This window comes from Pinus tabuliformis, chromosome 5_2, assembly GCF_031772625.1.
Source record: "Pinus tabuliformis cultivar Carrire ecotype Pingquan chromosome 5_2, CPIR1, whole genome shotgun sequence".
In the NCBI taxonomy this organism is placed as follows: Eukaryota; Viridiplantae; Streptophyta; class Pinopsida; order Pinales; family Pinaceae; genus Pinus; species Pinus tabuliformis.
In genome coordinates, this window is record NC_142306.1 from 6,838,683 (window position 1) to 7,127,040 (window position 288,358).

Here is a 288,358-nt window from a genome sequence, read left to right on the forward strand (position 1 = left end):
TTTCATTCCATCGCTACCATCTTTTTGGCCGATCATATGCTTTCACTTGGTTGTTTCTCCTTTCCTGAGGAACCGCAGCGATGAGTGGTCTTATTAGCCAGCCTCTTAACCTTTACATGTTTCAAGTAAAGTTCCACCATTACCGGAACCAGTTGCTATCCCTTATACCACTCGTTCCTTCAGGACGAGTCGCCTTTACGCTCTTTTCTGACTCGTAAAATATGAAAAGATTGCCGAGTATTTTTCCCTTTTTGACTCGTTAAAGAAAATAAAAATGGAGGTCCGCTTTCAGCTCTTTTCTGACCATTTAAAGAGGAAACGATTGCCGAGTCGCTCCTCTTGACTCGTTAAATGGTGATAAGGGGCGGTCGTTTTAAGTTATTTTTGTCGACCATTAAAACATAAAAAGATTACTGGGTTTTTGTCGTTTCAAACTCGTTAGTGGTTACGAAACGACGTGGTTTTGACCGCTTTTTTACTTTTTCAGGTCAAAGTCACTAATCATGAAAAGTACTCCTCGATCGTAATGATCGGGCGGTTCTTTCGGGTATTATTTTATACTTTTTCGGGCCCGAGAGACACAACTTTACGAAAAAGGACATCCCTGGAGTTTCCTTTTCTGTTGTCTTTTCAAACTCTCTAAACATGAAAAGATGCCGAGTTCTTCCTTTGTCAGACTCGTTAAAACTTAATGACATCGGAGTTTATCACAATACAAGCATATGCTATCCCCATCAAGCTTGTTAAAAATAACTGGGGTACTTGCCAGAAATGGTGGGGGGAAAAGAAAATTTTGAACCATAATTATTACCGTAAAGGTAGTATGTCGCTCTTGAACATGGCACTTTTTGTTTTCGTGTCCGGGGTGGGGATATTTCATCTCATATCTTTCACTTGCTTCCATGGATTTGGGTACCCTATTTGACCTCTCATTCATTCATTGCCTCGTCATAATGACCTTTGATACATTGATGTCAAATACTGCCAATTCCATTAATGTGCCACCGATATGTTCAAGAGAAGTTGACCTCTGAGAAAACAACCTCCTTCTGATAGTTCGCACAATCTTGATTCACAAACTTCATCTCTCTATCTCGTGTCGATGATGTGGGAAACATTATGGCCCACCTTCGATCAAGGTCACTCCCTGTCCACTTCAACTCATTATCCAGGGAATTGATCTAGAGAATCCTTTCTGGTGCCTTGGAGCCTGCATGCCTCAATGGCAGGTTCTTCGTGTTCGACGTGAGGTTTTCATCATTGGCCTCCGATCGAATGATTCTACGGGTGTTCGACTTCAGATCATTGATTCACACACCGTAGATTGTACCTATAGTACCTTGAGGGCCATTGTCATTATTGGTGGTACCTCTCGCGTCTGTTAACAGTTTCCATTATTGACTGGTAATCAGGCGATGTTCATGCATGTTCGACTGCAGCTCATATATTCACATGCTTGGAATTGTACTCTTGTTCGGGTCGAGATGGAGCGCAAGACCCTGGATTGTGTCTGTTATAATCCAGGCGTGATTCTTGATACTTGACTCATTCACTAGATGGCTGCGACCATACCTGAGTCAATTCATTGATCCTAACCAAATGGCTGCGTTCATACTATGGATCCAGATTATTTATGTACTCTCTTATGGATGGCTGCGACCATACCACGTACATCATGTAATTGAACTATCAGTCATGTCTCTTAATACATCTCCTCGGCGGCAGTAACTATATGTGCTCTTATGTGCTCTTATGTGTGTTCTTAGAAAGCATTTCACCCCTCTCCACCTCTCGGGCTTCATGCTTTAGGGGGCATCTGTTACACAGTAATTTGTCACCATCCCTGTTACTCCTCTTGTCGTACCTTAGAGGACTCATTCCGGGAGTTATAAGAAGTGACAAGGGCTAAAAACACTTGCATTATGTTCCCCTGAGTATGTACTCCATGTTCCCTGAAGACACCTTCTGCAAATCATCCCTAAAAAGTGCTCTTTTTCCATTGGCGCAAGTCCACAATATCTTACCCGCGCCAATGATGGAGATCCTCAAAAGGGGGCGCGACCATTGGCACCCTATCTTAGAGCAATAGTCGCGCCAACCAAATTTAGTCGTGCTTTTTGCCTTAATGCACGTCCGAATGTTGTTTCCTTCATTACATGGAGCTTTTCTAAAGATAAAAAATCAGTCTTTTGTCGAGCTTTATCCATCTTTATGGCTTTTTCTAATCCACGAAAGGTGTCCCGGTTCATCGCATCCTCCTCCCTTCTTCATCTATATAAGCTTGTCATTATGCATTGGACAAGATAGAGTGTTGGTGTTAGTGTTATGCTAGTGATTTGGTGATTGAGTTATAGTAGTGATGATTATTGGTCATGGAGTGTTAGATGTTGAGTTCTTGGAGGAATGCTAGTGAGTGCTAGAGAGGTTATGCTGCCGGAGAGGAGATGCATGTCAAGACACATATAGTTATTCGCCCAGCCAGGAGAAGGGTCGACGTCAGAACAATGGTTGTAACTTTTCCTGTTTATTAATTGATGAGCGACTGCTATTATAGTTCCAATCTCATTATCTGTCATGGTGATATGTTGATTTATTTCCTTTCTGACTGAATTATAGTTGTGCCTTGGTAGTTTCTATGTTGGTATCTGTCTCTTCCTTTGCATGCGCAGGTGTTCGTTTATGATCTGTTGGAGCAAGGGAGCGAGGATATCAACTCTGCTTCAATCATAGCGTTGGACTCCAGGTTAGTCTTCTCGATTCACCTTTGATGCATAACTAGGAACTTGCGTAGCAGCGTGGTTTGTTTGTGGCTAGTTCTGTGATAGGCTAGTGGGATCGCCTCTGTCCGCAGAGGGGATTTACCTTACCAACACCCACTATGCCTGGGATGGATGTTGTAATGTTCTTGTTTTATCATGTGCAGATTTTTGGTGTATCCCCACTTGGTTGGGTGGATGAATCAATATTGTTATATCCCCACTTGGTTGGGAGATGGATGTATGTATGATTCCTTGGTGATAGGAAGGTCATTTATGATGTATAATGTCATGTTTCTTCTTGTAGAACATTTTCTTGCAAACCTTGCCTACAGTCACGGGGAGCATGGACAACACAGAAAAGCAAAGATTTCAGCATGTATTCAAGGGGAGCAGAAAATGAGAAGAACCATTTGCCCTTGATGTCAAAGGGGGAGAATTACTTTGAGTGACTTGGGGTTGCCATCAAGTCCAAAGGGAGAGATTGTTGGCATTATGACATTGGTTTGGCACTATGACACAGGTGTTGTCCTTGATGGAAACTCACTCAGATGGCAGATCACTGTTCAGACTCTCAGAATGAAAGAAAAAGAGGTATACGTAGGTTCCCTTTGACGAAGTCGCGTATATGTGCGAGATTTCCGATCAAAAGTCACGTATGCATATGCACGCATTTTCATGCACAGAAAAGCGCGTACATTTTTTTTAGTCCATAGTATTTGGTCCTTGGTATTTGGACCTATGGTTTTGGACCACGGTATCTCGTCCAAAGTATTAAACTAAGGTATTGCGCCCCAAGTATTGGTTCTAAGTGGTTTTGGACCATGGTATTGAGTAAGGCCTAAGACTATAAAAGGGGAAGGAGATCATTGGGCAAAGTTATTCACTAAAGCATTGAATATCTTATGAAAGGCAAGATCTAGAACACTAGTCATTGGGTTATGGTGCATAGTTGGATCTGAATCAAGGAGGAACCTAAGCACAAGGATAAGGATAAGTTCTATTGATGGGTCAAGATCCTAAGGCTTGAGTAATAATATATTTGTGTGATTTTGATCTGTTATATTTGGCGCATGACTTGATCTATAAATATGATAATCTAGGTATAACTGATGTTTGAATAAGTGAAAAGGATAAATTATCTTTTATAGATTTGTATGCAGGGTCTGCGAAGAAAAGGCGTGTATACACGCTGGTTCGGTAATTCAAAATAGCGTATACATAGGCTGGCCTTAATTCAGTAGCATATGCACACAGGTTGTACACATTGAAGTAGCGTACATCTCTTGAAATATGTTTTAGCTACTTCTGTTTATTGCTGCAGTGTTCTGGGTTCAAAATTGGTGTCTGGTTACTATTACAGTTTTCTGGGTACAGCATTCAGAGAGGTGACCATTTGATTCAGTTTTGTTTGATGCAAAGAATATTGGTTGATGCAGATATACTTGATGTTTGATTGATTTTATTCATGGATCCAATCTGAAAATTTATGAAACATGGTCCCTGGAAGAAAAGATAAGGTTGTAGCCTTCTGTAGGTCCAGCTAGTACAAGAGCTAAGGGGGTTGTAGCTCCCTTCAAAGAGAAGCTGGAGAACGAGAGAAGGTTGTAGCCTTCTGTAGGTAGTAGCCTGCGTACTGGTATAAGATTGCACCAGTGCAGAAACATTGTAAAAAGAAGTTTCTAATTAAAAGAAGATAGAGACGAATTGTAGCAGGTGGTTTTCACCCACATTGGGTTTCCACCTTATATCTTGTGTTCTTATGTGTGACTACCTGTTCCATTTTACTGTTCCTGGTTACTGTTTATATGGTTTGATGCACAGATTAATGATCAACATCTGAAGAATAATTTAAATTACAAGTCTGTTGGTTATATGCTAGTTTCCTTAACTGAAGTTGTGTATAAACGCGATTTTCACTAACTGAAGTAGCGTATACAAATCTGATTGTGAAATGAAAAATAATTGATCTAATAATACTAATTCACCCACCCCCCTCTCAGTATTATTTCCAACAAGGGTCACTCTCAAGCTTCAGAGGTCACGGAAAGGAAAGCGCAGGTTAGAGGAGGGATATAGAAGAATATCAAAGTTCCCACGTATGGCATCAATAGTTGTAGGGAGGCCAAAATTTCAGATTTGTAGTATGAGGACGAAAATATTGCATCAAGAGGTCAAAAAGGTGCCACGGGAAGAGATTTGACTGGGTTTAAGTATATTGAGGTTGTCACATCATCAAAAGACGTTGGTATTGGTCTGGGAGGGTATTTCTCTTAGTATTAAGGTCATGGAATTCGTCAATTGAAGAATCTATAAGGAAGAAAAGAGATTTAAGGGTTTTCCTCTCAAGAGGAGAGGTTTTGGCCCTCGCTTGCAGCGTATATATTGTGTCATTGTTATTCTTGTGTTTGGTAGCTGTTTGATGCTTCACACATATAATACTAAGGAACAAAGAGATTAAATAAAATGGAATCACAATGAGTTATCAGGTAAAGATAAATCATCATGATGGTTTCCCTATTGAATTCTCAACATAAATGATCTTTGATGATGTGTGTGTGTGTATATATATATATATATATATATATATATATATATATATATAGATATATATAATATATGCAGTATTATATGGTGGATATCAAAGTTATTCAAAGGAATGATGATTGAACATTGTTATAAACTTGGTAACATTTATATATGAATGAAACAAAAAAATTGTACCATGGGATAATAGTCCCAAGCATAATTTAGATTGTTGGAAGATTGTGTAGTACCAAAAGAATTATATAGCATAGAAACTATAGTGATATTTATACATACACCTATGCATTTCCTTTTGAAGGATAAGTGAACAAATGTTGGGTGTGGAGCTTGATGATCTTCCTAATTCTTTAGAGGTTTTTGTTTCAGTCACATTGCATCATTGTTCCTAACAAACTACAATGTCACCCATTTAATTACCATCAGGGGTTTAGGGGCAGCGCCTCCGAATCTAAAATTATATGAAAATTTGTAATTTTGTAGTCAATATGGGTCATTCTTTGGGTGGATGATCTGATGGTAGATGTTATATTAATTTAGGGATTTTTTCACTAGACGACACCCCCTAGGTTTATATGAGGGAATTGTATTGCGATTGTGGATTATTATTTTGAGAGAGAGAGAGAGAGAGAGAGAGAGAGAGAGAGAGAGAGAGAGAGAGAGACTATGTGAGAGAAAAGGGGAAATTATAGCGGATCTGTTGTAGGTTGCATATCTTCACTTTTCTGGATAATATAAAAGAAAGAATTAGTTGTTTCTCAGTAGAGATAGCCCAAATTGGGTGAACCACGTATATCTGTGTCTCTCTTGTTTTATTCAGTTTTGTATTTTTGTTTCTATGATATTTTGTGTATTTCATTGCTATGTTAATTAATCTCTAAGAACACAAATTATTGAAAGATAGATTCCACACATAAATTTGAAGATATAAATAGGTCTCTAGAAGGCAACAAGAAGTTTTTGATGGATGAAAATGATAGTAATAGTAATATTTTTACGAATAGAGGAAAAATAATGACAGTCCCTAGTCCTAACCTTAAATTACAATGACAATAGGTATTGATAGCATACATAATTAGGTGGAAATAAAATGTATGAAAATTGGAGACTTACATATGGTATCAAAGTTGTAGGTTCAATATCGAGGCGTATGGGCCAATCCACTGTTGTAAGAAAGGAATGATCATTATCTATATCTGACCCATGTGTGAGTAAAAGGTGAAATGTCACCTCCTACAACATAATTTGTCTAGTGAGGTAGTAAAAAACAATTCATGAATAAGTTGGGGAAGAGAGATATCAATAATTTGATGTTGTTGCTACAGTTAGGATGAGGGATTTGTATTATTAGAAAACATTAGGTATGACTCGTTAAAAACAAATTGCATTAGGAGTTCAAGTGAGTACAATCTAAATCACCCTTGTAGGGTGATATGTAATGATTGCACAAAGTTTGTCTAAAGATTTTGCATATTTGTTTTGTCATAGTGTCAAATTACAACACATTTTAACACCTTGTACATTAGTAAGAAATAAAATTATTATATAGGGCATTAAAAAATGGTTGTAGGGTCAAGTTCAATAATGCGACAACAACGTTAATCCATATATAAAGAAAGGAAATTTCTTTAAGGAAACCTCATATTGTAGCTAAGATAAGAAAAATATATAGTAATAGAAGAAGTGATCCCGTTCTTGATTCTAAATGTAACAATAGTATAAATAAAATCAAATAATGGTTGTTGCAAAGAGTTTAATGAAGGTAATATAGAGGAGGTATGTAACTAATCTTGATGCAAGGCTAAGAAAGGGAATAAACACTGGATTGTTAGACATTGAAGTGCCTACTAGTATATAAGTTGGAAATTCTTTAAGGTGTACTATTATATGGACTTTGCTATTGTAGGAAATTTCTCAATCTCATGTAAAAGGGATACCTGGATAAAATGAGAATTTATGTTCTAGCTATTTTGTTGCATTATATAATCTATAGGCGTTAGCGAGTTATTATTGTTATATATGGTCAGATTCCTTACACTTAAGGGACTAATTTGAGAAGATGTTGGGCCAATTAATTGTTCCTAGAAAAGTACCAACTAATTTGGTACACATTAATCTATCAACTTGAGGTTTTCTTATGTTATTTCAAGGTTATCAACAATGTTTGTACAAGAGGAATGAAAATATGACTAGCTGCTATGGTCCTATGGAAAATAAAGACTACAACATTAAAGGAATAAATTCAAAATTCAATCTCCAATTATCACAAATTACTCAAATTATTAACTTCTACAAACCTCCGAAGGAAACATAAATATACCAAACAACAAGTTGTTTCTTAGGGAACAAATACTACAAAGTGAAAATATAACACTACACAATCATAGTAACTAAAAAATATTGATAAAACGAAATAACATATACAACTCTTCATGTAGAATTCTTTGTTCTAGAGGGCCAGATATTAAGGATTCCATCTTTTAGGATACTGACGTTTTAAAGCCAAATATTCTAGCTTGTGGTTCTCTAATATGGACAACATGGTCTCCTAATGGCACTAAGGAAGTCAATTATGAAGGATAAGGATTTGTCATGATATCAGGGACAAGCATGGTGACACCACATATAGCTGGCATTGCAGCCTTGGTGAAGTAGAAGCATCCTGATTGGAGCCCTACTGCTATCAAGTCATCTTTACAAACAAAATCAGCAATCGCTGACCGCATGGGGAAGCCCCTTCAAGCACAAAATCAATCTTCTCAAAAGTACTTGTTTTTTCAAATATTTTAAATCCAAACTGATTAAATGTGTTTTCTATTTTATCAGGATATTTTCCTAATTAATGTAAAGTTCACACATGAATTATAAAAAATCCTTGATGATTGAGTATGATTATACACGGTTTTATCGGTCTATCTCAGGCACTTGAGAGGATAAAGTAATATCCTCCCCAACCATACTCAATCACTAAGGATTTTGAATAATTTATCTCTATATTGGACACCTTAAACTATATCAATTAGCAACAAATAATGATTGTTAAAATCCTTCAAAACAAACTTCCATTTATATTTTTATGATCACTTACAATTACCACGAGTCACTGTTGGTGGTTTGCTTGTCATTCCAAGCACTATCATGATTTCACATGCACATAATTACTATCCTCATGTAATTTTATTCATTTCTTACCATATTCAGAAAAGGAAAATTGATGGGTTCCAACATATCCCTAGTTTAGATTTTCATTATTTTTATAAAATTCTTATGCCTTCCACATGAAGAAGAGGAGAAACAATATGACATACATACTAAATTTTTTGGCACAATTCTTAGTGATATTTCATTAAAATTGGAGACTGTCTGCTATAGAGATGTTAATACCACAGTGGTACCAAATGAAGCAGAATAACAAAATCATGAGAACAATATACATAGAATAGTGAGTGGAGGGTCGAGCCTTCTATTTCCAGGAATTTCAAACTATCTTAAATTATAGATGGAGAATGAAACCACATGTAAATGAGCTTAATGAAACCATTAAAAGAATGAAGCAAAATTCCAGTCCATCAATTGATTTGGATATATATATATATATATATATATATATATATATATATATATATATATATATATATATATATATATATATATATATATATATATATATATATATATATATATATATGGTATGCATATTTACAATGATTACTACGAACCCCTTCAAATGCATCATGATATTTAGAAAAAAATACTCTTACAACTAAATTTTGACACCCCAACTACACACATACCTTTGTTTCTCCTTTAGTTTTCAATATTTTGACTGAGTAGATTTTTGTACCTTTACACTGTTGCAAAAACACTCTTACTGACAAATGTTTCTATAGAAGAATTATAACAGTGAAACCTCCTTAAATGATGAAAGTTTGTCTCACTTCAAATCCTTATTGGATAACTATGAAGTACTGATGATAACAAATGCCCAGAAGTATGCCACAGTAGAGTGCATTGATTATGTCCCTTACTACTTGATACTACTAAAGATTAAGCAAGAAGAGGGCCTAAAAAAAAATCTATATTGGTTTGCTACAAAGGTTGTCTGCTTCAGTTATAAGTTACTTCTAGTTGCATAAATGTTCAATGATATGCTTTATACTAATGCAACAACACATATTTAGAACTAGAATTTTCCTATGACTATTCATAATTATAAACATACCTCTGTCTATTCAATACTCTGCCCTACATTCATCTTGGTCTTGCTGCTATAGTCTACCACTATTAGAATCTTTACAAATATGACTTATTTAGACTTTCATGCTCACATAGATCTAAAGGTTATAGCTGATCAAATTGCGATTTGCATGATGGTATAATGAATTAGTTCTCTCTCAAAGACGTCAGAGTTATGTTAATGACAAGGTTATCATGCTTAAGTCAGTGAGCAAGTTGAATATGCCATAGGGTTCATATATGAGCCTTCCAAATAATAATAACCAAGTCTACATAGTCACTGTAGCTTTCACCAACAGGAATATACCATAATTTCACTACAACAATGATCTTGAAGGAGGCCGAGAGATTCTGTAAAATGACCATCGAGTGCAAAGTGTTGACTAATCGAACCTTCCTCTGCTTAGATTATCGATAACCTTGTTTTAGGGATACCTCCAAGATAACCATAATCTATCTCTTGAGATCAATATGTCCCTTTAACTTTTCTCTTACGCAATCCCTCAGCCTTATTCCTACAGAAAGTTAGATGATTTGATCCTTCAAGCAAGGAATAATAGTGACTTGACCCTATCGAAAAAAAATTGTATATTCAAAGTGAAATATCCTTCCAAAATGAGAGGCACTGAGGGAGAGAATAAGTGTTGAACAATTGATACTAATCAATGATCATGGTGATCATGCTCAGAATTTGATGGAGGAATTTTAGGTTCTGGGACCCTTCTGAAATATGTTTTGGTCTAGGATTTGGTACTCTTGATCAATGCCTATGACTATAACTTCTCAGGAAAGAATCTCAACTTTAGAAGTAATGATAGAATAAATGCAATCCTATGCCTAGTATCTAAAGTATTCTAGATATCTTAGATAGATATCTCCTGCCCTTGATCAATCCTCTAGAGATGAGAATAGTACTTCAAATAGAGATTTGTAGAGGATTGACCTTACCTCCAGGGATCATAGAAAATATATTTCCATAAGGTTACGATGACGATAGAGTCTTAATCTTTCTAAGTAGGACTTATAAAGTACAAGAGCATACCTTGATGTCTTTTGACTTTTACCCATGACAGTTGAATATGTTTAGGATTGGTGGCCATGTTACTAATTAGGGCTTGAAGAAGGCCTTAAGAAATAACCCAGATTTGAACTCTAACTTGATTTACCACAGAGAGTTGGAGGTATTAATGAAATTATTTAGTGATTGCAATCTCTTTAAGCTTGGTATTGTAGTCACCTGAGCTCTGATACCATGTTAATTTTTAGATAACATGTTATTTTCTTAGGTTCGATACTTCATTCAAACATATTCCCATTACTCCATTTACTAATTACATTAGACATTATATAAAATAACTTACGAAATAACATAAAATATAGATGTAGAAGACAAGCCAAGACAGAAAGACACGAGAATATGGCTCAATCGAAGGAAAAAACCCAAGATGGGGAAAACCCTTGATCAAATCTTCTTATTATTATCATCAAATGTTCAGTGGAGAAAGAGAGAGAGTACAATGATATAAAACAACTTGCCAATATGAATATTAGACATCACTGCTCTTAGATCCATTCAATCTTGTAATCTGAGTAGTATGTTCATAGAGGACAAATCATTTTGTTGTAGAAGATCGGTCTGGTTAGGGCAACAACATTCCACTCCTTTCTAAGTTGACTGATCCAAAAATCCTCCTTTCTACTGTGACCTTCCTTACTTTACATGATGCTCCCTTTTACTGGGTTAAGGAGCTAGTATATGACCACATTAAGGTCACCATTGATATTATCTCTCTGGTTCTGGATTAGGGCTTCTGAAGCATGATGCTCTAGCCCTTGAATATCAGCAAATAGTGTGGCCTTTTTCTTCTTACAAGGGATATATTATTTGTAGTATTCCTCTTGAAAAGAGAAATTCAATGCCACAATTATCTTCCCCAAAGGAATTTGGCCCTAGTTGCCATTTTTAACAAAAATAACCATCAATATTTGTTTCTAGAATTTTGGGCTGAATTCACAATAGTATTCTAAATAGTGTCATTTCAATGTTTGGAAATTAGGATATATAAATGTGAGATATATACTCTACATCTTCGGGTTATCTTCTTTCCAAATCTGAGCTCTTTTAGGCTACATGTTGATTGTTTGAACTTTGAAATTTGAAGAAATTCTTGAATGGACTTCGTAACTACTTGAATGAATGTGCTTCGTAAGACAATGGTACCATAAATTATGTTACTTCAAAGATTTCAATTCTATATTTTCACAAAATACAATGTCCTCAATAAATACTTATATGTATAGATACTTATGTTTAGGATTATATATGTGTTGGACCGATTCCTTTATGTGTTACTATAATCTTGATGTTGACAAGCATTCTCTGACTTTTTTCATCAATTGGTCATAGAATATGCAAAAGGAAATGATTGTCAAAATGTGGAAAAAATTACATTTCTCCTGATTTCTTTTTGTTTTTGTTCATGACAAGATAATCATGTTGCAGGAAAGAGTTATCCTATAGTCTATTTCAATTTGTGGACTTTTTTCCCTCCCATTTTTGTACAAGGGTGTAGATTTCATTTTCATGTTGATGGTTTTTGCATGTATCTTATCTAGCCCCAAATTTTGTGAATGGGGCGAATATTGAGAAGTAGTCGTGGACATAGACTCTATCAGAGTCAATGTTACAATACCAATTACACCTTGTATTAGAAAAATTTTAATTGTCTGTGACATAAAGAAGAGTTATTTAACGACGGGGTTGAAAGGGAAACCTCATGTCTTACTTGTAAGTCATTTATTTGTGTTTCTTAGCTATAAATCATCTGTTTGATTTTGAGCTCTATCAGATCAACTATTTCACTAATCCAATATGCATGGCCTGTATTTCTCACCCAATGTTAGTTACTTGACATGGTTGATATAACATTCAATTCTAGGCAACTTTTATTTTAAGTCCAAGATTTTATTGATTAAAAGGATGTTCATATTTTGATTGGTTTATTTGGAGCTTGATTTAAAAAAGTTTTGTAAATTCCATGTGGATGTTATTTTTTCAGGGTGAGCTATTTGCACCAGTAAGGTTAGATGCGTCTTAGAACATAGGTATAAAACAAGCAAATATTTGGCCTTTGTTGTCTATCTGCTCTTTTTTATATCATTGATGAATGGTTATTGATTGATGTAAAATAGATTATGGGAAGGTCTTGCCAATTCTATTCACAAAAAAAATCAAATGGAGTGGTAGAATTGTGTTTAAAAGGGTGAGCCATAAATTAGTACTTTAAAGGTAGAACTTGACAATAGCAAGCTATCTAATCTGGATCTAGAGACACAATAGACCATGGAAAAAAAATGATGGTATTGATGAGTCTCCCCTGCAAATAAGCTCTAACTGTTCAACCACTGCCCAAATTTCCGTTATCTGCAATGGCAATACCAACTCTAAATTTATTTGTATGAATAACGACTTTAACCATTGCCTCTTTTGTTTCCTATGAAAGATTTTGATTTTCAAACCCCAACTAGTTTGTTCTTAAACTAATTAAAGCTTTGTGACAAACATATAGTTTTCAAAGCTCTTTGCTAAATCTATTTTCTTGAGAAAATTTGTCTTTTTACTTTAGGTATTGTAGATTTCTACTGTGTGACATATGCTATTATATAATTTCCTAGATAAATAGACAAAATTATTGTACAACGTAGTCCTTTTTAAATCTAAATAAATATAATTTCCAAATACAAAGTTTATTAATTAAGAAAACTTTTAGAATTCTTAGCTAAGTTATGATTATATTTCGATAGGGGATTTTGTGTCTGTTGAGATTGTGTTGTCTCTTTGGTTTTTGTCTGGTAACAATGGCTAATAAGGAATGTGTTCTTGAGTAGAAGGCACACATCTTATTCTACTATCACAGGGATATCCATGGTTTTCAAGCAAATGAAAAAAAAAAACGTAGATGTCTATGAGATCTCCAAAGTCCACGTTGGATGAATTTAATACTAGTGATGATTTTGATTCCTTTTCAGATAAATAATGTGACAAGTCAAATTCAAATATACAAAATCAACTCAAGAATGAATGAGAAGTTATTGCTTTCCGTCCAAGTCAATTGTTTTTTATTTGTTGGTTGCTTTCATGTTTTGAGTGTGGACTTGTGAAATTCCAAATTATATATATAATTTTTTTTATCCTATGTCATTCATGGTTTCTAGAGATCCATGTTACATTTGCACAGAAGTTTAGATATCATTTAGATATATAAACACCCAACAACAACAACATTGGTATTTTATCTTGCTCAACCTATAACATATTGCATCTATCTTCATCAATGCTCTTCTTCCATATGCTACCCACTTATGACGTTTCCTTTTCAATATTTGGTGCATTTTCTAGTTATAGGTCATTTATAGGTCATAAATGTCTTTAGTGTTTCACTTCTAATTAAGTATTCAACTAAACATATTGATTCTCTTATACATAACTATTTCTATCTCTACCCACTTTCATAACTTCCATAACCATTAGGTAGGGACCTGCAGCTTCGATGCTGCTTTTCTTGTATAGTAAAAGATTGTCGAGACTCTAATTTATTGAAAGTTGTAGAATTTACAATTTATGAAGTTTCAAGGTATAATTTTTAAAATTATAATTCTTTAATGGGTGCTAGCTCAATGGAAGAGCACCTTCTTCACAAGTAAGAGGTTGATGGTTCGATTCCATAATGCCCTGATATCCATATGGAATGACGATGATCATTTTTGGTGATGGAGGCTCTTTTTCCCATCACCAATGAGCTTATGATGAAATTTTTCGATCCTCACCAAAATATCAAATGGTGCTGGTCAATGAACACCACCATATATAAGCATCAATAGTGACAACCATGAAAGGTTTGTAACTATAAATTATTGTTGTTGATATGAAATGGTGACGGTCACTATCCATCATTATAGTCATTATTTGTGACGAACCTTGAGTTTCACCACAACATATATATATTTTTGGCAAAGCGGCTTTTGGTGACAGTCAACCAATGTCACCATATATATGCACCAATAGTGATGGCCATGAAAGATCCATCACAATAAACCGTTGTTGTTCATATGAAATGGTGACAGTCATTATCCGCCATTATAATGAATATTCGTAACAAACCTTGGATGTCACCATACAACTTATACTTTTAGCGACACCACCTTTGGTGACGTTCAATTTTTGGTGACTGAGGCTATGGTCTGTCACCGTTGCTCATATGAAATGGTGATGGTCACTATCCATAATTATAAATCATTATTGCTGACAAACTTGGAATGTCACCAAAACACCTATACTTTTGGCGACACCACCTTTGGTGATGTTTAATTTTTGGTGACGAAGACTCTTTTGACCGTCCCCAATGAGCTTATGGTGACATTTTTCGTCCCTCACCAATTTCCTTTTTTCTTGTATTGTTGTATCAAAAATAATATTACAACTCGAACAACCTCTTTGAAGGTTCAATACTAGTTTTTATACCATAACAATAGCGGATAAAGACCAAAGCATATATTTTTAATAATGATCGATCCTAAGAATCTGAAGATTCTTAGGATTTCTCTTTTAAGTTACAATGATCTTAATGCATTGAGAATCTAGGTCTAAAAATCATTCTCAAATAACTCGTTCCAAATAGGGTGTAAAATTTTGAGGCTTGTGTGGTATTCTCCTTATGTTCCAAGAAACAACACCAAATGTCAATGAGCTAATAGATTCCTATCAATATCGAGGATTTTTTTGTTAGAAATAGAATTTTGTTAATTCAATTCTTTTAGAAAATAATAAAATGATAAATGCATATAGAACACTACTAAATTCCCTAGTATACTCATTAACATCACTTAATGTCACAAGATACTTTTGAAAATGATATGAAATTTGAGAAATAAGGCATGGAAAATATGACAAATATGGGCCCCAACATCACCCTCCAACTGACCTTTTTGTATGACTTCGTGCAAATAAATTGTTAACATGTAGGACAGTGAAGGAGTAAGCTTCATAAGCTTCTTCTCCTCTATTCCTGAACACATTTCTTTTTCAGAGCTCTTCAAAATCTACTAACTTACTTGCTTTTGATAAGTTGTGATCATATTTATAAAATGATTGGGGACACTAGATCATGGGGCAAAAATACATGCATCCTATCAAGTTTCTACCTCTTTCCAGCACTAGGTGAACGTAGTCTTCTATTCTAGCCATGGAATACTAGAAATTATGATAACCAAAAGGTTCTCTATTCTTGACATCATTTGGTGATTCCTTCCATATTTCCTTGGCTCCATGAAGAGCCTCCTCTATGATATCTTCAACATATTGCATTCCTGAGTGCAAGACATCATGTTGGGTTTGTACAAGTGCAGGGGAAACATCAAGTTTTTGTATGAAAATGCTATGATAAATTTGTGTGCGAAAGGGGTTTTGAGATTCCCCTCTAACCCAAAGATCAAGGCCATTTTCTCGTCTCTAGAAATTATGGTAATCCTTTTCCCACTTAACCTAGTTTCTTGAAATTTATGTAAAATCTTGAAATTGAATATCTTTGATGAAAGGGACAATATTTTCTTCTACCAGTTCTTCTAAAAAGAAGTTGCGCGTATAAATCTCACACAGAAAATACTGTGTATACACATCATGTTTCCGAAAAATAAAATCCAGTACATTCCTGAACTCGTATTCTTGTCCAGATTGTATTACTTTTACTTTAAGCAACAAATATCGCTAGAGAAAATTTAAAGCATAATTCCAGGCTAGGGACCTGCATGGAGCAAATTTCCTTTATTTTCTCTGCAATGTTCTTGAGGTCGTCCTTTAAATTTTGGACATTCTTTTCAGACGCTCTTGGTTTTGCATAGGTGTCATGTTTTTTTGTTGTCAACGATTTAAATATTTGGAGTAGTTTTTGATGTTCCCTCTCAGGAAATACTTCTCCCTCATACATTGCTATGGTTTGTTGTTGTTCCTCCATATTTCTATGTAGAATTCTAATGCAGGGTTCTAAAAACAAGGGAGTATAGGAAGGCACCTCTTCCATTTGTACCCCTCTACCATAAAAAGAAAATGAAAGATTGGCCTCAATTCCTACTTCAAAAAAGGTAGGAGGAATGTCCATCGCCTGTACTGTGGGGTCAATCTGCGTTCCTTATTCAAAAATAACAAGAACAAGGCTTGTCTGAATGTTTGATTCATTAAGGACATATATAACATCAGTATGGAATCCAATTTTTTGAGTTTCCTGCCTCTTTTTAGGCCTCTTGACACGATCTCTGTGAAACTACTTGCTACCTCGTAACAAATTCTTTAGTTGTTGTACTTTCCTTTGCAATTTCTAGTTTTCTCCTTTTATCTTATGAGTTTCCTTCTAAAGTTTTTCTTTTCCTTTCTTTTTCCTAGATTTGGTACCTATGATCATATGAATAGGTGTTGTAACCATGTTTTTTGGGGAGGAAACAACAACTACTATTTTGGCCTCTTTAGGAATAGTTTCCTGAGTGGGTTTGGTTATTGGTAAGCTATTAGCTTCCCTTGTCTTGATATGAGTACCAGACTCTAGGAGGTCCTTGGAAAAAATATTCCGAGCGTTGGCTAAAAAGCCAATGCTAACATCTTGTTCTTCATCAATAAATTTTTCAAACGACTATGGATTCTTTCCCTGTGGAGAGGAAGGATCTAATAAAGTATCAACAAAGTCTTTAGAACACCATTGTGGTGAAACAACTTCAGGATCATTATCTGAATCTAGGATAATAGTGGTTATAAAATCAACAGAAGAGGTTACAACGAACAAATTCAGTAAATCCCCCTGTTCGAGAGGACTATCAGGATGGAATGCAAGTTCTTTTCTTGAAGTGGTAATAACTTTTCTAAATTTTTCAATATCTAGTATACTTTCTACCCCTTATAGTTGTTGGGCTATTTTTGTTTCCTATTCCATCTGATTCGATATTAATACATCATGAGCGAATTTTTATTCTATTAGCTTCTCAAGAGGGTTTTAGGAACTCTCACCCTACTTTACAAGTATATCGCACCTTGTCGTTTTCTTAGGAAGAGAAGCTTAAATTGATGCCATCCTTTTCTCTGCTCTACTATGTTCTTAATGTTTCACAATCTGTACAGTCTCTCGTGAAATATTTTTTGTCATGGGAGTTTTATTTAATTTTTACTCATTGCCTCCCTCTAGCTTATTATCACTATCTGGGATGTAGCTAGATGTTCTGGATGCCACAACAACCCGGCCCAGCCTGCATTTGACCATCAAAAGTGTCCAAAAATGTAGCATAGCTAACACTGGCTCCTTCTGGGGATGAGATCCTCCCTGTGAGGTCTCAAGAACCTGTAGATCAATGCCTTCCCGGTGAAAACAAAATAGCAAATTTCCTAGTGTTCCATTGGGCATGGAGTCTAACTGAGCCTATACTAAAAAACTGATAACATAACATATTTACAACCTTAAGGCCAAGAGACCTTAAACCACATAAACTTTCAGAAAACGCCCGTTAACTGGGCCATCAAAAACTTCTCCTCCTCCCATACCTTTCAGCTTGAAGGTATTGTTCCCTTGGACTTGAGAAATGATAAAAGGCCCTGTCCAGAACGCATCAAATTTCCCATGGTTACCTTTCTTTTCTTTCAATGTATCCCACTTTAGGACCAGATCTCCAACTTGAAAATTATCTGATTTTGTCTTTCTGTCAAAAGCTTCCTTAACCTTCTTCTAATGTGCTACAGACCTTTCAACCAACTGTTCCCTGATTTGATGTGCCTTTGCTAGATCATTGATCCTTTTTGGCATGCCTTCTTCCTTGTTCTGCTCTTCTTGAAGGAATTTTGCCACAAGGAGAGTTAACTGAATTTGGAATACAGCTTCAGTGCCATATACCAGCTTGAAAGGAGAATTCCCTGTGGATCTCTTGGCGGTTACTCTGTCAGCCCATAGTGCATATTTTAGCTTAGAATCCCAGTTCTTTTTGTTGTCTTACAACAGCTTTTTAATTATTCTTATCAGGCTTTTGTTGGAAGATTCTGCTAGGCCATTTCCTTGAGGGTAATATGAGGTGGAATGAACCTGTTTAATGCCCATTGAATCACACATATCCACCAACTCTTTTTCCCTGAAGGCTGCTACATTATCTGTGATTATTTTATGTGGACACCCAAATCTGGTGAAGATGTTCTCTGTTAAAAACTTGATGACTACATTATGATCAGCCTTTCTGGTAGGGATTGCTTCAATCCACTTGGTAAAGTAATCAGTGGCAGCTAAGGTCCATCTGTGCTAGCCACTGGAATGTGGATTGATCTCTCCAAGGAAGTCTAAACCCCACTGTTGAAAAGGTCCATTTACATGTATTGGTTTCAAGGGTAGGGACTTCAATTGCTGCTTTCCTTCAAATGTTTGGCACCTGTCACAAGATTTAACAAATTAAAAGACATTAGAAAACAAGGTGGGCCAATAGAAACCAGCTTTGAGAATTTTGTGGGCTGTATTTTTCCAATAATGATGCCCTCCACACATGCTGGAATGAAATTGTTGCATAGCCTCCATTGGTTGTTCTTTATCTAGACAACTTAGCAGGATTCCAGAAGGATCCCTCCAATAAAGCAGATTTTCATGAATGCAATACTTTGCTGCCCTATGTTTAACTATTCTGGCTTGACTTTGAGTAAAGTCTGGAGGGATTTCTAGCTTCAACAATAATTTAGCTATTGTAGAGTACCAATCACAAGAAGCTAGATTTACGGCCAATGTCTGATTCTTTTCTGGTTCAGCTCTTCCTCCTTCTTCTGTCTAACCATTTTTTTCAATTGTGCCCATGAAATGTATGTCCAATGTGTTGCAATTTTCTTCATCCATTAACTTGGCAAGGCCCTGACCTCTGACCAGCTTGGTGGGCTTCAGTTCTATGTTAAATTCAATTAACTTTGCAATCCATTTAGCCCTTCTTCCATCAGCATCAGGCTGTGTTAAGACATCTTTTATTGAAGCAGAGGGTACGTATACGATTATCTTGGAATGCAGAATATAAACTCTGAAAGCTTTCAAAGACTTGACAAGAGCATATGCTTGTTTCTCTATACTATCATACCTTAGCTCAACATCCCTTAATGTTTTGCTGAAAAATGCTACTGGATGCTCTGAGCCTTGTTCATCTGCTTACAATAAAACTGTTGCCAGAGTATATTTAGAGGCAAATGAAAATATGTAGAACTCCTTGTTGTAATCCGGGCTTATTAAAGAGGGAGCCTCCATAATAGCCTTGTTAATGGACTCAGAGGATTTTCTTGTTGAATTAGTCCACTTAATCTTAGACCCTGTTTTCAGCATGGAGGTAATGTGCTTTACCAGCTCTGCAAAATTTGGTATAAACCTCCTCACAAAATTTATTTTTCCCAGAAAGGACTAGATATCTTTATTTGATCTTCGGACAGACAAAGTCTGTATTTCTCTCCCTCTTTCTGGGTCAAGTTTGACACCTGCAGTAGAAACAACATGTCCTAACAGCTTGCCCTCTTCCAAAGCCAACTGCGACTTCTTAGGATTGACTAAAATTCCAAACCTTCTGCACTTTAGGAACACTTTCTTCAAATGCTGCAAATGGTCTTGATGGCTACTGGAGTATACTGTTATATCATCAAGGTAAATAAGGAAAAAAATTTCCTTCTCCCCCACAAATGCTACATCCATAGCTCTCTGAAAGGTGGCTCCAACATTCATCAATCCAAAAGGCATCTTGCAATACATAAAAGTGCCCCAAGGAGTAGTGAATGTAGTCTTCTCTTGGTTATCTGGATGTACAACAATCTGGTTATAGCCTAAAAATCCATCCAGGAAAGACATCACTTTAGCTCCTGAGACCTTCTGCAGCAAATGCTCCATCTTTGGTAGAGGATAATTGTCTTATTTAGAGCACTTCAAGTTTTTGAAATCAACACAGAGTCCGATTTCTCCACTTTTCTTCCTTACTACCACTAAGTTGGCTACCCATTTGGAACATCTGAGAGGGACTATGATTTTGGCAACCAGTAAATTCTTTATTTCCTTTTCAATCAAAGGAAGGAGTAAAGGATTTATTGGTCTCAGCTTCTACTTGAAAGGGATGGTGTCTTTCTCTGAAGAGATTTGATGCTTGATAATCTTTTTGTCTTATGTTTTTATGTCACTATATTCCCAAGCAAAGACATTAGCAAATTGCTTCATTAAATCACAGTATTCAGCACTTTGGGCAGTAGACAGATTTATATATCTAGGCTGGTCTGGACTCCCTATATTATGTTTACAGACCAAAAATTGGTCTTCTTTCTGGGCAGCCTTACAAGGCACATCATTCTAGTCAAACAACCTTTCTAATTGAATTAGACCCTTGGGTATATGATTGTTGTGCAGTTGGACAGTGCTATCTTTACCAATTCTGTTTCTAAGCTAGGATTGGGGACCTTCTTCCAGGGATTCATTTTCTTGGTCAATTTTCATTTCGGAAAACTCATGAATGACTTGCAGGAATCTATTTACTTCAGCATCATCCTCAAAAACTTTCCAATGCTGGACATTATCAGGCAAGGATGGCCTATATTTCATTTGGACTTCATAAACTTGTCTGGGAGGCATGGGAGGAATAAACATAATAGCAGACACAACAAGGGAATCATCAAGCTAATTTTTGGCTCTAGGTATGTATGAGATACATACATTATCAAAAGAATCTCTGAGTCTCCATACCTCATCTCTGTACGCTTTCAGCCTTGGGTGCTTTGTTTGAAATGTTATGTTTACTTGTTGAATGATAAGATCAGCATCTCCCAACACCTTTATGTTCCTGATTCCTCTATCTTTAGCTTCATTAAGGCCCAATAGTAGAGCCTCATACTCTGCTATATTGTTTGCTACTTGAAAAGCCGACTTAAAAGACAGATGTGTGCTTTCTTGTTCTGGAGATATCAGCACCACCCATGCTCCTGCAGTCTCCCTGGAACATGCTCCATCAAAGAACTTCTCCCAAACTTGACTTCCTTACTCCCCCTCGGTCTGAATGACTGGTTTCTTGATCTGCATTGTGGCCTTATGGGATTCTTCTATTTGGAGGATGCATGCTCCAAAGTCAGTGTCCACAGCATATATGGGATGATTAGTAGGGTTCTTCTCATCACTGATGATGTATTCCAACTATGCCTCCCTGTGCAATCTCCCGCATTCTCCTCCGAAGACTGGGACAGTCACATAAGATAAGTCATTATGTAATGTCCCACCTAGTCTCTTAATCCATCCTCTAGACAGTAGCATGCCAAATTTGGGAGGGACATCTGCTACCACAATATCCATCATCATAATCTTCATGGGCAGATGAGTTAAGGTAATGCCCAGGTCTTTGATTAATCCTAGGCATTTCACTTTCCTTGAACCAAAAGAGAATAAATCATGATATGGTCTAGTGATGTCAAGGCCTAACTCTTCCATGACAGCTTTAGGCATCAAATTGTGGCTGGCCCAAGTGTCTAGCAGGAAATTGTGGAGGATTTTGTCATGAATGGTCAAGGAGACATAAAATGATGGAGAATTATTATCAGCATTGTTACACAGTAATTTGTCACTGTCCCTCTGTCAGTCTCCCTACTGTGTCATGAATTCAAAATAACCATGCTCATGCTCTCTAAACTGGCCAAATGACCCACTTTGCCAAAGTTTATTTCATCAGCGCGACTGTTATTAAAATAACCGCGCTGATTGGCGGCTGATAGTGTAACTGATGCGCTGCCAGCGTGGAAGCACACGGGTTTTCTGCGCTGGTCGAATTCCATGATCCAGCGCATCCTATGTTTGTATTAAGTCGCGCTGATACAGCCTGCTCCGTTATTAAGATGCGACGTCAGCGCTCCAGTCCAGTTATGCACCCGCGCTGATCCTGTTTGGGCGAGTTTGGTCTAACAGCCAGCCTTCCAGATGACTCCAGACCTAGTTGTTGGCCTTGTGAATGTCGCCCTACCTTCTATGGCATGTTTGTTCGTCATTTGAGCCACCTTCCTTGGAGATAAGCTCATCCTCCCACCATTCATGGAGACTCCTTCTCCTATTTAAACCTCTACCATTGCCATGAGCAGCTAGTTTTGGATAGTGTGGAATTCATAGTGCTTAGAGTGCTGCTGCTAGTAGGTAGTTGGTGTGACAAGTGTGGATTTGCTAGAGGAAGCTTAAGGAAGGTTGTGAGTATTGCTTGTGTGAGAGAGAGCTTTTGTTTTGGGAGATCTACCTCCAAGGGTGAATGCTTAAGAGACTTGCTGGCTGGACCCTCTTGAGAAGGACTCAACGTCAGAACTTTGGTTGTACCTTTCTCTGTTATTGATTAATAATAGATGACTACTGTTATGGTTCCATTCTCATTTGTCTTTGTAATGGTTAATGTGAATTACATCCTTTTTGACTGATGTATAATTGCATTTATTAGATTTCACGTTTGTGTTTGCATTTCTCTTCGTGTGTGCAGGTATCTATCTACGGGGATCGTGGAAGATCGTGACCAGCCAAAGCGAAGGAGCGAGAACGACATCTCTTCATCAAACAATAGCGTTGGAATCCAAGTAGGTGTTCATTGCCTATCTTTTATTTGCAATTAGGAACTTGCACAGTAGCATTGATTGATTGTTGCTAGACCCATTCTGGGCTAGTAGGGATCGCCTCTATCCGTAGAGGGGATTTATCTCTCCAACAAGCATGTTCAACCATGGGGCTAATCATGACCGTGGGCTTGTCATCTTGCAAATTAACATAGTCAGTGGGGGTTTGTGTAGCTTTCAGCTCAAGAGCCTCAAGGATAGGCTTTCTAAAAACTTCACTCCTTACAAGTTCTAACAGAGGCATAGATATTTTTAACTTCTAGAATTCTGACTCAAAACTGAAAGGGGAAGGGGACTTATCAGGACCTCTTACCTCTTGAGCTGGTGCTTGGAGGATGACTGGATCAGCTGCTGGCCTCTTCTGTCTGATATTCTGTTGCTCTGTTCGGTCGACAGCTCTTTGGGCAGGACTCTCCTTGACATTGTTTGCTTTTGACCTGAGATTATATCTTTGTTGTTCACCAGTCTGTAAAACAGCCTCTTTGTCCAACTCTTGACTGTTTTGGTCCAGTAGTAATGCTTCTTCATATGCAGCTAATGTCAAAAATCTAGCACTACCTTTATCTTCCATGCAGTGAATTTCATCCTCCTCTTCAAACTACTTCTCCTCCATGACTACATTTTGGAAAGGAGCCTTAAATTTTTGTTCTTCATTTGTTTCTTTACTCCTTTGGGTGATTTTCAATTGTTCATTTTCTCTTCTGAATGGATTTGGATTTTTTGGAGGAAATGTGTTTTGAAACCTTGGTTTCCTAGAACTCTTCTCAACTTTCAACTTAGATATCTCAGTAGCCAATGACATTTTAGCCATATTATCTAACTTAGGTTCTGAAGATGAAGCAGAGGAAGAAGAAGCCTCACCTCTCTACCCTCTTCTATCAGAATGACTTTTTAGCTTTTTTGCAGCCATGATATTTGATTCCACCTCCACGGCTGCATCCTGCATATCAACTAGAGTGGCACATCTTCTTTCTCTCAAAAGCAGGTAGAAATCCAAGTCAAAATCATTGGCATAAGTGAGTTTGGCAGATGTGGGGGTTGGCTTTACTTCAGCTAGTATCTTACTATACATATGGTTAAATCTTTTATTAGAATTAGGCAAAGATTCCCCATTTTCCCTCTTTAGGTTTCCAAATTCTGTATGGTAGTAGAGCAGGTATTTTCTATCTCCCCATTGTTTTAGGAATGCATCATCCAATGCTTCAATGTCTATTATGGACCTATGGGGCAATTCTTTGAACCATTTTCTAGCCTCTCCATCAAGGCTCTAAACAAAAACTCTAATCCACACATCATCTTCACTAATATCTAAGTTATCAGCATAACTATAAAAAGATTCAAGGTGTTCTTCAGCTATTACTCCCTCTGTACCAGTGAATTTGGGCATATATTTATGATATTCTCCTGCAGTCATGCCATTCAAAGGGACATGCAAGACAAGGGGTCCATACCTAGTAGCTATAATTCTTTCCATCTTCGTACGAGCTTGTTGGGCTGCCATGACTGGGATAGGTGGAAGGCTACTGGTAGACTGAATGGTAGAAAGTAATGAAATAGATGACAGAAATGAGGGAAATTGATGGATTGTGTGGGAGGCTATCTTTGGGCTGAGATCCAAAGGGGAACTAACCGAAAAAGGAGCCCTATTAATCTCTGAAGGAATTTTGTTACTAACAGTGCTAGGCTCTAAATCTTCAAACTGTATACCCTCAGCTGTAACCTTCTCCTTCAAAGATGCATAAGGTTTCTTGGGCTTATCTGATCCTGATGCTCCTTTCTAGGATGTTTTCTTCTGCTTAGCAATCTTCTCAGGGTCAGGGACTGGGTCAGCTGGTGATTTCTGAGGATTTCTCCGAGTATGCCTCACAAACTGAGCCAGAACTGAAACGTGGAGTCGCCACCAGGTATGTTCTCCAGTAGAGTCACCAGATAGATGATTACAACTAGAAATGTGTCCGGACTTTGTCTATCATCAAAGCATGGAACTGTGTCATTTTCCTAGGGAAGTTGAGCTTCAATCTCCTGTCCCCAGCAACGACGCCAATCGATGTTATCACCCCAAGAAAATCTCCTAGGTTGTAGCTCGGAGATGCTCGGGACATCACAAACTCAACTAAATGTTGGAAATGAGTGAATGGAAGGAATGATGCATATTCAAGCCAGATAACCACTTCTACTTTGCTTGACTCCAAACATGCATGAACACCCCCAAACTACAAGGCTTTAGACCACTAGTTACTCATAGTTTAAGGGTTGGATGAATATGGAGAATACTGACTACACCAGCAGATGCATAGGACCCTGTGATGGCCGGCTGCAACCAGTAAAGAGGTCTATGAATCTAATTCCCTAGTGCACAGACAGGATGACAACTCTCTGTCACTAAGTGAAAATAAACCTAATTGACAGATTCACTGGTACATACAAGATTCAAACATAGAGGTGGGATGATAGCCCCTCTAATGCTAGACATCAAGAGTTTAGGAAAAATGAAAATCAAGCACAGCCTAGAACAGCATAGAAATGGAAAGTGAGCAATCAATAGCAAAAGAAGCTTGTATTAGCTAAAAAAGCTGATGAGATGCTGCAAGTATCAAAGTAGTTATAGTCTCCAAAGGTTGAACCTTACATCAAAACAACAACCATCAACCCTGATTACATCTCTTTTCTGGGTATATGTAGAGGTTGATTACAAAAATGCTCTGTTGTTCTAGGCGTGGACGGGTCATAATTGACCACCAACCGCTTTAACTATCTGATGGAGTCTCTTGTGCTATATGCTTACTTCAATGAATGAATTTGATGTTCTCTGGTACGTTGTTGTCCTTCCCGAGCAGGTAGAGTGTTGTATGAGATAAAATGCCATGCTTGTTAAATGCATTTATCTGTTTGATGCTAGTCCTTCTCTCTCCAAGCCATACTGTTTGTTGAAGATCATGGTTGAGGAGTAACTGCACAGAGTACTGAACACTAGCTGTTTTTGTCCTTCGGATGCATGGGACGAGTCAAGGATAAGAGGACTGCATGACGGATGAATGATGAAGGAAGATTTTGCCGTTGGATCGTGCAGATGGATGGCGGGGATCGTTTTGTAGGAGGAAATGGGAGATATGGGATCGGGATGGACACAGGCCGTTGGATCTCAGGAAAGCAGATCCAAAGGTTATTGGGAGTTGAAGGTGAATGGGGTTTAACGAACGAGGAAAATGATTCGGGGGGTAAGAGGTATTCCTTGTACCGCCACCGGGGGTCGGGCGGTAATCGTACGCGGGAGCGCGATCCCATTCAACGCGCGACACGTGGATGATGGGACACAACGAAAACCACTTTATCGCGAGTTAATGGGTGTTTGGTTTATGGCCACGGGAGAAGCGAATACCGTTGGATTGCATGGTGGATGATCAGATGGTGAAGGAAATAAACGGGTGGATAGTTCATTGATTGCAGCGGGGCCATTATATCAAAGTGCGGTGCTCAACGGCTGGGAGAAAAAGGCAGTGATGGACTATGGGAGCGTGGGGTCACATGAATGTGCTTGTGTGGGGACCTAAGTTTTGCGCTCAGGGCTTGGAGAAATAGGGTTCATACAGAGTTTTGGAGGAAAAACAAAGGTGGTGGGGGTAATGAGAGTGTGTGCGAGGTGGGAAAGATAACTGATACAAGTCCCTTTTTTAGCCATAAAAACCTGGCGCGACCTACATTTGACCCTCAAAAGTGTCCAAAAATGTAGTAGAGCTAACACTTCCCAATTCCATTGGACTTGGCTAAGGCTTATTATACTAATAAATTGATTAGTCCATGGTGACTTATAACTACAACTTTGTCCTTAGATCTCCTTAACCTAGTAGTTGTCTCATTCAATACTAAATTAAGAAAATATGTGAGGTTCAGAGTTACCTTTTTCCTCAGGGATGCCATAAGTTTATTATGACCCCCTTACCACGTAGTACCTTCCATCACAGGTGATGTACTGCTGGACAATATATGTTATCTCCTTCCATTTCTGAGGTAATGAATTGGGGTTATACCTCTTCCCCTTTCTGATCAATTCTTCACCAGGATTTAAGAACAAAAGTGTCGTGTGTCAAAGAGAGGTCTGTATATCATAACACTTTTCTCCTTCCATTGAAAACCATGTCACTTCTGCTATTTCACTTTCATTTTCTTGTACCAATATATTTCTCACTACTGATACACCATTGTCCAAACTCTTGACAAATTACAGTGCTACCACGTTTTCGAACACGTGTAACCATTCACAATATTCTATCCCTGTAGCATGAATTAAGATGGTGCATTCTTGTTATGATACCTATAGTTTCATGTCATGTCCCTTCTCAAATGTATTAGTCACGGGGTGCAGCTACACAATTTTGGCATCATTTTTGGCTTAGGAGGAGGACCGCACATGCATAACCTATGAAATATAGGCTATTCAACTTTATTTCTGGTAGCTATGAATAATTCAAACTTGGCCATTGCATGAGTTGGAGGGAATCGAATTAGTGGAAGGAGAGGCCCACATGAGGCTAATGGTGGGCAAGGTGATAAAAGAGGAAGGAGCTCTCATTTTCTAGGAGCTGGAACATTTGCAAATAAACACTCTTTTGTACGCTCTGTTGTTTATCAAGTCTACCAACTCTTTAGCCATGAATCTCTCACGCGGGGGATTCAACCTATTCTGCGGGGTAACATCCGTGCCCTCCCTAGGGAGGTTGTTCAACAGGAGTTTCAGGGATTCCGATATAGTCACACACTTTAGCCATCAATGCAGAGAGGAAACTGCATATTCCTGGGCAGCCAGGAAACACGCAGGAGGAGTTGGAAATCAACAAGCAGGATTCACAACTTACTGGGAGAGTCGAAAATAGATCAACAAGGGGATTCATAGCTTTCTGGGAGAGCCAAGAGTTGAGGAGGCAACATAGAAAAGGAATTTTTGCTGGAGTAGTAGCCAGCTAGACCAGTGCAGTAGTCAGCCGAAGTTCTAGATAGAGGTACTGTGCAGAGGCCTTTGGAAGCAAACTCATGGTGCTTGGAAGAGCAATCATCGAGGCCAAGGGAAATCCAAGGAGCAAGGAGTTAGTCAATACTGGTAAACCAAATGTTCTAGGGGTGTTTTTAAAGGGATTTGCAGGCTTTTTCATGCAAGTCAAATTTGGCAGTAGCATCTCACGAGAGGCTCCAAGGAGGCTGAAAATCTAAATTCAAAACTAGAGAATTCCCTTGTGGGTTTTTTTGTGTTTTGTCTGAGGAGTCTAAGACTTAAAGGATATAATTTTCTGGATGGGTTTTGGGCACACTCTAGAATTTCTAATTGTATAAGGACAATAGTCTTACTGGGACAACACAGTGTAGAGTGGTGCAGCAACTGGGCAACCTTCAGGTTAGCTATTCCATCACCTACATTTTGTCTATCTTGTCCTTGACACAAGCCCAGGTGCACCATATCATTTATATTGTACTTATGCTCTCTGATTTTCTAATATATGGCTCAACAATTCCATATTTACAATGTTTTATGGATGTATAATGCATGTTTTTAATTTTATGTTGTTGCACTATTTATTTGTTTAAAATATCACTCATATTCCTACCTAGGAACATTATAGTGGTATCATAGCCTAGTTCTTGGCTCAGCTATGGGGTTTGTTTCCTATAAGAGGAGAAGGCTGGGAGAACATCACTTACCAGAGGCAGAGGTATAGGAGCAAATAAAGGGAGCTAGAAATTATGCCCGATTCAGAGGGAAGAGGGAAAGCAGTGGCCAGAGAGGAGGAAATGGTAGAGCCCAAGAGGAGGGAGGAGATGGCTTTTGATAGCCACTTGAGGGCCTTGACTAACTTGGCCAAGGTGTAGAAAGACATGCTGGAGGAGATAAAATCACAGAACAGATACATGGCCACACCTAGAGGGTTTTTGTGTGGAGAAACTTCTCGAGCTTCTCACCCTGTCGATGACTGCTCACTAGTAGTGCGGTGCCCTTTAGCTAGTGTGCCAACTAGGGCTACACTACCCTCTTCATTCCAATGACACAAATCTAACAAGAAAGGGAGGAAAACACTCCCCACATGGGGTATTACTTCAGAGAGTGGCAGTCGATGGACAAAGATTTCAAAGAAGCCCTCTCCTTTAGAGATTACTACAAGCTCAAGCAAAATTAGAGGAACAAGGGATACGAAGGACAAGGGACCCAAAAATATGAGCTACAGAGAACTATAGGGAGCATGTATTTCCCTACACTTTATGGCACTGCCAAGTGCACAACCAGGGCTTGGGTTGAAAATATGGACACATACTTTCAACTCAACTAGATGATAGAGTAGGAAGCCATTAAGATGGTAGCACTGCACTTCGAGGGGGAAGCCCATGACTGGTGGTTTCATGGCCTGACCACTTTGGGGCATGACCAGATAGTTTCTTATGAGGAATTCACCTGAAGGGTGGTGGTGCAATTTGGTCAGAGGGATCCGAAGGCATCATTCAAGGAACTGACACAACTGTGCCAAACATGCAACCGAAAGAAAAACTTCTCATATTTTTTGTGTGTGTCAATGAGGGTCCCAGATCTATGCGAGGCAAGGAGGGTATACACCTTCATTGAGGGCTTTCTTGAGCCTTTGCATGGATTGCTGAAGTCACGCAGATCATCCACGCAACAGGATGCAATGGTGTGTGCCAGAGATTTACAGGGGGCCATCCCCAAGACCAGGGTGCCATTCCCTGCATGGACCCCTTTTCGAGAGAAGGGGCATGAGAGTAGACCCCCACCATGATGGACCACATAAGGTATGGAGCAACTAGATTAGGATACATGGAAGGACCTCTAGAGGAAGAAGTTGTTCTTCACATGCAAAGAGCCCTCGGCTCCTGGCCATAGGTGCACTATAGGTAGAGCACATTACATTGAGGTATTTTCTCATAGTGACCAGGAGGATGAGGTGGAGAAGGATTGTAGTGGAACAAATGGAGAGAGTCTGACAGAGAGAAGGCCACCACCACCACCTCCATAGGGAGGGGCATCTCTTACCTCACCAGGAGTCCTTTCTTCTTTATGCCAGATTCCTAAGTTTTTGACACTCAAGATCAAAGGTACAATACAGGGAAAGAGGGTGTCAATACTAGTGGACAGTGGGGCTATCCACAACTTCGTATATGCACAACTGGTCCAGAGGAGGGGAATCATCACAACAAAGTTTGAGGGATTCTCCATCCTAGTACCAGGCGACCATACCATCCAGTGTACCAGATACGTGCCCTCGTTGACAATAGTTATGGGAAAGTACTCAATGACAGACCACTTCTTTGTGGTCGGTGTCTCAGACACCAATGTGGTGATGGGTGTCTAGTGGTTATATTCCCTTGGGTGAGTCACAACATATTGTTGGACACCTGAGTGGGAGTTCATGGGGCTAGATGGAAAGCTAGTGGTCTTAAGAGGCATGCAGTCTTCTTTGCCTTAGACAATTTCAGCCAACAGGATGGAGGCTAATTTTCAACATGGGTTCATTGCAAGGGCAGTTAAGTTGAGGATCTCATAGGTTGGGGAATAGGCACAACAACCACCAACAGACATACAGGCTTTACTGGACATATATGCAGTAGTATTCAAAGACATTCAACCAGGGCACCAACCATATAGAGGGATTGAGCACACCATTGAGCTGGAGGCAGGTATACATGCATTCATCACTACTCATTAAAGGCACCCTAATGCCTATAACAATGATATAGAGAAGGCCATTTTGGATATTCTTGCATTGGAGCATATCAGGCCTAGTTCCAATCTGTTCGCTTCTTTTGTAGTGTTGGTGAAGAAGAAGGACGGGACTCTCCGGATGCATATTGACTACCTAGCCCTTAACTGGAGGACCCTTAAGAACCGGTACCCAATTCCCCACATTGATGAGTTGATGGATGAACTTAGAGGAGGAAAGTACTTCTCTAAAATTGATCTGCATTCAAGGTACCACCAGATCATAGTTTGGGATCAAGATGTCCCAAAGACAACATTCCAGTGCCACTATGGGCACTTTGATTTTCTGGTCATGCCATTTGGATAGACCAACGCTCCTGCCACATTTCAGTCTTGCATGAACCATATCTTTTAGGGAAAGCGAAGGAGGTTTGTGTTATTATTCTTCGATGACATCCTGATCTATAGCTGGACATGGGAGGAGCACCTCCAACACTTGGAGGAGGTACTACACAATTTGGAGGAGCAATAATTTTATGCCAAGCTCTCAAAGTGTGAGTTGGGATTAACAGAGATTCTTTATCTTGGGAATATCTTTGGAGCAGATGGGGTGAAGGTCCATGAAGAGAATATTCAGGCCATCCGGGATTAGCCAATACCCTGATATGTGACTATGCTGAGAGGCTTCCTGGGTATTTGCACTTACTATACGAAGTTTTTCAAAGGGTTCTCATAGTTGGGAGCACCCTTGATTGACTTGACCAAGAAAGGGGCCTTCACATGGACTGATGGAGCAGAGGTTGCCTTCAATCGCCTCAAGGAGGCGATAAGAAGTTTCCTTTCTCTAGCACTCCCTGACTTTTCCAAGCCATTCACAGTGGATTGTCATGCATCAGGGGTAGGAGTTGGAGCCATATTGTCACACGAGGGGAATCCCAGATCTTTCGAGAGTCAGGATCTCCTACCACATGACCTATCATATTCCATATATGACAAGGAGATGTTGGCCATTATGCATGAATTGGCCAAGTTCTTCCAAAACTTGGTGGGCAACCAATTCCGAGTGAAGACTTATCGCAACAGTCTTCAACATTTCATGGGGCAGCAGGGCATCAATGAAAGGTAGAAGAGATGGGTCAGAAAGGTGCAAGCCTACAATTTTGACATTGAGTATGTGTGGGGCTAGCATAATGTGGTGGTTGATGCTTTATCCAGGACACCAGGTGGGTTATCTCTCATGAGCATCTGCCAGGATTTAAAGGCTCAGCTATTGGTAGATTACTCCAAGGAGAGGAGGTCCTGGGAGGTGCTAGAGGGGACACTTGCAGATGAGCGTTACCGTGTGACGAATGAGGTCATCTATTACAAAGGGTGCATTTACTTGGTGCCCAACTTGCATTTGAGGGAGAGAGTACTCCAAGCAGCTCATGATTCACTGTTGTCCAAACATGAGGGGCTCCAGAAGACTTACATGGTTGATCAGGAAAGATTCACGTAGAAAGCCCTAAAGGAGGATGTGCTGCAACACATAAGGGAGTGTGAGGCCTCCCGGAAGAACAAGGGGGAGCTAACTCACCCTGTAGGGCTACTACAACCACTTCCCATTCTGGAGGGGAAATGGGAAATTATTTCGATGGATTTCATCACTGGGCTCCCCACGGTATAGGGGAAGGATTGCATATATGTAGTGATTGATAGGTTGAAAAAGTTTCCCACTTCTTTTCCATCCCCATTAGATACATGGCTGCACAGGTTGCCGAGTTGTTCTTTTGAGATGATTTTAGGTTACATGGGCTCACCAAGAACATTGTGTGTGACAGTGAAAATCTATTTATGGGTGGATTTTGGGAGGAGGTCTTTAGGTTGGCTAGGATAGAGCTCACTCCTAGCACCAGTTATCACCCTCACATGGATGGCCAGATGGAGAGAGTCAACTAGTGGTTGGAGGGGTACATGAGGAATTATGTGACAGGTCAGCAGAGGACATGGATTCAGTGGTTTCACTTGCACAATTTCTTCTACAACACCATGCACCACATGTCTATTGGTATGACTACTTTATGTGCCCTCTATGGATATGATGCACTACATTTTTCTCATGTTATTTTTAGAGATAGTCAGGCCCCAAAGGCCAAATACTAGGTCTAAGAGAGCAAAGATATCCTCAAATCTCTCAAGGACAATTTAGTGACAACCCAAAATAAGCAAAAAATGTATGCAGATCAGTACAGGATAGAGTGGCACTTTGAGGAGGGGGATTTAGTATACCTCTAATTACAGCCTTACAAATAGTCTACACTAAAAAAAAGGGGTCCAAGAAGCTACAACCATGTTTCTATGGACCCTACTCGGTGACTAGGTGGATTGTGGATGTGGCTTTATGAGCTAGAGTTTCCTCCGAGGAGTAGATTCCATAATGTATTTCATGTCTCGTGCTTGAAGAAGGTTTTGCGACAATAGGTGACTGCAACAATTGATCTACCCCCACTTGATGATGAGGTCCATTTCGTGGTGGAACTAGAGGCCATTCTACAGAGCAGGGAGAGGAGATTGAGGAGTAGGACCATCAAAGAGTTCTTGGTACGCTGGAGGAGCTTGTTGGATGAGGATGCCACCTCGGAGGGTGAGCACATACTCGAGCACCTAAATTTGAGGTTGTTTGAGGGTAAGCAACATTTGGGAGGGGAGGACTATCATTTCCATTCTCAAATGTATTAGTCATAGGGTGCAGCTACACAATTTTGACATCATTTTTGGCTTAGGAGGAGGACCCTGCACACAAAACTTAGGAACTATAGGAAATTCAACTTTATTTGTGGAAACTAGTGGAATGTGGGGGGCACACACATGAATAATACGAACTTGGCCATTGCATGAATTGGAGGGAATCGAATTAGTGGAAGGAGGGGCCCACATGACAATAAAGGGGCCCAAGGTGATAAAATAGGAAGGAGCTCTCATTTTCTAGGAGCTGGAACATTTGCAAACAAGCACTCTTTTGTATGCTTGGCTGCTTAGTGATTCTACTGGCTATTTAGCCACAAATATCTCATGTGGGAGATTCAACCTCTTCTTCGAGGGACCATCTATGCTCGCCCTACGGAGTTCTTTCCACATGAGTTTCAGGGAGTCTAGGACAGTCACACACTTCATCCATCAACACAGGAGGAGTTGGAAATCAACAAGGGGGATTCACTGCTTGTTGGGAGAGTCGAGAATAGATCAGCAAGGGGATTCATAGCTTGCTAGGAGAGACGAGAGCTGAGAAGGCAACATAGAAAAGGAATTTTTGCTGGAGTAGTAGCTAGCTACACCAGCGAAATAGTTGGTAGAAGTTCTGGACAGAGCTACTACACAAAGGCCTTTGGAAGCACACTCATTGTTCTTGGGAGAGCAATCATCTAGAGAGCAAGGATTGTGTCAATACAGGTGAACCCACCATTCTAGGGGTGTTTTCAGAGGGATTTGAAAGTAGTTTCCTGCAAGTTGAATTTCACAGTAGCAGCTTGGGAGAGGCTCCAGGGAGGCTGAAAATGTAAAGTCAAAACTAGAGAAATTCCATTCTGGCTTTTTCTGGGTTTTTTCCAAGGAGTCTAAGGCTGTAGGATATAATTTTTTGGTGGTTTTTGCACACATTCTAGCAAGGAGAATTTGAACAGGATAGTAGTTTTACCAAGACAGCGCAGTGCAGAGTGGTGCAATAACTAGGCATCCTTCAACTCAACTATTCCATCACCTGGATTTGGTCCAACTTGTCCTTGAGACAAGACCAGCTTAATCATATCATTTATATTGTACATATTCTCTCAAATTTTATAATATATGGCTCAACAATTCTAGATTTACAGTGTTTTATAGATGTATAATGCATGTTTTTAATTTTATGATGTTTCACTGTTTATTTGTTTAAAATATCACTCATATTCCTACTTAGGAACATTACACTCCGTGGGTTCATTTCAGACTAAATGACCACCTATTCTTAATTGTTCAATACGGCACAATATTGGAATTTGGAAACAACAAAATTCACAATGTAGAATGAAAGTAATCTTGTACAAAGTAGAGAAGTTTTGAAGACATGCAATGGTATTTAAAAATGCAGATAACGATCATCTATTAGTGCCAATTCGCCCCCCCAATAATAGTAAATGTCGACCCTAACCATTAGTCAAATTTTGATAAGATGGCAGATTTGGCACATTTAGAAGATAATGGTACATTAATGCATTGCAATAAAGTGACCATCAAAAGGATAAATATAAATTGTGATATATCTATGGTGCATGAGGAAATTATTATAGTTCACGTGCGGTAATGATAGTGTGATTTATTAAAACCCACAGAGGATGTCGACAAAACAAAGGCGTAGGTAAATGTGTATGAAGGACTAGATGGATGGACGTAATAGTTATATCAAGTGTGTCATTAGAGAAAATAAACAAGATTAATTTAGAATGTTGATTTTCCCAAAAAAATAATATTTCTAGTATGTAGAATTATAGTGATATGCTCATAAAGAACCAAAGATCACCACATTCTCAAAACATTTTAAGAATGCCCATAAATAAATTTAACGATCATTCTAGTTTTAATTTTAGAGACACAAAAAGAAAATTTATATTGTGATTCTTGGTTTTACTTCAATACCACATGCATGGCCTCTGCTGCCATCATACGTTCATAGCCCTGGTAGGGATGCCTTTTTAACCCTTTGAGATGCCAGTGTCCTATTTACTAAAATATTTTCTGATTTTTGTTGTTATAATTTTTTTGAAGTATTTACAGAAGGTCATTATTCTAGTGTGTTGATCAGTTAAAAACAATTCTATTCACCAGAGCTAATGAAGTAATCGAACCCACTTTTGATGAGACCTCTTGTCCTTGAACTTAAAAAATAAACACCATTACCCTGGCTTGGTAACCAAAAATGGTAATGTCACTCCATTAAATCATATGATCATGGTAGGTATGCTTGTGATGAGACCCCATATCCGTTGTTAAATTATATTTTTCATTAATCTCACTAGATTACTTAGTAAATGGGTTGGCATGTCAACTCCTTAAGAGTTAGGGATGGTGTAAGAAGTATTACAATAATTATTTTTATGGCTTTCTAATTTTGTCCTCAAATATATTATGCTAATTTATCATTGGAAGATTGGAATTAAAAGATATTCCATAAATGGTGATGAATGGAATGTAGTATAGGCATTGTTGTATTTTCTCTACAATTGTAGAAAGAAATAAAATTTCATGGAAATTTCAAAATTCTGGTAATGATTTCTTGTAAAATATTCTCTAATGATAGCCATAAAAAAATTTTGGTTTTCCATCATCATATAAGGAGAAAGCTAAAAAAAATCCATTCCCCAAAGGAATAACTATATGAAAAAAAGGATGATAATTGCATGTTAAAGATCAGCTGTTGTATTTAAAGAAAACAACATTGTGCATAAAGAAACAATAACATAATGAAAAAAATTCGACTGTAACCGAGGGAACAAGAACTGTGACTAAGGGAACAATGGCTGTCACTAATGGAACAACAACTGTAAATGAGGAAATAATGATTGTGACTATGGAAACAACAACTGTGACTAAGGAAACAACCTCTTCAACTAAGGGAACAATAACTGTAAATGAGGAAAAAAGGATTGTGACTAAGGAAACAACATCTACAACTAAGGGAACAACAACGGTAATTGAGGAAACAACGACTGTGACTAAGGAAACAACAACTTTGATAATAAAAAATAGCGACGATTTATTTTTATTTATTATTATTATATTATCATTACCATCATTATTATTATTATTATTATTATAAAAAAATAAACAAAAAAGTATTTACATTATGTAGAAAATAAATAAATTTCCTCAAAAATATTTACTTGGTTGTGGCCACGAGGAAATTGCCCCGATCAGCTACAACCTATAGATTAGTATCATTATTGATTTCATGAAGAAAAGAATATTTGGTAAGTCGCTGATGGTACAGACAGAGCCGATGTCAATTGGCAATGAACGAAATGTCAACATTGTCAATTGAGGTAAGGCATACTATACCATTGCCATAAACTTTGGTAATTTTGTAAGGGTGAAGCCACCTCATTTGAAGTTTACCTAGGAAATATTGGAATCTCGAATCATATAGAAGTGCCTAGTTTTCTTTTTGGAAATTTTTATTCTAAATCAATTTATCATTCCATTTATCCTTCTACTACTGAATTATGGCAGTACATTGTAAAGAAAGAAAACAAATTTCATCTAATTTGTTGAGTTATTGTAAGCGTTGTGTTTGTGCTTATGTGAGGTCCAATCCAACTTCCTTGGTATTATTGAGAGTCTTAACATCAAATTCAATTAGAAATATGGGTTCCTTACCAAAAACCAACTCATCAGGTGAATAACCAGTTGTATTGTGCCAAGTTGTCTGATAGGCCCATAAGGCATCTGGGAGCCTGGAAGCCTAGTCTTGATGATGCAGGGATGTTGTTTTAGTAAAAATCACCTCTAAGACTTTATTAGTTCTTTCCACATACCCATTTTCTTGCGGGTGGTAAGAAGAAGTGACCCTCCGTTTAACATGGTAATTTTGCATCGTGGTTCAAATTGTATGAGGAGTGAATTGTGATCCCCACACTATTACAAGCTCCTAAGGCATCCCATATCAAATAAATAGTTCAAATAGAAAATTAATGACTGCTTCTTACATTGCCCATGGAAGTGTTACTGTTTCCACCCATTTAGTAACATAATCTGTACAAACCATAATGTATTCTTTCTAATTTGAAGGCGGGTTAAAGGGGCCTACCAAGTCCATTGCCCATGTTTCGAACGATTCTGGTATAATTTGTGGTGAAGGGGAATTTTTTCAGAATGAATGGGATGACCCATCCCTTGAAAATTATCGAAAATATTGTTTTGGGCAAATTTAGTGTTTCTACAAACGCATAACCCTCTAGACCTAGTATCTAGTCTAGAAAAAACAGACAAAGTAATTTGCTTCTTTTCCTATAATTAACAGATAAGAGGACAAGGAAAAAGTACTAACCTGTAACTTTCACTTGATCCCTCTCTCCTTTGACCGATTTCCTCGATCCTTTCCATACTTAACTGACATGCAAATTACCTGCACACAACCTGAGACAAAAACCCATCAAAGCATACAATAACGATCTGTTAATTAAACATATCATAGAATCCAGAATATGATATACCTCATATAAACACATGAATGGAAAAAGCTTACAATTATTTATTGATAAAAGGAAAGATTACAACCCATGAATATTCATGCTTCATTCATGAAGTAACAATTCAGCATCATTACAATGATCTTACTAATCTCATTCAAACAACATTTCCTTAGCTCAAGAAATTCCAACCTAGATCAACCTTTGAATGCTTAGTCAATTTATAGTTGAATGGAGGATGTTAAGCCATTAATGGCCCTCATGAATGCTCTGCTAAAATTGGGAGGTGGTTCCATGGAGGAAGGGATAATGGATTAAGGTTCATTCATCCTCTCCCTCATCCAAATGTGAGCTCCATCAATATGGAAACTTCCAGAAGGATCAATTGGATGAGGAATCCAATGGATTCATTCAAAAAATTCGATGAATCTCGCTCAGCACAGGTGAAAGAAAGGCTAAGTGCACTGTAGTGCACCCAGTTAGTGTGTTAGAAAATTATATATTATATAGAAATGGAACACATAAAATATTGTAGAAATATAAACACAGAAAGCAGATAAAACAAGGGAGACACAGATATACATGGTTCACCCAGTTTGGGCTATGTCCATAGAGAAACAGTGAGTCCTTCTTTTATTATAATATCAAGCAAACTGAAAAAGACACAACCTACAACAGATCTGCTGTAACACCCTCTTCGCTCTCAATCTCCTCTCTCTTCCTCACTTAGAATATAGATATACATAGACGCAATACAATTCCCTCATATATAGTGAGGGGTTGCCTTCTAGGGCAAAAAACCCTAAATTAAACATAACTTCTACCGTCAGATCATCCGCCTAATGAACGACCCAGATTGACTAGAAATTACTAGACTTTTACAAGGCAATTTTACATCTATTTTTAGCTTTGGGGGCGCTACCCTCGAACCCCCGTTGGGGGACTGCTAGCCCTCGAACCCCCCAGCCGGGGGGGATTAGTCCCCCCGGACCCCCACAGGGGGGACAAGTCCCCCCCGCACCCCCTCGCGTGGAGGGGTGTACAGTCTTCCTGGGGTATACATCTGGCTGAAACCTTTGAATACAGAAGATAATCAGGCTCCACACCCAACAATCTCCCACTTGGAGACTGATTATAGCAACTCCACTGCTGCTTCATTTGCTAAATAATAACTCCACTTTGGACCTAAGCAGATTCTCAGTTTCTCCCTGGTTACAACTTTTGTTAACATATCTGCAAGATTCTGGCTAGTGTGTATCTTTTCCAACTTCAACTGTCCATCTTCCATTGCTGACTGTATGAAATGGTACTTGACCTGTATATATTTAGTATTGGAAAGAAATGCAGAGTTCTTTGCAAGATGTATGGCACTCTGGCTGCCACTGTATAACCTGCCCAACTCTTGCTTCCTGCCTAATTCATCCAGAAACCTTTGTAACCAAATAATTTCTTTACTAGACTTTGTAGCAGCAACATACTCTGCTTCTGTTCTTGAAAGTGTCCAACTAATAGTTGTTCCACCTACAGTAAACACATACCCTGTTGTGCTCCTCCTATTATCTCTATCACCCGCCATATCTGCATCAACATATCCCTGTAGAGCAATGTTTGAACCTCCAAAGCATAATGCTTGATTTGTGGTACCTCTAAAATACCTAAGAATCCACTTCACTGCCATCCAATGTTCTCTTCCTAGATTGTTCATGTACCTGCTTACAACTCCCATTGCATGTGCAATATCACGCCTTGTGCATACCATTGCATACATTAAGCTTCCAACTGCTGATGCATATGGAACTTTAGACATATGAGCCATTTCTTCCTGAGTCTTGGGACACACCTCCTTACTTAATTTGAAATGGCTAGCCAAAGGTATACTAACTGGTTTTCCATTCTTCATATTAAACCTCTTCAACACCTTTTCTATGTACTCACTTTGAGACAATGTTAGTTTGCAATTCTTCCTGTCTCTAGTTATTCTCATACCAAGGATTTGTTTTGTGGCACCCAAATCCTTCATTGCAAATGAGTTTGCCAATTTCCTTTCGAGCACATTTATTTCCTGCATGTTAGAACCTGCAACAAGCATGTCATCCACATACAATAACAATATAATATAGCTGCCATCAGAGTGACATCTAGTATAACCTTGTTCAGACATAAACCTGTAAAATTTTAGATACCACTGGCTTGGAACCTGTTTTAAGCCATACAAGCTCTTCTTCAACCTGCACACTAGTTTCTCCTTCCCTTTTACCTCATATCCTTGTGGTTGTTGCATATATATCTCTTCCTCCAAATCCCCATGGAGAAAGGTTGTCTTTACATATAGCTACTCAAGATGCAAATCTTCAGCTACTACTAGACTTAAAATAGTTCTAATTTAAGTCATTTTAACAACAGGAGAAAATATTTCATCAAAATAAATACCTTTCTTCTGTGCAAACCCCTTCACAACAAGTCTAGCTTTGTACCTCTGTTTTCCTCCATCTTCTTCCTTCAGCCTATAAACCCATTTCTTCTGCAATGCTATTTTACCTACAGGCAACGTGACTAAGTCCCAAGTCTGGTTATGTGCTAAGGAGTCCATCTCTTTTTTCATGGCTTGCTCCCACTTCTTCCCGGTTTCTACCTGCACTGCTTCTTCATAACATTATGGTTCACCAGAATCAGTCAACAATACATAATATAATGAAGGAGAGTATCGTTTAGGGGGTCTACGTATCTTGGTAGATATTCTAACAACACTTTCAGGTGTTTGAAGTGCTTGTTGCTGTTGTAGTTTTTGTTCTGGCTGTTGATCATTATGATTTTCAGGCACCATCACTTTTCCTGTGATATCGCCAAGCACTGTGTATTCTCTATTTTCTTTTTCTTGTTTCTTTTCCTGCAACTGATTCTTATACAAGACCTTTTCATTGAATATTACATCTCTGCTCCTAATGATTTTGTGATTTTCATAATCATATAAGCGATAACCAAAATCATTAACACCATATCCAATAAAGGTACATTTCTTCGATTTTGCCTCAAGCTTTATTCTATTTTCTTTGTTAATGTGGACAAAGGCTTCACAACCAAAAGTCTTTAAAAATGAGTAGTTTAACTTTTTACCTGTCCATGCCTCCTCTGGAATACCTCCATCCAAGGAACTTGAAGGCCCTCTGTTTATTAGATAAACAATAGTATCTACAGCATCTGCTCAAAATTGTAAAGGCAATCCAGCATGCAATCTCATGCACCTTGCACGCTCCATGATTGTCCTGTTCATCCTTTTTGACACACCATTTTCTTGTGGTGTTCCTGGAACTGTCTTCTCTCTACCAATTCCATTCTCTGAATAGTACCTATCAAACTCTTTGTTGTAATATTCACCTCCATTATCTAATCTGAGACACTTCAACCTTTTCCCTATCTCATTTTCAAACAAATCTTTCCATTTATTGAAAGTATCAAATACATCAAAATTTATTTCGAATACAATAAATCCAGGTTTTTTTGGTTGCATCATCAATAAAAGTAACATAATAATGAGATCCACCAAGAGATGATACCTGAGCAGGTCCCCATACATCTATATGCACAAGCTCTAATTTTTCACTCTTCTTTTCTTTCCCAACTCTAAGGAATCTGACTCTCCTCTGTTTTCCATAAACAAAATTCTCGCATAATTTTAAATTGACATGCCCCAAACCTGGCAACAAATTTCTTCAGTGAAGAATCTGCATCCCCTTCTCACTCATGTGCCCGAGCCTATGATGCCAAAATGTCATATCTTCTCCTGTAGAGGTTAAAGCATTAACAAAATTAGAAATACTATTGCATAAGTACAAGGTACCAACCTTTTGTCCTTTCGCTATTACCATGGATCCTTTAGTAACCTTCTAGGTTTCATCTGTGAAAGCATTTACGCAACCTTCACCTCCCAACTACCCTGTTGAAATTAGATTTTTCTTCAGATATGGAACATGCCTTACCTCCTTAAATAGCCATTGATTTCCATTCTGTTGTTTATGAAAACTGTACCCATTCCAACGATTTTACAGGGTTTATCATCACCCAATTGAACTTGTCCAAAATATCCTTGAACATAATCATGAAAATGTTTCTTATCAGTTGTGGAATGGAATGAGGCCCCTGAATCTACCACCCAAGCATCAATAATATTTTCTAATGAAAGAATCAAAGCATCTTGCAACACATCACCTGTTACATTCGATTCATGATTAGTTTCTTGCTGCGCATCTCCTTCTTTTCCCTTCCGAGACTTACAGTATTTCTTCAAGTGTCCTTTCTTCCCGCATTTCTAGCACACTATCCCCAATCTGGACATGGATCTGGCTTTTCTTGACTTACTACGATATCCTGGGGTCTTTCCTCTTTCCATTTTTCTTCCCCTAGTCTCTGCAGTCAAAGCATTACCTAATGTCTCACCGGAGCTTTTCCATCGCATTTCCTCACTGAGGATTGCACCAACAACATCATCAAACTTTAAAGTACTAGATCCAGAGATAGAGTTACTAACGGCCATAACTAAACCATTCCAACCTTCTGGAAATGAGCACAGAAATAACAGAGCCCTAACTTCATCACCAAAATTTACCCCTACAGAACTTAACTGAATTGTAACTGTATTAAAATCATTTAAATGATCTCCAATATATCCACCTTCTGACATCTTCATATTAAATAAACACTTCATAAGAAATACCTTATTTGAGGCCGAGGGTTTTTCATATAGTTTGGCCAATGCTGACATTAAACCCTATGTTGTCGTTTCCTTTGAAATATTAAAAACTACCAACACCGCTAGGCACAACCATATTGTCCCAAGTGCCTTTCTGTCCAAAATATCCCATTCTGTGTTTGTCATACTCATCGGCTTCTTTGTCTTTCAGCTCAATGGTAGGTACAAATCTCTCTGATACAGATAATCTTCCATCTGCATCTTCTACAACTGGTAGTTTTGGCTATTGAATTTTTCGACCCTAAACCTACCATCTTCCGCCATTACTCCCACTCGAACCAGGAACCCTTCTCTCCTGCGAGTTTATCAGCCAAATAGACCTTCGCCTCTGATACTAGTTGTTAGAAAATTATATATATTACAGAGCAATGGAACACATAAAATATTGTAGAAATATAAACACAGAAAATGCATAAAACAAGAGAGACACAGATATTCGTGGTTCACCCAGTTTGGGCTACATCCATGGAGAAACAACCAGTCCTTCTTTTATTATATTATCTAGCAAACTGAAAAGACACAACCTACAGCAGATCCGTTGTAACACCCTCTTCGCTCTCAATCTCCTCTCTCTTCCTCACTCAGAATACAGATATACATAGATGCAATACAATTCCCTCATATATAGTGAGGGGTTGCCTTCTAGGGCAAAAAACCTAAATTAAACATAACTTCTACCGTTAGATCATCCGCCTCATTAACGGCCCAAATTGACTAGAAATTACTAGACTTTTGCAAGGCAATTTTACATCTATTTTTAGCTTCGAGGGCACTGCCCCCGAATCCCCGCTGGGGGACCGCTGGCCCCCGGACCCCCTATTCGGGGGGGATTAGCCCCCCAGACCCTCGCGGGGGGGGGGACAAGTCCCCCTCGCACCCCCTCGCTTAGAGGGGTGTACATTCTTCCTGGGGTATACATCTGGCTAAAACCTTTGAATACATAAGATAATCAAGCTCCACACCGAACACAATGTAGTTTATGCATTACAGTGCAGCTTGATAGAAGGCTGGATTTTTTTGGATGAATGGTGTCATGGAAAATCTTGGGAGGCAAGCATGATGTAGTTTGACCTCATTAGGGAATGAAAACAACTAAATTAGGGATTGATGGACCCTAATACTATTGATTTGGAAGTCGGGGTTGATTTTCCCAAATTGACCTGTAACAGTTGCCCCCTAAAGCATGAAGTCGAAAATAAATATGTCGAGTGAGATGCTTTACCATTTGGAGAGAAGGTTTCGAAGTGGAAGGTGACCTGCATCAGTTATAATACAAATATCATGACACTTTTATTTTTCTCATGAACTAATTGAGGGAAGGCATACCCATGCTCAGCTTATAAACTTTCATTACATGTACAAATATAGTCATCTACACATATAGACCCATGAATGTAAGGCCATTTGTACATTTTATATAGTACTCCTGAAAATATATCACAGCCCGGATGGATGAAACTAGATCTAGGGTCTTTAATCTCATTCAATCTTCACTCAATATATAAGTCTAACCATTTGAATAAATGATCTAAAGTCAAACATGGAGAGACATCGTCTGATTACCAACCAATGATGTGAGCTATTAACAGATGCAAGAGAAATAACTGATAATGATAATGACACTCAAGGTACTATAGTACATTTCGCATGGTGTGAATAAATGATTTGATTTCAAACACCATACGAAGTCTTTCAGTCGCAGGCCAATGATGTCAACTTATCGCTGAAAGCGAGAAACCTGCCATTGATGTATGCAAGCCTCAAGTTACTGAAGGGGTGTTTCTAAGTCAACTTCTTGGATGATGTGCTGATGTCAACAAGAAATGACTCGTCGCAGGAGGGCCTTGACGTATCCCACGTCAATGACACAAAATGAGATAAATTATTTTTGAGATGAAACATCGACTAACGAAACAAGGTTCAGGAATGGCAAGCATGAAAATGAAGGTTTATTGTATTGTAAAGGATGAAGTTTCGAACTGATTAAATTCTCTTGAACATATCAATGAAACTGAAGTGAATTGGTAGCATTGACCAAAAACAAAGTGATGGATGGTATGACAGACCAATGGTGTGATAACAATCAATCTGAATGATCCATCCCACATAGTCACGGTGATGAGGTGAAAGTGTCATGCTCAATAGCGACCTGCTACCATAAATTTTTCTCAGTCATTTTCCCATTTTCCCCAGTGATTTCGAACCAGTACCCCTTTATTTTTATCAAGCTTGAGGAAGATAACATATGCTTGTTGTATAATTTCACCCTTCGGGGTAATCCATTGCTATTTGATGTTTTAACAAGTTTAGTGAAGGTGAAACTCTGTGTTGTCTAGATGGACAAGTTTTTCACTATTAAATGTTTTTTAATGAGTTTAACAACAAAGATAACACGATCCTTTTCACATTTGGAGAGTCTGAAAAAGGGAATAAAAGGAAAATCCACTAGTTCTTTTTCGTACATTTGTGTCTCAAGTTAGAAAAAGCATAAAACAATACAAGAGAGAACCAATTGATCATGTTTGACCAAGGAGTACCTTTTTCGTAGTTAATCTATCTCAACCCGAAGAAGGGGTAAAACTATACTGAGTAGATATCGATTCTAATCCATTAACAAGATAGAAATGACAAGCGCTCGGCAATCTTTTCATATTTAGAGAGTCTGAAAAGGGCTTAAAGAGGACTCCAAGGGGGTTCCTTTTTCGTTTTTAACAAAGCTCGAAAAAGCGATAAAAGTTTTCTTTGTGGTCAAAGATGTTCAATTTACACGTAAGCACGTCATAAGTACTTGTCAGTTGTTAATCCTGCTCAATATGCCATGAAAATAGATTAAACAATACATGTTCATGGATTAAATAAATAAAAACCAATGTTTACTCGATTAATGTGCAAGAAATAAACATAAAACCTGGTTCTTACCATTCATTTTCACCATCTCATTTTTACCTTTTGATTTCTGGAGGAGTTTTTTCACGAAGTTCACCAGTTGATTGCGAAGGATTGAGGGGATCATTCCTTGTGATTTTTGTATCAGGTAGGAACTAACTCTATTCCCTTTCATTTCATTCTTTTTATCTCCTGTTTTAGTCAAGAACATTTTAGGGTTTTGAGGTCCCTAGGGTTTCTTTTTCAATTCAGGTATTGAAATGGTAATCATATGGAGAGAATGAGAGCATGAAGAATAAGATATCATAGCCTTGAGTAATTTGGGAATAATTGAGGCCCAAATAAATTGTGGGTTACTCAAGTATTTCCAGTTATCCAACATGTGGCAGCAGATGGATCTTTTACGGTTCCTTGTTCAATCATGGGATCCAACCAATCAATATTTTCACATTTGGGACAAAGAGGTCCCTATTACCATCAATGATATATAATTTCCTAACTGGACTGTCAAGGCAGGGTGCCCCCATTTCACTAACAGGTCTTGCCCACGGGGCAGACTAGTGAAAGATCATGTGCAACAGTTCTGTAGGCAGGGTGCCCAGCCTAGCAGAGATGGAAGGATACTTATAAAAGATGTTAGTGATTTACCACTAAGGATGATCCTTTTTACCACTGCCAGATTGGCTGGCAGTTCCACGATTCATTTAGCCAACAAATCATACATGCAGTATGCTTTAGAATGTTTAGAGCCAAAAGTGTTCAACTGTTGCGGGGCTGTCTTTTCATCTGCGAAAGAGAAACTGACCAAGGTGAAAAGAGGAAAGATAAATAATTTCGGCTATGGATCGATCGTGATTTATTTTGCCTTGGAGAGAATTCCTCTCTTGCAACCACAACTCATTTCACTCGGTGTATCTGGACTGAGAGGCCCACTGATGCAGAGGTGGACAGATCTTATGGCGAGGCATGGTTCCCATTCTTCGATCGTATTTACCCCTACATTATTTGAATGGTTCAATCGACAGGAGATGACTTTTGTAGAATATCCATATTCAAGAATGGATTTTCATGGCGATCTAGAGTTACCACTACCAACTGGAGAAATGTGGGGTGCTATTGGTAGATTATTTGACCAAGTGTTTTTCAATTTTTAAAGTTTTTGCATTTTTTGGTGTTTTTTATTAATTCCAAGACTAAAAAAAATCAAATTTTTATGTATACAGATATCATACCTATTCAACCTATAGGAGACCCACGAGATGTAGATGGACCAGCACAGAGACTTGTAGGGAGAGCGATTCTCCGAGATTTGGATTTGGCCGAGACTCTAGCTGAATTGCAAGATCATATAGAGGGATTAACCATGGGAATTCCAGATGTTTGGATTGAGGAGCTACCTATGCGGCTTCAACGCTACACTATTGGTGTACCAGGTCATTGGATGAGACTTCTGCATATGATAGCACAAGCAGTGACCTGCTATCATGAGCACCACTAGTTTAGTAAGATACTTTTTCTTCATACATTTTAGTTTTGGGTCAGATGACCAATTTTGTCTTGGACACTAACTGTTTGTAATTTTTTTTTACAATTATCTATTTTACTTTCAGGGTTTTATTATGGTTGAGTGATGCAATCCTATTCAACTAATGATGCTAATTGAAAATATTTACTTTACATATGTTGCAAATGTCTATTTAACACATAATTTGTTAGAGAGTCTGTTAATGTGTTTAGACTTCTGGAAATATGTTGATATTGAATAAACTCGAAATACCTTTCCAAAATACGAACTCTAAGAATTGCTGGGTTTTGGACAGTATAAATGCCAGTAACTTGTAGCACAATGAGCTATGAGTCCAGCCTAATGATAATTCAGTGAATGCCAAGTGAAATGGCATTAGAGAGAAGTTCAATCAACGCACTATACTCAGTGATATTGTTTGTCGATCGACCAATAAAAATCCCTATAAAACTCATTAAATCACCGCTTGGAGTGAAAATAGCCCATGCTACAGAAGATAGGTTCTGTCTACTATGACTAACACTGTCATCATAACCAAAAAATGGTTCTGAAAAGTTTGACTTCTTGCAACAAATGCGAAGGGGATTACTTGACGAAATAAAAACCCTAAAAGAAACACACTCACACATGCAATCCAAGCATATTTACATGAGTTTTACCATACTTAACTAAGCATAGTAACATTTTAAATACAACCCATTTCTGGGCTTAGAAAATGGAATTTTGTCATAATCTACTAACTAGTGGGCACCTTTCGTAAAAATGCGCTTAACAATATAAGGACCCATCCAAAGTGGTTTGAATTTTCCTCCAATTTTATCAGACTCCTAATCGTAAAGCAAGACTAGGTCACCTTCTGAGAAGACACGAGGCTTGAAATTTTGATCATATTGCGCCTTTAATTGTTTCTTGTGCGCTTCGTTAGCCAATGTGGCATCACAACGGGTTTCATCCAGATGGATTAATTCCAAGAAACATGCTTCTTCCTCAGAAGTATTAGGTAGCAGGTCAATTGCAAGTTTGAGTGATGAAATTTCACATTGAATCAACAAGACTGCTTCCAAACTATACACCAACTGAAAGGGTGTGAATCCGACAACATTTCTCATGGAGGTCTGATATGCCCACAAAGCCGAGTACATGATTAAATGTCAATTTCTTTTATGAACTCCAATCATTCGTTGCAACATGGACTTAAGGACCTTGTTGATAGCCTCAACTTGTCCATTATCTTGTGGATAATATGGAGTATAACTATCATGTGACAATCCTAATTTGGTAGTCAACTCAACCATCATGTGATTGCGAAAATGCGACCCATGATCTGTAACTATGGGTTGTGGTACACCAAACCTGGAAACCACATGGTTAAAGAAAAACAATGTAGTCGTTTCGCTATTGTTCTTTAATGTAGGCATCGCCTCAGCCCATTTCGTAAAATAGTCAACAACAAGCATAATATACCCATGCCCCTCAGTCGAGGTGGGGTTACATGTCATCAAATCAATGCCCCATTTAGCAAATGGTCCAATAGCGACTATTGGATGCAAAGGTGCAAGTCGTAATCTAGCTTTCCGATCGAATATTTGACATGCATGACAACTTCTGACGGAAATGATGCAATCTTTGAATAAGGTTGGCCAAAAGTAACCAGCACAGATAATTCTCTGTGCTATTGCATATTTGGACAAATGTCCATCACAAGCACCTGAGTGACATTCATTCAAAGCTTTCTCGGCCTCGTCATGAGTGAGGCACCTACATAAAATTGTATCGATATCACGTTGATAAAGCATGTCACCAATGATTAGATAATTTTTGGCTTGGTATCAGGTATGTCACTGTTGAGAAGGAGAGGTATTGGGCCAGAAAGCTTGGGTCAAGAGATAGATAGTATATCCCCATATCATGGATCACTTGACGAAATGAGAAACAGAGACTCATCCAAGATTGATGTTTCTGATGTTCAATCATTGGAGTATTAGGGAAGATCGGAAATTAGTTCGACAAATATGAGAGATTTCTTTGACTTGGACTTTATGAATTCTAGATAAAATTCATGCAATATAACTATCCACTTTCAATATTCCCCCCCTAGCAATTGACATGACAAAATTTATGCCATAGGGTCTCAATCGGAGATAATCGTAGTTTTGCACAGGAGAATATAGTGACAAAACCTCTGCACAGCTTGAACGGCTGCCAAAGCTAACTTTTCAACATAAGAGTATTTTATTTATTGTTATAGACATTTTTGTGCCCTACAAGTCTAAGCATGAAATGTCCATAAACCAAGGGCTCCTAAGTCCCTAAAAGTGTTGTTCTAACCCCTAAAGGAACAAGGTCAACAGATTACAGCTTCTCCCAGAAGTTCTCCATGAGAAACTGCTCAGAATTGGTCAAAACAGGATCATTGCAGCTGCTCCACCGGCTAAGTGCGTTGCATCTCACCTAAATACACTGTGAGGGTGCGTTGCATTTCAAAAGTCCCTTCTGTGGGGTACGATGGGCGAGAAATGACAAATGGCAGTGTCATTCCGCGAGGTGGAGAGGCAATGGAAGCTTCCAGAATCTTCTCCTGTGACACTTGCCTCTCTGAATTAGACCAAGGATGAGTAAGAGGCCTTCAGTCTCCAAGTGGAAGCAAGAACTATCAAAGAGAAGACACTAATCAAATGACAAGCTGACTCATCCCCCTTACAGATATCTATATATGGATCCCTCATCCCAGAGATCCAGAGGCTGGAATTTTGCATATTGTAAGCAATTGTTGTTGGTTTCTAGAGACAAACATCAGATTGTTGGGTGATCTAAGCTTTGTTTGAGGTGAAGAGGGGCCTCTTTGCTAGGAGGTTGATGCTGGGTTGGAACAACTGGTTGTAACTCCTCCTAGATCTTTTCTTGTTTATCAATAAAAACTATTTGAGTTTTCCTCCATGCTTTTGTATCATTGATGCTTGTTACATTTGTATGGTCAATTTACATCTGATCCTAGATTGTTTATGAATATAGATCCATGTCTTTGTATAGTGCTATGCTTCTGTGATCTTACAGGTACTTTGTGAAGCTGGGCGTGCAAGGGAGTAGGTAGCTGAGGACTATCAAAGAAGAGAGGGATCGAATCGAAGGATTAGCGCAAGACAGAGGTTGGTCTTTCTGTTCCTCTCTATCTATAATTCATAAAGGAAAAACAAAAGTAGTTTTTCTCTGTTTGTTTCTAAGGCAGTTGTCACACCTTAGTGGGATAGAGCAGTTCTATATAGACACTTTTCCCTGTAACAAAATGGCGACTCCACTGGGGAAGCTAATTAGTTTGTTTTTTTATCATTCTTTGTTGTTTGTTTCATGAACTTACAAGTAGCATTCGAACTGCATTTCCATAACGAATGCAAAGTAGATAACTGCTTCTTCAATCCATCTACTAGATCTGTTTATGATTTAAACAACTAATTCACAAACTATCTGATTGCCCTTGTGATAGCTCTTAGATCCTCCTTAGATCTACCCCTGATTGTTGCATTACTGATTGCTTTTTACTCGGCCGAAAACCAAGAACTGAACTGCAAACTGTGACCCGGAACCCGAACAGAGTCTCGTTTCTGGCCCAGCGCAGGTACTGTTCAGAGATTCTGAATTTCAGCGCACTTCCTGAGTGGACAACCTGCGCTGCATTTCAGATTCTCTGTGTTACAGGTGCGCTGATCAGACTAGCTCTATGCAGCTGTGGCTTCTATGCTTCATTCTTTCCAGTTCTATTCCTGTATTTTGCTGCCTGTGATCAATGTATGTCTGTTTGAAACTCCTTTTCCTTACTTTTATTCCGCCTCCTTTGTACAAAAGAACTGTAGATGTTTTTGTGCGTTTGTTGAGTCATTTACAGTTTTCCTTTGCAAAAGTAGCGTAGTCGTACTGTCGTCCTTTGATTTGAATCTGTCGCAAGTGTCGATTTCGATCGTAGGAGAAAGTTTGATTGCTGTTGATGGTCGATTATCCTGTTACTATTGCCTTTGGTCTGAATTTGTAATTTTCTAGTGTCAAAAACAAGTATTCATTTCAAAATCGTAAGGTGTCGTAATCATCTCTATTTTTTATTTCAAAAAGAAGCTTGTTTATATTTGTCGCTTGAAAAGAAATTTAGATTTGTACATCAGCTTTCTTTTTAACATCCATATACTAAGAAAGTCGAAAACAAATACATGCATGTGTGTTTGCATATAGACAGTCTGTTTGGCTTGATTTAGGAAAGTGCATTTACAGTGTGCTCTTTGCTCTTTGTGAAAAGATTTTGTCTTTCTCTTCCCTAGTAGCTAGGATTTTCATTGCATAAAAAAGATAAAAAGCTTGTTTATCATCTTTAGATTGCATTTTAGGAATTACATCTACATCTCGTGGTGGACTCGAAAGGCAAAATTCATAAGCAAGATCAACTTAAAATAAATTAAATGAATCTAACAACGCTTTGGAACTTAACGCACAACATTTAGAGGTCTAGGCTAGAGACGTATTCCGGCGTAGTAAAGCCTAGTAACTGTTGTTCTCACTGATGGTTGGGTGATTCCTCCACTTTGAGACGATAAGTCCCAGTACGGACTTGTGCTCCCACGTACCGTCGAGTATATTTTGGGAGACCCCTATAGGCTTAAATCCTTTATCCATAGGAAGTCGTGTCTGCCGCCCTATCGATCATAATGCACTGAACACAGCATTCGGGAAGATTGACTACCGTATCGTAAAAAGTATTCTGCAGTTTTGCGATTGTTTTGGTACTCCCTCTACCTAGACTTCCAGAGCAGTCCCTTTCATTCCATTTCAGACTCCTTAACGAAAAAGGTCCATCTGAGCACTTGTCACTTCAGGCTCATTAAAAATCGAAGGAGACTAGAGTCATCTTTTGTTTTTTCTCGACTCTTAAAAACTGAAAAAACAAGTTTTGTCAAAGCGTCTAAAATTCATTTAATTCGGAAACATACTTCCCCTTTATTTTAGTTGATCAAGTAATCCGCAATCGTGGAAGAAAGTCAACTGTAACCCCGTCGTTCGCGGAGGCTTACGAGTCAACCGTCTTTGTCTCCGAAATCAAAGCCAGTACAGAAAAAGCGAACTCATTTAACCGGTTCCAAATCTCCTATTAAAGTTAGAACAAGTGTTCCAATGACATCGGAGACTCCGGTTACTCCAAACATTTCTGGAATCCCTGCCTCTACAGAAGAAGTTCAGCAGCCACAGAAGGATAGTGATACTGATCCTAGTCTGAGAGTAAACACTTGTGTTACCAAACCAGTTCCAACTGGTTCGGAGAGTCTTGCTCTTCAAACATCTGTTGCTGCCGATTTCACACCTTCTTTGGCACCAGAAATATTCTACAGACCTGACGGTCTTCCCCTTCCACCTGGTCTGATTGCCATAGAAGAAATTGTAGAAGATCCTCAAACAAGTTCTCCAACGCAATTTGGAGTCGGGGTCACTCTATATCCTTCTTCATCAGAAGTTAGTCTACCACCAGCGGAAGCTCCTGTAGAATCGCTAGGTAATCTTTTGGATAGACTACAAATTTTTGAACAACCGTCAACATCTAGGACTGTGTCGTCTGACACAGCGACGGCAGAACTCCCTGCTATCACTCCGACAATGTTCGCCGGTATACCATCTGTCCCAACTACCTCTCAACCGATAGAAGGAGTCCACTCAGGGGCTATTTCGACAGTATGGTCTGTTTCTGTTTGTTCATCCGGAATAATATCCGGAAACTCTTATGTTGAGTCTCAACAAGTTGATCCATTTGGAGGTCAATTTTTGGGCAGTCTGGCCCCCAAGGGAAAACAATTCCCTTGAGTTCTGGATTACCACTGTATGGGGGCAGTATACCCTTTCATTATCCCCTCTGGGAGGGTACCCATACGGGAGTTCACAACCACATTCAGGTTATATTGGAATTACGTCAAGTGGTTGGGTACCTATACTACCTCAACAACCAAGAGTTGTATACTCGATGCAACAATGCTTACCTATGTCAAATATCCCAACTACGCCAGCTATTGTGATGGTGTCGCAAGTCCAAGCGATGCCTATTGTATGCTAACCTCAGGTTTCTCAGGTTGTAATGCAACAGCCCCTTAACCCTGCGACTCAACCATAATCGCCGACTGGTGGAATGACACAGGTTCAGACGGGTACAATTACCCCTCATCTTGGTCAAACCGTTAGTATCAGTCAACAGCACATGGCTTCACAACCATGGCTAGTACAATACCAACAACTGCAATTCCAGCAAGTATACCAAGGTTCTGAGCAACAAATCTTTGCTAATAGTGGACAGACGTACATTCAAAACGGTCAAAATCAACCATTTTACAATGGTCATGGCCACCAAACTTACCAAACATACTAGCATCAAATGCATTATGCTTGTATGCAAAGACCCACTGCTCAGGCAATCCATCTTATCCTGGGTATGCTTCACCTAACCTGAATCAGCAGTTACCTTTTGTGGCAACTTTAGAGTTACCTGATTTAAATTGGTTAACAAACGATCCAATCGCTTACGCCCCTTGGTGTCCAGCGATTCCGCATAAACTTCCATCAGATATTCCTAAATTTAATGGAAATCCGGGTGAAGATCCATCGAATCACGTGATGACCTTTCATCTATGGTGTTCATCGAACACCCTAAATGATGATTCGATAAGACTTCGCCTCTTTCAGAGGACGTTAACGGGTCCGGCGGCAAAATGGTACATCGAATTGCCTAGAGCTTCGTTCAACAACTTCAGTACCTTAGCCACAACCTTTTTAACCCATTTTCAGTTACCAATAAGGTACAAAACGGGAACAGAACTTCTTACCAACTTCAAGTAGACAACGACCACTCACATATCTGATCATATACATGAGTGGCGACGTTGTCGTAGAATGGTAAAAACGTATGTCCCCGATCAGCTCTTAGCTGAATGGTTTATGAAGTTATTACTGCCTTCCATCACGGAAGATGTGGCAAAGGGGGGACTCGTAACAGAAGAGCAAGTTATCGCTCGTGCACAATATCTAGACTTGATTTACACTCAGTCTGGCATGCTCTACGATAAAATACCTGACGCCCCTAGACCGGAATTCTCAATTCCTCCTCCTCCTAAATCGAACAATGACTCTCAGGCCGGCGATGGCGTGATTGGCACAACAGACACGAAATTGACAAAGGCTACATCCAAAACGGCCCGTAATATTTCAAGTCAAAATGCAAAAGATGAACTTCTTGCTTCGGAAGTAAATGCCGTATCGACAGATAAAGGCAAAGAAACCAAACAACCAGGGAGCAAGAAGAAAGGCAAAGGGAAGAAGAAGAAACAGGAGGAATCATCACCTGAAAAATGTTCTTCAAACCCTCCTAGAGATAGGAAACCAAAAAATCCATGCCTTATATGCGATGAGGATCATTGGACCGCAAATTATCCAAATAGAGCTGAGGTTAAAAAATTCTTCAAGAATTCAAAAACCTCCGTAGTGTTGACTGATCCGTTTCCAAATCCAGGAACAAATCTGGTTGAAAGTGAAAATGCTTCCCCGTCTCAAGTGCTAATGTTTTCGGTTTCAAAACAACAAAATGATGCTTTGATATCGACAAGGAACAAAGATTATGGGAATCCACAGCTGTCGAACAACAATGATAAAGATCAACCTAGTAGTTCGACAACAACTTCGACAGAAGTTGCGCCACCCATCATTCCTGAATTGACAATAAAACCGCCAAAGGGAGTAGCACACAAGTCGATGTTTAATCCCCGCGCTAGAGCGGCACAACATTATAATATAGTGGAAGATTTGGCACAATCACCATCCGCTATGTCGACTCTTGAAGTACTACAGAATTGCCCATCCCAAAGGCAGGCTTTATTATCAGCCATTGGTGGGATAGACCCAAAGGATTCCAATCTTGTATCCTTCGATCATAAACGATACGATCCTCAATTACCGGCTCAACTAGCTTTCCTTGTTCAAGTGAAAGCCCTCAACAAAACTGTTCATCGAACAATTATTGATGAGGGGGCATCTACATGCATTATGTCGATGAGTTGCTGGAAAACTTTAGGATCTCCAACCTTGTTGCGATCTTCGATGACATTAAAAGCATTCGACGGAAGGACATATACCCCATATGGTATTCTAAGTAACTTGAAAGTTGAACTAGGAGGGAAAACGGTAGAAATAGATGTTGAAGTAATCGATGGAAATCTTGATTACAACATCCTACTAGGAAGGCCATGGATATATGCTATGGTGGTTGTTGTGTCGACCTATTTTAGGAAGATTGCATTTCCCTTCCAAGGAGGGATTACAATCGTCGATCAACAAATCTTCCTCCCCAATGGTTCTCAAGTTACAGGAAGCATTCCCATGATCCATGGAAGCCCCCATTCGCTTCAAAATATCGGAGTAGGCCTATTAGAAGGTCCTATACTAATGGGAACTTTCGCCCTTCCACCTCCAATCAACCTGGCGGAAGTAGCATTGATAGGAACCTGCAACATGATATCTTCTAAAAAGATCTCAGAAAACGATATCGACATGGATCATGCAATGGTTTTGCCCCCAAGTCCAACCGAAATATTGTAGCAATCAATGTTCCTAGCATGGGAGGCAAACCCAAATCAATGCTCATCAAGCGTTTGGATAGACAGGTCTAAAGAATATGGTACCCCTTCAGATCCTTGGTTGCAAGTGCATGTCACCGACGAAGGAATTGTCCAATCAATGGTAACTGAAGGGGTACCATGGAATGATTCCCACCATCGTTCCCTTCTCCCAGGTTGTGGAGAAGATACTCAAGATGACCTTTATCATCCTTCAGTCTTTGATTTCCTATCAAATACTGTAAACACGGTGGATTCCGAACGAAACTTGTCCAACATTGAAGAGACTATAGCCATAAATATCTCGACCAAAACAAATGTTGTAGAGAGTATTTATGTTGGCAAATGTTGTTCTCCTTCAGAACTGGAAATATATAACGCTCTTTTTCGCAAATTTAGAGATGTCTTTGCCTGGTCATACAGTGAAATTCCAGGCATTGACTCAAGTATCATTGAACACGAAATTAAGATGTATCCAGATGTCAAACCAGTACGACACCGGCTAAGGCAGGTGCACCCTGTTCTGCTTCGGCAGGAAAACTTCGGGTATAGGGTAGGTTTCCGCGAGAGGATATGACCTCCGTACTCCCGTCCGTGATTGGAAGAGGGAGTTGGACTGGAATAAGATCCTCTTGTCAAAGTTATGTGGGTTGGCGAGCATCGCCGCTCACCTTTGTCTATTTCGATAGACATCGCCGAAGAAGTGTTTTGTTTGCGTTGTGAATAGAGCAATCTTTGGGTAGCCTGAAAGAGGTATACCTTTCCTGATAAAACAAATGTTTTGCCAGCTCGAATAAAAGGTGACCTTGAAACTCTGTTTTATACTTGGGGGCATGCAAACCTTTTAGAGTGCAAGCAAAGAGTGATCATTTATCTGTTTTTTTGGATTGGTCATTTCCTAACTTGCATAAAGAAAGGATGTGGGGCAAAACTCTAAAAATCATCGTTTTATATGAGACATTCTTATCACACGACTGGATTGATCGAGCATTTTTAGCACATAGTTCAAGCTTGTTAAAAAATAAACATAAGACATGAGCAAATGTTTCCACCCGCGTTTAAGCTCATTAAAAAATGAACTATTCTCTGGTAAATAACCATCATGAATGTAGTACTTCAGACATTAAAGCCTTGGTCGTGTTTGCACCGTCACCTCCACTTTTTCATTGGCCGATCATTCACCTCCATTTGATTGTTTACCCATTTTGAGGAACAACTGCGAAGAGTGATTTCACTAGCCATCCTTGTGACACTGCCGTGATTGGAAAATTCCAAACCTTACCTGGAATCAGCTGCTACCCATTTTATCACTCGTTCCTCAAAAGACGAGTCTCCTTTAAGCTCTTTTCAACTGACTCGTAAAATATGAAAATATTGCCAAGGCATTGGCCTCTCCAGCTCGTTAAAGGGACAGGAAGTGCTATCCCTCCTCTAGATTTTAATCGTTTTGGACCTGAGGGATTATTACGCAAAAAGATCGAGCACTTGTTTTGTTCGGCTCATTAAAAGTATCGAAAATTCATCCCTTCTGTATTGTTTTATACTTTTTCGGACTTAAGGGATTGGATGAAGAAAAAGGAATTTTAGAGTTACCTTTACGTTCCTTTTTAGACTCTCTAAAATTGAAAAGGACCGAGTTATCTTTGTCGTTAAACTTGTTAAAAAGATTAATAGCGACAAACCTATCTATAGACGAGAACGAGTTTCACTATCGCTAGGCTCGTTAAAACATAGCGATGGGTTTGCCCGAAGGGAAAATTATAGAACAAGCATATGTTATCCTCCTCAAGATTGACAAAAATAAAGAGGTACTGGTCAGCAATGACTGGGGAAAATTGGGAAGAAAACTCAAAGAAACTTTATTGGTAGCAAGTCGCTCTTGAACATGACACTTCCACTCTGTGTCTGAGTCGGGTTGGGTTGTTTCATTCACCGGTCACATCACCATGGTCACGCCATACCATCCACATTTGGGGTTAATGCTACCAATCCATCACATCAGTGTCGCCGATATGTTCAAGAGAAGTCATTCAGAGAATTCACCTTTGTCTCACCCACTACCATACATTTTACTCCATTCTTTCATGACCGCCACCCTGAACCTTATATCACCAGATTGTTTTCACCTCCATTAATATCATTTGCTCCGTTCCGTGTCATTGATGTGGGATTCATTAAGGCCCTCCTGTGACGGATCACTTATTGTCGACATCAGCTCATTATCCAAGAATTTGATCTAGGAACACCCCATTCAGTACTTTGAAGCTTGCATGCCTCAATGTCAAGTTTATCACTTCCGGCGACAGGTTTACATCAATGGCCTTCGACCGAAAGATTTTACGTGGTGTTCGACGCCAAGTCCTTTATTCACACCACGTGAATTGTACTGCAGTACCTTGAGGGTCATTATCATTATCGGTGATTCCTCTCGTGCTTGTTAACAGTTTACATCATTGACTGGTAATCAAGCGATGTCTTTCCATGTTTGACTTCAGAACATTTCTCACATGGATCGACTTGTACTTCGAGTGAAGATCGGACGAGATTGAAGACCCCAGATCTAGTTTCATCCATCCGGACTGCGATATATATTCAGGGAAATAAAGACATTAAATGTACATCATTGCTGCACAGATAATCATCCACTCAAAAGGATGATGGCTCTATCAGAATCATCAGTCTACACTCAGACGATTGTCTGTCCTATGTACATAAAAATGAATTTATAAAGCTGAGCATGGGAATGCCCGCCTCAGCTAGATCATGAAAATAGTATGAAGATAATGTATTGTATTGTATCTTATTACAGGTCTCCTCCCAGCATTGAAAGAACTTCTGATCCTCATAATAAAGCATTTCACCCGACACCAAAAGGTTAACGGCCTCATACTTTAGGGGGCAACTGTTATAGACATTTTTGTGCCCTACAACCTTAAGCATGAAATGACCATAAACCAAGGGCTCCTAAGTCCCTAAAAGTGTTCTTCTAACCCCTAAAGGAGCAAGGTCAATAGATTACAGCTTCTCCCAGAAGTCTCCATGAGAAACTGCTCAGAATTGGTCAAAACAAGATCATTGCAGCTGCTCCACTGGCTAAGTGTGTTGCATCTCACCTAAATACACTGTGAGGGTGCGTTGCATTTCAAAAGTCCCTTCTGTGGGGTGCGATGGGTGAGAAAGGACAAATGGCAGTGTCATTCCGCGAGGTGGAGAGGCAATGGAAGCTTCCAGAATCTTCTCCTGTGACACTTGCCTCACTGAATTCGACCAAGGATGAGTAAGAGGCCTTCAGTCTCCAAGTGGAAGCAAGAACTATCAGAGAGAAGACACTAATCAAATCAAAAGCTGACTCATCCCCCTTACAGATATCTATATATGGATCCCTCATCCCAGAGATCCAGAGGTTGGAATTTTGCATATTGTAAGGAATTGATGTTGGTTTCTAGAGACAAACATCAGATTGTTGGGTGATCTAAGCTTTGTTTGAGGTGAAGAGGGGCTTCTTTGCTAGGAGGTTGATGCTGGGTCGGAATAACTGGTTGTAACTCCTCTAGGATCTTTTCTTGTTTATCAATAAAAACTATTTGAGTTTTCCTCCATGCTTTTGTATCATTGATGCTTGTTACATTTGTATGGTCATTTTACATCTGATCCTAGATTGTTTATGAATATAGATCCATGTCTTTGTATAGTGCTATGCTTCTGTGATCTTACAGGTACTTTGTGAAGTTGGGCGTGCAAGGGAGCAGGTAGCTGAGGAATATCAAAGAAGAGAGGGATCGAATCGAAGGATTAGCACAAGACAGAGGTTGGTCTTTCTGTTCCTCTCTATCTATAATTCATAAAGGAAAAACAAAAGTAGTTTTTCTCTGTTTGTTTCTAAGGCAACTGTCACACCTTAGTGGGATAGAGCAGTTCTATATAGACACTTTTCCCTGTAACATTTATGTATCATTGAGATTATGACTCAAATAATATATTGGATGTTCTATTCCATCTTCTTCTTGGACTAAAACCAATCCAATGGTTGTATCTTCAACGACAAGATACAGGTAATAGTCTTGTTGATAGTTTGGGGCATACATTAATGATGTTCTAATCAGGGAATCTTTAAGAGCACTAAAGGAAGCTTGCACAACCTGATCCCAATGGAAGGGTACCTCTTTCTTCAACAGACGAGTAAAACCTTTAGCCATTTTAGCATAGTTTGGAATGAACCTCCTCAGAAATTTTGCTTTCCCTTGAAGTTTTTGCAACTCTAATAAATTCGAAGGCGGAGGCAAGTCAAGTATTGCCTGAACCTTAGCTAGATTGATTCAAATTCCATCTTTTGAGACCAAGAATCTAAGAAATTGACCAGAGCAAACAAAAAACACACACTTGTGCAGATTGAGCCTTATTTTTTAGTGTCGGCACTGTAAGAATATTGCTGTAAGATGCTGCAGGTGATCAGTCTGCTTTCGTGAATGAGTAGGCAAATCATCAAGATATGGTTGTAAAATGTTCTTAATGTCATGGAAGTCATAGTTCATTGCCCTCGAAATGTAGCCCCTGCATTCTTCAAACCAAAAGGTAACTTCCTATATGTGAATGTGCACCAAGGACAAATAAATTTAGTTTTTGACTGATCCTTTGGGCAGATATTGATTGGATTGTAGCCGGAAAATCCATCCATGAATGAAAATATTTCACATCTGGCACATTCGTCAATAATATGGTCAATGAAGGGTGTAGGATAATTGTCTTTTGGACATGCTTTATTTACATCTTGGTAATCAAGACAGGCTCGGATTGTTCCTTGCTTTTTCATCACGGAAACAATATTTGATACCCAATCGGTAAGAGGTACAGGGTAAATGAAGCCAGCACGAAAAATGTTTTCAACCTCTATCTTAATGGCAACAAATTTCTTTGGATGTACAGGTCGAAGCCACTGTCGTACTGGTTTGACATCAAGGTAAATTTTGATTTGATGTTCAACAATGCTTGAATCAATGCCTACCATCTCCTCATAACCATGCAAATATATCTCTAAATTCACAAAATAGAGCACGCTAAATATCGAGTTCTAAAGGTCCAAAACAAGATTTTCCAACATGAATGTTTTCTACAATGTTAGGCTTGCTCGAAATGTCTATAGAAATGGTTTCTTCTATGTTAGACAAATTACGCTCAGAATCTACCGAATCTATTCTAACATAATTCGAAAAGAAATCTACAATTGAAGGGTGTTCTAGCTCATCTAAATAATCTTCACTGGAATCTGGAAGATGGGAACGATGAAGATAATATTCCCAAGGTTCTTCTCCTATCATCATTGATTAGATGATTTCCTCATCTGTAGAATATATAGAAGCAAAATGATCGGAATAAGTACTGTATTCAAGTGAATGATCTACCCATACAATCGGTGAATGTGGATATGGAAATGGTGCACAATCAAGAGAAATTGATTTTTATGTGAGTTTTATGGGACTTAGTGGTATAACCTCAGTAAAACTTTCATCTTCAATACTATTGGTGATCCTCTTTAAATCAGATGAAGTAGAGGATAACATATTATATGTCTCGACTTTCGCAACTTCTGAAATTCCAGATGGTGGAGGAAGTGTGAAAGTACCCATTAGGGAGGGATCTTTGAAAAGACCTACTCCAATGGATTGAAGTGAAAGCGGTGGTCCGTTAACAAACATAATGCTTCCCATAACTTGAGAACTAGAGGCAAAAAATGAGCTTTGGTCGATAACAATTTTTCCTCGTTTATGAGGAAATTAAGTCATATGAAAGTACATGGAAACAAGAATAGCCATAGCAAAAACCCATGGTCGTCCAAGTAAAATGTTGTAGTCAAGGGGTCCGTCAACCACCTCAACCTCAACAGTTACCGTTTTTCCCCCTAGTTCTAATTGAAAATTATTCAAAATCCCACATGAAGTATATGTTATTCCATCAAAAGCTTTCAATGTGGTTGGTGATCTTGACAACGTAGGTGACCCCAGTGTTTTCCAACAGCTCATTGACATAATACAGGTAGAAGCTCCCTCATCTATAATAGTTCAATGAATATTTTTGTTGAGAGCTTTAACCTGAATTAGAAAAGCTAATTGCGCTGGTAACTGTGGTGTATATCCGGAGTGATTAAAAACCACAAGATTAGAATTTGGTGGATCTACTCCACTTATTGCCGACAATAAAGCCTACTTCTAGGAGGGGAAATTTTGCAACACCTCAAACGTCGACATAGCAGAAGGAGACTGAGTGAGATCTTCTACTATGTTATAATTTTGAAAAGTTCGAGCTTGAGGTTTAAACATTGATTTATGCACAACTCCCTTAGGTGGCTTTGTTGTTAACTCTGGTGAAATGGGTAGTGGAATATTTTATGATGTGGTCGAAGTCAAAGAACCAGGTTGATCAATGGCTTGATTATTTGATGAAAATGACAGATTACCATAATCTTTACTATGTGTCTGAACAAAAATCTCGTCCTTAGGTTTTGATATGGATAACATTAATACATGGGATGTATAAGCATTTTTAGTTGCAACCATATTGGTATCCGGGTTTGGAAACAGATCTGTTAACACTGCAAATGTGGTAGAAGTTTTTAACAGCTTAGAAACTTCTGAGAGGTGAGGACAATCTCTTGTAAGGTGCTGGTCATTACTTATCAGACATTGATAACAAGGTTTATTTCCTGGATTAGAGGAATCAGATGATTTCTCTTGAGGAGGGTTTCTAGTTTTCTTTTTCTTTTTCCCTTTCTTCTTGCTTCCTAGTTGCTTTTGATTCTTACCTTTGTCAGATGACACGACATTAATCTCGGAAGCAGGAACCTCAGATGCATTTACTGTTTGATTCAAAATGGCAAGCGATTGACCAGATGGTTTACTTTCAGTTTGTGTGCTCAAGGAACCGATCACACTGTCGCCGACATGAGAGTCCCTACTCGATGGTGGAGGTCGAATGGATTGATTTAGGTGCGATGCATGTGGAATTTTTTCAGAGAGCATGCCAGATTGTGTGTAAATTAAATCCAAGTATTGGGCATGAGAAATCACTTGCTCTTCTATAAAAACCCCACCTTTAGCCACATCCTTGGTGATAGATGGAAATAAGTACTTAATGAACCACTCGGCTAAAAGCTGATCAGGAACATAGGTTTTAACCATTTGACAACGATGATGCCACTCATGAATATGATCTAATATGTGAGTAGAAGTTGTTTGTTTAAATTTGGTCAAAAGTTCTGTTCCAATTTCATATCTGATGGGTAACTGGAAGTGGGTCAAAAAGGTAGTGGCTAAATGGGTGAAATTATTAAAAGAAGCTCTCGGCAATTCAATGTACCACTTAGCGGCCGAACCAGTGAGTGTTCTTTGGAAAATACAGAGTCTTACTGAATAATCATTCAAGGAGTTCGAAGAACACCATAAATGAAAAGTCATAACGTGATTTGACGGGTCTTGTCCAGGATTTCCATTAAAATTTGGAATATCAAAAGGCAACTTATGAGGAATTGCTGGCCACCAAGGTGCATACAAAATTGGATCATTGGTAAGCTGGTTAAAATTCGGTAATTATAAAGTTGCCACAAATGGAAACTTTCAATTCAAATTAGGTTGAGCATATCCGGGATAAGAGGGAATCGCTTGTGCCATATTCCTTTGCATACCCGCATAAGGTGGATATCCTTGATAGGGTGGTGGGACATATCCAGTATATGGATTAAAACCAGGTTGACCTTGCAATTGTTTGTAACTGGGTTGGGCTTGGTACATACGGCCCTGATATGGTTGATGTTGTCCTTGCCTAGGTTCAGCTTGAAAAGCAGGCCCATACTGAGGTTGGATATTCTAAAAAGGAGGATGTTGATACTGTGGCTGCTAAGGTTGTTGGGGTATCAATTGTGAAGTTTGAAATTTTCCCCCAACGCCAATTTGATGAGGCCGAGGATAAACTAAACTAGTAGCAACTTGAGTCACTCCAAATATTGGCACTCTAACCTGAGGTAATTGTACCCTAGAAACAAGCAATTGTTGCATAACAGCCTGAGAAGTTTGGGTTTGCTGACTCAAAACTTGTGGTTGCAAGGTAGCAGAACTAACTTGTAAAAGTTGAGATACAACAGGTTGAGCTTGTATCTGTGGTTCCATAGTTACGACAGGTTGGGTCGAAATAATCGGCTCAGTTTGCATAGGTTGTGTTGGATATACAAGCCTTGGTTGTAGTGGCATAGTTAGCTGCCACTGACAGACTCTCATTTTAGGTTGACCTGAATATGGCGAGACATAACCATAGGGTTGTCCTCCTTGATAGGGAGGACGTAGTGAATAGGCATGTTTCTGACCATATGGTGGAAATCTAGTGTTAAGAGGATATACAGGTCTTTGTTCACCAAATTGCCCAGTTTGATACTAGTAAGCAGGATCAAATTGCTGTCCTTGATCAGAAGAACCAGGTTAAATTCCCAATGATGACATGGGTGATGACCATGGTAAAGAAGAAACCCTGAGTAGATTCCAGACATAGACTGGAAACCAGCTGGGATAGACGGTTATCCATATAAATGTGACTTAGGTGGTAGAAAAAATCAAGGAAGTAGCAGCAAAGGATTTTGTCACAGCTGCATCAGATGAAGCAGTCTGGGATGTTTGCAGTTGTTCTGCCATGGTTACCTGACCCAAACTTTGACCTAATGGATGAAGTGGTATCTCAGAGGCGGCACTAGAATGAGTAAGAGATTGAGAATAAAGATACAAACCAAGTCCAAAATGATGTGGACTCCTAAGGGTGGAATCTTCGTCAACTTCTTCCTCTATAGAAATTAATCCAAGTGGAAGGATTTCACCATGAGGTCTGAAAAATACTTTTGGTGTTGAAGATGGAGTTTTAGGAACTATAGATGACTGAGGTATTTCAGTAACAACTTTGGAATGTTCAAGGTCAAAGTCTAGATGTTCTGGTAAAAGAACTTCTGTTTCAAGGGAAGGTTCATGATCCACTTCAGGTTCAGAAATGACTTCAGTTTCAACTACTATAGGTTCTAGATTAAATTCCAATTGAATTGGTTCAAGTTTTGAAGTAATTTCCAGTTGATTAACTTCAAGTTGTCGATCAACTTCAGTTACTTTTACACTTGTTTCTGTTATAGTGGCCTCAGGTAGTTGAGTATCTTCTTCTTGTGTAACAAATCTACCAGAAATAGTTGGAGTAATTGGAGGCTTAGTACTAGTCGTGATAGGTGGCTCTGGTAATTCAAATGAAGTACCAGAAAATCTTGATGTACCAGACTTAGTTTGACGAGTCCGCCTTGATCGGATAGGAGTCACTTTCGATGGCAAGGGTGGTTTGCTCGTAACTCTCATCGAACAATGTAGTGGAGGTTGATCTTCCTCCAGAATTGGTGATTGTTTCTATCAACCTAAACTCAACTAAGGAATAGGGATTTTATTCATGGTCAATTAACTTTTACGACACTAGAACATAACTTTGATTTTTCATTTTTTAAGAGTCGAGAAAAAACAAAAGATGACTCTAGTCGCTTTCGATGTTTAATGAGCCTGAAAGGAAGAGTGCTGAGATGAACCTTTTCTTTTAAGGAGTCAAAAAGGAATGAAAGTGACTGCTCTGGAGATTCTAGACAAGAGGGTTTACCAAACTAATCACAAAACTGAAATATACACCTTGGTGGCAAATGAAAGAGAAATTACCAAGGATTTAACGTACAATAGTTAGTCTTCCCGAATGTTGTGTTTGGTTCATTGCGATCGGTAAGGCGGCAGACTCAGCTTCCTAGGGATAAAGGATTTCAACCTATTGGAGTCTCCCACTATATACTCGATGGTGTAGGGAGCACAAGTCCATACTATTACTTATCGAATCAGAGAGGACGAACCACCCAACCTCAATGAAAACGACAATGACTAGGTTTTAAGATGTCGGAACACGTCTCTAGTGTAGACCTCTAGATGTTTTTGTTAAGTTCCAATGCGTTATTAGGTTAATTGATGTAAATTTTAGGTTGATATTGCTTAAAATTTGCCTTTGAGGGTTCACCACGAGATGTTTTTCGAAATTCCTAAGGATGCAACTAAAATGAGAAGCACTCTTTCCATTTGTTTTCAGCAATGAAAATCCTAGCTATGAGGGATAGAGCATACAAGTACTTTTTGAACAAACAACAAAGAGGAAAAACTAATGCAATTCCCTAAACCATTCCTTTTGAACACACAAACTCAAACTCTAAAATGAAAATTGCATGTATTTCCTTTTCTTTTCAATTTCTCTTAATGTGAATGATGCAATAAGACAAGATAATGCACAAACGATTCAGAAACTCTTTTCATAAAAAATGTCGATTTATGACAATTCTTTTAAAGGGAAAGGAAGACTATACGCCACTTTCAATCTTTAAAGAAACAAAGATTTTCGACACTTTTAAACGAAAATATGAATCAAATGCACAAATATATCAATTGATTATTTATGAAGGAAGACTTTACGACACTTCATTTTTGAAAAAATCGATCAAAACTACCTTTTGACAATGGACTATAAATGATAAAACAAATACATAAAAAACATCCAACAATCTAGTCTAAATCAGGTCAAAATAAGGAAACAATAACTATTTTCAGAGGCAAGACCTCACTTACATCGAACAAGCAATTCAAATTGCTGAAAATTGACAAACGTTTTCAGTTCCTAGATGGGAAAACTGACCCTAAAGGGATTAGTGAAGGCCACAGTTAGAGATAGTGCGTTGAATCGCACTGAGTCTATGCAGAAGGTGGACTGTAGTGCATTGTGTCAGTCATGGAGGTGCACTGATTATAACAAGACAATTTTATGCTCAAATTTGACTCAATTTTCAGTGAATTTGGACTTGAATTCAATAAATGACAGAAGATATAGTATTTCAAAGTGTTTTAATAGATTGATAAGCTACTACAAGGGATAGGATCACTCCCCAACAGAGTCACAAATTTTTTTTGGGCAAATTTACTATTTCTACAAATGCCTAACCCTCTAGACCTAGTAGCTAGTCTAGAAACAACATACAAAGTAATTCGCTAATTTTCCTATAATTAACAGATAAGAGAAGGAGGAAAAAGTACCAACATATAACTTTCGCCTGATCCCTCTCTCCTTTGACCGATTTCAGTGCTTCTTTTTATACTTAACTCACTTGGAAAGTACCTGCATAGAAGCCGAGACAAAAACCCATGAAAGCATAAAATAACGATCTGTTAATTAAACATATCATAAAATCTAGAATACGATATACATCATATAAACACATGAATGGAAACAGCTTAGAATTCTTTATTGATAAAAGAAAAGATTACAACCCATGAATATTCATGCTCAATTTAGTGTCTTCCTTCCAGTCTCAAACCCTTCTCTCCTCATGAAGCGACAGTTCGACATCATCACAATATTCTTACTAATCTCATTCAAACAACATTTCCTTAGCTCAAGTAATTCCAACCTAGATCAACCTTTGAATGCTTGGTCAATTTATAGTTGAATGGAGGAGGTTAAGCCATTAATGGCCCTCATGAATGCTCTGCCAAAATTGGGAGGTGGTTCCATGGAGGAAGGGATAATGGATTAAGCTTCATTCATCCCCTCCCTCATCCAAATGCAAGTTCCATCCATCTAGAAACTTCTAGAAGCATCCATTGGATGAGGAATCCAATGGATTCATTCAAAAAATTTGATGAATCTCGCTCAACACAAATGAAAAAAAGGCTAAGTGCATTGTAGCGCACCTAGTCAGTGCAGTTTTTGCATTGCAATGTACCCTGATAGAAGGCTACCTGCGCTGATCTCCTTAAGGGAATTTTTTTGTACGAATGGTGTCATGGAAACTCTTGGGAGGCAAGAATGATGTAGGTTTACCTCATTATGGAATTAAAACAATTGAATTAGGGATTGATGGACCCTAATAGTACTGATCTGGAAGTCAGGGTTGATGTGCCCAAATTGACCTGTAACAAATATGGACGTATTTCTTTTCATATTTAAATATGGTCGGCCAAAAAAAACCCATTTGTAATACTTTGTGTCCAGTTCTCTGATCATCAAAATGACCTCCACAAGGCTCATCATGACAGGTCTTAAGGATATCATAAATTTCATCTTATCTGACACATCATCAAATCTGAAGATCAAATCCTGTATGAAAAAGCTAACTGTCCATCCATGAAAAGCGTGCACTACACTGGATAATAAGCTTCTTTTCACGAGACAGAAAATGTGATGGCAATTTTCTAGCTACTAGATAGTTTTCTACATCATCATACTAGTGTGTTTTGATAGTTACCACAAAGAAATGTTCATCCGGGAATTGGTATTCAACTAGGGAAGAACCCATTGCAACTCAATTTCTTGACAAAAATCCTGCAACAAGGTTTTCTTTTCCTAACCCTTATTTTATGGTAATGTCAAACTTATGCAACAACAATAAGAAGCGAGTTACTCTACCATTGGTTACACGTTTGTTAGCTAAATAACGAATGACAAAATGATCAGTGTATAGAAAAATGGATATCCAATTATGTAATGGCGAAATTTATTTATGGGATAAATAACAACCCAAGATTCTTTTTCTGTCACAACGTAATTCAATTCAGTCGGCATAAGGTTCTTGATAATGTAATAAATGACATAACACCTTTTATCCTTTTCTTGTCCAAGGACTGGTCCTATTGTCGTATCATATGCATCTGAGGATACATGAGATGATAAATTCCAATTCGGTCCTCGCAACATAGGAGTTGTTGAGACAATCCTCTTTAGATTTGCAAAATTAGTATCACATTGATGAGTCTATTCAAATTCAACATGTTCAGTCAATACATACAAAGGTGTTGTAATTTTTGAAACTTTTGCTATAAAACAATGATAATAACCAATAAAGCAAAGGAAAACACATACCTCTGTCTGCGTTCAAAGAGTATGAATTTTAATAATTATGTCAATCTTAGCTGGATCTACCTGAATTCCTATAACATAAATAAAATGTCCAAGAACCATGCCCACTATCATCATCATGTGACATTTTTTGCCACTGACAACAAACCTAGTGGCTAGACATCATGTAAAACATTTCTCAAGATTCTGCAAAGCTTGGTAAAATTTATCACCAAAGGGGGTAAAATCATCCATATATAGTTCACGTCGCTCACTAATCAAGACAAAAACAATACCAAGAATTTCCTTTTAAAAATTAGCTGGTGCATTGCATAACCCAAATGGTAATACTCTATATGAAAATGTTCCACACGGACATGTGAAGGTTGTTTTTTCTTGGTCTAGGGCTAATCTGTATTTTATTATATCCACTGAACCCATTTAAGAAATACAAATATTTATTTTCATCAAGAGTGTTAAGGACTTGAACCACAAATGGAAGGAGAAAGTGATCCTTCTGCGTAGATTTATTTAATTCTCTGTAATCAACACAAATTCTCCATTTTCCATTATTTTTGGGGACTACCAATAGTAGTGGTGAAACCCATGGGCTATCAGAAATAAGATATACAAAATTAACATCAAGAATTTTTTGAAATTCTTGTTTTACTATATCTCTTAGGTGTGGATTTAGTCTTATTTGCAGTTGACGAATGGCGTAGACAACTTTCTCAATATAAATATGATGTTTACATAGTTGTGGATAGATGCCCTTCATATCTGAATATTCCCAGGCAAAAGAATGTTTTTGTTTTTGAATCATTTGGATCAGCCTTTCATGTCGGAGGTCATTAAGGTTGGTGTTAATGTTCAGGGTCTTTCTAGGCTCGATTTCAATAGGAATATTGTTGTGAACTGTAGTCATAGGTAAATGTTGAACGTTCAAATTGTTTAATGGGTCTGCTTGGGCTTCGTTATCAAGCATACGTTTTAGCATATGATAACCTGGGTTCCCAATAATATAAGGTTGATTAATGAATCCACTAATTAAATCATCCTTGTTCTATTTTGTAAAGATAAGGGCTTTATCAACAGTAAGAGGAGAGCATAAATTTCCTTCTTGATATTCAGGTGGAGAACATCTAAATTTGTTAGCCGATATGCTGGGTTTAGTGGGAGGATATAAAATAAGATTCTTGATGGTTTGTCCTTTAGCAATATTCATGCTTCGAATTCAACACCCTATATATGCATCTTCAGTGGTAAGCCACAACCTTCCTAAAATCAAAGGGTGTCTTTCTAGTTTATTTCTAGGATTGAGGACCAGAAAATCCACTCAGTATTCCCAAGAATCTACAAAAAAAATAATATCATCCAAAGTTCCTTCTAGTTTTACAATGGATATGTGAGCCATCACCAACATAGTCAGAGTTGGTTTAAATATAGTTATTCGAAGGGGTCCACAAGTTTCAAGTGTTATAATATTTATGGCTGCTCCTAACTCCACAAAGTATTTAGGAAATTATATCCCTAAATATGGATTGTAACATAATGGTTTCTAGGTTCATCATATTTAATGGGTATTTGTTTCCCCATAATAAGATCATAGAGATTCCCTAAAACATGGACTGTAGGGGGGTCTTTATGTTTCCTCACGGGCTTCTTAACACATAATTATTTAATAGTTTTAGCATAAAACAGTATCTCCCTAATAGCCTGTAGTAGAGGAACTTTGATATATAATTTTGAAATTCCCATAAGAGGTCAAAATTAGGTTGTGAGGCTGATTTTATTATGGTCAATATCTTAGGGAATGGGGGATCAATGTTTGTACTATCAGTGGGTGCCTATTTTTCAGTTGGTTTGTTGCATGACTCTGCTTTAGTAATGATTATAGCAGGATGAGAGTGTTGTGTGAATGACTGCTCCTTTTCGAGTTTATAATTTTCTAATTTCTCTTGATTTTTTTAGTCATATTCTAGAAATATGGTTCTTCCATATTTAGATGTAGTTCATTACATTCTAAACAAGAAGGGGGATTTGAACTTTCCAGGATTTCGAAAACTTGCACAGGTCTAATATTTGGATTCAGATTTCACTGCTTATGTAAGTGTTGGAAATAATACTAAGGGGGGGTGAGGGGTGAATCGGTATTATCAAATCACTTAATTTTCGTTTCACAATCAGAATTGTATACGCTACTTCAGTTATGGGAAACTGCATATATACGCAATTGTGTCTAAAGCAACCATGGTATTTCAGTAAACTTATGATTCATTAAATTTTGATCTTTAATCAGTGCATCAGAACTTCATTAACATTAAGAATAGTAAACATTTGTAGTAAAACAGAACAGATCATCACACACATGAACACAAGATATAAGGTGGAAACCCAATGTGGCTGAAAGCCACCTATTGTAGTTCATCTCTATATTCTTTTAATAAGAAACTTCTTTTCACAATATTTCTGTATTGGTGCGGTCTTATTCCAGTGCGCATGCTTCTACCTGCAGAAGGCTACAACCTTCTCCCCTCCTCCATCTTCTCTTGGAAGGGTGCTACAACCCCCTTAGCTCTTGTACTAGCTGATGTACTAGTATGTATGTGCTGACCTGCAGAAGGCTACAACCTTCTCTTTTCTTCCAGGGACCACATTTCATAAATTTTCAGACTGGATCCATCAATACGTCAATCAAACATCAAATGTATCTGCATCAACCAATTTTCTTTGCACCAAACAAAACTGAATCAAATAGTCACTTCTCTGAATGTCGTACCCAGAAAACAATAACAATAACTAGACACCAATTCTGAACCCAGAAAACTACAGCAATAAACAGAAGTAGCTAAAACATATTTTGTGATATGGACGCTACTTCAATATGTGAAACCTGCGTGCATACGCTTCTGTATTAAGGAAAACCAGCGTATACGCTATTTTGAATTACTAAACTAGCGTGTATACACGCCTCTGCTGTGCCGAACCTACATACAGATCTATAAAAGATATTTTACCCTTTTCACTTATTTAGACATGCGTTAAACCCATATTATCAGATTTATAGATCAAGTCATGGGCCAAATATAACAGATCAAAATCACACAAAGATACTACTATTCAAGCCTTAAGATCTTGACCCAACAATAGAACTTATCCTTCTTCTAATGCTCACGTTCCTCCTTGGTTCAGATCTAGCTATGCACCATAACCCAATTCTAGATCTTGCTCTTCATAAGATATTCAGTGCTTGAGTGAATGCCTTTGCCTAATGATCTCCTTCCCCTTTTATAGTCTTAGGCCTTACTCAATACCATGGTCCAAAACCATAGAGAATCAATACCATGGACCCAATACGTGGGTTTAAAACTTTGGATGAGATACCATGGTCCAAAACCATAGGTCCAAATTCCAAGGACTAAATACCATGGACCAAAAAATAAGTTTCCCCACATGTACATGCTTTTTCTTGCATGAAAGTGCGTGAATACGTATACACGCCTTTTGATCGGCAATCCTGCGTGTATACACGAATTAGTCAAGAGGAACCTACGTATATCTCTTTTTCCTTCGTTCTGAGAGCTTGAAGTGTGATCTATCGTTTGAGAGAGTTGCCATCAAGGACAACACCTTTGTCATAGCGCCAAACCTGTGTCATAATGCCAACAATCTCCCCCTTTGGACTTGATGGCAACACCAAGTCACTCAAATTCATTCTCCCCATTTGTCATCAAGGGCAAAGGGTTATGCTCCCCTTGAGTACATGCTGAAATCTCTGCTCTGTTGTGCTATCCATGCTCCCCCTGACTGTAGGCAAGGTCTGCAAGAAGATGTTCTACAAAAAGAAACATGACTTTATACATCATAAATGACCTTCATATCACCAAAGACTCATACATACATCCATCTCCCAACCAAGTGGGGATATATCAATATTGACTCATCCACCCAACCAAGTGAGGATACACCAAAAGTTTACACAGATAAAACAAGAACATTACATCATCCATCCTAGGCATAGTGGGGAAACCAAGATAGTCCGTTACATGACCTTGATAATAAACAAAATACATGACATAGAGACTAAATATCTGAGACAAGACTATGATAGTCATCAACAACTAACATCAGCAGCATTTGTCAATTATCATCAAGACCAGTAACCATGATCTCCCTCTGCACCTGTTGCACCTAAAAGAAAAAGAAAAAACCAAGATCTTCTAAGATTATGCCAACAATGCATTATTAGAAGTATATGCTCCCCCTGAACCTGTGCCAGATGGTCTCTGTTAGACACATATCAAACTCTTTTCATCCTGAGTCTGGCTCCATTGTTTGTCTTCAAACCAACATATACGCGATTGTATCCACATAATTATGCGTATGTACATGGATACGCTTCATCAAACTCATGTACAACCACTATTGTCTGAAACGGATAATTTCAACAGCAAGATGATGCATCAAATACTCCCAGCTTCTATCTGAGGTACTCAAATGTCTCCCTGGGCAGTGGTTTGGATAACATATCAGCAACCTTTTCCTTGGAGGGAACATACTCCAATTTGACCTTTTGTTCAAGCACTTGTTCCCAGAGAAAATGATATTTGATAGGTATGTGCTTGGTCTTCGAATGCATGATTGGATTCTTTGAAATACTGATTGCAATTGTATTATCAAAAAAAAATGGAGATAGGTGGAGTACAAATGATTTGAATATCTTGCAATGTTTCCATCATCCAAAGGAGTTGTGTGCAATAAGATGCAGCAGCCACATATTCTACTTCAGCTGTAGATAATGCAATTGAGCTTTGTTTCTTGCTGAACCAAGATACTAATCTAGAACCCATAAAGAATGCACCACCACTAGTGCTTTTTCTGTCATCCATGCTTCCTGCCCAATCTGCATCTGTATATGCATGAAGTGTGAGATTTGTATCTCTAGGATACCATAAGCCATAATTTTGTGTTCCTTGAAGATATTTGAAAATCCTCTTAACTGGCTGAAGGTGTGCTTCCTTTGGATTTTCCTGGAATCCTCCAACTATTCCCACTGCATGCATCATGTCTGGTCAGGTACCTGTTAGATAGAGCGGACTACCAATCATGGATCTATAGGTTGGTTGATGTACTGCTGTTGATTCATCATTTGCGCTGAGGCTGCATCCTGTTACCATAGGAGTACATATTAGTTTTGAATCCTCCATCCCATATTTCTTCAAGATCTGCTTGAGGTACTTGGTTTGTGATAGAAAAATACCATCTTTGTTTTGTTGGACTTGTAAACCAAGAAAATATGTGAGCTCACCAAGTAAGGACATTTCAAATTCTTCATTGCTACCAAAGATGATATCATCAACATACACAACAAGTATTAGCAATTTATCATTGTCAATTTTTGTATATAGATTGCTATCTGTTGATCCCTTTGAAAAACCTTATTGATGGAGATATTTGTCCAATCGAAAATACCAAGCCCTTGGAGCCTGTTTAAGGCCATAGAGAGCCTTTTTGAGTCTGCATACAAGTTTCGGATCATTTCCAAGGAAGAATCCATCTGATTTCTCAATGTACACTTCTTCTTCTAAGTCTCCATTTAGAAAAGCATATTTCACATCCATTTGATATACTTTGAACTCTTGAAAGCTAGAAAGAGAAAGGAACATTCTTATGGCATCAATTCTAGCAATTGGTGCAAAAATTTCTTCAAAGTCTATACCTTCTTGTTGAGCATACCCTTTACAAACAAGTCTGGCCTTGTTTCTAATAACATCTCCATTCGCATTCAACTTCTTTTTGAATATCCATTTTGTCCCTATGACATTCTTATCATTTGGTCTAGGAACCAATTCCCAAGTGTTATTCTTTTCAATCTGCTCAAGTTCTTCATTCATGGCCTTGACCCAGCATTCATCTTTGCATGCTTCACTTACATTTTGTGGTTCAGTGGAGGAGAGCAATGCTAGATAGATTGAAGCTTCTGAAATAGTTCTTCTTGTTTGTACACCTACCTCTTTCTGCCCCAAAATTTGATTCTCTGGATGACTCTTTTGGACATACCTAGATGGAGTCTTTTCTTCTACCCTTATCTGTTATTTTGGTGCCTTATAGGTTTCTTCTTCATCATTAGTCTAATTTGATGTTGAAGGATAGTCCTCATCATCTTCGAAATCTTCATATTTTACCTACCTTGGATTGTTTCCTGCTTCATCAACCACTACATCAATACTTTCAACAATTTTTCCAAGTCTTTTGTTGTAACACTTATATCCTTTGCTTCGGGAAGAGTAACGAAGGAGAATGCCTTCATCTGCTCTAGGTTCAAACTTGCCAAGGTTTTCATCAGTCCTTTTGATGTAACATTTTCTTCCAAAATGTTTGAAGTATTTTATTATAGGAGTCTTACCATACCAAAGTTCATGAGGAGTTTGAGTGTTGTTCGCCCAGATGTTTGTTTTGTTGAGAATAGTAATGGCAACAAATGCAGCTTCACCCCAGAAGGTTGCAGGAGTTCCAGACTCATCTAACATAGCACAAGCCATTTGTTGAACTGTTCTGTTCATCCTTTCCACTACTCCATTTTGCTAAGGAATCCTTGCACTCGATAATTGCCTTCTTATTCCATGTTCTTCACAAAAATTGAAAAATTCATTCGAGGTAAATTCCCCTCCTCGATTAGAACTGAGGCATTTGATTCTGTGATCTGATTCGTTTTCAACCAAGGATTTGAATGCTTTGAAATTTTCAAAGGCTTCGTCTTTATGTTTCAGAAGTCCTATCCAACACATCCTGGAAAAGTCATCAATGAACAATATGAAGTATGCTTCTCCTCAAGGTGACTTTTTCCTTGATGTACCACATAAATCAGTATGGACAAGTTCAAGTGGCTTACTAGATAATCCTTCCTTCTTAGAGAAATTATTTCTGGTTTGCTTACCAAACTGACATGATTTGCATATTGTATTGTCTGGAATTCTGATGTCAGGGAGATCACGAACCACCTAATATTTGCATGCTTTCCTTATCTGAGAGAAGCTTAGATGCCCCAATCTTCTCTGCCATAGCCAGTGTTCATCATTCTTGCTTAGATAGCGTTGTTGTTGTCCTCCCTTGAGTATGTATAAATTATTTGGAGTTCTTATGCCTTTGATCACTGTTTCTTCTGTATCAAGCTCACGAACAATACATCCATTTGATCAAAATATTACCTCATTTCCTTGATCACACATTTGACTGACACTCAATAGATTATGTTTTAAGCCATCAACGTACATAACATTTCCAACTTTGACTTTTTCTTTCAAAGTAATAGAACCTTTACCTTTTATGAGAGCAGGGGTGTCATTTCCAAATGAGACCTTCCTTTCCTTTTCAAAGGAACTATACGACTGAAGTTTTTCTTTATCACCTATCATATGTTTCAAGCATCCACTGTCAATGTACCGTTGATTTTCTTGTCCTTCCGCATATAAGGCTATACCACATCTTTCTATTTGCGGTTCTTTCTCTCTCCATGTTTTGGGACTCAATGAAGCTTGCTCCTTCTGAGTTGTTTGCCGAAACCTACTCTTGCATTTAGAATCTTCATGACTGAAGTTGTTACAAATAGAACATTCTATTTCATTTTCAAGAGCAGAAAAGTATTGTAGGTCCTTTTCATGACCCCAGTCATACTCCTTTGCTTTTGTGCTTCTCTAGTCATGATGGTCTTGTAGGAAACACATTGAGCAGCTTTGTGTCCAAATTTATGATAAGAGAAACATTGGCCATTTAAGAAATTCCTGCAATTATCAAACCTACTGACCAAATGGTTGTAGCTTCCATTGACATCCATTCTTGAGGCAAATTGAGAATGATTTACCTGCGGTTGGTTGTAGCTTTTGTTCATCCTTGAAGTAGATTGCCCCCAATTTACTTGGTGATCTCTATTCATCCTTGAATTAGATTGACCCTGATTTGTCTGGTGATCTGCGTTATGCCTTTGTTTTCGATTGTCAACCTGTTCACTTCTCCTTGCTGCATCAAGATAACTTTTGGAGGTGGATGGCTTCTGTGCTTGAGATGCCTCTTCAGAATATCCAAGACCCGTCTTGATTAGAGAAGAACACTGCATTTTGATAATCTCATCTAAAGCTTCAGATCCTTTAGCAAATCTAAGATTAAAAGCTTTTGTTTTCTCAATATCTTTTCTAAGTCCCACAATTTCACATTCTAACTTTTCATTGTGTTTTTCCCTTTCAGCAAGATGGAATGCTAGAGTATCTATGATCATACTCTTTTCTTCTAAACAGATTTTAAGTTTAGAAATTTCTTCATAGAGATCATCTTCATCTATAGCATCCAAGAAATCATCATCTTCAAAAGCCATCAAAAGTCTATAATCATTACATTGTTCATCTTCATCACTAATTGAAAATCCATCACTGTCTTCATGAGTATAATAGCTCTTCTTACTTACATTATGTTTTTTGTTCCATCTAACTGGTTCCTTACCTTCGTCAAGCTTATCTTTATGAGGACACTTGGCTTCATAGTGACTGAATCATCCAGAAGCAAAGCATTTGAAAGGTAGCTTACCTCTAAATCTTCCAGAACCTCGTTGAAGGTTCTTGACAAAGTTTGATTCTTCCTCTCCTTCTGACATATGTCCTGACTCATTGTAATCTCCTTTTCCTGAAGCTTTGAATGCAGCTTCTCTCCTGTCTGATGGTCCCCCTTTTCTCATTTTGAAAGCAATTAGGATTCCATGTATCTATGACATGGTAATGCTCTGTATATTTTGCTTTTCTTCTATGGCAGAAACTTTTGATTCAAACTAGAAGACAAAGATCTTAGAACCTTTTCAACCAAAGTAACTTCTTTAAGCTCTTCAGCCAAATTTTTCATATGATTAACAATCTCATCTATACGTAAGAAATAATTAGCCACACTTTCATCATTGTGCATTCTGAGATTTTCATATTGAATTCTGAGAGTTTGTAGGTTTGCACGTTTTACCTGATCGTCTCCTTCATAGCTCAGAACGATCTTGTACCATATTTCTTGTGTGGTTTTGAGTTGCATAACCTTGACTAATTCTGATTGAGATAAACTCCCTAATAGAGTATTGACAGCCTCTGCATTTGTTTCATACTGCTTCTTACCAGTCGTATCTACAGGAGTTGCTGATGGAAATGTGTATCCTGCCTCCATGATATCCCAAACTTTTGTACCAAGATATTGAAGATAGGCTGTGATTCTTACCTTCCAATAGACGAAGTTTCTCCCATCAAATATTGGTGGCCTGATCGATGCCTCTTTTTTGTAGTTGCTCATGATGATAGATCTTCCTTCAAGCGATCAAGCTTCTTCTAAAGGACCTACTCAGATACCAATTGTTAGAAATAATACTGAGATGGGGGGGTGAATCAGTATTATTAAATCACTTAATTTTCATTTCACAATCAGAATTGTATACACTACTTCAGTTATGGGAAACTGTGTATATACGCAATTGTGTCTAAAGCAACTGGCGTATATCCGTAAACTTATGATTCATTAAATGTTGATCTTTAATCAGTGCATTAGAACTTCATTAATCTTAAGAATAGTAAATAGATGGAATAAAACAGAACATATCATCACACACATGAACACAAGAATAAGGTGGAAACCCAATGTGGGTGAAAACCACCTACTGCAATTCGTCTCTATCTTTTTTTAATACGAAAATTCTTTTTACAATATTTATGTACTGGTGCAGTCTTATTCCAACACGCAGGCTTCTATCTACAGAAGGCTACAACCTCCTATCGTTCTCCAGCTTCTCCTGGAAGGGAGCTACAACCCCCTTAGCTCTTGTACTAGCTAATGTACTAGTACATAGCTGCTGACCTACAGAAGGCTACAACCTTCTCTTTTCTTCCAGGGACCACGTTTCATAAATTTTCATATTGGATCCATCAATACATCAATCAAACATCAAATGTATCTGCATCAACCAATTTCATTTGCACCAAACAAAACTGAATCAAATAGTCACTTCTCTGAATGTCGTACCCAGAAAACAGTAACATTAACTAGACACCAATTCTGAACCCAGAACACTGCAGCAATAAACAAAAGTATCTAAAACATATTTTGTGAGACGTACGCTACTTCAATATGTGAAACTTGCATGCATACGCTTCTGTATTAAGGCAAACCAGTGTATATGCTGTTTTGAATTACTGAACCAGCATGTATACACACCTCTACTGTGTCGAACCTGCGTACAGATCTATAAAAGATAATTTACCCTTTTCACTTATTTAGACATGAGTTATACCCAGATTATCAGATTTATAAATCAAGTCATGCGCCAAATATAATATATGAAAATCACACAAAGATACTACTATTCAAGCCTTAAGATCTTTACCCAACAATAGAACTTATCCTTCTTCTAACGCTCAGGTTCCTCCTTGGTTCAGATCCAGCTATGCACCATAACCCAATTTCTAGATCTTGCTCTTCATAATATATTCAATGCTTGAGTGAATGCCTTTGCCTAATGATCTCCTCCCCCTTCTATAGTCTTAGGCCTTACTCAATACCATGGTCCAAAACCATAGAGAATCAATACCATGGACCCAATACCTAGGTTTAACACTTCGGATGAGATACCATGGTCCAAAACCATAGGTCCAAATTCCAAGGACTAAATACCATGGACCAAAAAATAAGTTTTCCCACATGTATGTGCTTTTTCTTGCATGAAAGTGCGTGCATACATATACGTGCCTTTTGATCGTCGATCCTGCGTGTATATGCGACTTGGTTAAGAGGAACCTACATATATCTCTTTTTCCTTCATTCCGAGAGCTTGAACTGTGATCTATCATTTGAGAGAGTTGCCATCAAGGACAACACCTTTGTCATAGCGGAAAACCTATGTCATAATGCCAACAGTAAGTGAGGTCGAAGTGGACATGAAGTGTTTCAAGGTAAATGAAGTGGAGATTATACCGGTGGTTGGTTTTGTGGCTAAGGCATTTCCCCCACTGATTAATTAATTGGTCTAGTCAGGTGTTTCCAATTCTGGGACCACGTTGGCCCTTGAGTAGATTGGTTTTTCAATTGTAGAGGATACAAATTATTTAATTTTTTTTTGTGAAGTTGTGGAATATTGTTCATTCGTCCAAGAGGGATCAGGGAATGACATATTTTTCCAGGGTGGAAAACTGTATAGTTGCGGCTCCCAGCTATTAGGAGAATATTGCTGGCCCTGCCAGTTTGATCCACGAAATTGCTGCTGAGAAAATCCTCCAGAAAAAAGCATACAAGGGTTATGTGACATACTTGATGGGTGATTCCACCTTTGTCTTCATCATGCCACAAAATATGATGGTCTTGGGCCTTCTTCATTTACTTAAATACAACCTTCAGCGTAGGAAGAAAATTCCAATGATCAGTTGAATAAATTTTGGTGAAAATGGAACATGTCCCAAAAGATGACAATGGACATTCCTTGCGACTATGATTCTTTCAAAAACGGAGACAGAAAATAGCCAATACCCATTCTTCTTCAGTCTGTTTTTATTTTATGTGAAAAACATCAAATTGTGTTGTCAGTTTACTTAAAATATTAGTTTTAAATTCTTCTAAAATATTACCAATTTGTGCTCCTGTAACTCCTCTGCTTGTGGTTCTGCTAGATCTACTAAGAGTATCACAAGTTCTAGGATCGGTTTGCGTACTTCCTCATGAACACCCGATACATAGTTTTATGATGTCTTCTTATTCTTCTTTGGAAATGTCACCTTGCCTCATTAAATTAATTGTTTCTATCCATTCGTCTTTCACACCCCTAATCAAAGTGGTTTTCAATACACCCTTATGTAGTGTAGTGTATGGTGACCTATGAAAATTATAATGGATTCTTTTAACATATTCTTCCAAAGTTTCATCTTCTTTTGACATCATTTTAAATATTTCTTCCCTTAAATTCCTAAATTGGCAATAGTCCTGATATTTAATGAGGAAGGCTTCTTTCATTCGATCCCATGAGGTTATAACACCACCCCCCAAACCCATGAACCATCGTAATGATGCTCCCTTTAAAGTAGAAGGGAACACATTTAATTTTTTAGGGTTATTAGTATAATCATAACCTCGGTATAAAACATCAAACTCAAACAAAAATGCATGAGGATCTTCAAAATCTATTCCATGGAAATTTGGAAGGTTCTACTATGGAGTAGCCTTCATTGGCGCATTAGCATGTGGATCAGAAATAATATACTCTATTATTGAAGTTCATGTTCCTCCTATTGCATTTTCCATTTGGTTAAATATCTCCCAGTAATCTTCAGGGATCCCATAATCAGGAGGTACTATAAGAAAATTAATATACTGATGGGGTTCTGAATCTTGGTCAGGTCTCATGACACTACTCAGATTAGGAACTTCAATTGATTTCCTTACAATAGGTGTTGTAGGGAATTCTAACTCATATGGTCATGGGTATGGTTCACTTGTGTCACCTCCCCCCTCCCTTATGTTATAGGAGTGACCCACACTTTTAGTAGAAGGATTATGGTGCCTAATACATATGTTTTTTAATCTCTTCTTAGATCCTATAATTTTATCATGAATCTCAGCATTAGCTATATAATATGACCTCGCTACTCAAGGGGAAATAATATTATAACACTTCCCAAATACTACTCTGGGACCTACCCGTGCTTGAGACTCTGATTTGCAAATGATTTCATCTATAAAGGTCATCCTTCGAAGGCCCATGTGACCATGGGTTTTGGTGTTTTTCAGGGTAGATTTCTTATCTATATCTATCTGGTTCCTTTTCCTAGGATTCTTTTTATTTGTACACACTAAATGATCTAAATGTATCAGCTGAGGGTAGGCACTGACACAAGATTTTTACTTGAGTGAATGTGCAGGTTCATACCTTCCATCTTTAATACCCATTCCTGAGGGACACAACAAGAAATCTCTTTGAAAACCTCCCTGACAATGACGCCAAAATGTTGGGCAAATTAATTGTTCTCTAAAATGGATGAACTAATTTTCTACACATTAATTTATCAACTTGTGGTGTTGTTCTATTATTTCAAGGTTATGAGCATTGTTTGTGTGAGAGGAATGCAAGTATGACTATTTTCTATGGTCCTACGAAAAAGAAAGACTACAATATTAAATCAATTAATTCAAAAAATAATCTCCAATTATCACAAACTACTCAAATTATTAAATTTTACAGAGCTCTGAAAGAAATAGCAAAGGAAAACATATTGAACAACAAGTTGTTTCTTAGGGAACAACTACTACAGAGTGAAAATATAAGACTACACAATCCTACCCACTAACAATGATTGATAAAATAAAATAACAATCTATGGTAATTCTATAGGAAATGAAAGAAACAAATAGTTCTTAATGGATTAACCACAACAAATTATTATTATAACAATTCCAATAAACCTCATTCAAGACAAAGGATTTAATTTAACAAAGCAATAGCTAAATATGAAAAACCATATCATGTATCCATATCTTTTATAAAACTATGACTGATTAGTCCTAAGCCTCATAAAATATACCACTCAGAAATATAATTTGCTTACATAGAAGAATATAGATTATTCTAAATAAAAGAATGAACAATTAATTATTGTAATTAAGAATTTGAATAATATTCTTCTTTTAATATTCATATAAGAATTAGTAATATTTAATTATTTAAAAACACTTATTTTACAAGATTTTTTATGGTAGATTATGCCAAGGATATTACATACTTCCCCCTTTAAATAAAAAAATGTCCTCGATGTTAAAATGAAAGAAACAAATACTTCTTTATAATGGATTAACCACAACAAATCTATTATTATAACAATTCCAATAAACCTGATTCAAGACAGAGCATTCAATTTAACAAAGCAATAGTTAGAAATGAAAAACTATATCATGTATCCATATCTTTTATAAATCTATGACTCATTAGTTCTAAACCTCATAAAATATACCCACTTGGAAATATAATTTGCTTACATAGAAGAATATAAATTATTCTAAATAAAATAATTAAGAATTAATTATTGTAATATTATTGTAATTATGATTTTGAATAATATTCTTCCTGTAATATCCATATAAGAATTAATAATATTTAATTATTCAAAAACACTCATTTTAGAAGAGTTTTTATGGTAGCTTATGCTAGGGATATTACATACTCCCCCTTTAAAGAAAACATTGTCCTTGATGTTCTTGTTGGAACATTAATGCTTTCTCATAATATAATAATCTAAATAATCAAAAATGGAATTATTTTCCTTCAGAGTGAAGGATTTTAATCTTTAATAAGTACAATCAATAATATTTATCAAATGAAATACTTTTCATTATCAATTATTTATGCAATGTCAAATAATACTTTAATCATAATACTTCCACAAGTACTCAGAAAGCACCAATCATTTAATCATCAAAATGATAAAAAAAAATGCATCAAGTGCATAATCTCTTTTATTTAGGGGTTCCACCATTCTTTCTCCCCCACCGGTGTTGTTTGTAAATTATTGTTCTTTTGTCACACAATCATTTCCATCAAATTCAGACCCTGGAATTTATCTCTAGCCAATTTTCTCTAGTCTGTGAGGAATTTAGAGTTCAATAGCTCATTGTTTTATCTAATACGAATTATTTCAGTCACATATATATTTCAATTTATTTCCTCTATGCATGCATATAGATAATTCTTTTCTAACATGTTCATTTCCTTACATAGACCTACAAACACAACCCATTTCATAGAAATCGTCGCTTAGATAAATTAATAGATCATGCATGAAAAGCTATAAACCATGCAATAAATTAGACACATGCAACTTACAGCCTATTTTAACATCAACCATATTTAGATGATTTCAAAATCAATAGTGGAGTATAGACATAATTTCATTTAATCGTAGTTAATACCTAGGAATTATTCAAGAACAGAGAATGTTCCACCCAACTGTGAAATATCTCCAATAGTTCTCCACCGAGCTAAAATCTGCTTCCCACTAGAATCAAAAACCTCATTGATTCCATGGTGGTTTCTTTCCAACATATTTTTAGGAGCATCTTGCTTTAAGGTCTGCCAACCTTTTGCCTAAGCCTTTTTGTTTTAGTTTTTTCGAAAAATATTTTTTAATTTTTATTTAAAGCACGTCTTTCTCTCTCATTGTGCTTTATCTCACCCCACTTAGTATTTCTCTTCAACTAAGTGATTAACATCATATTTCTCTCCCATTATCTTAATATTTTCCTTTTTATTATTTTCTCCTGGGATTTTTAGGATACTTTTAAGGAATGTCTATCATGTGGACTTAACCACCAATAATTTTTCATAACCTAGCAAGAAGTCTTCTAAAACTCCAGTTCTCTTTCCTGAATATCCAAAATAATATATTTATTAATTCAATAATAAAATAAAATATTACATCATCACATCAATCCCATCATGGCTTCCATAGCTATTCAATCCAATAACAATTCAATGTCTAAAAATAATCAATACCTAAAAATCCATTGTAATTTACATAATTGTTTATTTGCATATTATCATTAAAGCAATGGAACATTTATGTACATCATGCATCCATACTTGACCCTCAACATGGGTCCCGCAAATTGTAAAAGTACATTGACAAAAAATCGTCAGATGTCATACCAATGGTATACATTGCAAATTTCCACATAATAACAATCAAGCAACTTAGAAAAAAAATATAAGAATATCTTGCATACCATAAAATTATACTTTCTATAAGGTCCCACCTTACCAACCATCAATATTATAGACAAATAACAATCCCATTGAATGCTAAGGCACAAAATACGATATTTATTTATTTTTCTTAATTACTTGGCACCCTTACTTTAATCCATCAACCTTTAAGATACTTTATGTCTAGTATTAACATTTATGTATGGTAAGAAAATCTTCCACTTTATTATCAAACAATCTACAACATTTCCGAATTAAACTCTTGTTCAAAACATTTGGCCCTACTTCACTCCTAACAATTCATTATAAATATTATGAGAATATAACTCTATAATTAATCTTTGATGTTTAATGGTCTTTCCAAATGTGACCTGACATTCTTAATCATGTCTTCAACCATTATCAACATGTATATTATTACATAACCTAATTCTTCATTTTCTCACAATAATACCAATACCTCACGCACAAGTAAAACTACAAACATTTGGGGAATGTATCTCTCTCTCTTTCTCTCTCTCTCTAGATATATATATATATATATATATATATATATATATATATATATATATATATATATATATATAGCCTGCAAGCATGTAAGCTACACCCATTAGGGAATTTTGGGCAAACAATTTGCAACCATTCAATCTACAACCACTAAGGAATTATATCAAATAGTTTGCAAGCATACAATCTATGTTCATTGAGGAATTTTAACAAACAATTTGCAAGCTTGCAATCTACAACCAATGAGGCATTCTAAAAAACAGTTAGCGGACATGAAATAAATTTTCATAAAGATGTTTAAACTATCATATAGACAATCAAAAGAAATTTATAAAATAGCATGAATCATATCAATATCATCAATGGTAAATTTTATGAAAAACAACACAATCAACAATCCCTACAAGACAATGACAAATTAGCAAAATCGACTGCGAAATTAGAATCCGAGAAGCATTTTTTTGGAATCAAAGTGGGGGTTACATGGCATGAAGGTTGAAATTTTCCCTGATATTGATATAAATTGCATCCAAATCTCACAGGGAGGCAATTCTTTAAAATTACAAAACTTTGGACCTTATTTACCAGTTTTGTCAAACACAGGGAATGCAAACTTCCATCTACAACTCTACATGAAGAAATACACCCCAACATTACGCTACTATGAGTTGTTCATTGAATTTAAGTTCATTATATGAATTCGACTTGACTCATTGTTCATTTTTAACATCTAAAGAGGTTATTTCAATGTTTTTGTTTTAATATTTTATTGTCCTCTTTAGGGTCAACCCCAACTTTTACATTCTTTAGTTATCACACAAACCATACCTACATTCATTCTTTATAAGTAGTGCATTGTAACTTTAGTCGTGATTTTCTTTTTTGTAATGCACCATAATCATTAATGTAATAGTATGCATGCAAAGGTTGCTAATTAATCCTCACTATAACTAGTGAGTGCTAAATATTGTTCATAGGTGTAAGAAACATTTTAATGTCTTTTATCTACATCAATATTCAAATGCCATGAACACAACTTTTAAAGCATCATTATCACTTTATATTCTTTAATGTGGTCATTCATCATACATCATGAATCTCATGTCAATTGTAGTCTAATGTAAGTTCATTTAGAATCATACCTTAGATTATGCCCATGAGCATAATACCTCTACTTGTTTTCTACTTAATGATTCCCAAAAGGAACAAGTGTTGCACCCTTTTGCTCTGATACCATTTGTAAAATCCCCATGTAACTTCACAGGAAAATGAATGGAGTGAGGATTTTTTTCAGCATTTACCAATATGTAACTTTCTATATTCCCTCAATGACCATTAAAATAATTAAAATCATTACATAGAGGAATATTTAGTAAAAGCATAGTCAGTTACACAACCATTAATTGTCATTGTTGTAGCACATTAACTTGAATTTCTTGCTCATCGGTTCCATGATTCTTTTAGCTCAGTTAGTAAATCACATAATGAAAGGAATTACCATCATAAAAATAGCACAATTAACAAGCACATAATTAGACACCGACATACCTTGGAAACCACGTAGGGTGAAAACGAGAAAATGTTTGGTTTTATTATAAAACACTCATGAGGGTGTTCACCCCACTCAATGGTTATAAGGGAGTCGATCCCTCGACCATTTTCATAAAATAATACATTTAAAAATCATCTTAAATGCATCATAACTAGCTATAAGCTATTACGATCAACAAGATCTAATTTACCCACATATCCTCAATCTCTATGTCTTTTTGGTCTAACTTTTTCCATCAATGGATCATCATGTAGTTGGATTTCATCTAGCTACATGGGCCAACAAGTCTTTCTTTGTCACAGTGTTAAAAATGAACTATCCTTTGCACAAGTCACCATCCTTTCCTACCATTCTTTTCATCAACACACTCGATATCGTGATTAGATAAAATATTAATAAACCAAAAATCAATTTTTATTAGTGATACTTCAATGTCTATTTTTGTGTATGCATAAAACATAAATAGAATGTCATCAAATGTATTCTTTAGCATCATTTCACGTGCATTTGTAACAAGAAAATCATTATCAAGTGTCATCTTTCAAACAAAAAACTAACATAATCTTGCATGCACTTTTATATTATTTCCAAATGAAAGAAATCGTAATAGATATTGTTCTTGTGCATGCGAATGCATAACAAACATTCAAGAGAACTAGCACAACAAGCTATTTTCTGTGTTCCTACCATGATGTTTTCTTTTCCAAAGGGATTAGCGCAATAGATTTTATACTTATGTACGTGAATGCATGTTCTTTTCCAAAAACATATTTTACATAGGAGATCAATTCATAATGGCTATTATATAAAAAAATTAACCTCTATTCCAAACAATGTTAACATAATAGTTCTAATTTCATGCATGGAACTACTTTTCCTCTCCAACAGAAAATAACATGATAGCTTGTTCTTCTTTTATGTGAAACATAAATTTCATTCCAAATGAAACTAAGTAAACCTTGCATGGAAAAATAAACACTTTTCTTTTCTATTGACGGCGTTGGACACACTAAGATGTGAGGGGATCTCCCCGGTAAGAAGTCCCAATTTGACCTCAGAACGTTTGGTCTAATATTCCCAGCAGTGGGTCGTATGGTAATGCCTTGACCGTGATTTCACATAGAGGAAAGTAAGATGACTATGTTGGGAGCAAGGGTGTGACAGCAGTAGTTAGTTAAGGAAGGTGCATGAGAGGTTCTAACACATGGGGGTTGAGATGAGTGCGCCCCTCGAAATCCTGTAATAGTACTCGGCTTGGAAGGGACCCACGAGCAAAGATGCATCACCAACTGGAAAGCGAGTTATAAAGCACTCCAAAGTGATGGTTAAAACAACAACACATTTCAGAAAGTTTCATATATATTCATACAGATTAGTCCATACATGCATGTGTAAGAAAGAAAATACATATATCATTTAGACTAAACGAGATAGCATAGAATACAATACAACATATGCATGAAACGTGTTGGATCTTATTATATAAAGAAGTGTAAGCTATAGTCATAAAATACATCCATGTCGAACCACTAGTCCTAATAGTGGAATATTACAGCTGCATCCTCCTGCTCGTCCAAAGAGATGTACTAGCTCTGCGTAGTGGAGAAGCCAAGGCTCATTACAATATTGTCCAAGCTTTCTCTAAGATACTCTTATTGAAGCTTGGCTGACAAAAATCCTATACAATGAGTTATGAGGGACTGTTTATAGAAAAGGGTGTGGTGACCCTTGACATTCCCCTTTGTGACAGTTCATCTACTCTCACGATTCTTCATCTACTCTATGACTGTTACATCCAACTATCGACACTTCACTTACACTTGACAAGACATCTCATTACAATGCACATGTACTCATGTGAGACAACATGGCTTGAGTAAGACATGCAAGACATCTCTGGCACTCGGTCCATTATGATGAGACCAACTCTTTGACATGCTTGTGATCGCAAAGGTGGTGAGATGATGCCAAGATTGGTCGTCCGTGATGGTGTGTATGCACCCCATGATGACATCTTGTTGAGGTGAACTTTTGCCTCTATTGCATCTGGTGCATGGGTGTGGCTCCCACATCCAACTCATCTACTAACATGCGCATGGTATTCTTGGGTGTGGGTGAACCGACAAAACACTGATGCATAGTGTTCATATTGATATTCTAGTGTGCGATGGTGGTCATGTGCATCAACTGTCAACTACATGTTCAGCTCCAGTTGGACTTTCTTCTTGTATTCTTTTTGGTGAGTGTGTTGAATGGGTTGGGTCGCATTTATGTGCACAATGACATGCATGCTACTGAATCCCTTGCATGTGATCAACAACACTTCTCACCATGTCTACTCTATGCCACCTACTGGGATGGATCTTTAACATGTACAGGAGTAGTTACATCCGTGAATGCATGTTGTGTCCACTAGTGTTCTTGTTCTTGCTGCAGCTCATTTGTTTGTCTATGCAACTTCATGTTCTTCCTTGAGTTGTTGCTTCAACACATGCAACTCCTTCTTTATTCCATTCTTTGACTTTGCACGATCTTCATGTCGCGCCATCACCTCATATCCTGAGTCTCCAAAGTTGCTTTCATCATGAGTGGATTTGCTTGAGTTTGCAACTTTGTTCCACCTCTTTTTTGTCAACAACCTTCCTCTTGCATTTGTTTCATTCTGTATGCTACCTTTAGCTACTATTGATGATGCTACTCGCTCTGATGTTATTGCTATCATATCTTGATGTCCTTGTCTACAAACAAATTGATGTCTTTATGAGTAAGCAAGCTCATAGACACTTGATCGACTGCATCCCCAAGTGTTCTTTGAATGGTGTCTTAGATTCTTCTCCCCTGGAAACCATTATACCTGTGTTGCTAAGAGGCAGATGAACACCTGCGATACCTAGAAACATGGTAACACTCATGGCAAGAAATATATCAGTCGAAAACAAAAATGAACTTGAGAACTGACTTGCAACAAACCTATGTAATTAATCATGAAGGTTGCAATTTCTGTCGGGAGGTTTGGAGACTGACTAACAAGTCTGGTTTGGCTACTGAGAGCTGGAATTGTGTTATGAAACCAGTTCAAGAAAAGATAGAAAAGATAGATCAACACCTTAGAATTCAGCCTCTTCGAGGGGGCAACCTCCTTTACATTACATAAATGAACAATTCTTGGATGATTCAAATGAAAAAACCTCCTTTCTATATATAGGTGTCTAAGGAGTCACAATATAATCCAACCGACCTAACAATAATAATATAAAGCCACAAAAATAACAATAGAGGGATTCTATGGGGCACAGTAATAACAATATGGGGGCAATAGGGGCACAACAATATTAATAAGGGGTATAACTACAATAGTAATGGGGTAATCACTAGTATTATAGGGACCCAACATGCCCCTCTCCTTCAAAAAAGTGTTGTCCTCAATGCTTGAGTAGTTTTGGATACTTCTGCATAAAATTCTCATCCTCCCATGTGGAATCTTCAGCGGATAAGTTCTTCCACTTGATAAGATACTCTGAAATTGAACGATTTCGTAGCTGTCGAGTTCTTGTTTCTGTGACTGCTTCCGGCTCCAATATAATTTTTCCTTCCTCGTCAAGTTCTGGCAATATTGTTTGAACTGGGAGCTTGTCACCTATAACCTTCTTTAAACATGAAACATGGAAAACTGGGTGCAATCGAGAAGCTGCAGGAAGCTTCAATTTCTATGCCATAGTACCAATCTTTTGCAACACCTTGTACGGACCATAATACTTTGGTGATAATTTATTATCCTTCTTAGCTTGCTTGAGGGACATTTGCTTATATGTTTGTAGCCATAGGAATACCCAATCACCTACATCAAAACTTGTTTCACTACGATGTTGATTTGCCTGTTGTTGCATTCTATTCTGTGCCAACAAGAGTTTATCCTTTAAGAGTTGGAGGACTTGTTGTTGATGTTCGATGTGATGTTCCACTGCCTGAACCTTAGAATTTTCTCTTAAATATGATGTGATGGATGGTGGTTGATACCCATAAAGTGCCATAAATGGGGTCATTTTTGTTGCTGTATGGAAGGAAGTGTTGTACCACCATTCAGCCAGAGGCAACCATTTGACCCATTGTGTCTATTTATCAGATACAAAGCAACGAAGATGTCCTTCCAAACATTTGTTTACTATCTCAGTTTTCCCATCAGATTGAGGATGATAAGATGAGCTATGAGCTAACTGAGTACCAAGACAAGAAAATAATTCTGTCCAAAAATTTCCAGTGAAAATGGGATCTCTGTCACTTACAATAATCTTTGGGTTTCCATGTAGCTTTTGAATTGTTCCCATAAATGCAATAGAAACTGTACTGGCTTTAAATGGATGTGATAATTCACAAAAGTGTGCATACTTGGTAAGTCTGTCAACTACCACCATGATGACACTCTTTCCCTCAGACTTGGGTAAACCTGTGATAAAATCCATTGAAACCTCCTCCCAACATTGGCTTGGAATGGATAAAGGTTGTAATAGACCTGGTGTCTTAATTGTTTCAACTTTATTTTGTTGGCAAACCAAACATTCATCCACAAACTTTTGAATATCTGATTTAAGGCCATCCCAAAAAAATTCCTTCTTAACCCTGTGGTAAGTTTTTAAAAATCCTGAGTGCCCTCCTCAGGGAGAAGTGTGCAATTCCATAAGAATCTTTTGCTTTAGCTGGCAATTCTTACAGATGTATAAGCAATCTTTGTACCATAACGAATCATTTTGCCAGCTAAATGTACCAGACGTACTGGAATATTGTTGTAACTTTCGAATAAGTGCCCACACTTCTTCGTCATTCTTTCATTTCTCCCTTGCTTCATTTATCCAATCTGGTTGGATAATAGAAATGGCGCACAACAATGCTTCCACATCCTCATCCTTTCTTGAGAGTGCATCTGCCACCACATTTTTCTTCCCTTTTTTGTAGATGATTTCAAAGTCATAACCCAACATCTTTGTGACCCACTTTTGTTTCTCTTTAGAGGATAATCTTTGTTGTAAAAAGTATTTAAGGCTATCATGATCCATTTTTACCTTGAAGTGTCTACCCATTAGGTAGGGTCGCCATTTCTTAAGTGCATGGAGTATTGCCAACATTTCCTTCTCATAAATAGCTTTGCTTAAAAACTTTCCCTTGATTGGACGACTTTCAAAAGAAATGGGTGTTTCATCTTGCATTAGAACAGCACCAATTCCATTTCCTGAAGCATCACATTCCAAAATAAGGGTTTTTGTGAAGTCCGGTGTAGCTAAGACCAGTGCTTGGCACATTGCCTCTTTAAGAAGTTCAAAGGCCTTTGTTGCTTCCGGAGTCCATGAAAATGCATCTTTCTTCAATAATGTTGTTAGAGGTGCTGCTATTCTCCCATAATTCTTAACAAACTTGCGATAATACCCTGTCAACCCGAGAAATCCTCGCAGATGCTTTATGGATGTGGGGATTTTCCATTCCTTAATGGCTTTAATTTTGCTAGGGTCTACCTTAACTCCTTCATGAGATACAATATGACCCAAATATTCCACCTCCTGGACTCCAAAGAAACATTTGGATCTTTTTTCATATAATTGTTTCTCCTTCAATAGTTGTAGCACCTTGTCAACATGTTCAACATGATCCTTCCAAGACTTGTTGTAGATTAGTATATCATCAAAAAATACTAACACAAATTTTCTAAGGAATGGTTTGAAAATTGAATTCAGCAAACCTTGAAATGTTGAAGGTGCATTGTTAAGGCCAAAAGGCGTGACCGAAAATTCATAATGACCCTCATGCATTCTAAATGTTGTTTTCGAAATCTCTTCAGTCTTCATTCTGATTTGATGATATCCTGAACGAAGATCCAACTTGGTGAAGTAAATTGATCCATGCAATTCATCCAATAATTCATCAATGACAGGAATGGGGAACTTATCTTTAATAGTGAGCTTGTTGAGCTCCCTATAATCTGGACATATGCGCCATGATCCATCCTTCTTGTGCACCAATACTACTGGAGCAGAGAAAGAACTTTGACTCGGTTGAATTATACCAGCCTCTAGCATTTCTGCAACCATACGTTCAATTTCACTCTTTTGGACATAGGGATATCTATACGGCCTAATGTTTGGAGGAACACTTCCTGGAATCAGATGAATAGCATGATCATGATCACGCATAGGTGGGAGACATTTGGGAGTCTCAAATACCTTGGAATGATTTTCCAGGACTTTTTGGAGATCTGGAGAAATAGATGATTCCGATGTGGAAACATCTAGCGAGCATAATTGTGCAATTACACCTCTTTGCTTCTTTTTTAGAAGCTTGGTCATACTATTAGAGCTTATTATCTTTCCTGGTTTCCCTGCAATACCTCTTAATTAAACTTCCTTTCCTTCCATAGAAAATTTGATGAAAAGTTCTTGAAAATTAAAAGCTATTGTACCCAGGGATTGTAGCCATTGGACTCCTAGTACAACATCAGCACCTCCCATTGGAATGGAAAGCATTGGGCTAGTCAATACATATTCTCCCATGGATAGCTTTATATTATGGCACTTTCCAGAGAAATTTATTGTTCCTCCATTTGCAATCATCACTTGACACTCTGGTGCTGGATATAGGAAGCAATTCAATTCTTTTTCTACCTTACAATGAATAAAATTGTGGGTGCTTCCCGAATCAATCAACACTATTACCTTTTTCTTCTTGATTTGTCCTTATATCTTGATGGTTTGAGGAGTGGTAATTCCCGCCAATGCATTACAAGATATGGTCGGATTTATTTTTTCTTCATCTAGGCTTTGTTCCTGGAGTATATCCTCTTCTTTTGACCTTTCTTTCTCCTTTTCTTCTTCCTCTTCACAATCTATGTAGAATAATTTCTTCTCAGCACACTTATGACCTTTAGTGTATTTGCTATCACAACTGTAACAAAGCCCTTTTTCTCTTTTTTCTTCCAATTGTTGTGGTGTCAACCTTATAGGTTGTGGAAGACTAGGGGCAACAACACTTCTGTCTTTATAGTTGTGAGTGGTGTGCTTCCTGGTTGCCATAATTTTGCTTCCCATTTTTCTTGCTAACCTGAATGCCTTCTCTAATGAATCAGGTTCCCAAAGGCGAACATCATGTTGGATATTATCCTTTAAAGACCCTATGAACACATCAATCCTATGCTCCTCTGGAATATCTTTTACCCTTATGTTCAATTTTTGGAACTCCTCAATGTGCTCCATTATTGAACCCTTTTGTTTGAGACTTATCAATTGGCTAAAAAAAATGTTGCTTTTTGATCCTCATAATGTGCTATCAATTCTTCCGTAAAAATTGCCCAAGTGATAAATGGTTTACGAGAACAAAGCCATTGATACCATACAAACTGATTTGGTTCCAAATATAAAGTTGCCATACGTACCTTTTGTGCATTTTTCACATTATTGAGATCGAAGAATTGCTCCATCTGTAATATCCATGTGGCAGGATCGTTGCCATCAAACTTCCTCATATCGATTTTTGGAATATGGTGAGTCTTCGATCGAACATTAGCATCTATGGAATCATGATTAACATTTCTTTTGTTCTCATCATGAGTTTCCTTTAGTACCCTTTCACCCTTAGGGACCATTTCTTGTAGCAACTTATTCATATTTATCTTCAATTCGTCCATGTCTGTCTTCAAATCTATCTTCAAATCATCCATCTTAGCTTCCACGTCAATCATCTTAGCTTCTACACCTTTCTTTAAACAGTCCATATTAGCTTCTACACCTTTCTTTAAACCATCCATCTTAGATTCTACATCTTTCTTTAAACCATCCATCTTAGATTCTGTTCCTTTTTGTGCAAGGGACAGTTGTTGCACTTGGTCTTGTAATTTTGATATATCATGTTGCATTTCTTCATCTTCTTCATGAGTCATGCTAGAGCTTTCAAGTTCCTTACTAGGTGTTTGCATTTTCTTTCCTCAGGGCATCAGTTACCGATAATAATGCTCTACTATGCCCTTTGAATTCCTTCAAAATAAATTTTCAAACCAAGCTTAAGCAAAAATTTAAGAAAATCTACACACCTTTTTTCACTTTGTAGGAGCTCGATATCGCCTCTGATGTATCTCTATACTTTCCAATCATCTAATTCTGAGTTTGTGAGTTGTAGTATCCCTCTGTGTCCTCTTTCCAATGCCACAAGTCTGACCCAAATTGGATTCTCCAAGGAAGCGTTATGTGAAATCTCCCACAGTGACTTGCTTATAGACTAGTTCAGTAGAGAGAACTTGTACGACATGCCACGAGTCACTGTTTCGACCTTTGGATATTAAACATGCATACAAGAAACTACCATCTGTCCTCTTTCTCTACCTTCTTACGAAATTTCAATCCTATCCCCAGAGAAAGAGTTATGATGATTTTCCCCAGGTCACCTGTTTTGAATGTAATTCAGGAGTCTGCAAAAAGAGCAACTTCCTCAGATCATATCTCCGCAAATATCACGTGAAAAGCTTTGAAATTCAAACCCAAGGTTCAGCGCGATTTCTTCTCAAATGGGTTTTTTTTGCAACTTCTGCAACGTCACAGAAAAAAAGTTATAGCGAAAATGCCATGATGGCCTGTTTGGAGCAGCGAAACCCTAGAATCCAAAGCTCTGATACCAAATGTTATGAAACCAACTCAAGAAAAGATAGAAAAGATAGATCAACGCCTTACAATTCAGCCTCTTCGAGGGGGAAACCTCCTTTACATTACATAAATGAACAATTCTTGGATGATTCAAATGAAAAAACCTCCTTTCTATATATAGGAGTCTAAGGAGTCACAATATAATCCAGCCGACCTAAAAAATAATAATATAAAGCCACAAAAATAACAATAGAGGGATTCTATGGGGCACAGTAATAACAATATGGGGGCAATAGGGGAACAAAAATATTAATAAGGGGTATAACTACAATATTAATGGGGTAATCACTAGTATTATAGGGACCCAACAAATTGGGCAATGCACAATCTCAGCTGACAATGGGTGCAAGCCCAGTGACTGAATTGCACAATTTTCTGGGCCAATAGTCACTCTCCCTCAAAATTGTGCTAAATAATCCTAGAGGACAGTAAATGGTAAGAAATGTGCATTTCCTGAGACGAAGACAAATCAATCCCTCTCAAGTTTGGACAATGTTGTCTTGGAGAGGCTCTTGGTGAGGGAAATTTTGGACCAAGGCTGATCAGACAGTCGATGGGCAACTTAAAACGAATATGAAAGTGAATGCATGGTGATACTGATTGTAAGAATAAGTGAATACTCATTCATGCAAACGGTGAATGAAAAATTGAAAAAATGGATCAACATGCATGTGAGTGAGGTGATTCACTGAATCGGCGACCGTTCATGAGAAAGAGTTTCATGCCTGTGACAACAGTGAGATGTTAATGAAAATTGAAACGGTGGTAGTACAAGCTAGTATGTATCAAAATGACAACAAGCACTCACTGAAATCAAGTAGACAATGTTCATACGAAGCGAAACACAAAAAATGACAGAAATGCAACACAAGTCATGGAAGGCAGGCTTACCCCAAAATAGATGAGTTGAATGTGTTGACAACTGCTAGATGCAATTTGGGATGTCAGGGCTACAAGGTTGATGTGAGAAACGAGCTCTACAACGTTTGATTGATGAGTTTTGATAAAATCGAGGTTTTGAGATGCATGCCACAAATCTAGGGAAAGCGACACTTGGTGGGAGGTTTCTGAAATGATCCTTGCTTGTAACTTCCAAATACAAAAAATAGACCCCTGAAACAATGAATGCCTTTTCATGCTACCTTGGCAGAAGTAGCCCATGCATGCAAGCATGTTTTGCTCAACCCCGGAGGGGACCAGTCAACTCAACTGCACATCCAAGAGGTTGCTCAATTGCTAGGAGAAAATGCACATTTCTAGCTCAGAGCTAGGAAAGCTTCTGTTGGGAACGGGTTCCCCCAAGGACATTATTGGGGCTAAAAACCCATGTTTTGGGTCAATTTTGTAATAAAGTTGTAAAGTCTAAAAATTTTGTGGTTGCGGAGTGTGAAGGTGTCAAGGGTCATAAAGGGTTGTTCACCCTTATTTTGTAAAGTGTAAAGTCTGCTGTAAAGATCCACCCATGGTTCGCGGACCATGGGATTGTATAAAAAGGAGCTAAGTAAATAAGCTCTAGGTAGTTAAGTAAGAAGACAAGTTTAGAGTCTTGGTAGAGAAGTCTAAGTGTCTCGGGTCTTAGTGTAGGTAGAGGCTTTGCAGCTGAGTGTGCAGAGGCCTAGGGTGGAAGTTTGCAGCTGAGTGCACGGACCCCTGCAGTTGTGTGTGCAGGGCAGATAGAGTCTATTAATATGAAGATATCAATGAAGAGAAGTATTGTGCAAATTATATGTATTTATTTCCTGTTGATGGATCTAGTTGTATTGCGTTTTGGGTTTAATTTACAATGTTTATATGATGCTCGAATATATGTGATTATATTGGTTAACTGAACGCAAGTAAGAATATTGGTTTACGTCGCGCTAACTGGAATTGTTTAGTAAGATAAGTAAAACACTTAATATAACTTGGGAGCCTATATAATACACTATCATAGCATCCCAAAAGTACCTAGATCGCGGGTTAAGGCTATGTGAAGGTCAATTGTGCACCTTCTCGGAGGTATTGAAGGGCATAATAAAGGGGTAGACTGACAGAGCCCTAAAGCTTAGTAACTAGCGCAAAAGTAGGAACAGAGGGTATAGACCGACATCATGACCATCTCAGGGTGTAGAAAGTTGGTTCTAGCATCCCCCCATACTTCTTCAAGTGATACTTCAGTCCACACTCCACGGGTTAATGCTGGAAGAGCCAGTAGTGTAGGGATTTGTTTGGCTAACTAACGCTGAACCTGGGTCAAGCCCCACAAAGCCAACAACTGGTTCTGTTGTTGGGACCAGAATCTGCATGAGAGATGTGTGATGTCATATCACTGGAATCCAACAAAGAAAGAGGTTGAAGACTATTTGGAAATAAATATCTACAAATTCGCAGCATAGGAGAACAAAAATCTGTGACTAACAAAGGAACAGTGGCTGGACAGGTACTTATATACAAAAATCCATGCAATATTTTTATGTTCTTTTCTGGTTGAGTTATATGAATGGATCGTGAAGCTAACGGATAGCCAAAGAAGGTGGAGACTTGACGGTCCTATTGTCTAGACCCAAAAGTTAGTACAGAGACTGGAAGCTTCTGAGTATAAGATCATCTGTGTTGTTGATCATTGGCTTGATCGCATCATAGGAGGATTTGTGATTGAATTCATAGTTGATACTTCAATTAGTTACAATGAGGCAGAGTGATGCTTTTTCAAAGGTCTGCGAGGTAAGTACTTGAAGTCTTTGAATACCTGGATTATGATGTTATTGTGCAAAAAATGGGTTATGCAGCTACCTTGATGTTTGGAGCTACACAAAGTGGAAAGACTTATAGAAATGGAGGAGGAAAGGGTCTTGAATATAGCCCACTTTTCTCACCGCCGTTGGGTGATGAAGAGGGAGTATCACAGGCTTCTTCGCGAAGTGCAGTTCAGTTAATAAGACAGGGATTCCCGCAACTGCCACCACCACCCACACCACCTCCAACTTCACCACCATCACCTGCGACTTCACCCATACCACCATGACGTCAACTGCAGTTCAACATGGAAAATTCAGTGAAGCTGCCTTTGTTTAAGGGCTTGGGAAATGAGGACCCGCACCAATTTTGGTTGGTCATGAAAGCTATATGGGAAGCTCAGGGTGTTAAAGATGATCAAATGAAGAAGGCAACATTGGTTAGTGCTTTTCAAGATCACACACTAACTTGGTACATCATGTACTCTAATGATAACCCAAATGCTATATTGGCAGACATCCAGACCACACTTAATAAAGAATTTGATTGTGGGGTTCAAAGAAATCATGATGAAACAAGGTGAGACACCTTGGGAATTGGATCAAAGGTTGAAGTGTAAAATCTGTGAAGCTAATATGAACTTAACAAATGGACATCACTGCAAATGGTCTGTGGCTTTGCTCCTGCCTCACCTAAGCATTACACTATCACAATAGAAGATTACAACTTAGGAAGAGGCCTTGGATATTTCCATGAGACTGCATGAAACAACTATGCAAGACCCAAATCTGGGGGTTCAGAAGATCCATGCGTAGTTGCAAAATGTTTTCCTTGAAATGCAAAGTTTGAAGCAGGATAGAATAGTTCGACCGGAGGTGCGCGAAGAAATATGGTGCCTGAAATGTGAGGGTCAAGGGCATGACAAAGACCACTGCTTGGTCTTTGCGAACTATATTGCAGGAGGAGGACCAATGACTTTGAGGCTAGAAGCCCAAGCAGGACTGAGTGCAGGGCCTGCGTTGTGGTGCGCTATATGTCAGGTAGTAGGGAAGCATACGATAGATAACTATCATTTGCTGTAGAAGTTTGTACAAACACTGCAACAATTGTTTTGCAACATCTGCAGGTCGGTATGGCATGATGAGCGCAACTGTAGAACTTATGAATTGATGATGGATAGAACACCCACCTATAGGGTTCAGGCAAAAACGCGTCCCCCTCACCAGAGCATTGGGATGGTGCGAACAGGCTTTCAAGGGCACGGACGAGGCTGAGGTGGTGGATGACCTGGCATATGTCGGGGACAACTAATCTGCTACAACTGTGGAGGGCTAAGATACTATGTTTGTGAATTCACTAACCCAACGTGTCCGTCGTGCAAATACTTTACTCAGTTTGATCACGCGACAAAAGAATGTCCTACATTGATAGCGAGGATACGTGACAAAGGGGTGATACCACCTTAGGGGACTCAAAACCTACATATGATGAGGCCTAAGCCTCGCAAAGATGATATGAATGTGAATATAGTGCTCCAAAGTGGAATTGCAATGGGTGACGATAAGGGGAAACAACCAAAAGACATCGCATGGGTTCGCAACGCTCCAACGAAGGAGTCTAAATTTGATTTGGAGTGCACACGCGAAATATTCATGGAAGAAAAGAAGAGCTTCACTGAGGCCTATACCTTAGGGAGAAAGGATAATCCTGATCAGGAAACAGACCCCTCTATGCTTACGAACTTTCTAGAGAGATGCATGAAGCTGCTGCGTGATATCAAGGCTGTGAAAGGTTTACAGGAGCTTATAAATAGATGTGTCATAAACACTCTGGTTGAACTGCGCGTGGTATGAAAGATTGGTAAGCATAAAGCAAGGACAGGACAATAGATGAGACTGAATGCATAGACAGGAGAATATGAAATACATTAGGTTATTATGGATGTGGGGTTAAACGTAAATATTTTACCAAAGAAGACTTGGGAGCAGATGGGAAGACCCACGCTGCAGTGGTCTCTGATTCAGTTAAGGATGGAAAATCAGCATAATATCATCCCCATGGGACAGCTGCAAGGGGTAACTATAGATATTAAAAGCACGAGCGCGTTGGCTGACTTTGAAGTAATAGAAATTGTGGATGACAACAACCCCTACCTTGTGCTCCTTGGCATTTATTGGGCTACTAACATGAACGGGGTGATCAACCTAAAGAAGTGAAAGATGATATTTGAAAACAAGTCACTTCATGTAATAGTACCCTTAGATCCTCTTGAAGGATTGCGATATACTGAACCAATCCGTGATTACAAAAGCGATGACAATTTACTGCATATATAAGATAACATCATGAGACCAAGATTGGGTAAATCCGACAGTGGATGGACTAATTACATGGGATCGCAAGAGTTCTTGCACCTCAAATTCTGATGAAGAATTAGAGCGTTGTTAGAATCGACTACATGAAGTAACCATGCTAAGCTATAACATGATCACCAAGTTGCTACGCTATGTATCGTTAGAGGTAAGAAATATGCCCACATACGATGGCCTGAATGATGTAGATGTATTTATGGATGCGTTTGAGAGGTAGGTACCAGAAAATTAGCACTTCCAGGCTTTGGACTCGACACTGCGTGTTGTTCCCACAAGATGGTGGGGTATGCACAAGGGTACTTTTGATTATTGGCGCAAGTGTAGGAGGGTGATGAGAACGTGCTTTGGGAATCTGAAGGTATGAATGACAAACAAATATGATGGGAAGGATGATCTGTGCACACACTTAGCCAAATGGGTTAAGGCTTATGGAGAGAAGCCCCAACTTGAATGGGTGCAGTTTTTCTCTCATACCTTGGATGTCATCCCGATGAACTATTACTTGGAGATAAAGCTCTGCCATGGTACAAGTGAATGGGATATTTTTCACGAAGGGTTCATTATGATGTTTTGCTTCAAAGACAGGTTTGAGTATATTGACGAAGCACTCCAAGAAGTTAAAGCAACAATCTTTAGGATATCGCAACACCCTGTGGATCTGATCCAACCCAATTGGACTACCCAACTGAGCCATGCGCTGGAATGCTATAACGTGACTACTGAAGAAGAAGACGAGGATCCATGAAAAATTAATATCCCTAAAACAGAGGGTCACCGTGAGGTCGAGGGACCGCAAATTGAGAATCTTGATATAACTGCACCAATAAAAACGAAACACGTAAATATTGGTAATGAGGTGGAGCCCAAATTCGCGAAGGTTGGAGATTACTGGGATGATGCGACGGTAGATAAGGTTACCAAATTGCACTGCGAATACCGGGATTTGTTCCCTACCAAGTTTATGGAGCTAAAGGGGATAATAGGAGCATGGTTGTTATGAAGATCACATTAAAACCCTATGCAAATCTGGTTAAGCAAAGACCTTACCATCTCAATCCAAAGTATAAGGAGAAGGTCCGCTTAGAGCTAGACAAGATGCTCACGGTAGGCATCATTGAGCCTGTAGAAGAATCTGACTGGGTAAGCCCAATGGTGGTGAAAGAAAAGAAGAAGAAGGATGAAATAAGGATATGCGTATATCTCAGGAAGTTGAATGATGCTTGAATACATGATCATTTCCCGACTCCATTCAATGATGAGGTATTGGATAATGTAGGTGGCCAGGAAGGGTACTCCTTCACTAATGGGTTCTCTGGGTACCATCAGATCAAAATCGCGTCGAAGGATAGAAGCAAGATGACCTTCACGATTGAGTGGGGATGTTTTTAGTACACTGTAATGCCTTTCGGATTGAAGAATGCAACTACGATTTTTTCGGGCATAGTCATTGCTGCATTCAAGAAATTTATTCATAAGTTTCTAGAGGTGTACTTTGATGACTCGATTGTGTTTGGGTTGGTAAAATGCCATGTGGCAAGTTTGCACCTAATGTTATATACTTTTCGAAGGTACCAAATTGCGCTCAATTTGAAGAAATGCATGTTTTGTGTTCCCTTTGGGACTCTGTTGGGCCATGTGGTTTGTAGATAGGGACTAATGGTAGATCCTGTGAAGATCACAGTGATACTTAACTTGGAGGTGCCGAGGAGTGTGAAATAGCTGCACACAACACTAGGACATACTGGGTATTATAGGAAGTTTATCAAGGGCTATGCCCATATCACCGCACCTATGGAGAAGTTGTTGAAACAGGATGTCACATTTTGTTGGAATGAGGACTGTAAGAAAAGTTTGCATGTATTGAAAGAAAAAATGGTCACTGTGCTGAATTTAGTCTTCCTGGATTGGAAGAAGGAGTTTCATGTACATGTAGACATATCATGTATAGCACTGGGAGTAGTACTAACATACGCTGGTGGAGGCGAATTGGACCATCCTATAGCATTCGCAAATAGGAGGCTATCCAAGGCTGAGAATAACTATTCCACCACTGAGCGTGAAGGGTTAGCCATGGTATACGTGCTCCAGAAGTTTAGACATTATTTGTTGGGTGGGCATTTTAAGATGTATACAGATCATTCCACGTTAAAATACTTGGTCAATAAGCCTGTGTTGGGGAGGAGAATATGTAGGTGGTTGTTATTGTTCCAGGAGTATGATTTTGAAGTTATTGTGAAGCCTCGACGACTAAACATGGGACCAGACCATTTGTCGTGCATCGAAACAAGGGAAGAGCCCACTAATTTGGAGGAGGGATTGCCTGATGTGCAACTATTTGTAGTACGCATTGCGGATGGCCACTTTGAAGACATCATACACTTCCTAACAACAAGAACTGCCCTGGAAGGCTACACCGTCCAGTCGAAGGAGTTAGTGGTGCGTGCAGTAGACTTTTTTGTCATTTCCGGGCATTTGTACAAAATGGGGTCTGATGATGTATTATGATGATATGTACCAGAGTTTGAAAGGAGCAGTATCCTCACGAACGCTCATGGGGGCGCCATAGGAGTCCATTATGTAGGGAGAGAGACTGTGCAGAAGATTCTATGCACACGGTTATGGTGGCCAATACTCCATGAGGGTTCAAAATCATATTGCAAGGTGTGTGATGTGTGTCAAAAGGGTTGGAAAGCCATCACGGAGGGATGAGCTACCTCTGAACCGACAAATGACATTGCAAGCTTTTGAGAAATGCGCGATAGATTTTGTGGGACCCATTAAACCCCGAGGAAAGAAGACAAGAGCGCGGTACATTATCACCATGATTGAGTATTTGACTCGATGGGGGAAGGCATAGCCTATGAAGGATTGCATAGGTGTGACTGCTGCAAAGTTCTTATTTGAATATGTACTGACACGATTTGGGTGTCCAAATATTTTTTACGAGTGATCGTGGTACGCACTTTCTAAATGAAACAATCAGCACGTTGAGGGAGGAATTTTAGGTATATCACCAGAAACACACGCCTTATCACCCATAGGCTAATGTGACGATGTAAGAATTCAATAAGGTTTTGGAGAATGTGTTGACCAAGGTTTGCAACACTCAGCAATGTGATTGGGACCTGCGCATACCCGCAGTACTATGGGCCTACCGGACGACATGCAAAAAGTTCACTGGACAAACACCCTTTAGGCTTGTATATGGTGTTGAAGCAGTGATGCCCATGGAATACATTGTGCCTAGTCTACGCATAGCAACACTCATGGGTATGATGGATCGTGAAGCCCTGGAAGAGATGCTCGTGCAGCTGGCTCAGCTTGAGGAAGAGATATTTCTAGCTAGATTTCACCAATAGGTCCAAAAGCAACAAAAAAAAGCATGGCATGATTGATACATTAAGCTGTGCACCTTTAAGTTAAATGATTTGGTTTTGTTATATGACAACAAGTTTGACAAATTTACAGGCAAATTCAGAATGCACTGGTTAGGGCCCTATGTCATTAAGGAGATTACTAACGGTGGAGAAATTCAGTTGGTTAAATTAAATGGAGATCCCTTCCCGGGAAAGGTGAATGGTAGCCAACTGAAGCCATACACTTGTGATCCAACTAGGTGACTATATGAGGGTAGCATAATCTTAATGCTCCAGGCAGTTGAAAGGAGGCGCGGGACATTAAACTACACTACACAGATTGGGGAACTACACAATTGGAGGATTGTGCAGGACGAGGAAATGTCATAGGGTTTGCGACAACATGATGCAAGCTGCACTACCTAGGGAGAAATCGTGCAGGTCAGCCAGAAAGCGACCGTTAAAGTCACTGTTAATGATTTAACGATAGAAATGCGGCCAAATAGAGTGGGTGCCCGATATTTAAGACAAACTTTGTGGTTAAGATCCTTGAAAATTTGCCACTGATCTGGCATTAATGACCCAAATGTAGGGGGAATGGTAAAATTTGAATTCAAAATTCCCTATAAATTACAGGTGGATATCCAGCAAAAAATAATTGGCATTTTGAGAATTGAGTTGTTGAGCTCTCAGGCACACATGTACCGTGAATTCTTTAAAGCTCTGATAGTAAGTTCTGCGTTTGAGAAATTACCAAAGGAGACATAAGAAATATTGTATAGTGTCATGTCGACACCGAAAGAAACCATAGATATCAGGGAAGCAGTGACAGTTGAGGGGGTTGTGCAGGATGTTGTTAGGGAAGCAGGGGAAGCTGCTCCAGAGGTTGCACAGGTATTATCTGAAGTTCCCAAATCACCACGAACACGTAGACCAAAGCTGACCCCAACCAAGGAGAGTGCGAATGAAAAAATGGGCAAGTAGGTTGTGATACTAGTGCACATGTTACCGAGAAGAAACCCACTGAAGGACAAGCCCACTGCATAGGAAAATGGAAAAGCCATCAACCTAGAGCCAGAGGAGGAAGAAATTAAAGACATCCTGATGGATGATGACGACTTGGGGTTAGAAGTGGAGGAAATTGAAGTCCACGGTGCTCAGCCTATCACTAAGTTGCCCGAGTATGTCCCTCCGCACAATGGTAAGACCAAGGTGCAAAAGGACATTGACGAGAGCAAGGTCCCCTTGTGAACCCCTCTGTTTCCGGATGAGATTATCTTTGAAGGACCATGCTTGGGGCGGGTTCCTATGTTAAAACTGGAAGATTGGGACTTAGATGACCATGAAAAGTTCCCGCACTTAGCGACAGACCAGCTAATGTTTCGCATTATTGGCACAACCACCGGGATGACTGCATTGGAACCACGAAAGTGGCTCAGGGGAGTAGACAAGGCAAGTCTACTCAGCCTGCTATGGGTGTCGCACTACAATCCCCACCCCGATTACTGTATTGGTCATCAAGAAGTTGCTATTCTTGGTGCATGATGGGTGTCTGTGACTAGAGGAGCCAATACCCATCATCGACAGATTGATCCATAGGATCACGTGACTACCCTACACAGGGTAAAATACAGCCATGATGTTTGGCAGAAAAGGTGATGAGATGGCCCTCGTGGAGGCCACGAAGGAGAAACTAAAGCTCGTAAAGAAGCTGCGGGGTTATGCCATCTCAGGTATTAGTGACCCTGCAGTCAAGGTGGCCATGCAGATTTTTCCAGGAAAGGTTATGAGGAAGTGTCGCACAGATGAAGTGTTGGCACCAGTCGTTGCTCTTGTAGACCAATGTGCCGAAGGAATCCAGTTTAATTGGGTGCACTATCTCTGCGGTGACTTCCTTGCAAACTATTGCGAGGCACAGGAGCTCAAAATACTTTCCACTATGCATGGTTCTTGTTGTCTATTGTGCTCGTAGCCTGGGAGCTTCCAGAAGATAGTTAATTCCCCTCAGTCGCACCGGACCTACCAGAAGCAGCGAAGCACACTTTACTGTGAGAAACCCAGGATGCTTAACACATCGAGGATAGCAAGATCTTTTGGATCTTGGTGGAAATAAACATCCACATGGCTATCAATCGCAAACCATGGTTGTCGCCTATTGTGTTTGCCAACCTGCAAGGGTACGTGGAGTTCAAGGAATAATTTCACCATGTGTCGATTACGGCTTGGAAGGGCCCTCCACAGACATGGTATGACTTGGCTTACTTGGTAATGGACACCACAATTGATGTAGTACTTGACTGCTGGTTGACAGAGTGGCGCACTACCTCAGACTTGGAAGTGGGGGCGAGCAAGTCCATCACGCAATGCAAAAAGGAGGAGGCCAAGATCAAGATGGCATAACTAGCTAGAAAGAGGAATAAGGAGGTCATTGACAAGGCTTGGGTGGTGCCTAGTTCCACCCAAGAGACACAAAAGCAGACAGATGAAACCGAGAGTGGCTCTGACAAAGGCACGAGGTTGACTTCACTCGAAACAGAGGAAGAAATAGACGAGAAAATAGAGTAGCACGGCACAGACACGCAAGCGACGTTCACCCGCATCAATTGTCCAAGGGAACAAGAGAAATGAGGGTCAAGGAAGAAATCCAAGGCCATTAAGGCATCGCTGGACCCAATCACCCTCACAGCGGGCGATTTGAATGACATTGGAGACACAGTGCGAAATTTCACCACGAAGGTAATATAGCAATTTGAATAGTAGCAACAGTTACTATTGGGGGCCATCCAAATAGGTCTGCAAGAGCCGCAGACTTGCACATCACGGGCTGGAACGGTGTCCACCAGCCCCGCTATCATCACTTCAGAACCTGCTGAGACGCTGCGTGCAAAGGTCTCCAGTGCGATAGTGCTGTTAGATGGAGCACTGACCATGGAGAATGAAGCTAATAGGACCACTATCATTGCCCTCAAGGGAGTGGGATTGAACTTGGCATCCCTCCCTAGCGAGGCGCACCACCTATTGCAGGATGGAGTGATCGGGGCATTGAGGGCTCACGAACACTGCGCTTTATAGGTGATAAGTGAGCAGGGGATTAATAATGAAAAGGTGGCCCTACAACAAGGCTCTGCCATCGCTGTCGTGACTGAGGTAACAGACTGAAACAAGCATATAAATTAGGTCACGGAGGAGGCATGCCGAATGGTGCCAGAGTTTTCCATTCCTGAGGAAGAACTAGTCGAGGTGCGCATCTCAGAGCTTTCTAGAGGGGTGTGGGACGCTTGCACAAAGATGGTTAGGGTTCAACTTGAGCTGAACATACAGATTGCAGATCTATAGCTGAAGGCCCAGCCTTCAACATTGGTAGAAGTAAAGGAGCAACGTGCAACCGTTGTCACAAAAGTGATAACAATGGTAGACAGTGCAATAGCAAATTGCACACAAATTTTTGAACAGTCGTTCGAGGTCCTAACAAGCTTGTAAGAAGACCCTAATGTACAACGGTTGGAGATAGAAGCATGAGAACTACAACAGCTCTATGACGAAGTAAAAGTCATAGTGTGAACCATTGCTCTCACACAAATACTCGCGAAGCTACAAGAGGCCAAACAATTGAAAGAATAGGTAGATGCGGTGAAACACAAGGAGGCAGTGCTGAAGGCGTGCTTGAAGCCTTGGTTGGATGAGGCTTATGTGGTTGAAACCTCTATTGAAGGAAAGCTTGTGAATCTACAAGCAATTCAGTAGAAGCTTCATGCTGACAATAGACCAGCGACCGAATATTTGGTTGAAGAAGCAAAGCAAGCAGCCGCATAGTGCACTATCGAGGTTTCTCTCATATAGGTTGAGTTGGGAGGTCTTCGTGCCAAGATCTCCGTGGCCATAGAGTGACTCAGGGGTGAGGCACCATGCTTTTGTTTGGGGCCTATTGGGAACGGGTTCCCCCAAGGAGAGTTTTGGGGCTAAAAGCCCATGTTTTGGATCAATTTTGTAATAAAGTTGTAAAGTCTCTGCATTTTGTGGTTGCGGAGTGCAAAGGTGACAAGAGTCATATAGGGTTGTCCGCCCTCATTTTGTAAAGTGTAAAGTTAGCTCTAAAGATCCACCCATGGTCCACGGACCATGGGATTGTATGAAAAGGAGCTAAGTAAGCTCTAGGTAGTTGAGTAAGAAGACAAGTTTGGAGTCTTGGTATATAAGTCTAAGTATCTCAAGTCTTAGTGTAGGTAGAGGCTCTACAGCTGAGTGTGCAGAGGCCTAGGGCAAAAGTTTGCAGATGAGTGTGTGGACCATTGCAGCTGTGTGCGTAGGGTGAATAGAGTCTGTATTAATCTAAAGATATCAATAAAGAGAAGTATTCTGCAAATTCTATGTATTTATTTCCTGTTGATGCATCTAGTTGTTTTTCATTTTGGGTTTAATTTACAATTTTTATGTGATGCGCGAATATATGTGATTATATTGGTTAACTGAACATAAACACGGCGATATCTGGGACTGTTTAGTAAGACAAGTAAAATAGTTAAGATAACTTGGGATCCTATACAATATGATGTTATAGCAGCGCGAAAGTACCTGAATCATGGGTTAAGGATGTAGAAACTTGGTTCCAGCATCCCCCCATACTGCTTTGGGTGAGACTTCGGTCCACGTTCTATGGGCTGATGCCAAAAGCACCAGTATTGTAGGGATTTGTTTGGATAACTAACATTAAACCTGGGTCATGCCCCACAAATCCAACACCTTCCCAGGAGATTTGTGCAATTTCTGGGTAGAGCAGCTAACTATTGCGCAGATTTGTGCAAATTCTGGGTTGAGCAGCCCTGCCAGGGAAAACTGCACAATTTTCTATATGAGGATTGACTAGTAGAATTGCCTAATTCTAGAGCCCAGCAGGCTGCTAGACAGGATTGTGCAATTTCTGAAGGGAGGGCTCATTGCCCTCGAGAAATGCGCAATTTCTTAGGGGATTTGTTGAGCCTGTAGCTAGACCAAGTTCGGGTGATCAGCTTGTGAGGGGAATGCATCAAGTTGTGATCGACATGCTACCTTTGTGAAAGAAAAACACTGAAGCTTGTGTACTTGAGGAAGCAAGACATGCTCCTATGAAAGGCTGGTAGGGAGGCTCCGAAACGAAGCTAAGTTAAAATTTTGGAGGGTGGTTGTAGCCGCTACAACACTTGGTGACACAGTGGTAGAACCCTAGCTCTTTGAATGGACCTTGTCCATGAAAAACAAGTTTAACACCTCTGGAAGTATTGTTTAGTTCTTAGTCTGTCTTGGTTTCCTCACTTCCTTGATTGTAATATGTAGCACCTGCCAAGATCTTGGTCGTTTGACATACATTCCAAGCGAAGTCACCATAGTTGTTTCGATTAGGGTTGAGGGGTATATGCGTGCACAAGTAGTATAGTCGTCGGAGTCTTAGTTTCATCTCTAGTGTTCCTACGTTACCAGTAGGCATGGATAGTACCCCGACGAAGTCACATAGGAACACAAGCATGGCTCCTCTACCAGTGAGCCTGGTTAGTACCCCGACAGAGTTACTTGCATCACCTCTCTGCGTAGGAATCCTTTCTCTTATTTCACCTTATCCATTTTCATTTTTTCAAAAAAATTTCACATTTTCATTTTTTCGTTTTTCATCTTAATAACTGTGCATAGCCCTTATTCATTTCAGAGGCAGAAGAGGGATCCTAACTTATTGAGAGCAGAGCAGGTTGTTTTTATAGAGAAGTAGTTTATTATACCTCTGACTTGCCTGTTAAGTTTTTTCCCCCTCGCCATAGTCTACTTGACTGAGATGAAAAGCATTAACCCAAAAACAACTGACTAGAGTAGGTGATACTAGTTAGCATGCAAGCATTGTGTTTTCACCAAGGTTCACTTCGAATAGTATGTATTTTCCTTCGATGTATCATGGACTGAAAGTAACAAGTTCTTCAGACAGAGGTAGGATGAAAGATTACCAAATAGTGATATTTGCACAAGGCCTCTTGTACTTTACCCAACTTGTTTCAAGAGTCTTACATGGTTTGATGTGAAACTAACCTACGAACAAAACAAGAAAACTAACAAACAACAAAGCAAAGCAAGTGCCGAGGAAAAAGTGAAAGCAAAGCGGGTAAGAAAATAAGCAAGAAGACAAACAAACAAACAAACAAACAAAGTAAGCAAACAAGCATGCATGCAAATAGACTGAAAGGAAACACTACTCCCACTCCTAAGCTAACGATGCATTGGCCATCTCAGAGGAATTGATACTTCCAATGTAGCCACTAGCGCATTGGTTGACCCATGTTGGTGAAGTCATGGTTCGCAAACAAGATAGCTATGTGAACTAGCAAACAAGTAAGATATAACATTTAAGACAAACACACTCCAAGTTTACAAGCAACCATAGAACAAAGATGAGTGAAAGCACATGACATGCACTCTGTGGAGCTGCCATGGTGTTGTGCTACACTGCATGTATATGTTGAGTGTGCTCATTCTCTTGACTGTGACATGCAAGCAAACATGAGAAAGGAAGACCACTTATGTTGTGCATGTGTTCTTGTTGTGTAAGGTTCCTCCAATGCATAAGTGATGGGATCTTGTAGTTTGAGTGGAGGAAGAGAGATCTAGGTGTTTGGTGGATCTTTAATGCAAAGGAGAGAGTGATGAGGAGCCTTGAGTGTTTCAACAATTCCCTGATTGGAAGTTAAACCAACCTCAGGACAACGAGGGCTTGGCATAACCATCAGCTCAGGCTCAAGTGCCTCGAAAATCCAGGGGCTTTCGACTTCGTTGACAGATAGATCATTATAGGCCATTGTCTTGGAAATACTAACAATGATTGAATGAACATCGTTATCGGATGAGGAGGTGGATAGATCACGACAACTAAGATCATAAAATTCAGGATGTTGGTTGACATGCTCATGATTTGATGAATCATCCAAAGAGGTAGATGGGAAGCAAAGATGTTCACCCTCTATGTTTTCAAGAAAGATAGATGATAGATTGGATGTATTTTCAAAGGAAGATGTGTCCTCTCCACACTGTAATGACAAACTGACATTTGACGTGTCCTGTGAATGATCGGAAGTAGAAACGTCTAGAAATGGGTTTTCAAATGGGAAATCAACAGTGACAGAATCACAAGGGATATGAGGATGAAGTGGATGAGGCGTGGCTAGAAGGGAGTCATCCTTCACCGCGGGTTCTTCCTTAGATTCCTGCACACACTCATCACGAATGATGGCACAGGTTGGATGCATAACATGAACTCCTTCGGCAACTTGATCATCGTTCACAACAGATGAGGAGTCCGGAGTGGAAGAACACAAAACAGTAAAATCTGGAGGATCAACAGAACACGAGGATTGAGGTCAAGGGAACGAATCCATGTGACAATGAATAAGTTTGCAAGCTAAATCTATGCAGATATCAAGAGTAGGTGGGGTGGGAGGATGTGACGCTTAAACAGAGGTATGTGCACAATCTCCCACATCACTCCGTGGGCGTGGATTTGTTTGATGAGGTGTAGGCAGATAGTCACTTGTAACAACGATTGTGCCTGCTCGTGATTGCGCATTTCCATTATCGGAGTATGAGAAGGATTTGAGTGATTTCAAGACTTGCGAATTTTTAGATATGTTAAGAAGATACTCAAATATCCCATCAATAAATTCCCAGTCACTATCATCCTCGAGGAATCGGTATGCAAGATTACAAAAGATTGTGTCAACCTGTTCAACGGATTCATGGGGTGCCTTTCATAATTTTAGAATTTCTTTGTTGAGTGCTTTATAGTCAAAGTGATTAAAAGCACAGTTTATCTCTGCGACCAAATGAGCAAGAGAATGAATAGAGTTTTTAGGCAACGTGGCACACCAGTGCATTGGTTTCCCTCGAAGCATGTAGACGAGCAACACGTAGCTCATGTATTCTTCAAAGAATGCATGTATTTCACATGATCCTACAATGTCGACTGCATACCTAACCAAGGCTACATATCCTCCACCATCAAATGTTTTATGAGACAATTTATCTGAGAGATTTTCCGTGATAATGAAGTTGTTTCCATAAGACATGCATTCCGAAAGAGCAACTCGTTAGTTAGTCATGATAGATGTGTAGAGATTCCAAGGTTAGAGATTCCATTTTTTGTCTTCCTGCGATCTTCATGTCTCACCGTCAACTCATAGCCTGAGTCTCCCAAGTTGCTTTCATCATCAGTGGATCTGCTTTTGCTCACAACTTTTTTCCTCCTCTATGTTGTCAACAACCTTCCTCTTGCATTCATTGCATTCGGTATGCTACCTTCAGCTGCTATTCATGATGATGCTTGTTGTGATGTTGCTGTTGTCATATCTTGATGTCCTTGTCTACGAACAACTTGATATCTCTGTGAGTAGGAAAGCTTATAGACACTTGACCGACCACATCCCCAAGTGTGCTCTGAACAGTGTCTTCCACTCTGCTCTCCTCGAAAACCATTGTACCTGTGTTTCTAAGAGGTAGATGAATACATGCAATACTTGGAGACATGGCAATAGTCATGGCGAGCAATCTATCAGTCAAAAACCAAAATGAAATTGATAACTGACTTGCAACATACCTATGTAATTCATCATGAAGGTTGCATAATTTCCACCGGGAGGCTGAGAGATTTACTACCAATACTATGGAAGGCACAATTTGGGATGCCAAGAGACTGATTGACTATTAGAACTATGAAATGCATAGTCTCGTCTGGCTGCTAACTACTGGAATTGTGCAATTCGCAATCTTAGCTAGCAATGGATACAGGCTCAGTGACTGCATTGCACAATTTTCTGGGTTGATGTTCATTATCACTCAAAAATGCACAAAATAGTCATGGAGGATAGTCAATGGGCAGAAATGCGCATTTTCTGAGAGGAAGACAGAGCCTTCCCTCTCAGGATTGCGCAATGTTGTCTTGGTGAGACAGAGTCCAAGACAACGCTTCCCAAAGTCACCGACTGACAACTAAGAGCGAATGTAAATGTGAATGCATGGCAATACTAAGTGTAAGCATAAGTGAATGCTCATGCATGCAAACAATGAATGACAAATTCATAAAATGGAACAACATGCATGTGGGTGAGGCGAGTCACCAAATCAGCTATCGTTCGTGAAAAAAAGTTTCATGCATGTGACAACAGTGAGATGTTAACAAAAACTGAAACAGTGCTAGTACAAGCTAGTATGTATGAAAACGACATCAAGTGCTAACTGAAATCAAGCAGACAACATTCATATGAAGTGAAACACAAAAAGCGCCATAAATGAAACACAAGTCATGGAAAGTGGGATTACCCCAAAAAGGTTGAGTTGAACGTGTCGAAAACTCCTAGATGCGATGTGGGATGTTAGGTCTACAAGGTTGATGTGAGGAACGAGATCTACAGTGTCCGGTTGATGAGTTTTGATAAAATCAAGGTTGTGACATGCATGTCACAAATATAGGGAAAGCGACACTTTGTGGGAGGTTTCTGAAATGATCCCTGCATGTAACCTCCGATTTCCACTAAGAGATCCCTAAAACAAGGGATTCCTTTGCATGCTTCCTTGGGAGAAGAAAGCCATGCATGCAAGTCTATTTTTCTCAGTCCCGAAGGGAACCGGCCGACTCAATTGCACATGCAAGAGGCTTCTCAATTTCTGGGAGAAAATGTGCATTTCTGGTTGGGAGCTCGGCTGGTTTCCTGGGAGATTTGCGCAATTTATGGGTAGATCAACTGACTGCTGCCCATATTTGCGTAAATTCTGGGCTGAGTAGCCCTGCTGGGAAAAATTGCGTAATTTCCTCTATGAGGGTTGATTGGCAAAATTGCGCAATTCTGGAGCCCAACAGGCTGCCAGACAGGTTTGCGCAATTTCGGAGGGAAGGTTTGTTTCCCTCCATAAATGCGGAATTTCTTGGGGGAGCTGCTCAGCTTGCAGCTGGACCAAGTCTGGGTGATTAGCCTGTGAGGGGAATGCATCAAGCTATGATCAATAGTCTGCCTTTGTGCAAGAAAAACGCTGAAGCTTGTGTACTTGATGAAGACATGCTGTTGTGAAAGGTTGGTAGGGAGGTTGTAGCCACTACAACATTTTCCAAGGGATGAAAAGCATAACATTTATTCTTTCAAGCACGTAAAGAGACATTTTCCTGTTACCAGAAGATCTAGCCCAATAACTATACATAATCTTATCCCAAAATAAATCTAATGCCGTAGCTAATCCATTTGGGTGTGCAAATGCATATTATTTTCCCCAAAAGAAGGCTAACACAATCAATATTATGTGATTGCACATTTCTTTTTTCCATTAATCTAATACCAAAACTATACTTTTCCATGCATGCAAGTATATATGTTTCTCTAAAAAATCTTCCAAAGGAATCTTAACACAATAAATCATGTGATTACTAGTCTTCCTCTCCAAGAATCTAATTCAATAATGCATACAAGGACATGCTTTTTCTATTCTCTTATTTTTGAAGAGTTCTAACACAACAAATACTTCCTTACATACAAATATATATATATATATATATATATATATATATATATATATATATATATATATTATATACAACGAATTTAACACACTAATTATTCTTTTTATAAAAGTTAGCTAACTCACTAGCTATTATGCAATGTGATACAAAATATTCTCCTATCATTTCGCACATCAGAAAATTTTGTAATATTTCCTCAAGAAATAGAATCAATAACAAATATTTCACAAATATCACAACCAATTGTCTTTTATGCAAAAAATTTTATGGTAACTCTTTCTCAAAAAGGTTACCTATCTCTTTCTGCATGACTCAAGCTTCCCATGCATGTAAAATCACCTATTCATTTCTAGTAGACCCAATATACTAGATAATATTTCTATGCGCATAAGAACATATTCTCTTTAACTGTCCAAAATTTCTCTTTAAAAATTAAATGCATATGCATCATGAGGACATGCCTAGTAATATTTTAAATGAAATAGCTTAATTACTTTCAAAGAATTATCAACATAATTGTTCTATTTTTGTGCATGCGAATAACTTATTTCTTTTCAAAAAATATCACACTTATTAGTTATTTGTTTTTGCATGCAAATAGTTTATTTATTTTCAAGAACATTAACACAATAATTAACTCTATATATACCTAAAAAACTATTCTTATCACGTTGACAAATCAAATGGAAAGTATGTTTTACTCTGTTGTTACTATTTTAGTCATAAACTTTGGGCATAGGTTCCGAACATCTAGAAATGAATTTTTGAAAGAAAAAAAGAGGTTTTTGTTGGGAACGAGTTCATTAAAAAAAACCCTGTCAATATTTACATTGGTGTCATGGTTTGGAATATTCAAAGGAATCTTTGCAGCCCATTTTTCCAAATTTAAATATTAAATAATTTCATATTTTAGTCATCAACATTGGGCGATGTTTTAGAGAATTTGAAAATGATTTTTTCAAATATGAAAGAGGCTTTTGGGAAGAATGGGCTTATTTACAAAAACATTTTCACTTTTTACACATTTATAATGGTTTGGGAGATACAAATACATGTTTGGACTCTAATTTTCAATAACTCCTTTAATTTACACAACTATTTAGCCATGAACTCTTTTAAGAATTTAGTGCTCAAAACACTTATTCCTCTACCCATGATAATCCATGGAGGTTTTCCAAAAAAATAATCTTGACTTTTTATTATATGAAATATTTCATGCAAATGAATTTGATTCTTATTACTTCATGTACCATATGCAAATGCAATAATATTCAAAGAGAAGAGTTACCTATATTTTAATGTTTGGAATCCCTTAACCTAACAAGACTCCTGATGCGGTATTCCATGTCGAATCGATAATGCCTGCCACACTACTATAACTAACAATGGCTAGGTAATAGATGAAACAATTATGCATTGAGTTCTCTGACAGGCTGAATTTCATTCAACCAATTTTATACATATAATTATTCAAAAATACTCATTCCTCTCTCTTGGCTTGATTCTACATGTATTTTGTCATTTTTTAACTCATAATTTCCCATAGGCTTAGAGTACGTATAATTAATTAAATGCAATAACCATTCTAAATCCTAAAATAATTCCATAAATCACCCATGTAATCCACAAATCATTTTTTTCATAAATCCTAAAATCATTCCATAGATCATATTTTTCTAAATTCTAAAATCACTCAATAAATCATCCATAAATCTCTCATGTTTTTTCAAGGTAGATTTTTTTTTTTCCGTATGGAAAAAATATGACATATCCATATCTTTTCTAAAAATAATATTCATTAGTTCTAACAATCATAAAATATACCAACTTGGAAATATAATTTGTTTAGATAAAAGCGTATAAATTCTTCTAAGTAAAATAATTAAGAATGATTTCTTGTAATATTATTGTAATTAAGAATTAGAAGAATATTATTCTTGTAATATCCATATAAGAATTAATAATATTTAATTATTCAACAACACTCATTTCACGAGAGCTTTTATGGTAGCTTATGTCATGGATATATCTCGTTGAGTTTGATTGGAGTATGGATTTTCCAAAATTCATTTGAACTCATTTTCAAGATCTTGGTAAAAACGACATATCTTATAAGGAGGGTGCTCATGTGTTAGCATTCTCCCCATTCCTTGATATAATGCTAGGTCACAATAAAGGGGGTTCTGTTTTCCACTATACTTGGTGAATGGCATATCACTTTATTGATCATAGCACAAAGCCAGTACAAGGTTAAATGTCATGGAATATTGCAAGTGGCATATAAAAGTACAAGAGGAACGAGAAGGAGAATTATATCACATTAGTGGAGATGGAGGATAAAATTCATGTTAGGGAGTACAAACCTGCAATTCTAGCTAAACGATCAGCCAACATCTCCTTCTCCTCAAATGAAAGTAGTGACCACCCAACAAAGATGCCTCGAGATTCTTCCCAAATTTATTATGACTCACTGGGTTTTCTATTTACAACACTACACTAGTGGTCTTTGCTTTTTCATGTTAATTTATGTCAAGATCTAATTTTCATTTTCATATATCAAGAACAAAAACATATAATAAAAATAATCTTCATTTAACACAATACAAAATATCTAACTTCAAAAATAAATAAACATTCTAAATTAAATGTAAGGAGGAATTCAAAAGTGCCCAATATTTCTAAATAAAAGCGAACATGAATTTCTGAATAATGGATATGAGAGAAATAAACGTTTTAGTCAATGAGGGGTTATCCCTCTCATTCAAAGCTCCAATTAACTTTGTACGAACCTTTTTCTCCAATAACATTTTCGTTAATGAAATGCGAGCCCTATTTCTCATAACTCAAATTTTTGTGATAGTGATAGATTAAACCAATGATGAAAATGAGAAGGACAAAACTTCTTTACGGATTCTTTTGCTTCATCCGACATTGAATAAAATATATATGTCAGTTGGGAAGAATTAGTAATTTTAAAAGATTAGTGGTAAATATTACACTAAAAATTTAATTTTTTCATAAATGTATGGTTTAATTTATAGATGAAATGTTATTTTCTCTAAGACTTAGGTAATACAAATTAAAATTATATTGTATATTTTTGTTATTGGAAATATATTTTTGAATGCATAAATAGTTCTAGTGTCTAGGAAAGTCTTTGGGGCACTCACACTCTACAAGTTGAAAAAATTAAATTAAACTTTAAAAAAAATGCAGATTATGTTTATAATTGACTAGAATAAATGCTTGAAAAACCCGTGAGACACTCAAATTTTATAGATTAAACTTCAACTCAAGTTTTTAAAAATATTTGTCAAATTTTGATTAAAATTAACTAGAAAAAAAGTCATTTCATCTATTATTAATTAGACTAAAGTTTTCATAAATACCATTAGTAGATAGACTACAACATGTTTATGAAAACCTAAATACACATAAGTGTAGAAACCAATTCTTCACCACAAACAACTTAAACTAAAATGCTTTTAATTATATTTAACTATTAATGAGTTTGAGATCACTACTTATAAAATTTAAAATGATTATTAGTTTTTAAATTTTAATTTAATTTAATTTAATTAATTATATAAGTTATTAAACATATCAAAGCATACCATATAGAAATAATTATTATCTTTTTTATTTTAGAAAGAAAACCATTTAAGATAATATATAACTTTACAAATAAAAAAAATATTAACCATTAAACACAGTATTTAAATAAATATATAAAAAAATATATAAATATAAATGAGTTAATTTAATAAATGATTTAGTATAAAATATGAAATTAAATTAATTTTTATTAAAAAAAAATATAAACTTTAATGAAAAGCTATATAATAATAAAATTTTATAATCACATTATTAGTCCATGTGGAGGGAGGGACTATAGCGATTGTTTAGCGTTGCCCAAACATTATATTTTTTTGACCGACCATCGCATTCATTATTTTAAACAATATGGGAAGAAAAATATTCTATCAAACAATTTTTTATCAAAAGCTTTAGTTTTAACCTCTTATTCCAAGAAAAACTGTAAGACTTTATTAAAATGGAGAATAATTAGCTTCAAATTTCAATTCAGTGTTAGTTTTTTGTTTGTTTCTCAAGTTGCCTGTTACCCTCTAGGCTTGACTTGTGGCTTGAGGAGCCATGACCTAGGGGCATCTAAGCCCTCAAAGTCACCCAAGGATCGCACCCGGCCTGGGCCACACTAGCCCTTAGCTAACTGGATTTTTTAGCATGTCTCCTCCCCATATTATAAGGCACAACCACCCCCCGTGAGGTTTGATCCTCAATTGCCTTGCTGACGAGGCCCATCCTCAACTGGTTGTACTAGTGGGACTTAACACTTCAATGCTAGTTTAATGCTAGGTTGTAGTTAGCATTACTTGGAAAGAATTTAATGTTTTGCACTCTCGATGTAATACATATTCAAAGTCATCGCATTACATATCCAATGTAGTCCACAACTTCGCGAAATGTTGTATGCCACTTTCGCTTATTCAGTAGAAAGAAGTAAGTGAAATTGCTTCCCATGTTTCTCAAATTGGTACGTTTATGATAGTAAAGAATGATAGTGAGAACAACGACAAGAATCTATACACTAAAATAAAAGTACCAAGTCGATTCTTTGTCCATTGATTTAGGAATCATAGGCATCAGGTGGAGAAGCGAATAGATCAGATCCCCCCACTCTGGGGAGCAGGAGTTAACCCAATGGAGAATTCGTAAATCTCATTTTAAGAATCAACATTCGTTCCCCTTTAACTTTTATGCTGCTACATCGATGCCCAACATTCGTGGTCTAAAGCGTGTTATTCCAAGCACTAGGTGTTATAGACATATTTGGGCACTGCAAACCCAAATTCATATGTCCATAAACTAAGGGCTCCTTAAGTCCCTAAAAGTGTTGTTTCATACCCTAAAGGATCATGGTCAACTGATTACATCATTTCCCAGAAGTTCCACCTGAAAAACACTCAGAACTGGCCAAAATTGGACCATACAAACTGCTCCATGGGCAAGGTGCGATGCATACTAGCTGCCAAACTAGCCAGGTGTGATGCATACTGAAATGGACTTGTATGGGGTGTGATGAGCGAGAATAGAAAAATGGTAGAGACAATTTGCTAAGTGGATGATCATGGAATCTTCCAGAAACTTCTCCTATGACACTTGCCTCTCTGAATTTGCCCAGGGATGAGTAAGAGATCAATGAAATCTCCAAGTGGAACCAAGAACTATCAGTGGAATGACACTAATTGAAAACCCAGAGCTGACTCACACCCTTGCAAAACATCTATAAATGGATCCCTCATCTAAGAGATCAAGAGGCTGGAATTTTGTATTTTGTAAGGAAGTGTTGTTGGTTTATCTGTGAGAAGAGACATTGCATTGTTGGGTGATTTTCTTGTTCATGAGGTGAAGAGGGCTTCTACACTGGGAGGATGATGCTGGATCGGACAGTTGAGTTGTAATCCTCTCTTTCACTACTATTAATAAAGTTCTTTCAGTTTTCCTCCATATAATCATGTGTTTATAAATCTTATTGTTTATGAATGCAATTGTATGGTCAATGTGTTTCTGATTCCGCATTGTTTATGATGTTTTAGATGGATATGCTTTGATGGTTAGCTATTACTTTAACTCTACAGGTACTCTTTGAAGCGGGACAAGTAGGAGAAGAGTGGCAAATTCTATCAAGGAAAGGAGAAATCAAGCTAGGATCAAAGCGGAAGATCCAGGTTGGTCCTCGTTTCTTCCCTCTAATCTATCACACTTAAAGGAACTCTCGAAAGGCTTTCATTGTTCGTTTCTAAGATAGCTACCCATCTTAGTGGGACTAGCAGTTCGAATCAACACTAGTTTTCCCTGAAACAAAATGGTGACTCCACTGGGGAACGAATAGTTTGTTTTGTTTGTTTATTGTTTGCTTTATAAACTACAGACGAAGCCTGAAGTTATCCAGCTAGCCTTCTAAACGCCTTTGCTATGCAATTGTGAAGTAGATGAATTCTGCTTCAGTCAATCTCCGGTTTGGTTTATGAACTGAATATCTGACTTACAAAGCATTCTAAGTGCCCTTGTGGTAGCTCAGAACCTCATAAGATCTTACCCCTATGCTTTGTTTTTACTATCCATCATTAATCAACCTAAATCACTGAACTTAGCTGCAAATTTTGAGCAAAAACCAAGCTTAGTTTCAATTGTTGGTCCATCGCATTGTCTGTAACTATGCAACCTAGATGCATCAACCTCCCGTGTGTTACAGGTGAGATGCATCCCTGTTTCCCTATGTTGTAGGTGCGATGATTGAGTGATACTATTTTTTCTCTCCGATAGTTGGTTTTTCCTCCTTTTTTTCAGCTCTATTCAATAGTTTTGTTGTTCATGATCAGTACCTTCTTGCTGGAACCTTCTTCCTTCACATATTTCAGCTTCCATTAGTTAGGAATTGTAATTTTTTTTTATGTATTTGTGAATCATTTACAACCTTCCTTTGTCGAATGTAGCTTAATCGAACTGTCGTTTTTTGATGCAAGTGTCGTAATTGTCATTTTGAATCAAAATAAGAGTGTCATAAAGTCTTCCTCTTCTAGATAGTTGATTTTACTTTTGTCATTGTGCTTGATTTGAGTTATTAATATTTGAAGTGTCGAAAACAGTTTTAAATTCGAAATCGAAAAGTGTCATCTTAGTCTTCCTTCCATTTTGAAAAGAAATTGTTAGAAATGTTGCTTTGAAAGAAAATAGTTCAGATCTATACTTAGCTCTCCTTTTTGGCATTCACAGATTAAGGAATCAGAAAACAAATACATGCATGTGCATTTGCATTTTGACTGCATGCGAAATTTGATTTAGGAAAGTGCATTTAGTGTGTGCTCTATGCTCTCTGCTGAAAGAAAAAATCACAATCTTCTTTCCTTTGTAGCTAGGATTTTCATTACTAAAAGAACATAAACAACTATTTATCATTTTAGATTGCATATATAGGAATTTTACATCTACATCACGTGGTGAACCTTGAAAGACAAACTTCTAAGCAAGATCAACTCTAAAATAAATCTCAATGAACATAAAAATGATTTGGAACCTAACGCAACACATCTAGAAGTCTAGTCTAGAGATGTGTTCTGGTGTCGTAAAACCTGGTAACTATCATTTTCATCGAAGGTTGGGTGATTCCTCCTCTTTGATACGACAAGTGCTAGTACGGACTTGTGCTTCTCGTACCGTCGAGTATATATTGGGAGACCACAATACGTTGATATCCTTTATCCTTAGGAAGTTGTGTCTTTCGCCCTATCGATCGCAATGCACTAAACACAACATTTGGGAAGATTAACTACCGTATATACGTCCTTGGTAATTTCTCTATCATTTATCACCAAGGTGTATTTTGCAGTTTTGTGATCTGTTTGGGAATCCCTTGTCTAGATTTCCAGAGTAGTCACTTTCGTTCCTTTTCGGCTCCTTAAAAGAAAAAGGTCCATTTGAGCACTTGTCACTTCAGGCTCATTAAAAATCAAAGGTGACTAGAGTCACCTTTAGCTTTTTCTCGACTCTTAAAAATTGAAAAATAAAGTTGCGTCAAAGTGTCTTCAAATTTATTTAAATCGGAATAGCATCCCTATTCCTTCATTAATCTGAGGTTGAGATAATGGAGTCCACCAATCAAGCGATCCTTCTTGGAGGGAATTCTAGTCCTTTCTCCTCTTGGGGAGATATTGGTTCTCCATATATGGCTACATTGTCCCTTCCAGGAATCACAATTGGCCTACTGGTATGGCTTTTCTCGACCTCTGTCGTTCAAAACAACATAATTCCTCAACAACCTAATCAGCAACCAAATGATACTGAAGTTACCCCTTCACCTTCTACTTCGTTTGTTTCTCCTTCCCCTTCTTCCTCCTCGCTTGATGAAACTAGTGACACTAAAAACCAAGTAGCTAAGAAGAAAAAGAAAGGAAATGAGAAGAAGAAGAAGCCAGCTAAACAAGGGAACAACCATGCATCATCTGGTGAAAATCCGCACACTAAACTTTCCAAACCAAAAACTCCATGCGCAATTTGCAAGGGGAGCCATTACCATTGAGTTTTCCCTTGCATCTTACGGATCTTGAGAGAATGGTCTCCCAGTTTGCACCATTTTGTGTCATCAACCTTTGACAGTCAGGTTGACAACACACCATCAACTAGTGAAAACGAAGTCAATAGATAGAAAGGAAAAGTCAGAGTTCCATGTAGGTTATGTGGAGGTGATCATACTCTTCACCATTTTCCTTTTTTGGATGAAGCCAAAAGCATTTTGGATAACCATCCTGCTTCACCACAATGACTTCCATCTGGATACAAGAAACTCTTGCCAAGCCCTTCACTAGTTGAAAACCTGGTTGACATAACTCAATTGTCGATAAAATCGTCTATCATTGAAAGTGAACCTTCTGAGTCCATACCGGCCCAAAGTCAACTGGTCGAGATGGCAGTCGACCTAGTCTTACCTTCATAAAGCCGACTTTCGGATGATACAGTTCCCAAAGAGAATGAGAATGACACCGTTCAAATTCTTTTTGTCGATATAGAGTCTAATGAACTTGGGGGCAATTCACCCATTCCTTCACAACAAGAAGAGACCCCCCTTGTTCATGATATTTATCCAGACATTTATCCGGTACCTCCTCCGAGCAGTCTAGTCGTTTTCTTTGATTAGAATCAACTAGTAAAACCCCGCCTTCCATCTAATGCACCATTCTAAATCATAGTACAAGTTTATAAAATGATCGTGTCTAGCACTATCATAGATGAAGGGCCTTCAGTGAGTATCCTTTCCTCAATTTCTTGGAAAGAGCTTGGTTCACCATCACTTTTTCCTGAAAAATAAAAAATTTTGGGCTTCAATAAAGGAACCAGTCGACCATTACGGATCCTTCCAAAGTTACCGATAACTTTGAGAAAGAAAATTGTTCATTTGAACGTGATGGTAGTCCAAGGTCCACTAGATTACAATCTACTCCTTGGACGTGACTATATATATAGCATGGAAGCTATTGTTTCCACATTCTTTCAAGTGATTTGCTTTCCACATGAAGGAAGACTGGCGCAACTTGTCGACCAGCTGTCATTTCCTGGTTCAAATACAGCTATGAATCAACTGTCATCCCTAAATGGTCTCTTCGTGTCAACAATGTCTCTTCAACCTTCATTCCTTCCACCTAATTACCGTGGGTAGTTCAGTGAATTTTCTTAAGTTTATGGGGCATGCACCCTAGTATGCTTTGGCAGGCGAACCCAGAGGAAAAGAGAGATTTTCTTGAAAGGTCTTAGTGCTTTGACTGAAGAAAAATTCCTGTCTAGGTTATGTGATCAGTCTGATACACTTATTACCTTTGTACGATTGTGATTGGAAGCTCACACCATTCACCTTCATCCATTTCGATGGACAAAGAAAAGGAAGAGTTTTTGTCTGCTAACAGAAATAATCTTGCCTAACCATAGGGACTTCCATTTGGTAATCTGGAAACTCTCCTTTTACTGAAACACCTGGGGGCATGCAAACCTTTGTATGCAAGTGAAAAATGACCTTTGTTTTTCTTAGTTTGTAGGTTCTCAACCCTTTAACCTCATAGCTCAGTCGTTTCTAGCTTGCATAAAAAGGCCATGAGCACATGTTATAGTAGTGTTCAAGCTCATTAAAAAATAAATCTACCAAGAGACATTATCAAAAGACTGGTAAGAGAAATGTTGCCGCAAGGTTCAAGCTCGTTAAAAATTCAACCTAAACTGAGCATAGTTTCTCCTGATTCAAGCTCATTAAAAAATGAAACCACCTTTGGTAAATAACCTTTGTGATCACCATGCTATCAGCCCTTTTTGAACCTTGGTTTTGTTCCTACCGTCACCTCCATTCATTTGGATAACCATATGCTTCCACTTGATTGTTTACCCTTTTGAGGAACATTTGTGATGAGTGATTTTGATTGCCAACCTCTTCATGCTACCATGTTTTGAGAAGTTCCAAACTTACCTGGAACCGGTTGCACCCGAAAATACCCCTCATTCCTAAAAAACGAGTCCCTTTTAAACTCTTCTTAGACTCATTAAATATAAAAATATTGTTGATCCATTGGCCTTTCCAACTTGTTAAAGTAAAGGGAATGTCATCCCTCTCATATATTTTAATATTTTTGGACCTGAGGGATTATTAAACAAAAAGATCGAGTGCTTGTCTTTGTCAGCTTGTTAAAGCTATCAAAACGTCATCCCTTTTGTATTATTTTATACTTTTTCAAACTTAAGGGATTATGCCATGAAAAAGGACTGTTGGAGTCTCCTTTTCGTCCCTTTTCAAACTCTCTAAACATTAAAAAGAACGGGTTATCTTTTTCATTAAACTCGTTAAAAGAATAATGACAAACTTGTCCACCCAGACAAGAACGAGTCTCACTGATGCTAGGCTTGCTAAACACAAAGTAACAGGTTTGCCCGAAGGGAAAATTATAGACCAAGCATATGTTATCCTCCTCAACCTTGTCCTAAATAAAGAGGTACTGGTCAGCAATGATTGGGAAAAAATGGGAAGAAAATTTGAAGAACTGTATTTGTAGCAAGTCTCTCTTGAACATGACACTTTCACTCCATCACCATGATTGAGTTGGGTTGGGTTTTTTCGTTCACCATCACCACTGGTCCTTCGTACCATCCATGGGGTTAACGCTACCATGTCCATATCAGTGTTTCCAATATGTTCAAGAGAAGTCATTTAAAGAATTCACCATCCAGAAAACACCTCATCCACTACAATACTTCCACCCTTCATTTTTCATGATCGCCATTCCTGAACCTTATATCATCAGATCATTTTCACCTCCACAAAAATCATTTCTTTGTTTCGCGTCGTAGACGTGGGATAAATCAAGGTCCTCCTACGACAGGTCACTTCTTGTCAACATCGGCTCATTATCCAAGAAGTTGACTTAGAAACAACCCTTTTAGTACTTTGAAGCTTGCATGCCTCAATGACATGTTTCTCACTTCTGGTGATAGGTTTACATCAATGACCTTCGACTGAAATATTTTGCGTGGTGTTCGACATCGACTCATGTATTCACACCACGTGAATTTTACTAGAGTACCTTGAGTGTCATCATCATTATCAGTGACTCCTCTCGTGTCTGTTAACAGCTTACATTATTGGCTGGTAATCAGGTGATGTCTTTCCATGTTCAACTTCAGAACATCTTTTCACATGGATCAACTTGTACATCGGGCGAAGATTGAACGAGTTTTGAAGACCCCGGATCTAGTTTCATCCATCTGGGCTGTGATATATTGAGGAACATAAAGACATCAAATGTGCACAGAATCTAAATAGATAGTCATCTAAACAAAAGAAGATGACTCTTCATGCGAAGAATCACTAGTCTGTTATAGCAGATGATTGTCTGTCCTATGTACATGAAAATGAATTTATAAAGCTGAGCATGGAAATGCCCACCTCAGCTAGATCATGAAAATTATATGATGATGTTGTACTGTATTGTATCTTATATAGTTCACCTTCCAGTACGAATACCTTGGATCCTCATGATAAAGAATTTTACTCGACATCAGCAGATTTACAACCTCATGCTTTAGGGGGTAGCTATTATAGACATATTTGGGCACTGCAACCCCAAACTCATATATCCATAAACTAAGGGCTCCTTAAGTACCTAAAAGTGTTGTTTCATACCCTAAAGGATTATGGTCAACTGATTACATCATTTCCCAAAAGTTCCACCTAAAAAAAACTCAGAACTGGCCAAAACTGGACCATACAGACTGCTCCATGGGCAAGGTGCGATGCATAATGGATGCCAAATTGTTATAGACATTTTTGTGCCTTACAGCTCTAAGAATGAAATTTCCATAATCCAAGGGATCCAAAGTCCCTAAAAGTGTTGTTCCTACCCCTAGAGGAACAAGGTCAACCAATGACAGCTTCTCCCAGAAGTTCTCCACCAAAAACTACTCAGAACTAGTCAAATTGGGATCAATTCAAATGCTCCACTAGCTGGCTGCGTTGCAAAGCACCCAAATACACTGGCTAGGTGCGTTGCAACGCACTTGAATTCACTACCCAGGTGCGTTGAGCGGGAAATGACAAGTGGCAGAGTCATTCAACGAGGTGGACAGACAATGGAAGCTTCCAGAATCTTCCTCAATGACACTTGCCTCACTGAGTTCGACCAAGGATGAGTAAGAGGCTCTCAGTCTCCAAGTGGAAGCAAGAACTGACAGAGAGAAGCCACAAGTCAAAACATAAGCTGACTCATCCTCTCTGCTTACATCTATATATGGATCCTTCATCCCAGAGATCCAGAGGCTGGAATTTTGTACTTTGCAGAGAATTGTTGTTGGTTTTGAGATTGAGATTAGTGCATTGGGTGATTTATGCTTTGTTGGAGGTGAGGAAGGGATTCCTTTGCTGGGAGGTAGATGCTGGATTGGGACTCACTTGGTTGTATCTCCTCCTGGATCTTCTTGTTATATCAATAAAACTATTTGAGTTTCTCCTACATGCTTGTGTATCAATGATGTTTTGTTATATATGCATGTTTAGCTTAAATCTAATCCTAAGCTAGTTATGAATGTAAATCTATATCTTTGTGTAGTTTTCCTCTTCTGTGATCTTGCAGGAACTTGGTGAAGCTGGGCAAGTAAGGGAGCAGGTAGCTGGAAGCTGTTAAAGAGGAGAGCGATTGGATCAACAAACTAGCGCAAGGCACAGGTTAGTTCATCCTTCCTCTTCATTTGCGTTTCATAAAGAAGAATACGAAAGTAGTTTTCCTTGTTTGTTACTAAGGCACTGTCACACCTTAGAGTGGGATAGGGGTGTTCTGAGTATATACTTTTCCCAACAACAAAATGGCGACTCCACTGGGGATCGTGTCTAGTTAGTTTGTTTGTGTTTCCATTGTTGTTTGTCTCATAAACACGGAAGTAGCAATCGAACTGCATTTGCCATTATCAAATGCAAAGTAGCTGCTGCTTCAATCCATTTACTGGATTTCTTTATGATTTGAATAGCTGATCCACAAATGCTCTAATAACCCTTTGTGATAGCTCTTAGTCCTCCTTTAAATCATCCCTCTAATTGTACCTTACTGATTACTTTTACTCGGCCAAAATCCATAGATTAAACTGCAAACCGTGACCCAGAACCCAGATAGAAGTCTTGTTTCTGCCCCAGCGCAGGCTCTGTGAAGAGGTTCTGCATTTCAACACAGGTCCCAAGAGGGCTACCTGTGCTGCAATTCAGTTTCTCTGTGCAACAGGTGCGCTGATCAGCCTTTACCCTGTGCAGCTGAGGTTCTTTGCTTCATTTTGTCCAGTTTGATCTCTGATTTTTGCAGCCTGTTATCAATGTGTGTACAGGTCTGAAACCCCCTTTTCTCTGCCTTAATTCCACCTCCTTTGTATAAAAATACTATAGATGTTCTTTGTGTGTTTGTTACATCATCTACAGTTTTCCATTGAAAAGTAGAATAGTCATACTGTCATCCTTAGATTTAGATCTGTCGTAAGTGTCGATTTTGATCTTAGGAGAAAGTTCCTTTGCTGTTGACAGTTGATTATACTTTTTACTTTTGCTTTGGTTTGAATTTGTCTCTTTCTAGTGTTGAAACAAGTGTTTATTTCAAAATCATAAAGTGTCGTAATCGTCTCTACCTTTTTGATTTCGAAAAAGAAGCTTGTTTGTGTTTTTCACTTGAAAGCAAATTCAGATTTGTACATCAACTTTCTTTTTAGGCATCAATATTAAGAAATTGAAAACAAATACATGCATTTGTGCATTTGCATATTGATAGTTTGTATGGTTTGATTTAGGAAAAGTGCATTTACAGTGTGCTCTTTGCTCTTTGAGAAAAGATTGTGTCTTTCTTTTCCCCTTGTAGCTAGGATTTTCATTGTTGAAAAGAGATAAATGCTTGCTTATTATCTTTAGATTGCATTTAGGAATTACATCTACATCTCATGGTGATCCAAAAGGGCAAGCTTCTAAGAAAGATCAACTTAAAATAAATTGAATGAATCTAACAACGATTTGGAACTTAACGCACAACATAGAGGTCTAGGCTAGAGACGTGTTCCGGCGTCGTAAAGCCTGGTAACTGTTGTCCTCACTGATGGTTGGGTGATTCCTCCATTGTGAGACGATAAGTGCCAGTACGGATTGTGCTCCCACGTACCATCGAGTATATATTGGGAGACCCCTATAGGCTTAAAACCTTTTATCCATAGGAAGCCGTGTCGGCTGCCCTACTGATCGCAATGCACCGAACACAACATTCGGGAAGATTGACTGCCGTACCGTAAAATGTATTCTGCAGTTTTGTGATTGGTTTGGCACACCCTCTACCTAGATCTCCAGAGCAGTCCCTTTCGTTCCTTTTCAGACTCCTTAACAGAAAAGGTCCATCTGAGCACTTGTCACTTCAGGCTCATTAAAAATCGAAGGAGACTAGAGTCATCTTTTGTTTTTTATCGACTCTTTAAAATTGAAAAAACAAGTTGTGTCTAAAGTGTCTAAAATTCATTTAATTCGGAAACATACTTCCCCTTTTGTATTTTAGTTGATCGAGTAATCCGCAATCGTGGAAGAAAGTCAATTGAAACCCCGTCGTTCGCGGAGACTTACGAGTCAACAATCTTTGTCTCCGGAATCGAAACCAGTACAGACAAAGCGAACTCGTTTAACCGGTTCCAAATCTCCTATTAAAGTTAGAACAAGTGTTCCAACAACATCCGAGATTCCGGTTACTCCAAACATTTCTGGAAACCCTGCCTCTACAGAAGAAGTTCAACAGCCACAGAGGGACAGTGATATTGATCCTAGTCTGAGAGTAAGTACTTGTGTTACTGAACCAGTTCCATCTACAACCGATTCGGGGAGTCTTTCTCTTCAAACATCTGTCGCTGTCGATTCCACCCCTTCTTCGGCACCAAAAATATTTTACGGACCTGACAGTCTTCCCCTTCCGCCTGGTTTGATTGCGATTGAAGAAATTGTAGAAGATCCTCAAACAAGTACTCCAACGCACTTTGGAGTCGGGGTTACTCTATATCCTTCTTCATCAGAAGTTAGTCTACCACCAGTGGAAGTTCCTGTAGAATCGTTAGGTAATCTTCTGGATAGACTCCAAATTTCTGAACAACCGTCAACATCTAGGACTGTGTCGTCTGACACAGCGACAACAAAACTCCCTGTCGTCACTCCGACAATGTTCGCCGGCATACCATCTGTCCCAACTAGCTCTCAACCGCTAGAAGGAGCCCACTCAGGGGCTATTTCGACAGTCTGGTCCGTTCTTGTTTGTTCAACCGGAATAATATCCGGTAACTCTTATGTTGAGTCTCAACAAATTGATCCATTTGGAGGTCAGTTTGGGCAATCCAGTCCCCAAGGGCAGACAATCCCCTTAAGTTCCGAATTACCACCATATGGGGGGCAGTATGCCCTTTCACTACCACCTCCTGGAGGATATCCATACAGGAGTTCACAACAATATTCAGGTTACACTGGAATCACCTCAAGTGGTTGGGTACCTATGCTACCTCAACAACCAAGAGTTGTGTATTCAATGCAACAATGTGTACCTATGTCGAACATCCCGACTACACCAGCTATTGTGACGGTGTCACAAGTTCAAACGCTGCCTGTTGTATGCCAACCTCAGATTTCTCAGGTTGTAATGCAACAACCCCTTGACCCTGTGATTCAACCACAATCGCCAACTAGTGGGGCGACACAGGTCCAGACGGGTACAATTACCCCACACCTTGGTCCAACGGTTAGTATAGCGCAACAGAACATGGCTTCACAACCATGGCTGGTGCAATACCAACAACCACAATTCCAACAAGTATACCAAGGTTTTGAGCAGCAGATCTTTGCGAACAGTGGACAACCGTACATTCAAAACGGCCAAAATCAACCATTTTACAATGGTCATGCCCACCAACCGTATCAGTCATACCAGCATCAACTACATTATGCTGGTATGCAAAGGCCAACTGCTCAAGCGATTCCATCATATCCTGGGTATGCTTCACCTAACCTGAATCAACAGTTACCATTCGTGGCAACTTTAGAGTTACCTGATTTACACCGGTTAACAAACGACACAATTGCTTACGTCCCTTGGTGGCCAGCAATTCCGCATAATCTTCCATCAGATATTCCTAAATTTAATGGAAATCCGGGTGAGGATCCATCGAATCACGTGATGACATTTCATCTATGGTGTTCATCAAACACCCTCAACGATGATTCGACAAGGCTTCGCCTCTTCCAGAGGACGTTAACGGGTCCAGCGGAAAAATGGTATATTGAATTGCCTAGAGCTTCGTTCGACAACTTCAGTACCTTAGCCACAACCTTTTTAACCCATTTTCAATTACCGATAAGGTATGAAACAGGAACAGAGCTCCTTACCAACTTCAAACAGACAACGACCACTCACATATCTGATCATATACATGAGTGGCGATGACGTCGTAGGATGGTAAAAACGTACGTTCCCGATCAGCTATTAGCTGAATGGTTTATCAAGTCTTTACTTCCTACCATCGCGGAAGATGTGGCAAAGGGGGGAGTCGTAACGGAAGAGCAAGTTATCGCTCGTGCGCAATATCTGGACTTGGTCTATACTCAGTCTGGCATGCTCTACGAAAAAATACCTGACGCCCCTAGACCAGAATTCTCAATTCCTCCTCCTCCTAAATCGAACCATGACTCTCACGACGGCGATGGCGTGATTGGCAAAACAGACACGAAATCGACAAAGGCTACATCTAAGAAGGCCCGTAAGATTTTAGATCAAAATGCAAAAGACGAACTTCTTGCTTCAGAAGTAAATGCCATATCGACAGATAAGGGCAAAGAAACCAAACAACCAGGAAGCAAGAAGAAACAAGGCAAAGGGAAGAAGAAGAAACAGGATGAGTCATCTCCTGAAAAACCTTCTTCAAACCCTCCTGGAAATAGGAAACCCCCTTCAGGGTGTCAGATATGTGATGAGGATCACTGGACAAGAGAGTGTCCATACAAAGCTGAGCTTAAAAGATTCTTTAAGAGTTCGAAAACCTCAGCTGTGTTAACTGATCCGTTTCCGAATCCAGGAACGAATCTGGTTGATAGTGGAAATGCTTCCCCGTCTCAAGTGCTAATGTTGTCGATTTCGAAACAGCAAAATGATGCTTTGATTTCGACAAGGAACAAAGATTACGGGAATCCACAGCTATCGAACGACAAGGATAAAGATCAACCAAGTAGTTCGACAACAACTTCGACAGAATTTGTACCACCCATCATTCCTGAATTAACAACAAAACCGCCGAAGGGAGTAGTACACAAGTCGACATTTAATCCCCGCGCTAGAGCGGCGCAGCATTATAACATAGTGGAAGATTTGGCCCAATCGCCATCCGCTATGTCGACTCTTGAAGTACTACAAAATTGCCCATCCCAAAGGCAGGCTTTGTTATCAGCCATTGGTGGGGTTGATCCTAAGGATTCCAATCTTGTATCCTTCGACCACAAAGGATACGATCCTCAGTTACCAGCCCAACTAGCTTTCCTTATTCAAGTGAAAGCCCTCAACAAAACTGTTCATCGAACAATTATTGATGAGGGGGCATCTACATGTATTATGTCGATGAGCTGCTGGAAAAATTTAGGATCTCCAACCTTGTCGCGATCTTCGACGACGTTAAAAGCATTCGACGGAAGGGCATATACCCCATATGGTATCCTAAATAACTTGAAAGTTGAACTAGGGGCAAAAACAGTAGAAATAGATGTTGAAGTCATCGATGGGAATCTTGATTACAATATCCTACTAGGAAGACCATGGATATATGCCATGGCAGCTGTTGTGTCGACCTATTTTAGAAAGATTGCATTTCCCTTTCAAGGAGTGATTACAATCGTCGATCAACAAAACTTCCTCCCCAATGGTTCTCAAGTTACAGGAAGCATTCCATGATCCATGGAAGCCCCATTCGCTTCAAAATATCAGAGTAGGCCTACTAAAAGATCCTATACTAATGGGAACTTTCGCTCTTCCACCTCCAACCAATCTGGCGGAAGTAGCGTCGATAGGGACCTGCAATATGATATCTTCAACAATGATCTCAGAAAACGATATCAGCATGGATCATGCAATGGTTTTGCCCCCAAGCCCAATAGAAATATTATAGCAATCAATGTTTCTAGCATGGGAGGCAAACCCGAATCAACGCTCATCAAGCGTTTGGGTAGATAGGTCTAGAGAATATGGTACCCCTTCAGATCCTTGGTCGCGAGTGCATGGAATCGACGAAGGAATCGTACAATCAATGTTGATTGACGGGACACCATGGAATGAGTGCCACCATCGTTCCCTTCTTCCGTATTATGAAGAAGATACTCAAGATGACCTTTATCATCCTTCAGTTTTTGAATTCCTATCAAACACTGTAAATACGGTGGATTCCGAGCGAAACTTATCCAATATTAAAGAGACTATAGCCATAAATATCTCGACTAAAACGGATGTTGTAGAGAATATTTATGTCGGCAAATGTTGTTCTCCTTCAGAACTGGAAATATACAACGCTCTTTTCCGCGAGTTCAGAGATGTCTTTGCTTGGTCATACAGTTAAATACCAGGCATCGACTCGAGTATCGTTGAACATGAAATTAAGATGTATCCAGATGTCAAACCGGTACGACAACGGCTAAGGCAGGTGCACCCCAAGAAAGCCGCTTCCATTAAGGCAGAAGTTGAAAAACTTCTCCATGCTGGTTTTATCTACCCGGTTCCTCTAACCGATTGGGTATCGAATATTGTCCCTGTTATAAAAAAACAAGGGACAATTAGAGTGTGTGTCGATTATAGGGATGTAAATCAAGCTTGTCCGAAAGACAACTACCCTACACCCTTCATCGACCAGATAATTGATGAATGCGCCGGATGCAAAATCTTTTCATTCATTAATGGATTTTCCGAGTATAATCAAATAAATATCCGCCCACAGGACCAGTCAAAGACTACATTCATTTGTCCGTGGGGCACATTCGCATATCGAAAATTACCCTTTGGTTTAAAGAATGCAGGGGCGACGTTTCAGAGGGCAATGAATTATGCCTTCCACGGCATCAAAAACATCGTTCAACCATATCTCGACGACCTTCTGGCTCATTCGTGAAAGCGGACTGATCATCCACAGCATTTAAGAGCGATTTTTCTACGTTGCTGACACTACAAGATACGACTCAATCCACACAAATGTGTATTTTGCGTCAGTTCTAGTCGTTTACTTGGCTTTGTAGTCTCCAAGGATGGGATTCGTCTCGACCCGTGTAAGGTCCAGGCAATCATAAATTTTCCTCCACCTTCAAAATTGCTTCAGATTCAAAAACTCCAAGGGAAAGAAAACTTTCTGAGGAGGTTCATTCCAAATTACGCCGAGCTTGCTAAAGGTTATACACGTCTTTTGAAAAAGGAGGTACCCTTCATCTGGGATCAGGTTGCGCAAGCTTCCTTTGATGCTTTAAAAGATTCCTTAATGAAAGCATCATTAATGTACGCCCCCGATTATCAAAGAGATTTTAACCTGTATCTGGCTGCAGCAGATACGATCATCGCAATGGTATTAGTTCAAGAAGTCGATGGAATTGAACACCCTATATATTATTTAAGTAAAAACTTAAATGATACAGAAAGCAAATATTCTTATGTTGAAAAACTAGCGCTTGCAGCTATTCAAGCGATACAAAGATTTCGACACTATGTCCTCTTTCGGAAAACTACCATTCTGTCTGATTGCAACCCCATGACTTATATATTATCGCGACAGTTGCTGGGGGGAAAATATTCAAAATGGATAGCAATCCTTCAAGAGTTTGATCTGGAATTCGTAAAATCCAAATCAAAGAAAGCTCTGGTTTTTGCAGAATTATTATGCGATCTCCCATTGTCGTCCAACGATGAAACATCCGAAGAATAACTCGTGGACGAGAATTTGTTTCTGATATATACAAGGAATGAATGGTATGGAGATATAATAATTTATCTCCAAACCCAAAAATTTAGGCCTAACACCTCTCACTCTGAACAAAAACGTATCTGATACCAAGCAAAAGACTACATGATCGTCGGTGATACCCTTTACCGTCGTGGTATCGATACAGTTCTGAGAAGGTGCCTCACCCATGAGGAGGCCAAGAAAGCCCTGAATGAATGTCATTCAGGAGCTTGTGGGGGGCATCAATCTGGATATGCTACAGCACAAAAAATCTTACGAGTAGGATACTTCTGGCCAACAATGTTCAAAGATTGCATAACCGCAGTTAGAAGTTGCCATGCTTGTGAAATTTTTGATAGCAAAACCAGAAGACCACTCGCACCTCTATAGCCAATAGTTTCTGTTGGGCCGTTCGTCAAATGGGACATTGATTTCATGACATGTAATGATCCAGGTGGATGTTGGTGGCCACCCACCAACCCATTTGGACCCTCACAACTGTCTCTTTCAGTCTTTTCAGTTTCCTAAATTGTAGCACAATTTACTATTTTTAGCAGTTTTTCGGGTCCTGAACTTCCGGAGCCGTTTTGAGGCCCTAAACGACGTTTTTTTGGGATTCTGGGGCAACATGGGTCCATGGACCGATGTTGCCTCCCAAAGTGGTAGTACTTGGATAGATCTTTCTAACGAGCTATCGTACGCGTCAAACGGAGATCGTATGCCAAAGTTACGACCCCGGGAAATTGATGTACCAATTTACCCAAACGGGGCCCACAATTTGGCGTTTCATCTTCTACGGTTAGGTTTCGGGATGTGAAGGGTTTTTCATTGTTTCTCAACAATAAATAGGCCTTCGAGCCTCATTGTAACACAGTTCGGAACAGTTCAGAGGCATGTAGCCGCACATCTCTTCTCAAAGATAAGCTACCATTGCCCTAGCTGGGTTATTTCTATTTGTAATCATATTTCAGTAATTTCCATTAATGAAATGAAGCATTATTTCCGCTGCATCTCTGTGTTTATGGTTACTGCATCTCTGTATTTATGGTTATCTCTGTAATCTATTGCGTTCCTGTTTAAATCCGGATCATGTAACCCCACCTCGACCGGGGGGCATGGGTATATCATAGTCGCAGTTGACTATTTTACCAAATGGGCCGAGGCGATGCCTACATTAGATAATACCGGTGAAACAGCTGCCCTTTTCTTTTTCAATCATGTAGTCGCTAGATTCGGCGTACCACAGGCTATAGTCACAGATCATGGATTGCATTTTCGCAATCACATGATGCTCGAATTAGCTGCCAAACTAGGATTGTCTCACGACAACTCTACTCCGTACTATCCGCAAGCCAACGGACAAGTTGAAGTGATCAAGAAGGTCCTGAAGCGTATGTTGCAAAGGATGATCGGAGTTCACAAAAGAAGGTGGCACCTAATCCTGTACTCAGCCTTGTGGGCTTACCGAACATCGGTAAGGAATGCAACCGGGTTCACACCTTTCCAACTGGTATATGGCCTAGAAGCAGTCTTACCAGTCCAGTGCGAAATCTCGTCTCTTAAACTCGCAATCGATCTCCTCCCCGGAACTTAAGAAGAAGAGGCCCGTTTTTTGGAATTAATCCAATTGGATGAAACCCGTCGTGATACCGCTTTGGCTAACGAAGCCCATAAGAAACGAGTCAAGGCGCAGTTCGACAAAAATGTCAAACCCCGTGTCTTCTCAGAAGGTGACTTGGTCTTGCTTTACGACCAAGAATCCGATAAATTGGGAGCGGGTAAATTTAAGTCTTTATTGATGGGCCCCTATATTGTTAAACGGGTGTTAGCGAAAGGAGCCTACGAGTTAATGGATTATGACGGAATTCCACTGGCACAACCTCGTAATGGGTTGTACCTCAAGCGTTACTATGCTTAAATAGTAACCAATATGCTTTTGTTGTATTTTGTTTTCGCTAAAGTGTTAGTTTTGGTCGAGTAATCCACCTTTTTACATTTATTGCAGATGTCAAACCTTTTGGAGACATGTGTTGGATATGCCGACGGAGCGAGTCGTAGTTCGCGGAACCTGTCCTCCGCAGCCTGGGCCATTTTTGATCCAAGCGGCGAGTTAGTAAGTTTCAGAGGTGTATGTATTGGCCAATCAACGAATAACATCGCTGAGTATAGCGCGTTGATAGAACTTCTCTCTGATGCCATCACCCATGGTATACGCCGACTAATCGTCAGGCTAGACTCACAACTCGTAATACTACAACTCAATGGTATATATTTCGTCCGAAACCCAACTATTTATCGCATGTTCCTAAGGGTTAAGATTTTGGAAAGACAATTTGATCTTATTCAATACCAACATATTTCCATAAACTTAAACACATTAACCGACTCATTAGCAAACTATGTGTTAGATAGACATTTGCAACATTTGTAAAAAGAAACACATCATCAATGTTTTACATGTGGGTCATATAGCTCAACCAAAATAAAACCCCGAAAATCAAAATATATATATAGCTGTTTATGGTTTACATATAACGTTCTGTAACCAAGACAAAATCGGTCACATGACCCAAAACCTCAAAATGCTAAGGGGCACCCTAGTCTAATGATGCTCGTGATAGCAAGTCACAGCCTGTGCGATCATGCGTAAGAGACGAGTCCATCGTCTAGGCACACCAGTAGTATGCCGCTGTAACTGTAAAGGTAGCTCGTCGATCCTCACATCTGGAATACCAAGAGTAAGGCTCTCAACCTACTCCTGCACAGCTGTGAGAGTCTCGGCCACATCAAGGTCACGAAGGATAACCCTCCCAGTGGCCTCTCCTGCTGGGGCAGCGGCTGGCACTCTCAGATGGACTACTGGACGAACAGGACCAACATCTGCATGTACACATGAGTTTGATTAAAATTCTTGATAGAATAAAGCACAAGGACATTATAAATAAAAATAGTAAACAGTGATATGGTCAAATATTTTACCAATAGCGCCCCACTGCTCGCCATCCGGCAGTACTAAATTCGGATCACCCCGGAAGTCCATACCAGCATATGGATACTCGGCATAAGCCATCTACTGCCGATCAAACCACCTGAAGAAGGTATCAGAAAACGAAATCTGAGACTGACCAGCATGCCTAGACATATGGTCAACCCATCTCTGCATATGTGGTTCAGTAGGAGAAGGTAAGTCGAGTGCAATGTACTGCGGCTGCATCAGAGGTATCTTCTCCAAGGCAAAGGCGGTCAAAATGGAACCGAACACAAAGCTCTTCCACCTCCCGTCCTTTATCTTGGTCAACTGACTTTTCATCACAAGAAGTACTGCATCACACCAGTTGAATATTTTCGGTTGGAGGCATTCCAAGGCATGTTGCATATAGGATCTGTTGGCTACATGAAGAGACGCACTCCCGGCCATCCTACCAAAAGTAAACAGGATAAACCTAAGGGACCTGTCAGTGACATCTCGGATGATGATCTTGCCATCTTTACTCGGCTGAGATCCTTCCCTACAATACTGGCGGACATAATCTCTCACAGAGTCACTCCCTCGGGCCGAACCTGACAAGGAGATGGGGGCACCCTGCCTCGACAAGCCAGTCAAGAAGTAAATGTCTACTGCAGTCAAGGGGATAGATTTGCCCCTAATCTGGAAAACTTGATTGATAGGATCCCAAGCATCAAGCAAATACTGCAGTAGGTTGATCTGCTGTCTCATGCTAGAGATGCGAAAGAACTTCAACAAGCCACAGTTCCGCAGCGCGTTCACTGTAACCGGGTCATGTAGGGCAATCATGTCCTCTTCTTCATGTTCTCGTTCTCGCCATGTAAGAGTCATCTTGCTCCAAGATCTCTGAAAAACAAACAAGAAGAGAGTTAGATCCTGATTTTGATGAGAAACAGGTAAAAATTTTCATCAAAAACTATGCAACAAATTCCTTTTCTGCGCCCAACGCACCTACAACAGTGTTCCACCTGCGTTGAATGTCAAACTGCCTTCATAGTGGCCAACATTCAGCGCAGGTTTCGATGTACCCAGGGTGCGTTGATGGCAGAACGATCCCATCAAACCCCAGGGGCTCAGAAAAGCAGAGAATGAAGCACAGAATGCAAAAAGGAAACCATGAAATGAAAGAGCTCAGGTTTAGCTCCTACCTGGTCCAGACGGCGCCGAGAATCGTCCACAGAATCTCCCGAAATCAGCTGATGAAAATCAAGGGGAAAGAGGCACCTCCAAAGCTCCAACAAACCAAGTTCAAATGAAATGGTAAAATGAGAGGTAAAAACACTTTTAATTGCTTTTTACGTAGTTCAAAGTAAAATATTAGCGTTTTAATCTCAGTTTCAAGCAAATGTTATTCATTTCTAACTAGTTTGATGTAGCAATTCAAAATACAGTACTATCTTTGAAAAAGCAAAGCTAGTTATGGTAAAAAATCAAAACAAGACCATCTCATCGAGCAGTTTTAGCGCATAGTTCATGCTCGTTAAAAAATAAACATAAGACCGAGCAAGTGTTTCAATCCGCGTTTAATCTCGTTAAAAAATGAACTATCCTCTGGTAAATAACCACCGTGAATGTAACATTATCAGCCATTAAAGCCTTGGTCGTGTTTGCACCGTCACCTCCACGTTTCCATTGGCCGATCATTCACCTCCATTGAATTGTTTACCCATTTTGAGGAACAGCTGCGAAGAGTGATTTCACTAGCCATCCTTGTGACACTGCCGTGATTGGAAGATTCCAACCCTTACCTGGAATCAGCCGCTACCCATTTTATCACTCATTCCTCAAAAGATGAGTCTTCTTTAAGCTCTTTTCATCTGACTCGTAAAACATGAAAAGATTGCCGAGTTTTGGCCTTCCAGCTCGTTAAAGCGACCGGAAGTGCTATCCCTCCTCTAGATTTTAATCTTTTTGGACCTGAGGGATTATTGCACAAAACGATCGAGCGCTTGTGTTGTTCGGCTCGTTAAAACTATCGAAAATTCATCCCTTTTGTATTGTTTTATACTTTTTCGGACTTAAGGGATTAGATGACGAAAAAGGAATTCCGGAGTTGACTTTACGTACCTTTTCAGATTCTCTAAAAATGAAAAGGACCGAGTTATCTTTGTCATTAGACTCGTTAAAAACATTAATAGTGACAAACTTGTCTTTAGACGAGAACGAGTTTCACTATCGCTAGGCTCGTTAAAACATAGCGATGGGTTTGCCTGAAGGGCAAATTATAGAACAAGCATATGTTATCCTCCTCAAGCTTGAGAAAAATAAAGAGGTACTGGTCAGCAATGACTGGGGAAAAATTGGGAAGAAACTCAAAGACTCTTTATTGGTAGCAAGTCGCTCTTGAACATGACACTTCCACTTTGTGCCTGAGTCGGGTTGGGTTGTTTCATTCACCAGTCACATCACCATGGTCACGCCATACCATCCACATTTGGGGTAAATGCTACCAATCCATCACATAAGTGTCGCCGACATGTTCAAGAGAAGTCATCCAGAGAAGTCACCCGTGTCCCATCCACTACCATACATTATACTTCATTATTTCATGACCGCCACCCTGAACCATATATCATCAGATTGTTTTCACCTCCATCAAAATCATTTGCTCCATTCCGTGTCATTGATGTGGGATTCATCAAGGCCCTCCTATGACGGATCGCTTCTTGTCGACATCAGCTCATTATCCAAGAGGTTGATCTAGGAACACCCCATTCAGTACTTTGAAGCTTGCATGCCTCAATGGCAAGTTTCTCACTTCCGGCGACAGGTATACATCAATGACCTTCGACTGAAATATTTTGCGTGGTGTTCGACGCCAAGTCCTTTATTCACACCACGTGAATTGTACTGCAGTACCTTGAGGGTCATCATCCTTATCGGTGATTCCTCTCGCGCTTGTTAACAGTTTACATCATCGACTGGTAATCAAGCGATGTCTTTCCATGTTCGACTTCAAAACATTTCTCAGATGGATCGATTTGTACTTCGAGTGAAGATCAAACGAGATTGAAGACCCCGGATCTAGTTTCATCCATCCGGGCTGCGATATATATTCAGGAAAAATAAAGACATTGACATGTACAGCATTGCAGCACAGATAATCATACTACCAAAAGGATGATGACTTCATCAAAATCATCAGTCTACCATCAGACGATTGTCTGTCCTGTGTACATAAGAATGAATTTATAAAGCTGAGCATGGGAATGCCCGCCTCAGCTAGATCATGAAAACAGTATGAAAATAATGTATTGTATTGTATCTTATTACAGGTCTCCTCCCAGCATTGAATGAACTTCGGATCCTCCTAATAAAGCATTTCACCCGATAAACGACCTCATACTTTAGGGGGCAACTGTTATAGACATTTTTGTGCCTTACAGCTCTAAGCATGAAATGTCCATAATCCAAGGGATCCAAAGTCCCTAAAAGTGTTGTTCCTACCCCTAGAGGAACAAGGTCAACCAATGATAGCTTCTCCCAGAAGTTCTCCACCAAAAACTACTCAGAACTAGTCAAATCAGGATCAATTTAGATGCTCCACTAGCTGGCTGCATTGCAAAGCACCCAAATACACTAGCTAGGTGCGTTGCAACGCACTTGAATGCACTACCCAGGTGCGTTGAGCGGGAAATGACAAGTGGCAGAGTCATTCAACGAGGTGGACAGACAATGGAAGCTTCCAGAATCTTCCTCAATGACACTTGCCTCATTGAGTTCGACCAAGGATGAGTAAGAGGCTCTCAGTCTCCAAGTGGAAGCAAGAACTGACAGAGAGAAGCCACAAGTCAAAACATAAGCTGACTCATCCTCTCTGCTTACATCTATATATGGATCCTTCATCCCAGAGATCCAGAGGTTGGAATTTTGTACTTTGCAGAGAATTGTTGTTGGTTTTGAGATTGAGATTAGTGCATTGGGTGATTTATGCTTTGCTGGAGGTGAGGAAGGGATTCCTTTGCTGGGAGGTAGATGCTGGATTGGGACTCACATGGTTGTATCTCCTCCTGGATCTTCTTGTTATATCAATAAAACTATTTGAGTTTCTCCTACATGCTTGTGTATCAATGATGTTTTGTTATATATGCATGTTTAGCTTAAATCTGATCCTAAGCTAGTTATGAATGTAAATCTATATCTTTGTGTAGTTTTCCTCTTCTGTGATCTTGCAGGAACTTGGTGAAGCTGGGCAAGTAAGGGAGCAGGTAGCTGGAAGCTGTTAAAGAGGAGAGCGATTGGATCAACAAACTAGCGCAAGACACAGGTTAGTTCATCCTTCCTCTTCATTTGCATTTCATAAAGAAGAATACGAAAGTAGTTTTCCTTGTTTGTTGCTAAGGCACTGTCACACCTTAGAGTGGGATAGGGGCATTCTGAGTAGATAATTTTCCCAACAACACAAACTAGCCAGGTGCCATGCATACTGAAATGGCCTTCTATGGGGTGCGATGAGTGAGAATAGACAAATGGTAGAGACAGTTTTCTAAGTGGATGATCATGGAATCTTCCAGAAACTTCTCTTATGACACTTGCCTCTCTGAATTCGCCCAAGGATGAGTAAGAGATCAATGAAATCTCCAAGTGGAACCAAGAAATATCAGAGGAATGACACTAATCAAAAACCCAGAGATGACTCACACCCTTGCAAAACACCTATAAATGGATCCCTCATCTAAGAGATCAAGAGGCTGGAATTTTGTATTTTGTAAGGAAGTGTTGTTGGTTTATCTGTGAGAATAGACATTGCATTGTTGGGTGATTTGTTTGTTCATGAGGTGAAGATGGCTTCTACACTGGGAGGATGATGCTGGATCGGATAGCTGGGTTGTAATCGTCTCTTTCACTACTATTAATAAAGTTATTTGAGTTCTCCTCCATATAATCGTGTGTTTATGAATGCGATTGTATGGTCAATGTGTTTCTGATTCCGCGTTGTTTATGATGTTTTAGATGGAGATGCTTTGATGGTTTGTTGTTACTTTAACTCTACAGGTACTCTTTGATGCGAGAGAAGTAGGAGAAGAGTGGAAAATTCTATCAAGGAAAGGATAAATCAAGCTAGGATCAAAGTGGAAGATCTAGGTTGGTCCTCTTTTCTTCCCTCTAATCTATCACACTTAAAGGAACTCTCGAAAAGCTTTCATTGTTTGTTTCTAAGATAGCTACCCATCTTAGTGGGACTAGCAGTTCGAATCGACACTAGTTTTCCCTGAAACACCAGGCAAAGTTCATGTCCATTGACTATGAGTCCAATTCTGCCAACTACATCAAAAGGGGAAAAATATAGCGAGTAAGCTTGTGCTTCATTATTCAATACCAATTATATATTTTATCCCTAATTTTTTGAATGTTTCTGTGCATTTTCTCTCTCAAGTTATGAAGGTTTCTTGCAATGGGGTGAAGAGCCCCTAAATATTTTTCCTAAGCATAAATATATGAAGAGAAAACTTAGACTAGGCCCACTAAAGTTCTAATGGGGTATCAACTAAATTAAGATAAATTGTTCTTGAAAGATGTTCTAACATAACTAATTGTACATTATCACATTCCTCAATCAACACCTACTATGGCGAGTCCATCTGAAATGGTAGAAGCACTACCCCACCACCAAATTAGTCGACTTCATCAAAGCCATGAGTGAATTATGACATCTCATTTTCCTCTATATATTGACTCTTTAGTGGGCATCTCACCTAGAGCTTGATTATAGTGAAATATGGTTTTAAATTTTCCATACTCATTAGTCCTGCTACTACTGCCATTATATAAGGTGAGGCCCTATCTCGTTCTTTCATTCAAGGCCAAAAAAATACATTAATCTGTTTATATATAATGAAAGAGATGGTGTTCTCCCAGTGGCCTCATGGAACGAATGGTTAGGGAACATTTTATTTCAATTTCCTTGTTCTCCATTGCTAGAGACTAGCCGAACTTTGTCTTTATAAAGTACAAGTGTTTCTTTTGGTTTGTTTCCAGACCAAAGTTGATGGCCCCTTTTGAGTGACTACTTGGTGTTATTAATATTATGTTAACCATATTAGCTCCTACTCTCTTCTATGATTGTTGGAGATTCACAAAGTTGTTAGAATTAACGTAGTAACCCAATTACAACTTCAATCTGGAGCATATTAACTGAAGACAAATTTCATTCCACCACGCACAACAAATTCAGGAAGGAAAGAAAATATAATGTAAAAAATCCAATATAGAGCCACGTGAAAATAAATACACTAATGTTACTTAACTCTCTTGTTTCCTTCATAAAAGAAGGGAAATGAAATTCTTAATATTTTCTTATATTCTCCATTTGACATGCGTACAAACCCTAACCTAACCAGAAACACATCCTGCAATTATTGATTTGTAAAAGATGTAAAATCCCATACCAACTATGATTGATTCAAAGCTTGTTCAACAAAGATTTGAGAGAAGATAACTTATTTGTAGGAAGAAACATCATCATGGTGAGACCAACTAGAAAAACCTAAAATAAATGTGCCTGTAACGCAAGAAAGCAACGAGACAAAAATTGACACAGCTAGACATTCATGCACTCTCCCCACATCCTATTCAAACAAAGATTTTATTTATTATATTTCTTATTTTATTTTTTATTAATAATTGTTTTCAAATTTTAATGAGTATTTGAGTATTTGTGTGTTGATTATGCATTCATCGAATTAATAGAATAAGAATTTGAAGAATTTTATATATATATATATATATATATATATATATATATATATATATATATATATATATATATATATATATATATATATATATATATATATCACTTGAGTTTACAACCCAACCCTAATACTTTTTTGGACGAAAATAAATTAAATGGTATCAATATGTCTATTTGTGAGAAATCTACCCTCTCAAATTTATTTTATTTAGCTAGTACAAACTGATATGTTAAAGCAATTTTGCAGAATTCCTTTTCTTCTAAAAATTTATTTTGTTTAGATAGTATGAATAGATATGTAAGCGTATTTTGCTTGTATTTCTCGAACTCAATACATTCAACTTTATTTTATTTTTATTTATTGATTAAACTTTCCTTTCTATATTATTCTAACCAAATTTTATCAACATTATATCTTTATTCCTATTTACTATTATCGTGCTTCCTATTTGCCATTTTATGATTTTTTTGGTTCATGGTTTCTTACCCCTTATCTACAACATTTGTGAGCAACACCATGCTACTAGCAGCTCCTATTGATTTTGAAAACACACATCTGAGGATCGGTCTTAGGTCGCTATAATACTAGTGTATTTCCTTATTATTATTGTCATTATAAACCCTTATTATTATTTTTGTGCCCATGTTGTCCCCATATTGTTATTATTGTGCCCCATAGAAGCCCACTATTGTTATTGTTGTGCCCTTACATTATTATTGTTATGTCGGCTCTGATTATATTGTGACCCCTTAGACTCCTCTATCTAGAAAAGAGGTCTTGTCATTTGTATCATCCAAGAACTGTTCATTTGTGTAATTTAAAGGAGGTTTCCCCCTTGAAGAGGCTGAATTTGAAGTCTTTGATACATCTTTTCTTCTATTTTGTGAGATGGTTGCATAACAATTAGTATCAGATCTTTGGATTCTAGGGTATCGCTAATTCAAGCATGACATCGTGGAAGTTTCACTATAACTTTGTTTTTGTGATGTTACAGAAGATGAAATTAAAACCCATTTGAACTGAAGTCGTGATGAACCTTGGGTACAAAACTCAGATCTTGTAGCTCTATATTTTCTGAGATATGATCCAAGTAATTAAGGGTTTTTGTAGGCTAATAAATTATATCTCAAACATTTGACTAGGGGAAACTGATCATAGCTTTTGCTCTGAGCATCAAATTGAAATTTCATAAAAAGGTATAGTAGGATGAGGGACTGTAGTTCTCTGTGTATCATTGTCAGGTCCGAAGGTTGAAACAGTGACATGTGGTGCTTCATACAAGTTCCCTCTACTGAACTAGTCTATAATAGGGTCATCCTAGGATATTTGGAATAACACTTTCTTGGAGAATCCAATCTTGATCAAACTTACGGTTTTGGAATGAGGACTTAGAGGGCTACCACAGGACATAATGTTAGACCTTGGATATCCGCAGTTACATAGATACAATAGATTCAATATCGAGCTCCTACAAAGAGAAAAAATGTGTGTAGTCTTTTTAAAATTTTGCATAAGTTTGGTTTGAAAAATTAGTTTGAAGGAATTAAAAGGACAAAGTGAAGCATAATTATCATTAATTGATGTATCGAAGAAAAGAAAATGGAAACACCTAGTAAGAAACCTGAAATCTCTACCATGACCCATGAAAAAGAGGAAGAAATGCAACATGATATATATCAAAATTATGAGACCAAGTGCAACAATTTCCACTCTCACAAAAAGTAACAGAAACTAAGATGGATGGTTTAAATAAAGGCATGAAATCTAAGATGAAATGCATGGAAGCTAAGATTAATGGCATGGAAGCTCAAGTGTCATTCACACCATTGGAATCAGGATGATGAGCACTTTGATCTGATGTTAAGTTTATCTAGATTCTGGAGCTTTCAGTTCTGAGTCGTTTACCATGCCATTGGTACTTTTCTAAAGATCCACCTGGATTAGTGTCACTCTAGTCCCTTTGACAAGGAATGACATAAAACCTTTTTTGAAAGAGAAACAAGAGATTGTCGCCTCTTACCCCTTTGAAAAGGGTGAAACTATTTAGGAGGGGAAATGTCTAAAAAAATTCTAGAAAAGGTTTCCAAATAATTTAAAGATGATTTCATTCTATCAAACCACTACTACAAGCGATTGTCACATGTTCCCCTTTTAAAAGGTTCAAAACTGTCTATAAAGAGGAGAAACTACTAAAAACATACTGGAATTTTTTTTGTTAAACATTTAAAGATGATTCCATTCCATTGAATCACTACTACATGAATGAGTTTTTAAGACATTTATTTTATTCCTTCTTAAAATTTCATTTTGTTTCAACCATTTTTAATATATACAATGGTAATTTAATATTTGTTTTTTACTAAAAAGCCCGTGTACCATGTCACGAGATAAATTTTCTAGGTGGGCAGTTCCATTTTTGTTGATGCTCTCGAGGAGCTTTCGAGGATATTTCAACAATGAAATAACAATGGGTGGTGGAATTTTGTTCAAACACTTGAGGATATTTCAAGAATGGAAGAACAAATCCTCAAGGAACCATCAAGAATGGAAGAACAAGTTATGGTTAATTCGAAAAAGAGATTTTTGAACTCTGGAGGAGGTTTAAGCAATGGAGACTAGGGCTTTGCCATGAGTTCTTGTAACTTTGATATCCTTCCACTAACACTGGCTCTTGATGATTGTTTCCTTTGATAGCCTATTAAAAATGCACGACATATCTTCTATGTTTGAGGTTAATGTAATAGTTAGGCCTCATAAGTCAATAGTTTTATGTTTAATTTTTTCTCAGTATCAGAGCTCATGCTTTAAGAAAATGACCAGTGTTCATAATTTGGTCAATGTCGCTAAGACTCTCAATGAAGCCCAAAGGAGCTCTTCCGATGAATTTGAGGCTCCAAATGTATTTTCCACCAAACCTGTTTTTCCCTTCCAGTTTGAGAGACATAGTGGGATTGCTAGGGTTTTGTGCAGGTGAATGTGACACCTGACAGGATCTTACATGACTCATTTATTGCACTATGGAACCCTAGGCCAACATAAGGTTCAAGTAGAGATTTTCTCTCCACCGTCACCCAAAAGTGCCCCTCTCTCTCACTCCAGGTTGTCTCTGGAGCTTGGCGGGTAGACACATTCTCCTCGAAGGCGATGAAAGAGGTGGACCGTGGTTTTCCAAAAATTCTGTACTTGAGTAGCTGATGAGAATGCTTTGGCTGTTGGACATCCCGTTAGGAATCAAAAATTTTCCCAAGGACAAGTAGTAAAATCCCCTCTGAGGCTGCTACAACAAAGGTCATTGATAAATCTATGGAAGAGGTAAACAAATTTGTGGAGCCCTTTGACTCACCAAGCCATAGAAAATAAGTTTCAACTACATCCATTTCTCATAGTGGTAAGTCTCTATCTGACACCAGTTCTCTTATCAAATTTCTATATTTGGAAGATTTGATGGTTATTGACCAATTTGAAATAAAATCAATCTCTCAAAGCACTTATCTGAATTTGAACTTTATAATTCATCCACTCTTGACATAAATGTTTGCAAACCCTTAGGTACCTATGAAAATCTAGTTATGAGATCAAAAGGGCAGTGCATACTGCACCCTTCAAGAGTCAAAACCAATCTGGATCCCTGTCAAGACAAGGGATCTGAGGACATGTTTTCCATAGTCATCATCAACCCTCATATTAATATTTTTACCATGAATCTCATCATTTACATCATAATAACGGTCAAAGTCAATGACTTTGGAATTAAACTTTTCTTCGCTTCTGAATTCACCTCGCGGAAATCATCATTTATGTTTATTTTTTGCCTACTCTCAATCCAAATCACTTTTCTTGCCCATTTTCCAGTTATGTTATATTTCATTTAATAGTTTGGTTATCAAGAGATATGTTAGTTTTGATCGAGGTTGTTCTAGAATGTTATGCAGTAAATAATGGTCGGGGAGAGTTTTTGATAGTGGCAGAAAGTTTGGAATCCCACAAGTCATTTATAAACAAAAGTATTTCTTTAAGATTCCCTATATAACAAAATCTTAACCCAGGAGATGCATCACGTACAAGCCTTGTTAAATGTACTTTTTTCAATCAGTTAGATATATAAACCTTCAAATTATCAATGGTAACAAGTGGGAACATAAGACTCTGGTTGTTTTCTCTCATTCTTGGATGATTGATAACGCTAAAAAAAGCCTTCAAGGCTCTACATACATATGTGGCATAGGGTATTTTCTTATCGTTATTTAGATTTAAAAATTTCGAGATGACAATAGCCCTAGGCCTCGGTTGCCTATTAAGGTGTGAACATGAAGGACAATGGATTTATACAAGAGAAGTGCATAGTGTGTAACTAATTTTGATAAATATTATGATTTTTTAATGAAAAATGATGAAGGTGATCTAGAGCTGATTTGAGATGCTTTTTTTTATCAATCTCGTCATTTTCAACTTGTGCGGATTTTATGTTAAAATTCCAAATCATATAATTTTCAAAATCAATGCATCATTTCACAACTATCCACAAATGACCAAAAGATAGATCTATAGGACTCACGCTCAATCCAATATTAATTGGATAAAGACAAAGCATCTCCTATCTCCTAATAAGCACAAGCTACATAGTAGATATAATAAAAAATAAAAAAATTGAAAAACCACAAAATTGTAAATGAAGCCATAATTAAAATCCCTAACGTCCAAATTGATGCTATAGAACCTGGTCCTAGGAAAATATTGCTGAAAATGGCTTTAGAGAAGAAATTGAACTGCCTTCCCATCAAGGAAAATTTTAAGGATGGAAAATTTTCTTGAAGTTTAAAAACATTGGAAAATCTCACTAATCCCTAATATAAATTCTATAAAATGTTTATTGATATATTTGTAAAATTATCCAAATTTATAATGATTTTATATATAGTTTCTATATAATGTTGGCAATTTTTAAGGTAAAATAATTTTATATTCTAAAATTTGGGTGAATCATCTTTTATAAAATTGGAAATTGGCGAATCTTTTTTGTGGAAAAATCATGGAAAATTAGCCCACTCAGTGAACATTAGCCCCTAAAAGTTTCCATGCTTCCCAAAGAGGGTAAAGAAATGCTAAATTTATGGCATCAGAGGCAAAGTTCAACGGTAATGTTCTTTAGTTGGGTGGATGGGGGTTGTTATATACATTTAGTGATGCACCCTAGGTGATGGTGATAAAACCTAACCCTAACCCTATATGAATCATGGTGTTGAGTGCACCTTCATGCATGGATAATGCTTCCATAAATAGTGCGCTCAACAGGAGAAGGCTAGGTCATTGGATGCATGCACTAAACCTCTGACCTGAAGACAAACTAATGCACGACCTTCTTGGGATATGTGCCCTGCAACATGCACTTTTCTCACAAATAATTGAGCCTTCTCTAAATATAAAACAACAAATGAACTAATGATGGTGTATGCATGCATGCTTCCTTCTGACCCCTACAAACGTATCTACATAGCAACAACACTCCTCCCAAAGAAAACTATGTCTATTCCTAGCTTCATTTGTTATCAATGCTTCAAACATATATAGAGGCATGGATTTGGTGTTACAACTGTGAGGAAGGAGAATCAACTATTGAGCAAACAAGGTCAAAATATAACACCTAGGATTTGAGATTCAAACAATAACTAGCCCAGTTTTTTCCTGCCATCAACTTGGGACTGACAAGAATTTAGTTCACCGTAGGCAAACAAAAATTTGAAAATTTGGAAAATTTTAGTTATTTATTACATGCCTATTTTCACACCTTATTGAGTTTTGATTGTCAAGTCTGCAACTATTTCCTTGATACTTCAATCTAAGTAGATTTAGTTGCATAAGTAAAATGAAAACTCTCCCCATTATACATTGTTATGGAGTTTTGCAAAGAGAATTTGTTAATGCTTATTACTCTAATCTAAATAGATTATGTAGGTTTTGTTAATAACCTATGTTAATTGTCGTTGAACTTTTCAATTTTGACATTTTAATCTAAGTATATTGGGTTACATAAGTATAATGAAAACTCTCCCATATGTACATTGTTGTTTAACTTTTCATTGTTGATACTTTAATCTAAGTAGATTGAGTTACATAAGTATAATGAAAACTCTCCCACTATACATTGCTAAAACTCACACACTAGAGTTTTCCAAACATACTTTGTTAAAGCTTTATTACTCTAATCTAAATAGATTAATAGAGTTATGATTGGAATTTTGCGAGCCATGGGTACTAGTATCGAATATGTTGATCCTTTATTTTTATATAAGGATTACTATATATACTGACATTGTTTACAACATAACAGAGTGAATTTTGGAAAGAAAAATAATAACAAATAGGTGTTTATGCTTATATATCCCATTGAAAAACTTGCATTTCTCTTGAAATTGAGAGAGGCCATGGTAGTCACCCAGTTCTTTATGACTATGAAGAACTGAAATCATCAAGCACTAAAACCTTTATGAAGTGAAGCCCTAAATGTGTGTTAGGTCCATATACTACTAGTGTAAGCCCTTATTGTTATTAGTACAATCGCCTTATTATATTGTTGTGCCCATGTAGTCTCCATATTTTTATTATTATGCCCCATAGAAGCCGACTGTTGTTATTATTGTGCCCTTACATTATTATTGTTATGTCGGCTCTGATTATATTATGACCCCTTAGACTCCTATATATAGAAAGGAGGTTTTGTCATTTTTATCATCCAATAATTGTTCATTTATGTAATTTAAAGGAGGTTGCCCCCTTGAAGAGGCTGAATTCTAAGGTGTTTATATTTCTTTTCAATATTTTTGTGAATTGGTTTCATAACATTTGGTATCAGAGCTTTGGATTCTAGGGTTACACTGCTCCAATTAGGACATCGTCAAATTTTTGCTATAACATTTTTTCTACAAAATTCTAGAAGCCAACAAAAAAACCCATTTGAGAAAAAATCTAGCTGAACCTCAGGTCCGAATTTCAGATCTTATCTCGCTATCGTTTTGGCGATATGATTGAGGAAGTTATGGTTTTTGAAAGCTCTATAATTTCATCTAAAACTGGTCATCGTGGAAGTTTCGCTATAACATGTTCGCGATGAAGTTTCGGAAGCTAAACAAAAATCCCATTTGAGAAGAAAGTAGTTTGAACCTCGGGGCCAAATTTTAGATCTTGTCTCGCTAAATTTTCGGATATATGATCTGAGGAAGTTAGGGTTTTTGCAGACTCCCAAATTACATATTAAACATGTGACCTTGGGAAAATCGTCATAACTTTCTCTCTGGGCATCATATTGAAATTTCATAAGAAGTTACAGAATGAGGACAGATTGGAGTTTTCAGTGTATATTTTTTAGATCCGAAGGTCAAAACAATGACACGTGAAACTTCATACAATTTCGCTCTTCTGAAAAGGTATATAATCAAGTCATATTAGGAGATTGTGCATAACATTTTCTTGGAATCCAATTTCAATTAGACTGGTGGAATTGGGAAGAGGACGTAGACGGCTACTATACGTCGCGATTTCAGAATTGGAAGATATGAAATTCCAGAGTTACAGTCGTTTCAAGATTGAGCTCCTAAAATCAAGAAAAGGGAATATGAGGAAGTTTGATGGCAATGATATGGTAAATTGGATACTATATATGGAACAATATTTTGATCTACATGAGGTGCAACTACTACAAAAGGTACGTATTGCATCTTCATATTTAGAACGGATCAACTTTTATGGTATAAAGGGATTTATTCTCGTAAACCACTTGTTACGTGGTCAATTTTCATGGAGGAAGTGATAGCACATTATGAGGATACAAAGAGAAACACCTTCTTTAGCCAATTGATAAATCTCAAACAAAAGTGTTCAATGGCAAAGCACATTGAGGACTTTCAAAAATTGAATATAAGGGAAAATGATATTCCAGAGAAGCAGAGGATTGATGTCTCCATAGGGACTTTAAAGGATAACATTCAACATTAGGTTCATCTTTGGGAACCTGATTCATTAGAGAAGGCATTCAGGTTGGCAAGAAAAGTGGAAAGCAAAATTATGGTAACAAGGAATTCTACCCCTCGCAACTATAAATATGGAAGTGTTGTTTCTCCTAGCCTTCCACAACCTATAAGGGAGACACCACAATAATTGGAATAAAAAAGAGAAAAAGGACTTTGTTACAATTGTGATAACAAATACATTAAAGGTCATAAGTTTGTTGAGAAGAAATCATTTTACATTGATTGTGAACACGAGGAAGAAAAGGATCAAGAAACATCAAAAGAAGAGGATATACACCAGGAACCAACCCCAGAGAAAGAAGAAATGAATCCGACCATATCTTGTATAGCATTGACAAGAATTACCACTCCTTAAACTCTCAAGATAGAAGGACATATCAAAAAGAAAAAAGTTCAAGAAATGAAAAATCACATCGAGAAAGAATAAATGAATCCGACCATATCTTGTAATGCATTGGCTGGAATTACCACTCCTCAAACTATCAAGATAGAAGAACATATGAAGAAGAAAAATGTTCAAGAAGTAAAAGATCACATCAAGCATCAAGAAATGAATCCGACCATATCTTGTAATGCATTGGAAGAAATTACCACTCCTCAAACTCTCAAGATAGAAGGACATATCAAGAAGAAAAAGATTCAAGAAGTGAAAGATCACATCGAGCATCAACAACAAGTTCTCCAACTTTTAAAGGATAACGCCACTTTGGTGCAGAATCAAATGAAACAACAAGAAAATCAACATCGTAGTGAAAGAAGTTGTGATGTATGGGATTGGGTATTTTTACGGCTACATCTCAAGCAAGCTATTTATGAGAAGGAAATGTTGGCAATACTTCATGCACTTAAGAAATGGCAAACCTAATGGGAAGACACTTCAAGGTAAAAATGGATCATGATAGTCTTCAATACTTTTTAGAACAAATATTATCTTTAGAAGAAAAAAAAAGGGTCACAAATATGTTGGGTTATGACTTTGAAATCATCTACAAAAAGGGAAAGAAAAATGTTGTTGCATATGCACTCTCAAGAAAGGATGAGGATGTGGATGCATTGTTTTGTGCTATTTCTATTATCCAACCAAATTGGATAAACGAAGCAAGGGATGAATGGAAGAAGGATGAAGAAGTGTAGCCACTCATTCAAAAGTTATAGAAGATCCCATTTCAAACAATATTTCCAGAACTTGACGAGGAAGGAAAAATCATGTTAGAACCTGGAGTAGTCATAGAAACAAAAACCCGACAGCTACGAAATCGATCAATTTCATAGTATCTAATCAAGTGAGAGAACTTACCCATGGAGGATTCCACATGGGAAGACAAGAATTTTATGCAGAAGCATCAAGAACTACTCAAGCGTTGAGGATAACACTTTTTGAAGGAGAGGGGCATGTTAGGTCCCTATACTACTAGGGTAACCCCTTATTGTTATTAGTACAACGCCCTTATTATATTTTTGTGCCCATGTAGTCCCCATATTGTTATTATTGTGCCCCATAGAACCCCGCTATTGTTATTATTGTGCCCTTACATTATTATTGTTATGTCGGCTCTGATTATACTATGACCCCTTAGACTCCTATATATATAAAGGAGGTCTTGTCATTTTTATCATCAAAGAATTGTTCATTTGTGTAATGTAAAGGAGGTTGCCCCTTCGAAGAGGCTGAATTCTAAGGAATTGTTCTTTCTTTCCTATCTTTTTGTGAGTTGGCTTCATAACAATGTGGATTGCATTTGATTAAATGCCTCTAAATATACCGTAGTTATGGTATTATTGATGACTCCTTCATTGCACATATTTGCAAGAGAATGCATGTGTTACATGCCATACTATGTGAGAAATCCACAATGTTTTTCAAATGTGCACACCTGCAAAAATACATATATGCTTATGTTTAGAACTTAGATATTCAAATCTTATAAGAAGGATGTTATGTTTTAATTAGTGTAATTTTTCAAGATGGCTAACCATTCATAGACGACGATAGTAAAATCAGAGGATTACAACATGATCATCATCAAAGAAAGGAAAGGTTAAAAAAATGGGCATTTGTATGAAGTTAATTGTTGAACCTCAGAATTACCTTCCCCTTGACATCTGTTCTCACCTTTTTCTCTCAATTTCTCAAAAACTACACATCCAATCAATGATAAATTCTAGATTTTGTCACAGGAAAGAATTAGAATGATCACCATATTATATTTTCATGTTCTTGGTATTTTAATATACTTCTTCAAATTAGCTACAGAACACGGCCTATTCTTCAGCTAACTGTGGCTTCTGTAGCTACTCTCATGGTTTGGCAGGTTACAGGTGTCAAATTAAGAACAAGGCCACATCGGCATCTCCAGAATCATCTCTACATGGATTCTATCCTACTCACTTCATCCATATCAACAAAAAAGCATGCCTAAAGTATTGGTCAAAGATGGAGTCAAACACATTATCTAGTAGCAGTAGGACTCTTGATATTTCATAGTTGATTAGGAGTCTAATGGTTCTGTTGAAGAGTTAATGCGGAGTAAGCCACTTGTAGATGGTCAGGAGTTGAAAATTTAATGCATATCAGGCCACCTGTAGCTGTTCATAAGTCTAAGAGTCTCATTACAATTCGAACTAAGCCACTTGTAGCATGTCTTTCTATAAACAATCATGATAAGGTTTGGATTAGGCCACCTGTAACAAGATTTTCTCTTAAAAAGTTATGTTGTTTCTCTATAAATATCGGTTATGTGACAGAGAAGTAGTTAAAAGTTAAGGAAGGATTACAAGCTTTTTGTTACAAGACTCTGTTCAGACTTCGTTTTGTTGATAATACAAAATCTGTTTTGTCAATGGTGGTTTAAAAGTGCATTTTTAGTTAGTTGTTATCCAGGAACATCAGTTCCATAGGGCCCCTGCACTGAGGGAGGTTTTTACTTGTTGTTTTCATTTTAATTTCTACTACTCTATTTTCTGCAAGTCTGTTTTCTCTAGTTTTGTTTCATTTCAGTTTTGTAACCAATAGTGTAAGGGTAAAAATCACAACTGTGCAAGTCTTATTCTTCTGAGATATTATATGAGAAATGACTGAATGAACAATGAAGACATGAGAATACACAGTTGTTTTAGCTTCTTACTGTTTTTGATTACTCATTTTAGCATAGAACTATCAATTAGTTATATTAATAGATGTTCTCAAAACCATTTCGAAATGATGACAATTCTAAATTAATTGGCTGAATATCTAATGCATCTAGCGGTTGATTTTACTCAGCGTATTGTTAGTTTTACAAACTGTCATCTTTTCTTTTATGTTTTCATGTCATTACTTAGTTGCATCACTTGACATTCCAAAATATCATTTCAAGGAGATTGATTCTATCATGTTCCAAAATTGAACGGTTGAATGGCTAACGAATGCAATTATTGAATTACCCTTCGCATCAATATTACTTTTGGTTTTAATAAAATTAGACCCATGGATTAAAACTAAATGGTATATTAGGACTAGTTGGTGTATTAGGTCTAAAATGTAGATTAAGACTAAATGATAGATAAGCTAGATACTCTATTTTTTTTTCATTAGGCCTTAACTAGATAAAAATGATTCTTGGTCCATATCTTTAGGAGTTTAGACTAACTTAGGAAACTATCCTTTCCTTGAAAAGTCATTAGATCCCTGTAAATTTCTCATAGATTGTATATTCTTAGACATCAAATAACAGAAAACCCCAAAACAAACATAAAATACAAAACAACGAAGTAAGAGAAAAGTTAATTAAGCACATATAGTGCATCACACATCATCAGTCTACAAACCTTGGTTGATAATTCATGCAAGCAATTTAGGACACTAAATTGACTAAACATTTTGGTGCCATTGCCAGGGAAGTGTAATAGGTAACCTTATCTCTTACATTCAAAATATATATATATATATATATGTGTGTGTGTGTGTGTGTGTGTGTGTGTGTGTGTGTAGAGAAAGAGACTCTAGGGATAGATTCATAGCTAGAGGTAGGAGTTCAATTCCTACAACACCACCTACTCCATGAAGACTAAGAAGAGATACTCCTCCATCTCAATCTCATACTCCTAGCCATAGAGCTCTTGAAGTTCTAAGGTCAGAAATTCAATCAAGAGGATCTCCTACTTCATCTACTGAGGCAGTCCTAGAAGAAGAAAATCTTGGATCTCCAACAAAAGGAGTAGCCTTTTCCACCTCCACGGGGGAACATATTTTAGTTGAAGAATTAAGAATGCCTAGTGAGGAATAAGAAGTGGAACCTCTCTCCCACGTACCATTAATAGAGGAAGCAGAGGAAGAACAATTAACCTTGCAGGTTGAATCTTATATTGACTCCCAAGAAACTATAATGGCAAAAGAAGTAGAGGATGGATAATTCACACTGCTTGGAGGAGGAGGAGATAGAGGAAGAGGTAGAGGAAATAATGGATAAGGCAGAGGAAATAATGGAGGAGGTAGAGGAAATAGGGAAGTTGATAATTCTTTTGGATTCCCTATAGTTGATGAACAAACAGATGCCACAATGAAAATATCTCACCCTCTATCCTCCCAAGTTTTCATGGATTAAGAAGTGAAGACCCTGAAACCTTCTTATTTGAATTTGAAGTCTTGTGCAGAACTTATGATTATTTACAAGACTCTCAAAAACTCAAATTGTTTCCTTCAACATTGAAAGGAGTTTCTTTAAAGTGGTTCATGGGGTTGGTCACTCAGTCCATTAGAATATGGAATGACATGAAGAAAGTGTTTTTGGACACATATTTGGATTATTGCATGCCTATCAATCACAAGGATGAAGTGTTCAAAGTGATGTAAGGATAGGATGAAAATTTAGAGGATTTAATTAAGAGATTAAACTATAACTTAAAAAGAGCAAAGATGGATAACTTAGATGAATATACCTTAAAATCTCTTCTATTAAAAGCCATTAGAGATGAGTTCATAGATATCTTTAACATGATGGGGAAGGGAGATATCTCTCAACTCCCATTAAGTGATATAGGAGAATTATGTGTTCATCTCTCAAGAGGAAAATCCAAAACTGGGAAAGGTCCAAGAGATCCTTCTCTTTTTAGGGTGAATAAATCTGCAATTGGAACAATAAGTAGGGTAGACATTGGAAACATGCTTGACTAATTTAAAATAGATATTCTAGGGAGCCTTAGTGAACATATAGACACCATTAAGTTACAAAACAAGCAGAAAATAGAAACTGGTGCTCTGGCTATGTTTTGTCCCAAATGTATAAAGGAGCACGCTTTAAGACAATTCCCTTTATATGCAAAAATCATAGAGACTTGTGTGATTTGTTTAGAGAATCATGAGACCAAAAGTTGCCCTTCAATCCTTGGTCATAAGGATGTTTTTCAAGAAGAAATAGTTTCAAATCCAATAGATTCTGTTTTCTTTAACTCTAGAAGACCTTGGAAATGGCAGCAAAATTGAGGTTTTAAAAACCAAATGTATATGCAGCCCCCTCCAAATTGGAATTCTTTGCAACAACCTTGGCCTCAATCTTAGTCTCAAACTCAACCTTAGGCTCAAGGAATGCGGAATCCTTATGGAAGATTCTCTCCATACTATCAATATACTCCATCATATCCAAACTATCCTCCCCAAAAAATTCCTCAACAAAATCAACAACCCCAACTTCAAAACGAAAACACTCAACTTTCACTTCCATTTCCACAGAGACCAAATCAGTTACCCGCCCAACAATTACCTAACCCCAACAATGAGAATCCTTAGAATACCTATATGGTAGAAGGATAGCAATTTCCAACTTACATGATCACTTCATTAGATCTCAATGATGTCCAATTGACTGGTAGGATATGAGAAAAGAAAAAACCTTCTGTGGTTATTCAAGAACAAGACAATTCTGAGGAATATTCTCTACAGAAAAATAAAATTTTTAGAGGAACATCTCCTCAAAACCAGAACACTGAAAATGAAAAACAAAAAGAACCAATAAACTCAACTCCTATCATAGAGCAACAACCAATGTCTATTTCTACACCTCCTTTTCCAGAAAGATTACAAGTTGATAGAGGGGTAGAAAATTATATTATGTTTCCTAATTATGCTTTTCTATATGAATTGAAAAATGTATGTATCAAAATCCCTTTGTTACAAGCCATTAAGGAGATTCCAATTATGGCTAAAACAATAAAAGAGTTGAGCATGAAGAAACCAGGAAGAAAAATAATTAAAGTAAAAATAATCCACCTAGCAGGAAAATTAGCATACATAATGATGGGAAAAATTGCCATACAAAAATATGTAGATCTAGGAAGTCCAGTTGTAAAAACACATATCAATGGAGTTGAAATTCAAAATACACTGATTGACTTAGGAGCAGAAATAAACATCATGAGCAAATAAACAATGGAACAACTAAAACTTCCCAATATTCTTTATACACCTACATTACTGCAATTGGCAGATAGATCTATAATTAAACCATATGGTGTGTTAGAAGATATTTCAGTGTCCTTAGACTATTTGGAGTACCCTGTTGATTTTATGATCCTAACCGCAAAGATAAATCTAGGAGGACATCCACTTATAGTAGGAAGACCTTCGCTAGCCACAACTGATGCATTTATTAGCTGTAGATCTGGTTATATGTATATCTCTAATGGTAATTCAACTCAGAAATTCACTTTATATCCTCTAGAAAAAACAATCACAGAGATAGATGACAAGGAATGGATTGATGATGAAAATGATATTCAGCCTCTCTTTACTATTTCAACCATTAGTGAAGATAGTCAAATCTTGAATACAATGGAAAATTTTGAATCATCTGCAGAATATGAACATGATCAGTTTCAAGAAAGATCTAATATTGAATATTTTTCATCTAGGCAGATGTCTCTTTATTCTATAGAATAATTTGGTAGCTCTACAATTGAAATATGTCTAGGAAAAACATTGAACATCAACAATAACTTGGAAAAATTACAACAGGAAAAGCTAATCAAAACTTTACAACAACAGTTTTCTGCATATGCATGGGAATACACTCACATGAAAGGAATTAGTCCTAAGACTTGTATACATCACATATACATTGAGGAAAATTGTAAACCTATTAGACAACCTCAAAGAATGATGAATCCAAATCTTAGGGAAATTGTGAAAGAAGAGTTGCAAAAATTTCATAATGTAAATTTCATCTACCTAATTTGAGAGAGCCAGTGGGTTCCCATCTAGTGATTGTGCCTAAAAAGAATGGTAAATGGAGGGTATGTATTGATTATTGAGAATTTAATAAAGCTACCTTGAAAGGTCATTTTCCTTTTACCTTTATAGATCAAGTGTTAGATACATTAGCAGGTAAAATGTACTTCTCATTCTTGGATGGTTTTAGTGTTTACCATTAGATTCAGGTAGCACCTGAAGATCAAGATAAAACCAAATTCACCTACCCATGGGGAACTTATACCTACCAAGTACTTCCTTTTGGATTATGCAATGCACCTGCAACATTTCAAAGAGCACTACTAGGAATTTTTTCTGTTCTGATACATGATTGTGTAGAGGTATATATGGATGACTTTACAGTTTATGGGAATACATTTGAGGAAGCATTAGAAAATTTGGAAAAAGCTCTTAAAAGAAGTGAGGAAGAAAACCTTTCACTAAGACATGAAAAATGTTTTATTATGTTTACAAAAGGGATTGTTTTAGGACATCACATTTCAAGAGATGGAATTAAAGTTGATCAATCTAAAGTTGAAGTCATCTCTAAGTTATCAATTCCAAGTTGTCAAATGGATGTAAGAGGTTTTCAAGGATTCATAGGATATTATAGACGCTTTATAGAAAATTTCACTAAACCAACATCACCGCTCTTCAAATTTCTCACCAAGGATTATGAATTGAAATGGAATCTTGATTGTCAATTGGCATTTGAGACCTTGAAAGCAAAAATGTCTGAGGCACCCATCTTAAGAGGTATAAATTGGAAACTACCTTTTCATATTTCAACAAATGTTCTAGATACAGCTTTGGGAGTGGTATTAGGACAAAAATATTTGATCCCTTATGCCATCTACTACACAATCAAGAATTTGACTCCCACTGAGTTAAATGACACTGTAACTAAAAAGGAATTCATAACTGTTGTTCATGCTATCAACAAGTTCAGACATTATATAACAGGCTAGGAAACCTTTGTTCATACAGATCACTCTGCAATTAGATACTTAATGAATAAACCGATTAGTAATGGCAGAGTTACAAGATGGTTATTACTCCTATAAGAGTTCAACATCGCTTTGTTAGATAGACCCGGAAAACAAAATAAAGTTGCTGATTTCTTGTCTAGAATTCAAAATATCAAAGATAACACTCCAGTTGAAGATAAATTTCCTGATGAATATCTTTTTGCAGTAACTACTCAAACAACTTGGTTTGCAGATATTGATAACTATTTAGTCACGGGAAAATTACCTTCACATCTATTTCCTAAGGAGAAAAGAAAAATCATTCAAGCAAGTGAAAATTACTCATGGATTACTAATGAATTGTATAAAACAGGTCCATATCTCATGATAAGGAGATGTGTTCGAGAAGATGAAATGCTTGAAAATCTTAAGGCATGTCGTGATGAACCTTGTGGTGGACACTTTGCTAACAAAAGGACAACCTATAAAATCCTTCATTTAGGGTATTATTGGCCCTCCATCTTTAGAGATGCTAAAGAGTATGTCAAAAGGTGTGAGTTGTCAAAGGGTAGGGAAACCTACTCCTTCAGATGAAATGCAACTATAAACTCAGGTACTCATTGAACCTTTTGAAAAATGGGCCTTGGATTTTGTTGGACCAATTAATCCTCCATCTAAATAATAGAAGTATATTTTGGTATGCATTGATTATGTCACTAAATGGGTATAAGCTAAAGCATTACCTTTTTCTAATGAGAAATCTGTAGTTAATTTTCTTTTTGAGGACATGTTCACTCGTTTTGGTGTTCCAAGAGAAATAGTGATAGACTAAGGATCTCAATTTACATCTAAAATGGTGGAAAGACATGTAGAATAATACAAGATAAAACATAGGAAGTCTACTCCTTACCATCCACAAGAAAACGATCAAGTTGAATCTACCAATAAAGTGATAGAAGGAATTCTCACTAAGATTGTACATCTACAGAGGAGAGATTGGGCAGAAAGGCTTCCTAAAGCCTTATGGGCCTACAAAACTACACGGAGGAACACAACAGGACATACTCCGTATAAGCTTGTTTATAGGAAGCAAGTCTCGTTCCCTATAGAGTTTCAAATCAAAACCTTCAAGATGGCACTCCAATTGGGACTGGATTTATCAGAAGCACAGAAACATTAATTGGAGAAACTCAATGAGCTTGATGAACTCAGGCAAGATGCAGTTAAATGAACCAATTTAGTCCAACAGCAAAGGGCTAAATGGCATGATAAGTACATCAAGGAGAAGAAATTTCGAGCAAGATATTGGGCACTTTTCTTCGACTCAAAATTCAAAGATTTTGAAGGGAAGTCTTAGACTCATTGGCTTGGGCCACATGAGACTGAAGAAGTCTTTAACAATGGAGCAGTGAGAATATGGACAATAGATGACAAAAAGGTACCTCTCCTTGTAAATTGTCATCAATTAAAGATATATCATAAGCCAATTTCAGGGGAAGATTTTGTCAGAATTTTACAAGATAACATTGAGATCAAGTTGGTGAAGAAGAATTCTTCTTCTCCACTAACTTAGCTTTCCTGTATATATATATATATATATATATATATATATATATATATATATATATATATATAAGAAATGTATAATTTTGAAAACCAATTGTTCATTGGCTTACTTATACAGGAAATACAGGGTGAAAATTAGAGATTTCTGACATCCTATATTTCCTATTTATCTTTCTGTAATAAGTAGTGACATAAAGCTACATTCATTTGCAGTGCCTAATATGCAAATTCATTTCATTTCATTTCATCTCACTTTACTTTCATTCCATTTAACTGTTATATTCCATCTTCCTTTGATTACACTCCATTTTAATTTTATTTCACATCCATGTTCCATAGCCATATTTCATCTTTGTCATGTTCTACAGCTAACTCCATTCCACAGCCAGTTTGATTCTGCAGCCATAACTCCACTCCGCAACTCTATTCCAAATAAATGTTGATTACAGGGAATTGAAGAATCTTTTTTTTTTGGATACTGATATGCTAAGAAGAGGATCTGCAGATCAACATAAAAGAAAGAAAACAAAGAAGAAGGTTAAGTTCAAGAGGTAAAAGTGCAAAAATTTATGTTAAAATAACAATGTTAGAACATAGAATATGTATAATATGGGCATTCATATGTCTCCATGACAAAGCATCATTTGATTTGATTCCATCTCTATCGTACTGCATAGCTACCACACCATCCGTTCTCTGTCACGTAACGGTCCATAATTAAACTCTCATTGTTTTTAACAGTCATTACCATGACGTGACATATTTGTCCATGTCTCTCCAAAACCCTCACCATCTACTTATTCCATGCAAACACGTAGTTCTTTTCACCATACTCGCAGTCAATCCATTTCATAAACCAGAAGGGAAAATTTTGAAGGTTAAGGAATTTTGCGAAGCAGAAGACATCGAACTAATTATCAGGTCAGAACTAGTAGGAGAAAAATATATGGAAGGATACCCACACCTAAAGGAAATTCTACAGAAGGCTGGATGGCTCAAATTCATTGAAAAATTTTGATGGTTTTCATAAAGAGATCACAAAATCTTTTGATAGATCTTTTGATGGTACAAAGGTTGAAATTGAAGATATTAAGTTTGCAGTAACAAAATCCTTCATAATATAGGCTACAAAACTTCCAAGACATGGTGAAAGATGGTTCAAAAACAAGGAACTCCATAGTGAATCATGGAAAGTAATCCTCAGGAACCCAGGTATGGATGTCTCTGGAGAAGCATTCTTTTGATATTACAGAAATTTATCACCTATGAGGGGAGATTTGGGTGCATGTATGTCTACCATATACGTTTATTGATGAATTTTATAGAAAATGGAGAAATCAATATTCCTTTCTTCCTGTTAAACAGTTTAAGAACAATGGCTTCAAATGTGCAGAAGAAAATTGAATTCATAGACACAACCATGCACCATCATGGGTTGGTAAAGATACTGATTGAGTTTCATTTAAAAGGCATAGGAGATACCTGGGAGGATTTCCTCATTAGAAATCATTTTCAAGAAGAACCAGAGTCACCCAAAGAAGATAATGTTAGAAAAATCAGAAGAAAGAAGATTGGTATATTCATTGAAGACAAACCTGAGTCTTCATCGCAGAAATATGATGAAAAATTAATATATGAAGAACTGACAGAAATCAGGAAACAAATTACAACAAGAGGAAAGGCAAGAAAAGAGAAAAGATCACAAAAAAAGAGAATGTAAGTCATCCACAACCTAGAAGAAGCTCTAGACTCTGAGGGTTGGTAAAGAAAACACCATTAAAAGGGACAGAGTTCATAAACTTAGAAGATGAAACCCAAGAAATTTCTCTCGTTAAAATGTTTTTTGCACACAGTCCCCAAAACTCTCCTGACCATCATTTTGAAGGTAGCCCAAGCAGAGGATCTCGACACATAGACCTAGTACAACAACAAATATATGACTATATAAAGTCAATGGAGAAGAAAGTGCCTCAATGAATCCAAAATCCTCTGTCAATCCACAGGAACGTCTAATCGACTCTCTCAAATAGGAAATCTATGAATTAGAGATATTGAACAGACATATCAAGAAGGAAAATGAAACCTTGAGGGAAGAAAGTAAATTGGACAAGGTTATTCATGATAATACCATTCTGCATCTAGGATTGTGGTATAAGAGAAATAGGAAGTTGAAGAGGAAGAATAGAAGTCTGAACAAAATAGTCATCAACCTTAAATACAGGCTTCTTATGAGGAAACCCAGAATGGAAGTCACTTCAAAGAAGAGAAAAAGAAGAAAATTGGATGTACTAGTAGAAGTGTCTGAGCAAATGCATTAGAGAAGAAATGCACATTTTTGGAAAATCGCATGAGGACATGCAATTGTTTTGTTGTGGGGATATGTTGAACCTCAAAATTACCTTCCCCTTGACATTTATTCTCACCTTTTTCTCTCAATTTCTCACAAAACTACAAATCCAATCAATGATAAATGCTAGATTTTGTCATAGGAAAGCATTAAAATGATCACCATATTATGTTTTCATGTTCTTGCTATTTTAATAGATTTTTGCAAATTAGCTATAGAAGATAACATATTCTGCAGCTAATTGTGGATTCTGTAGTTACTCTCATAGTTTGGTAGGTTATAGGTGTCAAATGAAGAACAGGGCCACATGGGCATCTCTAGAATCATCTCTACATGGATTCTATCCTACTCACCCGATCCAGATCGACAGAAAAGTATGCCTAAAGTCTTGGTCAAAGATGGAGTCAAACACGTTATCTAGTAGCAGTAGGACTCTTGATATTTCATAGTTGATCAAGAGTCTAATGGTTCTGTTGAAGAGTTAATGCAGACTAAGCCACTTGTAGCTGATGATGAGTTGAAGAGTTAATGCATATTAGGCCACCTGTAGCTATTCAGAAGTCTAACAATCTCATTACAATTCGAAATAAGCCATTTGTAGCATGTCCTTCTATAAATAGTCATGATAAGATTTGGATTAAGCCACCTGTAACAATATTTTCTCTTAAACAGTTATGTTTTTTTTCTATAAATATCGGTTAAGTGAGACGGAGAAGTAGTTAGAAGTTAAGGAAGGATTACAAGATTTTTGTTACAAGACTCTGTTCAGACTTTGTTTTGTTGATAATACAAACTCTGTTTTGTCAATGGTTGTTTAAAAGTGCATCTTTATTTAGCTGTTATCTAGTCACATCAGTTGTAGAGGGCCCCTGCACTGAAGGAGGTTTTTACTTGTTGTTTTCATTTTAATTTCTACTACTTTGTTTTGTGCAAGTCCATTTTCTCTAGTTTTGTTTCATTTCAGTTTTGTAACTAGTAATGTAAGGGTAGAAATCACATCTGTGCAAGTCTTATTCTTCTAAAATATTATGTGAGAAATGACTGAATGAACAATGAAGACAAGAGAATACACAGTTGTTTTAGCTTCTTACTGTTTTTTATTACTCATTTTAGCATAGAACTGTCAATTAACTGTATTAATAGATGTTCTCAAAACCATTTCGAAATGATGAAAATTCTAACTTAATTGGTTGAATATCTAATGCATGTTGTGGTTGAGTTTACTCAGCATATTGTTAGTTTTACAAATTGTCATCTTTTATTTTTTGTTTTCACGTCATTACTTAGTTGCATCACTTGACATTCCAAAAGATAATTTGAAGGATATTGATTCTATCATGTTCCAAAATTTAATGGTTGAATGGATAATGGATGCAATTATTGAATTACCCTCTACATTAGTATTACTTTTGGTTTTAAGAACTAGACCCATGGATTAGAACTAAATGGTAGATTAGGACTAATTGGTAGATTAGAACTAAATGGTAGATTAGGACTAATTGGTAGATTTGGACTAAAAGGTAGATTAAGACTAAATGATAGATAAGCTAGATACTCTTTTTTTTATTAGGCCTTAACTAGTCAAAAATGATTCTTGGTCCATTTCTGTAGGAGTTTAGACTAACTTACGTACCTATCCTTTCATTGAAAACTCATTAGATCCATGTAAATTTCTCATAGATTGTATATTCTTAGACATCAAAGAATAGAAACCCCCAAAAACAAACATAAAATACAAAACAACGAAGTAAGAGAAAATTTAACTAATCACGTATAGTGCATCACACTTCATCAGTCTACAAACCTCAATTAATAATTCATGCAAGCAATTTAGGACACTAAATTGACTAAACATTAATAAAAATGAACACTTAGGTTTCATAGCTATAGAGTTGGGCTCACAGCTCCCCAACTATGAAACAATATTGTTTACACACATCACCAAATAAAAAGTAAAGTAGGATCATAGGATTAGAAAATCATCATTGTTTTGAGACAATTCCAATCATCAACTAAAGGTTGACCTGGTGGTCGTATAATGTTCAACATATTAGGGCCCCTAGAGGATCCAAACAAAAGCTTTCCAATGAGATTCATGCTTTTGTCAACATGCATATGATGTGTCATCGAGTCCACATATCATTTATACTACAAAATAAAGCATAAGAATCACTAGATATTGGTGTTTGCCTCAAAGTCCAAAAATACACCTGACTGATAAGAACAACATATACTAACACCAGAAGATAGTTCATGTAATTTGATACTGATATCTCAAGATAGTTCATGTAATCCCTTTCCTTTCCTAACATTCAAGGTGAAAAGTTATAAAAAAACTTATATTAAGGGATTGAAGCTTAACAAACTAAGGAGTTTTGAATTGAAAGATTGTCTCATTCCAAACTTGATCAATTTGATGAATAAGTGAATAAACAATCTAGTTAGGTGGATCAATCCCACATTTATCGGGGACATTATCATCAATATACTAGCTTTTTCCATAGAGAGAGAATGCATGTATCTCTTTGATTTATGTCTCTCACGTCCTTCTCATCAGGGAATTCTAGAAAACCGTTGTCATAGGTGAAAGTAGCATTCACATTTGTTGGGTCAAATCCAATGTACATAAAAAAAAAAAAATTGTTGATAGGGATTTCACCGTACTGCATCACTTGGGATCCGACCCGATATGTTTTATGGTCTGATATCCTAAATTTTACCTGTAAAAACCCAGCTCACCAACATGCTAGTATAAAATGGTGCAAAACATAAATAAATTCCATGTAGACAATGAAATCTAGAATAAAGAAAAGTCACTTCCACATTACAATGTGATGAATGTGGAAGAACAAATCCTTTACTGTTAGAAGTGAAGGCTAAATATCTATGGACATGCGAGATCGTAATTTCTAGACTATGACTAGGCAGTGCTCGGGTTAACTATCTATGGATAAGAGATCATATTTGCAAGACTAAGACTGGAAAACACTCCCAAGTATGGTCATTATGGCCCTAGGGAAAATATTGTCTAAATACTCACCTGCCACAACATGTAAGAGTATCGTACATGAGAAAGATTTTAACTCTCACCTGTTCTTCTAGTAAAGGAGAAATAATAAGCTTTCTAAATCCATTTTACTTATCTCCCATGATATGCTCTTAATTTTGGATTGAACGAAGGGATGAGATTCCATTTTACTTATTTCCCATGCTATGCTCTTCATTTTGCATTGAATGAGGAGATGAGGGTCGAGGTCAGAGATCGAAAAAGAAATATATTTCAAAATTCAAACCCACTTACCAATTGATATTGTTGCTTTACATTTTCAGTCTTCAAGTTCTGTTTTTCACTACAAAATAAAATTAAAATCAGTGCACAGTTTCAGTCAATAAGAAACATCCAATGAAAAACAAATTATGGAAAGAGATATTGGAGTGGCTTGCACTTGAAATTGATTGCTTGATATGATCAAAAGTCATAGATTGTTTTTTTTTTTAGGAATCAAACACTTAATATCCATATTACACAAGAGAGGGTTGCAGAAAAGAAAAATAATGTTCCATTGTTATACTGTTTTCATATATATATATATATATATATATATATATATATAGGAAAAAAATATCGTGTGTTTCTTTGGCAAATCCTTTTCCAAATATCTTGAAAGGAATGAATCTTATGAAAAAATTGTAGCCATGGTTTTTAAATTCATAATGCAAACATGTTGTAAGATATCATTCTATTACTTGTAAGTTAGGATCCTGATGATGAGAACCAGACTCTAGAATTCCTTCAAATTATGAGAGAACTCTCAGATAGATTGTACTTGTACTAAATATGAATACAAGTTGAGAAATGATCCATATTGTGACATTAATCCATATATGGATGTCATTGTACATTTCATCCTCTCCCCTTAAAGACCCACTTGGGACTACGAGTGATAACTCAATAGATCATTCGATCTGTACTAGTTGTATTATCAAAAGACAAGACAAGCAACAATAAACATAAGCCTTTGACACTCCCAAATGTAATAACAAGTTCCAAGCATGTGCAACATTGCCTCTAGGTTCTCCAATATAAGCCTAATTAAGAGAACGGTAGAGTGTTATTTCCCCCTTTCTTTTGTTGATAAAACTCTTCTTTAAGTATTGATATAAATGATGATAATATCATTTTTTCCATATACAACTTCCTTGGGGAAACCCTCCAACAATTTCTTCACATTCTATGAATGGTGCTCTATTGTTGGTAGACATGTGCCAACCCTCAAGGGACCCAAGTGGATTATACCTTGTGATCTTTGTGGTCATTATGGCTTTGGCATGGCATGCCAAATCACTTGAACTAACCATTGGGGCTACAAAACAATGTTATCTATCTACCTACCTACCTATCTACCTATATAGATATATATATATATATATATATATATATATATATATATATATATATATATATATATATATATATATATATATATACATATACATATTTGTTTTCTTTTCTAAAGAAACGTCATGAGTATTTTTTTTCTTAGGATAACACCTTGTGGAAAACCCTTCCAGTACTTTTCCATGATCCATGGATGGTAAATTCGGTAAATAAGTTTCCCTAATTAAGGTACTTAACTATTAGGGGATCAAGAGAGTTAAACCTATAACATCCCTAACTTTGGGTGAGAGGTCCCACTTTTGGCTCATGATAGATTTTCATACATCGCTTACATATCAGTGAGCTAATTAAAAAAGATAAAAATTTGTTTCATGAATTAAAAGGACATATATTAGACCTTTCAAAAATAGACTCTGAAATTTGTCGAATATCACAAAACTTATTAGCTATATCAACAAAAAAAAAGCCTTTTCATGGCTTTAAAAAATGAAAACACATCATTGTAGAAGTTAGAGTATCTATCTGTAGACAATTTTATAGCTAAGTTTGTATGTCCATGCTGAGAAGCTAAAATGGTTCAAACACCATGTTCTAGCCCCAATGCCTTTTTGGAAGGCCATCAACTACCTTGTTCGTGTCCCTGTATATGTGAGACAAAAAAGTGTCTGGGAAGGCTATCATTTAGTGTTTTATATCATCATGGAGTGGCTATAAAGTGAAATTCTTAAGTGTTGATTCATTTTTTCTTGAAAGGGATGCCCCATTTGCATTACTTTTTTTCTGTAAAGGGATTCCCCATTTTGATTTTTATAACATTTTGAATCCTAGGTGAAATAGAGAAGGTGCTTCTATTTTCACAAAATGTTTTCTTGAGATGTTGCTTCATGGAACAATATAAGAGTGGGGTGCACGTTGAATGGTCATTGCAAGGAGGAACTGAAACTACTTGGTCAGATGTAGCTTTTTGGTATAAAGTTTGGACTCTATGGAGTCTGAATAGATGTTCCATTTGGGGATTTCTTTAATATGTGGTTTCTTCATTTTCTATCCTCTTCACACTTCTTTTTAATCAATCTCTTCACTCCTAGAAGTTGGTTGTCATCTTTTCTTTAAAACTTGTTTATGTTAAGGATTTTGGGAATAGTTAGGATTTTGAAAGAAATGCCATAATGTGACTTTTTTACATGTATTATTGAAGTATATTGTGTCACATTTCCTTCTGGGTTTTGGGTTTCAGATATTTCTAAAGTTGGGTTCCACAAATATTCCCAAACTTGAAGTAGGAGGTTATTTTGTAGGCTCTTGTCACTGTTGATTGATTATTAGCTGCATATTGTTATGCTAGGATGTGCATTGTGATGCATGCATAGGAAGTTATTTTTTTAAGTAGGACTTGTCACACTTAATTTCATGGTTCATAGTATTAGTATTTCAATTATTGAATACATTGCTTCAAGTTATCAGCATTTGAATCATTGTTGACATTGATTTAAGGTTTTCTAACAAATACTAATGTACGAAGGAATGGAAAAATAACAAAATTTAGCTCTCTGGCTCTTTGGGTAGTGGGGGCGGGGGTTCGATGATTGCTGGGACCATATTCGTCTACTTCTTATATCTTGCCGAAACTTGTGTGCAATATATTGTTTTCATATACATGAAAGAGGATATATTTTGTTTTACATTTCATTTACTTTCCATCATCTGTGTCTTATTGTTCCTATTCTTAGCATCTATATATGGTTGTTTAACTTATAAATTACAAACTTTCTTAGGTCTTTACTTAGGGTTCTCAATGCCAATAATTTTGTCTACATATTTCATGCAATAATAATTGTTTGACACATACCATGTATCTAGATGATAATCAAGAAATGAAACAACGGGTAGGGTCTATGACAATAGAACTGAAGCATAATTTAAAAGTGTATCCTACTGAAGCTAAAGGTATGTTTTACTGGGAAAAAATAACATCAACCTTGGTACTGGTAAAATTAATAAATTGCTTCTTCTCTATGTTGGATAACAAGTTATCTGGGATTTTGATTAGAGTGTCAAAGGCACCATATTCATTGTGTGATCATATGCACAATCTAGATTTATTAATATAGGTATGTTTAGTGAAGCTTCTGTTGTGTGTCAGATGTTCTAGTTGGAGTGACCAATTCTATTGCTGAAAAACATAGTAATTGAAAGCATGTTTCCTTCAAAGTACATGCTATGAAGGTGTTTGACCATATGGAGCTTGCGCAATTGAAGAATAATGAAATAGATTGTATTAACATTTCTTTGAAGGGATGCTCAATTGGGGACAAGATCGATGAATTAATGGAAAGATATATTGTTCGTTGAAATTTAGTAGGATATCAAGAAGAACATTGTAACAAGGATGGTGTACCAATAGAGACTAGAATGAAGTAAGCAAGCACTCATTCTTAAATTAAAATTGAGTTTGCTGGAGATTTTGTAGCTTCTTGATACATCATCATCAGTTATTATTGTTCTATATTTTAATGTAAATGTAAGTCTTTAATATTTTCTCCCACTGATTCATGGAAAACAAGATATTCTTCAAAGACACTGAAATTTCTATCACCAAAATGCAGATGTGACAAGGAGGCACCCATGTGCTCTATGCATCCCTACATATAGAGAAGATTATTGAAACTTCAAAAAGGTTTGGTCCTTTCAAAAGGAGACAAAAGAACGTAAGGCATTGGTACAGTTTGCGTTTCTTTCTCATGTTATTTCAATTTTTTTTAACCGTATCATGTTTTACATGTTTGCTTACTGAAATTTTATATCTCATATTTTTTGGAGCAGAAGAGCCAGCACATGGAGAAACCAAACAAAATTGCATTTGTGGAATTACAAATTCCAAGCAATAAGTTGTTGCTTCTATCTTGTCCAATAGTGAAATGATCTCAGAGTATTCTCAATGGAAGAAACTTTCTAAGGCATGGAATAAATAAGTATTAGATATGGCACTAGAAGATGAATTAGAAGGAGAAATTATATTCTTGCAAAACAACCTAGTTGAAAACGCAAGGGAAAATCACTCTCATTATGGTTGGACCCTTACATCCATTCTTTTCTAGATCATTAAAAATGTTGATTTAATAATCTCTTTTCCTGCCTATTTTGATAATAATATTGCCATGAATATCTTTGTAGAGAATTTAATTCTCAGAGTGATAATGAATTTTCCTGAAGAGAAACGCACATTGTGGAAGAAATGATGTGATGCATTTCTAGTGAACAATTACCTCAATCAGGAAAGAGAAGCTAAGAAGCAGGGTAGGAAAGAGAGGAGGCATAAGGAGGCACATGCTATCTTGGTTGTAGACATGACAACAACTATAACTTCTCCTAGGATTAGTTCATCTAAGAAAAATGGAATTGGATATGCAATTGAAGAGCACAATCTGTGTCAAGTTACCTTTCCTAATAAGCGTTCACACATGAATGATTGGATTAATGTGAAGCCTGCTTTTTATGGCATATTTTATACTTCATAGCTAATGAAAGTATCACTAGAGAAACATATGAAAGGTAACATTATTGTTCGACGCCCAAGCTCTTATTCTCAGATAATGTTGCAAGCTAAAGAGACAATGTCCCGACCCATTGTTGCAAAAGTTCCATCGAAAAGGAATTGTAATTGTTATCAGGTCTCATCTAGCACACCAGGAGAAGAATATCTTTTGTGTGATATTTGTAGATTGCCAAAATCTACTCGCTCAAACAAGATTTGTGTTTGCAATTATTTGAAGGTAATCTAACTATTCCTTTCTCTATTTTATTTTATATCCCTATTTCCTGTAGTACTTTTACAGTGGATTATAACGGGTATCTTAAAATTTCCATGTCAAAATTATATTGCAAGTAGCAGTTCACCAAGATTGTTATTGTATTTTAAGGAATTCTTTTAGAGAATGGTATTGCTAGCCATGTGAAGCATTAAACTGGAAATACCAACTCCAAGGCATGAGGCATCCAACTATATCTAGCCATGGTATGCCTAGTTGTGGTGTGAACTGTGCTCTATGTGCTGGCTTGAGTGTTGTTTTTAGTAGGACTATCAATGGCGAGTGGTTTCATGTATTTTACGTTGATGTAAAAATATATGATTGAATGGTGCTCACTTAAGAAGAATGCAATAACTTAATTATGAAAAATCTTATTGTTGATTTTATCTTGTGTGTTAATGATTTCATTTTAGATTTTGCAAGATTGGATACCTACATGAAGAAATATCACAAAATGGTGCTAGATTTTGATGGGATGCAAGCAATGGATCAAGTCATAGTTGAATCTTTTCACACCATTGTAAGATCACCGGGCTAGTCCAAGAATTTTTCCACCAGAAAGAGCTCCTAAAATCTAACCACATTTACTATGTACAAAACATGCATTGATAGATAGACCATTTCAATGGATGCAATGAGTGATGAACAATAGTTTAAAGGTAATTTGCAATCTCCATCTCATTATTTTAGTGTAAGATATTCTTTGGAAAAAAATATCAAAGTATTATTACCTCTAATAAAGGTGTTGGAGAATTGAAACTCAACCACAGAAACTTCACTTTTAAGAGATTTTCGTTATTTCTCTTATGTAATTTATTCATATGATATCAAATTAAAGGATATGTACTATAATATACCCAAATATCCACTTTGCAGATAGCTCAAATTTAACACATTCATTGATTCAACAGTTTATGGAGGGTAATTTTTGCTCAGACGTTTTTTCAAAAGGAGAAAGATTGGTTGTGATCTTGGTGGATATTAGTGGACACCCAACTATTCCACTTAGTCCTCCACTCGGTTTCATTTGTTTCCTTGTTTATTTCAACATTTACTATTTTTAGTAGTTTTCGGGTCCTCGACTTCCCAAGCAGTTTTGACCCCCTAAACGACGTTTTTTTAGGTTTGTTGCAAGCTCGTAGAAATAGGCATGGGTATAAACGCATTTAGTACTTGGAGAGACTTTTCGAACAAGGTATTGTACACGCCAAAAAAAGATAATGGCCAAGTTATGACCCTGAGAATTTGGCTACCTAGCTAACACCAACAGGGCCCACAAACTCTTGGTGTTACATCTCCTAGGGTTAGGTTTTTGGTTGTTTAAGTTTTTCTCATTCTTTTCAGTAATAAATAGACTCTTGAGCCTCATTGTAATGCATTTTAGATGCATTTGGCTGCCACATCTCTTCTCATATATAACCTACCATCGCTCGACCTAGTCTTGTTTCCATTATGTTCGTATTCATATTTTAGTATTTGATATTAATGAAATGAAGTGTTATTTTTGCTACATCTCTGTATTTATGGTTATATCTGCAACTTTTTGTGTTCTTGTTTAAATTCGGATCAGTGGTATTAGAGTGGTCTTCTCTTTCTATGTTTTTGTTTGCATGTCCCCAATGAGGTCAGGATATAAGGAGTTAGGTATCGAACTAGTCAAACCTTTACAAGACTAGCCTCACAAATCCTGACGGCCTCCCATAGTAGAAGAGAAGAAGGATGAGGGGGCACGAGATCATTTCAAAATATTTCTTGAAGAAGCCCTCAAGCAACAAAGGAACATGAAGATGGACAACTTTTCCCAGATCCTTTAGCGACTACCCAAAGGCGACGCATCTACTTCCAAAAGCTACTCTAGAAGCACCACACCCTTTAAGGTACAAGTTAACTTTAACATCCCCATATTTTAATGTCAAATAGATGCAGACGTCATAGATAAATGTTTAAATCTTCTAGAAGGATATTTTTCTGTTCATGATTTTTCAAGTTGGGAAAAGATTACTTTTTCACTTATCAAAGCCACCCCCCACGTAAAGGATTGGTTGGAAACCTACTATGAGAAGAAAGATGAAAGTACACCCTCACTGTTTTCACCTGCACCCACTTGGAATTTGTTCCGGGATGCCATCAAGTAGCAGTACTACTATGTCGAGAGCTATGAGGATAAACATATAAAGTGGATCATGCTGCGGCATGAAAGAGACTAGGATGTGTGAGAGTTTACCAATGTTTTACATACCCTTCACATGACATTGGGTATCAAGGATATTGAGAAACATTTGGTACACAAGTACCGCGACTGTATACACTGGTACATCTAGGATGAAATGGAGTTCCTGGACATCTCCTTGCTCAGCACAGCGTGCCAGTACACTGTCAAGATTGAGCAGACATTTAAACAAAAAAAGAGAGACTTTGGATCTATGAATCCAAAGCAAGGGAAAGGCACCCCCGAAACACAGAACAAAGGGAAAAGCCAAGGTGGGGTGACCCAAGATAACCCACTAAAGCCACAAGTAAAGAACAACACCACGAAGACAAATAAGGACACGAGAAAGTGGTGTGAGTTCCATAGGAGCTCCACTCATAACACAAGTGAGTGTCGGGCTAAGAAATCTTTGGTGGACGAGCTGAAGGCTTCTAGGTTAGACTCCTATTCCAACTCTCAGTCAGAACCCGACAAAGGGAATGATGAAGGGAAGCAGATCATTGACGTGGATCCCAATGCCACTATGGCCACCACCACGATCTAGAAAATCAATCCTGAAGATCAAAAGAGTGGAAATTCCTATCAAACTCATAGATGTGGGTGAAGGGTTCTCCGCTGCAATTCATTATCGACAACGAGAGCCAAAATAACCTCATTTCAGTAGAGGTCCTGAAGTGCTAGGCCTACTGACTACAACACATCTGCATCTGTACACATTCGAGTGACTTCACCAAGGATGATATCTCCTCGTTAGCCAACAATGTCACCTTCTCTATAGTATCAAGCCCTTCACGGATGAGGTATTCTGTGATGTTTCTCCTCTTGAATTTTGTGATGTATTATTAGGAAACCTATACTTATGGAAGGGACGAGTTGTATATGATTCTAGACCTCACTCTGTTATTATTTCTTTGGGTAGTAAGTTATACAAGATACCGGAGGTAGCCCCACCTACTGCCATCTCCTTGATCTCTTCCAGGCAATGCAGTAAGGTCATCTCCCAGACTGGGAAATTGTTTTTCTTTTTGATTCACTCTCAAAGTAAGGGGAAGGTTGTAACCACATCCATGGCCCTCAGGAAGGGTTCTGCCAAGCAACAAAAGTAGGTGGATACAGTTGTGGAAGAATACATGTACATCTTCTCCTCACTCACAAGGGTGCCCTTGCATTGTCAGGTCAAGATTTCAATCTATCTGAATCCTATCCAACTGGCTGATATATCGTTGCTCCAATTCTGGAAAATGAAGAGCTCAAACGGAAAATCCTAGAGTTGCAGCAAAAATGGAACATCTGACCAAGTCCCTCACCTTGTGGGAGCCTGATTGTACTTGTACTGAAGAAGGATGGGACCTAGAGGCCCTGCATTGATTATTGGGAATTAAACAAAATCAATGTTAGGAATAGGTATCCAATCCCATGGATTGATGACCTTCTGGACCAACTCAAAGGGGCCAAGTATTTTAGCAAGATCGATCAGAAGTTTGGTTATCACTAGGTTCTAATAAAGCCCACAGATATGTGGAAGGTCACCTTTAAATCTAAGGAAGGCCTTAAATTAGAATGGTTGGTTATGCCCTTTGGGTTGAAAAATTCCCTTGCTACTTTTATGAGGCTAATAGATGAAATCTTGTGGCCCTTCACCAGCTTGTTCATGGTGGTTTATCTCGACACATCCTCATCTTCAGAAAGAGTTGGGAAGAACACTTGGAACATATTTAAAAATTCCTTCAATCCCTTTGGAAGCACAAATTTTGTACCAACTTGGAGAAATTCACCTTTGGCATGAGCCAACTCCAATAATTGGGTTACATCATAGATGAGCATGGAGTGCATGTGGACTTGACTAAGATCCAAGTCATTCAGGATTGGCGAGCCTCGACCACTCTAATAGAGAACCACAACTTTTTAGGCCTTGAAAATGTTTATTGGAGGTTTCTGTTGGGATTCTCCCATATTACTTGGTCGTTGAGTCAGATTACTAAGGGCAAGGTGCAAGAAAATTTTTCCTCATCCAAGTCCAAACAGAAGGAATTCTTTGAATTGAAGCATTGCCTCTGCTCTGCACCTGTACTAACAATGCCAGACCTGTAACAACCATTTGAAATTGAGACAGACGCCTCAGATTATGCTATTGGTGCAGTCCTCACTGAGCATGGGCATCTAGTGGCCTATCATAGTGAGACATTTTAAGATACAACTAAAAAGTACCCCACCTATGATAAAGAGATGTATTCCTTCATGCAGGATTTCCACCACTGGAACCACTACATTCGGGGAAAGGAGATAGTCATACGCATCAATCACCGACCTCTTCAGTTTATACAGACACAAGGGAAGTTGTAGAACGATCGTCATGAGAATTAGTTTACATATCTGCAACAATTCCACTTGAACATTAAATGCAAAAAAGGCAGCACCAATCATGTTGCAGACTGCCTCAATCGACCCCGAGTTGTAGCATTGACTACTGCTCTTAACTCTTGTGGTCATGAGACCTCTGGATGGCTGCAGTTATATAAAAATGATCCAGAGTTCACCTCCACTTACCAGATGCTAGTAAATGTAAATAATTTTTTTGATTTCCACCTCTAAGACGCATTATTATGCTACCTGGGCCACCTTTGTGTTCCTTCAAGCAAGCATGCCAAGAGGATTTGGGAGGCACACTACAATTGTGTAGCAAGAGAATTTGGTGTGGAGAAAATTGTGGTTTTACTACAACAATACTTTTATTCACCCAAACTCCGACTAGATGTTGGGAAATATATCATATCTTGCATGACATCAGCCATCACCAAGCCAACCATCAAGAAGCAAGGCCTATACACTCCTCTGCCTACTCCCAGCCAACCGTGGGAATCCATCTCCATGTATTATATGTCTAGCCTCCCTTCTACCAAACATGGTAATGCTGTGTATTTGTGTTCATGGACAGATTTTTTAAAATGACTATATTGGCGGCATGTAAGAAGAGTATCACCACAAAGGACATTGTCAAACTCTTCTTTGAATGAGTATGGGAACATTTTGGGATCCTGTAGACCATTATATCAGATTAGGATAGCAGGTTCCTTAGCACATTATGGTCAAGCCTCTAAACACTAATGGACACCAAGTTCACCAAGATGTCTCCTTCCATCCCTAGACTGATGGCCAGATGGAGGTCGTCAATATGCTGATAGTTAAAATAATCTGCATGTGCAACTTCATGCATCCTCGAACCTGGCATGAGAGTCTTCCATATGTGCAACATAGTTGTAATAGATCTCTACATAGATCGAGTAGTCACACTCCCTTTCAAGTGGGTCTAGGATTTCAACCATTGTGTCTAATTAATTTTTCCATGCATCACGCGATTACACAGACATGATCCAAGCATGTATTGTGTGATGCTGATAAAGAGACTAGATTTATTGAACGCATCCAACAAATCCTCCAACAGGTTCATGACATCCTAGAGAAGTCAAATGCAAAGTACAAGAAGCGACATGATCAACATCAGGTGCCACACAAGTTTCAAGTGAGCAACAATGTTTGGTTGCATTTCCAGAAAGAACACCTTACTTGAGCCCATTGGAATCTTAGACCACTCCGATATGGTCCTTACATCATTACCAAGGTTTTTGGAGACAATTCTTTCAATTTCTGCATCCTCCCATTCCTTGGCCTGCACCAAGTTTTCAATGTGGACATCCTTCAACAATACTTCCCACCAATAATGGACACATGAGACATTGCAGAATAGGTGACACCAACAGAGTTAAACCTAAACTGCATGGAACCAGCCACAACAGATTGGATTATGGACAGTCAGGTCAAGAACGCTCGTGAGCGAAATATCCAACTATATTAGTTTATCAAAGATGGCCAACTCCTGCACCAAGCTGAGTGGCTCACTAGGGACGAGGTTCAATAGAAATTTCCTCACCTCATGGAGGCTCGACATACAATGGGGACAATTTCTTCCAGGGGGGGAGGAATGATCGAGGTGGATATTTGTGGACACCCACCTATTCCACTTACACCTCAAGTCAGTTTTGTTTGTTTCCTTTTTTATTTCAACATGTACTATTTTTAACAGTTTTTTAGCCCTGGACTTCTGGAGCCGTTTTTTGAGGTCTGTTGCAGTCCTATACCCATAGGCATGGGCCCCTTTTGTAAATCATGTAGTGGTGAGAGAGACCTTTCCAACAAGGTATTGTATACACCAAATGAAGATAATATGACCAAGTTATGACCGTGGGAAATTGGTATCCCAACTAACCCCAATGAAGCCCACAAAATCTTGACGTTACATCTCCTAGGGATAGGATTTTGGTTGTTTAGGGTTTCCTCATATTTTTCAATAATAAATAATCCTTTGACTCTCATTGTAACACAATTCATAGGCATGTAGCCGCCACATTGCTTCTCAAAGCTAAGATGCCATCACCCAATCTAGTCTTGTTTCCATTTTGTTTGTAAGCATATTTCAGTATTTGATATTAATTAAATGAAGTGTTATGTCTACTGCATCTTTGAATTTATGGTTATATCTATAATTTTTTGTGTTCGTTTCTAAATTTGGATCAAGTTGTTAGAAAGGAAAAAACAGGGTTTTGTTTTGGCCAAGATGAATCCCCTACCATGCTGAATCATAAACGAAAGCTTATGAATCTTGGAGAGATTATTTCTTATTTGGGCAGGTCCTTCGGTAAATAGTTTTTCAGTTGTTGATTGTTGGAGATGGATGATACCCAAGTTTTAAAAAACAAAAATCCAAGCTCAGAGTAATATTATCCTGGTGCCTTCAAAGAAGTTTGGGATTGTTGATAAATTCCTAGGAGTGCTTCACATTGGATATTGTGTCTTTTTTTCTTCTCACGTAGCCTATAAAATGCTGGAACATGTACTCGAAAACGTTTATTGGGCCAACAAGGTGGGGTAAAAAGGATTGATATGGTGGCTTTGAGTTTTTAGTAATTGCACTTTATGAAGTGCTCAAAGGGGATTGGACATATCCAACACTAGTGAACACATGATTTCCATTGTTCCTTTGGATTTGTGTAAGATCTCTACAAAATTTCCATTTTTTTTGGGATTCTATCACACGCTGATATACTTTGTGTGTGTAAATATTTGCAATGTTCTGGAATATTTTTGTTATAGTAACTTTTTTCTTAAATTAAACCTCCTTGCTACATGCTTTAGAAGATATATAGAGATTCAAATTTCAATTATATTTCACTTTCCATATTTTTTACTTACTTGTTGGCTTCCACATTCCCACTTCTAGTCGCATCCTTTGCACCTCTCAATGCAATTGCTAGTTTTAAAATCAATGCCTATATATTCAATTTCAAGGACTACCTAACTCTTACATAATTCTTTAAAAGGCGATCGCTGAATGGAAGAGCGACTTCTTTACAAGCAGGAGGTCGAACCATGGTTCGATTCCACTCTGTCCTAATATTAACTAATCAATGATACTGTAGTTTATTTTTAATTAAATAATTTTAATATTTGTTTATTTTGATGGTGACATGTTTTTCCAGATTCATTATTTTATATTGTCTCTAAAGAGACAAAATTGATGTATTATCATTGAATGTAATTTTTTATTGTCTCTAGAGAGACAAAAATGAAATTGTCTCTAGAGAGGCAAAAAAAAAGTTGTATTATATATTATCTTTATAGATTTAAGAAAATTTAATTTTAAGTCAATTTAATTTGAGACACTCCCTTACGACAATAAAAAACTTTTAAGACAATTTATCCAAAAAAAAGTCTTAAATATTGCTTTAAAACCCCTTTGTATTATAGTGCAGAATGAAAACAAGAAGAGAATATTGCCGTTTTAACTGCCGTTTCGTAAGCCAAGATGACGACAGCCAATATCTCTCGCATTGGCATCCCACAGTTGCTCATTCAAATTAGCTTACTCAATCGTCTATGTTCCAGTCAATATATAGCTGATCCTTTGGAACTGGATTCTTGTGAAGTGTGGTGCGTAGAAAACCCTTGGTAACTAATCATGTAGCCGGTAGGATTCAGTGGTCAAACCAAGATCCCGGTAGCTCTCAAGTTGCCAAGAAAAGACAAGAAAGAAGTGGCAACAGTACGACACCATAGCAACGCTAAGAATAAGGACAAGAATAAGAGTACCCCGCCAGATCAGTCGCTTTCATCCATTGTCCCAGCAGAGAACTACGGGTACACTCGACAATAGGTGAGTGTTCGATGGGACCCGCTATTAATAAGGGTCAAAGATCATAAAAATGGGTGGGGCGACTGGACTTTGACCTTTAAATGCCGGACGTATGGGGCCTCTCTCTTCCAATTATCTTGTGGCAGCTTCAACTTTTAACAAATATTGAACCTTTCCTCGTTAGTGATAGCATAAAAAGAACCAGGTCCAGTTTCTCCAGCCTATTTTCCTACATCTTTACTACCTCAGATTGTGTTTGTTAATTTACGTCGTGAAATTACAATAATAAATAAGTCAACTCCTTTGGCAAACTTCAAAAAACGAAGCGTCAGAACTAGCCTAGATATCCAAGCTCTTGAAGCATAATGTATAGAGAGAAGATGTATAATTCTTTAATTTTCAAATAATTGCAAGCCATCACTGAAAAGATGTAAATAGATTTTAAGATTATCTGGATTTGAGGGTACTAAGCTTTCTTTTACAGATATCTCAACATATCCCCTTTTTCAGATCTTTGGATCCTTACTATCTTAAGTTGTATGATCAGTTCTTTATAAATTTATGGAAGACTAGTTTTTGTTGAATGTTTGGATTTCTTATTATTTCAAAATGATTGATAACAATTTTGGAATAAGGCCAAAGCACATTATAACAATAAATTCAATATGAGTTGAACATGTCACCAATTTTTATTTTTTTTTGTAGTTTTATGGTATTTATTCCCATGAATTCCTCACAACATTGATCTCCGGTTGAACATGGCATTCTTTTGTTCTGATTAGGAGTGGAACCTTGATGGTGTGCAAGTTCTAAAGTTATTTAGTTTTTAGATGTTGATCAAGTTGTGACATTGAGTTTTATATGGATGCAGGCATGTCGAAAATCCTACTGTAAAAATTGTAACAAGGTGCATATTAAAGATACAGTAAACTTTTCTTATCGCACATCATGTTTTCGGTTTAGTTTTCACTTCTATATAGTTTATCATTTCTATCTTTAGAAAATGACTTTTCTCGTCGCACATCATGTTTTCAGTTTAGTTTTCACTTTTATATAGTTTATCATTTCTATCTTTAGAAAATCATTATGGTCTATTGCTTTATATGAATGTCTCAGGTTTCATTTATTTTTTGTATAGTGCAATGAAAGGTGAGCAAAGGATTCTCTTACAACTAATGTAGCTTCTAATCTCGTGCCTACTGCAAACAAAGCATCATAAGCTCGTGAGACATATTTTCTTCTCTTCAGAAGCACACTTATTCTAGTTTATTACAATGAAGATAACTCAGGTTAGGTTATGAGGTTAGAGTTTAAAACGAAAATGTTGAACTTGTAGCTATGTTGACCCTCATTAAATTTATTTATAATATTGAGTTTGCGTCTATGGAGGATCTCATGGTTTTAGAAACAAACCTTGAGATTGAATCGGTGCAATTGGCACAGGATTAGAGATGATACCAGGGTGTAGGAATGGTAGAGTTACTTGGGTGTTAACCAATGGAACAGTCGGTTGATTAATTGGGCCACAAGACAAATCATAAGGTAGCAAATATAGCAGATATCTATATGAATCTGATGCACTCACTTCTAAGGAAAAAATTAGTTATCTTTGTAATGTGCATAAGTTTTATGCATACAGACACAATATCTCATATTCGCAAACTTAACAATGATGGTAGGCATAAAATACCTTGATTTAGTATCACCCAACATGGGGCATAAAGAAAATTGCCTCATAGTACTAAAATTGCAAATTAAAATTAGGAAAATCTTAACAAAAATACATTAAGCTAATCATTGGCTTCCTGCATGGCCATGTCCATGTATAGTATAGATGGACATTTATATCTCTTGGCCATGGACTCTTTACCTCTCTTTACATCTCCTGCCACTTCATGAATTTTCTAGTAGATGCAATTTCTGACAGGAAAGAAAGCCATTTGTTTGATTGACTACTAACAAGTTAAAAACATATATTAAATTTATTGAAGAACTAGAGAAATTAATGTGAGTTACTTAACAACCACATACCAGACTCACCCCTCTGCAATACTCACAACCCTTTAATCTCTGCATTAGGGAGCAGGAGCAGAAGCAAGAGCTAAAGCCAAAACCGAGCACAAGCAATAGAAAAAGAGTCGAGCACGATCATAGGTTGGTTTTCAAAACATATTTTATTTCATTATATTCTCTAATCACCATAACAAAACCATCTACGTGAAAATAGTAGTCGCCATTGTTTTATATGGTCCTCCTTTCACCGGTTTATTCCCTTCGTAGAGTTGCTCCCTAATCCCAAAATGATTTCACACCCAAAGGAACTTGTCAAATGCCTTACCACTTATAACCAAGACAGTAATAGTCACAAATAACCTGCTAGATAACAGTCCAGTCCTAAGCCTATTACAGTTCAGCTCAATTTTGATTATAGGTCAAGAACTTCGAACAGTCCTATTAGAACCACCATATTATTTTAAATTTATTGTTTAAAATTAAACCTGCATTAAATCATTCGCCTCATTGTGGTTGGAAATCCTGGTGTTGGTGTTCCCTATGTTCGGCTGAAGAGACAAAACTAGATAACCCGAGAACCTAGGAGACCCTAGCTCCTCGACCTCCTTCTATCGATCGAACTGCTGGCGCTCTTCGACCCATGACACTGATAAGTCAAAAGCACAACCATCTTAGCTCGTTGTGCGTATCGAAACGATATCAAGGTGTTGAATGATATCAACCATAACCCTCTTTCTTTTTCTGATTGAACCTATATCACCTAGCTGATTCTGTCCAGAACGGGAGCCTATATGAAATTATCCATACCGCTTTTGTTCCATTTCTTTGGTTGCTTGGCTCATAGCAAAGCTAATAGTTTGAATTCATCACTATTGTAAGCTTAAAAGAAAATGAGATTTTGAGTTGTAAGCCCCTCATTCTTACGAGGGAGAACCTTGGGATTCTTATTGATTACTGAATTAATGGGAAGAAGAACCTCATCATTGGGCCATATAGAAGAGAAGAAATGACCCTATTGAGAGCCACCTTAACCAAGAGACAATCACATATCAATTGTCACACCCTTACATTGGTAGTACTCTTCCAACCGCACTATAGCAAGGTGCGGCACTACCAACTGTTTTTTTTTCACCAATACTTACGATTGTAGACTACGCCTAACATACCATACTTAGTTTATTTTTCGTTACCAAGTATTATTTTTGTCATTTATACAGTGAAAGTCCATAACATTCACATAAACAACATTATACAAGAGAAATGCACAACAATATAAAAGGAGGGGCAACTCCGTGCAATATGAGTCTACCCGAATCAATATATATAATCTTCTTTTATAAGTACAAGTTAAATCTTGGGAAAATCGGTTGCCCAGCTCATTGGCGTCTCCACACAGTCGTTGCACGACTCACCAACCCTTCGTTCACCTCGTCGCACGATCGTGTTGTTTTCTCAACTTGGGCACGCCTCGTCGTAACCAAGTCGCCACACATGGGTGCCTCCGCACGAGTCACACCTCTGTTCACAACTCCAACACTTCACTCTTTCCACCATTTCATCATGCACGGCGTAGCCTACCCAAGTTTCCCATTCGCACGATTTTTCGTTTTGTCGTGCACGACGCGCCCTCATGAGGCCGCCCATCCGTACGTCCACCGGTTCACCCAAACTCGTTCACCCGAAGAACTGATCTGAATTTGAAACTACTTGTAAATTCTTTGCAAGGTATTCAATTCAGAAATATACATGTTTAAAAGATTTCCATGTCTTGCAGAAAGAAAACAAATGAAATTTTCAGCTGTTCATGACCCATTTAAGCATAGCAGATTTATTTCCTTTTACTGTTTAACAAACTAAAATGAATTTTTTCTGCAAAATAAATCAACCACAGATGCAAAATAAGTTGATAAGGGAGTTCCCCCCTCTTAGGCTACGTCTGCTGGCTCCAAAGCTCCAAAATGGGCTTGTCCTTGTTTTCATTAAATGCTCAAATTGAATATACAGCTGAATAGAAGCATCTACAGGTGGAATAGATGGTAAAAATGGACTCATAACACTTGAATCCTTCAGGATTGACTATTGGATCACCTCCAATGGATACTTGCAACCCTATACAGTCTTCACAATCCCGGGCCCTAGTGGCTCCCAGAACTTTCATGGCTCCAAAACCTCTGCAAGTGACCTCAGATGGCTGTAAGACCTACACCAATGGCTTCAAAAGGTCGAAAATACCCAAAATCAAAAAAACTTTCGTCCAAAACCGCCTTTCCTAACCAAAGTTATGGCCAATTAAAGTTTTCCTCCAGTTTTGCCTAGAAACACTCCAGCTATCTTTAGTTGGAGTCCAGTTAGGCCCGCCAATTTTGGCGCTCCTGCCAGAATCTCCGCCAAACAATTGCAGTTACATTAAATGCTGGCGGTTAGCATGGGATTCCGTGCCGGGTTAGGAGCTAGGCCACGGTTTTCAGCACCCGGTCATATGGTATGGGGGCTGGCCGCTTAGGGGCTGGCCCCCTTCATTTCCCGCCCATCAACAATTTTAAACTTTAAAAACATTTCATGCCGCCCACCTAACATGTTTGACTGTGTTGGTGCAATGGTAAAGCGTTGGGTTGTTGTTGATGAGGTCGCGGGTTCGATTCACAATCCGACCAAAAAATTTTGAACATAACTGCTGACGTCACCCAGGCCACGTGGCGGCCTCCGAGCCTGCCACGTGGAAGCCTATGATTGGTTGGCCAATAAGGAATATTCCTTGGAATATTCCACGAAATATTCCCTGGAATATTCTATTTTTTAATTTTTTTTTAAAAATTCAAATTTCTAATGTTACTGAGAAATTCTTCTTTTTGCCATAACTTCCTCATACGGTGACCGTTTTTCGAACCATTCACGGCGCCAGAATCAGGAGGATGAGCACTTTCTAGCCGTTCCACTTTGAACTAGTTCTGAGCACTTTAAATTTTGAGCATTTTACGACACTTAGGACATGAGCACCTGATCACGCCTCCCCATTGGGAAGCTTTTGGACCCCAAAAGCCTTCAACTACCTGTTAAAGAGGTGAGGGTACAACTCCCTCACTCTGTCCACCTCCATCGACTTTGCCTTGTTCGGTTTGCTGCCTTTGAAACCAACCCGAACATAATCTACACTGCCCCTCTTTGAAGTCGTGTCCTTCTGTCAAGGATTGTATCTTCTTTCAGCTCATCTAAGAATTCTGGCGAGAAATCTTCTATAGATGGCAGCTGAACAACACTTTCATGATCAGCAATCAAAGGAGGTTCATACAAACGTAAGTTCTCCACATTGACAACAGAATACATTTGCATGTAGGAAGGCAAATCTAATTGAAAAGCATTATTTCCAACCTTCTTGATGATTTTGAATGGACCATAACGAATAGGCTTCAGCTTTTTACCTTCTCCTTGCATCCTTTCCTTACTAATGTACAGCCATACCTCATCCCCTTCTTGAAACTTGTGATCGACTCTATGCTTGTCGTGTCTTTCCTTGTACTTGCCTTGACTCTTCTCAAGTTGTTCTTGAATTTGCTGATGTATTTGGTGAATTCTTTCAATGAATAAACGAGCTTTGTCAATATCACTATGTCCCTCAATGGAAACATCTTTCTCAAGAATGAAATCAAGAGGTGATTTTGGCAAGTAACCAAAACAAGCTTCAAACGGTGAGGTGTTAGTGGAAGAGTGTTTGGCACGGCTGTAAGCATGTTGTATGTAGTGCAAATGTTCATCCCAAAGCTTGGGATGCTTGCTGCAATAACCTCTCAAGAGGTGCACAATGGTTCTGTTCACAACTTCTGTTTGTCCATCTGTTTGCGGATGGAAAGCAGTACTTTTCTTCAACTTTGTGTCCATCATCTCCAATAGGTTGGACCAAAAATTCCCCAGAAATCTGGAATCCCTATCACTAATAATGGAAGTAGACAAACCAAAGTGAATCCATACATGATGAAAAAATAATTCAGCAGTTTGTTCAACAGTTATAGTTTTCTTACAAGGTATAAGTATACACATTTTGCTGAAACGATCAACTACTACATATAAATAATCATGCTGCTTTCTAGATTTTGGCAAACCTCCTACAAAATCCATAGAGATGCTCTCCCATGGTCTAGAAGGTACCGGCAAAGGAGTATACAAACCAAGCTTCCTATTACTAGGCTTACTTGTAGCACATAATGAACAACCTCTTATGAACCTTGAAACAGAATCTACCATGCGAGGCCAATAGCAATACCTCTGTAGATGTGCAACTGTTTTACTTACACCAAAATGGCCAGCAATAAGAGAAGAATGGGCTTCTCTTATGACATTTATCCTCTCCCCCTGTGGTATACACGACTTACCCAAATGAAACAGCAAATTGTTATGCATGTGATAGTCATTTTCCTCTACATGATTCCCTTTACTCAAGTTAGCATACACATCTTTAAAGTCATCATTAGATGCATATTGTTCTATGTAACTATCATGTACAATGGAATCATTCTTAAGTAAAGTAACAGCACCAATAATAGGCCTTGAAAGCATATCAGCAACCTTATTCAAAGTACCTTTCTTGTACCTTATTACCAAATGGAACTATTGCAAGAAGCCCATCCATCTGAAGTGTCGTGACTGTTGTAACTTGCTTTGTGATTGCAAGTACTGTAAGGGCTGATGGTTGGTATGTATAACAGTTTCTTTTCCCATCAAATAGTGTTTTCACTTTTTGACACTTTGTACCAACGCATACAACTCCTTATCATATGTAGGATAATTTACAACAGCACCATTAAAAGTTTCAGAATGAAAAGCAATATGCTTACCATGCTGTAGAAGAACTGCACCCATGGCATAATCACTAGCATCGGTTTGTATCTCAAATGGCTGTCTCAAATCCGGTAATGCAAGGACTGGAGCTGAACTAATCTTCTCTTTCAAAGATTTGAAAGCTTTTTGCTGCTTTCCTCCCCATTGGAAAGCATGCTTCACACTTGTCACTGCATGCATAGGAGCTGCTATAGAAGAGAAGTTAGAGATAAACTTCCTCCAATATTGAGCTGCACCCAAAAAACTTCTTACCTCTGTTATGGATTTGGGAGTAGGCCACTTCACAATAGCCTCAATCTTAGCAGGATCAATTCTAAAAGCACCTCCTCCTACTATGTGTCCCAAATAAACCAAAGAAGTCTTTCCAAATTCACACTTTGGCATTTTAAGAAATAACTGATTCTTCTTCAAAACATCAAGTACTTTCCTAACATGCATGACATGATCTTCTCTAGACTTGCTGAAAATTAAGATGTAATCTAAGTAGACAATAACGAAATCATCAAGAAAAGGACGCAAGACATCATCCATTACCTGCATGAAAGTTGCAGGTGTATTGCACAAACCAAACAGCATCACAAGCCACTCAAAGAGTCCTTGTTTGGTTTTAAAGGCTGTCTTCCAAATGTCACTTTCTTCAATTCTTACTTGATGATATCCACTGCACAAGTCTAGCTTAGTGAAATATCAAGCATCTTTCAGCTGGTCTATGTTGGGGGGGAAAGTATCCAACTCGGAATGACCCTAACCCACTCTAAGGGTGACGGTTCCTTAGCAACAGCTGAAAGCAAAGCTATCTAAAGTTTCTTCTTTATGACATGCAAGAGATAGAAGGAAGAGATCCACTTACCGACTTCTTGCGCAAATGGTCGATCCAATCTCCTCTATTCGCCGCTTGTTCCCAGCTCCAAGTCTTTTCACGGGCCCAGCTACACAAGATCCTGCAAACAAGACAAAGAAAGGAAACTACAAGAGGCATGCATTCATAACTGATTCAAGGATTAGCATAAATCAAATACGCAAGTAAGACAATACATCATTGAAACACATGCGAATAGAAGAACCTCAAATGCTTTATTAATATATGGAAGTAAGGTTCGGGCGGTGATACAACCATGAGAGGTCCAATCCAGCATCACCTTCCCGATGGAGAGAAATCTCTTCTTCACCTCCCTCAAGCAATCACCCAATGCTCACAACTGTAAACCAACAACAATTCTTTGCACAAAATTCCGGCCTCCCAGATCCCATGGGATGAGATCCTTATATAGAATTTTGGAGTGAAGATAAGTCAGCTTGATGTGTGACTTGTTGTCCTCTTCAACTCCAGTTGTTCTTCAGTTCTTCACTCGAAGTTTCTGTCTTCCACTTGGAGTTTTAGAAGCTCTTAACTCATCATTAGGCGAATCTTATCATCAAGTGTCTTTTTAGAAGCTTCCTGGGCACTGGCACTTTGAGAAAAAGATTCCTCCACATGTCCAAGTACGCCCAACGCAGGTAGCGTTTGTTCTACTTGCTATGCAACGCAGGTAGCCTTTGTTGTACCTGCTATGCAGCGCAGATGCCTAGTGGAGCAGCTGCAATGATCCAAAACTGACCTGTTTTTGAGTGTTTTTCAGTGGAGAACTGTTTTGCAGTGCTGTGGTTTGCTGACCTTGTTCCTCTAAGGGTAAGAACAACTTGTTTAGGGACTTTGGATCCCTCAGATTATTGACATTTCATGCTCTATGCTGTAAGGCACAAAAATGTCTATAACAGTTGCCCCCTAAAGTATGAGGTCGTTTATCGGGTGAAATGCTTTATTAGGAGGATCCGAAGTTCATTCAATCGCCGGGAGGTGACCTGTAACAAAATACAATACAATACATTATCTTTTCATACTTTCTTTTCATGATCTAGCTGAGGCGGGCATTTCCCATGCTCAGCTTTATAAATACATTTGTTGTACATAAACAGATGATCGTCTGATAATAGACGGATAATTCTCTGCTTTTAATTATCATCCTTTTAGTAGGATGATCATCTGCTGCACATGTCTATGTCTTTATCTCCTGAACATATATCGCAGCCCGGATGGATGAAACTAGATCCGGGGTCTTCAAACTTGTCCGATCTTCACATTAGTACAAGTCGATCCATGTGAGAATTTCTTGAAGTCGAACATGGAAAGACATCGCTTGATTACCAGTCAATAATGTAAACCGTTAACAAGCACGAGAGGAATCACCGATAATGATGATGACCCTCAAGGTACTGTAGCACAATTCACGTGGTGTGAATATAGGATCTGACGTCGAACACCACGCAAAGTCTCCTGGCCGAAGGTCATTAATGTATACCTATCGCCGGGAGTGAGAAACTTGCCATTGAGGCATGCAAGCTTCAAAGTACTGAGGGGGGTGTTCCTAGATCAACTTCTTGGATAATGAGCTGATGTCGACAAGAAGTGATCCGTCAAAGGAGGGCCCTAATGAATCCCACATCAGTGACACGGAATGGAGCTAGTGATGATTGGTGAAAACAATTTGTGAAATATGATTCAGGGTGGCGGTCATGGAAGGATGAAAGATGATGTATGGTAGTGGATGGGACCCGGTTGACACATTCTGAATGACATCTCTTGAACATATAACGACACTGATGTGATGGATCGGTAGCATTACCCCATGTATGGATGGTATGGCGAGACCATGGTGAAGGGACCGGTGAATGATAATAACCCAACCCGATATTTACGGAGGCAAAAGTGTCATGTTCAAGAGCGACTTGCTACCATTAAGCTTTGAGGTTCTTCCCAATTTTTCCCCAGTCATTTCTGACCAGTACCTCTTTATTTTTTGACAAGCTTGAGGAGGATAACATATGCTTGATCTATAACCTGCCCTTCGGGCAAGCCCATCGCTATGTTTTTAATGAGCCTAGCGATAGGGAAACTCGTTCTTGTCTAAGGACAAGTTTGTCGCTATCTAATATTTTTAACGAGCCCAGCGACAAAGACAACTCGGTCCTTTTCATTTTTAGAGAGTCTGAAAAGTGTACATAAAGTAGACTCCAAGGGGTCCTTTTTCGTCATCTAATCCCTTAAGTCCGAAAAAGTATAAAACAATACAAAAGGGATGAATGTTCGATATCTTTATCGAGCCGAACTAGACAAGCGCTCGATTTTTTTGTGCAATAATCCCTCAGGTCCAAAAAGATTAAAATCTAGAGGAGGGATAGCTCTTCCGATCCTTTTAATGAGCTGGAAGGCCAAAACTCGGTAAACTTTTCATATTTTACGAGTCAGTGAAAAGAGCTCAAAGAAGACTCGTCTTTTGAGGAACGAGTGATAAACAGGGATAGCAGCAAATTCCAGGTACAGGTTGGAATTTTCCAATCACGGCAGTATTACAAGGATGGCTAGGTGGAATCACTCTTCGCAGCTGTTTCTCAAAATAGGTAAACAATCAAGTGGATGTGAATGATCGGCCAAATGAGAAGTGGAGGTGATGGTGCACAAACACGACCAAGGCTTTTATGGCTGATGAATTTACGGTCTCAGATGTTTATTTACCGGTACTGGGTTCATTTTTTTTTTAAAGAGCTTGAATGCGCCAAAACACTGCTCAATCTTATGTTTATTTTTTAACGAGCATGAACTATGCGCTAAAACTGCTCGGTTCTTACGTTTATTTTTTAACGAGCATGAACTTTGCCAAAACTGCTCGTTTTTACCAGTCATAAAGTAGTAAGGTCTCATGGAAGATTCCTATTTTTTAAGGAGCTTCATCTCCCTACGCTTTGCTCCATATCCTCTCTTTATGCAAGCTGGGTATCGGCCCATCCTACGGGTTCCTACCTAAAACTAAAAAGCCACCCGCGCTTGCATTCCAAGAGGTTTGCATGGCCCCAGGTGTAAGTCGAATTTCAAGGTTACCCCTCAATTTGCAGGTAAAACATTTGTTTTACCGGGAGAGGCCTACCTCTTTCAGGTTACCCAAAGATTGTTTTGCTTCTTTTTTCAAACAAAACTTTCTTCGGCGATGTCTATCATTAGGGTACACAAAGATGGTTACAATCTGTGGCAACAACAGCGTCTCTATCTTTGGGGGCTGCCCCTACTTATCCTTTAAAACATTTGTTTTAATGGGTGAGGCTGGCCTTTTACCCAAAGCCGGTACCTACTTGCTGCCACAAACGGATCCCCTTCTTTGGTAGAGCCTACCTATTTAGACAAAGGTGAATGACCTTTGTCAAACAAGTAACCTTGATAGAAGAATCCTTTTCCAGAACAACCCCATCCCTAACAGCCCCTTCTGAGAGTCCAACTCTCTCTTTGTCTTCTTGTCCTTCTTCTCCACGAAGATAGCTCAGAGGAAGATTCTTAAAGATGAAGGAGGGGACAGCGTACGGACTAGTCATATTCTTCCGTGGAAATTCTACTTTACACCTAAGGTTTTTTCTGCCTCCAGAGCAGACCAGGATGCATGCCCCCTGGGCTCCTGCGTTCCTTTCCCGAATCACTCGCATTCATCAGGAAGAAGAACCGGGGGAAGAGACCTTTCTTGATCGAAAAGACCATTGAGGATAGGTATGTGACTACTTGCGATGTGTGATCCCGGAAGTGAAAGTTGGTCTACGAGCTTGACCATTCTTCCTTCGTATGGAAAACACATTATTCGAAAGAGTGAGGAGACTATTGCTTCCATGCAATATATGTAGTCTCGTCCAAGGAGTAGGTTATAATCCAAGGGTCCTTGGATGACCATCAAATTCATCTTAACAGCCTTCCCTTTCAGTGTGATAGGCACATTAGGTAGAATCCCTAATGGTCGACTGGTTCCTCTGTCAAAACCCGAGAGATTTCTTGTCTCAGGCAAAAGCGCCAGGCAACCCAGGGCTTTCCAAGCAATAGAGGACAGAATACTCACAGATGCCCCTTCGTCAATGATAGTTCCAGCCATCACCATTTTGTATATTTGGACTATAATTCTAAATGGTATACTGGCTGGTAACCGGGGTCTGCCTAGTTGGTTCCAATCAAAGGACACAACTAGGTTGCTTGGTGGTGGGACCGAATATATGGCCGGATATGATCCTGACGATGCACCTTCCTGCGATAACGGAGTGGGCACTTTGCCCAGATGCTCATCAGAATCGGAGTTGACGAAAAGAATATGGACGGTGTCATCCTTATTCTCTTCGGCGGGGGTGTCAACTGAAGATGAATCCTCAGTGACTGTGGTGTTTGAAGATGAAACTTCTGAAGGGAGAACCGGGTCAACTGCCGTTTCGACCTTTGGACTTTCGTCCGGTCCGGATTCAGTAGGTTCAATTTCAGTGACTGACACTTCAGCTGGCCCTCTAAGCAAGACAGCTGTATTTTCGACCAACGAAGGACCTGGCGCGAGTTTTTGATATTCAGGAGGAAGTAGCAACGGTGCGACCGGTTGATCTTCCAAAACTCTCTTGGCTTCGTCTAAAAAGGGACAACGGCGGAGGGTGTGATTGCCTTCACACAATTCGCAGGAGGATGTCCATCCTCTTCGTCGTCTAATACCTTCACGTTCGTTGGTCGACGGTAAGCATTCAACCTGACTGTCAGAGGTTGACGCTTCCGAACTGTGCAAGCGAAGGGACCAGTCCCTTAGTATCTGGGGAATACTGGGACAATCACTGTGGAAGTGGTTCCCTCTACATATGACACATGGCGACTTGGGCTCGGTCCGTGCTGTGTGTGGGTTTTCGTTAGATACCTTCTGCTTTCCCCCAGGGGCCTTTGGCTCCTTCTGCTTCTTTTCTTTCTTCTTCTTTTCCTTCTTCTTTTCTATGGGAGCCGCGCTTTTGGCGGCTTGACCTTTCGAAGAAGAAGGATCGGAGGAAGGCTCGTAAGAAGTGGAAGGTTGGAGGGTAGTTCTAGACTGGTCTAACTGTTGACTCGACTGTTCAGGAAGCGTGGTGGTCTGAACTACAGCGGTTGAGAATAGCCAAACTGGCAGGCCAATTGTCAGTCCTGGAAGCAACAATGTGGCCATGTGGGGCGCACCAACTTCTCCCCAAGAGGAGAAAGGGCTAGGGGTCCCCCCCTGTGGGATCCCTTAGTTGGTGTGTTCCATGTTCTCAACTTTAAAGATCAACGTAGGAATCAAGGGTAATTATGTTCCGTTTAAGATGAATTTTATATGACGACGCTTTAGACACAACTTGCTTTTTCACTTTTTAAGAGTCGAGAAAAAGCTAAAGATGACTCTAGTCTCCTTCGATGTATTAACGAGCCCGAAGTGACAAATGCTCGGATGGACTTTTTCAGTTATAGAGTTTGAAAAAGGCCAAAAGAAACTACTCTGGAGTTCTAGGCAAGGGTGTGCCAAAACCTTTCGCGAAACCACAGAATACATTTTACGGTACGAGTGGTCGATCTTCGTGAATGCTGTGTTCACTGCATCGCGATCAGTAGGGCGGCCGACACGGCTTCCTATGGATAAAGGCTTTGTTCCTATAGGGGTCCCCCAATATACGCGACGGTACGTGGGGGCACAAGTCCGTATTAGTGCTATCGTCCCTCAGGAGGAATCACCCACCTTCGTAGAGATCGACAGTCACTATGTTTAACGACGCCGGTTCACGTCTCTACCTAGACCTCTACTGTGTTTCGTTATGTTTCAAAGCGTTGTTAGATAAATTCAGTTCTTTTTAGGTTGATCTTGCTTAGCAATTTGCCTTTATGGATCACCACGTGATGTATGAGACAACTCCTAAATGCAGTCTAAGAATGATAAGCAAGCTTTTTCAATTCTTTCAACTTATGAAAACCTTAACTACTGAAGGAAAAGAAAGACATCATCTTTTCAAACAGATCATAGAGCACACACAGATGCACTTTTCCTAAATCGACATGCAAACTGTCAAAATGCACATGCACAATGCAAGTATTTCTTTTCTTCTTTCTTAATGTTTGGTGTATGACAAAAAGAAAGCTGTTGTACGATTTCGAATTCAATTTCAAGCGAAAACAAACAAGTATTGTCCAATAATCAAAAGAACACCTTAAGATTTACTCGTTTCAATCACAAGAAATACTGAGATTCGAACCATATAACGAAAGAAAATGCTCAAGCAGCTATGAACAGCAATAAACTAACTCTTAGAATCACAACGACACTTTCTCACAGGTCTAGATTCAAGAGGCCATAGCAAGACTAGTTCACTTTCGCTATGGGAAAATGTGAATGACAGCAAGAAATACAATAAGAACAATCACGGTTTCTTCACACAACTGAGGCGGAATGAAGGCAAAGAGAAGTGGTTTCAGCTGGGTATACAGGTTGACAACAGGTTGCAAAAACAATACTGAAAACTGGGCAACAGACAGTGGAGAATCCCAGCTGCACAAGGCAAGACTGGATCAGCGCAGGTGTTGCGCTGTCAATCTGAGATGCAGCGCAGGTAGCCCCTTCGGGACCTGCGTTGCAGTGCAGGTAGCCTTTGTTGCAGCTGCACTGAATGAGACAACTCTCGTCTTTCTCAGATTCCGGCTCACAGTTTGCTCAAAAATGAGCGGTTTTTGGCCAAATCAGTTGCTATCAGTCAAGTATACTCTAGAGGATGATTAAAGGAAGATGAACACTATCACAAAGAGCTAAAAAGAGTCCTTGTGGATCAGCTCTTCAAATCATAAACATGCCCAGCACTAGGCTAGAGTAGCTTCCCTCTACTTTGCATTCGAAGAACTCGAATGTAGTTTTCGATTCGGTACCCTTTTGTTTAAGAAAAGAATAGCAAGAAACACAAGCTACCAACAAGACACGATCCCCAGTGGAGTCGCCAGTCTGTTGGGGGGGAAAGTATCCAACTCGGAATGACCCTAACCCACTCTAAGGGTGACGGTTCCTTAGCAACAGCTGAAAGCAAAGCTATCTAAACTTTCTTCTTTATGACATGCAAGAGATAGAAGGAAGAGATCCACTTACCGATGTCTTGCGCAAATGGTCGATCCAATCTCCTCTATTCGCCGCTTGCTCCCAGCTCGAAGTCTTTTCACGGGCCCAGCTACACAAGATCCTGCAAATAAGACAAAGAAAGGAAACTACAAGAGGCATGCATTCATAACTGATTCAAGGATTAGCATAAATCAAATACGCAAGTAAGACAATACATCATTGAAACACATGCGAATAGAAGAACCTCAAATGCTTTATTAATATATGGAAGTAAGGTTCAGGCGGTGATACAACCATGAGAGGTCCAATCTAGCATCACCTTCCCGACGGAGAGAAATCTCTTCTTCACCTCCCTCAAGCAATCACCCAATGCTCACAACTGTAAACCAACAGCAATTCTTTGCACAAAATTCCGGCCTCCCAGATCCCATGGGATGAGATCCTTATATAGAGTTTTGGAGTGAAGATAAGTCAACTTGATGTGTGACTTGTTGTCCTCTTCAACTCCAGTTGTTCTTCAGTTCTTCACTCGGAGTTTCTGTCTTCCACTTGGAGTTTTAGAAGCTCTTAACTCATCATTAGGCGAATCTTATCAGCAAGTGTCTTTTTAGAAGCTTCCTGGGCACTGGCACTTTGAGAAAAAGGTTCCTCCACATGTCCAAGTACGCCCAACGCAGGTAGCCTTTGTTCTACTTGCTATGCAACGCAGGTAGCCTTTGTTGTACCTACTATGCAGCCCAGATGCCTAGTGGAGCAGCTGCAATGATCCAAAACTGACCTGTTTTTGAGTGTTTTTCAGTGGAGAACTGTTTTGCAGTGCTGTGGTTTGCTGACCTTGTTCCTCTAAGGGTAAGAACAACTTGTTTAGGGACTTTGGATCCCTCAGATTATTGACATTTCATGCTCTATGCTGTAAGGCACAAAAATGTCTATAACAGTCTAGCAAATCATCTATCCTTGGGAGTGGGTAACGATTCTTTACCGTTATCTTGTTCAAGGCCCTGAAATCAACACACATACGCCAAGTGCCATCTTTCTTTGGAATCAATATAATCGGTGACCCACATGGTGAAGTACTTGGCCTTATGAAACCCTTGCCCAACAAGTCCTTGATTTGCTTCTTTATTTTAGCATTCTCCATAATAGACATGCGGTACATGCCTATGTTTGGAAGAGGACAATCTGGATGCAAATGGATTTCATGCTGAATCTCCCTCTTAGGAGGCAAACCTGTTGTCTCCTGAAACATCTCATGATATGCATCAACTACATCATACAGATCTGATTTAAGTTTTGGATCACAATTGTCAAATGACTCATAATTCACATCAACCTTGGGCTTAATCATAAGAAGAACAAAATTCTTACTTGAATTGACCAGCCTTTTTACCTGTCCTGCATTCACCATCGCTATATTTGTCTTATTGCGATGAGCTCTAACAATGAACTCCTTGCCATCTTTGAAAAGATGATATTTGTTTTCATGGCGATGAAAGATAGCTTTCCTGTCAAACAAGTAAGGACTTCCCAAAGCAATTCCTGCTATATCAAAAGGTACCACATCAAGTTCAACTGTGTCAATAAAATGTGCAGTAATTGCAAAGCGCAATGTGCACTTTCTTGAAACTTGTAAATTTGCATCCTTGCAAATCCATCCAAGTGGATATGGCTTCGGTTGTGGAAAGGTCTCAAGTTTAAGCTGCTTGACCAAGTCCTCTGATATAAGGTTTGCTTGTGACCCACTATCAAAAAGTCTGTCAATTTTAGTATGTTTTGAAATCACCCTCACATGAAACAGTTCAATTCTTTCTTCCTCATTAGGAGCTTGTACATGGCAGTTTGAGGTACTAGTGCTGGCTTGAGTTTCAATTTATTTTCCCTTCAAGTTTTTCAAACCCATATCTGCAATTTTGGTTTCATCACCTGAATCATCCCCTAAATCCTGTAGTGTAGATGTAGTAGTAGCAGTTTTCTGTTTCCCTTTGGATTTGTTAGATTGAGGTATTTTTTCAGGATGTAATTTCCAACAGTTTTTCTCCTCATGGCGTGGTTTAGAACAGTGTTTACAGATCACTTTCTCACTCTCTTGTTTGACAGATGCATTCTTTTTGCCCTTTCCCTTGGAGGTTTTCTCTTTGTTTTTCCCCTTGGGGGGCTTGTTTCTACCCTCTTCAAATGTGTTTTTTCCCCTTGCCTCTAAATGGGTAGCTTGGACACAAACCTCGTCTAGGCTAGTAGGGTTAAACATCAAGATGGTGTGTCTAAGGTATCTATGCAAGCCACCAATGTATTTCAGCAAGGTTTCCTGGGTCTGTAAATCTACCCCTAACAAGAGAGCTCTTCTCCTGAATTCTTGGGTGTAGTCTTGGACACTCTGTCCCTTAAGTTGTCTGAAATTTTGCCAGTTCATAATGGCTTTCTGCATGTGAGCAAGAGGATAAAACTGTTTTTTAATGGCTAATAGAAATTCAGGCCATGTTAAGGTAACCTTACCAAATTTCTTGATCTCCTCTTTAGTCTTGGCCTCCCACCAGACCAATGCTGCTCCATCCATTCTCAAAGAAGCCCACTGAATCTTTGTGGCGTCATCATGCATATTCTGGATCCTCAAGTAAACTTCCAACTGCCTAATCCAGTTGTCAAGCTTCTCTGCATTCACTTCACCATTAAACATAGGTAATTCGAATTTTACATCAAGCTTCAAAAAAGGACTTTTTCCAGAGGATCTATGCTTATGCAATGAAGAAGAAGATGAGGATGAAGAGGAAGAAGGTGACGATGGGGGTGGTGGATCACCATTTCCTCCATCTCCTTTCTTGGATTGATCATCATCCTTCTTACCTCCTGAAGAGCCCTCTCCTTCATGTGGATGTTTGGACCATTCTCCAGCCAATTTCTCATTTCTTTCTTGGTACAATATCCTCACCATTTCAGTGAGGTCCAAGAAAGCCTTTCTGAAGACTCTTTCTTCTTCTTTTGGATCCATGTCTGCAAGAATTTCTCCTTCATGTGCAGACATTCTTGAAGCTTCTGCTGAGACTCTTGAGGGTGAAATTGAAGGTGGAGGTGATGGCTCTCTGGCCTTCCTTGACTGAGGATTCTCTCGTTCTCTAGTCAACTGTCCTTCCCCTCTTTTAAGTTTCAACCTGGTAAGCATCAATACTTGCAAGACAGTTAGAAGATCTTTGCACAAAACCCTGCTCTGATACCAACTTGATCTGAATTTGGAACTACTTGTAAATTGTTTGCAAGGTATTCAATTCAGAAATATACATGTTTAAAAGATTTCCATGTCTTGCAGAAAGAAAACAAATGAAATTTTCAGTTGTTCATGACCCATTTAAGCATAGCAGATTTATTTCCTTTTACTGTTTAACACACTAAAATGAATTTGTTCTGCAAAATAAATCAACCACATATGCAAAAGAAGATGATAAAGCAGTTCACCCCTCCTGGGCTACGTCTGCTGGGTCCAAAGCTCCCAAATGGGCTTGTCCTTGTTTTCATTAAATGATCAAATTGAATATACAGCTGAATAGAAGCATCTACAGGTGGAATAGATGGTAAAAATGGATTTAGAACACTTGAATCCTTCAAGATTGACTATTGGATCACCTCCAATGGATACCTGCAACCCTATAGAGTCTTCACAATCCCAGGCCCTGGTGGCTCCCAGAACTTTCACGGCTCCAAAACCTCTACAAATGACCTCAGATGGCTATAAGGCCTGCACCAATGGCTTCAGAAGGTCGAAAATACCGAAAAAAAAAAAAAAAAAAATCGTCCAAAATCGCCTTTCCTAGCCAAAGTTATGGCCAATTAAAGTTTTCCTCCAGTTTTGCCTAGAAACACTCCAGCTAACTTTAGTTGGAGTCCAGTTAAACCCGCCAAATATGGTGGACCTGCCAATTTTGGTGCTCCTGCCAGAATCTTCGCCAAACAACTACAGTTACATTAAATGCTGGCGGTTAGCATGGGATTCCGCGCCGGGGTTAGGAGCTAGGCCACGGTTTTCGGCACCCGGTCATATGGTATGGGGGCTGGCCACTTAGGGGCTGGCCCCCTTCATTTCCTGCCCATCAACAATTTTAAACTTTAAAAAAATTTCATGCCACCCACCTAACATGTTTTACTGTGTTGGTGCAATGGTAAAGCGTTGGGTTGTTGTTGATGAGGTCTCGTGTTTGATTCACAATCCGACCAAAAAATTTTGAACATAACTGCTGACGTCACCCAGGACACGTGGCGGCCTCCGAGCATGCCACGTGGCAGCCTGTGATTGGTTGGCCAACAAGGAATATTCCCTGGAATATTCCACAAAATATTCCCTAGAATATTCTTTTTTTTAATTTTTTTTTTAAAATTCAAATTTCCAATGTTACTTAGAAATTCTTCTTTTTGCCATAACTTTCTCATACGCCGACCGTTTTTCGAACAGTTCACGGCGCCGGAATCAGGGGGGTGAGCACTTTCTAGTCATTCCCCTTTGAACTAGTTCTGAGCACTTTAAATTTTGAGCATTTTACGACACTTAGGACATGAGCACCTGATCAACAACTTCACCCGAGTCACCACACAACTTCACCCAGGTCGCCACACGACTTCGCCTAGTTCACCCGAATGACCTCACCTGGGTCGCCACACGACTTCACTCAGCTTGCCCGAACAACTTCACCTGGGTCGCCCAATGACCTCACCTGGGTCACCACACGACTTCACCCGGCTCGCCCAAATGACTTCACCCAGGTTGCCCAACTACCTCACCCAGCTTGCTTGAACGACTTCACCCGGCTCGCCCAACGACATCACCCGGCTCGCCCGAACGACCTCACCCGGTTCGCCCGAACGACCCCACCCGAGTTTTCTGCTCGACAACCTCGCCTGAGCTCTACCTGAAGGACCTCGCCGGAGTTCTTCTTGAACAACCTTGCCTGAGTTCTCCCTGACAACCTCGTCTGAGTTTTCTGCACGAGTTTCCTGCACGAGTTTTTCGCCCAAGTTTTATGCACGAGTTTTTCACCCGAGTTTCTCACTCGACTTTTCTACATGAGTTTTTCACCCGAGTTCTGCCCATCGTGCAAGCTCATCCACGCACTGCAGAACTCCTTTAATCAAACTCATGATGATCAAATGATGATTTGTCTCCACAAACCATCCACTAATATATACAGGTGGCTGGCGAGTTATGTCACCCAGCCGACCCATGCCCAACGCCCAAGCCGACTCGTTTACAATGTGTTGTCTCGCCCAGGGGGAGGGTCGGCCCACCCAACTCGTGGGACCGCCCCCTCAACTCGCCCAACACCTTATAAACTTGTCCAAGGTTGATTTACTTCGCATTTCGCACAAGTCATTCGCACGGTGGAGTTGCCCTACCCGTCGCACGGACCGCAGGTCCTTACATCCTCCCTCACTTGAAGTCATTGTCGTCTTTGACAATATATCATCCCAGCAATCATCTATCACTAAGATCACCATACCAAGGCATACACCCCATCAGTATGTCATATATCAGAAATCATCTCAATCCATGATCATCAACCGCCCTGTCACAATCTCCACATGCTGCTCCCCATCGTGGAAGGTTGGCCCCTCCATCTCAAGCTACTTGCTTCCTGCAACATATCATGTCGATATCACCATGTATCCTCATCTGGTGAACTACTGCCATGATATTCCAAAAAAACGCTAACACATCTCTGCACACTTCGCGACCTCATGTTTGAACTAGTTGGGTAGCTAATCCAGTCGTCACACTCAACCCATGAGAGTGAACATCCTCATGCCATCATCAGTTGTTTCTCTGAACATCCCGTCACATCATAAAATCAATCAAGAATCCATCTCCCTACAAGTGTAAGCCATGCTCAGGTCCAAGAAGTAGTCCTCATCTCGTCTACAACATGTTGTCCATGATGTTTTCTATCCAACATCAGCATCTGCCTAAAAACATCCATCTCCTCAAAGTGAAGAGATCATCTCATCAAACTCCGACTCTCGATGTACCACATCCAGGTCCATGATGCAACCTCCATCATATCTGTATGTGCCATCCCTCAAGTCTGCCATAGAAATAAGTATACACCTGTCTCATCTCCCATGTGCTGCCCATGATCATAGATCAATCAGCTACCATGTGTCAAAGGTGGCTGAGTCTTGACTCAACCCATGCCCAAGTGTTGCCACCAAGGCATCATCAGTGTTGTAACTCCATCACTCCAAAAGTCGCAATAATCTCATGTCATCATGAGCTCCATGAGTAACCTCCAACCAACATCTCAGCAAGCATACAAGTCTCGACCCAAAGGTCTCTGCAAGATGCCTCAGCTCTCGATGTAGTAGGAATGCTCCATACTCTGCTCACAACTCCATCCAAGTCCACAGCCTTGTTGTACAAGAGTGCACAACCTCTCCATTGGCTCATAAACAAAACATCTCCATGTCACACCAGCAAATCCACCTGCACAACATCCCTGCCTTGGCACTCCCCATTGGATGCCCATGAGTGACACCTCTAAAAGTGCTCCTGCATAATGTCCTTGCATAAGTCTGCCATGCTCCATGTCTCCAACCTAATGTCCATGACTAAGTTGCCCATGTAGTCCAACCAAGTAGACCCATCACAACAATCGGTCATCCCCATCCAAGTCTGCAATCTTCAGTCTAGTGAACTCGGTCACCCAACCATATCATCATCACATGAGTCTCTCCATCATAGCTCCCCCACTAAAGGTTCCACCAAGACTATCTCTTGGTCTTGACCATGAGAAGTCCACCCAAGCATCATCATACCTCAAGTGTGCGCCCTTCTCCAATCTGTCCATGAGTCATGCCGAGCACTTAGCCAATTCTCCATGTGGCTAAAGCATGACCCATTCCTCCACAATGATCATCATGTTCCTCCCTTGTCATGGGCCTTTGTACCTTCTACCATAAGGTCACAAACAACCCCAACAAGTCCTGCAACAATCAACAATCCTTGCTTCTCCATACAAGGTCTCATCATAGACATCCATGGTAAGATGCTCCCTTGCATTAGCAAACTGGCTTTGCTCTTCCCTACATACGGTCCATCTACTAAATGCTCAAATGAAACACAAGTATCAATAGTACTTACTTCATCATCATGAGGCTCCTCCATGTGAGTATCCTCATGCATACATGTTTGCAAACTGCACGATCCTAGTCCAGCTTAATCAATCTCAAGCTCATCCTCCATCGTTGTCACATCTGCAACATCCTCAATCATCACGGCTTCCACTTCCTTGTTAGCACAATCTGCAACTTCATCTTGCTCCATTGCCCAAACAAGTTGAATAAGTTCGTCTTTAACATTCATTTCCAAGACTTCAAGTTCCTCTCAAATCCGGGGGTTCTCTTCTTTCAACCGCTTCAACCTGTATAAGTTAAGCAAGAGCTTCCCTTCACATTCTTCCAAACCTGCCATGTCTTGTCGTTCATCTTGGCCCAAGCACTAAGCTTTACCTCTGCTAAACCTGTTTCGCCATTCTCTTGAATCACCCTGATATTCCACCTGTCACCTGCAAAACTTAAACTCCCTGCCAAGTCTTCGGTCTTCGTAGAATCAACTCCTTGATTTAGTTCACCAAGTTTCCTACAAAACTTGGACCAGCTCTGATACCACCTGTCATGCACGTACACTAGTGGTACTCTTCCAACCGCACTATAGTGAGGTGCGACACTACCAACCGTTTTCTTTTCACCAATAGTTACAATTGTAGACTATGCCTAACATTCCATACTTAGTTTATTTTTTGTTACCAAGTATTATTTTTGTCCTTTATATAGTGAAAGCCCATAACATTCACATAAACAGCATTATACAAGAGAAATGCACAACAGTATAAAGGGAGGGGCAACTCCCTACAATATGAGTCTGCCCGAATCAATATATATAATCTTCTTTTATAAGTACAGGTTAAATCTTGGGAAACCCCAAATTTACACTTAGCCAAATTTCCAACTTCGGCAAACTCGGTTGCCTAGCCCGTCGGCGCCTCCACACGGTCGCCACACGACTTACGAACCCTTTGTTCATCTCGTTACATGATTGTGTTGTTTGCCTAACTTGGGCACGCCTCGTCGTAACCAAGTCACCACACATGGGTGCCTCCTCATGAGTCATACCTCCATTCACAACTCCAAGACTTCACCGTTTCGTCGTGCACGGCACGCCCTACCCAAGTCGCCCGTCTGCACGATTCTTCGTTTCGTCGTACACGGCGTGCCCTCACCCAGCCGCTTGTCCGCACGTCCACCCGTTCACCCAAACAACTTCACTCAAGTCGCCACACAACTTCACCTGGGTCGCCACACGACTTCGCTCGGTTTGCCTGAACGACCTCACCTGGGTTGCCACATGACTTCACCCGGCTTGCCCGAATGACTTCACCTGGGTCGCCCAACGACTTCACTTGGGTCACCTGACGACCTCACCTGGCTCGCCCGAACAATCTCACTCAGTTCGCCCGAACGACCTCGCCCGAGTTTTATGCCCGACGACCTCGCCCAAGTTCTGCCTGAACGAGCTTGCCCGAGTTCTACCTGCACGACCTCGCCCGAGTTCTACCTGACGACCTCACCCGAGTTTTTTGCACGAGTTTCCTGCACGAGTTTTTCGCCCAAGTTTTATGCACGAGTTTTTCACCCGAGTTTCTCACCCGACTTTTTTGCATGTGTTTTTCACCCGAGTTCTACCCATCGTGCGGGCTCATCCACGCACTGCAGCACTCCTTTGATCAAACTCGTGATGATGGAATGATGACTTGTCTCCACAAACCGTCCACTAATATATATAGGCGGGTGGCGGGTTATGTCACCCGGCCAACCCACGCCCAATGCCCAAGCCGACTCATTTACAATGTGTTGTCTTGCCCAGGAGGAGGGTTAGCCGGCCCAACTCTTGGGACCACCCCCTCAACTTGCCCAACACCTTATAAACTCGTCCAAGGTTCATTTACTTCACATTTCGCACAAGTCCTTCGCACGGTGGAGTCACCCTGCCCATCGCACGGACCGCAGGTCCTTACATTAATGGCCGAGACGATGACAAATGTCGAGAAAGCAAGTATCCCGAGATCAGATTTATTAATAAAACTAAATAAGATAGATAATCCTTATAGTAAATTTGAAAGCTTAGAGAGAAATATTACTGAAGTAAATCTTGGTCAAAGTTTATCCATGTTTTCCATTATTTCTTCTCACACTAGATTTTTAGATAACTTGTTCACTCGATCAGTTCACAGATAGAAGATATTTACTTGAATCATAGTTCCCTTCATTTATATTTAAATCATATTTCCTTGTAACATGTTTTTGCATTTAGACTTAATGCACTTGAAAAACATGTTTGGTTAATAAATAAATTTTTAAATAGAGATAATACTATTTCAAAGATAAATATTATAGATTTGGAATTTGTTTAAGATAAAAATTATAGATTTGGATATAGTTTTGTTTAGTGTAGTAAAATTTTGTTTGTACAGGTAAAATAATAGATTTTGAATGAATGACAGATTTGAAATTGGTTATAGTTTTTTATTGAATTAATCATAATTGGTTAAAATCAAATGTGTAGTTCTGTCAATTATAATTGTTTTGTGTATAAGTTTGTTATTTAGTTTAGGGATATGTTGTTAAATTATTAAAAGAAAAAATAAGTAATTTCAATTTAATTAATTATATTGATATTGACTACAAGATATAGAAAAGTCATTGAATGGGTGCACTTCATTAAGGCACTCATTGTGCCATGATCAACTGTTGGAAATGGTGTTAATGTCTTACCTACCCAACTTTCAAGTAAAGGTTAACTTGCCTAGTTGTTGATTCCTCTAATCTCTCTTTCACACAAACTAAAAACCTAACTGTATTAATATGATTTTATACTCATAACTATATTAATATTTTCATATAATCATTATAAATTTACATTTAATTAATATTAAAAAATATGTAAAAAATTTAATTTAATAATAAAATAAATTAGAATTTTGAATTAATCTTTTAAAAATAAAATATGATTTTTTTAAAATCCAATTTAAGAGGTTTATATTTTCCCATATTTAAATTTTCAATTTTTATTAATTGTAACCATATTCTCAAACTTTGAAAAAATGGGATAATTTTTTTATACATTACGTAATGTGCCTAATAAATTATTACAATGAAATGAATTTATATTAAATACTTTAAAATAATATTATATCTTTCAAAATTATTACAATAAAATGAATTTATATTAAAAAATTTAAAATAATATTATATTTTTCAATATTTTTTTTGTTATGTAGTAATTTATATAATAATAAATTTATATTAAATTAGTTTTTAAATAATTTAAAATAATATTATATTTTTCAATATTTTTTTTGTTATGTAGTAATTTATATAATAATAAATTTATATTAAATTAGTTTTTAAAATTTTAAAATATTTAAGATGAGTTTTGAATTGTTTTTTCAATATTATCATTTTCTAATTCCAATTTGAAATTGTTAAATTTCTAAATATTTAAATTTTCAACTTTTATAAATAATAATTAATATATTTTTTTGAAATATTAGGTAATGTAGATATTAAATTTTCACCTTTTATTAATAATAATTAATATATTAATATTATTAATATATTAATATTTCTTTTCAAATATTAGGTAATGTAGATAATAATGATGATTAACTAACCCTATGATCAATATAGTATATTGAACATTAAAAAAATAAGAAATCAATTAATATTTTTTAACATATTATTTTTAAAATCTATATGTTAATATTTCATATTAATGTATTAATTTAATATACTTTATTCAACCTTAAAAATAAAAGATTAATTAATACTTTTTAACATTTTTTTATAATCTAAAAATGAGAGGGAAATAATATGTTTATATTATTTTATATTAATTTATTAATTTTAACATAAATATATTATCAATATTATGTATTTTTCAATATTATTTTATTATATAACAATTTAATTATTTATATTAAAAGAAATTTCAGAATTTTAAAATATCTAAAATGGAGTTTTGAATGATTTTAAAAAAAATATTATATTTTTAAATTCCAATAAAAAATGTTTGAAAAAATAAAAAAAATATATTTTTTATATAATAAATTATTTATAACGGAAAAAATTTATATTAAATAATCAAATAACATATATATATAATTTTAATATTTTCTTATTAGTAATTTAAATAAGAACATATATATGTGAGAAAAAATGAAAATACTAATTTTTTAAAACGATCATTTAAATTGATGTGTATTCTCTAATATACAAATAAAGACATGTTGCCATTATTTTGGTCCATAACAATAGTTTAAATTGTAAAAAAAATCAATATTTTATTTTAAAATAATTATTATTTTTAAATAATAATTTTTAATATAATATAATTTTTTTCATATATTTAAAAAATTACAATAACTTATTTTATAGTATGATTGATGATGATGATGATGGTGGTGATGGTTAATGTCCACTAAAACCAATATTTTTTATTGGACCATAAGAAAGAAAATGATTAACTAAATCTTTAATATTTTATTTTTATGATAAAAAAAGGAGAGAAGCGTTGTGAGATCACTATAGTTTTGTTGACTTAAAAAGTCTAGAAAATTGGTAGTGTGGCAAATGCTTTGAAAAGGAGAATTGATGTGAGTAAGGGTTTGACAATCCAAGAGAAAGTGCTTTTCATCTTTAACTCTTTTAGTATCACAAAGGGGGAAAATTCTTTCATCCCAAAGTGTTTTGATAATAAACCAACACTCAGGTTCACTTTAAAATTCATGAGAATTAGTTTTTTTTGCAATGTTAATTTTCTTCTTAGCACTCTTCAAGAAAAAAAGATGATTTTGGTTAGCAAGCGTGGAGTTAATCACCTCCTTATAATACCTTAGATTCATTTTTTTCTCTAACACCTCATCATACCACAACTTATCCTTAAATTTTGAAGTAATAGTGTTTTTAGTATTATTCTTACCATATGTTCGGATAGGCCTCTCTTACCATATGTTCTTAGTAATGCCCCTAGCACTGAAACTGACTTAATGCTCAAAGTAGCACTGAAAGTGACTTAGTGCTCAAAGAGTAGAGAACGATATGTGATTCAACTAGTTTCATACATGATGTTCAAGTAAATTTCCTGTATATACAAAACTTCCGTATGTGCGCATCTCTTCCGTATATCTAGATATCTTCCATATATGTGCAATTTTTGTATATGCACAACTTCCGTATACACAACTTTCATATATGTGTTATTTTCATGTATGCACAAAGTTTGTATACACAACTTCTGTATATACACAATTTCCATGTATGCATAACTTTTGTATGTGAAATTTCCATATATGTGCATAGATGGAAGTTGCACATATACAAAACATATGTGCATGTAAATAAGTTGTGCATATATGAAAGATATGTGATACACAGGATGCACATATATAAAAGTTGTCCGACTTCTATATATACAAATCTTTTGTTACATGCATATCTTCCACATATGCGCAATTTTTGTATATGCACATATTTTTTTGTATATGTTCAAGTTTTTTATATGCACATATATGTGCACAACTTCAACTTCCATATATACAAAATTTCCCTATATGTGCATATCTTCGATATGTTTGCAACTTCCATATATACACATATACAAAATTTGTGCATATACATAAATTGTGCATATATAGGAGATACACAATACATAATATGCACATATATAGAAGATGTGAAACTTTCATATGTGCACATCTTTTGTATATGCACATGTATTTTGTATATGCACATATTATTTGTATAAGCGCATCTTTTATATATGCGCATATTGTAGGAATTTACAGGGTAAGTTCCTCAGAAAGAACACCAAAAGGATACTGCTCACAACCAGATCTCAAATCAATACACTAGTATTTTTGACGTGGTTAAAACCCTCAAAGAGGGAAACAGTCCACGGCCTGAGCCAACGTGGCCACTTCAGACAATTTATTAATCAAAGAATGAAAATTTACATAAGCTTTCTCTCATAGACGGATTACCCGAACAATGACCCTCCATGCGCTTTAAATAGAACTCATGGACCAATCAGGTGTCAAGCCACGGATCAAGTGTCGGTAATACCGAGGAGAGAGTGAACCGTCGGATCACTACATATCGTGACTGTCGGATTGTAAGTTACAAAATGTACAACGGTAAAGAAACACACTTTACCTAACTCTATACCTAACTCTATACTAGACCAAGTTGAACTTAACTATTTCCTATGTGTCGGAATATCCTAACATCCCCCTTAAGAACAACTTGGGATAGGATTGAAGGATCTACAAATATGACACAATAGGAGAAGGAAGGAGGCACTAGAGCGTATCCCCCTTAGTGACAACTTCCTGAACTCCAAGCATATATCGAAGTTTAGTGAACTTCGCCTCTGTGAGAGCCTTTGTGAAGATGTCTGCAACCTGATCATCTGTTGAACAATATTGCACTTCAGGAACATGGTCATGAATGAGCTTTCTGATGAAGTGCATGTGTAGTTCAATGTGTTTGCTGCACTGATGCTGGACTGGATCTTTGCATAGCTGAATGGCACTTTGATTATCACACCAAAGTGTGGTTGGATGCTGCTGCTCAAAGCCAAACTCTGATAGGATCTGACGAAGCCACAAGGCTTCCTTACTAGCTTCCACGGCACCATGATACTCTGCTTCTGCTGACGAAAGAGAAATGGCAGCCTGTTTCTTACAAGCCCATGTAATAGGTCCTGAACCAAGAGTGAAGACATAACCAGCAGTAGAATTCCGATCATCAGGGTCACCAGCCCAATCAGAATCAGTGAAACCAACTAATAGAGGAGCTGCTTTGGCACTGTAATGAATCCCAAACTGTACTGTACCTCGAACATAACGAAGTATTCTTTTAGCTGCTTTCCAATGACTTTCACGGGGGTTTTGCATAAAACGAGCAACAAGGCCAACAGCAAAGGAAAGGTCAGGACGAGTATGGGTTAAATACAAGAGTTTTCCTACAAGTTGACGGTATAAGGTAGCATCAACTTCAGGAGAAGTACAAGAGACTGAAAGTTTGACTCCAGAATGAAAGGGAGAAGGGGCTGGCTTACAGTCTTCCATGTGAAAATGACGAAGAATATCACAAGCATACTTGGACTGGGAAAGGGAAATACCCTCCTTGGATTGCAAGACTTGAAGACCGAGAAAATAGTGTAAGTGTCCTAAGTCTGTCATTTCAAATTTCTTTTTAAGGCTGGACTTCACATGGTTTATAAGGTTGGGATCACTACCAGTAAGAATAAGATCATCAACATAAAGAACAAGGATGATAAGCGAGTTGCCCACTTTCTTGGTGTAGACAGTATTGTCAGAATAACACCTAGAAAAGCCAGATTCTAAAAGAAAGCTATCCATTTTGGCATACCAAGCCCTAGGAGCTTGCTTGAGACCATAAAGAGATTTCTTAAGTCGACATACAAGGCTGGAGTCAGTTTGGATGAAGCCAATGGGTTGTTCCATATAGATTTCTTCATGCAAGTCCCCATGCAAGAAGGCAGATTTAACATCCATCTGATGGACTTCCCATTTTAAAGAGGCAGCAAGGGAAAGAACAAGGTGGATAGAGTTCATTTTGGCAACAGGGGAGAAGGTTTCAGTGTAGTCAATGCCTTCAACCTGTGAAAAGCCCTTAGCAACAAGACGAGCTTTATGTTTATCAACTTTCCCATCTGGTCCATACTTGGTTCTATAAACCCATTTACATCTAACAAGTTTGCGTCCCTTTGGTAGAGGAACAAGATCCCATGTATCATTTGTCAGCAATGAATGATATTCTTCATTCATAGCTGCTTCCCAATGTGGATGGCCTGAAGCTTCTGCAAAAGTGTCAGGATCATGATTTACTGGAGCTTGAGCCAGTAAAGAAGAGGCTATTTCAAACTGAGAACGTGTACGTCGCTGATCTATAGGATCACCGGCAAGATCACCTGCTGCATCCCGAGTAGCACGGACCCATATTGGAAGTTGAGGATCCTGAGAAGGTGGGGGAGGATTGTCATCCTCACTTTCATCATCTGAAGAAGAAATGTTTTCAAAAGTAGAAGAGATAGGAAGAGGTGGCACATCCGTCAGACTAGGCTCGCAGGCCGATTTATTTTCATCAAATTTTACATCTCTTCTAATGATAACATTTTTGGACTTAAATGGAATAAGTCTATAACCTTTTACATCTTCAGAATATCCAACAAAAGTACATTTCTCACTCTTAGGTTCTAAAGCTTTATGCTTTTCATCTGGAATATGGGCCCATGCTTCACTTCCAAAAACATGAAAGTGAAATACATCTGGTTTAATGGAACTCCAAGCTTCTTCTGGAGTGATATTCTTTAGAACCTTAGTAGGAGTGCGATTTATTATATAATTTGCACAATTAATTGCTTCGGCCCAAAAACTAAGACTGAGTCCTTTAGATTGCAGCATACAATTAGCCATTCCTTTAAGGTGCGATTTTTCCTTTCAGCTACACCATTTTGTTGTGGAGTGTATGGAACAGTATGTTGCATTTGAATTCCATTTTCGGTGCAAAAGTTGATGAATGTGTTTTTAACATATTCTCCACCATTATCAGTTCTTAGCTTAAGAATTTGATGTCCAGACTGTTTTTCAACAAAGGCTTTGAAGGCCAAAAAAGTGTTAAATACTTCGCTCTTGAGTTTTAAGAATTATACCCAAGTGCGTCTGGAGAAATCATCAATGAAAGTTAAGAAATACTTGCAGCCAGAGAATGAAGCAACAGGAAGTGGACCACATAAATCACTATGCACAAGCTGTAAAGGGGCTGAGGCGTGCCCAGAGGCACGTTTTTCAAAACTGTCCCAATGATGTTTTCCGAGTACACATCCGGAACAAACACCATCTCTGCAAGATACCATAGGAATACCTGTCACCATATTTTCTTTACATAGATTCTGAAGGGAGCGATAGTTTAAGTGACCAAATCGTCATGCCAAAGTTTGCTCACTTCATCATTATGAGCAACACATACTGAGGGAAGATTTGATGACCAAAAGTTGTGAAACTTATACAACCTTGTGGAATCATCACCAATACCAGTAGCTAGAATGTGTTTAGGATCTCTTAGATCCTTGATTACAAGATCATGAGGTGAAAATTCAACAATTTTACCTTCACCTGAATGAGTTATCTGATATACAGATAGAAGGTTACAGGATAAGGTTGGAACACATAATACATCATTAAACTGACCATTGTCTAGATGAACAGTTCCAGTCCCTACAACATTAAGAGATCTATCATCACCAACATATATATTTTTGGTGTTACAATCATTTAAAGAAGAAAACATGGCTTTGTTTTTGGCCATGTGATAAGAGGCTCCAGAATCAATGAGCCACTCATGAGAATGAGAAGAAGAAGATACATTTAATGCATAACCAGACTGAGATGATTGACAACGACATGCAGAAAGTGCCATTCCTGAAGATGAAGTTGAAGAATGCTCCACATGGATGTTATGTTTCTTCATTGCGGCTTCCAAGGCTTCCATCTTCTTAAAGCCTTTAGATTCTAAGTGGCCATCTCGATTACAAAAGTTACAATGTCTATCAATCTTTTTCCATTTGTTTTTATTGGTCTTATCATTTTGCTGAAATGATCTTTCATTTTGAGGGTGAGTTTGCTTAGGACCCTTGTTTGGTTTAGGACCATTCTTTTTAGGATATGACTTCTTAGGATTCTTTGAATTTGGTTGTTGCTGGGCGGCTAACGCTTTCTTGGAAGAGTTTCCAAGATTAAGAAGATCAAGGTGTAAGAGTTTTTCTTGTTCTCTTATTAAAGAATCACAAAAAGAGTCAAAGGAAGGGGCCTTGTAGTCTTTTCCTTGACAAATCAAAGCTTCCCTTGTAGAATGGAAGGTGGAAACAAATACAGAGTAGGTTGGTCCCAACTTAGTAAGGATGGAATAAATAAGGTTACTATCTTCTTTCTTAACCTTAACACCTTCCAAGAGATATCTAAGGGTCTTGAATTTGGACAAGAAATCTTCAATGCAAGAAAAATTATTAGGATCCAATGTAAGCAACTAATTTTCAAGTTGATGGGCTCTAATTTCATTTGTAATCCCAAAAACTTTAGTGATTTGTTCCAATGCTTCATGAGGAGTTTCAAGTTCTGCAATATGGAATCTAAGATCAGGAGAAATAGACATCCCTATCAAACCACGTGCTTGATCTTGTCTATTTTCCCATTTTGCAGCCTTGTCTTCATCTTTTGGTTTCTTCTCTTGGCCTGTGGCTATTCTGTAGAGACCTTTACTTCTAAGTAAATCTTCCATGTAGGATATCCATTGGAAGTAGTTAGTGCTGTCAAGAATGACTTGGCATGGACTTTCCATTTTAAAAAAAAACTGAAGTTGAAGATGCTGAAAGTAAGTGTTCCAATGGATAGATCTCAAAAAATTAGGCTGTTTAAAAAAAAACGGCTTTGAAAAAGGCTTCCGGATGAAGAAGTTATGGCTTTTGAAAAAAAATTTGTTGAAGTTGCCGGCAAAGTGCGCGAATGTGCGGGAATGAAAAAAAATGCCACCACAAAATGGAGATTTGAACCCAAGACCTCTACTCTCTTAAAATAACTTTGAACCAATTGAGCTATACAAAAAATTTGAGAGAGAGAGAGAGAGAGAGGAGGGGGGGGGTTTGGGTTGCGTGCTTGCCTTGAAAAAGCTCTTTTTTCCTACAAAACAAAAACACAAAACCCAACACGAATATGCAAAGAAAAACGAACCTTACGGCTCGAAGTTAGCTTTAGCCAGAAACTAAATATTTTTCTCGATGTTTCTGATTTTCCAAGATCACACTAAGGTGCAGGGAAAAGAGCATACGCATGAGAAAAAAAACTTCCTTTCTGTTTCTGATTTGCCCAGATCGCACAGAGTCGCAGGGCAAAGAGCATACGCAGAAATGAAAGGTATAGATCCGGTAATTAAAAAAGGTAAATAAACAGAAACCGAAATAACCAGAGAGAAAATAACAGTAAACTGCAGATAAACACTGTATACCTCCAGATCTTAAAAATGACGCAGATAGGGCTACCGGAAACCTTTTCGCGTGAAACGAAAGGGGTTCCTCACTGGAACAGATGCTCCGAACACAATAGAGCAATCCTGTCGGCCCGAAAGCAGTCAGAAATAGTAGATCTAGGAAACGACAGCCGCATGCAGTTCTACCGGCTTCAGATTTGGATCACCAATGAACGCGGCCCTCAAATAGCTCTGATACCATGTAGGAATTTACAGGGTAAGTTCCTCAGAAAGAACACCAAAAGGACACCGCTCACAACCAGATCTCAAATCAATACACCAGTATTTTTGACGTGGTTAAAACCCTCAAAGAGGGAAACAGTCCACGGCCTGAGCCAACGTGGCCACTTCAGGCAATTTATTAATCAAAGAATGAAAATTTACATAAGCTTTCTCTCATAGACGGATTACCCGAACAATGACCCTCCATGCGCTTTAAATAGAACTCATGGACCAATCGGGTGTCAACCCATGGATCAAGTGTCGGTAATACCGAGGAGAGAGTGAACCGTCGGATCACTACATATCGTGACCATCGGATTGTAAGTTACAAAATGTACAACGGTAAAGAAACACACTTTACCTAACTCTATACCTAACTCTATACTAGACCAAGTTGAACTTAACTATTTCCTATGTGTCGGAATATCCTAACACATATCTTCCGTGTATGTGCATATATGGAAGTTTCACATATATGGTAGATGCACATATATAAATGACGTGCATATACAAAAGATATGCACATATAAAGAAGTTATACATATGTTGTAGTGGCTACAACCACCATCCAAAAATTTGTCTTCGCTTCGTTTTGGAACCTGCCTCCCCGAAATCATTGCAACTATCCTACACTGATCAGGTACTTGTGTTTATTAGAGATCATTTGTCGTTGCCAACTTGTGTTCAATTCACTTGTCCCGTTGGTCAACCACAAACACACCCATCACTTGGGTCACATCCAGTCAACCAGATGCCGGACAAAACTACACAAATCTAGATGGCAGCTTGTCTTCCATTCCATAAATGCACAGAGAAGCCTAACAGCTACCCTGCACTCATAAATTGCACAGAGCGGGCAGGAAGCCACACTTTGGAAATTGTGCGGAACAGGTTAGCTGACACTTCTCTAGAAAATTGCACAGTTTTAGCCAGTTCTACTGCCATACAGAATTTCACAAAAACTAGCCGAGTTGCACTTCCATCCATAAACATGCGGAGCAACCCAACCCAGCTGAATTGTTCTTTGAAATTACGTAGAACTAACCAACTGCACTTCTCTCTGGCAATGCATAGAGGATCCTAGCACCACTGCTCTGGAAAATTATGTAGAGCTAGCTAGTCAGCTAAGGCCCCTCTGTCCAGAAACATCACAGAGTCTTTCCTTCACCGGTTGTCCGTCGCATGTGCCAATAGGTTATCTAGCTCCCTCCAGAAATGCACAATTCTTCCTTGCATGCGAGGTAGCTTTTCCTGAAAAATAAAAAACAAAAAAGTGAAAAATCATCCCTATATTTTAGGGATATATTTTTAGCAGCAATAGTTACTTGCAAAACAGTTTTTAGAAGCTTCCCTCGAGGTGTCGCTTTTTCCTAGATTTGTGGCATGTGCGTCATAAACCCTATATTCTCCAAATCTATTTAAACTGCACCTCAGAGCTCATTATTCACATTCGATTTTGGAGCTCTGGCATTCTTGAGGCATATGGAACCTTCATCCAACGCAACTTTTCCATGTAAGTTTTTATTTTCATGTCTTTTGTCGCTTTTTAGTTTTTTACTTGTATGAGTGTTTCTTCCTTGGTTTTATTGAATGAGCGCTAGCATTTCAATGCATTTTAGCTTGTAGAAGTGTCATTTCAAGTCTTTCATTACCTTTACCTACTGTCGCGCACATAACATTATTTTTTCACTCACAGTTTCCATTTCGGCAATTTGCTTCATGAGCTTCTTATTTTCGTCTTTTGACTGATTTCTGCACTTGCTTGAATCACATGCACATTTAGTTCACTCAAATCTACACCAGATTCGCACAAACATTCACTCCTTCATGTTTTCAGGTTGCCATTGGGCAATTCTGGGCTGGCTTGGTCCAGATCTTGTTTCTCCGAGCATGCTCTGAGCATTCCTTGTAGTCAAGGCTTTGCCTTGCCTCCAAGAATTTTGCAAAGGCTGCCCAATTTATCTTCTAGTTGTGCTCTAATGAATCCTAAGAGGCAGTGTTTGTTCCTGCCCACTAGAACTACGCAATGCGCAGTTCAAGCCAACAACCCGTCCTGACTATTTTGCGCATTACATAGTATCAGTCAACAGTTTACCTCTTTGGACTACAAATTGTATAGATCCAGCTAGTAGTTAGCCTCACTATCAACTTGGACTTCAAAATGCATAGTTCCAGCTGACAGTCTCTCAACTTCTCGAAGTAAGTGTTGCACAATCTTGCCCAGTAGTCACCAGTTTGTTCTCGGAATGCTTCTCATAGTTTTTTGATGATTTTAGCTAACATTGTCTGTACATGAGAGTCTTATTTGTGTCCAAGTACCATAAGTTTTAGAGTAGCTTCTCAGTAGTACATATATCACAGCCTCCAAGAGAAGCGGATCAAGAGACATAGTTGAAAGAATTACTAGGAACATGGTTGAAAATGGCTCAATAAGCTAGACTGTGTACACAGACACACACCTGTTCATCGAGAAGGACATCAATATCACTTGGAAAGACATCAACACCATCTTCTCAAGTAGCTTTGAGGAAAATATGGAGGATCGAAATTTCTATGTGAACATCCATAAGTCAGGACTATACATGCTTGCATGCAGGTTTCCCGTGTTCCCTAGCGCATATGTTATCCATTAGATTTTCTCACACACTGATCCTGAGATAATGATATTAAGAAATGTTATTGGAGCAAGGCTCGCTTCCTTTAGGATAGAGGGTTATCAGGAGATATATCATTTTCCATTCCCAATGAGTAAGATGGATGCACCATTCTACACTCCCAATGGCAATACGATTACAAGAGACATCTTTAAGCATTGGCCAAAGGAGCTAGTAAAGTTCGGGATGACACCCAACCAGATATATGGGACGAAGACACTTAGGAAGTAATATAATTTCTTGGTCATCTTCGTATGCCACTTGTATGGCCAAGGGAGTAAAAAAACCTTCCCGTACAGTTGGGTTTCTATGTTTCCTTAGCTGGAAAGTGAAGGAAAACTATTCAAGTGGTCTGACATGTTGGATTTCTAGTTGAAAGTGCATCTATGAAATTCTTAAAGTCCGCCCAAGGATCAACAAGAAAATTTATTCATGTCTTCCTACCTGCTCGATGCAATCTGTGCCGGTGTTGGCTTACTAGCTCCTGACCCAGCTTCAGAGTTAGTTTTTCCAAACAAATCCCTACACTACTAGTCGTTTTGGCATCAATTTGTCGAGTGCAGACTGAAGTCTCACCCGAAGAAGTATGGGGCAATGCTAGAACTAAGTTTTGCACCCAGAGATTAGTGTAATGTCGTTTTATGCCCTAAACTTTCCTTCACACAAATCGATAAGCCTTTAGGGCTTATCGATATAACTACCCTTAATCAGCTCTGATACCTCTACGAATGTTCACAACTGTCTTTTCGGACCCTAAACAGGTGAATCAACCACTTACGCACCTCTGTGATTACTCCTAATCCCATGTTTTACCAAGATCGGCCTAATCATTGAAAGTTTAACCTGGAAAATTTATGCTTCGTGTAAATAGTTAATATTAAGTGCATTCATATAACAACATCAATTATGTAAAGTCATGCATCAATACAATATTATTTCATAACCCATCATTTATTACAACATAAAAACACATTCATCCATAGAAGAAGTAAATGGACAAAACACAGGAATTTCTGGAATAATCTCTTTATTAATACTTCAATTTTGCTTACAGACTCAAGACTTCTTTGCCCACTCAGCTGCAGGGGTTCACACACTCAACTGGGGAATCTGCTCTAGGCCTGTGCACACACAATTGCAGAGCCTCTCTTCTACTCTAATACTTCTTCGCTCATTTCTCTACTGGCCCATTACATTCATCTTCATCATCGATCATTTTTTTCTTAGACTCTCTAAGACTCTCCTACTTATACAATCCCATGGTCCGCGGACCATGGGTAGATCTATAAAAGCTGACAAATCTTACATAAAAGAATAGTGAAACCCTTTATAACACATTACTATCTATGTGCTCCGCGACAACAACTTGCGGAGAGTTTACATTTTATTCAGCAAAACTTGGGATTTTTGCCCCAAAACGTGGGCTTTTGCCCCAAAATTGAACCTAGGGGAACGTGTCCCAACAAGCCCCCAACAAAAAGATCATGACTCACCCTCGAGTCATTCTATTGGTGCAAATATCTTACTGTGGAGACCTCCCAAATCTACTTGTGCCACTACTACCTTAGTCGCGCTTTATGTGGTTGCCAGTTTGATCTGCTCCACCATTTTCTCTATTGCTGGTCCCGCATTGTCTTGCTTGATTTTTTCCTACATTCTTTGTAGGCTAGCCAACTTCTCCTTAATGTTGGAAGAGATATTGTAGGCCTCATCTAGCCAAGGCCCCAATCTGGCCTTGAGGACCACCTCTTTCCTCTGCACTGCTTCCGCCTATTCAAGCAACTATTTTTCCTCATGCAACTTGGCCAATCGTTGTGCTATAACGAAGGTGCACGTCGTCACTCCCGTTTAATCATACTGCTGCTGAAATTCATGGGCCTTTATGTTTAACCTTTGTAGGTTAGGATCTTCCTATAGAGAGGTGACTACCTCCATGGATTGCTCGAAGAGCGCGATTCAATCCACCACCACGACATCCACTACCGCAATTCCATCCTTCACACTGGCTTCGTGCTATTCTCTGACCTGTAGCGGAGTTGAAGTGTTGGGCATGGAATGCCCCCAAGGCCTGTTTTGGGGCTTAAAGCCCAAGATTTGACTGAATCGTTTTGTAAAAACTCCGCGAATTGTGGGTGCACGACACGAGATTATAATAGAGTCACAGGGTTGTCCACCCTAGTTTTTGTAACGTAATGTCGGCTAGATAGACCTACCCATGGTCCACGGACCATGGGATTGTATAAATAGAATGAAGCTCTAAGTGTGTAAGATAACCAATAGAGGAATATAAGGAAAGGGGAAGTCTAAGGGATTGATTCAAGGTGAAAAGTGTGTTTATGGGTCATAGAGTAGGAGAATGCTCTGCAGCTGAGTGCGCAGAAGCCTAGTAGTCTGCAGCTAAGTGCGCAGATTCCTGCAGTTGAGTGCGGAGACTCCTGCAGCTGAGTGCGCAAGGTAGGTCGAGTCTGTAACCGTTGGAAGAATCAATAAAGAGAAGTTTTACTATATTTATGTGTATCTTTTCCTGGTTTAATGAATGATTGGATATAATTTGGAAGTATATTGTTTATTCACTGCATGAACGTGTATTAATGTTTTGTGTAACTAATTATAACTTAATCCATTCAAGTAGGAGAAGGTAATTAAATAGCACTGTAAGATAAGTAAGATCTAGGATAATAGCATAGAGCACGGCATGGGAGCTCCACAGCCCCTCGTTAGGGCTATGCAAAGGCAGTGTATCAAGCTATGGGGAATAGGAAAGTACGCGAAGCAACTTATGCGCAGGAACCAACAGAGGAACAGTCGAACCTCTCACACATCTCAAGCGTGTAGAAACCTGGTTCTAGCACCCTCCCATACTACCTCGGGTGAGACCTCAATTCGCGCTCCGCAGATTGTTGCCAAAAGGGCCAGTAGTACAGGGATTTGTTTGGCTACTTAACTCCAAACCTAGGTCAGGCCCCAACAAGCCAGCAAATGGTTCCGTTGTCGAGATCCCCTTCTGCATAGAGAAGTCTGATGTTGTATCAATGGAATTTGATAAAGAAAGGAATTTAAGATTGGTTGTACATAAAGATTCACCAGTTCGCAGCGCAGGAAAATAGGAGTCCATGACTATTAAAGGAAGAGTGGTTAAATTGCTACTTATTTACAAAGATCCATGAAATTTTCTTTGCATCCTTCCCCACTAAGTTGTATGAGTGGATCGCAAAGCTAGCAAATAGCCAAGGAAGGTGTAAAATCAACAAACATATTGCGTGGACTCTGGAATTGGTGCGTAGACTAGAGGCATTGGAAGATAAGATCATGTGTGCTATTGATCACTGTCTCCATTGAATCATAGGAGGACTCATCACCAAATTCGCAATAGATACTTTAGTTAGATATATCAAGGTAGAATGATGTTTCCTCAAGGGATCACGAGGTAAATACATTAAATCTTTGAACACTTCCATTAAAATTCTAATGGGTGAAAAGCAGGTTGTGTGAAAAAATGTATGTTTGGGGCTACGAGGAGTGGGAGAATCTACAGAAACGAAGGTAGCACAAAACTAGAAACTAGCCCCTTGATTTCACCTCCCCGAGCGGGTGAAGAAGAGCTCACGAAGGTCTCACCAACAAGTGTGATCAAGCTAATAAGGCAAAGAATTCTGTGCATACTGTTGGGCATGGAATCCCCCCCAAGGCATGTTTTGGGGCTCAAAGCCCATGTTTTGGCCGAATCTTGTTGTACCGCTTCGTGAATTACGGGCCCAGAGCGCAAAAGTCTGATAGAGTCACAGGGTTGTCTGCCCTAGGTTTGTAATGTAACGTTGACTGGATAGACCTACCCATGGTCCGCGGACCATGGGACTGTATAAATATAATGAGGCTCTAAGGAGATAGAAGAAGTAGAGAGAAGTAGGAAGAGAGTCTAAGTAACTAAGTGAAGTGTGTCTTTGGGTCATAGAGTAGGAGAAGGCTCTGCAGTTGAGTGCGCAGAGGCCTAGTAGTCTACAGCTGAGTGCGTAGACCCTTACAACTGAGTGTGTAGGGCAGAGTTGAGTCTGTAATCGAGAAAGGAATTAATAAAGATAAGTTTGTTATCATTTTGTGTATCTGTTCTTGGGTTAATGAAAGATTAATATAATTTTCAAATATATTGTTTATTTACTGCTCGCACTTGTATGAATGGGTTATGTTGTTAAGTATAACTTAAAGCACGCAAGTAGGCTAAAATAATCAACTAACAGTGGAATACCAGTAAGATCTTGGGAATAACGTAGATTGCGATCCTCAGCCCTTGGGTAGGGCAGTGCAAATGTAGTATATCGGGTTGCGAAGTGCGAGAAAGTGCGCAAAGAAACCTGTGCATAGGGTTAAGTCGCAGACCACTTAGATTCATGAGACATGTCTAGGCTGTGGAAACCTGGTTCTAGCACGCTCCCATACTACTTCGGGTGAGACCTCAGTCCGCGCTCCATGAACTATTGCCGAAAGTGCCAGTAGTACCGAGATTTGTTTGGCTAAATTAACTCTGAACCTAGGTCAGGCCCCTATAAGCCAACACATACCATCCCCACCCACACCACCACTAGTTTCACCATATTCACCCCCGTATTCACCCATACCACCTCCGCCACCACCGTGAAGTAGTATGGCAAGCACGATAAAGATACCTGTGTTCAAGGGAGCAGGGAATGGAAATCCAGACCAATTTTGGTTCGTGACAAAAGTTGTATGGGAAGCATAGGGTGTCACAGAAGACAATATAAAGAAGGTGACATTGATCAGCACTCTACATGATCGCGCACTGACCTGGTACATTAAGCATTCTAATGACAATACAAATGCGGGGATCGCGGATATCCAAGCTATGCTAAAAAAATAATTTAGCAGGCCAAAATCTAAGGCAGAGTCAATCATTGGATTCAAGGACATCACAATGCTACGAGGCGAGACCCCGTGGGAATTGGATCAAAGGCTGAAGTGTACAATTTGCGAAGCAAACATGACATTAACAGATGGGCACCACCGCGATAGGTTTGTAGCATCGTAAGTGTCACATCTACGAAACGTGCTGTTACAACAAAGGCTAACAACTTAGGCTGAGGCTTTCGAGGTCGCGATGAGATTGCATGAGACTTCGATGTAAGATCCTAACCTGGGAATTTAGCAGATCCATGCGCAGTTGAAAAAATTGTGCCTAGAGATGCAGAGTTTGAAACAAGACAAGAGAGATGTGCGATGAGGTATGGTGTGTAAAATGCAAAGGCCAGGGGCATGACAAGGACCACTTCCCGATGTTCGTGAATTACGTGCGGGAGGAGGGCCAATGCCACTAAGACTGGAGGCACAAGCAGGACTAAGCGTGACGCATGCATTATGGTGCACGATTTGTCAGATAGGAGGAAATCATGCTACAGATAACTGCCATCTATTGCAGATGTATACACAAAATTCACAACAGTTGTTCTGTAATTTCTGTAGGTCAGTAGGGCATGATGAGCACACCTGTAGAAGTTATGAGTTGATGATGGATCGAACTCCTACCTATATAGCTCAGGCTGAAACATGGCCCTTCGGTCAAAACACAAGAATGGTGTGCACCAGATTTTAGGGGTGCGGACAAGGCCGAGGTGGAGGGGGACTAGGACGAGGTCACAAACCGCTGATATGCTACAATTGCAGAGGGCAGGGCATTATGCCCTCGATTGTATGAATCCAAAGAGACCATCATGCTTATATTGTACGTTTTTTAACCATGAATAGAGGATTGTACCACACTGATACCGAGGTTGTGTGATAAAGGAGCACTCCAACCTCGCTTGACTCAAAACCTGCAAATGATGAGGTATGAGCCACACGAGGAAGACCCTAATGTAAATATTGTGCTATGGAGTGGAATTGTCACAGGATATGACAAAGGCAAGAAACTTGAATAAAGTACCTTGGTTCGTAAGGCTCCAATGAAGGAACTAGAATTTGATTTGGAGCGCACTAAGGAGACCTTCATGGAAGCTAAGAGGAGCTTTGTTGATGCCTCCATTTTTAGAAGTAAAGAAAGACGGGAGCCAGACATGGACCCATCGATGCTCACTACATTCTTTGAGACATGCATGAAGCTATTGCGCAACAACGAGGTTGTAAATGGGTTGCAAGAACTCATAACTAGAAGCATTGGGACCGTGCCAAGAGAATTGTGCATAGTCTGAAAGCTCGGGAAGCACACGAACCAAACAGGAAGGGAGAGGAGATTGACCACGCAGATCGAGGAATATGAGATGGACTGCATCTACAAGATAATTGCGCCCGAGCAAGACTGGGTAAATCCAACTGTGGAAGGTTGAATGTCTTGTGAGCATGAAAGCTTCTATACATTAGATTCTGACGAGGAGATAGAACAATGGCAGAACTGATTACACGAGGTAACCATGCTCAACTGTAACATGATGACGAGATCTCTACACTGTGTAGTGACAGAGGTAAGAGATTTTCCTATGTATGACGAGTTAAGCGAGGTGGATGACTTCCTGAACAAATATGAAAGAGAAGTACTGGAACAGTAGTGTTTTGACGCTCTGAAATGGGTACTATGAGCTATGCCAACAAGATGGTGGGGCACGCACAAACGAGGTTTTGAGGACTGGCGTGAATGCAAAAGGATGATGCACATGTAGTTTGCGAAGCCTCAGATGTGATTGAAAGACAAGTATGACGAATGAACCAACCCATACACCCACCTATCCATGTGGATACAGGCATATGGTGCAAAACCTGCATGAATATACATCGTCCTTGTGGTAGGAGACCTGAATAATAAGCAAGTCTCGGTAAGGCAATGGTGTGATTGACCCCTCCGTTGGGACCACGAAGTATGGAAAGACCAAGTGCGCAGAAGAATATCCACGTAGAATCTTTTAACAAAGTACATGAAGCATTGAACAAGTTCCACAATGTGAAGCAAACTAACTAGGACCTTCGCATACCAGCCATTCTCTCGACTTATAGGACAACGTGCAAAAACTTGACTGCATGGGCACTGCTAAGGCTGGAGTATGAAGCAACTGCAGTAAGCCCTATAGTACTTGGAGAGCCTATATTGCACATGATATCACCGGTAGATATGATGGTTCACAGAACCTTGGAAGCAGAAATCCAACAGGAAAAATTTTAAACTCCAAGAACTTGAAGAAGAAAGGGTACGATTAAGGAAGAAAAGTGATCTGGTGGACACGAAAGTCAAGAAGATGGCGGATGAGATAAAGGAAGATTTTCTCAGCAAAAAGACTAGGGTGATAATACAGGATGCATTTGATCGCGATGACAGGTTTAAGGCCTATCGGTATGAATTGATTAGTTTGATGCCTTGGCTTAGACCGCACATTGCTAATCTTATTGACCAGGGTAGTGCGTTGCTGATGGTAAAGTGTGCGATGCCAACCGTAACAATAAAAGGTGGGTATTCTCCAAGAAACATGATGGATGACAAGATGAAACTTGACACAGGTAGTGTGACCACCTGACTAATTGAAGGAAGTACAGTCTTAGTGCTCCATGCAATTGAAAGGAAGCACGGGACTATAAACTATTCTACCTGGGAGCTGCGCATAGAAACAAAGAGTCACAAGGTTCGCATCTGAGCACGGGGGGCTACACTGCCACGTGGGTTGGCCAGAAAGTGACCATTGAAGTCACTATTCACGATGGGATGCTCGACATAAGACCAAATGGAGCGGGCAATAGGGATTTAAGACGCGATTTATGGGAAAGATTAGGGAAAATCTGCTGCCAAAGGAGCATTAATGAACTAGATTTGGGGGGAATGGTCGAATTCAAATTCAAAAAGTGCTATAAATTACAAAGGGTTTCCCAACAAACAACACTTGGTCATTTGCAAATTGAGTGATTGAGCAAAGCGTTGATTTTTATGTGTCGAGCGTTGATTGAGACCATGAGTTCATGACTGCTAGATTTCTGGACAGACATGATGGCAACAATTGAGGATGTTATGGAGATAACAAAAATGATTGTCGAAGATTCCGCATAGGCCCTAACTATGGAGGATGCTCCGGAAGGTGCCAGGATTGTGGTAGAAATCTGGAGATCGCCGCATACGCCAAGACCCAAGAAGAACAAAAAAATGATGGTTCTCGTACGTGTGTCCCCATGGAACCCGCTGTGCACCAAGCTATGAATGGAGGAGAAGGGGAAAGTCGTCACCATAAAGACCGATGAAGAAGAGGAAGACTTGGAGGACCTAATCATCGCAGAAGAGGAAGGCATGGAGGAGGAAACTGAGCCTACGCATCCCCTGACAAAGCTGCCCACCTATTTGCCCCCCACAGAAACGAAAGGCTAGAGTGCCCAAGGACCTTAACGTGACCAAGAGCATGCTACAAACCCTGCTCCTCCTAGAAAATGTTATTTTTGAGGGCACGCACCTAGGATTGGTGTCGAGCTTAAAATTTGAAGATTGGGACCTCTCTAACCATGAGAAATTCCCTCACCTTGAGACCTCGCACCTCATGAAGCCCAAGCAAAACACCGTGATGGGGGTTATAGAATTAGTCCCAAGAAAGTGGTTTCGCGGAGTGGAAAAGGCTACGCTACTGAACCTACTCTAGGTGCCGCATTTCCACCATGCCACAATAACCATTTTCATTGTTAGGCAACTTCTCTGCCTGGTGCATGATGGGTGTTTGTGGTTGGAGGAGCCCATCCCCATCATGAGAGACTTTATTCACTGCATTTCTCGGCTTCCATCCAAAGGAGAGGACCGCGTGGACATCTCGGAAGGGAAAAGTAGTGACTTGGCCATCATGGAGGCCATGAAGAAAAAGTACAAGTTGGCAAAGAAGAAAAGGACCGTGTGGACATCTTAGAAGGGAAAGGTAGTGACTTGGCCATCACGGAGGCCATGAAGAAAAAGTACAAGTTGGAAAAGAAGAAAAGGGGCTAGGCCATATCCAACATCAATGACAAGGCAGTGAAGTGGAAACCCAAATACTGGCCAGTAAGGTTATGCCCAAGTGCCGCGCAGACGAGTTACGCACGCCGGTGGTTGCAATAGCTGAGTAGTGCGTGAAGGGGGTCTAGTTTAACTAGTCTGACTTCCTCTGCAAGGAGTTTTTATAGAATTGTCATGAATCTTAGGAACATGGAAAAACATTCCACTATGCATGTCTTCTGTTGTCCATAGTGCTTGTGGTAGGGGAATTATCGGAGGATAGTCAATTCCCCATGATTGACAGAGATCTATCGAAGGCTGCGAAGTACGCTTTGCTCTAAGCCACAAAGGATGCCACTAGGATTTGTGACAGTAAAATATTATGGGTGTTCATGGAGATGAACCTCATATTGGGTGTCAACCACAAGCCGTGGTTGTTGCCCACTATTTACAACAACCTGCAGGGTTTTCTGGAATTCAAAGTTGACATCCATAACATTTACATCGAAGTGTGCAAAGACCTGACCAAACAATGGAGAAAGCTACCCTTTGTAGCCACAGATGATGTCATCTTTAGCATACTGGAGGCATGGCTGTTGGAGTGGCGAGTTCCAGACATCACGAAGATAGAGAAGTCAGCAGTACAAAGGAAGAAAGATGAGGCCAAGCTGCACATCGCATAGTTGGCAGAGAAGAGAAGGAAGGAGGTAGTGGTAGTAGAAGTGCGGGTGACACTGGGTGCTACACAGACAACAACTGAGCAAGAAAGGGCCACAGAAGGAGCAACAACAGCATAAGAGGCAGCCACGAAGGTGCGCAAGGGCCAAACATCCCCTTTGCATGGGCAGGAGGTAGAGGAAGAAGAGGGAGGTGTAGACCCACAGATCGCATCAACACAGTTGAAGTGCCAGCACCCAACCGAGAAGATAGGGTCACGCAAGAAGGTAAAGGCATCAAAGTTGTCTATTGACATGATCACCCTAACTGAGGGTGATTTGCACAACATCAGCGAGACAATGCGCGATGTTACCTCCGAGGCCCTCCAAAATTTCATGCAGGAGAACCAGATTGTGTTGGAGGCCCTCAGAGCGCAGCTACAGGAGTTGCAGGTGCACACTCCTCCGGCTGGTACCCTTTCAAATAGCCTCGCAGTCGGAACAACGCCTGCAGAATAGATGATGTCTGCTCGGGTGACGAATACCGTAGTGCTTCCAGAAGGGACACTAGTGATAGCAAATGAGGCTGCCAGGCCTACAATTAGCGCGTTGAAGGGTCTCGGCATCAACCTCACTACACTCCCATGGGACACCTTATACATTCTATTGGATGGGATAACTATAGAACTATGGGCTAGGGAGATCCATGCACTTCAAGTCATTAGCGAGAATAAAATAAATATGGAATAGTTAAGCTTGTAGTGCGACGAAGTGGTTTCGCAAAATTGACAGCTGGTACAGTTCATAGCTGAAGCTTGTCAAAGCGTCCCGGAGCTGGCGATCTCAGCTGACACTCTAGCAGATGCCCGCGTCCATAGGTTAGTAGCAGTGATGCATGAGGTTCGGGAGGAAATGACCAAGGTTCAGCTGCAGCTGAACCTTCAGTTTGCTAAGCTGTGGTTAAAGGTGCGGTCGTCCACCCCTCCGGAAGTCAAATAACAGTGCACTAGCACTATCACAGTGGGACTTGATAAAATTGGTAGTGTAGTGCTATACCGCACCAGCATGTTGGAAGAATCATTTGAGGTCCTCAAAAATCTGCAAGAGGACCCCAACATCCAGCACTTAGAGATAGAGGTGTGAGAACTCTAACAGTAGTATGAAAATGTGAAAAGAACTGCGTAGATGGTGTCCCTCACTCAGAGGCTCACCTGGATGTAACATGCCAAAGCACTGAAAGCACAGGTGGATGCGGCACGACACAAGGAAGTAGTCGTAAAGGCACGCGTTCAGCCTTGGATCAACGATGCCTTCACCGTCACAGCTAAAATTGAAGGCAAACTCGGACACATGCAGGGGATGCACGCACTAATGTAGAGAAGCACTTCCAACACATAGGTCTTGGAACAACGTATGCAACAGATCGAGCAAGCAGTAGCTCAGTATGTTGTTGACCTTGCCGCAGTTCAAGAACAATTGGAGGGACTCCACACCGACAGAGTGACTCAAGGGTGAGTCACGATGTTTGTGTTGGGCTCCTGTTGGAAATGGAATCCCCCCAAGGCATGTTTTGGGGCTTAAAGCCCATGTTTTGACCAAATATTTTTGTAAAAGCTCCACGAATTGTGGGTGCGGGGGGCGCGATTATAATAGAGTCATAGGGTTGTCCACCCTAGTTTTTGTAATGTAATCTCAGCTAGATAGACCTACCCATGGTCCGTGGACAATGGGATTATATAAATAGAGTGAGGCTCTACATGTATAAGATAACCAATAGATGAATATAAGGAAAGGAGAAGGCTAAGGGATTGAGTCAAGGTGAAAAGTGTGGCTGTGGGTCATAGAGTAGGAGAATTCTCTACAACTGAGTGCGTAGAGGCCTTAGTAGTCTGTAGCTGAGTCCGCGGACACTTGAAGCTGAGTGAAAAGGGCAGGTTGAGGCTGTAACCATTGGAAGAATTAATAAAGAGAAGTTTTACTATATTTTTGTGTATCTTTCCATGGTTTAATGCATGATTGGATTTGCAAGTATATTGTTTATTCACTGCGTGAACCTATATGATTTTTTGTATAACTAATTATAACTTAAGACATTCAAGTAGGCAAAGGTAATTAAATAGTACTAGAAGACAAGTAAGATCTCGGGTAATAGTGCAGAGCGCAGTGCGGGAGCTCCACAACCCCTTGCTAGGGCTGTGCAAAGGCAGTGTATCAGGTCGTGGGGAATGGGAAAGTGAGCGAAGCAACCTGCGCACATGAACCAACATTGGACTAGTTGAACCTCTCAGACATCTCAAGGGTGAAAAAACTTGGTTCTAGTACCCTCCCATACTACTTTTGGTGAGACCTCAGTCCATTCTCCCTGGACTATTGCCGAAAGGGCCAGTAGTATAGGGATTGGTTTAGCTAATTAACTACGAACCTAGGTCAGGCCCCAACAAGCTAACATGAAGGCTATGACTTCAACTCTAACTCAATGATTTTCAGGTTTAGTTCAAACTAAACCTTGGCCACTTCCGTCTTCGCATCATGCAAACCTGTAGGGAACTTCCTAATCTTCGCCTCTAATGATGCTTCCTTTAGGATATGCAGTGGGACTATTCTGCATGCCCCAGCCACCATCGCTACAACCTGGTTGTTCTGCACCTAAAATTTCTTCTGTGCCTCCAGCGCTATTGATTTCTCCACGAACATTTGTTTCTTTTTTAATTTGTACTCATTTATCAGGCTTAGCACGCGCTTCTCCTGGGCCTTAACCTCTATGATCACAGTTGCTTGCAGTGTGTGAAGAAACTCACTGGGGAGCGCGGCCAGGTTAAGGTCAATATTCTTCAAAGAGCTGACAATAGCCTTTTTAGTGGCCACCTCCATGCTCAAAGCTCCATTAGGCAGCGTGACTGCTGAGAGGTCTAATGACCAAACCATCTCTACTGCTTGAGTGGTCCTCAGTGCCAAACTGGTTTATGCCACGCTGCTTTGTCTTGCACCTTCCTGGATTCTCGTTGTTTGGATGATGCTCAGTGCCTGCTTTTGGTGCTACTCAAACTATTGCAGCAATTCTACTCTTGTATCCCACACCTTGTCTCCAATTACATCCAAGTTGTCATCTTTCAAAGTAATCGGATCTAGCAACGACTAGGTGGCTTTTGTCTTCTTTCGCGATCCTTCCTTTCACTGCTCCCTGTACCGCTTTACTTGGAAGGGAATTATTTCCTGTTGCTCACCACCACCCTGCTCTACCTCTCTTCATCCTCCATTTGGGGTGAAGGAGACTTCTGACTTCTTTCATAGATGCTCTCTTCCTGCTCTACCTAATCCTTTGTAGTGCACTCCGCTTCTACTTAGGCCTTTTCCTCCGCCTCTTTCTTCCTCTTCTCAACCAACTGCTGAACCTTCTGCTTGGTCAGTTCCTTTTTCTTCTTATTCCCAGACTTGCTAGTCCCTACCACCATGTTATAAGTAGAATGCCACTTTGTTGTCCAACGCTTGATGACCTCTTGAATAGCGTCATCCATAGTAAGGTATGCTAGGTCCAACCATTTCTACTCGGGGTCTTTTTGCACCCGGATGTAGACATGGTGGAAGTCTGCTTTGAACTCCGCATACACCAAAAGTTTCTCAAACACGGTTAGTGACAATCGTGGCTTCTAGTTCATGGCCATGCAGATGCTTGCCTCCATCAGCACCCAAAAGACTTTGCTCTTAATGACCCGCGCACCATCTTTGGTGGCATAGAGAAATGCAAATTATGTGGCTTCTGTTAAATCTTTCTTCACTAGAGGAAACTGGCTATCCTCCAGCAAATCCACATGATGAGCACTATCAAGAGAAAAAACCATGAATAGTGGAAAGTCTTATTGTCATTATGTGCCTCTCGGAATTTCGCGAGGAACTCACTGCAGAGGTAGCGCATCTAGTTGAACTGTGTGCCCTCAGAGCATTGTGTTGCCAACAAAACCACTAGTGTCAACACCTCATCCACATGGAACTTTCTCATAACCTTGCTAGCGAGAATGTAAGTGGAAATAGTTATCGTGGGGTCAGTAATGCAAGTAATTGAGTACCCACATGGCTTCTTCACAAGTTTAAACTTTTCCTTCATATTCTCAGTGAGGTTGTGCTCGCTCATCTTTTCACTATATTCCTTAGCTGGATTTAGTCTTGAATGTGGAAATAGTGTGATCTAATGGATCAAAATGATAGTGATGGGGATCAGCACATTCAGCTACAAGCACCCATCATGCACCAGGCACAACAACTACTTAATGAAAATCAGGTTTATATTTGAGTGATGGTAGTGCGACACCCACAGCAGGTTCAACAACCTTGACTTGTTTACTCCGCGAATCGATTCCACAGGCTCCAACGTCGTGACATCAAACTCTTTCTAGAAAACCCTCTGCATGAAGGTGTTGGTAGTAAGGTGGGGGAACCACTCGTGGTCTGCCAAATCCCAATCTTAGAGCTTTAAGTGCGGGATCTGCGCCAATCGAGGACCTTCAAAGGTGATGTTCTCTGGTAATAGCGGTGTGCTAAGGAGGAACTGTCCTGCATATGGGTCCCTCGAGACCTTAACTTTTCCCTCGCGTCGAGGGATATACTCCGGCAACTTAGATATAGGGTCCACCCCATCAATATCTATATCTTCTGCACCCTCCTCAATCTCTAGGTCCACCACTTTACCCTTCTCCTTCGTGCTTGACTTTTCTTTACACTGGGCCTGTGTAGCATCATGTTTCTCGATGACTCGCACACTGACACCGACTTGTTTTATTTATCTTTCTTTGCTTGGGGTCCTCTCTCACCGACGTTGGCAACCTTGGTGCCATAGGCACTGTTGTTGGAACCTCCCCCTGCACAACTTTCAGAACCTCTCCCTCAGAAGCGACGTCTCCACTAGTACTCATGGTTTCCACGGGTCTTCATCCTATCATCTTTTCTAGGATGAATATCTAATTTACCTCTGACAACTTGGCAAATGTAGAGCTCGCGACTAAATCTTCCCAATACAATCGATTCATAGGCAATCAACATCTCAACTCAGAACTTCTCAGAATGAAATGTGTTTCTTGTTGGGTGGCCATGCATAATTTATAGGTGAATTTGAATTCAAATTTGACCATTTCCCCCAAAATCCATCCATAAATGCTAGAGTGGTAGCAGATTTTCAAAGACTTCACCCTTATATTTAGCCTTCAATGCCTTAAATGTTGACCCACCACTCCTCTTAACCATCTCCTTGCAGTCAAATCATGAATAATGATGGTAACAATCACTTTCTAGTTGTGCTACACAGTCTCCACCCCTATAGCGCAACTCCGTCCGTGCCTCTTCTGGTACTGTGACACCCTCCTGTTTCACAAAGACCCCTTGTTGCGCAACTCTACAAACCACGCGTTTTAGTTTATAGTCCTGCAGCTCCTTGTAGCTGCCTAGAATGCTAAGATTGTGCTACCGTCATGTAGTCATTGGGCTAGATCCCTGGTGTATGGCTTCAATCGGCTTCCATTTACCTTTCTCAGAAATTGATCTCTATTCAATTTCATGAGCTGAATTGCTCCATCATCGATAATATCTTTGATAACATATGGCCCCAGCCAATGCATTTGAAATTTTCTTGGAAACTTATCAAAGTTACTGTCATATAATAAAACTAAATCATTTACCTTGAAGGTGTGCAGTTTGATGTGTCGATCGTGCCATGCCTTTTTGCGTTCCTTCTGAACCTACTGATGGAATCCAGTCAAAAATCTATCTTCGTCAAGATCTGCTATCTGTGCGAGCCACTCTTCTAAGGCTCTGTGATCTGCCATTCCTGTGAATGCCTCTATGCGTAGACTAGGTACAATGTACTCCATAGGAATCATAGCCTCTATGCCATAGAACAGCCTAAACGATGTCTGACCAGTAAGATTCTTACAAGTATTTGTGTAAGCCCATAATACTGCTTGTACGTGCACGTCACAATATTTCCTCTATGCATTGCAAACCCTTCTCTATGCACCCTCCAATATTTTATGAAACGCCTCAACCGTCCCATTAGACTGAGGATGATATGGCATACTCTTTTCATGATAAACTTGGAATTCTTCTATCAATGCGCTAATTGTTTCATTGAGGAAATGCATACCGTGATCACTCATCAAAATATTCGGACATCCAACCCTAGTCAACACATATTCAACTAAGAACTTCATTGTTTTTTCCCCTATATAGTCCTTCACAGATTGTGCCTCTACCCATATGGTCAAATACTCGGTCACAGTGATGATATACTGCGTGCCCGTCTTCTTTCTTGGAGGTTGAATCGATCCTATGAAATCAATTACCCATTTCTAAAATGGTTGTAATGATACCTGCGGATTCAAAGGCATCTCATCCCTCCACTATGGCCCACAAGTTCTTTGACACGCATCGCACGCCCTACAATATGCTTTGGAATCCTTGTGCAGCATCAGCCACCACAACCTAGCATGTAAAATATTTTGCACCATTGCTTTTCCTACATAATGGCCTCCTGCAACCCCTCCATGAGCTTCAGCTAGGATATTATTTCATTCAAAATCAGGCACATAGCGTCACAATATCTCATCTGATCACATCTTATACAAGTGGCCTACAATAATAGAAAAGTTTGGCATGCGCACAACCAATTCCTTCCTTTGTTGACTCATGTATCCTTCTAGAGCAGTTCCCGTAGTCAGGAAGTGGATAATTTCTGCAAAGTGATTATCTGCTATGTGAACCGCAAAGAGATGCGCGTTAGGCAACCCCTCCTCCGAATTGGTGGGCTCCTCTCCCGTTTCAATGTGCGACAGATCTTCTGGTCCTGCATTCAATCACCTTGGCTTCACAATTACTTCGAAATCATACTCTTGAAATAAAAAGAACCATTTGCATATTTTCTCCCCCAACACAAGCTTGTTTACTAGGTACTTTAATGTAGAATGGTCTGTATACATCTTAAATTGTCCGCCTAGTAGGTAATGTTTTAAATTTTGGAGTGCATACACCATAGCCAACCCTTTGCGGTCTATCATAGAATAATTCTTTTCAGCCTTAGACAACTTCCTTCTTGCAAACACTATAGGGTGATCCAATTCTCCTTCACCGGCCTGCGTCAAAACTGCTCCCAGCGCAATACATGACGCATCCACATGCACATGAAATTCCTTCTTCCAATTTGGGAAGACTAGGATCAATGTGGTGACCATTTTCTCCTTCAATACATCCAGACTCCGCTGACATTCTTCATCCCAATAGAATGTAGCATCCTTCTTTAATAGCTTTTCCATCGACGCAGTAATCTGGGCATAACTCTTGATGAACTTTCAATAGTATCCAGTACGACCGAGCGTTGCGTGCAACTGTTTAACACTTCTTGGCACCTCCAAATTAATTATAACCATGATCTTAGTAGGGTCCACCATTAATCCTTGTCTGCATAGCACATGACCCAACAAGATTCTGAAATGGATGCAAAGTAAGCATTTCTTCAACTTTAGCAAGATCTGATACCTTCAACATGTATCGAACATCAACCGAAAACTAGCTACATGACACTTTAATCATCCAAATACTATCCAATAATCAAAATAGAGCTCCATAAATTTGTGAATGAACTCTTTGAACGCTGTGATGACTACTTGCAAGAAAATTGCTGACACATTTTTAATCCCAAAAGGCATTACCTTAGACTGAAAGCATCCCCACTCAGTAACGAAGGTTGTATTACTCTTGCCTTCTGGAGCTATCTTTATCTGATCGTATCCATAGAACCCATCAGTGAACGAATATGCTTCCTTCCCACCAAGATTATCCAATACTTCATCTTTGAATGGAGTTGGAAGAGGATCATGAACGGAGGCATCATTGAGCTTCATGAGATCTACGCAAATCCTGATTTCATCCTTTTTCTTCTTTTCCTGGACTACCATTCGACTCACGAATTTAGATTCCTTCAATGGTTCAATAATACCTGTTGCAAGCATCTTACCCAACTCTAAGTGGACCTTTTCCTTGTATTTTGGATTAAGGCGATCGAGCCTTTTCTTAACAGGCTTTGTGTTTGGTTTTAAAGTTGTTTTAATCACTCCCAAATCGCCAATGATTCCCTTCAAGTCCAAAAATTTTGTGTGAAACAAATCCTAATATTCGTGGAGAAACTCAATGAACTTATCCACCATAGCATCATCCCAGTAGTCTCCTATCTTTCCAAACTTTACTTCTGCCTCTATTCCAATGTTCACTTGTCTAGTTTTCAACGGTGCGGTGATATCTAGGTTCTCTATCGGTGGCCATTCAACCTCATGGTGGCCTTCTGCCTCTGGGATGTTAATTTTCCTCAGATCCTCATCTTCTTCTTTAGTAGTCACATTATATAACTCTAGCGCATGGTGCAGCTGGGTGCTCCAATCTAGTTGAATCAAGTCCAAAGGATCCTACAGTATTCTGAAGATAGCTACCTTGACCTCCTGCAATGCCTCGTCAATACATTCGAACCCATATTCAAAGCTAAATGTCATCAAGAATCCCTGTCTCAAAATGTCCCATTCTTCAGTTCCATGGCAGAGCTCTGTTTCCAGGTACCAGCTCATTAGTATTACATCCAAAGTGTGACATAATAGATGCACCCACTCCGGTTGCGGCTTCATTCGATAAGCTTCAGTCCATTTTTCTAAGTGATCACGCAGATCGTTCCTCCTATCATATTTCTCTGTTAGTTTCACTTTCAGGCGACCAAACCACAACCTCATCATTCTTCTGTATTCATGCCATCCATCAAAATTGTCTTTATGCGTACCCCACAATCTTGTAGTTGTAGCGCACAACACCAAATACAAGGCTTGGAAGCAATGCTTCTCATGTACTTCCCTTTCAAATGCATCCAAAAATTTATCTACTCCAGTTAGACCATCATAATAAGGAAAAATCCTTGCCTCCCATGATACATAGCACAATGAATTAGTCATCATGTTACAGCATAACGTAGATACTTCATGCAACCTATTCTACGAGTGCTCCAATTCTTCATCTGAATGTGATGTACAAGAATTTTCGTGGTCCCATGCAATGGGCCCATCAGTTGTTGAATTAAAAAAACCTTGATCTCGCAATGTTATTTTATAGATCTGGTCTAGATCATCATCGTTTTCTTCATAATCGCAAACTAGTTCAGTATAGCACGGTCCTTCTACAGGGTCCAAAGGTACTACCACGCAAAGCGATTTTCTTTCAAATGACATCATCCTATTCTTCATATTTATTACTCCATTCATGTCGATAGGCCAGTCAATCCGAAGCAACATGGGATACAGATTGTTTTCATCCATGATCTCTATCACTTCGAAATTGTCCAATGTGCTCGCGCCTTCAATGTCTACTATCACTCCCTGCAATCTTCCCATGGGGATAATATTCTGTTATTTTCCATCCTTAATTGAATCAGAGACCATTGCAGCCCACAGAGCGTGTCATCCTTGGATCCACGGGGCATGTCACTGGCCACAGCAAAACCCTTGGAGATATTGTTACAACTTCTCTAGGCTCAATGAACTACTCAACATTGCAATGGAGTCACTAGCAACACTCAAGGAAGCAACACCATAGGGAGCAACAAAAATAGCAACAACAAGCAACAAAATTGTGCAAGACAAAGGAAAGAGGAAGATTGTCAAAGGCACAAAGGTATATTTGGAGATATATATGAAGAGGCTTCAGCGTGGCAGGAGGATAACGCAAAGAAAGAGAGAGAAGCAAAGGCTGGAAGATAATGAGAGGATGTTGGAGGAAGTCTAGCAAAATCTTACAGAAGAATAAGAGCTGTGCAGAAGAGAGAAGGAAGTGCAACATGAGCATGAAAAGGAACAACAATGAGAGGAAGCGCAAAGCACACAAATATCACAAGCCACACCAATAAAGTTTGAATACTCTAAACCAAAAGCACATGAGGAACAAGGTGAGCAACCTTAGTGATAGTAACTTTCTTTACAGGATGAACATATAGTAGAACATATGGACATGGGTCTGGAGCAGCTGGAACAGGATCAGGATACCCACCTCATGCCAAAACAAACCGAGGTCACTCCACAGGTTTCACCAACTCCAACAACAAAGCAAGTCTCGAGTGAACAAGGGGATACCATTCTCCTTGAGGACCATCCGGGAACATAGATGTTCAAATTAGAATTTGATGAGTCACAACACAGTTTTGTACAAGCATGTAGAGTGTGAACCTGGGACGAGCATGCATCACTTGTGCATTTGGAGGAATGGGTGATTTTGTCAGATGGACAGAGACATCTAGATACCTTGGTCGGTGCTACAAAGTCTTATGCTGAAGACATGAACTCGAGTGTTAGGTTATTGATAGAAAAAAATGAGTGCATGGCTAAGGAGTTGCAAGCAGGCAAGCAGTGATAGGAACAATCAACTCGATCCGCCAAGGCAGAGATGAAGATGGCCATACTTGATGAAGTATCAACTCTTGAGATAGTCATGCGAAGACTGTATGATAGGTTTGTCACTATGCTCAAGGAGTTGTCCATCGAAATGGTCATGATCAATAATGGTGCACAAAGATAGCATGAGCACTCATAGACATACACACCACAGTTGATCATGTACATACATGGAAAACGAGGTACAAGGGAGCCTTAGTTCACTTGCACAAGATGATGAAGTTGTAGGTGGAGTTGGACAGAGCACACATCCAGAGTTAGATCTGGAACTATGACGAACTCCCGTTTCTCATCACCAGTGTGGAGGCTTCATATCCATAGTTGTAAATGATTTAGGATTTCATGGTGAGAAAGTATGGCACCCCGTCAATTGGTACATTCACAAAGGCCAAAGAGAAGAACCAAGAAGGACTCGAGCTTGATGCATACTTTGATCAGTTGATGCTCACGTTCACCAGCGCAAATTTGCAAGTGAGCACAGATAACATGCAGATGTACAACACCGATCCGGCCATGGTAAGGACTAAGCTGCACATGTTACATGATAAGTTGGACAGAGGTTCCAAATCAGTATACCTCGGAGCAATGGACGCAAGAGTTCGTTTCTAGAAGGACATCATTAAAGAGTGCGTGAACACCATTGGGCACTACCAATCATGGCATTAGTTTGTCACCGAGGATCACGTAGATAAGGTTGATGAGCTAGTCTTCCAACACTCATCTGTGTCTTAGTGTTTTCTGGTCTGGATGACTCAAGCCAATTTTCTCCCGCATGGGTATATGTGGAAAATATATCAATTTTGTAAACATGATGTAAAGTGAGATTCCAAGTGTCATTAGTGGAATACAAAGAGTCATATGTAATGTGAAGAGTCATGAGAGTATTCTAAGAGTCACAAAGGGGAATGTTAAGGGTCACCCTTCCCTTTTTTAAATAGAAACTCATAGCTCATAGAAGAGGCTTTTGGGAGACAATATTTTGCTAAGAATTGCTTAGAAAGGGCTTTGAGAGTATTGGGACAACCCTTGGCTTCTCCACAGTGCAGAGTGAGTATGCTTCTTTGGAGGAGGAGGTGGTGTTGACTGTAATGTTCCAATATTAGGGCTGCTAGCTTTCATGGTTATATGTATAGATGGAAATTTCACTTTATATAATATAAAAGGGCTAGAACATTGTTGGCCCTCAGTTTTTATCAAATTTTGCTTATTAAAATCCACCTAATTTCCATCATTTTCCACCATATGCCATCCATATACACCTTATTTTGACCTTATTATGCATATTCAAGCAAATAAATTATGTTTTTCAATTTTTAGATATTTTTGCAAAAAATGGGTTTTAAGAGTATTTTTGGATAGAATCAGAAATTCCCATAATGGCTATGTGGATGACATATTTGCAGGACACTTGGGCTCGAGCTAGATACATGAATGGAAAGCATGGGAACTAGGACTAAATTAATTCCAATTGGTTCGGTCAAAACAAGCTAAAATAGGCTCGGTCAAGGCTGCTCCAACATGACTAGTCAACCAGAAAATCCCTAGGAAATAGGGTAGTTTTATGATTTCATGGGATTGTCCATATTTTTAGTGATGGATTGGACGGATTCAACTTAGATAGATGGATATGAATAGATATAGTTGTTAAAGAGACTTTAGATCAGTTTGTTTCATGATCTTCTATTTAAGCCAAAACTTTGAAGGCTTATGGAATGTAATTTTTATATAACTTTATGCTGAGACATTTGAGTATTAGAGATTAATTAGAAGAACCTGTTCTACTTTCATTTTACTGTTCATTGGTGTGGATGAGTGATTGAAGTTTCAGCATTTCATAGCAGCCTCAAGTTTGCAAGGGAAGGGTGGAGGGCCCCCACTCCAAGCTAAGTACACTTCATTGTTAAACTAGCTTAATTTTCTTAAACTAGTTGCTTTAGATTTGTTTACTTGTTTTGTTTCAGATTTTCTTATTTGAATTAATGTGTGATGATTGTTGAATGGATATTGGGTTAATTCTAATCTACATATGAAGGGACACAAAGGAATTTAAGTTAAATTCCCCTTCTATTTGATCTGGAACTAAAACTGAATTTGATTCTCCTTTTCTTATTTAAAGTTATTTATGCATTTCTCATTTGAAGCAATGGTGATTATGATATAGTAGAATTGTGAAGAAGGAGAATCTAGTCCTCCTTAGTTAGGAGCCTCTTCTTTTACATCTTCTGCATTATAAACCATTGTTAATTATTGATTTGGATTTATATTCATGAAAGTAGTATTGTAGGGAAGGACAACCTGGTTCTCCTAAGTTAGGAGCCTCATCCCTCACATATTACATAAGTGAATTAGAAATTGCTAAAATAGGTTTATATTTGTAATATGTACTTCTTTAACTCTTCAAATTTTATCTTCTAAGCTTGGCTACATCTGATATCTATACACTATGGACTTGCCTCCAAGTTTTACAAACCTGGATTGATAATTAAATACTTGTGTTAATTTGTGTTAATAAATTAGCCCAACATTTTAGCGTCATTGCTGAGGAGACAATTATCAGCATAGTCAAATAGAAGATAAACAAAAACACTAAAAAATTGATAAAATTTTTAGCTAAGATACATTTCTCTTAGCTATGTTTCTTTATGCCTAGAAATAGAGATCCTAAAAGCAAATTCCCAAAAAAAAAACCCCAACAAAAAATAAAATAAAAAAATAACTATGAAATCCATTTGCAAGACAAGATCTAAAAAGAATGATGTTAAAGAAATCATTTAGAGAAGGAGGGTATGCCACCGCAAAACTATTCTCAAGTCCTTGTCCTCAATTTAGAATGCTCACTAGGGATGAATCTTCATGTCTAAGTATAGAAGAGCAACAAAACATCCATGAAGATGATCCACAGGAAGAGAATCAAGAATTTTCTTCTAGCTATCTTTGTGAGGAGGTGAATGAGTCATGGGTCATATGCAACGGAGGTCAAACATTAGAGCCATAAATTGAAAAATTTATAGCATGTATATCACAAGATCCCTTGTGCATACAAGATTTTGAACAAGTACCACAAGAAGAGTTTTGTGCTATGACAATTAATGAGAGCCAAGCAAACAAAGATCATCTTAAATCTTGGTTTCAACTAGTCATTAGGTCACAACACTACTCCATTTTTCAACATTGTTTCTCATCAAATCTTTATGATCAAATAAATTTTCATGTCCAAACCTTCATTAATGTATATTTTTCAAATTTGGATGTGAGTTTACTCATGATCTAGTTACAAAAATGGATGAATTGGAAATTCTCTTATAGTTGAGAGAATGAATTATTTTTCTAAAATAGAATAGGATATAATAGAATAAATAAACAAGTAGAATGAATTCACAATAAGACTTCCATAATAATTTTGTTTCAAACTGTCACGAATATTTCTTCAAATCATCGTTCAATATTTGTTTGGAAGGATTTAATGGAAACATGTATGATAATTTTAAAAGAATGTTTTCAAACAAGGTATCTCTTGAAATCTAGTTTTGGAATCCATTTTGAAATTTTCAATTTATATCACAAATAAAAATGTGATCAAAATCAAAACTAGGTCTCAAGTGAAATATTGAGGATAGAGTTAGTACAGCCTATATTTGAGGTGTCTAATGGAAACATTTTTACTTGAAATTGGTAGGGACGATAGACCTTGGAATCTATTTTCCTAATAAATTTTAATCACCTCAATATGGTATCATATGAAAAACGTATTCTTAAAATACTAACAGCTTGTTGAAAAATCTGCATGGTGACAATTCTAAGTCTTGACTATTCATTGGTATATTTTACATACCAAATAGTATTATTTTCAAAACCTCTTTATATGGGAGCTATATATTCAAGTATATTTTAAGCCACAATTTCAATCATCCCATTTGGAGGTAAATGAAAAAGATATGCCACATTTAATGACTACATGTCTTCAAAACAACATAGTAAAACTCTGCCTCCTATGTCTGTTGATCACCAATTTTGTGATATAAATCATAAGAATTTTTAAACCCTACTTATCATGGAAATACATAAATGAATCTACTTTAATATCCAAGTGGAATTACATTGATCTGATCTTTATAGAAGAAGTTACACTTCAAATAGTGACTGTTGGTCTAGTTACAAATTAACAAGTAGCTCTATCAAACATGGCACTCCTTATAATTTTTACCATATCATTTTAAACCATTTTGTAAACATGTTTATACTGGAGGTAGCCATATGCATTCAATTCAACTTGGCATTGGAATCAGTCTAATTGGACAAAAAATGAATTTTTTGTAAACAAAATACCGCTAGGAGGTCTAGGTTGGCCACCATTCCTCAAGGGGTAAATAAATGAATCTTGTTTGTATATCATCTTCGGACATGTTTTCTAAGCAATGCTTGTAATGATTAACATATTTATTGGAAGAATATAGACTCTACACCTCTCTTCCTCCATCATATAATATTGTATTGCAACAAGTGCTATGTTTTTGCAGTTCATAGGGAGAATGAAGGAGTGAACTCCATTGATGGAGTAATTTTCAAAGTCAGTTTTAAATTGATATTCCAGAATATGAATACAAATGCTCAAGTCAAAGCAAAGAGAAAATTCACTTGATGTTGAGTTCATCCAATGAAAATCAAATTCTTGAAGCTTGTCTTTAGTTACTGACCAACAACACCAATCACTCTACGACATGATCAAAATCGAGGAAAAAGACATGAAGCTAATAATCATCAGAGGAAGTCAAGTTTTATACGATGAAAAGTGACATCCATTGCCAAATAAGTATTTCATAATCCATATGTTTCATGATTTCATCCATCATCCATATTGTATGCTAAGCTTCGCGATCATGCATGTTGAAGTGCAGACTTATTATCTATCCATTTACTACTATATCATGACTTCAATATAACCTATTTTCATAAGATATTCATACTTCCCTACTCCATTACACCCCACCTCCATCCAAAAAAGAAAAGAAAAAAAAAGATAAAAAATAATAAAGGAGTTTGGTTGTGAAAATCGAGGAAACTGACACAACACAAACTCGAATTCATATTGGAAAACCAACTTGTTTGGCCAATATGAATTCTCTATTTTGTTTTACCATTTCTCCAGTTTGATTTTACAGGAACCATCCTCCAGAATAAGCAAGACTTGGGGACAAGTCTCAGAATAAGCAAGGGGGGAAGATTCGTAATAAAACTATGAAAATAGTTTGCGCAACTGTATTGAAGGGACTTGAATAAGGCACCCACATTCACATTTATCAGTTAGGGACTTGAATAAACAATATGGATCCACATTCATAAGCGAGGGCCCTGAACAAAGACAAGATAAAAGGGACCTGAATATCATATGCGGAAACTAGTGTCTACGTTCCATCAAAGAATATCCTTGAAGAACCATCATCATGAGGAAAAAATGAACTAGCAAAGGACATCATCAGTTAGCATTGACATCAAGCTATTATGGAAGTATAAATACAACAAGTGTAAAAATTGCTCTTAGAACCCGTGATTTTTCAAAAGAATTCTAGAAGTTGTTAAAACTAATTTAACTAGATATACATTCTATTACACTATCATTTTACATTCCAGATTTATCCTACTCCATTATCTACATTTCACTACCTTCATGATTCTACCACAATATTCCTATTCCTATTCATTTCCATATCCATTATCCTACCCATTTAACTATCATTCCATATACCATATTTCATTTTATATTCCATGTACAATATCACATCAACCCTAATTTTCTTAAATATAAAGATAAAAAATGAAAGGCTCAAATATCAAATTCTTGTTGGACCTACAAAAGAAACAAAGGTTAGTGTCAAAAGGTTAGTATCATAAAAAATTAATTTTAAATATGACCATGTTAGGGTCATTTTAAAATTAAATTAAAAACAATAAAAAGCGCATATTATGAAATGATACAAGTCATAAGAAATCGAAATAATGAATTTCGATGAGACATAACCAAAGCACATAATAAAAAACAATGATGCAATGCAATGCCAAATCAAATGATGCAATGAAATGCAAATAATTCAATGAAATGCAAAGGTATGAAAGGTATGCAGTGGTGGGCATAATGCATTTCGAATGGATATGAAGGTAAGTTATAATGCATTTCGTTGGGCACGAGGCTATGCAATGCAAGAGCATGATGAAAATTCAAAGAGCATTAAAAAATGATGAAAAGGAAATATGCATCAAAGAGGAGAAGGACATTTAAAAAGAGTTATATGCATAATAAAAAAAGGGGCAAGTGAAATATATGATGGCACATATTAAAATTGATTTTCAAAATCGATTTGGGTTATATGCATTGAAATGTGTATAGGTAGCATTTTCCATGGGTAAAAAAATTCAAACTCTGGTCAAACATTCAAATTGAGTTTCATAAACAGCAAAAATGTTCACTACACAGAGAGTAAGCGTTCATAGCAGCAAATGGTCAAAAACATTTTCAAAGGATTGAACATTGTCTGTGTATGATATCCTTCATCATCATAGCTAAACCCAGCTCAGAATTGAGGAAAATACTATGTATTTGTCCATAGCTCAAGAAAACGAAAAGAACCCTATCTGAAAGAGAAATATGCAGAGAGAAAAACCCAGAAAGTGAAGGGAATTGAGTGGGAAAGGACCCTGCGCAGTAGAGGAATTGTGTGAAAATTGCGTGGAATTGCAAGAAGGGATTGAAGGAATTCCGTGGAGAATAAGAAGAAGCGTTTTTAAAGGAGAGAGCAACCGAGATTTCCTCTACACTGAGCTGAAAATTCTCTCTAGAAATCCCATGAAAGAAGGTAAGAGATCGCCTCCAACTATTAACGGATTTCAAGGAAAAAAACTCGTGTTAAGCATTGCATTGTGTCATGTTAAAAAGGAGCTAAAACTTCAGTCAAACAACCTGAGCGATTGCCACCATTAAACACGTATTTGCCATTAATTTAATGAACGAATCCTTGCAAATATCGAAGGAATTTTTTTATTAAATTGGCGCTGTCTAAACACAGGAACTCAAAGATATCTCAGAGATATTACAAAATCACTTCCAGATAAGGAAATCTCGCAAATTCCTCATGCGTAGTTATGGTCCCGTGGTTGTGATTTTCAATTTTGATTTTAAGAACATAATTCTTCCTATTTTTTTTTATATAGTGGGCATAATTCATATCATCCATGTATGGTCTGTATGAACAAATTCATTCCATTTATATGCACAATGGGAATTTTCATGAGAAACAGAGATTGATTTGTGAATCGAGCAATAAAAACATGGTCAAATGTTTTTATACAGAGAGATTTTTTTATTTATTTTTTGTTATTTATTTATTTATTTTTTTTAATCAGAGTAGCAGACTCATTTTTGCAACAGAAGGGAGAAGACATAGAAGTCGAAGGTAGAGAAGGATTATTTTTATTTCCAGATTTCGATTTTTGAGGAAGATTCTGTAGTTGAGCATAATTATGATCGCCTTGTAGGTTGATTTTCACTTTTCCAAAAATCGATTTCTCGAAAGGTAGTGAATGAATGAGTGGTTATGTTGCATGCAGTGGTTACCTTGAGCATTCTCCAGCATTCAATTTCTGAGAAGGTGAAGAAGGTGAATTTGAAAACAATTATTCAGATTTGTGAAAATTGTTCATTTCAAATAATTTGATTTCAATTTAAGAGAGAGTTAATCATTCCCAGAATTGATTTTTGAGTTCTGAAAAGACAAAGTATAAATCAATTTTGATTTCTGAAAGAGCAGTAAGTTCATATTTTTGAGGATTGGTTTTATCTCTTTGTCAAGGGCATCAGAAAAAGAGGTAAGCAGGATATTGGAGAAGCATTTGAAGAGAAAAATTGATTTCAAATTTAATGATCATGAAATTTTATTCAGTCCCAGAAATGCATTTCGATTTTTGAAAGCCACTATTTTTCGTTTCTTTTTCTAAGCAAAATAAAATGAATTTTGAAAAACGAAAACATGGGTTTTCTTCAGAAGGAGCCTAATTACGCTCCACGTGGATAGTTTTATCAAATTCATTGCTATTTGGGATATTTGTATGGTTCTTTTGACCCCTATTTTGCATATTGTGTGGGTAAAACAATTGCTAAATTGAAAGTGAATGCCTACTCATAAATAGGATTGGCACAAGTTATTTTGTAGTGGTATTATACAAGAAGAAAACCCCCTACAGAAGTGAAAGAAGCTTTAAATTTTTCAATTGGTGTTTTCTCTGTGACTGTGCGACATTGCAAGATTGGCTCCTTTCAGTGAAGATGTGAGGGAAAGCGGATATTGGTTCCTTTAAGTGAAGTTGTTGATATTGCTAATTTTAGATGGACATGAATCCCGTGTCAGAATGTATTACAAAATTCAAGTTTTATTTGTTGTCTTCTCTGAAGCTGCTCATCCATGATGATTTATTGGTGTAGTGTAAAGTTTTTTGTATTTGTATGTTGATGGTGAAACCTCATCACACATCAGAGACATTCTTGTTCCCATAACTCCATAATATAGAGACCAAGCTATAATTTTTCCACTGATAGGTGAAGAATATTACAAATAGCAACACTTCAAAGAGAAATGATGAAATTTCCTTTTAGAAGAACAGAGGAAAGGAAAGGAGAAAAAGTGCATGAAGGCATAGATATCCTTTTACAGGTAGCTCAAGAGAAAGCTTCATCTTCAAGGGTCAGAGCCACATGTACATCAGTAGGCCAGTCAGCATATAGAAGCAAAAGGTCAAGGAGACAAAGGCAAGCATGAGGACATGCTTGAGAGTAAGCAAGGGGGAGATGTTGGCCCTCTTTTTTTATCAAATTTTGCTTATTAAAATCCACCTAATTTCCATCATTTTCCACCATATACCATCCATATACACCTTATTTTTACCTTATTATGCATATTCAAGAAAATAAATTTTGTTTCTCAATTTTTAGATATTTTTGCAAAAATTGGGTTTTAAGAGTATTTTTTGACAGAATCAGAAATTCCTGTAATGGCTATGTGGATGACGTATTTGCAGGACACTTGGGCTCAAGATAGATACATGAATGGAAAGCTTGGGAAATAGGACTAAATCAATTCCAATTGGTTTGGTCAAAACAAGCTAAAACAGGCCCTGTCAAGGCTGGTCAAACATGACTAGTCATCAAGAAAATCCCTAGGAAATAGGGTAGTTTTATGATTTCATGGGATTATCCATATTTTTAGTGATGGATTGGATGGATTCGACTTTCATAGATGGATATGAATATATATAGTTGTTAGAGAGACTTTATATCAGTTTGTTTCATGATCTTCTATTTAAGCCAAAACTTTGAAGGCTGATGGAATGTAATTTTTATATAACTTTATGCTGAGACATTTAAATATTGGAGATTAATTAGAAGAACCTGTTTTACTTTAATTTTACTATTCATTGGTGTGGATGAGTGACTGAATTTTCAGCATTTGATAGCATCCTCAAGTGTGCAAGGCAAGGGTGGAGGGCCCCCACTCAAAGCTAAGTACACTTCATTGTTAAACTAGCTTAATTTTCTTAAACTAGTTGCTTTAGATTTGTTTACTTGTTTTGTTTCAGATTTTCTTATTTGAATTAATGTGTGATGATTTTTGAATGGATATTGGGTTAATTCTAATCTACATATGAAGGGACACAAAGGAATTTAAGTTAAATTCCCCTTCTATTTGATCTGGAACTAAAACTAAATTTCATTCTCCTTTTCTTATTTAAAGTTATTTATGTGTTTCTGGTTTAAGGCAATGGTGATTATGATATAGTAGAATTGTGAAGAAGGACAATCTGGACCTCCTTAGTTAGGAGCCTCTTCTTTTACATATTCTGCATCATAAACCATTGTTAATTAGTGTTTTGGATTTATCTTCATGAAAGTAGTATTATAGGGAAGGACAACCTAGTTCTCCTATGTTAGGAGCCTCATCCCTCACATATTACATAAGTGAATTAGAAATTGTTAAAATAGGTTTACATTTGTAAAATGTACTTCATTAAATCTTCAAATTTTATCTTCTAAGCTTGGCTACATCTGATATCCATACACTGTGGACTTGCCTCTAAGTTTTACAAACCCGAATTGATAATTAAATACTTGTGTTAATTTGTGTTAATAAATTAGCCCAACAAACATTTCATGCATATGTTGTTATTGTAGTTTGCCTACTCGGATTACTTTAGCAATGTATGTAGTTTTATTTACACATTGATGTATGGACTATTTCGTATGTGATTTTATGAATCTTATTGAAGCATGTTGTTGGATTAACTCAACACTTTGGATTTTCGACTATTCCTCTTTCCAGTTTGTGATGTCATTCATCTCGTGTGTTCCTTTCAAGTTGCGTACTATTATAGGATTCTAAGGGATACACTTCTTTCCCCCTCTTTGTGTCACAACCTACCAATGCATATCTCCTAACTTTTTGCCAGGTCACACTCTTGCTTCTAACAACGATATCTTTCTTACCTCTGCATGCTATCGTAGTCAAGGTGTAGCTTTACTACCCACTAGTGGGACTCATACTCCAAAGGATCTAAGTTGTAGTTGGGACTTCTTACCGGGGACATCCCCTAACGTGTTGGCGGGTCTAGCACCGCCAACATTTCTAGCACTAGAAGGAGGGCTAGATGACAAGTTGAGTCCTCGAAATATGTTTTGAATGTTCACTCATCTATCATGTCTTATGTTACTCTTCATCCTCCGAGATGTTTGTCTTATCGAGATGACTTTGAAATCCCAGAGGAGTTTTGCAATCTCTTGTCACAGAACACATACAGAGGTGAAGGCAGAATAGCTTGGGAGAGGCATAGTCTTTCTTTTTCCAATGTATGTGAAAACATCAAATCCCATGATGATTATGTGATATGCACATTGTTCATATTCACACTTCATGGACACCCATTGTAATGGATTAACACACTACCTGAAAAATCTATTCACTCATTTGGTCACCTTGTTTTAGAGTTGTGTCATGCTTTCCATAACTTTTACCATGAAGCACTTAGTAAAAAAATTCTCCAATTACGGAAAGCTCTTGATGAACCTATGGTGCAATTATGGTATTGCTTTTGTAATCTCACGTTCCAATTCCCAAAGAATGAAATTGATTGGGAATCTCTCAATGAAATATTTCAGTATCTTCTTCATGTATCCGAGAATCTGCATATCTTATAATCATTCAAAATGACCCTAGCATACCTCCGTGTTAAATTTGTTAAATCCAAGGCAGACATGGTTGCTGTCACAAATGTGTGTCCATCCTCATCTCGTCAAATAGCTTTGACCCCATAGTGTGAGATGGGAGAAGGTGCACATATATCTTTTGAACTGTCACATCCTCCCACCCGACCTCCTCATGATCTCTACATATATTTGGTTGACAAGACTATTGGTTGTCACGTGGACTTATTTCCTCAACCTCCATCCCCACATATTTTTGATCCTCTAAATTGTACTGTGTTGTGTTGTCCTGTTCCAGACTTGTTGTTCACAAGGATCACATTATCAAGGAAGATTGTGTTGATAAGCTAACTTGCACTATCATTTATGATGAGTATGTGTGGGAATTTGAAGAAGAACCTACGTTGAAGGATGACCTCCTTCTCTCCGCATCTCATTCAATTTTCCCTAACATCTTTGGTAATTTTTCCATTGTTGATTTTTAGTGTGAGAGTACATTCTTAGATGCATCTACTTCCGATCATTCACAAGATATGCCAAATTTCAGTATATCATTTCATAAATGAGAGAACACATCTGTGTTTGCGAATCCACTCAATATTTCATCTCTCATTCCCGAAAATGTAGAGGATGAATATTCTTTCTTCTCATCAAGCCCTATGTCCAATTCATCAAATCATGAGGATGCCTAGGAACTTGTCAATTTTTTTTATCATGGTTGTCATGATCTATTTTCCCCTTCATTCGATCATGACGTTGATTCATTCACTATCCATATCTCTAAGTCACCCGTCTTCGATGATCTACCTGTTGATGAAGTGGAAACCCCACAAGCTGTCGAGGCACTTCAACCGGAGATGATGGTTATGTCAAGGCCTCACTGGTTTGAGGCTGATTCCACTCTAGATCATATATATGTTGAAACACCTAAGGCTCCTCATCACTCACCTATTTGCATTGAAGATAAATCTATTTTATAGAATTCACATCCTCCACCTAAATCACATGATCACATCGCTCATGCATTGAAGGAATCTTACACAACAAGCACTCTTTCTAGGCGTAATTCGTCTTTCTTTCTCATGTTTTCTCATTTCTCATGATCAAAAGAGAGTACATGTTTTTCATCTACACATAGTGTGAAGAATGACCATGATATGTCCATTGAATGCTTCACTTGTGATTTTATTTTGTTCTTTTTTTGTGGATATGTTTAAACTCGGAATGTGTTGGTATTCACTGTTATATCTTCATGTTTGATGGTTTACACATTTAACTTTCTGGTAAAATTCTCCTTCACCAACATTGGTAAACCAATGCGCTGATGGCTGCATTGGAAACATCACTTCACATGAGCCAACCCATGCACTGTTTAGCTTAGGAGTAGGAGTAGTGTTTACTTTCTTGCTTTTCTTTGTTTTCATGCTTACTTTGTTTATTTATTTTGCATTACTTGTTTCCTTTCTTTGTTTTCTTTCTTTGCTGTCATTTACTTTGTCCTTTTCTTTCTATTTGTTTGCTTCTTTCTTTTTCCCTTTTTTTCCCCATAGGATCACTTCGCATGAAACCATGTGTGGCTCTCGAGACAAGCAAGGTAAAGTCCAAGAGGAATTGTATAACTATCAATGCTTTCTTATCTATTTTCCTCTCTCTTATGAAAGAGCTTGTTGTCTTCAGTCGATGATACCCGGATGGAAAATACATTCTATTCAGAGTGAGTCTTGGTGAACACACAATGTTTGCACTCTAACTAGTACGACCTACTCTAATCGCTCCTTTTGGGTTAACCATTGCAAATTCAGTAAAGTAGAGTAAGGTGAGGGGGAAAACCTTAATAAGTAGTGTTAAAGGTATATATAAAATAATTCTCTAAAGGGACAACTTCTTCTATTCTCAATAAGTGAGGATCCCTCTTTCGCCTCTGAAATAAATAAGTTTCGATGCATAGTTCTTTGAAAAATGAAAAAATGATAAAAATGAGAAATGAATAAGGAAAAAGAAGAGAAAGGCTTCCTGCGGAGAGAGGTGATGCAAGTAACTGTGTCGAGGTACTGACCAAGCTCGTTGGTAGTGGAGCGATGATTGTGTCCCTGGGTGACTCTGTCGGGGCACTTTCCAAGCTTGCTGGTAGTGGAGCAACACCAAAGATGAAACTAAGACTCTGACATCTTTATTGCTTGTGCACCAGTACACCCTTCAACCCCAATCGAAACAACTGATTTGTCTTGGCTTGGAATGTGTGTTGACCAATCAATCGAGGGTAAGGAACTATTTCTTTAGCTCAAGCTTAGTTTTGAAGCCATGTTAATCAACGAATCAAGCAATAGTTCCAGAGGAGTTAGACATGGTTTTCACAAACAAGGTCCGTACAGAGAGCTGGAGTTCTGCCAATGTGTCACCAATGTTGTAGCGGCTACAACCACCCACCAAAATCTTTCCTTTGCTTCATTTTTGAGCCTTCCTCCTCGAAATCATCACAACTATCCTATAATGATCAGTTACTTTTGTTTATTAGAGTTCATCTGTTATTGTACAACTTGTGTTCAACTCACTTGTCCTGTCAGTCAACCACAAGCACACCCAACACTTGGGTCACATCAGGTGAACTGACTGTCGAGAAAAAGTGCGCAAATCTGGTGGGAATATTTTCTTCCCTTTCTGAAATGTGCAGAGCAGCCCAGAAGTTGTCATGCACTCAGAGATAGCACAGAGTAGGCTAGTTAGCCTTTCTCTAAAAATTGTGTAGAGTAGGCCAGCCGATATTGCTCTGGAAAATTGTGTAGTTTCAGGCAACTATAATGTCATCCAGAATTGTGTAGAAACCGGCCCAGCTGTACTGCCATCCATAAACATGCAAAGTAGCCTAGGAAAATTGCACTATTCTTTGGAATTGTGTAGAACTGGCTAGCTGGACTGCTCTCCAGAAATGCGTTGAGTTGGCTAGTTATCGAAGGCCCCTCAGTCGAGAAACAGTGCAAAATATTTACCTCACTGGTTGTCCATTGCATGTGTCAATAGTTTGTCCAATTCCCTCCAGAACTGCGCAATCCTTCCTTGCATGTCGTGAAACTTTTCCCAAAAAATAAAAAAGAAAAAAGGGAAAAATCATCCCTAGATTTTAGGGATCTATTTTTACTAGTAGGAGTTACTTGCAAAACCATTGTTAGAAGCTTCCCGCCAAGTGTCGCTTTTTCCTATTTTTGTGGCATGTGCATCATACCCCCTAATTTCACACAATATATTTAAACGATGCCTTAGAGCTCATTCTTCACATTTGAAGTTAGAGCTTTGACATCCCCGAGGCATCTAGGAACCTTCGACACAGTCGGTGTAAATTTTGTGTATTTTTTATTTTCATGCCTTTTGCCACTTTTTCTGTCGCTTTTTAGTTTTCGGCTTGTATGAGTGTTGTTTCCTTGGTTTTACTGAATGATTTTTGGTGTTTCAATGTTTTTTAGCTTGTAGAAGTCTTATTTCAAGTTTTTCATTATCTTTCCTTAATCTTGCATGCATAACATTGTTTCTGCACTTATAGTTTTCGTTTCGGTGACTCGCCTCATGATCTTCTTAGTTTTTTATTTTGATTGGTTTTTGCACTTGCTTGAATCACATGCATGCTTATTCTACTTCGATATACACTAGTTTCACACACACATTCACTCCTTCATGTTTTCAGGTTGCCATTACGCTTATCCGGGCTGGCTTGGTCTAAATCTTGTCTCTCCCAGCATGCTTTGCACATTCCTCATAGTCAAGGTTATGCCTTGCCTCCATGAATTTCATAAAGGCTGCCCACATTATCTCCAATACGTGCTCTACATGATCCTAAGAGGCATCACCCAGTCTTCCCACTAGTACTGGGCAATCCGCAGTTCCAACCAGCAAACTGGCCCTACTATTTTGCACATTGTGTACTTTCAATCAGCAATATGCCTCACTAGCAGTTGGAACTGTGCAATGCTGATGAGCCCCAATTTTTGGTACAATTTGGGCCCATTTGGCCTAATTACCTTGCTCAACCATTCATCTTTTATCACTTATGCATTCATTTCTTAGTATATTCGTGTTATTTGTAGGAAGAAGGGCAGGCATTATATCTATGTGGCTAATACATGATGATTTCAGGTTTTTGGAATTAAAGAGAGCAAAAGACCACGCAGAAGGAGACAAGGAGACAGCAAAGGTGGCATTGCAAGTTTATAGGGAGGTTGTCTACAGCCTTAAATAACCTCCCTCGTGATTTTCACCTTAACTCTGAGCTCCAACAGCTCTCCCCACCGAGCTTAGAGGCAGCCAACATGTTCTATAGGATCAGCAATTTACAACAGTTTGACTTTCAGTTGGACAGCCAAGCTCCACGAATGGAGGAAGCCAGCTTGATCTTCATTGTGTATAAATATGAAGGTCGTAGCCTTTGATAGGAGCTTTTTGAATTTTTGGACTGATATTGTAATTTCTGAGCACAGCTCGGTGTTTGTTTTTGTAAGACAGGTTTGGCATGACATTAGACTTTTGATTATGAATAAAGGCAAGCAGATTTGGATCTAATTCTAAGCTTTTAAGGGAGCTATAGCTCTCAGGTTAGGGCCCAACCTGAGAGCAATAGATCTCCTCTTCTTGTAGTGTTATTTTCTTTTCTTTCCAGCACTTTGTTTCCTTGTTTGATATACATTTCAAGAACACAGTCTGCTGATTTGATTTCTTTAATGAGATTTAGTAGGATTAGCTTATGGTTGAATCACTTCCAGTTGCTTAGATCAGAATAGGAGGTTTGTAATTCACTGGAGCTCCAAGAAAAGGTTGTTAATGCCTTCACTGTCATCTCTGTTTAGAGATTGGGGTGCAGTCTATACCAACCACCAAAAAAACGCAGTCTTTTTCTACTTTTACACAAGCTGCAACACAGTCGTTTTAATCATAGAACCATCCATGCACTCTGATCTTGAGCCATACTTCTTCATCACAACTCCATGCACGACTTCTCTTCACGGTTTACATTGCTGTTCATAGGTGTAATAGCACAGGTAGCACAGGTTAATGGATTCTCGTTTTTGGTGCAAGACATAAGCAATTTGTTTTATTTACACTGCTCAGTATCATTCCACTTCCTTCTTCTTCTTCTTAACCACGCCTAAAGCCATCTACTCGACCTCTGTTCAGTTCGTTTACCTTCCAACCCTTCCATTGCCCACGTAGCTCCATTTCCTTGACCTTTCGTTGATCCCATCCTTCTATCCACCAACCACTTCGTGCACTCTTTCTCCATCGTGTTCCTCTGCTCCTGAGCCATCACAAGCTCCATGTCCATCTTACATATCCACCCATACCACTCCTTCACTCCTCCATCACCCAAAACTCCAACCGTAGCACATCCTGTAGAAGTTAGCAGACTTCCTGTAGAATTCCTTAGTTTCCTGTAGGATCCCCTGCAGACATCCTGTAGAAGCCTGCAAACTCGGTTGCCGAGCACCTGAATGTTGTGGACTTCTATGGACTGATGCTAGGGACCCTCTGGGACCTCTCCTATCCCTCCTGACCTTTCCCCAAGCTTTCTCTCCCTTTGCACCACCTCTGCAGAGCCAAACCCTAATAAGAAACAAAACCGTAATCACTCCAACCACTTAAGCAAAAATACAAAAACAATGTTCTTTTTAATGGAAGTAGTTTGAGTTCATGCATTCCACATCACTAGAAGTAATGGCATCATTTTTAGACATTTGCACTCTCACTATTGCATCATAGAGGTTAAACTAGTCAGATTAGGGTTTACTAGGGTTTCCATGTTTTGGTTGGCTTTCAGTTCATTTTTGCAAAGTAGATCAATTTCCTTTGAGATAGCCTTCGTCCATCATTTAGAAAGCTTCTTCTGAGAGCATATAGAAGTTGGCTTAAGCCCTAGCGAACTTGTGCTAGCTGACTAAGTGACAGCTGCGACAAGAGCTAGTACTTGTGCATACAGCACCGTCGCTTCCAAGTTTGTACGAACTACCGGGTTGATAAAATTAGAGATAGGAAGCCCCAGGAGTTGTAGCATTATTGCTACAATACTGGGGCCCACCATCTTTCTGGCGCCGTTGCCGGGGAAGCGTTAGAGTATTAGTAATTGTTGCTTTTCTTCTATTTTCTTACTCTTGCCTTCCGCTAAGTAGTTTATTTCATTTCCATTCTGCAAAAGTAGCATAGACATTTCCTGCTTTCATAGATTAGCATTTCCTGTTTTCATAGATTAGCATTTCATTTCTGCAAGCGTAGACTAGTGTTTCAATTCTGCAAGCGTAGACTAGCATTTCCATTCCTGCAATTTCATTTGAGCAAAGTAGATTAGTTCTTTCCTGCTTTCAGTTTAATTCTGCATCTTTATAGTTAGTTGTAGATCAATCTGTTTCAGTTTTGCAGGTACCAAAGAAAAAAAGCAAAAACAATAAAAAAAAAGAAAGTCTTTTCCATTTCATGCCTCGTAGAAACCGAGATAAATCAGGCAAATTGCTACCCAACACCCCCACCACATCACTGAGTCACCCTTCTCTCTTCTTTGGTGACAGTGATCCAGAAGAACCTATAGGTGAACATCCCGAGATATATGAAGATCCTATAGTAGAAGAAGAGTTAGAGACCACTCCATCTGAAGCTATGGCTGACAATAGAAGAGAAGATGAGAGAATAGAAGGTGCCTTCCCCATCTGAGAGACCAATGGAGAGATGAAAATGAAGAAAATTAGCCCCTCCGCCTTACCTCACTTCCATGGACTGACTACTGAAGATCCTGATACCTTCCTGTTTGAGTTTGCTGTCCTTTGTAGAACCTATGACTATACTGAAGATGAGCAGAAGCTGAAACTCTTCCCTTCAACTCTTAAGGATGCAACATTACGCTGGTTCATGGGCTTACCTGGGAATAGTATCACCACTTGGGCTCAGATGCAGCAAGCTTTCAATACCAAGTACAGGGATTACTATAGGTCTAAGGAAACCAAGGGAGAAATCTTTCGGATGACCATGGGAAATGATGAGTCCTTAGAGGATTATGAGGAGAGGTTCCAACTTAGCTATAAGCGGGCCAGGTGCACACTTGACCCTGAATCCCTCAAGTTGGTCCTGCTCCAAGGAGTCCCTGAAGACCTCTTAGATACCCTTCACATGTTAGTTGGGGGGGACATTTACCAACTGCCTTATGAGGACATCAAGACTGTGTTTAGAAACCACTCCAGGGCAGCTCGGAAGCGAGGTAGAGGAAACCTCCTCTCAACTAGTGTCCCTTTCTCCAAACATGAGCTTGCAAATCAATTAGAAGATCTCAAGAGTGAGGTGAGACAGACCATTGCCATGCAGCTGGACAAATTCAGGATCCAGCAGAAGAAAGAAGAAGTTGAGAGAGCCTTGGCTGTCTTCTGCCCTAAGTGCACAAGGAGACATCCTAAGAACGAATGCCCATTGCATTCGGTTGAAGTATGTTTCGTTTGTGAGGAGGACCATCCCACAAATCAGTGTCCAACCTTACCTGGGTTTAAAGCCATGTACCAAGGGACAGAAGCTCCCACTGAACCTCTCTATTACCTCAACCAAAGGAGGCCACAAGGATCTAGACCTTATCAGCAGGGAATGCAAGGGGCACCTCAAGCTTATTACAACCCCAACCAATCGACTCCTATGCCTTCCTGGGGTCCCCCTGCTCATCCTTCCTGGTCCATGCCTCCTCCATGGTCTTATCCACCTCAGTACCCTACTCAACCTACTTCTCATTCATATCATTCACATGCCCTGCCACAACCTCAGTGGAATGCACCTCAGTCGGGGTGGAGGCCCCAGTACAATACTCCTCCCGCCATTTTGCCTCCACCACCAGTTCAACCTCAGCCATTACCTCCTGCTCCTCCAAGGCAACCTCAAATGCCTGCTCAACCAAACCCAAACCCCAACAATAGACAGGCCCAGCAGGTATACACTGGGGAAACCTCATGCCCTACCTATGCTGTGGAGATCCAGGAGATCAATCTTCGATCTGGAAAGACTCTACCAGATCGCCAACCTCCTCCCCAGAGGATGAGGAAGATAAACAGGAAAGTGAACCAAAGGCTATTCCACCCTTTCCTGAGAGACTAACAGCCACCACACAACCTAACCCAGAGGAGGATGAGCTCCTGGGTGAGCTCAAGCAGTTGTGTGTAAAAATACCACTTCTCCAAGACATCAAGGATGTGCCAATATACAACAAACTGGTTAAGGAAAAGTGTTTCAAACACCCAGGCAGGCGGAAGAAAGATGATTCAACCATCAATGTCATAGGACAACTGTCTGACCTTATGTTAGGACAAGTCATCTGCCCAAAGTACCTAGATCCTGGAAGTCCTGTAGTAGATGTCCACATCAATGGCACCATCATACTTCACACCTTGATTGATCTGGGGGCTGCCATTAATGTGATGACCAGGGATACCATGCTCAAACTCAATCTCCAGGGTTCCTTGAGGAAGACCTCGACAGTACTGCAATTAGCAGATCGCTCCATGGTGACTCCCGAAGGGATTGTGGAGGATGTCTTGGTCTCTATCGACTCTTGGGAATATCCTGCAGATTTCTTGGTTCTGCAACCCAAGGCAAAGCTTACTGGATATCCTCTCATTTTGGGAAGGCCTTGGTTAGCTACTGCAGATGCTTACATAAGTTGCCGTGCAGGAAATATGACCATCAAAAATGGTCCTATGTCCAAACAGCTAGTCCTATACCCTCCTGCCCAACCCTCCTTAGAGCATGACTTACCACTCTGGTTAGAGGAAGGAGAGGAAGACGAGGTGTACTTAGCACCTCTGTGCACCCTAGATACCACTAGAAGAGACCCCCCAACCGAGGATGACTTGATCGAGACCTTGATCCAGAATCCACCTTCCAGTGCACTATCCTTAGAGAAATTGGTGGAGGATGCCCAAGCTAGCACCTTAGTGGATCTTTGTACAACCAACCCTATCACTCCCAGAGTCAAGAATGTGGAGTTCGGCCCTGAGAGAATGTTAAAGATCAGCTCCTCCCTATCTCCTTCCCAGGAAAAGGCGTTGTGTAGCCTGTTGGCCAGTCACCTAGATGCTTTTACTTGGAGCTATAAGGAGATGAAAGGAGTCCATCCTTCAGTCTGTACCCATCACATATACATCAAAGAGGATTGTAAGCCAGTTAGGCAACCCCAGAGGAGAATGAATCCAGCCCTTAAGGACATTGTCAAGGAAAAATTGCAAAAACTGTTGGATGCCGGATTCATCTACCCCATCTCAGATAGTGAATGGGTGTCCCCTCTCGTGTTGGTTCCTAAGAAAAATGGGAAGTGGAGAATCTGTGTGGACTACCAAGAACTGAACAAAGCTACCAAGAAAGACCATTTCCCTCTACCTTTCATAGATCAAGTGTTGGATGGACTGGCAGGAAAGAAGTTCTTCTCTTTCCTGGATGGGTTTAGTGGGTACAACTAGATTCAAATCAGCCCGGAAGACCAAGATAAGACCACCTTCACTTGCCCTTGGGGTACCTTTGCCTACCGAGTTCTTCCCTTTGGGCTATGCAATGCTCCTGCTACCTTCCAGAGAGCTGTCTTAAGCATCTTCTCGGAGCTGGTCCATGATGCAGTGGAAATCTATATGGATGACTTTACTCCTTATGGGGCCAACTTCCAGGAAGCATTGTCCAATCTGGGAAAAGTCCTAACCAAATGCATTGAGATGAACCTGTCCCTTAGTCTTGAAAAATGTGAATTCCTGATGACTGAAGGGACTGTGTTAGGCCATACCATTTCTTGCCAGGGGTTACCGGTGGATCCTAACAAAATTGCTCTCATCAAGAAGGTTCCACCCCCTCAAAAGGTAAGGGATGTTCGGAGTTTCTTGGGATTAGCAGGATATTACCAGAGATTCATTAAAGACTTCAGCAAGCTAGCCTCACCATTGTTTGGCCTGTTGGCAAAGGATGTGGAGTTTAAATGGACTGACGATTGTCAGAGGGCTTTAAATGAATTGAAGGACAAGTTGGTGTCAGCCCCAATCCTGAGAGGTCCAAACTGGGCCCTACCTTTCCACATCCACACTGATGCCTCGAACAAAGCCATAGGTGCAGCTTTAGGACAAGTTGAGCAAAAGCTTCCATATGCCATTTACTTTGTTAGCAAAAACTTGTCCAAAGCTGAGCTGAATTACACTGTAACCGAGAAGGAATTCTTGGTTGTGGTCCATGCACTGAACAAGTTCCGACACTATATCACTGGCTATCAAACCTTCGTACATACAGACCATGCTGCAATTAGATATTTAATGAACAAACCAGATGTGAATGCTCGTATTATTAGATGGTTACTTTTATTGCAGCAGTTTGATTTGACCATTGTTGACAAACCAGGTAGAGAAAATGTTGTTGCTGACTTTTTATCTAGATTGGATTTGTCTGTAGATGAGGATGGAACAGTGGATGACCAGATGCCCGATGAACATCTGTTTGCTATTTCATTACTCTCTCCATGGTTTGCTGATATAGCAAACTACCTTGTTTCAGCACAGTTCCCTCCGCACCTATCTTCAAAAGAGAAGAGCAGAATCATCAGAAAAAGTGCCTCATTTACTTGGATCGGTGGCAATCTGTTCAAGCTTGGCCCCGATCAGATCTTAAGGCGTTGTGTAAGGGAGGAGGAAGTCTTTGATATCCTCCTCACTTGTCATGATGGGCCTTGTGGAGGACATTTTGCAGCAAAGAGAACTGCCTTCAAAATCCTGCAAGCAGGCTACTATTGGCCCACACTTCATCAAGATGTCAGAAGATATGTCAGCCAGTGTGACCAATGCCAAAGAATGGGGAAACCGACCCAAAGGGATGAGATGCCTCTCCAACCTCAGGTGACTCTTGAGCCATTTGAGAAGTGGGGTATGGACTTTGTGGGCCCAATCAACCCTCCTTCGAGGCAAAGGTCTTACATCATTGTGTGCACTGACTACCTGACAAAATGGGCAGAGACCAAAGCAATCAAAGTAGCAACAGAAGAAAAGGTGGCCGAGTTCCTAAGAGAAAACATATTCTATAAGTTTGGCTATCCAAGAGAGCTGGTCACCGATCAAGGGAGCCAATTCACCTCCAACCTGGTTGAAGATCTACTAGCTCATCACAAGATCAAGCATAGGACTTCCACCCCCTATCACCCTCAAGCAAATGGGCAGGTGGAAGTCACCAATAGAGCATTAGAATGGATCTTGACTAAGGTGGTGAGTAGCAGCAGAAAGGACTGGGCAGATCACCTGGTTGAAGCCACATGGGCTTACAACACCACTTGGAAGACCACCACCGGCTTCACACCTTATGAGCTGGTCTATGGGAAGAAAGCTTTGCTGTCCATCGAGTTTGAATACAACACTTTGAGGATGGCAGCTCAGCTAGATCTAGATCTCATCCATGCACAACAAGAAAGGTTATTGCAGCTGAATGGCCTGGATGAGCACCGAATGCAGGCCCTCCTTCACTCAGAAGTGGTTCAACTTCAGAGAAATGTGTGGCTTGACCAACATCTCCATGACAAGCAATTTCAGCCGGGAGATTGGGCTTTGTTGTATGACTCCAGATACAAAGATTTCAAGGGGAAGCTGAGAACCAGATGGCTAGGGCCATATTCAGTGGAAAAATGTCATGACAATGGATCTGTTCTTATCCGGACCATTGATGAGGAGGCCATCCCCATGCTTGTCAATGGGCATAGATTGAAGATCTACAGGAAGCCTCTCTCAAGACAAGAGTTCATCAAAACTATGGAGAAATCAGTGTTAGTCATAGAGAAGGGTTCTGCCTCTGCTTTGGGTATACCCTAAAGAATCAAAAAAATAAAAATAAATAAAAATAAATAAATAAATAAATAAATAATAAATATCCTTGGGTGAAAACCTCTCTGAGGCGCCCAAGGCAGGTGGTAGGGGTGAAAACCTCATTTGAGGCGCCCCTATTGTCTTTCAAAAAAAAGAAAAAAAAAAAAAAAAGAGATTGGAAAAGATCCTTGAGTGAAAACCTCTTTGAGGCGCTTAAGGCAGATGACAAGGGTGAAAAACTCAATGAGGTGCCCCTGTTATCTTTCAAAAAAAAAAAGAGAAAAAAGAAAAAGAAAAAAGAAAAAAACAAAAGAAAAAACAAGGTCAGCAGATTCATTATGTAAAATTGCATGCAGGTGTTCTATGGGGGAGAGGAAGCCTCTCAACTCAAAGCCAAGGGTCCTCATCATGCAGTCAGGACACCTCACCAGCACCTCCTCCAAGAATACTCATTTTCTCCAAGGTATGTGCAATTTTATTACAGCTTGAGTCTTCTACAGGAAGACACAGATTTTCTACAGGAAGATGCAGGTTTTCTACAGGACGGTGCAGACTCTCTACATGAAACGCAACCTTTCTATAGGAAGCTCTGTATTTCTACAGGAAACTTCCTGTAGAAGCTCAGAACGGCCCAGAATTCATTTCATGAGGAGATCTAACGACTAAGGATCGGTTTGGACGCATGCAAGCCACTGTTGTCACCCTTGCACATCGCTGTTATCTTGTTCCACCATCCTTGTCGACATGCAACAAAGTTACTTGCATCAGCAAAGCAGATCGATGAGTTCTCAAGAAAAAGCAAACTGTAAAGGAAAAAACGCTAGAGATCTCACACCATATTCATCACAGTCATCCAGAAGCTCCGGGAGCGTGATCGTGAGGCCATCCATCGTCGTGCAGCATGCACCCAAGGAGGAAGAACTGTTCCAAGACATCCCGCGGGAGTCTGTAACAGTTAAGCCTCCTAGAGTGGATACCATTCACAGTGCAGGCCATATGCAACGAAACATGGGCGCATGCAACTAAAGCATCCCATCCATCGTCGGCAGCTTGTGAACATGGACCTCTGGGCCTGTGTAAGTTCGCCAGCAGTAGGTAAATCCACTCATCAGCGTCCAAAGAACCGAAACATCGTGTGCAGCCGCACAGGTAAGTGTCTCGACCCTTCCTTCCATCAGATTACATGAATGTTACTTTGATTGATTGCAAAGTGTAAAGGTGAATGGGTTGAGCGGTCGTATGGCCATTTGGCCAGCCACGTCGGCCAGTTAATGGTCTAGTTGGATGTGTGGGTGGCGGCCATGACAAAAAGAATCAGCAGCATGCACGTGAGAGCAATCCCGTTGAAAGAAAACGAGTTTAACAGAAGAGGTGGCGGCAGATCTGCGGGAATTGATGCGGCAGCAAGTGAACACGCAGTTGAATGATGGGATGACGTCGCCCAACGGTCCGGCGGGGACAGCTCACCCCCGCGCCATAGATTCCGCCGAATTCAAAATCTAATCGGCTAGATTGCACTCATGCATTTATCAACCACCGTCTTGAACTCGAGCGGCTATCCTGATCTTTCTGCAGTTCGATACGCCGAGCCTTTGGCTATCAGAACGATTGTGAAGCACACCCAAGGCGCAGACCGACTGCAGTCTCTCCCGAAAATCGCGTGCTGCATTCTACAGGAACGCTGTCATTCTACAGGAACGCTGTCATCCTACAGGAACGCAGTTTCTACAGGAAAGCGGGTGCCTCACGTAAAAAAGGTGGCAAATTAAAAAGGTAACCCTGAACTCTGCATGCACTGGTTATTAAAGGTGGCAGAATTGTCGTCCACAGTCTGGTCATAGAAAAATGGTGAAATTGTTGTCTGCTGTGCCTATACTGTCATTCTACAGGATGTCAGGGTGATTAAACTGTGTTAAGTTCCTCAGGGATAAGTTTTGTGGATTATGTGCATGACATTCTACGCTCTGTCTCAGTAAACCAAATTTCTTCCACACTCACCACCTCTGGTTAAGGAAGCTGTTTATCATGCCGGGTGGGTTTCTTAGACGAGAACCCACTGATTCAACCAAGTTAAGGGAAAACCAGGAGGTGGTGGAGCTCTTCACACGGGTTCAATGGATATCTTTTTGTGACAAATTGCAGGGTTACGACGATGAAGTGGCAGAAGAATTTTTGCAGCCTCTGAGGCCGAAATCCAAGACACTGGCCACAGTGAACTTCAGGGGTATAAGCCTCAAGCTCACCCCGCAATATATCAGTCGAATTACTAAACTTCCAATGGGCCTGCCATGGGATAAGGAAGAAAGGAAGTTGAGCCAGCAGGCCAAGAAAGAATTCTTTCCACCTGAGGAGGAATTCTCGGAGGACAAAAATGGGGTGCGTAGAACCAGTTTGCTGCCACCATGGAATGAAGTTAGCCTGCAAATCATGAAGTATATAACCTGTGAAGGCCGTTTTAGCATCGTGTACGCGTATCACTTTCGGTTGCTCACTGAATTGAGGCACCGGATTGATCTTCCTGTACAACAGAAACTGAGCATTCCTTATTTCCTGCGACAGTCTCTAATTGAGTGTGCCACAAAGCTAAAAGAAGGCATACCAGATCAGGTAGCCCACCATGGGTTGATCAAACTTCTTGTGGAGGATGCGCTTCATTCATATAAGGTTCCCCTCTCATGGGAATCATTCAGGAATTTGACAAGAGATGGAGACATAAGGATGTTGATTGAAGAAACGAGTTCCTCCAGCAGTGAGGAAAAAGAAGCAGTGGCCGAGGGAAAGAAAGAAACAGGCCAGAAGACCCTGAACACAGTGCAGAAGAAGGAACAAAAGAAGAAGCATGAGAAAAAGGATGACAAAGAAAAAGGTGACACACCCATCTTGTCAGCAAGAGAAAAGAGGTTGAAGAGCAGAACGGACAAAGCTGAGGTGGTCCACATCAGCCCAAGTACCTCATCAGCACCTGCAACCAAACCAAAAAGCAGAACCCATGCAGCAAAGCAAGCCAAGGTGGCGACACCTGTGTCTACAGGAAAGCAGAAACAGGCTTCTACAGGAAGCCCGAAAACAGAGAAAGGGTCTTCTACAGGAAGCCCGAAATTGGCAAAACGGTCTTCTACAGGAAGCCCGAAAATTACCAAAACAGGGGCTTCTACAGGAAGCTCTGAAAAGGTGAAACCCAAGGAGAAGAAGGTGGACATTCTGGCAAGGGAGGCAGCAGCTGTATTAGCTGGCCTCAGCACGCCACCTAAGCCAAAAGAAAAGAGGAAGAGGGAGACCCCTCTATACTTTAAAGCTCGAAGAAGTGTTAGGATAAAGACGGACAAGCCACAGCCTCCATCCAGCAGCCCGATTGTCATCAAAGATACCCCTGCTTCTCCCAAGGAAAAGTCCCCCTCAAGGATAACAGTCACCTACGAGAAGGGGAGTCCAAAGAAAAATACGTGGCAAGAAAGGTTAGACCTGTTGACTGAAAAAACTCGGCTACAGGAAATTGAAAATGTTCTACAGGACACTCTGGCCCGGCTACAGGAAACGGAGAAGAGGGAAGGAGAAGGACCCTCATCACCACCAAGGGAGGGTGAGGTAGAGCCACCTAAAGAGGCAGAATAAGTACATATACCAGAGCCCAGCCCTCAGCCTAGTATGAGTTCATACTACACCTTTTTAGAGGCGAGCAAAATCATACCGCAGAAATTTACTGTACCCCTATTTTTTGCATTGGAGGAAGAAAGAGTCCGTACCCACACATGGATGCAGATCGCCAAATCCAAGGGTGTGGCAGACATAGGCCCTTTACAACAGCAAGTCAAGGAGGTCAGGAGTGAATTCACCATGGCTAAACATGTGGCTAATTGCCAACGTGTGCTTCTACAGGAAGAAAACCAGAAGCTGAGATTGCAGCTACAGGAACTAAGGGCAGGGGCAGGTACATCCTCCAAAGACACCACAGAGGAACAACAATGCAAAAAGGAGCTGACCACCACTCTTGAGGGGCCAATGAAACTTCTACAGGAAGCAGAACAACAAGCGCAAATTGAAGTACAAGCTCTAAAAGATCAGCTGCAGCAAAAGGAAGCACAATTGGCTTGCATGGCCAGTTGGGCCATGGAGGCAATACAGTGCAGACAACCTGCAAAATCCTATGGTTTGTACTTGAAAGATCAATGGCTGCAGTTCCAAATAAATACCTTGGCACAAAGAGGTATTTCACATATCCAAAACCCACAGCAATTTTCTGAATCGTGCAGTACTAGTTCGTCAGAAGACAAAGCCAAATTAGCAGAGTTCTACCTCCAAAATTTGGCTTTGCCTAATGAAGTCTCCTGGGATCCCAATACTTCCTTGGGTGATATGCAATTGATGGCGTTCGCTTCATGGTTGAACCATGAGGATCAAAGAGCAGCTGAAGCAAAATCGGTCATGAACCGAGAATTGAACGAGCCACTGTTTACTCGAGCAGAACCAGAGGATCCGGTTACACTCATCTCAGCACACCAACAGTTGTCTACTGATCCCACAGCTTCCTTGAGATTTATGGACCAACAAGCCCAAGCCATTGTCCATTTTGAAGACATGGAAAGATTGTTAGGAGAAAGTGCTGCCCAAGCATGTACACGCAGATGGAATACCTTGGCACACAGTTTGAAAATCCGAGAGTACCATACCCCAATTCGGATGAGGGAAGCTTTGGCAAGGGTAGACCTTTACAAGAAATCCATGCAAAGCCTCCAGGCCAGCTGGATTGGCCTTAAACTCAGCCCACCACTACTGCTAGGGTTGACTGAAGGCAATACAGAGGAGGATGACAATGAACAATGGGAAGAAGTGAACAGGAAAGCTGGGTTTCATATCAGCAAGGAGGACACTACCACAGAGGCTTGGGATGTAAGGGAAGCAATAAAAGCAATGAAGGATGAAGATTTGGATTAAGTTGCTCAAGGATGAGCAAATATTTTAGCTGGGGGGTGATGATAAGCCCCAATTTTTGGTACAATTTGGGCCCATTTGGCCTACTTACCTTGCTCAACCATTCATCTTTTATCACTTATGCATTCATTTCTTAGTATATTCGTGTTATTTGTAGGAAGAAGGGCAGGCATTATATCTATGTGGCTAATACATGATGATTTCAGGTTTTTGGCATTAAAGAGAGCAAAAGACCACGCAGAAGGAGACAAGGAGACAGCAAAGGTGGCATTGCAAGTTTATAGGGAGGTTGTCTACAGCCTTAAATAACCTCCCTCGTGATTTTCACCTTAACTCCGAGCTCCAACAGCTCTCCCCACCGAGCTTAGAGGCAGCCAACATGTTCTACAGGATCAGCAGTTTACAGCAGTTTGACTTTCAGTTGGACAGCCAAGCTCCACGAATGGAGGAAGCCAGCTTGATCTTCATTGTGTATAAATATGAAGTCCGTAGCCTTTGATAGGAGCTTTTTGAATTTTTGGACTGATATTGTAATTTCTGAGCACAGCTCAGTGTTTGTTTTTGTAAGCCAGTTTTGGCATGACATTAGACTTTTGATTATGAATAAAGGCAAGCAGATTTGGATCTAATTCTGAGCTTTTAAGGGAGCTATAGCTCTCAGGTTAGGGCCCAACCTGAGAGCAATAGATCTCCTCTTCTTGTAGTGTTATTTGCTTTTCTTTCCAGCACTTTGTTTCCTTGTTTGATATACATTTCAAGAACACAGTCTGCTGATTTGATTTCTTTAATGAGATTGAGTAGGATTAGCTTATGGTTGAATCACTTCCAGTTGCTTAGATCAGATTAGGAGGTTTGTAATTCACTGGAGCTCCAAGAAAAGGTTGTTAATGCCTTCACTGCCATCTATGTTTAGAGATTGGGGTGCAGTCTATACCAACCACCAAAAAAACGCAGTCTTTTTCTACTTTTACACAAGCTGCAACAAAGTCATTTTAATCATAGAACCATCCATGCACTCTGATCTTGAGCCATACTTCTTCATCACAACTCCATGCATGACTTCTCTTCACGGTTTACATTGCTGTTCATAGGTTTAATAGCACAGGTAGCACAGGTTAATGGATTCTCATTTTTGGTGCAAGACATAAGCAATTTGTTTTATTTACACTGCTCAGTATCATTCCACTTCCTTCTTCTTCTTCTTAACCATGCCTAAAGCCATCTACTCGACCTCTGTTCATTTCGTTTACCTTCCAACCCTTCCATTGCCCACGTAGCTCCATTTCCTTGACCTTTCGTTGATCCCATCCTTCTATCCACCAACCACTTCGTGCACTCTTTCTCCATCTTGTTCCTCTGCTCCTGAGCCATCACAAGCTCCATCTCCATCTTACATATCCACCCATACCACTCCTTCACTCCTCCATCACCCAAAACTCCAACCATAGCACATCCTGTAGAAGTTAGCAGACTTCCTGTAGAATTCCTTAGTTTCCTGTAGGATCCCCTGCAGACATCCTATAGAAGCCTACAAACTCGGTTGCCGAGCACCTGAACGTTGTGGAATTCTATGGACTGATGCTAGGGACCCTCTGGGACCTCTCCTAGCCCTCCTGACCTTTCCCCAAGCTTTCTCTCCCTTCGCACCACCTCTGCAGAGCCAAACCCTAATAAGAAACAAAACCGTAATCACTCCAACCACTTAAGCAAAAATACAAAAACAATGTTCTTTTTAATGGAAGTAGTTTGAGTTCATGCATTCCACATCACTAGAAGTAATGGCATCATTTTTAGACATTTGCACTCTCACTATTGCATCATAGAGGTTAAACTAGTCAGATTAGGGTTTACTAGGGTTTCCATGTTTTGGTTGGCTTTCAGTTCATTTTTGCAAAGTAGATCAATTTCCTTTGAGATAGCCTTCGTCCATCATTTAGAAAGCTTCTTCTGAGAGCATATAGAAGTTGGCTTAAGCCCTAGCGGACTTGTGCCAGCTGACCAAGTGACAACTGCGACAAGAGCTAGTACTTGTGCATACAGTACCGTCGCTTCCAAGTTTGTACGAACTACCGGGTTGATAAAATTAGAGATAGCAAGCCCCAAGAGTTGTAGCATTATTGCTACAATACTGGGGCCCACCAAATGCACAGTTCCATCTAATATTCTCCCAGCTTCCAGAAGTCATTTTTGTGCAATCTTGCCCAAAATTCACCATTTTTTTGCCTGAATGCTTCTAGACGCTGTTTGATGTTTTTAGTTGACATTGTCTTACCATGAGAGTCTTCTCTATCTCCATGTACCACACATTTTTGAGTATATTCTCATTAGTATAGATATCATGGCCTCTAAGAGAGATGGATCAAAATACATAGTTGAAAGCAGTACTGGGGATGTGGTTCAACAGGGGTTAATGAGCTTTCCCATGTACACATACACACACCTGTTCATCAAGAAGGACATGAAGATCACATGACAAGACATCAAAACCATCATCTTTTGCAGCTTGGAGGAAAATCATGACGATTGATAGGTCTATGTGAACATCCATAAGTCAGCACTGGACAAGGTTGCATGTAGGTTTCCCGTGTTCCCTTGCGCAGATGTGATTCAGTAGATTGTTTCACACACTTATCTTGAGAGAATGATACTGAGAAATGTCAGTGGCGAAAGTCTCCCTTCCTTTAGGATGAAGGATTATCAGGAGATATATAATTTTCCATTCCCAGTGAGTGATATGGATGTATCGTTCTACACTCCCAATGGTACTATGAACATAGGAGACATCTTCAAGTGTTCGGTAAAGGAGCTAGTAAATCTCAAGATGACATGCAACTATATATATAGGATGAAGACACTAGGAATTTCCATTCTTGGTCATCTTTGCATGCCTCTTGTATGGCCAAGGGAGTACAAAAACCTTCTTGCAGAGTTGGGTTGCTATGTTGGATCAACTGGAAAAGGAAGGAAAATTCTTCCACTGGTCCGTCATGTTGGCTCTCCATGTTGGGTGTGGAGCCTGATTATCTTCTATATTCAAAGGTATCGCCAAATTGGACCCCAGCGTAAAATATTCATTGCAGGGGGGGTCCAGGGGGGGTGGCTGCAACCTTTGGGAGCCCCCCCCTAGCGGGGGATTTCGGGGGCAGTGCCCCCGAAGCGAAAAGCAACTATAAAATTGCCTTGTAAAAGTATAGTAATTTCTAGTCAATCTGGACCGTTCATTAGGCGGATGATCTAAGGGTAGAACTTATGTTTAGTTTAGGGTTTTTTCCCTAGAAGGCAACCCCTCTCTTTGTATGAGGGCATTGTATTTGAGGCTGTGTGATAGATGTGTATTCAGTGAGCAGGAAATAGAGAGGTGAGACTGTGAGAGAAAACAGAGGATATTACAGCGGATCTGCTGTAGGTTGTGTCTCTTCATTTTGCTGGATAATAGAAAGGAAGGATTGGCTGTTCAGGGTGGACGTAGCTCAAACTGGGTGAACCACGTATATCTGTGTCTCTCTTGTTTTATGTGCTTTCTGTGTTTATATTTCTGCAATATATTATGTGTTGCATTGCTCCATAATATATAATTTTCTAACACTCCAATTGAAAGTGCATCTATCCAATGCTCGAAGTCCACCCAAGGATCAACAAGCAGATTTCTTCATGTCTTCCTAGCTGATCAATGCAATCTATGCTCGTCAAAAGTCTCCTAGCATGTGTTGGGTATGGACACCTTCAGAAAGTGTTGTGAACGTATATTGCATGTTCCTCTCAGATTGCAGCTATGGAGTCATGGCTAGAATATCTGACCATTTCATCACCCCTATGTACACGATTATCTTTGAACAAGATCTTACCTACTTGTCCCAGGCAGTAATGGGGACATTGTTAAACATTTCAGATTGGTATGCCTCACTCGAGGGAACCTTCATCAGGATGTACAACGTGGGGAAATCTCTCCATGTGTTGCCGAGGTTTTCCACATAAAATATGGTCATGCAAGAGGTTGTATACCACATCTTAATACGATTGTCACCTGGATTACATAGGAAGACAAAGGCACCATGGCCCATGCTTCTTGTGCGAATTGGGTTGTAGACGATTGGGAGTTTGAAAGAAGTAGATGCCAAAGTGGAAGACTTCAAGAATTTTAATTTTGACACTAGGAGTTTGAACCCATATAACCCACATGACTTATGCAGGGACCACTGTGCGAGAGTGTACTAACATTAGATACATGGGCGATGTCATCGGTCAGAGGGAGACCTGTGGATATATTGTTACAACTCCTCAAGACTGAATCAACTATTCAACATTGGAGTGGAGTGGCTAACAACATTCAAGGAAGCAGCACCATAGGGGGTACTAGTAAGTAGCAAAATTTTGCAAGACAAAGGCATGTGGAGGATTTTCGAAGGCATAGAGATGGAACAAAGTTACAAGTTTAAGGAAGATCCACTTGTGGAAAAGGTATCTTTGGATATAGATGCGAAGAGGTGTCAATGTGATAGGAGGACAGTGGAAAGAAAGAGAGAGAAGAAAAGGCTGGAAGATACTGAGAGGATGTTGCAGGAAGTCCAGCGAAAGCTCAGGGAAGAACAAGAGTTATGCAGAAGATAGAAGTAAGTGTATCATGAGCATGAACAGGAACAAGAACAAAAACAGGAGGAAGTGCAAGGTGCATAGAAACCACAAGCCACACCAATATAGGTTGAAGACACTAAACCGTCAGTAGATGAGGAATAGGGTGAGCGACCATTAGAATAGGAACTTGCTCTACAAGATGAAGATATAGTAGAACAGATGGACATGGAGGTGGAGCAATCGAAATAGGATCAGGATAATAACCTCATGCCAAAATCAACCTAGGCCACTCCATAGGCTTCACCATCTCTAACAACAAAGAATGTCTTGAGTGAATAAGGGGATACCATTCTCCTTGAGGACCGTCCAGGAATAGAGATGTACAACATAGCCTTTGATGAGTCACAAGATAGAGTTGTACAAGCACGTAGAGTGTGCACCCCAGATGAGCATGCATCACCTACACACTTAGAGGAATGGATGATTGTGTCAAATGTAAAGAGACATCTAATAGCCTTGGCCGATGCTACAAAGGCTTATGCTTAAACGAAGAGCTCGAGTGTTAGGTTCTTGATAGCAGAAAACGAGCGCATAGCTAACGAGTTGCAAGCAGCCAAGTAGAGAGAGGAACAATCAACAATATCCACCAGAGAAGAGATGAAGATGGACATAATTGTTGAAGTATCGAATCTTGATAAAGTCACGCGGAGATTTTATGACAGGTTTGCCACTGTGCACAAGGTAGTTGTCCACCTATATGGTCATCAACAACGATGCAGTAAGATAGCACGAACACTTGCAAACATACACACTGCAATTGATTATGTACATATATGGACAATGAGATACAATGGAGCCCCGCTTCACCTGCACAAGATGATGAAGCCGCAAGTGGAGTTAGACAAAGCATGCATCCAAAATCAGGTTTGGAATTATGAGGAACTCCCACCACTCATCACCGGTGTGGAGGCTTCATACACATCATTATACATGTGTTTGGATTTCGTGGTGAGAAAGTATGGCACTTCGATTGGTACACTCACCGAGGACAAAGAGAAGAACCAAGTCAGACTAGAGCTTGATGCGTACTTTGATTAGTTGATGCTCATGACCATTAGCGCAGATTTTCAATTCAGTGCAGATAACATGTGGATGTACGTCATCAGTCGGACCTTTCTTAAGACTAAGTTGTGCATGTTACAAGATGATTTGGATTGATGTTCCAAATTAGTACACCCGGAAGAAATAGAGGCAAGAGTTCATTTCCAGAGGAACATCATCAAAGAGTACATGGACACCATTGTGCACTATCAAGCAAGGCATCAATTTTTCACTAAGGATCGTGGAGTGAAGGTTGATGAGTTAGTGTTTCCACAAACTTCTGACTCTTAGTGTTGTCTTATCTGGTTGACTCAAGCCAATTTTTTCCCACATGGGTATATATGGAATGTATATCATTTTCTGTAATCATGATGTAAAGTGAAATTCCAACTACCATTAGTGGAATACAAATAAACATATGTAATGTGAAGAGTCATGAGGGTGGTCCAAGAGTCACAAAAGGGAATGTCAAGGGTCTCCCATCCCTTTGTTATAAATAGAACTGAATAACTCATATAAGTGGCTTTTGGGAGCCAATCGTTTGCTAGGCATTGATTAGAGAGGGTTTGGAGAGTATTGTGATGAGCCTTGACTTCTCCATAGTGAAGAGTGAGTATGTCTCTTTGGAGGAGCAGGCAATGTTGACTGTAGCGTTCCACTATTGGGTCTAGTGGTTATCCTGGTTGTATGTATGGATGGAACTTTCACTTTATATAATATAAAGAGCCATCACGTTTCATGGATATGTTTTTATTGTAGTTTGACTACTCTAGTTACTTTAGTAATGTATCTAGTTTTACTTACGCATTGATGTATGTACTATTCCATATGTGATTGTATGAATATTATTGAAGCATGTTGTTGGTTTAACTCATCACTTTGGATTGTCAATTATTATACTTTCCACTTTTTGATGTCATTCAGCTCATGTGTTCCTTCCAGGCTACGTACTATTACAGGTTTCTATGGGATACACTTATGTCCCCCCTTCGTGTGTTAGAACCTCCCCATGCATCTCTCTTGACTTGCTGCAAGGTCACACACTTACTTTTGACAGGGATATCTTTCTTACCTCTATGTTCTATCATAGTCAAGGCATATCTTTACTACCCACTGCTGGGACTCCTACTCCAAACGGTCTGAGGTATAGTTAGGACTTCTTATCGGGGAGATCCCCTGACATGATGGGGGGTCAAGCATTGTCAACAACATATATAGGATATATGTGCAGATACAGAAGATATGTGCATATACAGTAGATACAAATATACAAAAAATGCACAGATACAGAAGTTACATATACTAAAGTTTCATGTACATGGAGGTTATGCGTATATATAGAAGTTGCACATATATAGAAGATGTGTGCATATAGATAAGCTTTTAATATATGGAAGATATACACACAGACATAATTTGTGTGAAACTTTAGCTTCTGTATAGGTGCAACTTTTGTATATGCACATATCTTCCATATATGTGCAAATGTATATGCACATATACAGAAATTTCATATATACGCAAAATTGCAGATATATAAAAATTGTGCATATATGGAGGTTGATTAAAGAAAATGGTTGAATTTGTCCATAAATTATGTATATTCATATCTTCCAGATATGCATTGTTCTTGTATATCTACATCTACCATACATATGAAACTTTCATACATGTGCATATATGGAAGCTACATATATACAGAGGTTGTGCAGAAGTTTAATCTCTGCATATATGTAGCCTCTGTATATCCACAAGTTATGTATATGCACATATTTTCTATATATCCACAAGTTTTGTATATGCACATATATAAAGGTTGTGCATATACAAAAGATATACACATATATGGGACTTGCACATATACAAAATATATGCCATACAAAATATGTGCACATATTTTGTATATGCGTAACTTTCGTATATGCATATATCTTCCATCTATGAACTTATTTGATATATGTGCATTTCTTTAGTATATGTGCATATTTCGAAGTTCCACATATATCATAGATGCACATATATGGTATATGTGCATACACGGAAGAGATGCACATATACGAAAGTTGTGTATATCTGGAGACTTTCATATATGCATGTTACATAAGTTGTGTACAAATTATGTATATACACAACTTATTTTTATGTACATATATGAAAGTTGCACATATAGGGAAGATGTGCACACATATAGAATATATGTGCATATACAAAACATATTCACATATATTGAAGTTGTCCATATAGAGATGATATGTGCATATTTTGTATTCCATTTTTGCATCCATAAGGTTTCCATATACAAGATCCATCTTGTGTATGTTAAGACCAGAAATTTATACACATATTTGTTCAATCCAAAAGACATGCAAATTCATCTAGTAGAATGCACAAGTGACTATTTTGTAGCTGAAGACATTGGCAGCCTTTAGTGAATTCCCTTCACCTCTTCAATTTTTTTCCATTCATTTTAGATTATTTAATTAATCTACTAATTATAATTAGTAGGGTAATTAGATTGTCTTTATTTTTATTTTTATTTTCAAATTCCCACATAGTTTTATTAGTAAAGGAGTAGGTGGCCTATCATCCACAAATCTTGTTACTAACCAAAACATTTCTCAATTTCATTAGTTTTGGTACTAGGGCCAAGTGTCATTACAAAAAGAATGTAATATTTGCTTCCCTTACATATTGTAGGAAAACCTAGGCTAGCATATGAAAGTCTTTTTAACACACTTGTGTTTTGGAGCTCCCTTTAATCACACATAATGTAGTAGGAGAAAGAGTAAGCAGCCCATTATCCACACATCATTTCCTTTTCATGCAAGGAACAATTGAGATCTAGTGTAATTAGGAGGATATTGCAATGGATCATATAATATCCACATCTTATCATACTTTGCATGCTCACTTGTTCACTTGCATACACTTACACACCGCACACTAAGCCTCTATAAGCTTTGTATTAGAAGACATATAGTTTATGGAGATTTTGATAATTAGTTTATTTTAGCGTACATCTCACACCCAAAAGAAAATTAAGACCCTTAAAGGCTACCATAACTTGAACCAACTAAATTCCCTATAGGTGCCACCAAAGAATTTATAGTTTAGGTTAGGACCATGGTGGGTACGTATGCCATAAGACACCATGGTCACGTTACATTTTTGAGATATAGCATTTGAATTTTTAGGGAGATTAAAATCCTTCAATCATCCCATGGAAAATAATACTTGAGCATGGCAAAGACTTGATTCAGAGGGGTTTCGGCTTAGGTCTAATGCGTGTGGTGCTATTTGGGGCTACCGGACCCATATAGTGCTCAGTATTGGTAACTGACTACTAAGAGGCTAAAGAATCGAATGATCAAGTGGGATGAAGGCATCTTAGTGGACAAAATCTAGGGCATCCATCCATATAGGTGGAGGTGCGGGCAACACCAAAGCCTCATCCATTATCTTCATCGATTCTTCGGTTGTTGGAAGGATTTTCTAGTTATTTTGGGATGTTTCCCCAATACCCATCAGAAGATATGTTATCAAGGCATTGTTACTTTGAGTGGCGCAAGTACGAATAAGTCTTCATAGGATCTTTTATCATACACAAAGAAAATCAAAGCCATTTTTTGCTTGATTGATCACATAGTCTCAAGTTAAAGGGAAAGTAATCATTTTATTTTCACTTTGTTTTATATATGTGATATATTTTCTTTGAGAATCATCTCCTTCCCCGAATAAAAAAAAGTATTAAACACTCTATTCGACAACATAGGGGACACCATGGCTCCCTATCGATCTAAACATTTTCTAAATATCCCTCCATTACCAGGAGGAGCTTTAAGTCTCTCACTATTTAGGCATGGAAGACACCATAAAACTTAAACAAAGTCTTTCGGTAGAAATCACATAAGATAAATTTTTCTATTGAAATACTTTTCTTAATTCATTATGGATCACAAAATCCTGAATACAGAATACACCATAAAAATATGATTATAGGATATTGCTTTATCATTGATTCTTTGCTTGGAACTCCTCCTCGTTAAGGTACCCCATTCACTACCCCTAATGGAGCCTCCATAATTCCCCTCCAGGGAGTCAACGTAATGCTCACCAGAGTAACCATCCTCATCAGGGAACCCCCATTCTTATAGTTGTCGAAAATTGTTTCGAAATTGCAGACAACTTGTAAGTATCATTTTTATCTTCTTTAGACATTCCCTATTTAAGCAAGCTAACCAATGACCCGATTTTGCATTACCAGAATTTACCATCCATGCCCACCAAGCTCCCTTCAAGAATTACAAAATTCGAAGAGAAGGATGGAGAAGACCCAGAAAACCATGTCATGAATTTTCACCTATGGTGTTCATCCAATAGTATCACAATTGATACTATTGTATTACGATTGTTTCAACGCACCCTTACTCGACCAACATAAAATTGGTATATTGACCAACCTTTTTTGTCACATGGAAGCTTTAGTTCCCTAGATACAACATTCCTCAAATTCTTCTGACTCTCGGTCTATCTCAAATCAGGATTGTAACTCCCCACCCACTTCAAACAAACACCTGCTACACACATATCAGATAATGAAAGCCCTTGTTTCCATATTAGGCATAATCAACCCTTCTAATTCGAATTTGATGGCTTTTGATTTTGATAATGCTACACCACAAATTCAACCTATATCTTCTTTCCAGATCCTGGTCATTATCTAAAACATCACCATTCATTGATGCATTATGAGTCATGGTATTCTGTGGACACCTTTGTGCCACCGCTATCTAACCTGGCTTCAACCAGTTGAACATTGTTTATTGGTTATCATACTATTAAAACTATTCCTAGTCTAAGTATCCCAACTACACCTATTATGGGATCATCATTTTCCTACCCCTACTCCTTTCATATCGGCACCTCGACCTTCGACTATCACCCCCTTGGGTGCTATTAGTTTGAATACCTTAAACAATCCATTTGGTTGGAACCCTCTGCTTAGTTTTAACCCCTAGACAATTTCGAATGGGGGCAATGTTTATGGTATGCACATACGTATTAGGGGCATTCTTGTCCACATTCACCCTATGGTACAATATATGTAACCACTCCTCCCACATTTAACTAGTAACTAAACCCACAACCATAAGGAACCTTAACACCAATCAGAAATAACAAATGGGAAAATCCACAACACCATGGTTATGTGGGAAATGGAAAGATAAGGCTAAAACCATTGTCTATCTAGGAAATCCTTCATGTCAATGATAGATCATAACCAAGAAACCACATGCATCTACCATGCATTAAGTAAATCATACGTGCAACTTGTGACATGCAAATAAATCCAACTGTAGTTGTCGATCCACCTATTCCCTTGTCTTTTCCTGCCTTTCATTGCCTTATTTATCCAAATCTAAAGTATGCCAAGAAGCTCCAAGAGTGCTCCTAGAAAACTCTAGGTGTGAAATATTATAACGAGAGAATAGATAGAGAGATCCAAAATAGAATAGACAAAATTCTGTGAACTGATCCTCAGAGTCCTTTTTATCATTTGGGCCTCTATTTTCTTCATTTTCCTATATTTTACCTTCAATTTCCGCATCATGCAATTTGAACTTTCACCTTTTGTTTCTCCTATGGTCCTTTATTTCATAAAAAAAGTCCCCCAAAATCAATTCCTTCAAATACAAGACACGATTTGTATATTCAATTACTTATGTATATGCATATAGATCCGCAAAAAAATTATAGAGAAATTAAATTTATAGATGCACTTTCAACTTTGTAGATGTGTGACTTATGTAATTGCACAAATATATATCAACATACATATTTATAAGCCACACATGTAGATGAGGGAGCACATATTGGGAAATATTTATAAAAGCTTATTGTAATATTTGTCGTTCTCCTAATACTTAAAATTTTTATAGGTACTCCATAAATGGGAAAGTGTGATGGAATTATGGAGTTGGAGACTCAAGACCCAAAAAGATATGATATAATTTTCTACTAAATATATAACATGGAACAAAATTGAAGGGGATCAAATAGCTATTATTCCTTATAGTTAACTAGAAGATTTTATAAATGGAGAGAAATCAGATGAAGATGATCCCACTCAATTTGTTGTTAATACAAATTGATCGAAAAATGTGGAGGATGTTATATGTGCTATCTTTAACACATATGGAATATAGCATGTGAATATTTATTTGTTAAATTAATTAGATATATATAATTCAAGTTCAAATGAAGTCAAAATGTGTAGACATGTTTTTTACTTTCTTAACATTGTTCTTATTTAGTTATTAGTTTGTATATGGTCCTGAGTAAACATGTAGATATAAATGTGATCAAAATACGAAGAATCCAAAAGGATCAAGAAAAAAAAATTGTAGTCCATGCCAAAGCATAAATGTTGGTTGTAGATGTCACTTCATCATGCATCATCTTTATGTGCATCCAAATGATGATATTATAACATACACTGAGTGTAAACATTTTGATAAATCTAGTGCTTCCTCCCATGGAAAGAGTGGAGTGGGACGACCTCAAATGTTATAAGTATGCAGCACATATATCCTTTGATTTACAAGATAGTGTGAAAAGGATGGCTGAAGATGGTTTTAATGTCGCAATGGTTTAGGACAAATTAATCTCTGATGTGGAGAACTAATCTGGCGAGTTATTCATAGGGGTGGTTCAGGATACTTTGATGACAAGGATGTATATATCTAACATTTACAATAATATTAGAAAAAAATAATATATGAAGGATGACAATGATCCAACAAGTGTCGAGCGTTGGTACAAGCAATTTCTAGATAGTTTTCTTTTTCTATCAAAAGCAGGATATTAAGAAAAACATACCATTTATTATAGGCATACAAACACATTGGGTGCATTACATGATGGTGATACATTCACTCAACAATTCTATGTCAATGGATTCTATATTCAAACAAATATATATGGGGTGCGTATTATCAATATTTTTCTTCCTGTAGTGATCAAAAGGAAGTCTTTTTTGTTGAACATAAGAATTATAATAATGTGTTTTGAATGTAGTATCAACTTTGTACCTTAATGGTATTCCAAAAACATCATAATGGTGTCCCAGTTGTTTTGGTGATTTCTCAACCCAATACCACAGATGATATTAAAAAATGGTTGTAAATTGTTTTCTCAATGGGAATGAAAGTGAGTCTGGATTGGAATGTAAAAGAATCTATCACAAATGATGATGTTGTTGAGATTTAGGCATTAAGGTAACATATTTATTTTTACAAAAGAAACATGAAAACTATATTTCATTCATTATTTACTCTATCATAATGTAGTACCATTAAGGTGTCTAACTAATTCCTCCATCCTATTAGGTGTATCGCACGTCCATCGAGCATGGCTGAAAAATGTTGGAAACAAAGTTAAAGGCAAAGAAAACAAAGTCAAAGTTTTATGTGCTTTATGGAAAATCATGCATGCATGCAAGGATGATGACCCAATACAAAAAATGATGAGTCCATACGAAAAGTTGTTGTAGGAATATTTTCTAAATTTATTGAAGAGGAACATTTTTTGAAATATTTTGACACCACTTGGATATCTAATGATAAAATATGTAAGTGCTATGCATCATCATATCAGGACTATTACTTTATAATTGAATTCTTTTAGTCATTATATTTTATTTGATAATAATTTTTAGTCATTACCTTTTCCAAATATGTGGGCAAAATCTTATCGAAAATTTTGACATTCTCATCAAGACACGAACAATGAAATTTAGTATATGCATCTAAAATTAGGCCCTTATATGAGGCAAATAATTCCTTCCAAAAACATGTGGATTGGCTAATATTTGTGTTGATGAAAAAGTTGAACTATATTATATTCACAATCAACGTCTAAAAGAAGTAGGAGCTATAAGGCCTACAAATTGTAGAAAACAGGAGACGGTATCAGAGTATAGAGAAATTCATATGTGATATGAAGATTGTCTGCATGGCCCTAAGAGTATAAATTAATTTATTATTCATAGCCCACAAACGGATACCCCTCCTACCTCGTACAATTTCATATACACAGTATCTGAGTTTAATTTTTCTAGTTGTGATTGGGCATTAAATGGAAATGTTTGTAAGCGTATCATAAAAGTTCAAATGTGGGCCAGTGAACACGGTTTGGACTTTAACATGTTGCCAAATGTTTCTAGTCTAAATACAGAAAGTCATTTATTTTTAGTTGATTTAAATTAAGCAAGTATAATGAGGTCAGTGCTCGAAGACCAATCAAGCATTCACCATGTGCCTTTTTTAATCAGAACCTATAGATTTTGAAACCGTGACATTGAACAATTCACTCTCTAATATTGGTAGATAAAAAGTTGTACATGCATCAATCAACAAAAAATTTATGGATATATTAAACCATTTGCCTAAAAAATTGGGGAATTTAGAAGAAATTAATAATGCCATTGATTAGATGTGTAACACATTTAGTGACGAGACAAATAATTATTTTTTATTTTGATGTCTCCATAAAGAATTATCACTAAGAGAAAACATAGTTTTTTGAGGCCAGAAAGTAAAAATATATGACATGGTCATTTTTAGTGCCTAAATCTACCTCAAGTTGAGAAAGGTAGGATCCAAGGCCAACATCAAACCATGCTTAACCTCGTAGCTAGCCCTACCAGGTTGGGAGAGGGCTCTCTCCGGGTCAATCTCAGCAAAATATAATCGATTAGGGCTTGGGATGACATGCTAGAAATACTGAACTTAGGCTAGGTATATGTGTGAAAAAGTTTGATTGAATAAAATGATGTTTTTGTTGGCTCAGATGGAAAGGTAGATTTTGGGTGTGGGGATCGAGGTTCAGTCTTGCAGAGATCACGATGGGGCAAGGAAGGAAATTGTTTTTGGCACTTCAATTTGAGTGCGATGGAAGGATTAGATAGGTGAGGAGCTAAAGAGGGCAATGAAAGTCATGGATCCTCTCCAAACAGCTGAAAACATCAAGAAACTAAAGCAAACCTCAAGTAGAGCACTGCAATTTCAATGGATTCTACTTACACTCTTGTTTTTTTAGTTAAGAAGAAACAAGATAGAGAATGGCATAAATAACACATAAGCAAATTCACAATTACAAAATAAAGCACTGTGCCAAGACAAAATGCCACAGGGATCCCAAAGAGTGCTGTAAATCCTGATCTCAATTCCTTAGCCAAAATGCTGATATGAGTGTACAATGAAGCTCAGAGCTTTCTCAAAAGTCCAACCCTCTACCAGAATCCAACCCCTAAACTATGAAATTCATAAAATATATACATTTTCTCATCCTTTTACTAAGGGATTGAGCTCAACCGTTTTCTTCAAAATAGAATTAGTTACATTAAACTTGGGCCAAATTTCTGAAAATAGGTGTTGAAGATGAACTCGTATCTCCTAAACCATAGCACCTGTTACAAAACAGAAAGAGGTTTTTGTAGATAGGGCATGTGGGAGAAAAATCTCTCTAAAATTTTGTAAATTAATTTCCAATTGCTCGCAATATGTTCGACAAAATCATATCTAAAACAGAAAATCATTAAAAATTTAAATGTGTGAAAATGAGCTGTAAAGATCTAGTGACATATCCCAATTCATGACACCTGTGAATACAATGAAAGAGGAATTTGTTATATGGCTCGTGCTTAACAAAAATTTCTTTGGGTTTCTCAAAATTACTTTCCATCTGTTGTAAAATGGCCCCGCACTAAAATGACTAAAACAATAAAAAATATGAAAATTTTGCTTTGTTTAAATGTAAGCTCCAAAGATCACTGTATATCTCCTGCATAGTAGCACCTGTGAATAAAATGAAGGACGTTTTTGTTATTTAGTATGTGATGAATAAAAACCTCTTTCACTTTTAAAAAATTCCTTACCATTATTTCAGAAACTAATTTTGTACTAAACTTGTCATTGTGTGCAGCAACTGACCTCAAAACATGCATAATCAATAATCACTCATTCATTTCGATCATATCTTCTAATCCGGAAGCTAGTTACGGAGTGTGATATACCGTTGGAAAGATTTTTTTGAGCTTCTTCTGATGGACACACTTGTGACATGTTTTGTGCTAAACATCCTGTGCAAAAAATCTAACAAGACCAGACATAGTAAGAGGTCATGTTGATCCGTGGTGACAGGGTGTGAAGACTGGAACTAACATTGACTCCATTGGAAAATGGCAACTCCTTGGAGGTGTCAAGAACTACATATCTCTGGAAAGAAGACAGTGCCTCTTCCATTGGTCATGGATGATCAAACATCTGCAAACCTAAAACAACTCATATCAATTCAAAAACATATACAAACTGGAACATGTACATAAACAAATACCAAAAACTGAAATGCTGCCTTGGGAAACTTATTTATGTACAAATCTAACCCACTTTGCTGCAAAATTGATAGATCAAGGAATGTTGTAATTTCATATCAATCGATCAAGCAACTGTGACAATGATGCTACTTTAAAGTGCTCGAACCAAGACACATCTGGAAAGGTTGGTAGCCATACATGCACATAATGAATTTGGTTGTGTAAAAGGCAATCTGATCTATCATTCAAACTGAAAAAAAATTCTATGTACACTGCAATAGGATCAAAGAAACCATACTCTGTTTGCTGCCCCAACTCCTCAATACATGCTTCCAGCTGCAAACTATCAATGCAAATATCCACAGGCAACCTTACCTTCTGTTCCTTCTACTGAAAAAGGTCCCTAAAAAATGGGACTCCACAATCAAGATCCTGGCACTATATTTGGGTCTCTAATTTAGTTAGATCTCCTTCAATTTTGATGGAAAACTCTTACAAAAAATTGAGCTTAACTTCATGGCTGCATCGACAGGATTTCAGATAATAAGAAAGAGAAGAAGAAACGTTTTCATCTACCTCATCATCAATGCACATATCTTCCCATTCTCTAAAACCTTGAATAGAGGGCACCTCTATTTTGAATTCTTCCTCTTTCTCCATCCATGTTTCAAGAAATATATGCCAAAAATCTACAAAGGACTTAATAGATCTGATAGGAAAACCTTCAATCCATTTTCTACATTTGCCTTGAAATGAATCAAAGAACAATCTAATGAAGACATCTTCCTTTTTAACTCTAAGAATGTCAACAAATGTTTTAAAATTTTCTATATGTTCTAGAGTCAAAGTCAGATCTTCCCCATTGAATTTAGGGCCATTACTAAAAATGTATGCATCCTTTGGTAATTGATTAGGAAAACCAGGAAGATTAGAAAAATTGATACATGAATACCTTGAACAAATAGAAGCAACATCTGAGTCCATCATTTAGCTAGTGGAGCCACCATCAATACTTTGAAACTCGAGACTTCGAACAGTGATGTCACCAGGTAGATGGTTTCATCCTTCATATGTGTTTAACTATTGTCCACCATCAACAATCAGATATGAACGTGATACATGTTACTAGGTCAATTTGCAAGTCAGATGTTCTGTTTATAAGACTAGACCGGAGATTGACTGAAGCAGCTTTTATCTACTTTCGCTAATGTAAAGCAAAAACGTTTCGAAGGCTACCTCGCTAACTTTAGGCTCTGTCTGTAGTCTAGAAAGCAAAACAATGATAATAAACTTATTTCCCCAGTATGGTCGCCACTATGTTAATGCCTAAATCTACTTCAGGCTAAGAAAGGTAGGATCCAGGGCCAACATCAAACCACACTTAACCCAGTAGCTAGCCCTACCAGGTCAGGAGAGGGCTCTCTCCAGGTCAATATCAGCAAAATATAATCGATTAAGGCTTGAGATGACATGATATAAATACTGATCTTAGGATAGGTATATGTGTGAAAAAATTTGATTGAATAAAATGATGTTTTTGTTGGCTCAGATGGAAAGGTAGATTTTGGGTGCGGGGATCGAGGCTCAGTCTTGCAAATATCTCAATGGGGAAAGGTAGGAAATTGTTTTTGGCACTTCAATTTTAGTGAGATGGAAGGATTAGATAGGTGAGGAGATGAAGAGGGCAAGGAAAGTCATGGATCCTCTCCAAACAGCTGAAAACATCAAGAGACTAAAGCAAACCTCAAGTAGAGCACTGCAATTTCAATGGATTCTACTTACACTCTTGTTTGTTTATTTAAGAGAAACAAGATAGACAATGGTATACATAACACATAAGCAAATTCACAATTACAGAAGAAAGCATTGTACCAAGACAAAATGCCACAGGGATCCCAAAGAGTGCTGCAAATCTTGATCTCAATTCCTTAGCTAAAATGTTGATATTAGTGTACAATGAAGCTCAGGGCTTTCTCAAAAGTCCATCCGTCTACCAAAATCTAACCTCTACACTATGAAATTCATAAAATATATACATTTTCTCATCTTTTTACTAAGGGATTGAGCTCAACCATTTTCTTCAAAATAGAATCAGTTACATTAAACTTGAGCCGAATTTTTGAAAATAGGTGTTGAAGATGAACTCGTATCTTCTCAACCATAGAAGCTGTTACAAAAATGAAAGAGGTTTTTGTAGCTAATGTCATGCTGAAGAAAAGTATCTCTCAAATTTGGGAAATTCATTTCCAGTTGATCGAAATCTGTTGCACAAAATCATATCTAAAACAAAAAAAATTAAAAATTTAAATGTGTGAAAATGAGCTGTAAAGATCTAGTCACATATCCCAATTCATGACACGTGTGAATAAACAGAAAGAATTTTTTGTGATATGGCTCTTGCTTAACAAAAAAATCTTTGGGTTTCTAAAAATTACCTTCCATCTATTGTAAAGTGGCCCCGCACTAAAATGACTAAAACAATAAAAAATATGAAAATTTTGCTTTGTTTAAATGTAGGCTCCAAACATCACTGTATATCTCCCACATAGTAGCAACTGTGCATAAACTGAAGGAGTTTTTTGTTATTTAGTATGTGGTGAACAAAAACCTCTTTAATTTTTGAAAAATTCCTTACCATTATTTCAGAAACTGATTTTGTACTAAACTTGTCATTGTGTGCAGCAACTGACCTCAAAACATGAATAATCAATAGTCACTCATTCATTTCGATCATATCCTCTAATTTAGAATCCGGTTACGGGAGTGTGATATACCGTTGGAAATATGTTTCTGAGCTTCTTCAGATGGACACACTTGTGACATGTTTTGTGCTGAACATCATGTGCAAAACATCTAACAAAACCAGACATAGTAAGAGCTCATGTTCATCCCTGGTGACAGGCTGCGAAGACTGGAACTAATAGTCATAAAAGAAATTCAAGAGAAAACAATATTTTGAAAAGGTTGGGTGAGTTCGCTTAGATTCAAGGAAGAATATGGAAAAGCAAATGAAAGTAATTTTTTCAAAAGAACATAGAAATATTGAGGGATATACATCTGATAATGAACAAAGGCATGTTCACTAATTATTCTATGATGATATTGTCAAGGGTTCAATAGGTACACATTTATAAATTATTTTTCTTTATTTATATAATTGAATGAATTCTTATCTAATTAAATATTTAGTGCACTATGTCATGCAATCAACTCTAACTTTGAATTTTTTTTGTGGGTTTTGATAAAAGCTCAATCAAATAATGTAGCAATTCAAGAAATTCGAACAAACATGTTGACAATTCCATTGATTTCAGATTTAAACATGTGAAGTTTGATGAAAGGTAAACTCAATATCAAAGTTAATAATTTCAGTGCAAGGATATAATAATCATGGACAAATGTGAGATTCGTCTAACCACATTTACATAATGTTAGTTTGGGAAAATTTTACTCTTATTATCCACATTTGTTTCACCATATTTCATGCTAAGTTTTATGGCTACTATTGCACCCATGTTTTCTTCCACTTTTTCATCCATGTTTTCATCATATTTTGTGTCCAAGTTTGCATCAACTATTGCATCTACTTTTGCATCCACTTTTGTGCCAAATTTTCTTTCATTTTTTGCATCTACTTATGTTGTTTCCACTCTTCATCCAATCTTATCTCTATTGTCACCCCCAATTTTTTTGTTCACTTTTGCATCCCTTTTCCAACACTCATCATATTTTTTTCAATAATGATATTTCTTATGACATTGAGAATTATGAAAAACTTATGACAATGTCAATAATTATGAATATGATGATAATGAAGATGAGGACAATGACATGAATTGTAATTATTATGATAAGGAAAATGATGATAAAGACGATGGGGTTTACAATGAAAATGACGACGAAAATGTTAATGACCTTGGCCAATCTTCCTAATTTTTAAATGTTGTCATGGACATAATCATTATCTTTGGCGTTGTATTCCAAGTCATCATCATCTAATAATCATTATCACTATTTTCATCTTGGTCATCATCAAAAACAATAATGGCATGAATGATGATTATGATGTTCATGACGAATATCACAACAATAATGATAGAAATTACATTAATTATGATGATGGGGATGATGAAAATTATAATGATAATGGTAGTGATGATGATGATGATGATCAATCATCTCTCAAAAATAAAGTTATTATTTCTCTTGCATATATCATATGTCCTAACAACCCTTTTTGAGCACTCGTAACATTTTTTGGGTTGATGATATTTCTTACGACACCTATAATTATGAGCAATTGATGATAGTGTTCATAATCATGATGATGATGATGACGATGATGACCTGAATGGTGATTATGATGATAATCCAATGATGACAATGATGGTGGTGATGATGGTGATAATGAAGATGATGACACTCCCTCTAAACTTGGGAGGTACTCATAATGAGACAAAAAAGTACTCTCAAGTTGAAATATGCACATAAGAAGGGATCTAGATTGATAAGCATCAACGATGATTTACATCATCATAGCCAACATTGTCAAAATAGCAAGGCCTTGAGTAATGAGTTCTATCTCTCCATTAGATCAAAGCACAATGTTAGGAGGCATAAATTTGGACACCACACCCTCTCAAAGCACTTACCCCACCAGGATGTTCACCAGGTATGTCCTCACATGATCATTTTCTAATCCACTGTCATATTATTTGACACTAGGAAATGTTGATCATCATGACTATTCTTATATTGGATTAATGTACTTGACTTATGGTGGTTAGTCCTAGTCAAAGTACAAATTATCAAAGAATATTGGTCCTAGATGTTTATCCAATACACCATTCTCGCTATGGGTGTCCACCCTCACTCCCTCTCAACCAGGGAGGAGACATCCATAAGCATAAGTGCTTCTCAAGAATACCCATCATTTTCATAGAGAATAACATCATTAATTTGTTTTCATCGCATGATGCCTTTATGGTTAAGCATCCATGGAGTTGTGGCAAAATATTTCCTCTTTTGTCATTTGTGATGAACAAAAATCAAAAATTGAAAGTCAAAATCATTAAAGATACACTATAATGATTTATCTAAGTCTAAACACTAAGGTTGAAGTGAAAATTCATGTAAATGTTATACCTATGAGTTGTGACAAACTTATGAAAACCTTATTCCATATGTCCTATATATAAGAAAAATAAGGCCTAACGAATGGTAACATGTATTCACTCCCTCTTTGGAAAACATATCAATATATACAATCCTAGTCACACTTGATCATATCTTTGTGATGGTCAAATCATGAATTCCTCTTTTCCCCTTGCATTTTCACTTCATCATTTAAGCACCTAATTGAGCATCTAGGGAATGTTTTTTCGTAATGGTTTCATGTCTAATATTGGTTTACTTATGTCACACTATGGTCAATTTATGTGACATAGTGAAATTATTAAGTTTGTGTAGTTATTTTGATGCAGGAGCATTCAGCCCAAGGAAAATCATTGTAAATAGTAGACATAGGGGGTCAAGCATTTTTGGAATTAGTTTCCTAAGTTCCAAGTCAGTTTAATATTGAGGCTTTTGAGTGTGATTTAATTAGATGTTCTCAAAATAAATAAATTAGAACATAGGAACTAGGGAGAGCTTTTAGGCATAAAAGGAATGGATGTGGACCATTAAGTGATAAGGAGGCTTTTCTATTTTAAAACGGGGAAAATATGGAATAAAGCCTCAAGAGGCTTTTTGTCATATGTATGCATTGCATGTAGAGCCTTAGAGATTTTATTTGAGTGATTTAGGGAAAGGATGGGATTAGTAATCTAATCCCAGTTCTATATAACCATATGTAAGCCTACGGGCAGGAGGAAGGCCACTAGTGTTGATAATCAGGCCTGTGAGAGAGGGAGGCCTTACATAATTGAAATTTAGGCCTATGTGCCTATGCATGCGTGTGAGCGAGACCGAGGAGTCTCGAATGTAACCCTGCTTTTCCATTAATAAATATTTTGAGTTATTTCCTATATGTGTCAATGTATTTAAGAAGTATTTCGTGAATAAATTGCTATGAATTCGTAGGCTCTGCAGGTTGCAGACAGAAATTCTGTAGGACACAAGGAACGAAGTGATTAAGAGGAATCTCTGTGGAAATTGAATCCAAGTGGAAGACAGAACAACCTTGGAGGAGGAGTTGTAGCGATTCAGAAGAATCAAACGGGAGCTTTGAATCCATTAAAGGAGGGAAGTACTAAAGTGATGCTTGACTGAAGCTCGTCTGCATTATATCGGTGCACGTAAACTACCTGTGAATAACTCTGTTTACATAGAGAATTCACGATAATTCCTTAGCAGAACACTGTTCTGCAATTGAAACTTTATTAAATTGATTCATGCGATATCGGGTCCGACCCAAATATCGCATCGGAGGAGTGTAGAGGAGTGGCTGCCTTTAGAACCGCCGAAGTGTAAGCTCCGACATTCCAGAGCCGAAATCATTATAAAGCAGAGTATAAAGGGCCATCGGGTCCGCAGAACCCATCGCATCGCAAACCGGAGAGGTCGCGATAACGACACTGCTGATATTCCGGACCTGATATCATTATAGGGGAGCGGCATAAAGGGGCGTCGGGTCCGTTAACACTTTAGACCTCGTGATAGCGAATTGCGACTATCGCATCGGAGAAAAAGGGAAGGAGAGTTAAGGGATTATTGCGGTGGCCAATAATCGGACCCGCCGATATTTATAAAGGCGGGTGTATTAATTTTGAGTTCTGGCCAAGGGTTCAGAGGAGGATTTTATGTTGTTTTTACGTGTATTCGTATTATGTGTGGATGCGGGGTTTTAAGGCTTAATACATATATTGTAATGCTTGCGAAGGGTGTTTAGGCTTCGATAAAGGCATGGCTCTAGTTTAATGTAAGTCCATTGTTTATAAAAGGCTCAAAGCCTAGAACGCTTCTGATAAGGCCTGTGGGCTATAACCCACAGGTCAAGGGTTGAGATTTATTTAAGAAAGGGGGTTTTGGCCTATAACCAAGATCTTTTTTCATCAAGTGGTATCAGAGCAGGGAAAGTTTCTTGTGGAGAGAAGGATTCCAGAGCAGCAGAAGTTGGTATCAGAACTAGAATAGCTCTGTTTGAATATTCAAGTTTTTCAGTTAAGTTAATTGCATGTGATGAATGAATGTTAGATTTTGGAACTAATGAATATTGCAGCACATAAGTGAAACAAGACCAACAGGATCTTGAAAGGTGAGCTAACAGGTATTATTGGATAATTTGATTTACAGGCATAGTGAAGAAATCTCAGTGGGAAGAAGTAGATCACAGCTAGAGTGCAGTGATGAAGGAGTCCAGCAAGGGATTCTATGTGAATGTGGTAGAACCTAAAGATTCAACAGAGGTTGAATGAAAAGGACAAGTGTGTTCTTGGAAGTTGTAGATGAGAGAAGCATGAAGGAGCAGTGGAGAATGCTCGAAAGGTTCCAGCAAAGGACCGGTGATTACCAAAAGACCAGATCCGGAGGAAAGGATTGGTGAGGTAAGTGGCAGCAAGAGAGTTTTCTGTTGTAGAGGCTTGATGCAACTCATGGGTAAGAAACTCATGGCGAAGGAGATGACTACTAAAAGTCATAAAGGAGAAAGCAGAGGTTCAGGAAGAGGCCACAGTAGAAAAGAGAAGAAATATGCCAAGGCGAATGCCATAAGACAGAAGTTGACTCAGGAAGAGTATGAGAAAGAAAAAGCTGAGATAACAGTTCATATTGAGA